The 277965-nt window shown below is 40.1% G+C and overlaps 3 protein-coding genes and 1 long non-coding RNA gene across 4 annotated transcripts; 2 read left to right on the forward strand and 2 right to left on the reverse strand.

Moving 5' to 3' along the window:
* Positions 1 to 24587: 24587 nt before the first annotated feature.
* On the reverse strand, positions 24588 to 25625 carry LOC126273095 (uncharacterized). Its single transcript, XM_049976521.1, has 3 exons — positions 25475 to 25625; positions 25068 to 25262; positions 24588 to 24997 (listed from the first exon to the last, which is right to left on the reverse strand). The coding sequence occupies exons 1-3, from the start codon at positions 25511 to 25513 to the stop codon at positions 24980 to 24982; spliced, it is 252 nt and encodes an 83-aa protein (XP_049832478.1). The 5' UTR covers positions 25514 to 25625; the 3' UTR covers positions 24588 to 24979.
* A 62-nt stretch (positions 25626 to 25687) lies between these two features.
* On the forward strand, positions 25688 to 25878 carry LOC126273096 (uncharacterized). Its single transcript, XR_007549304.1, has 2 exons — positions 25688 to 25728; positions 25829 to 25878. It is a non-coding gene; the product is annotated as an uncharacterized LOC126273096 (long non-coding RNA).
* A 2419-nt stretch (positions 25879 to 28297) lies between these two features.
* Positions 28298 to 28840, reverse strand: LOC126273431 (uncharacterized). Its single transcript, XM_049976984.1, has one exon. The coding sequence runs from the start codon at positions 28838 to 28840 to the stop codon at positions 28298 to 28300; it is 543 nt and encodes a 180-aa protein (XP_049832941.1).
* A 22969-nt stretch (positions 28841 to 51809) lies between these two features.
* On the forward strand, positions 51810 to 241125 carry LOC126273093 (S1 RNA-binding domain-containing protein 1). Its single transcript, XM_049976518.1, has 17 exons — positions 51810 to 51899; positions 74805 to 74910; positions 78901 to 79527; positions 94148 to 94344; positions 109506 to 109623; positions 134022 to 134257; positions 149978 to 150191; positions 157137 to 157317; positions 157453 to 157596; positions 157699 to 157846; positions 180123 to 180322; positions 190079 to 190268; positions 193551 to 193721; positions 193893 to 193982; positions 221777 to 221862; positions 222020 to 222190; positions 240763 to 241125. The coding sequence occupies exons 3-17, from the start codon at positions 78907 to 78909 to the stop codon at positions 240945 to 240947; spliced, it is 2952 nt and encodes a 983-aa protein (XP_049832475.1). The 5' UTR covers positions 51810 to 51899; positions 74805 to 74910; positions 78901 to 78906; the 3' UTR covers positions 240948 to 241125.
* The last annotated feature ends 36840 nt before the right edge of the window (positions 241126 to 277965 follow it).

The raw sequence follows: 277965 nt of genomic DNA on the forward strand, positions 1-277965 counted from the left end.
ATGAGGAACCTATTTGGGCACCAAGGAAGACTGACCTCTGGAAGACCCGGGATAACCAACCAGTATATGTTTCCACTGTGGACGACCAGGACATATGGTGCAATATTGTTGAGAAAGGTGGCGCATATTTGATTACTCCTGCGCCAGAAGACAGCAGACCGATCTGAGCCGACTCAACTCCGGGACATATGGTGCGCTATTGTTGAAAAAGGATATTTGATTAGGCCTGTGCCAGAAGACAGATCGATCTTAGCCAATGCCAAATCCGGGATGACAAAGATGAACAAGAAGATGTGGGTGCAGGACGACATGTCACTATCGCCCCAAGCTAGCTGGTCGAGAGGATGCTCCTCAACAACCCGATCAAGGTCTCCAGCGCCGTTTAGAAGCTCTAGCCAATCACCTAGCCGCTGCAACCTGGAAAACTAAAGGGTGCGAACTTCCTTGGAGGTGAGGCCGCTGAAGAGAAAAATCCTCTGCCATGGATCACTACAAAAATGATAGGAAATTACGTTGATATCCTAATGGATGACCGACCAGCCCAAGCTCTTGTGGCCTCTGGAGTATCACATTCAGTCATTTCAGAGAAGTACTGTCGCCAGTTGCAGAAAACCAGATTCATCGACAATAAAACATGTCTGTTGAAGGTGGCTAATGGGAAATATGTAAAACCTACAGGAAGCTGTGTTATTCGTGTGGGTGTATGTGGCCACACACAGCCCTTAGAATTCATCATCTTACAAGATTGTAGTCATGACGTCATTCTCAGATGAGACTTTTTGAATGCTTCTCAGGCAATTATAGATTGTGGTCGCTCGAAGATTATGCTAGATGAGATGAGATACTGTGGACAGGAAGATGCGCATCCGAGTGTGTGGTGACTATGTGTGCTGGATAAAGTGATCATTCCCGCAGTCAGCACTAGAAAGGTAACTGTCATGTATCATGCCAAGCATCAACCTATGGGTCTTGTTGTGGAATGTAAGAGAAACATACCACTGAAGAATAACTTGGTCATCCCAGCCTCTGTCGTCTCGTTTAAGAATGGATTGGGTGAATTGTGGATAGTTAGCTGTTGCCGAGAACCGTAGATCCTTCCAAGACACATGAGCATAGCAAACGCTGAGCCGTTAATTGCCGAACAGCTGAGCGTCATAGACACCTCCAATGCCCAGTCTGTGGGCAAAAATTGGCGCACCCACTACGAGACAAGATCTTCTAGCTCAACTATCACCAGATCTCATTAAGGAACAACACAAGAAGCTACTTGCCATTCTTCAATAGTTCTCTGAATGCTTCAATCCACAGGTGAAGAGCAAATTGCTGGCCGGAGTGGCTGAGGGGTTCTAGGCGCTACAGTCTGGAACTGCGCGACCGCTACAGTCGCAGGTTCGAATCCTGCCTCGGGCATGGATGTGTGTGATGTCCTTAGGTTAGTTAGGTTCAAGTAGTTCTAAGTTCTAGGGGACTGATGACCTCAGAAGTTACGCCCCGTAGTGCTCAGAGTCATTTGAAGAGCAAATTAGACAAATCAATGGCGAAGCACTGGATTAGCTCTAGAGACCATCAACCAATAAGCCAGAGAGCATACCATGTGTCAGCAACGGAACACTGAATAATTAGTGACGAGGTAGAGAAAATGATGAATAACATCATCCAGCCTTTACAGAGCCCATGGTTGTTACCAGTGATTCTCACCAGGAAGAAGGATGGCAGTTGGGACTTTTGTGTTGATTACAGGAAGCTTAATAAGATAACTGAAAAGGACATTTACCCCTTTCACGAATTGATGATACACTAGATTGTCTGAAGGGGGCTAAGTGTGTTTTTCTCAACCATGGACATGTACTCGGGGTACTGGCAAATCAAAGTAGATGAGGCTGATCGTGAGAAAACTGCATTCACCACCCCTGAGGGCCTGTATGAGTTTAAGGTAATGCCGTTTGGTTTGTGTAATGCACCAGCAACTTTTGAACGGATGAGGGGGATAATCTTCTAAGTCAGCTGAAGTGGACGATGTGTCTTTGTTATTTAGATGACATTATAGTGTTCTCTGAGACATTTGATGAACATGTAAAGGACTGAGGGCCGTTCTTAAGTGTCTCCAACAAGGTGGACTGAAACTTGGTCCAAGAAAGTGTCTCTTTCGAGCAAAAGAAATCAAAATACTTGGACACCTTGTGTCAAATGAAGATGTGCGGCCAGACCCAGAAAAGGTAAGATCTATAACGGAAGTTCTTATTCCTAAAAGTGTTAAGAGATGTGAGAAGCTTCCTCGGATTATGTTCTTATTACTGTCATTTTATCAAAGACTTTTGTATCAAAGCCAGGCCACTCCAAGAGCTGTTAAAAGCGGATACTAAATTTATCTGGATTGGTGCTCAACAAGATTCTTCCAATGCGCTGCGAAAATCTCTTATGACTGACCCTGTACTTGATCTGTATGGTGAGAGAGCACCTACAGAACTACACGCAGATGCCAGTGGGTATGGGGTCGGTGCTGTTCTGGTGCAAATTTCGGATGGAAAAGAGGAGGTTATAGCCTATGCTTCTAGGGTATTTACAATTGCTGAGAGAAACTACTCAACTACAGAAAGGGAATGTCTTGCTGTGATCTGGGCCATGTACTAATTTCGACAGTATCTCTATAGAAGGCCATTCACAGTTGTTACAGACCATCATTCACTTTACTGGTTCACAGGTCTTAAGGATCCAACAGGACGACTCACCAGGTGGGCACTAAGTCTTCAAGAGTGTGACATTACCATAGTGTACAAAAGTGGAAGAAAACAACCAAGATTCTGACTGTCTCTCAAGAAACCCTGTGCAAGACCATCAAGACTTTGATGAAGATAGTGACTGTCTCGCTGCACTCCAGGATCTCTCTGCTCAACAGGAGGAGGACACCAAGTTATCTCAAATTATGCTTGCCCTTAAATCGGTCAGAGGATGTGAAAGGACAGTTTAAGGTAGTTAATGGATTACTTTGCAAGAAAAACTTTGATCCGTTTGGAAAGAGGTGGCTACCAGTGACTCCTAAACACATGCGCTTAGATGTTCCACAGAAATTCCATGACACACATACGACCGGACATTTAAGATTTATTAAGGCATACAATAGAATCTGGAAAAGATTTTTCTGCCCATGTTTATTTAGGAGTGTCCGTCACTGTGTGTCACACTGATGAGAGTGCCAGAGGAGAAAAGCAGTTCCTCAGAAACCACCTGGCCGACTCGTACCAATTTCACCAGCTGAAACACCTTTCCAGCATATTGGGATTGGCCTCCTCATACAATTCCCAACGTCTTCTAGTGGCAACAGATGGATTATTGTTTGCACTGATTATCTGACACACTATGCCATTACAAAAGCCTTGCAAACAGCCGAAGCCTTTGAGGTAGCGAAATTCATTGTGGAAGACATTATATTAAATCACGGTGCTCCAAGGTCGTTAATTACGGATCGGGGGAAGTTTTTCAATCGAATCTTGTGACAGTGATAAACCGTCGGTGCAACATTACTCATCACATGACGACTGCCTACCATCCACAAACTAATGGACTTACTGAACGCTTTAATAAGACCTTGGCCGACACGCTTTCAATGTTCGTCAATGTCGAGCAGAGCAACTGGAATGAGGTGCTACATTTCATGATGTTTGCCTACAACACCGCCAAATAAGACACCATAGGATTTATGCCATTTTTCCTGATGCATGGGCGTGAGGCAACTATGACGATGGACACTGTGTTCCGGTTACATCCTGATGACGTGGACAATAACTACATCAGCCAGGTGTTAACCAGAGCTGAGGAAGCTCAGCAGTTAGCTCGACTCTGCACGCTGCAGGCTCAAGAAAACGATCACCGAAGGTATGACGCGAGTCACCACCCTGTTGTCTACCAGCCTGGTGACCTCATGTGGATCTTCACTCCTGTTCCGAAGGTTGGTCTCTCTGAGAAGCTCCTCAGGTGCTACTTTGGAACTTATAAGGTTGTAAAACAGTTGTCTGATGTTAGTTACGAAGTTGAAGATTTCAACTCCAGCACAAGATGGCAAAAGATCAGAGATACGCTCCATGTCCTTCAAATGAAGCCCTATAAGGATCCTGCAACCCAGGGTAAATTTGAAGCTCCAGCGACAGGCAACAAGCAGAAAGTTGATGGAGAGCATAGTGGCAAAGAAAGTTCTAAGATGATCACCGCCACGGTGAACATCAGTCATCAGGAGTTGAAGTATGCAGGACAGATGACTCGTGCCCGGACTAGGAGGACGTAACACCGAGATGCTATTCTCTTAAGGAGGAAGCAATGCCGCAGAAGCTGAGTAGCACTGTCGCTGTGGTGTAGGGGTTATGACACTGGACTGTTTTATGGAGGGTCATGGGTTCAAAATTCACCTGAACTGTAAAATTTTTATTTCTATATTCGGTTCGAGTACATTCTAGAAGTATCCACAAATGTCAAGAATCATTGTACTGGAATGTTCTGTAACTGTATATATATACCGTATTTGTTCTGGCCAAAGGCAGTTTGCTCCGCACTTTTGTATGTGCAAGTGCTGAATAAAACTTCGTTAAGTGAAGTTAGTGTTTGTCATTCACCTAATTACACCTTTCGTTTCTGAAAAGAAGGTAGGAAACGAGGGTGTAACAGCCCAGAAACAATGTCATCTGCTTGTCAAGACAAGTATTTCCTGGAATCCACAAGAGATTTTTGTTAGTAATGGCCCATGCATAATATCCTTTTAATTGACTGTAGTGAATTTCGTCAAAGCCAGTCAGTTTTGTTGTAGTGAGATGCATGAGCCTTTCTGTCCCTCTCACAAATGAAATAACATTTAGTATAACCTAATTTCACCCTTAATAAAAGAGCAACAACCTAAGAATCACAGGGTATGAATTTTTCTTGATAATCCAACAAACTGAAATATTTACATTTGGTTGTAGGACATTCCAATCTTGAAGGTGTGATACTACATGTTCCGTTTTATTTTTTGAAGGATCCAAATCTCTTATGTGTGACTACTCAACTGATTTTGGTTTTTTCAGGATGACTTATAACCTGGCTCAAAAGAAGGATCTTCTCCTTTTCTTCAGAATGAACATTGTATTCTATTGGTGATTTGGGTACACCTAGCCCTTCTATGAGTGGAATTTGACATGTGGGAAACGGAGTATTAGGTTGAGTCACTACCAGTTTCTTTTCCTTTGAAATTCCCTGCTAAACAGTGCGTAATTTAATTCCAGAGATTGTTGGCACAAGTGTTGCAGATATGATGTCCAGGTTTTGTTTTGAGCACTAGTATAATAGCCAAAATATCCGTGGTTTCATTCGTTGTGTGATGTTTTGTTTTTCATAAGCAAATATCAATTTCCCTACGTCATAGCGAAAATTGTTAACACAATTTAGTGGACTTTTTTCTCTTTTGATACTCTAACTGTCACTTTTCTATATGGACTGTGAGTTCATAAACTTATCACATAAGCACATTTCACAAAATTTAAATCAAAATCACTTTAGGACAAATTATAATCACTGTTATTTACAATACTAACTCAAATAATTAGTGAAATGATATGACCTGGGTGCTGAATAATGTTATTTTTATAATATGATGTTGAAAACCCTTTGACCTTCAAAATAGCTTTTTGTTATCCTGAATGATTAAATCACTGGTCCTGTATGGTTTTCATGAAAATCTTACACCATTGTTCCTGTAAGTGGCGAGTTCAGGTAATGGTTTATGGAGGTGGACAGCAATCATGCACCCTCCTCTCCAAAGTAGACCACAGAGCCTCAATAATATTGAGATCTGGTAACTGTGGTGGCCAGGGATGATGCAGCAATAAAACCGGTCTTGGACAGTGCAAGCTGTGTAAACAGCGGCCTTCTTGTCTTGGAACACACCATCATCATTAGGAAACAAATATTGTGCTATGTGGTGGACCTGACCAGTCAGAACGATCACATCATCCTTGGCAATAATGCGACCTTGCAGAGTAACCATTAGGGTCCATGGAGTATCACGTTACAGCTGCCCAAATCATTGATGAACCCCCCACTGTGTCTCGCTCTTGGGACGTAAACTTGGCCAGGAGTTTGAAATAGTGTGAAACAAAACTCATCTGACTAAATGACGTTCTCCCACTGTTAAAGAGAGATCAGGTTTTGTGGTTTCAACACCACATTTTCCAGTTACGGGCATTTGCATCACTCATGAGTGATTTTGGAATTGCAGCTTGCTGTGCAGTTTCCTGTTTCTGTAACTCTCTTCGTGTTGTTTTGGTGCAGACAGGATATGCAAATGCAACTTTCAGTTCTGCAGTGACTTTTACCACTGTTGTCTGTCTTTTTTAAATTTTCCCAGGTTTGAATTAACTTAGCACTGACACATAACTCTGTACTGACCATGACTGACACTTGAAACATATTGAGGAAACTGCACAGGTGCTGTTTATGGTCAATTGTAGTAGTGCAATCTGCAGGCTTGGCTAGCATCTACATTTATGTTCATTGATGCATTTATCATGGTATGTCCATATTTTTTTGCCCAGTCCACATAACTTTCCTGACTCCTTGGGGTAGTTTTCTTGGGTTCTGTAAATATCTAACATATGGCTGATTTCTCTCTCCAAAATTAATATGATTGTCAGAAGTATCATGTAAGGGAAGGAATTTACTATGTACAGATGTTTTTTGTGTACTCTCATCTAAACCAATAAGTGTCAGACACTACTGTAATTACTGTGATGCGCCAAAGAAACTAGTATTGGCATGCATATTCAAACACAGAGATATATAAACAGGCAGAATATGGTGCTGTGGTCAGCAATGCCTGTAAGTGATAACAAGTGTCTGGTTCCGTTATTAGATCAGTTACCGATTCTACAATGACAGGTTATCAAGATTTAAGTGAGTTTGAATGTGGCGTTATAGTCAGCTCTCGAGTGATGAAAGCATCTCCAAGGTAGCAATGAAATGGGGATTTTCCTGCACGACCATTTCATGAGTGTACCATTTTGTTGTTGTGGTCTTCAGTCCTGAGACTGGTTTGATGCAGCTCTCCAAAAATATCAGGAATTCGGTAAAACATCAAATCTCTGACATCACTGCGGCCGAAAAAAAATCCTGCTAGACCGGAACCAATGACGACTGAAGAGAATCATTTGGTGATACAGAAGTGCAACCCTTATGCAAATTGCTGCAGATTTCAATGCTGGACCATCAACAAGTGTAACAAGTGTCAGCATGTGAACCATTCAATGAAACATCATCAATATGGGCTTTTGGAGCCGAAGGCCCACTCGTATACCCTTAATGACTGCATGACACAAAGCTTTATGCCTCAACTGGGCCTGTCAACACTGACATTGGACTGTTAATTCCTGGTTGGACAAGTCTTTTTTCAAATTGTGTTGAGCGGATGGATGTGTATGGGCATGGAGACAACCTCATGAATCCATGGACCCTGCATGTCAGCAGGGGACTCTTCAAGCTGGTGAAGGCTCTGTAATGGTGTAGGGCGCGTGTATTGAATACGTCTAGATATGACTCAGACAGGTGGCACTTACATAAGCATCCTGTCTGATCACCTGCATCCATTCATGTCCATTGTGCATTCCAACGGACTTGGGAAATTCTAGCAGGACAGTGTGACACCCCACACATTCAGAATTGTTACAACATGCAGAATTGCTACAACGTGGCTCCAGGGACACTCTTCTGAGTTTAAACACTTCCGCTGGCCAACAAACTGCCCAGACATGAACATTATTTAGCATATCTGCAATGCCTTGTAATGTGCTATCCAGGAGATATCTCCATCCCTCGTACTCTTACGGTTCTATGGACAGCCCTGCAGGAGTCACGTTGTCAGTTCCCTCCAGCACTACTTCAGATATTAGTCGAATCCATGCCATGTCATGTAGCAGCAGTTCTGAGTGCTCACGGGGGCCCTACACGATATTAGGCAGGTGTACCAGTTTCTTTGGCTCTTCAGTGTAACTTCACTTGCTAATGTAAGATGCAGATCCTAAGAGGACAGTGTACCTACTGATTAAATTTGATGCTTTATTATAGTTCCATCTTTTTATTATGGCTAACCTTCTACATCTAGCGCCACCTCGGTTTAATAAGATTACTCTTCAATAATTACAATGTGTAGTAGTGAGAATGGAAGGGCATGACTATCATTCAGTGCCAAATCAACAAGGCACTAAAAGTATCAGGGTCTGAGGCACATGCAGCATCTTACAAATGTGAGATCGCTTTTGGGATGCCACATGTCCTGACTAATTAATAGCATGGTACCTATGCAGTCTAGTAATATGGCACTGACATCTAACCATTTCAGGATTAAAGTAAACAGCTGTAAATTCTGAACTCTTTAATATGTTACTGGTTTCGGTGTTACATCACATTGTCATCAGGACTCACGACAAAAGTAGACTCAATAAAATCCAATTGCATGTAGTCATTGCAGGCACCACAATAAGATAACTACTATCCACAATTTGTGATATAAATGACGTGATTACACCACGTGTCTAGTAACAACTGTTTGAACAGTTGCAGGTAGATGCATGGATTGATCATGTAGTTTATATCAAAGATCTGTAAACACAGGTTATCTTACTGTAACTTCTACAATGTCTACACCAGCGGGGTTTTATCCAGTCTACTTTTATCAAGGAGATTGGTGACAATGTAATGTAACATTGAAACCGATAGCATAATAAGAGTTCAAAATTTACAGCTGTAAGTGTACTGCCGTTTACTTCAAATTGACGACCCAACACCCCAACCACCATCTTCTGCAAAGATGAACATATAAAGACTTTCAGATTTAGATTTTGTTTACAGAAAATCATTCTTCCAGTTACAGTGATAGTAAGATGGGATTAATAAATACTTTTCAATGTACCACTAAGCCTGCTACATTTCAACATGTGAACAAACAAAAAATATTGTTTGCACAGGCTTTCTTATTGAGTTGCATAAGTGATTCTACACAGAATGAACCTAAATTTGCGTAATGTTATTCAAATATACTGACAGTTACAGCATGTATAGTTTTTAGTGGGTGGGTTCTGACATTGAATTCAGTCATGATGTAGCTCGATCTCACTGACCTACGTGGTTCAGTTGTGGTGGAGAAAGGCACTCTGTTTTAGTCACTATGTTGTGTGTGATCATGTTTATGCCAATCCAGGATTGTTCTCCTTTTTCTGAATGGATTATCAATTTTCACATCATTCTCTCTGAAGTCACTCACCTTGCTTTTCCCCTTTGTAATTTTGTTTGTGAATGGTTACCATGCAAGTAAGGGACTGTACAATTTTACTATTGGAGTGATATCAATTCATGCTCCTCTCATATGCATTGTTGGTTGTTGTAATAAGTCATCAGCTTTAACCAGGGTTGCTTTCCAATTTCCATAGTAGTTCCCATGAAGGATAAAGAAAGTGAGCCCTGTCTGATTCAAAATAACATTTAGTAAGATTTTCACCTGCAACAGGTGTATATGTGACATGCAGTACATGTCAAACAGTATCACAGGGAATTGACCATTGCACAATAAAATATCATGGTTTCAATAACATTTGTAAGTCAGTTCTAACGGTTGATGTTCCACACATGGCAGACAAGAGGGAGGCCAAATTTACGTAAATTACTTGCTTTCTCCATTCATTACTACAAGGCTACCTGGCAGCTAGCATTAGTGCTCCAACATAATAATTGACAATTATGCCTTTGAGTGAGGAAAAAGTCTTTAATAAAATCTGTGATGGATGGAATTTATGGAAAAGTAGTAATAAACTTGGACTTGCAACTCCCTCAAAGATAAAGAAGTACGCTTGCAATATGTCAATTCCACTATATCTGTATAGTGGGCTGACCAATTTCCGCATGCAAGAAAGCTTTATGTACTTGTTGTACCTGACCAAAGGATTAGGCTAATTATTGATCCATGCAAGACAGTGCATCGTATACACCGCTAACTTCAAAAAATTGCATGCAAAAAATTCTAATTTTAGGGTATCATCTCTCGGGATCGAATCATCATGGAGATAGGGTCAAGTGTTTTGGAACATAATTGGCCAAGCAACCATTTGCATATATACTGGAAGAACATACATACTGTAGCTATCCTACAGTCTAATGTCAAAATTGAAACACTACCACTCCCTCTAGCCCAGGCAAATTGAGCAAGTCGGTTGGTTTTTTGTATTAAATGTGGTCTAGGACAGCTTATAGCACTATTTGATCATGGTTGGTTCCTAAGAAAAAAACGAAAAACCATGATTTTTGGATACCAGAAGTACCAGTTGTAGTGACGAGCATTGTAATTTCAATTCACGGCAAATTATCAGAACTTTACCATGTGATCCGAAGATGATGTTCTCGGTATCATTATCTGCTTTAGGACGGTTGTTATACAATGAGGCACAGTTATGTACGTAATCAAGCTTAAATTTTAAGTGTACATTTTTAGACATTTAGCTAGAAATGCTATTTTCAAACATCTTTATCCATTATGAAGGTACACCCAAAAAAACGTGATGTTTGGTTACTAAAAGTATAGCCATGGTGATTGCCACTTCTGTGATTTCTATTCACAGCAGAACATCAAGATATTTACCATCTCTCAGAACTTTTGAACTTTTTCAATATCATTATCTGTTACAGAGATCCAGTTCGAAGTAAGGGTGATTATGCATGTAACACCCAGTCTGATGCGTAAGAAGTTTCAACTCGTGTAGTGAGCACATGACAAGGGCTCTAAGATCACCAAACTATGTTTCTAGTCACCGTTTTTTCACCAATGAAAGTTATGGCACACTGTCAGTGTATAATGGGTGCTTCACATGTATATAGGGTGTCTTGAAACGGAAATTATTTGATGGTGCCACCTGGCAGCATAAGTGCCTTACAAAAAGTTACCTTGCCACATGAAATTTCTTTTACTTGCAAATCAAATGCCACATCTTTTGATGGATTATAAGTGTACCTTAAAAATGTTGTGCATTTATATGTAAAGCAGTGTAAAGTGACCTTGTGTTGGATGGGAGACAGTTTATATGCATAATTGATTTGTCGTCTATATGCCAAAGTATGTAAAATGCATTGAAGTTTATAAAATTATTAAACTGTCAAAACTTTAATGACTTATAGCATTCCTTTTACACAACCAGTACACCCCACTGTAATAGGGAAAAGAAGGGAACCCTCTGAAAAATGCTCCTGATTGAGTACAAGAAAGACTAATATGTTCCACTTTAAAAGACTGACAGAAAAATGGGAAACTAGCTGTCTCAATCTGCCTTCCTCACCAAACATTTTGGCGTGAGAACATATTTATGTTTTCTTGTATTGAAAGAGAGTAGCAGAGAGACAATGATGGTGGAAGAGAGAGAATGACCGGGGGGGGGGGGGGGGGTAGTGATGGTGAGAGAGAGAGAGAGAGAGAGAGAGAGAGAGAGAGAGAGAGAAAGGGGGATGGATGAAGACAATAAAAGTGTGAGCCAAAGAGAAGGAGCTAGTGGTGGTCAGTGAGAGCCAGTGTCAGTGAAAGAGAAAGAAAGATGGCTGGAGATAGTAGCAGTGGGAAGAGAGAGGAGACAGTGGAAATGAAAAAGAAAGATGAGTGGTGTCCAGACATAGGCTTGACAACAGATCTGAATGCAACAGCCCCCCCTCCAGGCCTGTTAACTACAACATGAAAAAATTTTCCCACTTTCCTCAAATCCCTATAACCACATGTTGAAGTTTTCCAGTCTTGGGGTCGAAAGCCAAAGCAAACCATCTCCAAGGACACATGTGGAGAGGAGACAATACTGGTTAAAGACAAAGACAGCAGACTGTAAATGGAAAGGAAAGATACAGGGCCAATCATGGAGAAAAATCATGGTACAAAGAGAATGGCAGTAGGGCAGAGAGATATTGAAAGTGACAGAAAAGGAGACAGTGGTAAGAAAGTGTGATAGAAAGTGATGAATATGGTTAGAATAGATAATATTCAGTTTTCGTTCCATAGACCCGAAAAACGAGATGATTCTCATGGGTGTGGAACACGTCGGAAAGTATGACATAGAAACATAAAACATTTGAATATAATACTTACTAACTTGATCATTTCTCAGGAGATAGTTGAAAATAAGTTAATACAATGCAGTAAACTGGGACAGCTAATATTTACAGAATTAACACACTGTCAGAATGAAACACTGTTATGCACTATTAATAAATTTATCATATGCAAAAGACCTAATCTTGGCTGTTGTGACCAAGTACTGTCAAAATTGAAATCCAACAGATATTTTTACTTAAGCTGACTTAATAGTCTCTGTTAAGATATTCATCTATGGACTAGAAGGAGATGCGTATCAAGAAGTCTTTCAAACTCTGTTTAAACTGTGCATTATCTGAAACCAAGTTTTTAATGATTGCTGGAAATTTATTAAAAATGTGTGTTCGTGAATATTGGACCCCTTTTTGGTCTGAGGTAAGTGATTTTAGGGCTTTACGCAGATTCTTCTTCTTACTAGTATTGATATTGTGTACTGAGCTATTGGTTGGAAATAGCGATGTACTACTTGCAACAAATTTCATTAAGGAATAAATATACTGAGAAGTAGTGGTTAGAATACAACATTCCTTGAACAATACCATAGAAGGTAAGTTGCTACTCACCATATAGCGGAGATGCCGAGTCGCGGTAGGCACAACAAAAAGATTCACACATTTATAGCTGTCGGCCATTAAGGCCTTTGTCAGCAGTAGACACACATACACACATGCGCACTCACGCAAACACAACTTGCACGCACGTCTGCAGTCTCAGAGAGCTGAAACTCTGGTAGTTTTTGGCTTTGGTTTGTTTCTATTTTACTTTGCCCTGTCTCCATTTCACCTTCTAGCTTGCTCTGACCTATTTTCTTTTCAGTTACTACACCTCTCATTGATTCATCATGTTAGTAGTTGACCCACAGTAAAGCTGGTGTTCGTTTCCCCAGTTGGACTTGCTTCTACAGTTGTATGATGAACTTGACTGTCAGATGCTTTGCCTGACCCCATCTCCTCCTAAATCACATTTCTACATCTTGAGTGTGGGTTTTGTCAGGGACTGAGTGACATAGGTGATGCTATAGAAAATTCAGTTGGTTGACCAAACTGAGAGGGAGATGATTGACATACCCACACTGATGTAAGGTCAAGAAAATAGAAGCAGCTTGCATCAACGAGCATATGAAGCTCAAAATCCATGTCAAACCTTTAGAGAATTTTTCAAAAGTTTCCATGTGATTCTGCAAATGCTGTGAGAGAACTTATGTAGATCCCAGATTATAGCAGGGGCACCATTTCAGCCTACTGCCATAGAATGATAAACAAACTTCCCTATACCCAGATGTGTTCAAATGATGAGTTGAAGGTCTTGGAACCATGAAGGGCACTGCCAGAAGCAGTACAAAGATTAGTGGGAGGAGGACCATGAAATCACTTTGATAATTATATAAGGAGAGTGGAATTGGTGGAAGATAACTTCAATAATAAGAGAGAACCTGAACCACATACAAATGATTCAGCAAGAAACAATGTGCGTGGAAGACTCGACAGAGGTGACTGGAAAACAAAACAATGGAGTAAGAACACCACAGGAGAAGAAACAATGAACGACTTGATCCAGAAAATGAAGGAGCACACATGGGATGGTCTGTACAAATGCAAATAGATAGCCAGGACCAGTAAATCAGTACCTGCCAAGAAGACAATACCAAAATTATGTCCAATCAGGAAACCAGCAATGAAACAGGAACTATAGATACTATTGAGAAAACTGTTTAAGAAGTTTTAAGGAATCACCGAAGCAATCCTGTGAGGTAAAGCAAGCAGCAGGTGCACTGATAGAAGCGATGTCACACTGAACAGTTTGGCATGAGAGGAATATTATTAGGGTTGCCACAATTCTGGAAATCAGGGAATTTCAAAAGGGTCAGGGAAATTTAAAAAAAAAAAAAAAAAAAAAAAAAAAAAAAAAAAAAAAAAAAAAAAAAAAAAACACACACACACACACACACACTGGAAAAATCTCGTTTTTGTCTCAGTAGCACTAAACTGTTCATTTACTGAGATGTCATGCTTTGTCACTGGCTGAGCGCAGCTGAGTGCGTGCGCCGCTTCCCCAGTCAGTGCTGCCACCACTACTTGCTGCTAGCCTAGCAGATGCCAATGAGGGGCATGAGGAATGGTTGGTTTGGATCTGATTCTCAGAGACTGTTGACCCAGTGGCTGGAGACAACGGTCATGCGTCCATGAGTTGTGTCTGAGTGGTTGTGTGAATGTGTGTGTGCTCTCACTTTCTGACAAATGGTATGGCCAAAAATTTAGTTGTGAGAGTTATTGTCTTTTCTGTACACCTGTCTGTGGCTCAGCAATTATCTTTATGGTGAAGTGCTACCTTCCCTTCTTAGTATTGATTCTCGGAGTATTTGCACAAGTTATCAGTTGCATGGATGATCACCGCGGTCTCATTTTATCAAGATAAGATCCTGTTGCATCAACAATTCTAACTGTAGTGCTCGTTTCATTCTCACTGGTCTCTCTTCTCGTCGTCGTAAATATTGCTATAGGGAATAGTAACATACACAAATATAAAATAAATAACATATTTGCCAGAAACCACTTCCTCTTTTGGGTCTTCTTTTAGAAAACAGTCTCCAGCCTTTGATTGACGCGTGTAGCTGACACATTCTTACATGCTGGCTCTACTTGTTTTTTCCCATGGTTTTTTGATTTATTATTTGACTACAAGTTCCAGCAAGTAGCTTTCCAAAATGCTTCCATCTTCACCCTCTTCTAGTTTGACCAGCACATAAATTTTTGTGAATCTTCACACTAATTTTTTCTTCGCAGATAACAATCTGTGTTCACATGCATCCACTGACTTAGTTTGCTCTGTATCAACAAAATTCTGCTTTTTTTTTCAGATTTATGTCAGTCATAATCACAAAGATGGCTGTTGCCAATTCTTTCCATTTTGGCTCTTGTCCTATGCTGTTTTCTCTTGTAAAAAGGAAAATAGTATTCTGACTTTTATTTCTTCATTCATCACAGCTACTGTCTTTGTCTTTTTCTTTTCTTCTCTCTTCATTACATACTCTGCTTGTCTAATAACTGATTACAGTGACTGAACTTTCCTCCATTGCTACCATTCTGTTGTCCATTTTCTGTCACTTCCTTGGTCCTTTCCTTCCTTTTCCGCATCATACTTTCTGTTTTCTAAAATGTTGAAATTCACTGAATCATGATGCCACATATTTATACATGGGTGCCATAAAGGTCAAGTTCCATACAATCTGCCTCTCACATCACATTGCTGCGTCACCCATGTCTGTGTTAACCATCAAGTTCTACATAACCATGGTTGCCGCAAGTTTCCCCAAGTGATATTCCCTGATTTCCAGACAAGTTTTAGCACTTTTCCCTGACAAATTTTGAGATCTCAAGGATAAGTAAAGACATAGGTTGACAAAAAATGTAAGGACTTCTGTTTTTCTATACTCTTGAGCAAAAACATTAAGTACTATCATCAACAAATGTATTTAACTGTTAAAAGACCACTAATGTTATTTTATTTCAATAAAGCAAAACACATTTGATGGCAAAAAATATGCATTTTGTTGGAGTTGCAAGGCAGATTTAAAATACCTTCACTGCTTTCAGAAATAAACTCAGAAAAAAGTAGACATCTTGAAAGAGATGTATAAGGTGGGGAAGAGCTATGTAAACCAACACTGCAGGTGATTGCCAATAAAATGTCACTTGTACAATATTCATTATTGTCGTTTATTACCCACTGTGTTATCTCTATTATTCTAAAGGTATTGTGTGATTTTTCTTTCAAGAAATAACAAGTACATAGCGTACAAATTGCCAGTGACTGTCACAATTTTCTTCTTCTTATCATCCATACTTTTTAATATAAAAAATACTTCAATATGTACTAAAATAAATAAAATCCTGCACTGTACAATGTACTTGCGATGATATAGGTGCAATTTCTGACATCAATCGCCCATGACCTCTGGCCTGCCGAAGAGTACCACAATCCTGGGTCCATGGATAAACCATGAAAATCTGCTGCATTACGCCACACACAGACAGACAGACCCGGTCCGCGGACTGATCAGTGAGACTAGATCCCACAGGCAAAGCCCACACATTAGTCAGAAACTATGAGCTTCAGATCGACAGGCCCCATCCATTACAGATACTCACAGAAATAGCCTGCTGTTTTGGACCATCCCAGAAATCCACTCGTGTTGTCACCAGTTCACGAGTAAGATACATCATGCTGATGAAATGAAACTGTGGAGATCAATCCAAGCAACAGATAACTTCTGCTAATACTCTTGAGAATCAATACTATTGAGAATAGGTAGCAACTCACTGTGAAGATGATCAGTGAACTGCAGACATGCAAGTAGAAAAAAAAAAACAAAAACAAACACACACACACACACACACACACACACACACACACACACACACACACAACTTAATTTTCAGCCACAGCCTCTGGCAAAAAATGAGAGGACCGCGATTGTACACCCTGACTGGGACTGCCGTTCTGGAAGGTGGATGACTGACTGAGGGAAAAGGAGATGATAACTGGGTTGCCTGGGAAAGCTACAAACGTGTGTAGCATAAGCAACCACTAACCATTGGCACCGGAATCGCAATGGAGAGACACCTGCGTCCACAAGTATGCTGTTGACAGGGCTTGTTCGGAAAGCTCCAGTGGCAAGTCAGATCCCACAGTGAAGGAAGGGGTCCAGCAACCACAATGCGGAAGGGGATGTCGAACCGTAAGCCAGGCTCCCATAATCTAGATGGGACTGAATTAACGCCTGGTGTATCTGTAGAAGGGTAGACCGATCGGGGTATATCTGTAGAAGGGTAGACTGATCAGCACACCAGCTGGTGTGACTCAAGGAATGAAGAGTGTTAAGATGCCGCCAGCATATTTGTTTAACTTGCCGAATATGAAGCAGCTAAGTCAACCGGGTATCAAAGACCATTCCCAAAAACCGATGTGCCTCCACCACAACAAGACATTTGCTGTCAAGATAAAGCCGTGGCTCAGGGTGAACAGTGCATCGCTGGCAGAAATGCATAACGCAGGTCTTGGCAGCCGAAAACTGGAAGCCATGCGCTACAGCCCAAGACTGCGCCTTGCGGATAGGGCCCTGCCACTGTCGTTCAGCAGCTGCAATGCTAGTGGAGCTATAGTATAGGCACAAGTTGTCAGCATACAAGGAAGATGAGACAGACGTTCCCATTGCTGCAGCAAGCCCATTAATTGCAATCAAAAAGAGGCAGACACTTAAGACAGATCCTTGTGGTACCCCATTCTCCTGAACTCAGGAGGAATGAAGCGACAGAAAATTTTGTATGAAAATCGGGAGCGGACCCCGAAGACCCCAACCATGAAGCGTAGAGAGGATATCACATCGTCGCCATGTCGTATCATATGCATTTTGCATGTCAAAAAAGACGGAGATCAGATGCTGACGGTGGGCAAAGGCTGCATGGATGGCAGACTCCAGGCACACCAGATTATCAATGGCAGAGTGGCCCTTACAGAACCCACCATGAGGCCGAGCCAAAAGGCCCTGAGACTCAAGTAGCTAACTCAACCTCCGGCTCACCACATGTTCGAGCAACTTGCAAAGAACGTTGGTGAGGCTAATGGGGTGGTAGCTGTCCACCTCCAGTGGGTTCTTGCCAGCTGTCAACATGGAGATTACGATGCTTTCCCGCCATTGCAAAGGGAACTCACCGTCAACCCAGATACAGTTGAAAAGGTCTAGGAGGCGTCGCTGGCAGTCTACCGAGAGGTGTTTGAGCATGTGACAGTGGATGCAATGTGGTCTGGGAGTCGTATCAGGGCAAGTGGCTAGGGCACTTTGGAATTCCCACTCACTGAACAGAGCATTGTACGATTCAGGGTGGCGTGTGTGAAATGAAAGGCTCCGATGTTCCAACCGTTCTTTCTGGGAGCGAAAGGCCAGTAGGTAATTCGCAGAAGCGAAACTCTGAGCAAAATGCTCCGCTAAGCAGTTTGCAATTGTGTTGGAGTCAGTACAGACTGCTCCATTCAGTGAAAGCGCAGGTATGCTGAAAGGGGTCTGACAGCCATAGAGTGGCCCAAACTTGCAATGGAGAGGTACGGTCAATGGTGGAGACATTCCTTTCCCAACATTCCTGCTTACGTTGGTGAATGAGGCGGCGGGCTCGTGCACAGAGCCGTTTGAAGGCGATGAAGTGTTACAATGAGGGATGCCGCTTGTGACGCTGGAGTGCCCGCCTGCAATCTTTAATCGCCTCTGCAATCTTGGAGGACCACCAAGGCACAGTCCTCCACCGAGGGGAACCAGAAGAACAAGGAATGGCAGATTCTGCGGCAGTAACGATGCCGGTGGTAACCGAGTGATCCACCGCATCATTGGAATCATTGGAAAGAGACTCAATAGTGGCAATGGAGGTGAACAAGTCCCAGTGGGCCTTATTCATAGCCCATCTGCTGGGGCGCCCAGAAGAGTGACGCTGTGGCAGTGACAGAAAGATCGGAAAGTGGTCACTACCGCACAAGTCGTCATGCACACTCCATTGGACAGACGGTAATAGGCTAGGGCTACAGATCGAAAAGTCGATGGCTGGGTACGTGCCAAGCGCCACACTGAAATGTGTGAAGGCACCATTATTTGAAAGAGAAAGGTCAAGCTGTGCCAATACTTGCTCTACGATGCTGCCTCGGCCTGTTGCCACTGATCCACCCCACAGAGGATTATGGGCGTTGAAGTCGTCCAGTAACAGAAAAGATGGTGGCAATGGGGCTATCAGTGCAGCCAGGACATGCTGCATGACATTACCATTCGGTGGAAGATAGAGACTGCAGACAGTAACAGCCTGAGGCATCCACACCCGAACAGCGACAGCCTCTAAAGGTGTTTGTAGAGGGATAGACTCGCTGTAAAGGGAATGAAGGACATAGATGCAGGCGCCACCAGATACCCTCTCATAAGCTGCCCGGTTCCTATAATAACCCCGATAGCCACGGAGGGCGGGGGTTCCCATCGCCAGAAACCAAGGTTTTAGAAGAGCAATGCAGAGGAAAGGGTGAAGGCTGAGAAGCTCAGCAAGATGGTGGAAAAACCACTGCAGTACCACTGGAGGATGACATTGTCCATGGCCGAGAAAGGCATGAAGGGACCGAGGAGGCAGATTACGCCGCTGGGTCACCTGCTGCCACCGATTGAGTACCTGTGTGAGTGACATCCATTGTGTCTGAGAGTCCAGCAAGATCTAGGTCCTCAGCACACGCCTGTATCTCTACATCTCTAGCTCGACCTCAGATGCAGAACTTGTAGGTTGCAGTTGGGTGGGTGCCACCGCAAGTTCCTTCGTCTTAGAGGTCTTCTTCCTGGACTTTCCTCGCTGCTCCTTGGGTTTCACTGGCTGGAAGGGCTTCACCGATTCAGTCTCCGGGACGGAGGAGGATCACGAAGCCCTATGACCAGCTGCTTGTGGGCACGTATGCCACTGCTGGGCGTCATCCTTCCCACTTGTGGAAACCTGAGAAGGGAGGGACCCAAGGGATCCCTTGCGAGCAAGAGGAGCCGAAGAAGTTGGACACTTCTCTGGCTTAGAAGTGGGGACAGACATCCCTGATGGGTGGGGGGGGGGGGGGGGGGGGTGTTATTCCCGAGGTAGGTGGTGCAGTAGCAAGAGGGTGGATAGTGCCCTTCCATGGGCATGGGGGCATGTGGAGTTGTACATATTGGTGAGCTGACTGGAATTTGCTGAACTGATGGGGCTATCACAGTTGTCGTAGCGGCGGCACGAGGAAGTCATTCGCACAGGATGGAGTCATTCATATTTCCTCTTAGCCTCAGTATAGGTCAGTCAGTCCAGGGTCTTATGTTCCACGATTTTCCGCTCTTTCTGTAAGATCCTGCAGTCTGGCGAGCAAGATGAATGATGCTCTCCACAGTTGACACAGATGGGAGGCAGGGCAGATGGAGTATTGGGATGTGATGGGCAACCGCAATCTCGACATGTGAGGCTGGAAGTACAGGGGGAAGACATATGGCTGAACTTTCAGCACTTGAAGCACCACACTGGGGGATGGATATAGAGCTTGACATCACAGCGGTAGACTATCACCTTGACCTTCTCCGGTAATGTATCACCCTCGAAGGCCAAGATGAAGGCACCGGTAGCAATCTGATTATCCTTTGGACCCCAATGAATGAGCCGGATGAAAGAACAGCTTGACGCTCTAAATTGGCGCACAGCTCGTCATCAGACTGAAAAAGAGGGCCCCCATGGAAAATAATACCCTGGACCATATTTAAACTCTTGTGGGGTGTGATGGTAACTGAAACATCCCCAACTTGTCACAAGCAAGTAACCTTTGTGACTGGGCAGAGGATACTGTTTCTATCAATACTGACCCAGAATGCATTTTGGGCAAGCCCTCCACCTCCCCAAACTTATCCTCTAAATGTTCTATGAAGAATTTAGGCTTTGTTGACATGAAAGATTCCCTATCAGCTCTCGTACAAACTAGGAACCAGGGCGGTAAAGTGTCACTACCATCCTGAGCCTTACGCTCTTCCCACGATGCAGTCAGGGAGGGGAACGATTTGGGATCGTATTCTGAGCATTGAATTGAGCCCGAGAACACTTAGAGACTGCTGGCGGCTGGCCACCAGCAAGAGATGATGTACCACGCTTCATTGCGGGTCATCTGTCCTGATGCCCCCTAATCTGACCAAGGGCTCTCCCCACGGGTGCCACCCAGTCTCAACAAAGGCCACCTGGCAGGATGGCCATTGCCGGGAGTTCCAATGCCTCAGGGAGATAGGCATCTACTCCTTGGCATACATGGGGAGTTAAAGGTGCAGGCATCAGCACAGCGATCCCTGTGTTGTCAGGGAGCTACAACCAACAAGGTACATGGCGGCTCCACCACAACAGACTGGCTACCGTGCTGGATATTAGGTGCAAGGAAGTCCATGGTCGTCGTCTCCACAACAAGCAACACTGCACAGTGCATGGTGGAATTCGCACCTAGGAATGTATCCTCGGCCAAGAGATGGAGAATGAGCGGGATGGCAATGTGACGACGAGAAAGCTGGCTAAAGGTCTCAATGCACGATGGACACTATGCACCATGTAAGGAGCCCTTCCCCAATCGACTCGCTCTTCGGAAGAATTTGGAAATATGAAGGTCAAACCCAAGAGAGGACCATCACATAGAGGCCGGTATGTTTGAGACTCCTTTTAGTCACCTCTTACGACAGGCAGGAATACCGCGGGCTTATCCTAACCCCTGAAACCGCAGGGGGGAGAATGGAGGAGATTTGAATGCATTTTGTTGTATTTTGCGTGTTTCCAGACATGAGTTCCTATGCTAAACTTAACCACTACAAGTCCTCAATGTCTGTAAAGGGAATTTAGTTACACCACGTACATGGAGTTGCTTTCAGTTTACTTAATAAGTACTTATTTGAGAAGCGTTTAATTTGTAAGTGTGGTGTTATCAGTGACCTCTGTAGTGTTGGTGGGAAAGGAATTTGACTGGTAAATATGGAACCTTGCTGCTGTTTATCATTGATAGTGGATTGTAAAGCAGTGCAATTGTGTTGTAGTCACTTGGTGGTGAATTAATGTATGACTAGAAAGTTACTGCACTTCTCTCACCATTAACTGTGTTACTGATAGACTGCATAAATCTCCTCCATACAGAAATCCATGGCACTTGTAGAGTGGGCTGCGATGAATAGGGCCACGTACCACTTCCAAGATGGATATGAATGTCTGAGGGAGTGAAACTGGTCATGTTCAAGACCACTACAGTGATTTGCTGTAATTCACTGCTTGACTTACAATGAAAGTTCTGCAACACCTTAATGACCTACTTCTGTTGAAGAGTGAGTCAATTCATCTATAGTGAAGGCAATTGGTACTGTTGAATACATATTGACAGCATGTTACACTTAGAGCGAACTCTTCAGTGTAGTACACAGCTGCAGCTGTTGTGCTTTTTACACGATATCTCACGTAACAACAACTGCAAATAAGTACTCTTTTAATAAACCGAAACTAACTCCAACATATAAACACGTGTTTGGTTAAGTTATTTTGTTTACTAACATAAGAGAACTGGACAGAAAATGCTGGGAACGTAAAGTATATAAACTGAAGAGCAAGCAGCATTCAAGCTGAAGGAAGTTTCCTTTCCCAGAAGACCATCAATGCTATCATACAGGATGACTAAGAATCAATGCCCCTTGCAGAGAATTACATAGAGTTTGTCTGTACACATTTCTTGTCTTGATATATTAGTAACTTGTATCTATATTTCATGTTGTGTTTCATTTTGTGGAAAATAAACACCAACCAGGCATTTTTGCAGACTGTGCCATGAGTGATTCATGAGTTGCCAGTGGAAATGTTTATGTAACTTTGTGAGACGCCCTGTAATTACCTTTTTGGACATAATGGGTGGGTGGGGAGAGGGAGAGAGAGAAAATGTGCTAGCTTCATTTGCAGACCTATGAAGGAGGAAAGTACTTCTTAGCCTTTCGTTTAAAAATAAACATAACAGTAATTTTATAACATTAAATCACTATATTAAAGAATCTGCAACTTTTTTATCTCCTGCAACACAAAAACTATTAGCCTTAGAGAAAATAGTGAATAGGACCTTTCATTGTATAAAATTTAATGTAGTTTAATTTTGTACTGAGAAGAATTTCTGTTAGAAGCCACAGTTATTTAGTTGTTATGCTAAGTCCAACTGGCAGTTTGTTCTTGACACCTATGGTTCAAGCCAATCAGGTTGGAGTAGTATTTGTTGACTTACAAACGGCATAAGTCTAAATAAGACACATATACTTATTAAATCAAGTGCACTAATGTGGGATAAACAATATTTGTGACTAGATTGAGGATTTATTATTATTGTTAGCAAAGTCACAGTGTGTTATCCTGGCTGGTTTGTCACCAACAGGTGTAAAAGCAGCTTCAGCTATGGCCTTGGCAACTGTGCTGGGACCCTTGCTCTCCATGTTGCATATCAATGCTGGGGCTAACAGTACTAACAGTAACCTCACATTACCTGCAAGTGAAACAGTAAATACTGCCTGCCATAACTACCCAACCATCTCGGTAAGATTTCAAACTGGTTTAAATATTGGCAATTTCCTTCAAATGTTGGGAAATGTAAAATCGTGTACCTATTTCTCAAAACACAAAAACCTTGTACTCAACCGCTACAATGAGTCACAGTTTGTGGAGATATGAAATGGCATGATCATAAAGCATCAGTCACACTTAGAGCAAGATGCAATTATTCAGTTCATTGGCAAGATAACACAGGTTTGTTGACGTAACTGAACCTACTGACGCTGGAGGTTGGCTTTGCATCATTTCTTGATGATGACTGGACATGCAACACGATACATGCACAAACAAGAAGCAATCACAAGACAGAATTTGTTTTTGCTAACTATTTTCTGAACTGTAGGTTGTGTGACAGTGATCTGTAGTGTAGCCTAAAGCATATGGTAAGCTGGAGGTGACAATTTGGCTACAAATTAATGAAGCTAAAGAATGTGAATACAAAAAAAAAAGGCTCTAAGCACTATGGGACTTAACATCTGAGGTCATCAGTCCCCTAGACTTAGAACTACTTAAACCCAACTAACCTAAGGACATCACACACATCCATGCCCAAGGCAGGATTCGAACCTGTGACCATAGCAGCAGTGCGGTTCCGGACTGAAGTGCCTAGAACCGCTTGGCCACAGCGGCCGGCATGAATACGAAACCTTTAGTTACGGTAACGTACTTACCTGTAGTGTAGCCCAAAGCCTATGTTACCTTGAAAGAACAGTGGTCCGAATTCGCAAAATGGTTTCAAAAGCTTTAGTTAGGCCTAATCCGGTTTGTTTGCTCCACAGAAGAGGGTACCAGAGATATTGAAAAACCTTCCATAGGATACACGAAGACAAGGTAAGAATAATTACTGTGTGCACAGAGGCATTTACATAATCATACCTTCCACACACACACTACATGAATGGAAGAGGAAAAAAATCATAAATGGAGCACAACTGGGACCACCAACTGCCATGCATTTCCAGGGGTTAGCAGAGTGTACATGAAGACAAAATGACTGGTCCTTGCACAAAACTGATAAAAACAGTAGTTCTGAAACTTTGCAGTGACTTTGAGTAATTTACATTATATAAGAAAACTAGTTCTTTGTTCCAAAGCACAGTAGTACAGCCCACATACAAGTTGCATACCATTAAAAACTCGATGATAAAAGAAATAAATTCCTGGATTGAAACAATCATTATTAACTATGAACATATAAGACACTCTTATTCACATAAATACCGTTGACTAACAAAGTGGTACCTATATATTTAATAGCCTACAAAACAAAATGATGATAAAAAATGGGAATTTCAAACACAGGAAAAATTTTAAAAAGAGAAAATAACTACTAGTATAAGACTGTTTTTAATTATTCATAAAATGTAAGGACTACAGTGCTACAACTTCTCATTTTTGTACTAAAAGAAAGTGAAAAATTTTTATATCAATTACACAAATTACTATTTATACATATTCATTATATTTTTACATATTCGTATTAATTACTTTATTCATTGTTTGCTGTTTTGAACAGATTCAGTTTCCGTAGCTGGGCCTTTCAACGTTTCATTATATTTGTGCACGTCATGAGACACGAAACGCGACCCGTATCCAATGTTATTCTGAAAAATGGTTTATTTGAGAATTGAGTGATGCATGCCACGACCAGAAAAATAATGTAGTTCTCTATTCCTCGGCATCTATAAGCACTTGTATCCATGGATCTTAGCCCTCGTTTTTAGCTGAAATCTAGCAACTGAAAGAAATTTGGTTTACACAGTATAAAACGAAAATATTTCAAAGGATTTAATAAGCCAACAACATACCAGTGTAGGAAGAATTGCTTTCACATGATCGTACGTTATTTCACTTTCTCCATCAAGCCACGCAACGTATTTTGCCCTTAGGAGACCCTCAATTACGAACTTGTGTATTATTTCAGAAACCATACATGCAGTTTCTTCCCTAACTTTTGTTTTATCATCTTTAAAGTGACGTTTTATAATTTCAAGCACTTGTTCCTGAAACAATTGGAAAACGTAACTTTTGGTTATTTTTTGAACTTGACGGTGTCAACTAACCATCACATCAAAAATTTTGCACGTCATCTTTTGATCATCAAATATAAATATTATAATTTAGAAATCCGTAATCGGCAATGGAACATATGACTTTTATTTTGTAATTCTTCCGTTATAAAAGCGTCAGCAGTAGTGATTCCCCTATGACATACGTTGACAAATGTATCAGTAAATCCACAGACGTTTTCCATTTCCAAATGCTAATACGTAAACAACACTACTAACAATTAACAACTGTCACGGGCTCACAGCTGGCGGCAGATGTATTTTTTACGGCAGTCTTGCTATTTCCGCCGCCCAGAGATCACTGATAATTTAGTCAAAGTAGTTATTTACTTTGTTTACCAAAGATCTTACGTATCGAATTTGTGTGTCTCCAACAGACAAATACGAGTCTGTGTCGTGGGTAATTAGAAATCTTAAGACAGTTTATTTATGTTAAACTGTTATGCATTATGCAAAGGTTTAAGAACATGGCGAAATGTATTGTGTGATAACTTCCATAGGTCTTCTGCAATGCCTAAGAAAGCGAACAAGAAAGAAAAGCCGGTAATTGTAAGTAACTTTTGTATTAATCGTTTTACAAAATGTAGGCGAAAAAAACAAACTGTGGTGCGTTCAGAATTGCAGCATTATTTTTACAGTGTACCTCACTTAGGTGCTATGTCGCAGACGTTCATCTAATAAGATACATGGTTTGCGTCATTTGCGTTACAGTATCAACAAACCGATCTATCCTGATTAAAAAAAGTTCTGGACTGCGTAAACTGTTTTAACTTCACACTCCCTTTTTTCGAAGATTATAGAATGAGTGCACTGAATAGGGGCACATGAAATTTTTATTTATATATACATAAATTGTTTTATTGTTGATTAAAATAAAGCAGCCCTATCTTGCCCACCTGCTTCTGTTTTTCCGTGTCAACGGAAACATCCGATCCCACATGTCTTCTTTGACCTGTGACTTAAGGGTGATGCGAGTACATTGTTTCTTGCAGGCACTTTTGATGTTTAAGTTCCAGTGAGTATAGCATTAGGTTCTGCTGCTGTTCACATATGGACAACTACGGATTTTACCTTGTACAGTGCCAGAAATAAAAACTTTCAATTTTGTCAATGAAATTGTAGCTCTTTCAGATAGGACAAAGGACTTGAAAGAGCAGCTGAATAGAATTGGCAGTGTGTTAGAAAGAGGCTGCAACATGAACATCAACAAATTAAAACAGAGGTAATAGAATGTATTCTAATTAAATCAGCCAGTACTGTGAGAAGTAGATTAGTAAATGAGACAGTAAAAGTAGCAGATGTGTCTTGATATTTGGGCAGTAAAGTAACTGATGGTGGCCAAAGCACAGAGGATATATGATGCAGGCTGAAAACGGAAAGAAAAGCATTTCTGAAGAAGACAAATTTGTTAAGTTTGAATATAAATGTAAGTATCAGGAGTTCTTTCCAGAAGGTATTAGTGTGGAGTGTAGTCTTGTTCAGAAGTGAAATGTGTACGATAAGCTGTTCATAGAATGAGGGAGTAGGAGCTTTGATATGTGGTGCTACAGAAGAATACTAAAAATTGGATGAGTAGATTTCATGACTAATGAAGAGGTGCTGAATAAAATTAGGGAGACGACAAACTTAAGACACAATGGGATGGGAAAAAAAAGGGTTTGATTGACTGGACACATTTTGAGATGTCAAGGAAAATACATCAAAGATACTTGCACACATGTAACAGAAATAAATATGAACTTGTAATATTATTTACAATCCTTTAACACTCTCCCTCAAGTTCATATTTCATCACCAAATCAAGAATTTAACTCAGTCTTTATTTTCATTAATTACTTCCATCCCAATCAAACAAAGTTTTCATTCTTGATAGTTTCTTTGCCGATAAGCCCTTAGTAAGAATGTCAGCTGCCCTGATCTTGTGTTGAAACATACTGAACATAGATCTTCTCACTGACTGACTGTTGTACATACTGATGGTGTGTTTCAGTATGCTTAGAGCGTTCATAGAATCCTTCGCCTTTGATATATTTAATAGCACTTTGATTGTCAATGCATAAAGTAGGATTTGAACTCTTTTCAACAGTGTCAATTTATTTCAATAAAAGATAAAGCCATACTTGCCTCTATGGCAGCAACAAATCAGCTTCCATTGATGATTGTGCGACACATTTCTGTAGTTTACTTTTCTATGTTACTGGTCCACCACAAACCTTCAGTAAAACTCCACTTGTTGAATGTCTAAGTCGATTTTTCACCTGCATAATCAACATTGCTATAACCTTCTATAACAGAATTGTTCATTTTCCTAAAGTGAATTCCATCATTTATTGTACCCTTCAAAAGGGGGGAAGAATTTGTTTAATGAATTTTAGGTGTGCTTCAGTAGGCGAATCTTGTGCCCTTGAAGCAACATTTACAGCATAAACTAGATCTGGATGTGTCCCCAAGACTGTGAGAGACTGTCTATAATTTCTTGGCAAGTGTCGGTATCAGTAGCTTGCGGTGAATTACCAGGTATCCTTCCAGGCTCAATTGGTAATGATATTGGCTTTGCATCAGTCATATGATACCTGGCTAACACTCTTCTCACATATGCAGTCTTATTAATCTTCGTACAATCATTAAATCTTTGGACTTGCAAGCCAGGATAACAATACACTTCACCTACTACCATATCAGACTATTTATGTAATTGTCTTGTGTAATTATGAACTATTTCACCAGGTCCCATTATCAATCCATCATCCACATGAAATAAAACAATTATATTTTCATTAAAACACATACAAGGATCAGCACTACTCTCCTGCAAATTTGATTTCTTAAGTTATAACTTTAAACACTCATACCAACATTTTGCTGCTTGCTTCAGTCCATACAAGCTTCAAAGCAATCTGAAAACACAGCCTGTGCCATATCATAACCTTGTGGTTGTTGCATGTGAATTTCTTCCTCCAGTTTACCATTCAAGAATGCTGTTTTAATATCAAATAGTCTGATGTTCCAATTTCTTTGAATAGCAACACACAAGAGAGGTCCCAAACCACAGGACTGAAAGTTTCAGAAAAATCAAGCCCTGGCCTTTGGCTAAACCCTTCTGCAACTAGCCTTGCTTTGTACTGTACAATGTCATTGTTATTATCCAGTTTAATTGCAAACACCCATCGATTTCCAATAGCCTTCCTTCCAGCTGGTAAATCAGCTAATTTCCAAGTACTAACCATTTGACGTGAGTCCATTTCTTCATACATTGCAGCTTTCCAATTTTCTACGTCTGAGGATTTCACTGCTTCATCATAGTTCCTTGGAACTTCTCTCAGCATCATTATTCTGGGTCGCTTCAGTTCATCTAGGTAACATATCGGCATTCTAATTGTTTGTCTGACCCTCAAAACTCGATGACCATCTGCATTTTCAGTCACTTCTACATGATTTTGATGATCCAGACTTGTAATGTTGTCTTTTGATATTTTCTCAGCATTAGAATCAGATGATTCTGTATCATTCATAGTCGATATGTCAACTAATTTGGTAACATCCCTCTTCATTGATTGCTTCAGTATTTCATCCTTGAATTTTACATCTCGGCTAACAATAACTGGCTTCAAAAAAAGTTTGCCTCCTCTTCTTCTTCTTCTTCTTCTTCTTCTTCTTCTTCTTGTTCACGGCTTATCATTTCTTTCGTGAGATCATCCAGTGTTATCATCTTCATCACTAGTTATTAAAGATAGGCCTCCTTCCATTTCACTTTCATCATTTGTTGATTCAACTTCCTGTCTTTTTTTCTTCTTACCCACATGAGCAATTGGGGATTTTTTTCCCCACAACATTCTGAGATGCCATTTCGGATAAAGCAACAGCACTTTTCATTACCAGGCCCTTTTTTATGCCGATGGTGCTTTTTTGTTTTGCTTTTCTTCTTATTATTCTTGTTTTCTTTAAAATCTTTTTATTTATAGGTGGCATCTTGAAAAGTGATAACTTCAGCTCATGGTGCAATCCGTGTCTTCTTTGTTTTACCAGTGGGACTACACTGTTGGACTGTTTCCAATAATAACCTTTCAAATGACAAATCAGAAGTTCCAGAACATAATGAAACATTGGTTAGCTTGGGAATGGTTGAGAAAGAACTCTGATACTGGGAGAACTACAGGGCTCAGTAGGCGTAGGCCTATAGAATTCTGGAGGTTCTTCAGCTGAAAGCTTCCCAAAAATCTGAATACTTTCTGGTAGAGACGTAGCTTCCACACAGCCTATGGCTGCATTATCGTGAGCTGGCAATGGATTTGTTTCTGCCAAAGATTTGGTATGAGTTACATATCTTTTATATGTCTGCGGATCATATTTAGTTTTATCAATTACTTCTCTACTGTAAGGGAATATTCCTGCTTTTTGAAAACCACTTTTCAACAATTCAGGTGGTGTTTCATTCCATACTGCAGTGAGGAGATTGGAAAAGTCATGTTTGCTAATTTTTACCCCTTGATGATGTCTCTGGTGATGAGTTAACTTTTGGTCCCAAGTAGATTTCACACACAGGAAGGCCAGTTTAGTTGATCTAGTGTGATGGCAAAAACAGGGTTACGGCTTAAATAAATATGTTCCGGTAAGTTTGTTTGGGGCAAGTGTAACCCCCTCTGGTTTCACTTGCCCCAGTCAATTGGTTACACTTGCCCCATATGGAAAAAAGTTGGGGTAAGTGTAACCATGCCTGGAATATCAAGAGCTTTATCAGTAGAGTAAAACGAATCTCATACTTGAAATTATCATGCAAAAGTTAGTTTGTAACAAAAAATTGTGCAGTTATCTTTAAAACTGCAAAAATGACAGACCACCAAATTCTGAGCATGTTACTCTCTCGCAGAGTGAAAATGTGGACGTCAATTCAAGTCCAAAAACTAATTACCAATTTATGTCAGATTTGACAACTTATGGTTAAATATAACAAAGAAAGGAGTAAATTAACATGTGTGATAGGTCACAGGTAAAAATACAGCTTCTTTAAGGCAACATAAGCCGTTGTTACACTAACCCCATGGTTACACTTACCCAACTTCACCCTAAATAAAACAAAAGATGTTCATGTAATCATTATTAATTTGTTTATATACACAGGACGAAGGCTGATCTGTAAGTTTAAGAAACTTGTTTCAAAATTGAAGTAGAAAGAAAGACACCATTTTGATACTGCAGCTACTATGAATCAAGACACAAAGGAATTAATGACATTATCTGCCACTGGTCATTGATTTATATCACAGTGCCAAGTTGAAAATTTGTGCCAGACCGGGACTCAAACTCAGGTTGGACATGTCCGAAAGAACAGACAGCAAATATATATTGTCCCATTTATCTTGACCACCATAAATAATTGTTTGTCCAGATGAAAATTACAAAATGTTTTAAGCAAATGTTCTTTAGTCGTCAGGGGGACATCAATCGGCATGATTGCCTACATTGTAGCTTTGTTTTTTCCAAAGATGTGAACAGTGGTATGACTTTTTTGAATGGCACCCTGTATTTTTTATTCGGCAGTTCGTGTCCTCTCCTAAAGTCCTATTCAAAAATGTATCACAGTGTACCAATCAATAAAACACACAATTATTAATTACCTAACCCAACAGTGACGTTGATGCTCCCAGCACCTAGTGCAGGTACTCGGGTTAATGGAACACATCCACATGCTGACATTAACGGAGGACAAATGTAAACATAAGTAGAATGCACATCCATCTTTCCGTCATCCGCCGTCAATTGAAGAATTATGTGAGTAGAATGTACACCGACAAAGAGAAGGTAGAAATGCTACTCATCTATGGGGAATGTAAGTTAGCAGAACAGTAATTGCAATACTTTTTTCTTATGTACGGGTGCATTTAGCACAGTAGTTTAGTCCTTTTAAATACTGTTGCCCCCACGACAATGCAATCGTCGTAGCACTCCCACAGATGAAGCTGCCAAAGCTACTGTTCTCACTTCTGTTGCTATGAATCCACATGTGAGCACATGACAGCTTGAACACGTGATTGGTATTCCTAAAACCAGTGAGCGTCGTATTCTTACACGTCATTGGTTCCATCCTTACCATGTACACCTACATCAAGAATCGCATGGAAATGATTTCCAGAATTGTGTACAGTTGTGTCAGTGGGCACCGCAGCAAATCCTCACCAACCCGAACTTCTTCTCCAATGTTCTATTTACCGATAAATGTTCCTTCTCAAACAGAGGACAAGTAAATATAAGGAACATGCATTATTGGTCCAGCAACAACCCATGATGGTTTACACAGGTGGAGTGTTAGTCTGGTGTGGGATGATTGGTACTACAATTATTGACCTTTATTTCATCAATGGTAGTCCAAACAGCACAGCGTATGCCAACTTCCTCAGATGAATTCTTCCTCCTCTTCTGGATGAAGTGCTGCTAAGAACCAGAATGCTTAGGTGGTATCAACACGATGAATGTCCAGCATGTAATGCCTTATGTTCTTGTGTGTTTTGAACCAAAGGTATCCTGCCAGATGGATTGGTCGAAGAGGAACAGTTACTTGGCCTGCTAGGTCTCCTGATTTAAATCCTCTGGACTTTTTTTCTTTGTATGTTGTCTGTTGTGATATTCCGACATCTCCAGAGGACATGCAGGAACGTATCGTGCTTGCTTGTAATTCTCTTCAGCAGGCAACACTGGAAGCAGTAAATAATTCTTTCATTGAACGACTGCATCAGTGTCCAGGGTCACCACTTTGAGCACCTTTGAATGTTCTACTCCTGGGCAGTGGTACAGGAGAGTCAAAGTCAATTTTGTGTTATGTTTTTACTTGGTTTTCATTTGTTTTCTGACAACTCCAGCAAGTGGTCGAGTTTGTGATTCCGGGCTCAAAATCAATGTTATTAATAATGTTGTGTTTCAGTAATGGCACACTGTGATACATTTTTGAATAGGTCTTTATGAGAGTAAATGAATTACCGAATAAAAAATACAGGGTGCCATTTAAAAAGTCATACTGTTGCTCATATCTTTGTAAAAAAAAAAAAAAAAGAAAAAAAAAAAGAAAAAAAAAAAAGAAACTGCAATGAAGGCAATCATGCTGATTGATGTCCCCCTGATGTCCAAAGAACATTTGCTTGAAACATTTTGTAATTTGCATCTGGACAATCAATTATTTAGGGAGGTCAAAATAAATGGGACACACCAAGGCAATGACAGCCAATGATCCCTTCAGTGCAGATGAAGACCAGCCTAAAAATTTTATGGGATTGGCAAGATGCTGTGAGTATTGAGGTTAATGAGCAGGGACACTACATCAGAAGTGTTTGATATAAGTTGAGTATTTGTATCTAACAGGAATCATGCTAGGATATCCACACAGTTGTGGTCACCACTGCATCCAAATGGTGTAGAGGTCAGTGCATCTGTCTAGTGAGCAGAAAATCAGGCATCAAATCCCAATCTGGCACAAAATTTCAACTTGCCTCATTCATATAAATCAATGCCCACTGGAAATTAATGGCATTAGTTCCTTAGTGCATTTATGTATTCATTAAAAAATGAAAAAAAGGTACTTCATTTCTTGCATCTGTATTGCTATACTCCTTGCATGAATGTCTGCATTTAATCCCGTATGCAGTGACAAAGACAAACTTCTGTCAGGCAGCTGAAACTACAGATCTACACAAGACACAATTTGTTGGATGGAGTGTTGGGAGGGTCGATTGGTGGATGGTCCTACCCGCCTGACATCCCGACAAGACAAGTTTGTCGGTCAGTCAAAGTGCCTATATGTGTCCAATTTATATGTCCGTCGGTTGGTTGGTGCATGTGTAGGGCCCTTGAAGACTACAGCAGCAGCAACAGGGCTCTGACATTTCAGTAGATTATTCACCTGATGTCACCTGCCTCCACTTTTTCTCCTAGATGGTGATTCCAGTACCTACAACACATTGTGTGGCAGCTACACAACCTGTTACTGAGTTACTTGAATGGAACAAGTAATAACATGCTTTAACTATATTTACTGCGCAGTGGCACAGCAGTTCATTTCAGTGTGGCTTATGCAACATATAAGCCATCAATATCTCAGTCTATACATCCTCCCCCCCCCCCCCCCCAACCCATCCCCCTCCCTCTCACCCTCCCCACCCCAGCCTCCTCCTGTCAAACTAATGCAGAATATATGACAAATCTGACAGAGGAGTCATTTCTCATTTGTCGTGATCCTCCCACAGTACACAACCAACTGCCCTCAGCGATGGGCCCTCAAGAAAGCTGACTGATGTGCTTTTGTAGTGATCCATGCCATTCATGGAAGGGTGTATATCATTTACGTCAAATATAGAGCTCAGAGTAAAGAAGTGCATGATCACAATTAATTTGTAAACATCGGGCTACTTATTATTGGAAAGTGTTACTCAACAGGTGCGGAGTCTACTTGCTGGACAGCATTTGTAATCTCCTTGGAGCAAGGAGCTCTGGTACCATGGTAGATCTCCGGCACCAAAGAAGACAAATATGATGTATATAAGAGATTGTTGTTTTAAGTTATTCACAGAACGTTAATGAGATGTCTTTGAGACAGCAGTTATTAGTTGGTTCTGGTAATGGTAGCTTCCCACGTAACTGTTTGTGAAAGTTTGTGACAATATACAGACTTAATTGGAAGCAATCTACACTCTACTTAAACAGAGAAGCAGTATTTTGTTTTATACCCATTTCATTTATAGAAATCTGCATGGACGAAAGAAGTTCGATGCCGAGGAAGAACAGGGCACACCATAGTTGGACTCTGAGGTAAATCACAATAGTAGCAAGAGTGAATCTCTACACCAATCTAATAAGGGAGTGTTAAGGCAGCAGTGTTATGTGTAACTGCACTGAGTGATAGGTCCAGAAGAGACGTTGTCCAAGCAGTCAAAACATCACCACACAAGCTACGTACAACAGTCAACAGCCTTTAATAAACACACCAATTTCAGTGCCACCTGCACTCCAGTGCTATTCTACAAGAGGATATCGACAACTTAATACAGGACACAACTTCTTCAATACTTAAAACTGCAGAATTGATGATTCTCCTTTCTTTGGGAACATCCCATTGGAAAACAGTCCCATGGCGGCCAGGGGAAAATGATAAAGTGATCCAACATCACAAGTGGGCACTTCAAAGATGTAAGTGTCACCCATCAGGAGGAAACTTTATCTCCTTTAAAAGGCTCCATACCTGTACTTGCTACGATATAGAACACCAGAAAAAAGAATTTGGTAAAGGTATGATGCTACCATAGATATCCACGCCTATTCTTCACAGGTGTGAGCCAAGTTACATTGTTTCTGTGCTCAGGAGTCAGCAACCATTATTTCTAATATCTTCGTAGGAAGCAACATTCATTCTGCCTCTATTGTGTTCACAGAATACTTTGTTACAAATTTCATTCAAGCACTGCATCTGACAAGTACCCCTACACAAAAGACAGGTATAGCATAAGAATCTGTCTTTCACTACTTATCATCTGGAATCGTTACCCTCTAGACCTGGGCCACGACATGGCATTGGTAGCTGCTGGAATTCAGAATCTAATGTTACAACTGAAGTATTCCTCACTCAGAATACTTCCTCAAAATCACAAGTAGTTATGATTAAACTTTGTTTATTTGAACAAATAAACTTTCCACACAGATGTTCTCTTTCTGGTGGGGGGTGGGGGTGGGGGGGGAAATCATATTTCTATCTCAGGAGTGGCGCAACTTGTCCACGGCAAAGAACACCAAGGTTCAATGCACAGGTCACAGGAGTGCTGCCATGCGGGTGGCGATGGCGACGTCTGGTCTGAGGTGGTGTCCAAATGATGATGGTATATCAGTCGCTGGCTGGTGAATATGGACAGAAATGCTCGTACAGGAGAAGGCAACAATTTTTCTGTTGGCTATCGAAGTTGCGGTGGATACAGCAGGAGGTGCATATGTGGAGCAACCTCTGTTTCTATCTTCTACAACCTCTGGGGGCTGAGCTGCATACCATGGAAACCAGCTTGAATGCAGGGATTGAGCTGACAATAAACTGCTAGGGATAGATGCGTTGCGGGTCAGCAGCTTTGAAGGTGAAGTTGAGATACACGCCAACAACATCTAAACATGGATTACTGACCACAAATACTTTGGTATTTGTTTGTATCTGGTGTGTGGGTGTATTTCCACCCCAGTGAACTGAAAGCACAACTGTCGCAATTGTGTTGTCGGGTAAAATCGTGTATTACATGGACACCTATTGATCCGTCTGCCTTTCAAATGTTCTGTGTAAGTTGGTTGAATGAATGGTGAACAGATGGCTGTGTTGTTCTCTTGGGATAATGGCTTTTTGTCCAGTAGCCATTGTGGATGTAGGGAGGACTAATACAAATTTAAGCACTTAATTCGCCTGGAGCCTGCTATAAGAATAGCTCCTGTCTCCTGCCAACACATCACTGTTGTTTTCTTTGACTTAAGGAAAGCCTGTGACTCTCATGATGTAGCCACATATTTACCACACTGTACCTCCCCCCCCCCCCCCCCCCCCCCCCCCCCACACACACACACACACACACACACACACACACACACACACACCCCTGCAGGCCTGTCGTGACAGGCAACTCACAGTAGTCTCACACATTTTGGCCTTCATTTGATGGTCCCCTGTAGGGTTTGACTTCCATTTTTCAAAATTTTCCCAAAGAGTGAGCCAATTAGGGAAGTGCACGTTACATGGTGCATCATGTCCATCGTGCACTGTGACCTTTCGCATCCTTTGTCGATGTGGAACTGCAGTTTCGCTCATTCTCCAGCTGTTGGGCAAGTTCACCCTCCTGAGTGTGTTTTCTTCCATCCACTGTGCAGTATTGTTTTCTGCGCAGACAATGATAATGGACTTGTTTGCTCGTTTGCACCTGATGTCCAGCACGGTAGCCAGTCCGTTGTGGTGGGGCCACCATGTACGCTGTTGGTTGTAGCCCCCTGACTACACAGAGATTACTCTGCTGATGCCTGCACTTTCTACTCCCCACGTATGCCAAGGAGTAGATGCCTGTCACACTGGGGCATCAGGACTCCCAGCAATGGCCATCCTGCCAGGTGGCCTTTGCGGTGGCTGGGTGGCGAGGCCCTCTGGTCAGAGTGGGTAGCATCAGGGCGGATGACATGCGATGAAGCATAGTACATCATGTCTTGGTGGTGGTCCACCAGTCTCTAAGCGGTCAAGGTTCAACTTCAATGCAAAGAAATATGACCCCATATCGTTCACCTCCCTGGTCACACCATGGGAGGAACGCCAGGCTAAGGATGACAGCAAAGCTATTTCACCCCGGCACCTTGTATGTACGAGAGTTGATGAGGAATCTTTTATCTCAATGAAGCGTCAGTTTTTTGTGGAGCATTTGGAGGACAAGTTTGGGGAGGTGGAGGGCTTGTCCAAAATGGGGTCAGGGTCAGTCTTGATAAAAACAGCATCCTCTGCCCAATCACGGGCATTACTCGCTTGTGACAAGTTGGAGGATGTTTCTGTTACCATCACGCCCCATAAGAGCTTAAATATGGTCCAGGGTATTACATTCCACAGGGATCTGCTTTTGCAGTCTGACGACAAGCTATGCGCCAATTGAGTCAGCGAGGTGTTCATTTTGTGCGCCATGTCCATTGGGTTCAAGGGATAACCACGTTGGCACTGGTGCCTTCATCTTGGCCTTAGAGGGTGACACATTACCCGAGAAGGTCAAGGTGATGGTGTACCGCTATGATGTCAAGCCATATATCCCTCCCCAATTTGGTGCTGGAAGTTCAGCCATATGTGTTCCAGTTGTACTTAGAGTGTCACAGGTTGAGATTGTGGACGTCCATCGCATCCCAATACTCTGTGTGCCCCACCTCCCATCTGTGTCGACTGTGGAGAGCATAATTCACCTTGCTCGCCAGACTGCAGGATTTTACAAAAAGAGAGGAAACTGATGGAATACAAGACCCTGGACTGACTGACCTACACTGAGGCTAAGAGCAAATATGAGAGGCTATATCCTGTGGCTATGACATCCACTTATGCCGCTGCTACAACAACGGTTCCAGCACCTTCTGTTCTGCCATGTACAGTTGGCTCTCAGAACCGTCAGCCTCCACTTGCCCCCTTGATGGTGGGGGGCCACTTCCCTCTGTTGCTCCTGCACCACCTACATCGGGAGCAACACTCCCACAACCATCAGGGACATCAGTCCCCACTTCTCAGCCGGTGAAGCGTACATATTCTTTGGCTCCTCTCGATAGGAAGGGCTCCCTTGGATCACTCTCTTCGCAGGTTCCTACCAGTGGCAAAGCAGACACTCACCAGTGGTTGACGTAATCACAGTTAGCTGGTCGTAGGGTTTCATGGTCCTCCTCAGTCCCTGAGTCTGACTCAGCGAAGCCCTCTCAGCCGGAAAAACTAAAAGAGAGAAAACCAAAAAGAAGAAGACCCCCAAAAACCTAGACTTTGCTATGGCACCCATACCACTGCTACCTACAAGCTCTGTGTCTGGGGATAAGATGGAGATTCTGGTGTCTGAAGAGGACCTAGATCTTGCAGGACCCTCAGACAGAATGGATATATACTGCTCAGGGAATAAGTCGGTGGCAGCAGGTGAACCTGGGGCGTAAACTGCTTCTATGAGCGTTTCATGCCTTCCCTGCCTCATGATATCATCATCCTCTAGTGGAGTTCCTGTGGTTACTTCCACCACCTGGCTGAGCTACGGCAATTGTTAACCTTTACACCTGCTTCTTGCATTGTCCTCCAGGAAACCTGGTTCCCGGCAATGCGGACTCATGCCCTTCGCGGCTATAGGGGATATTACAAGAACTGTAGCGACCATAATCGAGTGTGAGGTGGAATTTGTGTCTATGTCCTGAACTCAGTATGCAGTGATCCTGTGCCACTTCAAACCCCTTTTAAAGCTGTGGCTGTCAGGTTTAGGATGACACAGGAAATAACTGTCTGCAATGTATATCTTCCTCCAGATGGTGCAGTACCCCTGAACACTGTGGCTGCACTTATTGATCAACTACCTACACCTTTCCTACTTTTGGGAGATTTTAACGCTCATAACCCCTTGTGGGGTGACCTCGTGATTACTGGCTGAGGCACAGATGTTGAAACTTTACTGTCTCAGTTCAACCTCTGCCTCTTAAATACTGGGACCCCCACACATTTCAGTGTGGCTTACGGCACTTACTCAGCCATTGATTTATCCCTCTGCAGCCCAGGACTTCTCCCATCAGTTCACTGAAGAGCACATGATGACCTGTGTGGTAGTGACCACTCCCCCATCTTCCTGTTACTCCCCCAGTGTCATGCCCACGGACGCCTACCCACATGGGCTTTAAACAAGGCAGACTGGGAAGCCTTCATCTCTGCTGTCACTGTTGAATCTCCCACACACAGTGCCAGCGATGTTGTAGTTGAGCATGTCACTACAACGTCATTTCTGCAGCGGAAAACGCGATCCATCATTCCTTAGGGTGCCCCCGGCAAAAGGCAGTCCCTTGTTGGTCGCTGGAAGTCGCTGAGGTAATTAAAGAGCATCGACGAGATCTCCTGCGGCATATGCAGCACCCTTCCTTGGAGCACCTCATAGCCTTTAAGCGACTCTGTGCCTATGTTTGCCAGCTTATCAAAAAACGGAAGCATGAGCGTTGGGAGACATACGCCTCGATCATTCAGTGCCATATGTCACCTTCCCAAGTCTGGACGAAGATCAGACTTCTTTTAGAGTACCAGACCCCAGCTGATGTCCCTGTCGTTATCATAAATGGCATATTATCTACCGATGTAAACACAATTGCTGAGCACTATGCTCAAGCCTTTGTGTCAGAGAACTACCTCCCTGCCTTTTGCACCCTCAAACGGCGGATGGAAAGTAATGTCCCCTCGTTCGCTACACGCCACATTGAACCCTATAACGCCCCATTTACAGTGTGTTAGTCCCTCAGTGCCCTTACTCATTTCCCCAACACAGCTCCTGGACCAGATTACATCCACAGACAGATGATTAAACATCTCTTGTCTGACCACGAGCGATATCTTCTCGTCACCTTCAACCGGATCTGGTGCAATGGTGTCTTTCCATCGCAGTGGTGGCAGAGCATCATCATTTCGATACTTAAACCCGGTTAAACCTGCTTTATGTGGATAGCTGTCAGACTATCTGCCTAACCAACATTGTTTGTAGGCTGATAGAATGTATGGTGTGTCGGCAGTTGGGTTGGGTCATGGAGTCACGTGGCCTACTCGTTCCATGTCAGGGTGGCTTCTGCCAGGGTCGCTCTACCACCGATAATCATGTGTCCCTCAAGTCTGCCATCTAAACAGCCTTTTCCAGATGCCAACACATGCTTGCCTTTTTTTTTAATTTTTGAAAAGTGCATGACACGACCTGGCGACATTATACCCTTGCCACGTTATACGAGTAGGGTCTCCGAGGCCCGCTCCCGATTTTTATTCAAAATTACCTGTCGCTTCATACTTTCCATATCCAAGTTGGTACCTCCCATAGTTCCCCATATCCAGGAGAGTGGAGTCCTGCAGGGCTCCATATTGAGTGTATCTCAATTTTTAGTGGCCATTAATGGTCTAGCAGCACTGTAGCGCCGTCGGTCTCACTTTCTCTGTATGCAGACAACTTCAGCATTTCGTACTGCTCCACTACTGGTGTTCCTGAGTGGCGCCTGCAGGAAGCCATCCACAGGGTGCAGTCATGGGCTCTATCCCACGGTTTCCAGATTTCGGCAACAAAATCGTGTGTCGTGCACTTCTGTCAGTGTTGCACCATTCATCTGGAACCAGAAGTTTACCTTAGTGATGATCCACTCACTGTAGTTGAGACATATCAATTTGTAGGACTTATTTTCAAAGCCCAATTGACTTGGCTTCCTCACCCAATTGACTTGGCTTCCACACCTTCGTCAGCTTAAGCGGAAGTGCTGGCAGCACCTCAGTGCCCTCCACTGCCTGAACAACATCAACTGGGGTGCAAATCGCTCTATGCTGCTGCTGCTCTACAGAGCCCTTGTTCAATCCTGCCAGGAGCTTTTAAGATGAGTCCGGTGACCAGTTTCCTGGTGGAGGCCACAGTCCCTCCATTGCACATTTGGCATGCACAATTGCTCCACAGTTATGTTGCACACGTTCATAGTTCTCCTGAGCATCTGAATTACCATCTTCTTTTCCTGCCCATGGCAGTTCATCTCCCTCATCGGCGGCCCAGGTAAGGGCTTACCATTGCAGTTCGTGTGCGGTCCTTTCTTACCAATCTGGAGTACTTGCCTTTACCTCCTATACTTGAGGTCCATTCACAAACACCTCTGTGGTGTACACCTAGGCCGTGGCTCGCCTGGACCTTTCACGTGGCCCCAAAGAGTCAGTTAACCCTTGATACTCTTCACTGTCACTTCTTCTCGATTCTCGACATGACAAAGTGGTTTACACCAATGGCTCGATGGCTGATGGTCACATTGGCTTTGCCTGTGTCCATGGAGGACATACGGAACAGCACTCCTTACCAGATGGCTGCAGTGTTTTCATTTCAGAGCTGGTGGCCTTATCTCGTGCTCTTGAGCACATCTGTCCAGGTGAATCAATTCTCTTGTGTACTGACTCCTTGGGTAACCTACAAGCTATCGACCAGTGCTACCCTCGTCATCCTTTGGTTGCGACCATCCAGGAGTCCATCTATGGCCCGGAATGGTCCGGTTCTTCCGTAGTGTCACGCTGGAATCCCAGGCAACGAACTTGCCAACAGGTTGGCCAAACAGGCTACACGGAAACCACTTACGGAGATTGACTTCTCTGAAACTGACCTCTGTCCCTACTCTTGGAACTAGACTTTGTGGGTGATAATATGGAGATTGGCTTCTCTGAAATTGACTTGTGTTCAGTATTACACCACAAGGTTTTACACATTTGGGAGATGGAATGGCATTAACCTCAGTATGCACAACAAACTACGTGCCATTAAGGAAACCATGAATGTGTGGAAGACCTCTTTGTGCACCTCTTGCAGGGACTCTGTGGTTCTCTGTCGGCTCCACATTGGCCATACATGGCTGACACATGGTTACCTCCTCTCTCTCAAGGACCCACCTCGTTGTTGCTGTGGCTCACGAATGATGGTCATTCATCTCTTGCTGGACTGCCCACTTTTAGTCACTCTGCGGCGAACTTTTAACTTTCCCAGCACCGTACCTTCAGTGTTGGGCAACAATGCCTCAACAGCAGCTTTAGTTTTACATTTTATTCATGAGGGTGAGTTTTATCATTTGCTCTAAGTTTTAGTACATGTCCTGTGTCCCTGTGTGTCCTCCACCCTAGTACTTTCAGAGTGGAGGTTTTAATGTATTGCAGAGTGGCTGGCTTTTCCTTTTTATCTTCATGGCCAGCCAGCCATGATAACCTGCTTTCTTGTTTTAACCTCTTCTACCTGTTCCTTGTGTCTTTGTGGTTTTTTTGTCCCCTTTTGTCCATTTAAGTGTCTGTTGCCCTTCAGTCGTTGTTTTGGTTTTTCCTGTCAATCAGCTTTGTGTTGTAAGTTTCACTGTCTCATTCTCACCCTTGTGGCATCGTTTCCTTTGGAACGAGGGACCTCATAGTTTGGTCCCTTTTAGCGTCTCTGTGCCTGAATTTGCCAGCTTATAAAACGAAAGAAACACGAGTGTTGGGAGAGGTATGTGTCGACCATGGGTCGACCTTCCTAAGTCTGGATGAAGATCAGACATCTTTTTGGGTACCAACCCCCAACAGGTGTCCCTGGCATTAACATCAATGGCATGTTACTTACCGACGCAAACGTCATTACCAAACACTTTGCTGAGCACTGCGCTCGAGCCTCTGCATCGGAGAACTACCTCCCAACCTTTCGCACCCTCAAACGACAGATGGAAACAAAAGTTCTCTCATTCACTACACACCACAGTGAATCCTATAATGCCCTGTTTACATAGTGGGAGCTCCTCAGTACCCTTGCACATTGCCCCAACACAGCTCCTGGGCCTGATTGGATCCACAGTGAGATGATTAAACATCTCTCGTCTGACTACAAACGATATTTCCTCGTCATCTTCAACCAGATCTGGTGCAATGGTGCCATTCAGTCACGATGGTGGGAGGGCACCATCATTCCCGTGCTCAAACCCAGTAAAAACCCGTTTGATACGGATAGCTATTGGCCCGTCAGCCTCACCAACATTCTTTGTAAGCTGCTGTAACGTATGGTGTGTCGGCAGTTGGGTTGGGTCCTGGAGTCACATGGCCTACCGGCTCCACGTAAGGGCAGCTTTCGCCAGGGTCACTCTACCACTGATAATCTTGTGTCCCTCGAGTGTGCCGTCTGAACAGCCTCTTCTGATGGCAATCCCTGGTTGCCATATTTTTTGACTTCTGTAAAGCATACGACAAGACCTGGCGACATCATATCCTTGACACTTTGTATGAGTGGGGTCTCTGGGGCCTACTCCCGATTTTTATCCGAAACTTCCTGCCTTTACTTTCCATGTCCAAGTCGGTGCCTCCCATCGTTCCTTCCCACCCCCTCATATTCAGGAGAATGGTATTCCACTGGGCTCTGTATTGAGTGTCTCTCTCTTTTAGGGGCTATCAACGGTCTAGCAGCAGTTGTAGGGCTGGTGATCTTATCTTCTCTGTATGCAGATTATTTCTGCATTTTGTACTGCTCCTCCAGTACTGGTGTTGCTGAGCGGCACCTATTGGGAGCCATGCACAAGGCACAGTCATGGGCCCTAGCCCACGGCTTCCAGTTTTCAGCCACAAAGTCGTGTGTCATGCACTTCTATCAGCGTTGCACCGTTCATCCAGAACCAGAACTTTACCTTAATGGTGATTCACTCACTATAGTGGAGACATATTGATTCTAAGGACTGGTTTCAATGCCCGATTGACTTGGCTACGTCACCTTCATCAGTTTAAGCGGAAGTGGTGGCAGCACCTCAATGCCCTCTGCTGCCTGAGTAACACCAACAGAGCCATTGTTCAGTCCCACTGTGACTATGGGAGTCAGGTTTATGGTTCAGCGGCGCCCTTAGCATTGCATTCACTTAACTCTGGGCACCACTGTGGCATTCGCCTAGTGACGGGAGCTTTTAGAACGAGTCTAGTGACCAGTGTCCTGATGGAGGCCAGAGTCCTTCCATTGCAAATCCAATGTGCACAACGGCTTGCCAGTTATGTTGCACACATTTGTAGTTCTCCTGAGCATCCGAATTACCGTCTCGCGGCATTTCATCTCCTGCATCCGTGGCCCAGTTCAGGGTTAACGATTGCAGTTGATGTGCGATCCCTTCTGTCTGAACTGGGGTCCTTCCCTTTACCACCTCTACTTGAGATCCATTCATGTACATCTCCATGGTGTACACCTCGGCCAAAGCTTCGTCTGTATCTTTTGCATGGCCCTAAGGACTCAGCTAACTCCGCCACTCTCCGCTGTCACTTCCTCTCGATTCTTGATGTGTTCTGGGCTCTGAGCTTGTTTACACCGACGGATCGATAGCTGATGGTAATGTTGGCCTCACCTATGTCATCAGAGACCATATTGAACAGCATTTCTTGCCCGCTGGCTGCAGTGTATTCACTGCAGAGCTTGTGCCCGTTTCTCGTGCACTTCAGTACATCCATTCCTGTTTTGGTGAGTTGTTTTTTCTCTGTTCCGATTCCCTGAGCAGCTTACAAGCTATCGACCAGTGCTACCCTCACTATCCTTTGGTAACGACTATCCAGGAGTCCGTCTCTGCCCTGGAATGGTCCAGTCATTCAGTGGTGCTTGTGTGGAACCCAGGACTTGTTGGAATCCCAGGATACAAACTTGCTGACAGGCTGGCCAAACAGGCTACATGGAAACTGCTTCTGGAGATGGGCACTTCTGAAACTGACCTGCGTTTGGTCTCATGCCGCATGGTTTTTCGGCTTTGGGAGACAGAATGGCATAACAATACACACAACAAACTGCATGTCATTCACGAGACTGCAAATGTGTGAAGTCTTCCCTGCGGGCTTCTTACAGGGAATAAGTTGTTCTTTGTTGGCTCTGCACAAGCTTACCTCCTCCTTCGCTAGGACCCACCTCAGTGTCGCTGTGGCTCACAAATGACGATCGTCCACCTCTTGCTGGACTGCCTACTTTTAGTCTCTCTCTGGTGGACTTTTCACTTTCCCAGCAGCCTACCTTCAGTGTTGGGCAACAATGCCTCAACAGTAGTTTTATGTTTTATTCGTGAGGGTGGGTTTTATAATTTGATCTATGTCCTTTGTCCCTGTGTGTCCACCACCCTAGCGTTTTTAGGGTGGATGTTTTAATGTGTTGAAGAGTGACTGGCTTCTCCTTTTTATTCTCATAATCTGCTTTCTTGTTTTAATCTCTTCTCCCTCTTTCTTACATCTCTCTGTGGTTTTCTTGTCCTCTTTTGTTCTTTTTAGTTTTTGTTGCCTTTCTGTCATTCTTGTCATATGTCCTTGCTTTCAGTATTGTGCTCTACGTCTTGTTTGTTTTATTCTTTCCCCTGTATGATTGTTTTAACGGGAACAAGGGACTGTTGACCAGGCAGTTTAATCCTCTTCCCCCTTTATAAACCATTCATCCACACTGTACAAAGGGGATTTTCTGGGTCATTCCATGTCAAATCAACACACCTATTTTACCTCACCATTTTAGATTGCTAAAATTTAGTGGGCGCTGAGACTAAGAAAAATTCCAAATTTCAATTTTTTTTATCTCAAACCATTCCTGAAATATCGCTATGTAAACTTTTCAAAAACCAGCCAAAAATGGTAGAATGGACATTTTTTTTTAATTGGCCTAGGAGCTGCCCTAATTGAGCTAGAGAGCTGGGAAAGGTGTCATTTTGCATTTTCCAGGGATATACTACAAAACAGCTTCTGATTAATAACCTTTTTCAAAATACTAATTAATATTTTGATTTAATTTTTTGTACGAAAAGTGCATAATTGAAAATTTTCAAAATATTTCCACAACTACTTCATACTGTTGTAAATCACATGGCAAAATATAAATGTGGTATGATGATGGGTTCAGTGTTAAAAAAATTATTCCGGACTCTTGTTTTTCACTAACAGCCATAGTTTGACCAAACTGACCTTTAACAAAAATGAATTTCATTAAAATATACTGAAAGGTAAGTAAAACATGTATTAGAAATATAAAAACATCACCTTATTAAAATAAAACTAATCAGCATATTTTATAATTGATTGCTTATTTTAATTTTATACAACTTAACTAACAGTGTATTGACGGATAAAACAAAAAAACTTTGACCATTTAACTACAAACTGAAATAAAGTTGAAAAAGTAGAGGTATTTACATAATATAATGGTCCATATGTTTGGAATAAAACTTTAAAAAATATTAAATAATAATGCTTGTTTTTGAGTATTAGGTATCTATACGTAGCTAAATTTAACACAATAGGTACTAACAGTAATTTTGAAACAGCTTTCTATAAAATATGCATTAACACTAGCCTGAGACAAAAATTAAGTTTTGAGTTGAAAGCAGTTTCCCAATAAATTGTCTTAGAACTCCACAGATTACATTTTAATAAAGCCAACTGGGTTTGGTTTTCATCACTTTAATTAAGAAATTATGTACTCCCTGTTGGAGTAAATGGATTAACTTTTATGAGAACATCCACAGCTGACACCCACAGGACATTTGCATGTGCAGAATAGGAGAATGACTTGGCTGGTTCACATGGATGACGAAAAGTTATTTTCACTTCTTCAATTTCTTTGTTTTGCTATTTCTAAAATGTACCCAAGCCACCAGTTTCTGCCATATACAGTGGTGATATAGCCTGATACATCTTGTAACTTCAGTTTGTGTGGTGATGTAGTTACTTCCCTCTCCCAACTCTACATATCACCTAAAAGTATTTGACTATTAATTTTGATGTAGTATTGAGAATGAAAGTGTGAAATTGCTGTGTTCCTTTGATTGTCAGTGCCTCTTCAAAGTGGCTTTTTAATAATATTTCTGAAGCATCATAGTCTTTTTGAGTGGAATATGCAAAATCAACATTTGTGATATTATCTACTGCCCACTCAAATAGATCTTGTGGGGTTTGGATCTGATTTTGGTATGGCCTTTGCAAACTTGTACAAGCTGCGCCCTGTCCCATGTGCTGTGGCTGAAAAGTGCCACTCAGCTTTTATGTCAAAATCTTCCTCATGAAGGCAAAGGGTCAGGAAGTTTTTGTTATTTTTGCGCTGAGCAGCAGAACCGTCAGAATAATGATATATCTTTTTTGGAAGCTTTTGAAATTTATTTGTTAGATAAGAAATAAGCTTCTTTTGAAAGGTGTAAACCACAACTGTATTGTGCTCCAGGCAATCTGAAACAATGACAAAGGTCATATGCTCAATTTTGTCTTCCTGTTTGTAATATATAACAAATGGATGAATGGTAATATGTTGTCTTGTCCAGTGGTAATTCTGAGCTTCATCCTGCAGAACTATGCTATAATTTTCCAAAAAATCACACGACAACAAATTCAAATTCCATAAGGTTTTCTCTTGTGGAGTTAATGAATGTTCATTGTTGCTTGGCATTGAAGTCATGCCGAATCAAAGTAGACCTCTTACTACAAAATAAGTCTATTATTTCTTCAGAAGTTTTCTGAACAATTTTCAGATTACAGCGGTCAAGTGTCATCCGCTGTCAGAACTGAACTCGTTTAAATAAGTTTTCATCAAAAGAGTCTTGTAAAATTTTACGTATGACAGTTTCTCTACATCTACATTTATACTCCGCAACCCAGCCAACGGTGTCGCGGAGGGCACTTTACGTGCCACTGTCATTACCTCCCTTAACTGTTCCCGTTCCGTATGCGACTGCCGGAAAGCCTCCGTACGCGCTCGAATCTCTCTAATTTTACATTCGTGATCTCCTCGGGAGGTATAAGTAGAGGGAAGCAATATATTCGATACCTCATCCAGAAGCGCACCCTCTCGAAAGCTGGACAGCAAGCTACACCGCGATGCAAAGTGCCTCTCTTGCAGAGTCTGCCACTTAAGTTTGCTAAATATCTCCGTAACACTATCATGCTTACCAAATAACCCTGTGGCAAAACGCGCTGCTCTACTTTGGATCTTCTCTATCTCTTCTGTCAACCTGACCTGGTACGGATCCCACACTGATGAGCAGTACTCAAGTATAGGTCGAACGAGAGTTTTGTAAGCCACCTCCTTTGTTGATGGACTACATTTTCTAAGGACTCCCATAACACTCCCCTCTCCTGGGCAATATTCACAGTTTCCCATGTTGCAATAAACTAATGATGGGTTGCAAAGCACTGCTTATAATTGTTTAAGCTGCTGTTTGTTACTGTATTTATTTTGGCATTTTATATCATTAACTTCATGTTTTGGTGAGTTGTGCAGACACAGATAGTGTGTGTAGCACTCCAGCCAGCAAATACACAATGTTTCAGTACCAACTCAGAAAATTTAGAGAAACGTATTTTTCTGTTAGGAAACTTGTCTTTAAAATGTTTGTAAGCTTCTTCAAGGTTCCACAAAATAAGTATATTTGATATTTTTGTTTTACTTCCACTTGTTTCCATAATTGTCACACAATCTTTAATACCTGGCATTGCCCGGCTAACTTCACCATTTTCGTAAAATGGATGTACATTTTTGACAGTTTCTATTAGTAAACACTTCCCTGGTTTTGGGTTTGGACCTTCCATGAATCATTTCTCTTTCAAAATTTTTTTGGACTGATGAACAATGTAATTGTTGTTGTCTTCAGTCCTGAGACTGGTTTGATGCAGCTCTCCATGCTACTCTATCCTGTGCAAGGTTCTTCATCTCCCAGTACCTACTGCAGCCTACATCCTTGTGAATCTGCTTAGTGTATTCATCTCTTGGCCTCCCTCTACGATTTTTACCCTCCACGTTGTCTCCAATACTAAATTGGTGATCCCTTGATGCCTCAGAACATGTCCTACCAATCGATCCCTTCTTCTCGTCAAGTTGTGTCACAAGCTCCTCTTCTCCCCAATTCTATTCAATACCTCCTCATTAATTATGTGATCTGCCCATCTAATCTTCAGCATTCTTCTGTAGCACCACATTTCGATAGCTTTCATTCTCTTCTTGTCTAAAATATTTGTCATCCATGATTCACTTCCATACATGGCTATACTCCATTCAAATACTTTCAGAAACGACTTCCTGACACTTATATGAATACTCGATGTTAACAAATTTCTCTTCTTCAGAAACGCTTTCCTTGCCATTGCCAGTCTACATTTTATATCCTCTCTACTTCGACCACCATCAGTTATTTTACTCCCTAAATAGCAAAACTCCTTTACTACTTTAAGTGTCTCATTTCCTAATCTAATTCCCTCAGCATCACCCGATTTAATTTGACTACAGTCCATTATCCTCGTTTCGCTTTTGTTGATGTTCATCTTATATCCTCCTTTTAAGACACTGTCCATTCCGTTCAACTGCTCTTCCAAGTCCTTTGCTGTCTCTGACAGAATTACAATGTCATCGGCGAACCTCAAAGTTTTTTTTTCTTCTCCGTGAATTTTAATACCTACTCCGAATTTTTCTTTTGTTTCCTTTACTGCTTGCTCAATATAGAGATTGAATAACATCGGGGATAGGCTACAACCCTGTCTCACTCCCTTCCCAACCACTGCTTCCCTTTCATGCCCCTCAACTGTTATAACTGCCATCTGGTTTCTGTACAAATTGTAAATAGCCTTTCACTCCTTGTATTTTACCCTTGCCACCTTCACAATGTGAAAGAGAATATTCCAGTCAACATTGTCAAAAGCTTTCTCTAAGTCTACAAATGTTAGAAATGTAGGTTTGCCTTTCCTTAATTTTTCTTCTAAGATAAGTTGTAGGGTCAGTATTGCCTCACGTGTTCCAACATTTCTACGGAATCCAAACTGATCTTCCCCGATGTCAGCTTCTATCAGTTTTTCCATTCGTCTGGAAAGAATTCGTGTTAGTATTTTGCAGCTGTGACTTATTAAACTGATTGTTCGGTAATTTTCACATCTGTCAACACCTGCTTTCTTTGGGATTGGAATTATTATATTCTTCTTCAAGTCTGAGGGTATTTCGCCTGTCTCATACATCTTGCTCACCAGATGGTAGAGTTTTGTCAGGACTGGCTCTCCCAAGGCTGTCAGTAGTTCTAATGGAATGTTGTCTACTCCAGGGGCCTTGTTTCGAATTAGGCTACTACTGGCTACTTATTTATAATCAGTAATTCCTCTGTGGTGTAGAAGGAGTTGTTAAATAGAAACAGCTTAAGTTACATTTGAAAACACTTTTGCTTTGTGTCAGATCTTTTATTTGTGTGGGCAAGCTATCAAAACATTTTATACCTGTGTATTTCATACCTTTGTATGGCAAGGTTAGATTCAAAACAGGGAAGTGCAGATCTTTCTAGTACTACATTTGTGAATCTCTCTGCTACATACTTGAAAAGCTACTAATTGTCGTGTGCAACAGATATTGTCAGTGAAGAAATGTAGTGTGACACAGTGATTATTATACTCAATTGCTTAAAAAATACTTGCATTATGTTGGTGTGTGAATTGCACATACTTTTCTAATTATTATTTCTCTGTTGGACTAGTGGTTCCAGAACATTATCCCACAGGTCACAAGTGAATGAAAATATGCGAAATATGTTAACTTACACATTTATATTTTTGCAGTGAAGGTAATTACTCTTATGCAAGCTGAACCTAAATGTGAAGTTTTGATTAACATATACCGGTACACCCAGTAACTTGGAACTTTCCGTCCTGTTTATTATTATTATTATTATTATTATTATTATTATTATGTAAATAAAATAGAAAGAAACTTCCACATGGGAAAAATAAAGATTCCAAGATTCTGCCCGAACTCTTTGCCTTTACAAATGTCTGCTTGTGTCTGTGTATGTGCGAATGGATATGTGTGTGTGTGTGTGTGTGTGTGTGTGTGTGTGTGTGTGTGTGTGTGTGTGTGTGTGTGTGTGTGTGTGTGGGCGCGCGCGAGTGTACACCTGTCCTTTTTTTCCCCTTACACCTGTCCTTTTTTTCCCCTTAAGGGAAGTCTTTCCGCTCCCGGTATTGGAATAACTCCTTACCCTCTCCCTTAAAACCCACATCCTTTCGTCTTTCCCTCTCCTTCCCTCTTTCCTGAAGAAGCAACCGTCGGTTGCGAAAGCTAAAAATTCTGTGTGTGTCTTTGTGTGTTTTATTTATTGTGCCTATCTACCGGCACTTTCCCGCTTGGTAAGTCTTGGAATCTTTGTTTTTAATATTATTATTATTATTATTATTATTATTATTATTATTATTCACCCTGCACTATATCGACAGGAGGCAGGGTATTTTTGAATATTCAGAACTGAATGAGCTGTGTTCTTGCACAGTTTAATGCTTAACAATAATGCTTGTACCATCTGGGGGGGGGGGGGGGGGGGGGGGAATCATGAAGTCTGTCTTCTGTTCAGTGTTCTGCTTGGTAACTGAATGTATTGAGCACTACAAATTATGTGTTAGTTCTGTGGAACATAACATTCACTAATTATGTCTACAGTGTTATTGAACAAAATATTGAAAATATTGTTCTGTTTTTAACATTCGCAGCAGCTGGACACAAAATGCTCATAGCTGTAAGTCATTAAACTTACGCTGCTTTAGGGCTATGGAACTAAACAACCAAGGAAAAGTGTATAGTGTAGACAATATGTTTCTTTTCTTATATCACTGGTTTATTTCTAGTTTAGATGTTTCATTGTGGCAGAGGAATGCTTTTTTTAGACATCCAGTATTTCCTTTCTCACATGTCCTCTCCTTTTTTCTGTAGCCTCTTGTTTTCTCCTTGAGCAATCTTGACAGTAATGATCAACAACTGGTAAAGTATTGTGAAAGTTGGATATTGTCGCAGAAGATCTTCTGTACAGCATCTTGAGCATTGCAGCTACTCTTGTATGGTTTTCCTGAAAGCTAAGAACAGGGCTTCAGTCTAAACTTCACAGTGCTCCTTTTAGGACAAAAGTTTTTTTTGTATAGTGTTTTGGTGTTGACCTTGCATTAGACTTTTTAAAATCTTATGATTGTCCATTTTAAAGAAAAGAAAGTGGGAATAATCGTGGAACAGTTACACTAAAATTTTGCTGGGTATGTTACGACTTCATCATGTTTTATAAGCCAACACTTTTTATGTATATCATGATGCGGTGACATAATTGGGAACATTTAACTAAAGATGACAAAAGCTATAAAGCACTCACATACGTACAGGATAGTTTCTTTATTACTTTACTTTAATTTTATTGCTTAATTTTTGTGTGACATATTTTAGGTGTACAAACAGCTTTTTAAAGTAATTAAAATTCTTATTTTTCAACAGGAGCAAAAAAAGGTTTCTGACATATCGCCTCCACTGGCAGTTGACAAGAGTGGTAATTTATTGCTAGCAATTCTAGCAAAACCAGGTGCAAAAGAAAATCGGATCACAGGTAATGATTTTACTAACAGGGACTAGTATTTTACCAACATTCCTATGATGACATGACCCCCCCCCCCCCCCCCCCACCACCACCACCACCACCACCACCACCACTTGTGCTAGCAAATGTTGAGAAGTGAGAAAAAAGATAAACGTAACTTCTAAATTATTTTTGTATTGAGTGTAAAATAAATGGCATTAGTACTGATATAGACAAAGTGAAGTTGCTAACATGAAGAAAGTTTGAAAGAGACTAATTAAAAATGAATGAAGGCATGGCGGAAAAGAGGGAGGGGGGGGGGGGGGTAGGGAGAAAGTGCTAGGGCCTCCATCTAAATTTGTACACTGCTGACCACTGTGAAATGCTTGGTAAATGGAACATCCTGTTGTACCACATAACTAGGGTTCTTCCCATTTTTTCACATGTGGGAAGAATGATTGCTTAAATACCTTTGTACATGCTGTAATGTCTAATTGTGCCTTCAAGGCCCATTTGAGGCGATACATAGGGAGCTGTAGGATATTATTAGATTCCTCACATTGGGAAACATGAGTTTACCATTTCTGCCTTTGCTTTACTACCCGCAGTTTCAGTTCAGTTCAATTCCTGTGTCATCCATGAGTGTCTATGTCTCAGTACTAACTTTGGTGCCACTGATAGCATTTACATGTGTGTTTGTGTTTTGCGAGACCTTTCAATAAGATTCTGCTATGGTATAGTTGTTGAAAGCTTTACACATTGCTCTTTGGCAGCCAGAAATCTTATCTTTTAGCACCGCTCTATTAGTACTTGTACTACTGTGCTCTGTTTAACACCTGTTGAGGGGTAATTGATATTTCCTTAGAAATTTCTGAAATTCCTGGAAGGTCCTTCCCATCACGATCTGTTCTGATAGGTACTTAGTCCATGCTTTGCCTTTGTGGTGGTTTGAACACCGCTGGGAACACTTTCAGTGAGGTGTCTTGAATGTCTGTGGAGGATTGGTAGCCCATCCTTCCTCAAGAGCCAAAACCAGAGAAGGTAATGATGTTGTACGCTAAGCTCTGGAGTGTAGTCATTGTGCTAGCTCATCACAAAGGTGATCCATTGGGTTCACATTGGAACTCTTGGCTGGTAACATTTCTGAAATGTTATTATCCACCAACCACACTCAATAATGTTCTCCGAACTGTTCCTCTACCGTACACAATACTCTAAAATGTGTTCATATCCTTCTGCATTTAGTGTTTATGTTGGTGTAATAAGGGGATCACATCCTAACCACAAAAAATGTCCCCATACCATAGTGCCACCTCCTCCCGCACTTCCCTGTTGGCACTACACATGATTGCAGATAACGCTCTCCAGGCATTCTCCAAACGCAAACCCTACCATCAGATTCCAAATCACTCCTTTCCAGTCTTCCACTGCCCATTAGCACTATTCTTTACACTGCTTCGAGCATTGCATGATAATGAATGCTGAAATGTGTGGTTCATGAGGATGATGATGATTTTTGGTTTGCGAGGCGCTTAACTGCGCGGTCATCAGCGCCCGTACGAAGTCCCACTTTTTCCACAGTCCAGTCTAGCCACTGTCACAGATGATGATGATGATGATGATGAAATGACGAGGACAACACAAACACCCAGTCTCCAGGCAGAGAAAATCCCTAACCCACCTGGGAATCGAACCTGGAACCCCGTGATCCAGAGGCAGCAACACTAGCCACTACACCACAGGCTGCGGACTAGTTCATGAGGAACGCCTCGACAGTTGTATCCCATACTTTTTAACTCCCTACACACACTCATTGTGCTAGCTACAACTTATGAATGATTCCTTCCTCTGCATGCTCTACAATTCCTGTGCATCTCTACTTGAGGTCTTCTTAGTCTGGTTTAGCTGTGGTTGTTCCTTCACATCTCAATTTCACAATCACATAACCATCTTTTGATTTGAGCAGTTTCAAAAGGTTTGAAATGTCCCTGGTGTATTTGTTACTCAGGTGGACATGACTAGCCCACATTCAAAGTCATTTAGCTCTCCTGACTGACGCATTCCGCTGTTACTGCTTTGTTACTGATAACAGTATACTCCCCACCTTTTTTTATGCTGGTGGTCCCACCTCACATGGTATCTGATGATCAACTCACGTAACTGCGATAGTGAAATAAATAAATAATAAAATCTTACAGTCAGAGGGAAGCAGTGATTTCATTTAAATGAGTACATTATGGTTGTGGTTCCAGACCAGGTGGGGTAATCTTCTCTTAAGTTTGTGATTTGAAGTCATTGCATTGTGGTACAAGAAATGAAAAACAAGTCAAATGGAAGTATATGCTTGTTTCACATTCAAGGTGAGTGTCATAGGAGTTAGTCAGTTGCAATAGAGGGCACTATTGGGTTATGCAGACAGCATTTTGTTTGTTGTGTGAGTGCTGGGCATAGTATTTGGATCAGCACCAAGACGTGACCAAAGAGGAAATGTGATAACCTGGAAATATATATCAGAGCACATACAGCAGTTTTTGAGCTACTTCTCAACATATTCATCGGTGGCAATGAGACACTTGTAAAATTGTGGGTTCAGTGTTGGCATTTATTTTTGTGTTGTAGAGAGACTGTCTTTTGTGATTAGAATTAATAAGTAGTAGCTATCTGCACATATTTTTCAAAGTGAAACTGTAGACTGGTATGGGCTTCTTTCATATGTAGGAAAAAGTTAGTACCAGATTGAAGACTGTAGGACAACTAATCAAAACCTTGTCAGTGCGGCAGCTGTTGCAGAAAATGTGTCCCTTTTGTTTAAGAATACTGTGCACATTGATTTCTGTGCCCAACGCAGTCTGCTTGAATGTGATCTTGTATGGAGATCCACAATAATGACGGTGCATACATTTTTGTTTCGTTTACGAGATTAAGGAGCATACATTTCATCACATGTCATAAACCTGTAAAAGAATGCAATCCTGTCACTGTGGTAATGGGCAGAAATCTTGTTGATTCTCCTTTGCATCTTCTGGGCGCTGTGGCCAAGCAGTTCTAGGCGCTTCAGTCCAGAACAGCACTGCTGCAGGTTCGAGTCCTGCCTCGGGCATGGATGTGTGTGATGTCCTTAGGTTAGTTAGGTTTAAGTAGTTCTAAGTCTAGGGGACTGATGACCTCAGATGTTAAGTCCCATAGTGCTTAGAGCAATTTGAACCATTTTCTCCTCTGCATCTGGCTTTGTGTTTGTGTGTTTAGTTCTTCAGCACATACCTGCATAAAATTTATGGAATACATCCTTTGAGATTATTTTGTGCAAGAAGGATGTGAATACTCCTACAGGATGGTACAGCAACTTTGGTCATTATAAAGTAACAGTTCTGTCTAACTGCAATCTCCATAATGAGCCATTTGACGAAAATGGCTTCCACCAAAAGAATCTCGATCTGTTGTGTTTGGTATCTGGTCAATTAAAGTGGTAGAACTGATGATCAATTCCACCTGGTGCTATGTTTTGCCCTTTCAAAAACTTTCATCTGGTACCTAGCCTCACAATTCCCAGGAATCACCGTTTGGAATCAATAATTTGCAGTCTTTATAGTGACAATGTTTCTAGAGATAGGGAAGAGCTGACTGTTGCACATGGTAGACATGTCCTGAATCTTTCCTGTGTTTTGCATTCATCTTTTGCACTATGTGACCTAACATTGCTTAGCATGTGGTGAACTATAATGTAATTCTGTTATAAAGAGATTATAGGCACATGTAAAAATAGACTTGAGTATTAGACAAGTCCTTTGTCTCTCACGGATTACATTACTCTGTGTCTATCCTTTCCTTTCTTCCTTGTTGCCTCTTGAACTACACACACCTCCCACTGTCTTTCTCTGTTGCGCTAAATGTGCTTTTGATCCAGGATATATCTTATTTCAACAAATATGTAGCTTTTACTTTGGGTGTCTCCTAGAACTTAAAAAAATAATAATAATAAATGAAAAAATGAGAGTACAAGAGGAATTAGAAGTGAAAGGATGTAAAATAATGAGGAAAATCCTAGGACCAGTAACTAAAGATGGTGTGCATTATCCAAAACCCAATGCAGAAATATATAAAAATATCTTCAAAATAACAGACACAAGGCATGTGAGAAGAATCCAGTTCATGGGGCATTTTGAAAGAATGAACTCAAATAGGTTAATGCACAAAAACCATACATTTTTAAAGAACAAAACTACAAGACCGAACTGGTACAAACAGATGGAAAAAGACCTGAGAGAACTAGGGTCTCCAAATCTACATGACAGAAATGAAATCAGAAAAATCACAAGCACACGCGGTTTTGAGAAAGAAGAGAGAAAAACTAAACGACATACATGGTCTGTGCAATGAAAACTAGCCCATTCATTGCATATGAAGGAATACTGGGTGAAAAGGAAGGCCAACAAATGTTGATTATGCATGGTCCTAAGTGATCTATCCACGAAGAAGAAGAAGAAGAAGAAGAAGAACAACAACAACAACAACAACAACAACCATGAGTCAGCTCTGTAAATGTTCCCTGTATTTAACGTTACTTAATGCAACCTAAGCTACTATAAGTTATATGTTTTGTAAGTGAGTGCTAAAATAAAAAAAGCAAAAAAAAAAAAAAAAGCTCTTTGCTGTTTGACATGTATTTGGAGATCTTCAATTGCAAGGAAAATTCTTGTTGTAGAAAATGTATGGCAAACAATCTTAGTTATCTGTTTGCTGTCAGTATTTTTGTTTACACTCAGGTGCAGTAATATGTATTCCTTGCTTTTTGCTGCTTCCTTTCATAAATATGCCACAGGAAAATTAATATTGTTTTCTTTTACTTTACTTTGCAGGAGCAACTTTCTGCAAATACACTTGTCAAATAGACCCTAGTTACCCCTTTATGCCAGAGTAAGGAGACACAGTGGCTAAGAAGAATGTAATTTAAATACCTGCCAAGCCATTTCGGTTCTAGCTTTCTGTGGTTTTCTTAAATCACTTCACAAGAAACTAAGATTGTTCCTTAAGCAAATTTGTGTCCGCTTTTCTTATCCTATCGTAGTTTGTTTCTCTCATGGTTCCCATGCCTACAAGACATTTAATTGTAACACTTGGTTGTTTTTCATTTTAAACATAGTTGATATCCGTTTCTCGCTTCGAACATGTCTCAGGTTTTAGTGTTTCAGAAATATAAATTTCCTTGATACATTAACTTTCGCTCGCTTACCACAAGAAGCTGATACGCTGCAAACACCTACTACATATGCTATCGAAATAGTTACTGTGTTCATGTGATTTGTAAATTAAGAGCATAGCCCTCCCCTCACTGCTTTTGTTTGAACTACTAATGGGCAATAAATAACCATATTTGGTAATATTTTGTTGTTATTGCAGATGAATTACATCTTTTGAATAAGTGGTGTCTAAAAATGACAAAAGTTTTCTTATTGCAGAACAGTTAGTACTTCATTAAATAAGAGTATTTAATTATTACAGATGACTGCTTCACTCTGTGGCTCACTGAACATTATATTTTCAGCTTTCCCTGAAAACTGTTTTGTTTCAGATATTTCTGCTGATGGTGTAGGTGTTCAGATAAGTGCACCACCTGTTGAAGGGGAAGCGAATAGTGAGTTGACGAAATACATTGCCTCAGTACTTGGAACCCGGAAGAGTGATATAGTTTTAGATAAGGTGCGTTTACACAAGATGCTATGCAATTTAGATGCAGGAGATTTTATTCTTATCATTCAACTGTCACATTGTCAAGAAAGATGTGATGTTACCACAATTTTTGCGCCATCCTTTAGTGTTCTCTTAGTCTTCAGTCTGAAGACTTCTTGGTTACAATTCTCTGTACTTGTCTATTATGTGCAGATGGCTTTATCTCAGTATAACTATCTCAACTTCATTAATTTGAACCTTCTTACTGTATTTTAGCCTTAGTCTCACTCAAAAAATCCATACATTGTCACGTTCTGCTGTAAATTTAATTTCTTTATGATTTTATTCTGTATAAGTTGTCTGATTTGTCCATCTAATGTAATCTGGTAACAGTTAAAAATAACAAAATGTTGCAGGCCTTATTGCTTATGTTGTTGTTGTTGTTGTTGTTGTTGTTGACATACATACTGATATCAACTCTTCACAACAACATTCTGTTGTGTTGTGAGAGAGTAACACCAGCACTATAACAAATAGTTGATTACATTCAGTTCATGCAATCAAGAATAACGGACATTGCCATGGTGGAGTGGGTGGCACCTCAAAGATACTGATAACCATACCACAGGTGCAACCGTATTGGAGGGTTGTCTTTGGAGAGATGGGACTAGCAGATGATATCTGAAGAGAGGCAGCATAATTTTCATTCATTTTAAGGGCAACAATCAGCGTGATTAGTTGCTGTGGGCTTGTAACAATAACTAATATGCTGGGCTATGTTGGTGCTATGAACAGCTGACTGTTAGGAGAGGCTACAGCCATTAATTTCCTGCAGCCCTGTGGTATTGTTTAATGAAAATCACACAATCTTGGGTAAGAGCTTATCATGTTGCCCAGTACAACCCGAAATGACGCGCCAGAAAGCATGAACTGTTTTCCAATATGGATTTATTTATATGAGTTGCCAGACAATCTTTGGATTTCTTGGCTAAGTAACATGAAAATTGTAGTAATAAAGCATACTGAAGCTCTTGACATGGGGTTTCTATCTTCTTGCTGCTGCTGCTGCTGCTGCTGGCCATTGCTAAAACATTGTGATGACCTGCACTGTAAAGTACCACGCCCACAATAAGTACGATGTTGCATTGTCTCTTTCTCCTAAACTCCGCGTGAAACATGAAGTAATGTAGCGGTGTGAATGTTTGGAAATAAATTGTAACACAAACATTTTGAAACAAATTTTATACATAGTTACCTGATGTCACTAGGGTGGTAAAAGACATCAGTGCTTCCATCACTATTTGTGATACTACAGTATATATAGAGTATTTGTAATGTTTGTTTTGTTGGTACTGGATGGTGTTAGTTCTTCCCTATGGAAGATCACTCCTAGTCTGCATATTTCTCTCTCTGATGTGCAGCCTGCCATTCTGTGTGCTATGATTGTAGAAATCTTCAGTTTGGCGCTACAGAAAATTTTCACCACAGCAATGATCTCATTATCACTGATAAAATGTTGTCCACACAGTGATTTCTAAAGAGGAAGAACGTGTTGGGTGCTAGATCTGATAAATAAGGTAGATGTAAGATGTCATAGCCTGGGCATGAACAGAGAGCCACAGTTCATTGAGCAGTGTGAGTGGATGAATTGCCGTGCAGGTGTCACATACTTTTTGTAATCTGTCACTGTCTGTTACGGTTGATCTCAGGGTGCATCTTCATCACAAGATTTTCATAATTACTCTTTTATCATGGTCTGTCCCTTTCTCACATAGTCACTGAGGATGACTCTTTGACAATTCCGAAATGCGAGGGTTGTTTGAAAAGTTCTCGTAACGGAATAGAAAAAAAGTACTTATATCACTGAAACTTTTTTTATTTTTCAATGTAGTCTCCTTGTAGAGTAATGCACTTGGTCCAGCGACGTTCCAGTGCCTTAATCCCATCTCAAAAATTAGTTTCCTCCAGGCCTGCAAAATAGTTTTCAACTCCAGCTATCAGTTTTTTTTGTTTGAAGTGAATCTTCGTACACAAAGAAAAATTTTCAGTTTTGGGAAGAGATAGAAGTCTGATAGAGCCATATTAGGTGAATTAGGCGGGTGTGGCAACAATTCATACCTTATGTGAATTTTAAAATTTTCCCAGCGAATTGACTGTTCAAACAAATTTCTGGCTTGCAGCCAGTCGTCGTTCAATACTTTGCACGATATTTCAACTGGGCACCTGCCAGTTATCTTCAGGTGATCCGTCGCAGACTGGCGAAAACGTCCTCCATTCCGTAATATATAGCGTACTGTAACTATTCTGCATATGCATCGAAAACTAATAGTTGAACCATGCTGCCCACCTGCAGCGCCTCACTGGTGGAATAGCGGAACTCAGTTGCCCTCTGCGTTGCTGTTTGCCACGGCCGTTGACGCACTCTGTCATGTTCAATTTGAGCAAATCGTGGAGATGCTGGGATTCCATGCACTGTCCATCTGGTAGCCGCTGTCACGGTTTAACAGATTTTCCACCAGCTACGTGGTAAAAGAGCTAAGCTTTTAAGTTCATTAACCTGTTTATTGAGATGTTGGGACCATGGCATTATACCAAAATTTGCCAGAGTGACTCATTTCATTAAGACTGCTGCTGCATGGAAGATTACTGTGAAGCCTAGTCATGCTATTGTCAAAGAGAGGATCTGTTATACAAGACGAAGGTTAGATGCTATTTCAGCAGAACTTTACCAGTTACATCTGAAGGGTGCAAGGTATCTTTCTCCTGTATCATGGGACTGGGTTGATGGAGTGACTTCGGCCAAGTTCGAGTGGATCCACAATGATGCTAATTGTCAGCAGATATCAAAATTTGATCGACTGTTGCCACAGAAGCTGTCGCCAGAAAGGATAAAGGTACGGCGTTCTGTTGTCAATCTCACAGAGAAGAATTTGGATGACGCTACGCTGTCTGTATCAAGCAAGGGACTCAATTTTGCACCTACACATACAGCACCGCCATTAATAAGTATTTTGAGTGGTGTTGAAGAAGCTGTACGACGTCTTCCTTTGGATGCTGCAGATGAAATAAGAAGGGAAACTTGCCATGCTCTGTTGAAGGCTCCTACTCAACGCAGTAATTTAACCTCTGCAGAAAGGGCTGCATTACGAAAACTGAGAGAGGACCCTGACGTAGTGGTAGTGAAAGTTGACAAAGGTAATGCAACTGGTTTGTTACCTCGTGGTGTGTATAAAGATAAGATGTATGGTCTGCTAAGTGACTCTACCTATAGGAGGATTGATTACGATCCTACAGGACATGTGCAACGGAAAACTTCAGCACTATTAAATTCCTTCTCCTTACCGCAAGAGACCATCAAGAGGTTAAGACCACATGGTTGTGTACCTCCAAGACTGTATGGCCTTCCAAAGATTCATAAAGAGGGTCTTCCTCTGCGTCCAATAGTGAGCAACATTGGAGCCCCTACATATGATTTAGCTAAACATCTCGCTTCCTTACTGAGACCTTTCGTAGGCAAGTACTCACATCACATATGAAACTCAGCTGATTTTATCAATAGACTGGGGGCATTTCGTCTTAGCAATGTAGACCTTCTAGTAAGTTTTGATGTGGTCTCACTTTTTACAAAAGTTCCTCTTGCAGATACTTTGACACTGATTGGCAACATGTTTCCTATTGATATCACTGCTTTGTTCAGGCACACTCTTTCCTCAACTTATTTTATGTTTAATCAAGAATATTTTGAACAGACTGATGCTGTCGCCATGGGTAGCCCCCCTGCCTCCTTTGGTGGCCAACCTTTTTTGTGGAGGATTTTGAAGAGAGAGCGCTTGAATCAGCTGCCCTGAAGCCAACAGTTGTTTGGCGGTATGTCAGTGACACTTTCATAGTGTGGCCTCATGGAGTAGATAAATTAATGGAGTTTCTACATCACCTCAACTCCATTCATAGCAACATCCAGTTCACCATGGAAATAGAGAAAGATGGTTGTTTGCCTTTCTTGGATGTCCTGGTTCGAAGGAAGAATGATGGGTCTCTTAGGGCATTCAGTTTACCAGAAACCCACTCATACTGATTTGTACCTGCAAGCATCGAGTTGCCATCACCCATCGCAAACCATGAGTTTGCTTAGAACAGTTATTCATATAGCTCGTACTGTCTCAGATCTGGATAGCTTACCTCAAGAACTCGCCCATCTAATGACAGTATTCAGCAAAAATGGGTATTCCATCCGGCAGAGTAACAGGGCACTAACAATTAAAACTAAGAAGCAGGAAGTGAATAAAGAGGAGAACGTGCCAGAATAATCTTTAGCTTTTGTTCCTTTCGTTGGCAACACTTCATTTAAAATAGAGAGAACCCTCCGAAAATTTCAGGTAAAATTGGTTTTTCACCCACCACCAAAGATTGCGGACCTTGTGGGATCAGTTAAGGACAATCTGTTACTACGAAAGGCCAGAATTTACAAGATACCATGCCAATTTGGTATGGCTTACATAGGTCAAACCACACACACCGTGAAAGAACGCTGCACTGAACATCAACATTACACCCGCCTTTTGCAGCTAAGCAAGTCCGCTATTGCTGAACATTGTATTTCTACTGGACATTCAATGGAGTAAGAGAAAACAATGATTTTGTCCACAGCAACGTCTTTCTGGGACTCCATTATTAAAGAATCCGTAGAAATACGACTGGCGGAAAATCTGTTAAACCGTGACAGCGGCTACCAGCTGAACAGTGCATGGAATCCCATCATCTCCACGATTTGCTCAAATCGAACACGACAGAGTGCGTCAACGGCCGTGGCAAACAGCAACGCAGAGGGTGACTGAGTTCCGCTACTCCACCAGCGAGGACGCTGCCAGCGGGCAGTGTGGTTCAACTATCAAGTTTTCGACACATGCGCAGAATAGTTACAGAATGCTATATATTGCGGAATGGAGGACGTTTTCACCAGTCTGCAACAGCTCACCTGAAGATGACTGGCAGGTGCCCAGTTGAAATATCGTGCGAAGTATTGAATGACGACTGCCTGCAAGCCCGAAATTTGTTTGAACAATTCATACCTTAGTTTGTGTGATTTTGCCATGGCGATGGCACGTGTGTGCCAGCGAGCACTGTCTTGATGGAAGATGACTTTCTTCCTTGCTAAACCTGGCCTTTTTTCGAGTATCTTTTGTTACAATTTGTCTGTGAGATTAGCATAGTATTCTCCAGTAATTGTTTGCCCAGTGGGGGGGATAATCTACAAACAGAATACCCTTCGCATCCCAGAACACTCATGCCGTGACCTTTCCCACTGAAGGAATTGACTTTGCCTTCTTTGGTGGTGGAGAATCAGCATGTTTCCACTGCTTTGACTGTTGTTTTGTCTCTAGGGTATAGTAGTACACCCAAGTTTTATCTTTGGTCACAAACCGGTGCAAAAAATCTTGTTCGTTTCTCCTGAAATGAGCCAAACATTGTTGTGATATGTCCATTCTCATGCATTTTTGACATAGCTTCAAGAGTCGCTGCACCCATTTTGCAGATAATCTTTTCATTTCTAATTCCTCAGTTAAAATGTGATGTACCCTTTCAGATGACATCTGGCAAGCGTGAGCAGTTTCGTGCACTTCCAATCGGCAATCCCCTATGACCATTTTGTGCACTTTTGCAGTAATTTTTGGGGTAATGACACATCTTGGTCCACCACTGTGCAGATCATCTAAGCTCTGCTGACCAAATTTAAATTCATTTGTCCACTTGGCAACAGTTGAATATGAAGAAGCAGAGTCCCCCAATGTATTCTGGAAATCAGCATGAATGTCCTTTTTTTTTTCATACCTTACTATACAAAGCACTTAATCACTGCTCGAATCTCGATTTTGTAATTTTTATTTTTTTTAATTTAAATTCCCCCCCCCCCCCCCCCCCCCCCCCATCTTCACAAACTACTACATGGGAACAACAACAGAGCCACATTACCACTACAGCTCTCTTCCAAGAGCACTAATGTGGCACGTGTTTACAGGCAACTGTCCCATGAATATCACGTGAACAACTTGTTGCACTAGTGCTTACCTCTCGTGGTGATTCCGAGAACTTTTCAAACCATCCCCGTAATCTTCCCAGAAGGCAACTACATGTTTGCCTTCTGTGATGGAAGGGAATCTGCATGTTTCCATTTGCTTCTTCCTTTCAAATCTAGATCATACTGGTAAATGCGACAGTTATCCATTGTTGTCAAATCCTCTGAAAAACTTGTGTTTCTTGTCCCTGCACACACTCAATATTTCTGTCAAAGAAGTTGTGTGCTGTTTGCTTGGATTGGGTGTTAATAGGTGAGAACCCATCAGATTGACACTTTAATCGGTGCTGCACATCATGCAGTCTCTTGTGAACTGATCCTACACTGAAGCTAACAATTTTTTGGACGGTAATATGCCTTTCAGACAAAGCCAGAGCTTCCACCACTGTGATGGTTCTCAGTTACTACATCAGAGATGGTCTGCTACATGGTATCTCTTCACATTTTTGTGACCACATTGAAACAGCCCTTTCCACTTTTTCATGTTCTTATATGGTAATGCCTTAACCCCAGAGATTACCATCACTTTATCATGCATTTCCACAGCCATATTACTCACCACAGTAGGCAGTTTGCTTCTTTTCTCTAAAGCAACACCAACAAGTGATACAGGTCAGATAGAACAGTATGTCATAAAAAAAAAAAAAAAAAAAAAAAAATGTGCTTCCAGAGCATATCCTTGCATGCAAGTATCCACACTGTTTGTAGACAAAAGCATGAGCTTTATGAAATCTCCTGGAAACTGTGTGCCAATCCAGGACTTAAACTCAGGCTCTTGCCTTTTCATGACAGTGGTATTATTGACTATCTGTCACACGTGACCTGCCTCTAAGTAGTACCATGGCAGTGCCACTCTCCTGCCCTGCCCTCTGAATTTTGAAGAAGACAACTTAGGTTTCTAAAGGCAAGAGTCCATATCTAAGTCATGACTTGACATACAGGAATTTTTAATATTATGTTCACTTTATTGGAAAGATTTTAACATATCAGGCTCACATTGTAATAGTTTCTGAAAATCATAATCAGATCAAAGGCTTCTATCCAGTCACCCAAACAACTAGCAAAAAGTGTGGGTGACTTCTGTATATAAGAAGATTAAAAGAACGGACCCACAAAATTACAGCCCGACATCATTAACATTGCTTTACTGGAGAATTCTTTAACATAATCTGAGTTCAATTATAATAAATTCACTTGTGACAGAAAAACTTCCATTCACAAAACTTCCATTTAGAAAGAATGACCCATGCAAAACTCAACTTTCTCTTATCTCACATGATATTCTATGCACCATAGATGAACGACAACAGACAGAGTCCATATTCCTAGATTTATGGAAAAAATTTGGTATGGTGCCCCACTCAGACTGTTAATGAAAGTACAAGCATATGGACAAGGTTCCCAGGAATATGAGTGGTTCAAAGACTTCTTAGGTAATAGAACCCAGTACATCATCCTTGATGACAGGTATTCATCTGAGACGAGGCTGTTGTCGGGAGTGCCTAAGGGGAATGTGATAGGACTGCACTTATTCTTTTATATTGCACATTTTATCTGACAGACAGGGTGCAGCAGTTTTCTGATGATCCTGTATTGTGCGGGAAAGTGCTATTGTTGAATGACAGTAGGAGGGTGCAAGATGACTTGGGCAAAATTTCTAGTGTGTGTGGTGAATGGCTACCAAACTTCATTTGACAGTTTTACATATTCTGATGATGCCTGACCACAGTGAAACACATTACTTTTTAAGTAAAAATAACTTTTCAACAGAGACTGTTCTATTTTAAGTATAACAATGGAAAGCTGTTGCTGTATCAGTCAGGCAATGATGGAGTGGAGTGAATACTACAAGGAAAAATGTAAGTTGATGCAGACAAGTAGGAAAAATGCTCGTGTAATGTTTGAATGCAGCGTTAGTAGTTTACTCCTCGACACAGTCATGCTGATTAAATATCTAGGCATAACATTGTGAAGCAATATGAAATGGAATGAGTGCCTAACGACACCAGTAGGGAAGGCGAAAGGTCAACTTAGATTTATTAGGCAGATTTTAGGAAAGTTGCTTCATGTGTAAAGGAGACTGTGTGCAGAACACTCATGCAATCTATTATTGTGACTCATTCTTCATGAGTGTTTGGGATCACCATTGGGTTGGATTATCGGAAGACATCAAAGAAATTCAGAAGCTTGTTGTTAGATTTGTTACTGGTAGAGTCATTGATCACACAAGTGTTACACAGATGCTTCAAGAACTCAAATGTAAATCCCTGGAGGGAAGATCTACATCTACATCTATAATCTCCAAACAACCTTGAGGTGCATGGCAGAGGGTATGTCCCATCGTACCAGTTATTAGGGTTTCTTCCTATTCCATTCACATATTTAGTGCAGGAAGAATGGTTGTTTGAATGCTTTTATGTGTGCAGTAATTATTCTAATTTTATCCTCATGACCCCTATGTGAGCAATATGTAGGGGGGTGTAGTACGAGGGGAGTTTGAAAAGTCAGTGCCAAGTCCAAGAGATGGCACCACCGGCGGGTTTTGAGGTCATGTTTGGTTAGTAGCATCTTTGGAAAGAACACACTTCAAGTTTCAGCCATATTGGTCTATTTCTTCGTGTTTGGCATTTGTGTGAATCAAGGAAGTAGAGTGATTGTCAAAAAATGGACAAAAAAGAATTTCGTGTAGTGATTAAACATTACTTTATGAAAGAGAAACGCCTCAGGACACTAAAGAGAAGTTTGATAAACATTAAGGTGACTCTGCACCTTCAATTAGAACAGTTTGTAAGTGGTTTCAAAATTTTCAGAGTGGTCATATCGGCATAAGTGATACTGAACGTTCTCGATGCCCTCTGGAGGTTATGACTCAATAAATCATTGATAAAATCCATGATATTATGATGGATGACAGAAGAGTTAAGGTGTGTAAGATTGCTAGTGCTGCGGGCATCTCGAATGAACGGGTATATAATGTTCTTGTTGTGGTCTTCAGTCCTGAGACTGGTTTGATGCAGCTATCCTTGCTACTCTATCCTCTGCAAGCTTCTTCATCTCCCAGTACTTACTGCAACCTACATTCTTCTGACTCTGTTCAGTGTATTCATCTCTTGGTCTCTCTCTACGATTTTTACCCTCCACACTGCCCTCCTATACTAAATTGGTCCCTTGATGCCTCAGAATATGCCCCACCAACCGATCCCTTCTCCTAGTCAAGTTGTGCCACAAATTTCTCTTCTCTCCAGCTCTATTCAATACCTCCTCATTACTTATGTGATCTACCTATCTAATCTTCAGTATCTTCTTGTCTAAACTATTTATCATCCACGTTTAACTTCCATACATGGCTACACTCCATACAAATACTTTCAGAAATGACTTCCTGACACTTAAATCTATACTCGATGTTAACAAAATTTTCTTCTTCAGAAACGCTTTCCTTGCCATTGCTAGTCTACATTTTATATCCTGTCTACTTCGACCATCATCAGTTATTTTGCTCCCCAAATAGCAAAACTCATTTACTACTAATTCCTGTAGCATCACCCTCATTTTGCTTCTGTTGTTGTTCATCGTATATCCTCCTTTCAAGACACTGTCCATTCCATTCAACTGCTCTTCCAGGTCTTTTGCTGTCTCATTGGCGAACCTCAAAGTTTTTATTTCTTCCGCATGGATTTTAATTCCTACTCCGAATTTTTCTTTTGTTTCCTTTGCTGCTTGCTCAATATACAGATTGAATAACATCGGGGATAGGCTACAACCCTGTCTCACTCCCTTCCCAACCACTGCTTCCCTTTCATGCCCCTCAACTGTTATAACTGCCATCTGGTTTCTGTACAAATTGTAAATAGCCTTTTGCTGTCTGTATTTTACCCCTGCCACCTTCAGAATTTGAAAAAGAGTATTCCATTTGACATTGTCAAAGGCTTTCTCCAAGTCTACAAATGCTAGAAACATTGGTTTTCATTTCCTTAATCTATTTTCTGAGATAAGTCATAGGGTCATTATTGCCTCTCGTGTTCCAACATTTCTACGGAATCCAAACTGATCTTCCCCGAGGTCAGCCTCTATCAGTTTTTCGATTCGTCTGTAAATGATTGGCGTTAGTATTTTGCAGATGTGGCTTATTAAACTGATAGTTCGGTAATTTTCACATCTGTCAACATTTGCTTTCTTTGGGATTGGAATTATTATATTCTTCTTGAAGTCTGAGGGTATTTCGCCTGTCTCATACATATTGCTCAATAGATGGTAGAGTTTTGTTAGGCCTGGCTCTCCCAAGGCTGCCAGTAGTTCTAATGGAATGTTGTATACTCCCAGGGCCTTGTTTCAACTCAGATCTTTCAGTGCTCTGTCATACTCTTCACGCAGTATCATATCTCCTGTTTCATTTTCATCTACATTCTTTTCCATTTCTATAATATTGTCCTCGAGAACATCACCCTTGTATAGACCCTCTATATACTCCATCCACCTTTCTGCTTTCCCTTCTTTGCTTAGAACTGGGTTTCCATCTGAGCTCTTGATATTCATGCAAGTGGTTCTATTTTCTCCAAAGGTCTCTTTAATTTTCCTGTAGGCAGTACCTATCTTACCCCAGATGAGATAAGCCTCTACATCCTTACATTTGTCCCCTATCCATGCCTGCTTAGCCATTTTGAACTTCCTGTCGATCTCATTTTTGAGACGTTTGTATTTCTTTTTGCCTGCTTCATTTACTGCATTTTTATATTTCCTCCTTTCATCAATTAAATTCAATATCTCTTCTGTTACCCAAGGATTTCTATTAGTCATCGTCTTTTCACCTGCTTGATTCTCTGCTACCTTCACTATTTCATCTCTCAGAGCTACCCATTCTTCTTCTACTGTATTTCTTTCCCCCATTCTTGTCAATTGTTTCCTTATGCTCTCCCTGAAGCTCTCTACAACCTCTGGTTCTTTCAGTTTATCCAGGTCCCATCTCCTCAAATTCCCACCTTTTTGCATTTTCTTCAGTTACAACCAATAGACTGTGGTCAGAGTCCACATCTGCTCCTGGAAAAATCTTACAATTTAAAACCTGGTTCCTGAGTCTCTGTCTTACCATTATATAATCTATCTGAAGCCTGTCAGTATCTCCAGGCTTCTTCCAAGTATACAACATTGTTTATGATTCTTGATCCAAGTTTTAGCTATGATTAAGTTATGCTTTGTGCAAAATTCTACCAGGCGGCTTCCTCTTTCATTTCTTCCCCCCAATCTATATTCACCTACTATGTTTCCTTCTCTCCCTTTTCCTACCGTCGAATTCCAGTCACCCTTGACTATTAAATATTCGTCTCCCTTCACTATCTGAATAATTTCTTTTATCTCATCATACATTTCATCAATCTCTTTGTCATCTGCAGAGCTAGTTGGCATATAAACTTGTACTACTGTGGTAGGAATGGGCTTCGTATCTATCTTGGCCATAATAATGCATTCACTATGCTGTTTGTAGTAGCTTACCCGCATTCCTGTTTTCCTATTGATTATTAAACGTACTCTTGCATTACCCCTATTTGATTTTGTATTTATAACACTGTATTCACCTGACCATAAGTCTTGTTCCTCCTGCCACTGAACTTCAGTAAGTTCCACTGTATCTAACTTTAACCTATCCATTTCCCTTTTTAAATTTTCTAACCTACCTGCCCGATTAAGGGATTTGACATTCCACACTCCGATCTGTAGAACGCCAGTTCTAATAATATTTTGCATAAACATTTGGACATGAGAAAGCTGTCCGCAGGATGGGTTCTGCGATTGCTCACGCTTGGCCAAAAATGTAATCGTGTGAAGTGTTGCAAGGATGGTTTGCAGCTGTTCAGGAAGATCCCGCAGGACTTTAAGTGTCGTTTTGTCACTGTGCATGAAACATGGATACATTACTATACTCCTGAGACCAAACAACAATCAAAACAATTGGTTCCCAAGGGAGAATCTGCACCAAAAAGGCAAAGACCAGTCCTTCAGCCGGAAAGGTTATGATGACTTTCTCTTGGGATTCACAAGGGATAATCCTCATCGACTATCTGGAAACGGGTAAAACTATTACAGGTGCATATTATTCATCGTTATTGGGCCATTTGAAAACGGAGCTGCAACAAAAATGCCAGCGATTGAACTGCAAAGAAGTCCTTTTCCATCATGACAATTCACCAACACACACCTCAGTAGTTGTGGTTGCAAAATTAATGGAAATAGGATTACAACTCATTTCCATCCCCCCCCCCCCCCTCCCCTATTCTCCAGACTTGGCTCCCTTGGACTACTATTTGTTCCTCAATTTGAAGAAATGGCTGGCAGGACTACGATTTTATTCAAACGAGGATATGGTTGCAGCAACTAATAGCTATTTTGCAGACTTGGACAATTCCTACTATGCGGAAGGGATCAACAAATTAGAACAGCGTTGGACAAAGTGTGTAAGTCTAAAATGAGACAATGCCGAAAAATAAAATAGGTTTACCCCAAACATGTAAGTAGTTTTTATTTTTGCATGGACTTTTCAAACACCCCTCGTACATCCCTAGAGTAATCATTTAAAGCTGGTTCTTGAAACTTTGTTAATAGACTTTCTCGGGATAGTTTAAGCCTATCTTCTGGAATCATCCAGTTCAGTTCCTACAGTATCTCTGTGACACTCTCCCATGGATTAAACAAACCTGTGACCATTCTTGCTGCCCTTCATTGTACACAATCAATATCCCCTCTTAGTCCTATCTGGTATGAGTCCCACAGACTTGAGCAAGTGATTTGGAAACAGTCTCCCTTGGAGACTGATTGCTCTTCCCCAGTATTCTACCAATAAGTCGAAGTCTACCACCTGCTTTACTCATGACTGAACTGATGTGATCATTCCATTTCATATTCTCACAAAGTGTTACACCCATGTATTTGTATGAGTTGTGACTCATTGATATTATTGTCATAGGATACTAAGTTTTTTCATTTAATGAAGTGCAAAATTTTACATTTAAGAGCACTTAGAACAAGTCGCCAATCTCTGCACCATGTTGAAATCTTATCAAGATCTGATTGTATAATTATGCAGCTTCTTTCAGACAGTACTTCATTACAGGTAACTGCATCATCTACAAATACTCTGATTTTACTGTTAATATTGTCTGCTAGGTCATTAATATACAACATGAACGAGTGTCCCAACACACTTTCCTGGAATACACGGGAGTTACTTCTCCAGCTGACAATGACTCTTCATCCAAGATAACATGTTGTGACCTCCCTACACCAAAAGTCCTCAGTCCATTCACAAGTTTCACTTGGGACCCTATATGATCATACTTTTGACAGTAAGCGTAGGCTCGGTACTGAGTCAAATGCTTAAACAAACCTGGAACCATTTGTCCTGCCCTTCTCCGTTTACGTCCCACATCCCCTGTTAGTCCTATCTGGTATGGGTCCCACACATTTGAGCACTATTCTAGAACTTGCCAAATGACCACATTCTTTTCACAGAATGTTACTGAGAAAATTTAGAGAACTGGCATTTGAAGCTTTCTACAGAACCATTGTGCTGCCGCCAACATAAATTTCGCCTGAGGGCCCCCATGGAGGCATATAGAGAGTTGGTTTTTCCTCACTCTGTTTGCAAGTGAAACAGGAAAGGAAATGACTAGTTGTGGTACAGGTTAGTCCTCACCAAGCACCACACAGTGGATTGCCGAATATGTGTGTAGATGTAGAAATGGAAAAAAATTGTGATTTCAGTTAGTTGCAGATATGCGTTAGGACAAATACCATTTCCAGACTGGAGTGGCGAACAAATAGTATACAAGTTGCGCATTCAGATCACTGTCAGGTAATGCACATGTGGGTTCGAGCCTCACATTTTTTGCAATATTGTCTATAGTAACCTCGTATGTATTCAGTTGTCAGACCAAATATTTCAAACAATATAATTGTGTGCCTATGTGTTGAAGTCCGCCACCAAGAGAAGTGTCATTTGTAAAGGTAATCACTTTTGATTTCAATCACCAGTTAGGCAGGATTATGTGCATACAGGGAAATTAAATGACAATGTCTGTGGAGGCTGTTGTCCAGCTATTACACGCAGCATGACATACTGGGTTTATTTGCAACCAGAACATCAGGAGTCCTCTCTGGCTGCAACGGTCACTGCCATTGCTGTCTAAATAAACAGCAAAAGCTGGAAAAGGAGTCATTCTGTGGCCAACAGTAGGAAAGCACGACCCTAGAAGTTAGTTGCCAATTCACCTTGGGCCACCAATAGTCAGCTTACAAATCTGCATAATAGTCTTCCATGTACAACCTAAATCTGTTTTATTTAAACAGGTGGTGTTACAAGGCCAATAAACATAATATATAGACATTGTGGTCTTATTACACCAATAGAAATGGAACATATTGAAGTACCCAGTCACAGGAAAAAGTCTATATCCTGACAAAGGCCTCTTAAATATAGCTGAAATGTCAGTTATTTTACTTTTCTGCTATTGCAGTTAATTTATATGGTGAAACAGCAGTACACTGATAAGAATTTTAATGAAATTTAAATAATCCACAGTAGCCTACACATTCCTGCCATGTGAAATGTTCTTGATAGAAGATTTCAGTGTTCATCATGCTTTGTACTGCTGTACAAGCAGAGGCTGGACAAATGTGTTCATAGGATTAAGTGATGTGTGCGTCGTGAGCACAGGTCACGTAACTCATGACAGTTTTACCAATCTCTTGTGTAGGTTCGCAGACTTGCCACTATATGGTGGACATATTTGCCAGTGACCTGCAAGGGAGTGATTGTTATCCCATAATTGCATTTTCAGCCACATAAGTATATGTTTGTGCTATATTTGTTATTATTATTATTATTATTATTATTATTATTATTATTGAATTGATCATTGTTTGCTGTAGGTATTATAATCTTTGCAGTTTACAAGTCTTTTTAAAGTTACAAGTGCAACAACCCAACCACCATTCCAGAAACAGACAGGATATAGGCATATGAAGTCAGGGAAACACATGAACTGAAATTTCTATGCTGCTGACATTGTTGTCATTGGTGTAGATTATCTTTCTCCACTTTGTAAATGCTTTGAGAAATTAGTGTTGTTTCATCCTATCTTGAAATTGGATGAGTTCTGCAACTTTCACCTTCTTCAGCAGTGTAGGTTTTCCATAAATTCAATAGGAAGGTAGTCATAAACTATACTCATACCAAATCAAGTAGTCTTCAGTGGACTATTGATTAATCTCTGGAGAATTTGCCCAGTAAATAAGTTCTGTTCATACAGAACTCTGTAACGTAAAGCCTGAGATGGGCAGTTGGGAACTGAACTGTTACATTATTCTTTACATGCTACCCTTAAACATTTTGTTGTCATCAATATCAGTGGGGAGGCCCTCTGAAACCTTCACACATGCTTGTCACAGTCCCTCCTCTAAACTCTGTACAGCAATCTGGCACATCACTCGGTATAAAATGTGTGATTTCTGTTAGCAGTCATAGCCCACTGTACAATATCTGATGAAGAGTATTTCTGCTAGAACAAAAGGATAAAAAGCAGAAGTGGCAACAGAATGCAGAAAGCATCACACCCAATATAAAAAATTGGACATATATTTGCTTTTAATTTTTTGTGTGTGCTGCTTCCCAAAATTATGAATGCTTGCTCTTTCATATAAGGTCTAGATACAGAATTCTTCACACGTTTAATATCACAGAAAAATCCAAAAGGTTGACTCTGGCCAAATTTTGTACCCCTTAATTACAAAGGAATCACTTGTGGCTGCTGTTGTTGGATTAACTTTGCCAAGTACTATTGAGTGAAAATAGCTCTCACGAGCAAGGGTGTATTTTGTTTCTAATATTTTAATTGCTATCTATAATGTAGCTAGCATTCGCTTGGGAGCTCCTTGGGCAATGGTTGAGACTATTGAAGATAGAATTTTATTCGTAAGTCCCTGTAAAACAGTACATTCTTTAGCAAAAATGTCTAATCACCCCTATTTAATGCATAATTGACCACTAGAAAAGTCAAAAGAGGCAGAACATCAGTATAAAAAAAGGCAGGGATTATTGCGGTGTTAGTAGGGAACCAGTGACAGCAGAATGGGACGATCAGGATAGCTCAGTGGCTTTGAAAATGGACTAATCATGTTACTGAATACAAATACCTATCAGTATAAAAGGCAGGCAGGGAGTATTGTGGTGTTAGTAGGGAACCAGTGACAGCAGAATGGGACGATCAGGATAGCTCAGTGGCTTTGAACGTGGACTAATCATGTTAATGAATACAAATCCATCAGGGACATTTCAGCACTTCTAAAATTGCCCTAGTCAACTGCTGATGATGTCATTGTAAAGTGAAAATGCAATGGAGCAACTGCAGCTACACTGAGACCAGACTGACTCATGTAGTGAAGGACAGGGACTGCTGAGCATTGTGGAGGGTGGGTGTAACAAATCACATTAAATCAGTGGAAGGAAGCACTTGTGAGTCCCATAGTGCTACCAGCAGTCCAGCCAGCACATTGATTATGCATAGGCAGTTAAGAAAAATGGGGTACATTGGTCAAGCAGCTCCTCATAGGCCACACATTTCTGTAGTGAATGCTAAGTGACACTTGAGAGGGTATAAAGAGTGATACTACTGTACAGTGAATAATGGAAAACAAGTGATTTAGAATGAATTTTGTTGTACACTGTAGCAGTGTGATGGAAGGGTTTGGATTCGGTGACTGACTGGAGAATGTTACCTGCCATTATGTAGCGCCAACTGCGAAGTAAAGAGGAGGTGGTGATATGAAATGGGGGTGTTTTTTCATGGTTAGGATGTAGCCCCTGTATTGTGCTTAAGAAAATGCTAAACACGGAAGGATATGACTACATTTTACATCATTCTGTACTGCATATAGTAGAGGAGCAGGTCGGAGACGATGATTGATTGTATCAGGGTGACAATGCCCTCTGTCATAAAACAGTGTCAGTGGTTGGTGGGCAATAACATTCCTGAATTGGCCTGAATGGAACCCCTTAGAGATGAAATAGAGCTTGATTGCTTCAGACCCCAGTGTCCAGTAGTAATACTTTCAGCCCCTTATTTAGTGTAAGAAGGTTGATTGCAAAATGTATATGTTTGCTTTACTTTGTGTGTTAAAGGATGCTGATTTGTGTCTCTTTAAAGGGCTCCCGATCGAGACAGAAAACTTTACTCATACTTGACAAGACTATTTCATCAGAACAGATAATGGAAAAACTTATGAAGGAAGTACAGTAAAACACACTGAAAGGTAAGTGATAAAAAAAGGTTAGGTGTTTAGCAGCAGTTGTCGTGAACTCGGCTAACTTAATGCAGAAAATGAAAAAAAGTTGTTAATGGTCTTAAATAAGGCCACTTTGATTGTAATATTAATGTCCACTTTGATTGTAATAATAATGTCCACTTTGATTGTAATAATAATGTAGTATCTTAATTGGTATGATTAGGCCTTGGAATATTATTCTACTTTCACCCAAGTATAATGCAACATGAGTTATGGATGCTGTTTACCAGTGCCCACCTGTGTTATTGATTATAGGGAAACTCGTGTGGGAAAACTGTTAAATTCCAAGGACACAGAATGGCTAGCCAGTACTTATCTACCTCCAGGAGGCAGAATTTATAATGCTGTTGATAGAAACATTTAAAAGTAGAAAAAAGTATTTCAGTTATTTGGAATGCATTTGTTCTAGCCCAAAGGAGGAAAAAGGGATTGTTTGGGGAATATTGGAAAGGAGGGGAAGATCACTCAGACCCTATGTTGAGAGGAACCCACCTATTGTGAAGATGAGTGAGGCAAAGGTGAAGGGGGATTTGTATTAAGAAAGAGTAAATCTTATGAACAATTACAGAAACTGATAATTGTCAGCAAATCATAATGCACAGTGGTGATTCAGAATTTTTAATGCAAAACTAGAAAAAACTTAAAATATTTTTTCTGTGGGAAACTTGTGGCATTATGACTGAAATTTCAGAGAACATGCATTTGTGGAATCTGCTGAAAACAATAATATTTTTGTCTTTAACACATTCTTCTAGAAAAAGATGATCTGATGTAGAGCAAATAAACAAAACTGAAATTGACTCTATTTTAATAGAAACTGAACAGGAACTGTAAAAATTGACAAAAAATCCAGGCAGAAACAAACTCATAATGTAGGGAACCTCAAATATAGATAGTTAAAAGTTTGAGTGCATATTACCAGATCAAATTAAAACTCCAAGTTCAGCATCTTGGAAAATGAAGATTAAAACAACGTAGATGAAGGCTCACTCCACAGAACATTTTCTGCTTCACATTCTGACCTTGGTAAGTAATTCTGTGCAGTCTTGGCACAGTGTCGTTCTCTGCCAGTGGCATCATTCAGATGTGATAGAGAGGAGCAGGGAGGCAACACACCACTTCCCACAGCCACTGTCAGCTTACCAGAGCCAAGAGCTGCTATATTTCACTCAAATAGCTCCTCGCTTTGCCTGAGTGCACCCTGTTCCAGTACTCCCATCAAAGAAAAATCACTGGCACTATCAGGTATTGATTCCAGGACTCCCACATGGTGGAAGTCAGTCAGAGGAACTCCCAGCTACAGAGATGTACACTGTAGTGTTCATTTTTGTTGAACATGATTCAGTTAATGAAGATCTAATATTGTTTCTTCATTATCACTCAGTCACTCAACTGTGCCCGTGAATTCAGCTGTGATAGGCTTCATCTCTTCCTTGTGTAATTATTGCTGTAAGGAAAAGTAATGCTGCTGCTTTACTTCTCTTGAAGAATGTGTGAACACCTTTTATTTATATAAGTCACATGTAGTGGGGTAAACATAACAACATCAACTGGATAACATCAGATATCTGTCAAATAATAACATCCAACAACGAACATCTGCATGGAAGTATATCATAAGATTGAATGAATCTGAATGACATTTCATTGACATTAATTTTGTCTTAGTAAAAATCATATCTATTGTCAAAGTTATAGAAGTTCTCTGAGGACTTTGACTACTCTAGATTAGGCCAGCAATTCTAGGAGATTGTACACTAGTGTTCCTACAGGTACTTCCTCTCTCGAAGTTACTGTGACCATCGTCCCATCTGGAAGATTCACATCGTCCTTGGAATTATTTTCAACATGTAAATAAAATACAGATCCAGATAATATTTGTACTCTCCTGTATGATAACTTGTTTTATGGCTTTAATATGTAGGGATAAAAATCAGTTCTGCCATGGTGTTGTTTAACCCAACCCAGATTAATTGTCTTTTTACTGTTATTTTTTGCTAATAATAAAATCAGTTTCAGTCATATTGTGATGTGCTTAACCATAGTAAAAGATGGAAAAATAATTTTCGTAAGGACCTGGTGTAGTTGTCTTGGGTTCTATGTAGAGTACTTGGTTATTGTAGAAAAACCTTCAGTAAGCTGTGATTGGACAAAAAGCAAAATATTAGGATATTGCTTAAAATTAAGAAGAAAATAAGAAACATACTTTCTTATCCACGTCTACTGACAAATTATGTAATTATGGGTTAAAGAAATGAAGATTCCGTTAAGTGCGTGAGGAATAGCATATTTTAAACAGGCCTCCATTCCAAGTAATTTTTAACTGGACATATGTGACCTTTGTAATGTTTGTGTAATAATTTATTGTGTCAGCAATTGCTTAGATATGTAAAAAATATTCGCATTGCCAGTTTCGGCAAATATTTGCCATCTTTGGATGTGCTTAGTGTTCAAAAAGCTTCATACAGATAAACAAATATAGCAGGCACTTCGAACCTCTTAAAGTCATTTGACGTTTGAATGAATGTACATCATATCATTGCATGATAAAGGTAGCATTTTGTCATGACTTTGACATTCAAAGTTCCTACTATATTTGTTATTCCTTATGAAGCTTTTTGTGGATTAAGCATGTCTGAAGATGGCAAATATTTGCTGAAACAGATAACATGAATATTTTTTATATCTAAATGATTGTTGACATAATAAATTATTATACTTTATTCATACAGTGAGAGTTTAAGTCATGATAAATGTCAGTGCATTCTTGTAGATGCTAGGCTAGCAATAAGAGAAAAACAGCAGCAATTTAATGTAGTGAAGGGAGCATGTTTCTTCATAGTGGCAGTTTTCCTTTCAGTTTGATTATGCCAAATCTAGCTTGGAGAAGAGCAAATATTTTATAGCAATTTAGTGATAGTTATTTATTAAACCTTTGACAGCTAAGTGTGACACTTGGAAACCGTGTCTCAAATGCCATTTTGTCATGCCTCTCTCTGTGTGATGAGTGCCGAATACCTTAGGCACACTAATCATTCCTCAGCATTTGGTTTCTTCTGGGCTTTGGATGGGTACCGGGAGTGCGAGAAGTTTTGTTTATAATATTTACTCTGTCATCTGGAGTCTATAACTGCACACAGTCTCGTAGCAAAGTGCAAATATGCAGATTCATCAGAAATTATAGAGTTTAGATTGAAGTACCATTATACACTTTTACAGCCAACTACTAAGTGTATTGAATTACCACAAAAACTGCTTATATCGAACGAACAAAGATTTCGTGTACCCTACACTGAACTACAGTCCCTTGGGTATACAACAAATAACAGTGTGTGTTGTGACTCTGCCAAAAGTGCTGATATTGATCTGATGCTAATAATGATATGACATTGAAGTTTTTTATTGTCCATTGGAAGACCATCTATCAGGTTTAAGCAAATAATAGTGTGATGGAAGTTTGCCAGTTGTGTTGCAATCAAATGGACCTCGTATTTCATCACAGTGAAATGATAAAGATGCATATGTTTAAAAACTTGTACTAGTCATCCACACAATGGCTTGGTGGCGTTGGACTATTGTGTCAGTCCATTATGATCAGATGGTTAATGCAGCTTCTTACAGATACTTCACTTTGTTAATGTTTACCTTGCATTCCACATCCCAGGTCTCCTTCAGGATGATGTCAGCCAAACAAGGTGAACAGTACTAATAGATTCCAGTTGATAAAATTTCCTATTCCTCAGCTTTTCTCAACATTACTTCTAGTCTCTTTTCACTGATAGAATATAGACATAAGGCTTATGTATGTCTAAGGTGTTCCTTACACATAGTCTCTGGTTGATCTTAGTAAATATTTTTCCTGGACAGAAAATAATCTTGGCTCTTTGCTATTCTCTATGTCTGATGTACTTACATGCAGTTCTTTGGGATTTTTTATTGAGCTTTCTTTTAAAACAGGTAAACATGGCTGACAAGGCAGTGGTGATCCCTTCTGATGAGGATGACGATGACTGCATCCCAGTGCCTGCAAAAATTGTCAAGATTCCAGAAATTCTTTTGGATGATGAGAATAAAGCTTTTACACGGACAAAGACCGTAAAGCGTTATATATATTCCTCTGATTCTGATGATGAGGAACAGGAAATTGTTAAAATTAAAAAGAGAAAACATTCCAGTAGTGATAGTGATTTTGCACCTGTTGATGATGATAGTGATGAAGACACGGATAATGGCAGGACGAAAGCGAAAAAAGGCGTGAAAAATAAGGCCAAAGAACCAAGCATGAGTAAACCCAAAAGGAAAGTGAAGGCGGATCTACAAGAAATTTCACCAAAAAAGAAAATAAAATTGGAACAGGGGACCACTAAAAAAACTAATAAAACTGCAACCAATAAAAAGCAGAGGGTAACAAAAACAAAGACAAATGTTAAGTCAGAAGATTTACTTTCAGAAGTCACTGTCAAAGAAGAAGTGTCACAATTAAATGACATAGAAGAAGTGAGTGAGGTCATAGAAGATGTCGATGAAAAAACAGATGTGAATAGTAAAACCAATAAACCTAGCAGCAAGAAAGCCTTACCCAAGGTATGTAAATTCTCTTTCTCTCTTTATATGACTTTCTTCTACAATGTTCACAACCTTCTTTACAGGAATAGACTTATGGACAGACGCAACACAACATGCCCTAGGTGGTGACTCACCAAAGACACAGAACTGATTCTGGCTACCTGCTAGGGAAATTTCGATAAAGCCAGCCTGCTATCTTTTGCATTGTTGCCTTACTAATTATTCAGCATATAATGACAGTTGCAATGTCAGCTATCTTACAAATGATATATAATGTAATATACAATCTAATAAAAAATCTAATAGGTAAAAAATCTCATATTAAAAATTGGTGGTTATCATTGATTTTCAAATGATATAGTTATGTATAATGAAGTGTCATCTAAAAAAAATATAGTATAATCCATCCATACATGAGACAATGTTCGAGCCTAGTCCCCATGTTATTCAACCTGTACCTTGAATAAGCTGTGTAGAAAATCGAGGAGAAATGTGGAAAGAGGATTAAGGTAATGAAGGGAGAAGACATAAAAGCTTTGAGATTTCCTGATGATGTTATTTATCAAGAAGATAATTGTTGTGGTCTTCAGTCTGAAGATTGGTTTGATGCAGCTTTCCACAGTATTTTATCCGGTGTGAGCCTTATCATCTCTGCCTAACTATTGCAGCCTACAAAGTATATTCCCCCCCCCCCCCCCCCCCGATTCACTGCCTCCTCTTTAGGTATTCAATTTGCCTACCTAACCTACAGGGAGCGAAAGGCTATTTACAATTTGTACAGAAACCAGATGGCAGTTACAAGAGTCGAGGGGCATGAAAGGGAAGCAGTTGTTGGGAAGGCAGTAAGACAGGGTTATAGCCTCTCCCCGATGTTATTCAATCTCTATATTGAGCAAGCAGTAAAGGAAACAAAAGAAAAATTCGGAGTAGGTATTAAAATCCATGGAGAAGAAATAAAAACTTTGAGGTTCGCCGATGACATTGTAATTCTGTCAGAGACAGCAAAGGACTTGGAAGAGCAGTTGAATGGAATGGATAGTGTCTTGAAAGGAGGATATGAGATGAACATCAACAAAAGCAAAATGAGGATAATGGAATGTAGTCAAGTTAAGTCGGGTGATGCTGAGGGAATTAGATTAGGAAATGAGGAGCTTAAAGTAGTAAAGGAGTTTTGCTGTTTGGGGAGCAAAATAATTGATGATGGTTGAAGTAGAGAGGATATAAAATGTAGACTGGCAATGGCAAGGAAAGCGTTTCTGAAGAAGAGAAATTTGTTAACATCGAGTATAGATTTAAGTGTCAGGAAGTCATTTCTGAAAGTATTTGTATGGAGTGTAGCCATGTATGGAAGTGAAACATGGACAATAAATAGTTTGGATAAGAAGAGAATAGAAGCTTTCGAAATGTGGTGCTACAGAAGAATGCTGAAGATTATATGGGTGGATCACATAACTAATGAGGAAGTATTGAATAGGATTGGGGAGAAGAGAAGTTTGTGGCACAACTTGACGAGAAGAGGGGATCGATTGGTAGGACATGTTCTGAGGCATCAAGGGATCACCAATGTAGCATTGGAGGGCAGTGTGGAGGGTAAAAATCGTAGAGGGAGACCAAGAGATGAATACACTGTAAGCAGATTCAGAAGGATGTAGGTTGCAGTAGGTACTGGGAGATGAAGAGGCTTGCGCAGGATAGAGTGGCATGGAGAGCTGCATCAAACCAGTCTCAGGACTGAAGACGACGACAACAACAACAACAACATCTAACCTTCAGTGTTCTTCTGTAGCTCCACATTTCAAAAGCTTCTATTCTCTTCTTGTCTGAACTGTTATTTGTCCACGCTTCACTTCCGTACAAGAGAAAATTTAAAACAAGTATGAGGGACATGCAGTAAGTAATGAAATATTTTTTTCTGAATGCAGGTTGGTTTTATTCATAATTCCAATACACCATATTATTCCCCACTCCATTGGCAGAAAAACTCTATTGTTCAACATAATCTCCATTCAGTGCAGTGATCTTATGCACCTTACTGGGTGGGCTTGTATGCCTGTGTGGTACCACTCTACCATGGAGGAGGACATCAAACATAATAACCCTTTCAGAGTCCCAGAAGACTGTCGTCATGACTTTACTGGGTGAGTGTATGGCTTTGAACTTTTTCTTTGGAGGAGAGGTGATGTGGCACTACTCCATGGATTACAATTGTTTGAAGTGATAAATTCATGTTTTGTTGATGATGTTCAACAATAAATTGTCCTTCTCAGACTTGTAACATGCAAGCAATTCCATACAGATGGTTCTTCTCTGCTCTTTATGGTCTTCTGTTACTCAGCGAGGAATTCAGTGGGTGCACACCTTAGAGTACCCCAAATAGTTAACATGTGTGCCAGCACTACCAACAGAGACATCCAGTTTTTACAGCGAGGTGTTTGATTGTGATCTGTCAGTCACCTTAAATGAGACTGTCCATGTGTTCCAACATTGCAGGAGTCCCAGTTGTGTTCGGCCGGCTGTCACGTGCTAAATTGTGTTGACAGATGCCTCGCCCAATGACTCACCGTGCTTTTGTTCCTTATAGATATTCTTCAGGCACCGATGAATATATGTGATGCTCAGGTTTTCGTCCAAAAGAAACTCAATGACAGGTCTCTGCTTGGAACGCACCTCCGTTACAGACGCCATTTTAAAGGTTAAGTATAGTGGTGCTACCTGTCGATATTTACTGAAACTACAGGGCCAGAAGTGGGAATATTCCATGATGTCCCACAACAAATTATGCACTTTTCAACTAAAACTGGCTGAGAAAGAAATTGTTATTTTACATGAGTGTCCCTCATATCTTCAGGAGATTCTTCCTAACATTTAAATTCATCTTTCATCTTAACAGACTGCACTTTGTATCCTCCCTGTGTTGGCTATCATAGGTTACTTTTCTGACCAAACAACAAAACTCATTTATTACTTTCAGTGTCTAATTTCCTAATCTAATTCCTTCAACATCACCAAATTTTATTGGACTACATTCCTTTACTCACATTTTACTTTTGTTGGTGTTCATAGGCTACAAGGCTTGTCACGCAGCTTTCTCAACCACTGCTTCCCTTTCATGTCATTTGACTTGTACAATGACAGTCTGCCTTCTGTACAAGTTGTGGATAATTTTTCACTCGTGTATTTTATCACTGTTACCTTCAAAACTTCAGAGAAGGAAGTATAGTTAAAATGTAAAAAAAAAAAACTATCCATAATTCTACAAATGCTATAAATATAGTTTTGTTTTTTTGCAATTATCTTCTAAGGTAATTCATTTTGTCGATATTAGTATGCAAGTTCCTACATTTCTCTGAAACCCATAATGATATTCCTCAAGTCTTTCTGTTCTTCTGTAACTAATTTTTGTGTATTGAAATTGTAAAAGGCTTTCTCTAACTCTACAAATGCTAATAAGTTAGACTGCCTCTCTTCAGTGCAACTTCCAAAATAAGTCACAGGGTCAGCATTGCCTCACATGTTGCTACATTTATTCAGAACCCAAACTGATCTTCCCATAAACTTGACTTCTTCCAGTTTTTTGATTCTCCAGGAAATAGCCGTGACATTTTGTCTTTTTCCAAAGCTGTTTCACAGAGGAAGACTGCACTGTAGTTCCTTCTCTAGATTGTCGCACAGATGACAAAATGGTAGATATAGAAATAGACGACAGAGGGACAGAGAAACAATTAAAATCGCTCAAAAGAGGAAAGGCCGCTGGACCTGATCAGTTTGATTTTACACAGAGTACGCGAAGGAACTTGCCCCCCTTCTTGCAGCGGTGTACCGTAGGTCTCTAGAAGAGCGTAGCATTCCAAAGGATTGGAAAAGGGCACACGTCATCCCCGTTTTCAAGAAGGGACTTCAAACAGATGTGCAGAACTATAGACCTATATATCTAACGTCGATCAGTTGTAGAATTTTGGAACACGTATTATGTTAGAGTGTAATGACTTTTCTGGAAACTAGAAATCTGCTCTGTAGGAATCAGCATGGGTTTCAAAAAACACGATCGTGTGAAACCCAGCTCACGCTATTCGTCCACGAGACTCAGAGGGCCATAGACACGGGTTCACAGGTAAATGCCGTGTATCTTGACTTCCGCAAGGCGTTTGATACGGTTCCCCACAGTCGTTTAATGAACAAAGCAAGAGCATATGGACTATCGGACCAGTTGTGTGATTGGATTGAGGAGTTCGTAGATAACAGAACGCAGCATGTCATTCTCAATGCAGATAAGTCTTCCGAAGTAAGAGTGATTTCAGGTGTGCCGCATTGAAGTGTCATAGGACCGTTGCTATTCACAATATACATAAATGACCTGGTGGATGACATCGGAAGTTCACTGAGGCTTTTTGCAGATAATGCTGTGGTGTATCGAGAGGTTGTAACAACGGAAAATTGTACTGAAATGCAGGAGGATCTGCAGCGAATTGACGCTTGGTGCAGGGAATGGCAATTGAATCTCTATGTAGACAAGTGTAATGTGCTGCGAATACATAGAAAGGTAGATCCCTTATCTTTTAGCTACAAAATAGCAGGTCAGCAACTGGAAGCAGTTAATTCCATAAATTATCTGGGAGTACGCATTAGGAGTGATTTAAAATGGAATGATCATATAAAGTTGATCGTCGGTAAAGCAGATGCCAGACTGAGATTCATTGGAAGAATCCTAAGGAAATGCAATGCGAAAACAAAGGAAGTAGGTTACAGTAAGCTTGTTCGCCCACTGCTCAAATACTGCTCAGCAGTGTGGGACCCGTACCCGTACCAGATAGGGTTGATAGTAGAGATAGAGAAGATCCAACGGAGAGCAGCGCGCTTCATTACAGGAGCATTTAATAATCGCGAAAGCATCACGGAGATGATAGATAAACTCCAGTGGAAGACTCTGCAGGAGAGACGCTCAGTAGCTTGGTACGGGCTTTTGTTAAAGTTTCGAGAACATACCTTCACCGAGGAGTCCAGCAGTATATTGGTCTCTCCTACGTATATCTCGCGAAGAGACCATGAGGATAAAATGAGAGAGATTAGAGCCCACACAGAAGCATAGCGACAATCCTTCTTTCCACGAACTATACAAGACTGGAATAGAAGGGAGAACCAATAGAGGTACTCAGGGTACCCTCCGCCACACACCGTCAGGTGGCTTGCGGAGTATGGATGTAGATGTAGATGTGAGAAGCCCAAACAACATGTTCTTTGCGTGCTGTTGCTTGCACTGAAATTAAGTTTATTGTGCTTCCCCCCCCCCCCCCCCCCCTCCCCCTTCTTATCATCTAGTAAAGCCAACTTTTTCGCTGTTGTGGAGTTGTATACACTTTCTACTCCACCATTCCCAAGGTGCTGTGGACGTGCATGTGCATACACATGCCGCTTAGGTTTCCCTACAGTGCTATTGACGTCTGTATGTGTCCTGAGCTGCCACCCTTACGCTGCTGTGAACGAGTTGTGTCCATGTCTGATGAATAAAGAACAGAGTATTTATCATACAACATATGTGCCTTTTTGTTCCATACCACTTGGAAAAAAAACTTATTTTAATGTCTTGGGTCATTTATGAATTTTGACAATTGTTATGACCTTATAATTCCTGATTCACAGGGATGGAAATGAGTGCATCATGTGCAACTATCCATTGGTTATAAAAATCAATGACTTGAGGACAAAATGATACTGTTTTTCTCTCAATTTTAAATAAAATCTTGTTATCTTATTTACATTTCATATACTTTGTATGTGCTAAAATCAACCCTATGCAGAGTTTACTCAATGCATTTTTACTGCTGAAAACCCTTTAAAAATTTGTGCAACCTTTTATTATTTCATTTGATGCAGCACAGTAACTATTCCATAATGAAGAGAAGTTCAGTCCTTTATTAAAACTGAATGATAAATATTTCATAGTGGCCGAAACACTGTTTATCAGCACAGGTGTCAGCACTGAATCAATGACCCAAATATTCTGTAGGTCATTTTCATTCCCCTCGTTGCGTAGTTTACACTTATTGTCTTCTTATTCTGTGCTCATTGTGTGCAGATGTTTCCTGAAGTTCTCATGGCCTGTTATTAGTCCTACCCTGTGATTAGCCTGTCTCCTGTTCAAGTCAAGGTTTGCAGAACTTCTCCTTAAACGTGACTTTGGAATCATTAGCTTGCCACGTATTTGTTTTTTGAGCTTAGTCCAATATTCTGTTTGCTGCTTCCTGCTCTAGCAACCCAGTTTTGATTTTTGGCATTGCCTTAGTGATGGTTAAGACAGGTTCCAGTCCGACAAATAGTCTTTGTTCCTGTCCTGGCCAGCCTCTCAGCTTGTTCATTACCTCGAATTCCTGAGTAGCCAGGAACCCACAGCAGGTTTAACCTGATGCTTTCCTACCCTCGGAAGTGATTCATGGCATCCAGCAACAATATTTTTAGTTTCAGGGGCTGATAGAGGTGTCAGAGCTACTTGGCTGTTTGAATGGTTTTGTCACAAGATTAGTTAATAGCATTCTGAACTGAATATGAAGCACTTGCAACTCGGCCAGTTACAGATATGAAATATTAATTCCAGCAAATCAGGAACAGCATTTATTTTAGGATAAATCAGGTCACAGTAGCACAAGCAGAACAATCCAAACATATTATGAACGAGACAGAATAATTATTACACGCATATCAGCCAAACTTGATCAATAACTAAGGCAAGGTTTTGCTGGAACAAAACAGTCATAGTGTCACACTCCTGGTGGCCAGCACATGAACTTTTTTGACAACTTAGCTGAACAAATAAGCTAACAACTCATTATCAGAGTGTGCTGATGTCTGCCGCTACACCATCCTCCTCGGGAAGAGGATCATCCACGGATCACACCAGGAAGTGAGTGTGCCATACAGAACAAGTTTGGCACTCTGGTTGAGCTTCTGCTTCCAGTGGAGGTTTTTGTACTCGAAGCACACTGTAGCTGGTTGCATTAAGCATGCATTTGTGGCAGTTCTGGCAACACAAAGGCTGGTCTATTTGCTGTTAATTGAAGTATGTATTACTTTTTTCACTTTTGCCAATGACACAATGAGGGCATGTGTATGGTAGTGTCAGTGACATCACGTATTTACTAGTCTGTAATTTGTAGTGGACAAAGGTTTGTGATATCCCATGTTTCAATGCTGCAAGTGGTCAGATTTGAATCTTTCGCCCTCTCAGTTGAGAAATGAAGACTGTTTGACTGGTATCCTCGATCGAGACCAAGTGTGGATCATGAACTCACCAGGAAGTCGTAGTACTTCTCCATAAACTAGCTCAGACAATGAAGAGTTCAGCTTGTATTTGCAAGTGTTTCACAGACCAAGCAAGACCAACAGTAAAGTTGTTGCCCAATTTGACTTGTAACACATTAGTGCAGCTTTTAATGAATAGTGCTAGTGTTCAGTCATTCCATTACTTGCTGGGTTATGTATGGCACCGCAGGATTTGCTCAGCTGGTCAAATAGTTGAGATTTGAATTGTCAGCCGTGGTCTGTTGTGATGTGTAGTGGATAACCGAACTGGAATATTCACTGCGAAACAAAGGCAATGCCTAGTGTTTTGCACTGAAATAGTGTTGACTGGTATGGCTTCTGACCAGCAAGTAAAGCAGTTGATTGATGTTAACAGATATTGTTGGCCATTTGAGGCCAGTGACTGTCCTACCACGTCAGTATGTACAAGCACAAATCATGTAGTTTTGTCTGGGGAATTTCGCACAGGTTCATGTACATGGCAAGGTACTTTGCTACACTGGCATTGAACACATGCATGAGTCCAGGTTCTGCAACCTTTCTGTATACCAGGCCATACAAAAGACTAGCGAACAGTTTCACTGTTAATGTAAAACAATGGCGACATAAGTTGTGCAGACTCTCGCAAGCGTGTCTATGGAATGAGGAAGGTAGAAATGGATGAGGTGCCCCATTCGAGACTTTGCAGCTTAGCTTAATGTTCGTGGCAGAAATGTCTTACCAGTTTCAGCTGAAGGTTGGAGGAAGTGGCTTTCAGCAGATCCTTAAACTCCTGGTCTCACTCTTGTGCTTTGGCAAGTTGAGTAAAATCCCCTGCATCTGTTATACTGTTTACACGGGGTGGGCAGTTGGCTACCCTTGTCATTTCGTGATTTGTGGCATATGCCGGTGCTAAATTGAGCAATAAATTCCGAATGATTGTATTGTCATGGCGAGCCTTTATCCTTGTTCTGCCTGAAGACGTAGATGAGTGGTTGTGGTCTGTGTAAATTGCAAACTGCCTCGCCTCCCACTGTATGCAAAAGTATTTAATAGATTGGTGAAGAGCGAGTAGTTAGAGATTCTGTGTGCTCCATTTTTATTGTGGTGGAGAGCTTGTGCAAGTAAAATGCAAGTGGATGCCACTCTCGGTCTTTGCGTTATTGTAATGCTGCACTGATGGCAGTTGGCTTTTATCTAACACCGGTGTGAGAGGTGCTTCTAATGAATGGTGCACAAGTAGTGCTGTTTTCACTATAGTTTGATTGACTGTGTTGAAATAAGTGCTCATACCTTCCTCCACAGTACTGCCATGTTTCTCCTGAGTTTAGGGCCAGACAATGCTGTGGTTAGAGGTTCTTGAATCTCCCAGCAAAAATTGAGAATTCTCAGAAAGTGGTGCAGTTTTTTCGCAGCTTCCAGCATTAGACTCATCAATAATTCTTCTACGTTTTCTGGAAGCACTAACGATTCTGCTAGGGAGATCAGATAGCCTAGAAAAGATATCTGTGGTTGTCCAAAAACACACTTGGCAGTGTTTAAAACAATCCCATATTTGCCCAGTTGTCTAAAGATTTTGACTGAATGCTGTTCATGTTCCTCTGCTGTGGCTGATAAAACAAGGATGTCATCAAAGTATGCGAAACAGCATGACAAACCTTGTAGCACTGAGGCTGTGTACCTCTGCCAAGACTTTGCAGCATTTCTTAAGCCGAACGTCATGGACCGACTCTCAAAGAGGCTAAATGATAGCCTTCTTCGATACGTCCTCTCCTGCCACAGGAAGTTGTGTGTAGGCTGTGGCGCAGTCTAGCACACTAAATATAGTTGCACCGCATAGTACGTAATTGTAGTCTTTTAATACGGGCACAGGATAATGAGCTGGCACCATTCTAGCGTTAAGAGTAGGGTAGTCTGTGCATGGTCGCCAAACACCATACTTTTTGACGTCAATTCTAGAGGCGACTACCAAGGGCTACTGGAGGTGCATGTGATGCCTTCCTTCAATGTTGCGTTGAACTCTGCTTTGACAGTAGGTGAAGCAAGATGTCTTGGCCTACAAGAAGTTAGTGAGCCGGTGGTGGTGTTAATGTAGTGCACAGTGCTGTGATGTACTTTTTTCGAAGCACCTGGGAGTTGCTTGATGTAATACCTGGGTTCGAAGCACCTGGGAGTTGCTTGATGTAATACCTGGGAACTGCTCGAGTAACTCCGCGTATTTGCTGCCTGTTGACTGGAAAAGTTTGTTGCCACGCACAGCTGCGCTGCATAGAAACGGATCAGCAGATAGATCGATGTTGCTGTCACCAAGGTATGTATTGGCGATGTGTGGCAGCAGATGATAATGTGTGAGAAAGTTAGCTCCAATTATAGGTTCTGTTACATCTGTTTTGGTAAAAGTTCCAAGTGAAGGCGTGACAAAAACCTAAATCCAGTTCTGTGTGCTGCGTCCTGTAGGTCACTTTTTAGCTGCAGAATGACATTAGCAGCAGATATCTATGCAACAGAATCTGTGGAAAAATAGTTAAATCAGGTCCTGTGCCCACTAGAAATTTCCACTCTTGTCTTCCTGGCACTTAAAAAGAGATGTAGGGATGGCAACTGACAATGAGGTGCGCCTACTTCCATTTGCTATTGCTGCTTGGGCAAGTGTATGGGGAAGTGCATTTCGGCACCTTGTCTCTGAAATTCCGATGATACCAACATATATCATGCTGTGCTGCCTGCTGCTCGAGAGTTCTTAGAGGAACAACTTCTGGATCTTCTGCAAAAGCGTCCTCCAGCGTTTCGGTCAGAGAGTAGCTGGCTTATCTGTTTTGGCTTATCTGTTTGCTCAGTGTTTCAACCTAGTTTGCGAGGCTGTGTTAATTCACATGTGTCGCTATTGATGCATTGCTGCAAGTCGCCACTGTTGAACTGCATTAGGATGGCATGATCACATCCTGAATTCTATCTGCCTGGCCCATTACAGCTTGTAGTGACATGTCTCTCTGAGATGCTATAATGGTCTTTATTTTAGTTGCTGACATGCTGCTCCACAGTGTGCGCAACAGCGTATCTTGTATGGTGCATGCTGTGCAGATGTTGGAGGTACAGAGACTGCTATCTGTCCCCAATGTCGTACTGCATAACTACTTGCCTCACTCACTCTTCCTGTGAAGTTAATACTGTGAATCGGCTCTATGTAGAGCCTCTGATACAGTCTCCACAGGCTTGAGTTCTACGTCTTGCACTTCTGTGGCGTTTCAGCGGTACAATTGGCTGATGACTATCGCGAATTTTGTGAAGGCTGCTTTTACTCTGGTGCAGAGAAAACATACCTCAACTTGAGCAAACCATAATGCCGGATTTTGTGGCCAAAGCTGAGGTAGTCGCACTGCGAGCCTTCATATGACTGGTATGTCTACTATCTCAAAAAATTCTTGGCTCTTGAAAAATCACTCATCAATTGATTGTATAGCATTTTATTCTCACTGGCTGTATCACATCGTGGTGACCACTGTTCCAAGAGCAGTTGATAGCCTTCCAAACTGAGTATTAAGTGCTCATAACACTGCCAGATACAGATACAAAATATTCATTCTGGCATATCAAGCACAACATTTATTTTAGAATAAATCAAATTACTGTAAAAGAAGCAGAACATTCCGAATATATAATGAATGAGGCAGAATTATTTCTACAGGGTAGGTGCATGAGTCAAGCTTGATTGGTAACTAAGGAAAGTTTTCGTCAGTCGTAAGGCATCACACTGCAGTTCAAATAGTTCAAATGGCTCTGAGCACTATGGGACTTAACATCTGAGGTCATCAGTCCCCTAGAACTTGGAACTACTGAAACCTAACTAACGCAAGGACATCACACACATCCACGCCCGAGACATGATTCGAACCTGTGACTGTAGCGGTCACGCGGTTTCAGACTGAAGCACCAAGAACCGCTCAGCCACAGTGGCCGGCATCACACTGCAGTAAAGAGAAATTTATTCATAGTGCTCCCGATAACCAACACACGAACATTTTTGACAGCTTAACTGAACTAGTTGACGACTTGTTATCAGCGTGTGTTGACATCTGCTACTACAATGCTGTGACCCTTGCAGAACCTATGTATATACTCCTCCACACACATTCTGATAGCAAATGTCTCCACCGGAATACTGTGGTCAGCTTCTCTTAGAGAGATTGTGTTCTATAGTCTAGGCTGTATCCCGCATATACCAGTCCCAGCCTCTCCGTCTGTTTTTGACCCGTCAATAAACCAGGTTATGTCTTCTGAACAGTATTCTGGTTCATTCTTTCCCTACTTCCTGCTTCTAATAGTTACATTGAAAGGTTATTTGAAGCAGCTGGAACTTATTGTATAGTCAACCAGCATTTTCCCAACCATTGCTATACTTTCTATGTTCATTATGCTTGTATGGGATTTTATATTTCTTAAAGGTTTCCGGTATTTTCCAGTTTTTAACTGGTATGCCCCTACCATGGCTGCTATTGTTGCCAAAATATGTAATTGGGGCATCTCCAGCATTGTCTCCATTCTGCCTTTAATGGCTAGGCAGGCCAATCGATGTACCTTCTCAAGTTCCTTAGCAGCAACGTACTGTTCTACTTTATTCCACCATACTGAAGCCCCATAAATTATTATAGATGTTACTACATATGTATATCCACTACAAGCTATTGGGGCTTGGTCCACAATTTTTACCACAGGCCCTTCTAGTGAACATGGGAGCACCTCTTGCCGCGGAACATATATTCTTTATGTGAGAAGTCCATGTAAGTTTCTCTTTCAAGATTACCCAGTACCTCATTACCCCCTCTTCTGGTAGAATTTTGTCGAAGATCTTAAGATTCCAGTACGCGTGATGAATAGGTTTCCTCGTGATCAGTGTTAAGAGATTACGAGTTTTCTTGGAACTATCAATTAGATCCTGTTTCCTGCACCTCTTTTGCACAATGGGCTTTAAACATTATACAAAACTGGGGTAGGAAACATTGTTCTAACAGTACTTGCTATTTTACCAAGAATTACTATGAGTAAATCATCTGTGTATCCTTGGCCATAGTAATCTCTATCATTTAATTCTTTGATGAATTTATTCACCTCTAGGTTCCACAATAGTGGCAATAAATCCTGTCCTTGCAGACACCCTCTTCTGATGTTGATCACCACAACAATTTCCTGGAAGTGTAGAGCTTTTTTCACTTTGCCAGCAAGTTGATGAAGTCCTGTGTCACAGGGTTTGGTTGTTATGCATGTTGGTTTTCAAGGGAGAGGAACCTCACTTAACTTCCATTTCCAACATAGACATTAAACAGTTTTATGAAGTCATTAGAAGAAAGGAGGACTGATTCTTAGCCTTGGTGTGATCATACCTCCCTAGCCTTGGAATGAAAACAACCTTCACTGTCCTCCAAGCATAAGGAATGACATCTGCTACTGGATTGATTCTGAACTGCCTGCGTGGGAGTCTGATTAATCCCTCTCCTGCTTGTTGCAGTAGAGCTGAAAACATTCTCTCTGGGTTTGGCGACTTGAACAGGTGAAATAGTCCCACCACCCACTGGATTTTCTTGAAGTCAATATATTTTCTGGTAGATTCCCAGTTCTGCCATTGGTTGGCTGTGAACCAGTATCTCACAGGGACTAAATCTTGGTATGTATAATCTGCTAGAGTGCACTGAGGGAAAGGAATCTTTAGGGACACGTTCAGCATATCAAGCTCTTTCTATGTGTAGCCACCATCCTCCTTCCGTAGAAAGCCTCCTGGATTTGTTGGTATTCCTGTGAAAATTTTGTGAAAGATGGCTTTGACAGCTGACCTTCCACTTTGTCACAGAGTACCTTCCATGATAATAGTTTTGCTTCCTTAATAACCAGATCCTCCCCATGTTTAGCCCATTGTCCTTTCTTTCTTGCAAAGTTGAACAGTCTTCTTAACTGCGTCCTTTACAATTTCATATTATTGTTCCACCAGGGTACATTCCTGTTTGTGTACTTCTTGGTGACCTCCATACCCTCAAGATCTGTTGTTTTGTGTTCAAAACTTAACAGTAGATAAGCATGGGTTTGGGTCTTTCCTGTATGAGTCCCAGTCTGTTTCCCTGGAATTCCTAAAGGCCGTGGTCTGTTTAATACCCATATCAACCCCACACTTAATGGAGGGATACATGTGTTCCGTAAGGACAGCTCCAGTGCCACGTGTCGTTGTTTGTCTGAATTACCTATTTTTATGAGGACCCAAAAGTTATGTCAGTTACGTCATCCCTTCTATTACTGAAAGTAATTTACCTATCCCTATTCAAGATCTGTAGACGACTCTCCAGTAGGTATTCCAGTAATTCCTCTCCTCTGCTGTTGGTGTCACTGATACCCCACACAAGGTTGCAGGCATTAGCATCACAACCAACCAATTCAGCTGCAAGCAACATGCCTACCAGTCCCCTCACTCCCTGGGGAGGAAAGTACTGTCCTCTCAAGGAAGATAAGCTGAGGCCAGTACAAATTTCCATGTTTCTTTCCACACACTGTTTCATCCTAATTGTCACTAAGTGCTGGAACAGAAGTTCACCATCAGCATGAAGGAAATTCCATTTTTGACATAAATGCATGTTCTTGGGATTTTTAGATTCCTAGTGTAAAACAGTTTACCCCCAGTTCCTCCAAGGCCCCTTTATATAAATGGGTTCTGGGAGCGGAGCAACATCCACCTCTTGTCTTTACAGAAGGCCATGCATGATGCTAACTTGCCCCCTTACCTTGTTGCAGCTTCATCTGTAATGCTTTTAGCCTCCAATTTGCCTTAATGGTCACTTCTGATGCCTTTAATTACCATGATAGTAACTTACAAGGACCCTAAGTACAATATCAGGTCCCACACTCGCATTACCTTCAGCAATGCCTCTGCAACTTCCACCACAGGGGTTCAGATACAACTGCCCGTTTAATTACTCTCTAGTCATATGTCTAGACATTCTGATTCTGCACCTGCACTTTCTCAAACAATGTCTTTGGAGGAACATCTCTAATAAGTTTCAGTACAAAAATTGACGTCTTCATGCTCTTGAAGAGTTTCACTGCTGTCTTGACTTATAGCTTCGCCTTCTCCTTTGGCACCAGTTGCTTAAGCCAATCCGCTATTCCCACCCTGTCACACACAAAGATTACAGGACCTTTACCCAGACAGACCCTCCTGAATTTATGGTGTGGACTTGGGTCAGCAGCTCAGGCAACAGAGTTTAATCACTGAACTTGAACTATTATCTTTTCTTTTTTCTTACCACTTTGCATTCATTTTACTGTAACTTATTGGACCACTGTAATTTTAATTCAGACTCAAATAAGCATTGCATGGGATTTTCAGCATGCAGATATGTACTGGAGAGATGCAGAGCTACTAGCAGATCTGCAAGAAATAAGCCCTGAAATAGCTGAAAATGTCATTAACCTGTTTGACACAGACAACACTATACCATTCATTGCTCGCTATCGAAAGGAACTCACTGGTAACATGGAGGCCGAGAAATTGCGCCATGTTAAGGAATCATATGACTACATAAAGTAAGTACTATATTTAAATTTATTTTTAATTCCTTGCAAAATAGTGTGTGTTGCAAGACTCTCAAAATTAACTCTTCTGAATCAATGTGTATTATAGAAGTGGATGTGTATACTTACATGTGTGTGTTCCACATCTCCTCCTAAACCGCTGGATTGCTTTCAACCAAACTTGGTGCACATATCGCTTACTGTCTGGAAAGACACACTGTGTGGTTAAGAACTACATACCTCTGAATGGGGTAGGGTTGGGGATGAAAAAGGAGTGTAGCTCACATTGCACAAATAGTTATATTATATTCCTCCAGTATTTGAGAATAGGAACATGTAGTGACTTGAAACCAAGTTTAACCAAGTTTGTATGATTTCAAATCTTTACGGGACTTTTTCTCACCGACACCTCACACACTTAATGGAGAAAGGAAAAATGTTTACTGCTTGGAATCTTTATTTTTAATACATTTTCCCATGTGGAATGTTTCTTTCTATTTTATTTACATCATTAATTTGAACTGTATGTACTGGTAGACATGGTCCCAAAGGATAGATGCATACTTGCGTTGATCTATTGTGCCTTCCAGAATGATAAGATCACCCAGGGAATGCAATGAAAACATTCCCAAGACTATAACACTCCTTTCTCCTGCCTGGACCTTTCCCACGATTGTTGCGGGGTGTTTGTTTTCAGGCGTTTCATGATGTACATGCCAATGGCCACCTGTCCGATGGAGTATAAAACGTGATTCATCTGAAAAGGCCATCTGTCGCCACTCTGCGGCACTATTTGTGTGCAGATTCCAACCTTTGTTGCCAGTGAACAGTGGTCGGCATGGGTACACGAACTACGTGGCTGCTGCAGAGGTCTGTATGCAGCAACATTTGCTGAACAGTCATTGAGAAGACACTGTTGATAGTCCTTTTGTTCATCTGGAGGTCAGCTGCTCAACAGCTACCCAAATGTTCGTCCTTACTCATTTCCGCAGTAATCGTTCATCCCGCTCATCTATGACTGCCATGCACCACAGTTGCCTCTGTGCTCTGTGTACTTTGGATAATGTCATTTTGCAGTGCACGGTATACTTTAACCGAGGCAGCATGCAAACAGTTTAAAAACTTACCATTGTCCCGAAAGCCAGTGATCATGTCCTTTTGAACGTCAGATAAATTGCTCGGTTTCAGCGTTATGACGGCAGTTGCCCTGTTTTATGCTGGGTGAATTCCCCAATGTTTAGTAGTCACAAAACTATTTTTTTAATTTATTTTTTATTGTTCTGAAATTGTGGCCATATTTGTTCCAGAGTGCATGTGTTTTTCTTATTTACAAGCTTCTACATTTTTTACAGTTATTCAGTAGTGGATTGTCCTAAGCTTTTAGTTCAACACACTCTGAGCTACAAATTGTCATCATTAATTGTTTCACATCTTTATATGAGAATTCACATCTTTATATGAGATTTTCCATTAATTAGTTAAATTATCATCATCTTCATGTAGCTGAAGGTATTCTTTAATATATTTTTAATAGTTCAAAATTATCAGCCTCAAATTAAAAAAACTCAATTTTTGAACAGTATTTTTCCAAAGAAAGATTAATTTCTCAGCCTTAAAATTTTTTCCTGCTATTACACTGTATAGTATAGTTACTTTTTATAGAGTATCAGTGGTGAGCAGATTACACTTAAAAATACACTATTTTAAAAAATGGATTTTTTTTAATTTTTCTGTTTTGTGTCCTGCAAATCTTTGTTGGGGGACCAGATAAAAATCTGAAACTTTCACAGTTATCAACAAAAGCAAAACGAGGATAATGGAATGTAGTCAAATTAAATCGGGTGATGCTGAGGGAATTAGATTAGTTGTTGTGTGCAGTTGAGAAATGGTTTCTCAGTATTCTGTTGGTGGTGTTATTAATGACGCATGTCATAAAAATGTGTATGGAGTGTATCCTAAAGACATTACTTTAATCGAAGATTACAGTGAAGAAGGAAAAGTGTTGTTGTACTTACGAGTCGGCCTAGTGGTCAAATCAACATTCAAGTTCCATGAAATAAAATATTTAAAAATATTTCATCACATATTTGGTCAGTCTCGCATGGACCCTTTTGAGAAACAAAAAAAACCTGTAACAAAATGTCTGTGAGAAATAACATCTGATCATTATTCTAAAAATAAAAGCCCTTTTGTCAATCACATACCAAGAAAATAATTGTGTCCAACATGTTATTCTAAAATATTTGTAATTCACAAGAGAAAGGATAGTGAAACCTCAGATACAGAATTATGTGACTTATAAGCAACCATTAAAAAAGTAGATACAGCTTGTGAAATCCTGGGTATATCGGATGCTAGTAAAATTAGAAAACTAAGTCAAGATAAAAGACCAAGTACCTTGAATACAAAAATTGAGAAAGTGGCAGCTACAGTTAAAAAAGAATTTGGATGTTTCATTTCAAAATACAGTTTGTTCTAAAATAGAAGGAAGTTCTAAAACTTCTCCAACAGAATATGATGATTTGATAGAAAAACTAAAAACTAAATGCAGTACTTCAAACGAAGTGGGTAAAATTAAGATTATCAGTTTACTGCTGAAGTCTTGGAGTCGAGCAAAAGTTAGTGAAAAATTTAATAGTGTGTAATTTGAATGAACTATTTACAGAATTTAAAAAAGAAAATCCTGACATTAAAAATGGAAGATCAAAGTTTTGCGAGTTGAGACCAACATGGTGTATTGTTGCTGGGGCATCTGGCACCCATAATGTTTATGTTTGTTTGTATCACCAGAACGTAAAGTTGATGATAGATGTGGCCAATCTTAGAGTTGTCTATAAAAACCTTTTGGAAGTTACAGTATGCAATATTAACAGTTACAATTGAATGATCAAGGGAAAATGTGAAGACTGTCCAAGCAAACCAGCCTTACTTGTCATGTTTCAAGAAGACAGTTTTATGCCCGACAATATAAAATACAAACAATGGGTGACACAAGACAGAACTGAAATAGTGATAGTCATAAAATCACAAGAAGAGTTTTTGAAGTGCTGGTGGATAACCCTGAAAATCTGAAAATGCATCATTTTATTGCAAAAGCTCAAAGTAAATTTTTGAAAGACAAAAAGTAAACATTGGCAGCTGATGAATGTTTATTTCTTGCTGACTTTTTGGAAAATCATTCCTTTGTTATTCAAGATGAAGTAGAAGGGCACCACTGGGTAAACAAACAGGCCACAGTTCATCCATTTGTATTCTATTATAATGACGAAGATAAACTTATGAGCTACAGCTTTTGTGTCATAAGTGACTACCTTGAACACAACACTATAGCAGTGCACTTTTTCAACTAAAATTAACAAACTAATTTAAACAACACCGCCCTTCCATAAAGAAACTAATTTACTTTTCGGATGGGTCAGCAAGTCAATATAAAAAAATATATTAACATCTCCTTTCATGAAGAAGATTTTGGGTTTGATGTAGAATGGCACTTTTTCACTTCATGCCAAGGAAAGAATGCTTGTGATGGTGTTAGGGGTACAAGAAAGCAAGCTGTCACAAAAGCAAGTCTCCAGCGGACTGATGACAATCATATCATAACACCTCAAGAAATGTTAGAATTCTGTAAGAAAACATATCAAAGGATTTACCTATGTTTTTGTACAACATGAGGATATACAAGAAGTCTATGACAGTGTCTTGAAGGAAAGGTACAACACTTGTCAGAAGATTAGAGGCACTCGATCTTTTCATTGTTTTGTACCCCAGTCACACAACTTACTGAAGTTTAAGATCACATCAACTTCGCCTGATAGTGAACTTCATCAGTGTGGAAAACTTGCACAACTGATTCTTCAAAATAAAGACATAGTAGCTTGTGTTTACGATGAACAGTGTTAGATTGGTGAAGTTGATAATATTTACTGACAAAACCAAGATGTACATGTTTTATTTTATCACCCTCCAGGAACAAGGACATCTTTTCAAGTTTGGATGCCACTTAAAAAAGTACTAAGGAAGCTGTCTCCCATTGAATTTACAAATGTGACTGGCCGAACTTAGATCCTAACACCCAAAGTGAGTGAACAAATTTCTCAAATGTTAATTGGGTGATGTACTAAAAACAAATAACAAGAGAACAATATAATGTAATTAGTAGGCTTATTTTAAATAAAAAAGTAATTAATCATAGATATGATTAAACTGTACACTGTAACAGATATATTTTATTCCATAAGCCTAGATATCGCAGATGTTAAAAAACGTGTTTATGACTCGTGTTTGTAAATTTTTTCCGTATCTTCCAATTGAATCTCAAAGTTGAAATTTATACTGAAGTTTGATATCATAAAGGTCTATTAACTGTGAAATTCTCAGATTTTTATCTGGTCGCCCAACAAAGATACTGCAGGCCACAAAATGGAAAAATTTAAAAAAATCCATTTTTTTAAATAGTGGATTTTTTTAAACGTATACTGCTCACCATTGATACTCTATAAAAAGTAACTCTACTATACAGTGTAGTAGCAGAAAAATATTAAAGCTGAGAAGTTAATCTATCTTTGGAAAACTACTGTTCAAAAATTGAGTTTGTTTAATTTGAGGCTGATAATTTTGAACTATTAAAAATATATTAAAGAATACATTCAGCTAAATGATGATTATGATAATTTGTAGCACAGAGTGGGTTGAACTAAATGCATTTTATCTGAAAGGCTCAGGACAATCCGATACTGAATAATTGAAAAAAATGTATATGCTTGCAAATAAGAAAAACGCATGCACTCTGGAACAAATAGCGCCACAATTTCAGAACAATAAAAAATAAATTTTGAAAAAGTATTTTTGTGACTACTAAACATTGGGGAATTCACCCAGCAAATATAATAATTATTTTTTTCGTGGACCACTTGGTATGGCCTAATGGCTCTTTATAATTCAGTCTGACCCCCTTCCCCACACTGCATTACAACAAACAGTATAATTTTAGCATATGCTCCCAGTAGACGTGATGTCTGCTGTGTGTGGAAAGTGAGTGTCATTCTTAGATGTCCTTGGAATGCTTGCAGAAACAAGGAAATGATTTACAGAAATAACTGATAAATCATTCTCATTAATAAATATTAGTTGACCATAATGCAGAAATTTCCACTGTGCAATAAGTGAAAGGTTTCTTACTGGTGCGTGTCGCAAGTGCTATAGTGAAAAATTTCAAACAAGTTTGAATTCAAATCTCATCCATTGTGGAAGACAGGAAGTGCCACGAACATCACTCATGTAGGGCACTATCACAGATGTAGAAAACTAAAGGTGTAGCACACTGTTGGTTGCTAATATAGGGTGCAACATGCAGCCTTATGGTAGGATGGTTGCTTGCAAGAAGATGAACAACAAGGTTCACGCCTTGAATTGGGCACAAATTTCCAGAACCTACTTCATAAGCATATCAGTGTGGTAATTTTACTGCTTTAAACAATAGTTTCATATTGAGTTTGATATTATTGTTTTTATTTAGACATCTTTGTTCCAGACATGTATATAATAAGTAACTCAGTTGTAAGCATGTTCCTCACTTAAATCCCTTGAAAGGTGTATGACCAGATTTCTGTTGGCAAGTGGGGGGCTGTCCTTTGCTATTAGCTTAGTCATAGACCCTCTTAAATAATATCTAAGCACTCTGTCAGAGCTCCATTACTACAGTTGATCTTCCATTTGTTCAAATAACTCCACTCTTAATACCTTGAACATACAATGGTGAGTCAAATGAAAACCTTAAATATTTTTTTTAAAATATTATTTATTATTTATTGTGGTTCATGGTGTGGGTTCTGTAGTCATGTCCTAGTTCATGAACCGCAGGCAACGTATGAGTGGCCAAGTAAGTGGTCCCGACAGTCGGGATACCAGTTACTTTGGAATAAGGCTGGGCATCTCAGACATATTCTGAGTCGTTGTCACCTTTGTGCTCATACGGCAAAGACTACCAAATCCACCGGTTAGTCCCTCAACCGTTAGGGGTAAAACCCAATGGGACTCAGGGCAAGTAAGGCTAGCAACCTGCTTCCCTGATACTTTAAATATGATGCTGGCAACAATCAGAGCAAAATGCCTCGGACCTTTGGAGGTGACGGAGTCCCACCTCTAACTGACAAACCAGGGACTCCTAAGATACGACTTGGCAAGCGAATGGTAATAAGATGGGGAGCTGTGGATAGATTTGATAGTGTCTAGCAAGAAAATTAGGATTGTGTCAGTATATTCGCATTGTGAAGGGACAGATCAAGATAAGATGGATAGTTTTTATGAGGCACTCAGTGATGTAGTTGTTGGAGTAAAGGAGAAGGACAGTGTTGTGGTCATGGGTGATTTTAATACCAGGTTAGGAAATCGAACAGAAGGGTATGAAAAGGTTATGGGTAAATTTGGAGAGGATATTGAGGCCAAAAGGAACGGGTAACAACTCTTGGATTTCTGTGCCAGTATGGGCTTAGTAATCACAAACTCTTTTTTTAAACATAAGAACGTTCACCGGTATACTTGGGAAGGCAGGGGAACCAGATCTGTCATTGACTATATAATAACAGATCAGGAATTCAGGAAGGCTGTGAGGGACACATGTGTATTCAGGGGATTCTTTGATGACACTGATCATTATCTAATGTGCAGTGAAATTGGGATTGTGAGGCTGAAAGTGCAGGTGGTCAGGTCCATATGTAGGACGATAAGAGTGGAGAAACTTCAGGATAAGGAAATTGGGCACAAGTACATAACAGCGATCTCAGAAAGGTACCAGTTAGTTGAATGTAGTCAATTACAGTCATTGGAAAAGGAATGGACAAGGTACAGGGACAAAGTACTAGAAGTGGCTAAAGAATGTCTTGGAACAGTAGTGTGTAAAGGTAGGATGAAGGAAACAGCTTGGTGGAATGATACAGTCAAGGCAGCCTGTAAAAGAAAAAAGAAGGCATATCAAAAATGGCTACATACTAGAACTCAGGTAGACAGAGAAAGCTATGTTGAAGAAAGAAACAAAGCCAAACAGATAATTGCAGCATCCAAGAAGAAATCTGGGGAAGACTTTGGAAACAGGTTGGAGACTATGGGTCAAGCTGCCGGAAAACCATTCTGGAGTGTAATTAGCAGTCTTCGAAAAGGAGGTAAGAAGGAAATGACAAGTATTTTGGACAGGTCAGGAAAATTGCTGGTGAATCCTGTGGATGCATTGGGTAGATGGAGGGAATATTTTGAAGAGTTTCTCAATGTAGGTGAAAATATGATCAGCAATGTTTCAGAGTTCGAGGTAGAATGGGATAGGAATGATGATGGAAATAGGATCACATTTGAGGAAGTGGAGAAAATGGTCAATAGATTGCAGTGCAATAAAGCAGCTGGGGTGGATGAAATTAAGTCGGAACTCATCAAATACAGTGGAATGTCAGGTCTTAAATGGCTACACAGGATAACTGAAATGGCCTGGGAGTCAGGACAGGTTCCATCAGACTGGAAAAAAGCAGTAATCACACCAATCTTTAAACATGGAAACAGAAAAGATTGTAACAACTACAGAGGTATCTCTTTAATCAGCATTGTGGGTAAAATCTTCTCAGGTATTGTTGAAAGGAAAGTGCGAGTATTAGTTGAGGACCAATTGAATGAAAATCAGTGTGGGTTTAGGCCTCTTAGAGGTTGTCAGGACCAGATCTTTAGCTTGCGGCAGATAATGGAGAAGTGTTATGAGTGGAACAGGAAATTGTATCTTTGCTTTATAGATCTAGAAAAGGCATATGACTGGGTTCCTAGGAGGAAGTTATTGTCTGTTCTACAAGATTATGGAATAGGAGGCAAACTTTTGCATGCAATTAAAGGTCTTTACATGGATAGTGAGGCAGCAGTCAGAGTTGACGATAAATTGAGATCATGGTTCAGAGTAGTTTCGGGGGTAAGACAAGGCTGCAACCTCTCTCCACTGTTGTTCATATTATTTATGGATCATATGTTGAAAACAATAGACTGACTGTGTGAGATTACAATATGTGAACACAAAACAAGCAGTCTTGCATATGTGGATGACTTAGTTGTTATGGCAGATTCGATTGAAAGTTTGCAAAGTAATATGTCAGAGCTAGATCAGAAATGTAAGGACTATGGTATGAAGATTAGCATGTCCAAAACGAAAGTAATGTCAGTGGGAAAGAAATATAAACAGATTGAGTGCCAAATAGGAGGAACAAAGTTAGAACAGGTGGACGGTTTCAAGTACTTAGGATGCATATTCTCACAGGATGGCAACATAGTGAAAGAACTGGAAGCGAGGTGTAGCAAAGCTAATGCAGTGAGCGCTCAGCTACGATCTACTCTCTTCTGCAAGAAGGAAGTCAGTACCAAGACTAAGTTATCTGTGCACCGTTCAATCTTTCGACCAACTTTGTTGTATGGGGGCGAAAGCTGGTTGGATTCAGGTTACCTTATCAACAAGGTTGAGGTCACGGATATGAAAGTAGCTAGGATGATTGCAGGTACTAGTAGATGGGAACAATGGCAGAAGGGTGTCCACAATGAGGAAATCAAAGAAAAACTGGGAATGAACTCTATAGATGTGGCAGTCAGGGCGAACAGGCTTAGATGGTGGGGTCATGTTACACGCTTGGAAGAAGCAAGGTTACCCAAGAGACTCATGGGTTCAGCAGTAGAGGGTAGGAGGAGTTGGGGCAGACCAAGCAGAAGGTACCTGGATTCGGTTAAGAATGATTTTGAAGTAATAGGAATCCCATGAACCATGGACCTTGTTGTTGGTGGGAAGGCTTGCGTGCCTCAGCGATACAGATAGCCGTACCGTAGGTGCAACCACAACGGAGGGGTATCTGTTGAGAGGCCAGACAAACGTGTGGTTCCTGAAGAGGGGCAGCAGCCTTTTCAGTAGTTGCAGGGGCAACAGTCTGGATGATTATCTGATCTGGCATTGTAACACTAACCAAAACGGCCTTGCTGTGCTGGTACTGCAAACGGCTGAAAGCAAGGGGAAACTACAGCTGTAATTTTTCCCGAGGGCATGCAGCTTTACTGTATGATTAAATGATGATGGCATCCTCTTGGGTAAAATATTCCGGAGGTAAAATAGTCCCCCATTCGGATCTCTGGGTGGGGACTACTCAAGAGGATGTCGTTATCAGGAGAAAGAAAACTGGCGTTCTACGGATCGGAGCGTGGAATGTTAGATCACTTAATCGGGCAGGTAGGTTAGAAAATTTAAAAAGGGAAATGGATAGGTTAAAGTTAGATATCGTGGGAATCAGTGAAGTTCGGTGGGAGGAGGAACAAGACTTCTGGTCAGGTGACTACAGGGTTATAAACACAAAATCAAATAGGGGTGATGCAGGAGTAGGTTTAATAATGAATAGAAAAATAGGAATGCGGGTAAGCTACTGCAAACAGCATAGTGAACGCATTATTGTGGCCAAGATAGATACGAAGCCCACACCAACTACAGTAGTACAAGTTTATATGCCAACTAGCTCTGCAGATGACGAAGAAATTGAAGAAATGTATGATGAAATAAAAAAAATTATTCAGATAGTGAAGGGTGGTGATAATTTAATAGTCATGGGTGACTGGAATTCGGTAGTAGGAAAAGACAGAGAAGGAAACGTAGTAGGTGAATATGGATTGGGGAAAAGAAATGAAAGAGGAAGCCGCCTGGTAGAATATTGCACAGAGTACAACTTAATCATAGCTAACACTTGGTTCAAGAATCATAAAAGAAGGCTGTATACATGGAAGAAGCTTGGAGATACTGACAGGTTTCAGATAGATTGTATAATGGTAAGACAGAGATTTAGGAACCAGGTTTTAAATTGTAAGACATTTCCAGGGGCAAATGTGGACTCTGACCACAATCTATTGGTTATGACCTGTAGATTAAAACTGAAGAAACTGCAAAAAGGTGGGAATTTAAGGAGATGGGACCTGGATAAACTGAAGGAGCCAGAGGTTGTACAGAGTTTCAGGGAGAGCATAAGGAAACAATTGACAGGAATGGGGGAGAGAAATACAGTAGAAGAAGAATGGGTAGCTTTGAGGGATGAAGTAGTGAAGGCAGCAGAGGATCAAGTAGGTAAAAAGACGAGGGCTAGTAGAAATCGTTGGGTAACAGAAGAAATATTGAATTTAATTGATGAAAGGAGAAAATATAAAAATGCAGGAAATGAAGCAGGCAAAAAGGAATACAAACGTCTCAAAAATGAGATCGACGGGAAGTGCAAAATGGCTAAGCAGGGATGGTTATCTCACTAGGGGTAAGACAGATACTGCCTACAGGAAAATTAAAGAGACCTTTGGAGATAAGAGAACCACTTGTATGAACATCAAGAGCTCAGATGGAAACCCAGTTCTAAGCAAAGAAGGGAAAGCAGAAAGGTGGAAGGAGTATATAGAGGGTCTACACAAGGGCGATGTACTTGAAGACAATATTATGGAAATGAGAAGAGGATGTAGGTGAAGATGAAATGGGAGATACGATACTGCGTGAAGAGTTTGACAGAGCACTGAAAGACCTAAGTCGAAACAAGGCCCCGGGAGTAGACAACATTCCATTGGAACTACTGACGGCCTGGGGAGAGCCAGTCCTGACAAAACTCTACCATCTGGTGCGCAAGATGTATGAGACAGGCGAAATTCCCTCGGACTTCAAGAAGAATATAATAATTCCAATCCCAAAGAAAGCAGGTGTTGACAGATGTGAAAATTACCGAACAATCAGTTTAATAAGTCACAGCTGCAAAATACTAAAGCAAATTCCTTACAGACAAATGGAAAAACTAGTAGAAGCCGACCTCGGGGAAGATCAGTTTGGATTCTGTAGAAATGTTGGAACACGTGAGGCAATACTGACCCTACGGCTTATCTTAGAAGTTAGATTAAGGAAGGGCAAACCTACGTTTCTAGCACTTGTATACTTAGAGAAAGCTTTTGACAACGTTGACTGGAATACTCTCTTTCAAATTCTAAAGGTGGCAGGGGTAAAATACAGAGAGCAAAAGGCTATTTACAATTTGTACAGAAACCAGATGGCAGTTATAAGAGTCGAGGGACATGAAAGGGAAGCAGTGGTTGGGAAGGGAGTGAGACAGGGTTTTTGTCTCTCCCCGATGTTATTCAGTCTGTATATTGAGCAAGCAGTGAAGGAAACAAAAGAAAAATTTGGAGTAGGTATTAAACTCCATGGAGAAGAAATAAAAACTTTGAGGTTTGCAAATGACGTCATAATTCTGTCAGAGATAGCAAAGGACTTGGAAGAGCAGTTGAACGGAATGGACAGTGTCTTAAAAGAGGGTATAAGATGAACATCAACAAAAGCAAAATGAGGATAATCGAATGTAGTCGAATTAAGTTGAGTGATGCTGAGGGAATTAGATTAGGAAATGAGTTTTGCTATTTGGGGAAAAAAAAAAAAAACTGATGATGGTCGAAGTAGAGAGGATATAAAATGTAGACTGGCAATGGCAAGGAAAGCTTTTCTGAAGAAGAGAAATTTGTTAACATTGAGCATAGCTTTAAGTGTCAGGAAGTCGTTTCTGAAAGTATTTGTATGGAGTGTAGCCATGTATGGAAGTGAAACATGGATGATAAATAGCTTGGACAAGGAGAGAATAGAAGCTTTCGAAATGTGGTGCTACAGAAGAATGCTGAAGATTAGATGGGTGGATCACATAACTAATGAGGAAGTATTGAATAGGATTGGGGAGAAGAGAAGTTTGTGGCACAACTTGACCAGAAGAAGGGATCGGTTGGTAGGACATGTTCTGAGGCTTCAAGGGATCACCAATTTTGCATTGGAGGGCAGCGTGGAGGGTAAAAATCGTAGAGGGAGACCAAGAGATGAATACACTAAGCAGATTTGGAAGGATGTAGGTTGCAGTAGGTACTGGGAGATGAAGAAGCTTGCACAGGATATAGTAGCATGGAGAGCTGCATCAAACCAGTCCCAGGACTGAAGACCACAACAACAACAGCAACAACAGGTTAAACGTCAGAAGAGGCACGAATGTTAGCAGTGAATAGGGGATCATGGAGGAATAATAAGGCTATGCTCCAGACTGAACGCTGAAAGGCATAATCAGTCTTAATTATTATTATTATTATTATTATTATTATTATTATTATTTATTGTGCAGAAATGGTACAAACTGTATCACTTTTCAACATACCATATTTACTCGAATCTACGCCGCACTCGAATCTAAGCCGCACCTGAAAAATGAGACTCGAAATCAAGGAAAAAAAAATTTCCCGATTCTAAGCTGCACCTCAAATTTGAGACTCGAAATTCAAGGGGAGGGAAAAGTTTATGGCTGCACCTCCAAATTGAAACAAAGTTGGTCCTTTGTAATATGAGACACAATTTAGGTCAAATGAATGACGGCACAGCTACAGTAATTTTGTTAGAGTCGTAAGCTTAGCAGTTAAGCTTTACCAGGTATGCTTCAGGCGCTCTGTCCGTATTTATACGGGTACCCTTCCTTTTTCACGTGCTTCGTCTCGTTTGAATTCATTGCTTATTTTTCTTTGATCTGATATGTGCCGTTCTCTTTGTTATAGGTGTTTACGTCACTCTGAGCTGAAAATGCCTTATTGTGTGTGTCATCCATTGTTTGTCGCATTCTGATGAGTGTTTACGACCTGTTGCCACTCGCGGCATGGCTTAAAAAAAAGAAAAAGAAAAAGGAGGGAGGGAGAGAGAGATAGGAATCATGTCATTAGTGAAACAATGGCAAGAGACTGCTATTTGTTGTTACTTACACTGCTGCTTTCTTTGATAATGATCAACAAGAACCAAATAATAGACTGCGTATGATAGAAGATGTTCTGAACGTTAGTTTAGCGAAAATCTTTCTCCGTTTAAAAATCTTTCCAGGCGCCTCTTTAGTACATTACATTCTGCACAGAAATTAGAGTCATCTTAGATTTAAAAATCTAATCAATTGCCGTACTTCATTTCTGACTGTATCATATTATGCATAAGAGTAATACGAATATAAGCATGACATGATATGTATATTCTTCCGCGTTTGCTGTTGTCTCACTCTAGTTTCGTAGTTTTTTAGGCAGACAGGATTTAAATGAGATAGCAGCAAACACGAAACAATACATGGCAAAATGTCTATATTCGTATTATTCTTATGGTGAAGAGAATACTGCATGTCATTCACAATTCATAAAAGTTCCTGTTAGCAACCATCTCTTCTCACAGGTAGGAAAAAATTTAGAATGTAGTAGAGTTGGCCATTTTGATTGACAAACATCCCAAACAGTCTTGCCAGTGGATTTTCGTAGTACATTGAAATGCTGCTACATTTGAAGATGAACAATACGGAATTTGTATTTACTTCGTTGGATAATGTATGAAAATGCAGTGGTCGAAACTCGGGGCGGAGAAAAAAGCTTGTCTTCCACCTTTTTTCTTTTTTTTTTTTAATTTATTTACTGACGCAGAGGTTTTGGCGCCAGTATTTATCTTTGTGCCTGCAAAGCATGCCTGTGTAGCGCTACATATATTTGACGGCAGAAGTTAGTTGTGGTGGCACCTACCAACATTTTTCAGAACTTCCGCTTGCTTTGCACTCGATTCTAAGGCTCAGGCGGTTTTTTGGATTACAAAAACCGGAAAAAAGTGCAGCTTAGATTCAAGTAAATACGGTTATCTCCCCCACACTCAATGCAAGTCCTCCAGCACTTACAAAGTACATAAATTCCTTTAGAAAAAAATTCTTTTGGTAATCTGCACAAGCACTCGTGCACCCCATGGGATACCTCTTCATCAGAACGGAACTTCTTTCCTCCCATTGCGTGTTTGAATGGTCCAAATATATGGAAATCACTTGGGGTAAGGTCTGATGAGTATGGTGGATGAGGAAGACACTCAAAATGCAGGTCTGTGATTGTTGCAACTGTTTGTATGGGGAGTGTGGGGCCTTGCATTGTCATGTTGCAAAAGCCATCACTTTCGTGTTCAAAGCGCCGAAGAAGTTCTTCACAAGCATCAACATGCCGTTCTCTCATTTCAGGAGTCAGATGCCATATCATCCATCTTGTAGACACTTTGTGAAACTGGAGCACATCATGCACAATGTGGTGTGCTAACCCATGACTAATCTGTAAACATGCTGCAATGTCATTCAGTGTCACTCAGCGGTTTCCTTCACTATGGCTTCAACTGCTGCAATGTTCACGTTGTGCCTTACCTGGACGAGGAGCATCTTCCACTATAGTCACACCATTTGCAAATTTCCTACTCCATTCGTAGACATGCTGCTCTGAAAAACATGCAACACCGAACTGAACCTTCATTCGTCAATGAATTTCAATAGGATTCACACCTTCACTACACAAAACCCGAATAACAGAACACTGTTCTCCTGTGGTGCAAGTCGCAAGTGGGACAGCCATATTTATACTGATAATGCGACGGTATGTGTGCATCTGCACTATGATGGCACCAACAGGCCATTCTGCATGCTGTTTGTAGCCCGCTTACCAACTTACAGGATAACGGCGCAAAATTTTGATTTGTTATTACAAATTTAAGGTTTTCATTTGACTCACCCTCGTACATTAACAGAAATATTTTGTGCTGGTAAATGTAGTTAGTGATATTGACTCAGTGATAAGAACAGTCTCTACAGTTGATATTTTTCTGAATTTGTGGTAAAATAGAAGAGAGATACATGAGAAGGGTGGAGAACTGACCATATGATCACTTTATGCGAGAGTTACTCTGTGATCTTAGTTATTCTGAAAGAACATTGAAGTAATTCTAAGTGTTGTGCTGGAACAATCTGAAGGAACATTGAAGTAGTTCTAATTGTTGTGCTGGAACAATTAGGATATGTTTGAGTGGAGATCTTTTCTGCGATTTGACACATCTTTATTTCCAAAATGATCCATCAATGAACTAAAAAAAAATTGTGTTTAGCAGTCTTTAATTTGCATCATTTATCAGATGGGGTCTTGTTGTTGGAAGTGACGGTCCAGTCAGTATTTCAGATTTTTATGATATTTGTTCACTCAATTTCATTTCCATAAAACTATATTTTAAAGAGTGTGGTGGTGGAGTATATATGTTTACATGTGCATTTGACTTTCTGTGTTTTCAACATCCTTTCATAATTTGTTGTCAGGAGTGTGAGAGCAAAAGCTATTACTGTGATGAACAGTATTGCAAAAGTTGGAAAACTGACTCCCGACCTGGAAAGAAGCATTAAATGCTGCCGCAGTCTTAATGAAATTGAACATTTTGTAAGTACTAAAACTAATATTTTCTTTCCTCATTTTGTTTATACCACACAGAGAGCATAATCTACAAACTATTTGCACTAAAGCTGCTTTGTCACAAGAAATTCACAGTAAAATTATTAAATGGAGATGCTGTAAATAGATGGACTTGATGGAAATACTGTCATATATGGAGGGCAAAAACCATTGCTAGAAGCAAGCACATGACTAGAAAAGAGCACAAATCACTCTTGTTTGCAAAAATGGTAAAAAATGTATGCACATAATTATAGAACAATATTGGTGGTGCCTGCCTTTTATAACTTCATAGAGCATATTCTAAACTCGAGCATTACTTTCCTGGAGGAAAGGATGCTGCTGTGAAAGAATCGACACAGATTCAGAAAAAATTGCTCATATGAGATAAAGCTTTCTTTCTTTCACACAATATATTGTGTAAAAGGTAGATACAAATGAACAGGTAGGTTGTTTCTTCCTAGATTCCTGAAAGGCTTGCATCACTGAATTGCATCATCATAATCACAGTTACGCAATTGGCTCATTCAATTTCTGACCGTAGGTCCCTGTAAGTTCTACTCAGTGGCAGATGTTCAAAACAAGAATGGAAGCAGTGTAAGGTACATTCAAAGGAAGCAGAATAAGACCTCTATAGAGTTCTCAGTATACATAAGTAGTTTACCAGATAGGATAACACTATCAAATTATTCATGGATGATGCTCTTGTTTAAAAAAAAGTATTGTTGTTTGTTAATGATAAGGAAGTGCAAAATGACTTGCACAAAATTTTTACTTTGTGTAATGAATGGCAGCACTCTTTCAATGAGGATAAATGCAATAACAAAGAGAGATAACCAAATAGTATCAGAATACAACATTAGTGGTGAACATCCTGGAGCACATTACATTTTGTGACTATTTAGGAGTAGTGCTAAGAAGTGCTGTCAAATGGGATGAATGCACAATATATTTAATACCTGGGGCAAATGAAAGACATATAATTTTTGGAAGGGGTAGCGTGTCTTTAGAAAATATCACATGCGAGACACTGGTACGACTAGTCCTTATAGTATTGCTCCAGCTTGTGGAGTCGTTATCAAGTAGCACAGTAGTAGATACTGAAAGAGTGTAGAGACACACTTCTGGGATTGTAATGGTTCAGTGTAGCCCACATGAAAGTATAACAGAGATGCTTGGGGAACGTTTATGGAAACATTGGAAAGGAAGAAGTTGTTATCCTCAATATAAACCCTGTTGGATAAGTATAGAGAACCGCTATTCACAGAAGACTGTTACAGTTCTTCAGCCACAATTATATATCTTATACAGAGATCATGAGAATAAGACAAGAGAGATGTGGGAGCTTTTATGGTGATCTTCAGTCAGAAGACTGGTTGAACTTAAAGGTTCCTCTGGACAGTCTGTCTTGCCCTCATTCATTGCTCAAATGGAATAACTCAGAAAATTGCAAATATTGACATACCCCCTACCATGCACTGTATAGTGGCTTAGAGAGAGAGAGAGAGAGAGAGAGAGAGAGAGAGAGAGAGAGAGAGAAAAATTGCGCGCGCGCACGCGCGCGCGCGCACACACACACACACACACACACACACACACACACACACACACACACACACACACACACCTGCATCATCTGCAAAAACTTTCAGATTACAATTGATATTGACTGCCTGGTTTTTAGTATAAAACAGTATTGCTCTGGTGCACACCTGTTGATAAGTCTCAATCCAAGGCAACATGCTGCATCCCCTCTACCAAGGAATCCTCAGCCCAGGCTCAAATTTCATTTGATAGTTTACATGATTCTACTTTTGAAAAGAAGTGTAGATGTTCTGAGTCAAATGCTTTCAGAAGTCAAGAAGTACTGCATCTGACTGACTGTGTTGATTGGTGGCTCTCCAGAAGTTATATTACAAAAGTGTTTGTCCAGTTTCAGATGGTCGATGTTTTTGGGAGTCCATACTGATTGCCATGGAAGAGCTCATTATGTTCAAAATATGTCATTATGTTTTGATGATGATGATGGCGCTGTAATAGTCACAATCGTATAAGTACATGGTATCATGTAACATTCTACCAGTGCAGACGGTTTTTGCTTCCTGATACATTTCCTGTCTTAAATGGACCGTTTACCAATTGCGGAAAAGGTCAATATCGTGTTGATGTATGGCTATTGTGATCAAGATGCACAACGGGCGTGTGCTATGTATGCTGCTTGGTATGCTGGAACGACACCATCCAAGTGTCCGGACTCTTCGCTGAATAGTTATGTTATTTAAGGAAATAGGAAGTGTTCAGCCATGTGTGAAATGTCAACCATGACCTGCAACAAATGATAATGCCCAAGTAGGTGTTTTAGCTGCTGTCACAGCTAATCCGTACATCAATAGCAGACAAATTGTGCGAGAATCGGTAATCTCACAAACGTCGGTGTTGAGAATGCTACATCAACATCGATTGCACCCGTACCATATTTCTGTGCACCAGGAATTGTATGGCGACAACTTTGAACGTCGTGTACAGTTCTGCCACTGGGCCCAATAAAAATTACGGGACGATGACGGATTTTTTGCACATGTTCTATTTAGTGACGGAGCATCATTCACCAACAGTGGTAATGTAGACAGGCATATAATGCACTATTGGGCAACGGCAAATCCATGATGGCTGCGACAGGGATTTGAGGTAATGTTGGACTTCTGGGGTGGGATCACTATGGCAGAGTTTATAAATGAAGGAGTCAGGCAATTAGCAGAGGCCTTCTGCCAGGTAATCAGTGTGATTCAGAATGACAGTGGTGGAACCTTTGCCTGGAGGTAGGACAAATAGGTCAAGATCTGTTTTGAGGTTGTGAATAGCTGCCCTTTCTTCTACTCAAATGTGGCCAGAGCAGCCATCTGTGACACAGTGACAGGGAAGTGACTGATTTTGTGAAATTTTATGAGTTCCTAACCAGGCACAAACTATATAGTTTCATCTGTGTGCTTTGATAGTTTAGCTTCTAGAATTTCTGGGTGTTAATTTAATATTTAATAGTCACAGTCCTCACTTTTTCGCTTGTGTCCAAAAGTAAACTGATTTGTGATGCATCACAAATTCCTAATCAGGAGAGAATTATTTAGTCTCAACTGCATGTTAATCTAATGTATTAGACACAGTTCTTGTGTTTTTGTCAGTGTCTACTTTAGATTTCTGTAGTGCTTGTCCATAGTCCTTTGTTTGCCTTTAGAGTGTAGTTTGCCACAGTCTTTAATATGGATACGAACTGTGATTGCTGCGTGTGTATAGTAGCTGAGTTGGTGATGGCTCTGGTTACACAGCTGAAGGTTGCAGGGGTTGGGCATTAATGTTGTGGGACAACTGTGGGGATCCAGCAGACATTCAGCACGACTCACACGCTCACCGATTGGTCCACACTGTGGTGACCAGCCCAGTTGCTGCTCGCACTAAGGTTGACCCCTCACCCGTGGTCGAGTGGGAGGTTGCCTCGGGGAGTGGCAGGCGGTAAAAGACTTTCCAGGAGGCTGAACATAAGGTGTCCCCAGTTAGTCTGACAAACAGGTTCCAGGTACTGTCCGGTGCTGTCTGTGGATGACACTATCCCTCAGCCAAAGACAGTTGCTTGTCCTGTTTGAGAGGAAACCTCGCAGCCTGCAAGATCCAGGCTATTACAGAGGGTGGGATTATTCTTATTTGGGAGCTCCAATGTTATGCGTGTTATGCGGCCTCTTATGGACATGGCTGCCTAGGAGGGGAAGAAAGCCAATGGGCACTCCATGTGCATACTAGGCCAAGTCATTCCAGACGAGTCCTTCTGGATGCCGTGAAGAGCATAGGTTGCAGTCAACTGCAGGTGTTGGCTCATATTGGTACCAATGATGTGTGTTGCTTTGGATCGGATGAGACTTTCTCTGGTTTTAAGTAGCTATCAGAAGTGGTAAAAGCTGCAAAGACTGCTTGTCTTGTTTGTGAGATGAAACCAGAGCTCACCAGTTGCAGCATAGTCGACAGGACTGATTGCGGGCCTCTTGTTACAGAGCCAAGTGGAGTGTCTCAATCAAAAGCTCAAACAATTCTGAGAGTGTGTAGGCTGCAGATTCCTCGACTTGCTCTATGGGGTAATGGGGTTTCAGATTCTGTTAAAAAGGTCAGGAGTCCATAACTCAAAAGAGGCGGCTACACGGGTAGCAGGGGCTATTTGGTGTGGACTGAGAGGTGTTTTTTTTTTTTTAGTTAGTGTCTTGGGTAAACACAAGAAGGGCTTCAGTCTCAAAGGGTTCAGGTCGAACACAGATGTAGGAATCATCAGTACAACAGTTGTAAATTGTTGTAGCTGTGTTGGGAAGGTACCAGAGCTTAACGTTCTAATAGAAAGCACTCTTGCTCAAATCTTTATAGACTCTGAAAACTGGCTAAAGTCAGAGATAAGTTCAGATGAACCTTTTGTGAGGAATGTAAAGGTGTTAACGAAGGATAGGTTAAACGCAGTTGGCAGTGGCGTATTGGAAGCTGTTGGAAGTAGTTTATCTTGTAGTGAAATTGAAGTAAGTAGTTCCTGTGAGATAATATGGGTAGAGGTCATTCTTGACAACCAGAATAAAATAATAATTGGTTTCTTTTACCAATCTCCCAACTTAGATTGTGCAATTGCTGAAAGGTTCAAAGAAAACTTGAATGTAATTTCAAATACATACCCAACTTGTAGAATTATAGTTGATGGTGACTTCAATTTATTCTCGATGTGTTGGTGAAAATGTATGTTTAAATCCAGAGGTATGCATAAAACGTCATCCGAAATTGTGCTAAATGCATTCTCCAAAGATTATTTTCAGCAGTTAATTCATGAACGCATTCAAATAGTAAACGATTATGTAAACACACTTGACCTCTTAGCAACAAAAAATCCTGAGCTAGTAACTAGCATCAAAGTGGATAAAGGGATTAGTGAACACAGGTTTGTCATACCAAGACTGATTATCCTAACTCCCAAATCCTCCAAAAATAAACAGAAAAATGATGCCTATTAAAAAGGCAGATAAAATTTCGCTTGATGTCCTTCTGAGTTCTTCCAAATTAACACTGTAAGTTTAGACCAGATGTAGCTTGAATTCAGAGAAATAGTATCAGTATCTACTGAGACATTTATACCAAGTAAATTAACAAATGACAGAGTTGAGCCCTCTTGGTACACAAAAAAAAAGAGTGCTAGGACAAGAGATTTCTGATTGATTCTGTATTTCTAGATTTCCAGAAGGCTTTTGACACTGTACCTAACAAGCGGCTTGTAATCAAATTGCGTGCTTATGGAATATCGTCTCAGTTATACAACTGTATTTGTGATTTCCTGTCAGGGAGGTCACAGTTCTTAGTAATTGATCAAAAGTTTCCAAGACAGTGTTATAGATGGCTTTTAGCTATTATAAACAGTTTAGGAGACAGTCTGAGTGCTAAAAGAAATCTTTTAAACTTTGGTTACACAACAAACAAATAAATCAAATCTAAAGGCCATACATTCAACTAAATACCAAGTAATTACAGTTACGAGCATCTTAAATTGGAAAGAACATACAGAAAATGTTGTGTGGAAGGCAAACCAAAGACCACAATTTATTGGTAGAACACTTAGAGGCTTCCTACATTACAACTGTCTGTCCTCTTTTGGATTACTGCTGCACTGTGTGCGATCCCTTCGAGATAGGATTAGCGGAGTACATTGAGAAAGTTAAAGAAGAGCAGCATGTTTTGCATTATCGAGAAATAGGGGAGAGAGTGTCACGAACATGATACGAGATTTGGAGTGGACATCATTAAAACAAGGGTGCTTTTCATCGCTGCAAGATCTCATGAAATTTGAATCGCCAACTTTCTCCTCTGAATGTGAAAATATTTACATAGGGAGAAATGATCATCATAATAAAATAACGGGAAGCAGAGCTCAGAAAGATATAGGTGTTTGTTTTTTCTGCATGCTGTTCGTGAATGGAATAACAAAATTATTCTGTAGATGTACTTATTGATGTTCTCAGGAAGGGACCCATGGAAGGGTGATGATGCCAAGTTGGACGTAAGGAAATCGTGGAAGGTGACCAGGAGGTACTTGGATGGAGTGGGAGGGGGGAGGGAAGATGGATCACAGCTGGATGGTTGTGTGAACTGGAAGAGGCAGGGTTCAATGTTAGGATCAATTTGGCTTTTCTGCAGGGATCTGGAGGAGGAGATTAGGTCATTGGCAAGCCTAACATGGTTAATATTGGGTGCAGTGCTGAAGGTGAAGCCTTTGGATTGGATTGAAACTTCTCTGGGGACAAGATTTTGGTGGAGAGATTAACAACAATGTTCTGGGATTGTTTTGGTTCTGGATTAAGTGCATTGGTGGTAGGGAGCTCGGAGGATGTGGTAAGTTGATCTCTTCCCTGAATCCATTTCTGTCCTCATCCCTATGACACCCCAAAAACCCATTCTGCAGGTGCTCCCCAAAATCCACAAACCCAACAATCTGTGATACTCTTTATTGTGCTCCCACTGAAAAAAATTAGGCCCTCATTGACCAACACCTCAAGCCAGTTGCCCAAAATCTAGCGTCCCTCATCAAAGATACCAAACAACTCCTTCACCAACTCTCCATCATCCCCACTCCTTTACCTCTTGGATCCCTTATCATCACTATTGACACCATTTCCCTGTGTGCTAACATCCCTTATGCCCATGGTCTTGCTGCTATTGAACTGTACCTCTCCCAACATCCTTCAGACTCCATACCCACTACCTCTTACATCTTAATAACTATAACCTAACACTCAATTACTTCTCCTTTGAGGGAAAGGTATACAAACAAATTCACAGCACAGCCATGAGCATCTACATGGCGCCCTCCTATGCCAACGGGTCTACGGTCCAACTAAAATAAAACCGTCCTAGCCTCACATAACCTCATACCCCTGGTTAGGTTTACATTCATTGATGGTGTCTCCATGATCTGGACATGGAGGCAATACACCCTCTCTTCATTTCTTCACAATCTCAACACTTTCTGTCCCTTCTGCTTCATCCTGTCCTCCTCAACACATCGTGCCACCTTCCTGGATGTTGAACACCTCTTCTCTGATGGATCCATCACAACACTGTCCACATTAAACTCACTAACCTGCATTTGGGGGGGGGGGGGGGGGGGCCACCAGCTGGGCCACCTGGGGCAGGCACAGCAGCAGTTACAAGTACTTTCTTGCCCAGTACGCTGAAGGTCAGGTCTCACAAATGCCTTCAGAGACATTCCCCAGGCTTAGTCCACAGACAGATTTTGCATGCCATATCCCCAGATGCCCCCAGCCGTTCCACCATCCCCAAAAACCAGTACAAAGGAGTGGCCTCTTTCTCACCCATTATGATGTTGGATTGGAACAGCTGAACAATATCCATTCTCAGAACTTTGATTATCTATCATCAAGCCTTGAAATAAAGATTCTGCACCAGATCTTTGCCACCCTTTCTATGGTGGTGTTCCAACATCCTCACAATCTCCACAAATCCTAGTCTATCACTATGTCACTCCCAGTTTCCAATCCCAATCTTTTGCTACAGGTATCATATCCCAGTGAAAGACCCAGGTGCAAGACATGCCCAATTGATACACCCAGCACTGCCTATTCTAGTCCATCAGAGGGTGGGCTACCTGTGAAACCAGCCATGTCATATAACAGCTCTGCTGCAATCACTGCTTAGCTTATCATACTGGTATGACTACCAACGAGCTGTCCACCAAGATGAATGGCCACTGTCAGACTGTGGCCATGAGCAATGTTGACCACCTTGTGGCACAACACACAGCTGAACATAACATACTTGATCTTAGTGGCTGCTTCACAATGTGGGTCATCATGAGCCTCCCTTCCACTACTTTTCTGAACTATGCAGATGGAAGATATCCTTATAGCACATTCTTCGCTCCCAGAATCATAATGGCTGAAACCTATGGTAACCCTCTGTCTGTAGAACCCCCACCCAACAGTTTCTGCCCACTCTGTCCTATCACTAACTCCTAATCCACTTCCTCCCACCCTCACTGTGTGTCACTCTCTGCTAACACACTCTTCGGTCTTTTCCCTTCTCTGCTCCTCTCATTTTCAGCTCCCTGTTCCCTCCACCTCTCCTCCACAGGCTCCAGATGCCGGAACTTGCAGCCTTGTACTGCCACCATCTAGTCTCTGCACACTCAGCCAGGGCAGTGCTGACTTTTCTGCTCTGCAGCTGAACTTGTCACCTTTGCGGTGAGTAGCGATATATCCTATTCATAATGTTGGTGATATTCCAGCGTGGACTTCCTATTGTTCGATTCTTGAGAAACTCTTTCCTGTCTCCAGTTTTAGGGCTCTGATGTCTTTTGTGAATTGTTTTGCTAGAGGGAAGACATTTTTGGAATGCCTAACCAATTTCAAGAATCTTGTAAATTCTATAAGAGAAAGGAGTTTGTCTTCCTTTTAGTATGCTTCATACCCTGCCTGTCTGCAGTTGATGTTTCCAATGACACAGGTTCACATTTCGACATCGCATCACCCAGTTCATCCATGTCCTAATTGGTCATAGCTGGAGATGTATAGCTTTTGAAAAGGTCAGTGTGTATTAGTTGAGCTTCCTCATTTCGATTCTTATGTGCAAGCGGGAAATCATTTGTGTCATTGTCTGCTAACAAGTTAACATGCATTTCCAGTGACTTGTGAAGTTTATCTGATGATGTATTATTTGCTGGCATTAAGACTGCTTTGTCCATAGTAATGTCAGAATTTTGATTACCCTTCGCACGATCTTGTTGTTTAATAATTCATGGATGAGAGTTATTGGGAGCTTCTGAACTGTTTGCATTATATTTTGGTGTTTCCATATTGGTAGAAGAGTGATGTATGTTACGGGAACAAGTTCAGTACTATTGGAGAAGATATGTCAACGTCTTGCTCTGTCATGTGTGATGTTTGCATTGCAGCAAGTGCTTTTTACACTTTTTGCTTTACAAACGGTTGTGCAGGGAGGTCACTGACAATATTTGCAGCTAGAGATCCATGTGGATATGAAAAATGCTATCCACATCTACATGACACTTACCTGCATCTGCATTGATGTGAAGGCCAAGCAAGGAGCAGTGAGCATCATGGCAGAGGAGCCCTCCAGAGTGCTCACTGCAGTGGCTCGGAGGCAGTGCGGTGTGGATGGTATGAATATGAGGTCAGCAATCACATAAGGCACAGCTGACAGATCACACAACTCCACTGTGCTGCCCATTTGATTGTTCACAATAAGTGACAGTGCTCTGAGGTGTGGCTGCTCATTTCATTGTTCACACAGAGCGACAATAATAATAGAATGATAGTCTGTTAGTGCCATGCATGTTGACGGTGTAGGCATTTAGTTTTATAATATTTCACAAATGTGATTTTGAAGTTAAATACTCTTGTTGCGAATAGCAAAAATACTAAAATATTGTAGGTCACATTTTTAAATTGCCTCAGCAGGCATACTACGTGTTCCCAAATCTTTTTGTCAACATTTTCAATTAAATTGTTTTGATTATCTCGGACAAAATTTCTAATACTGCAAACCACTGTGAATTTATTGACTCAAACATATCTAGTTTGCTTTCCCATTGTGTGCCCACATCTCTTTACAGTGATTTCCGATGGCAGTTCAGAAGGCCAGATAGTTTACAAAAGCTTCTGACAGCTCGACAAGAGTTTATTAATCGCTGCTGCAGTGTTTCGACCTCTGCCAGCAGCAAACATGATGTTTTGCACGTTGCTGATTTAACCAAATGATCATAATATCTTTATCAGTTCATGTTTAATATTTTCTCCAGCTTTTTTAATGTCGCCCTTGAAATTTCTGGTGCACAAGACAAAGTTTTCCTTCTTCACCATTCATGTAATGTGCAGTCCCTCGCATGTAGTTTATTTTACGATATGAATCACACCATAGATAAACTCTGTTAGTCTCTCTCCTATATACTGGAAAACTTTCCGCCACCTGTCTAGAAACAGCTTCATGCAGATGATAGACAATTTCCTTTAAATTTCTTGAAATGTGGTTGGATGAGATAACAGTTCCTTGGCACTCACTGCACTGTACTTGGCCCCCACATGAATAAGGAACTGCACTGTTTTGAGAAATCCATTTCAGTGCGCAACATCGAAAAGTAAAATGTTGTTAAAGACAAATGCAAAACAAGCCACTATATCTTGTTTTCTTCATTGCCACCAAATACAAAGGCAGATTTCTTCCAAATCAACAATTTCAGTTTGGCCTTCTTGCACTAATGTGAACTCACCTCGTTTCACCTTACATGAAATTATGTTCATGGTGTGCATTTCATTAAATGCATTCAGTACCTGGCCACCCAGTCACTACAAAGCTTTACCTGAAACATAACAACAGATGTGTGGTGCTGATTCATGCAATCTTTTTCACTGACCCCAGGTAACACAATTCGATGAAAAGTGTGTAAAAGATTGATATTGTCTTTTAATTTTTAACTACAAAGGAGTTATTATCGAGGATATCCACAGATAACCCTCGGATAGCCTCAATAGCATACACTTTTATCCTCAAGGTACCAATTGCCGCAGATATTTGCATCGATGCAGACCTCTATTTATATCATTGTCAAGATATGGGCAGTTTTTCCGTATGTGGCCTATAGCTTCATAATTACAGCAAATTTCATCAATAATTGATGTATAGACCATGAAAATATTTCCATCAAATGGAATCTGGAATTTGCATTGCACTTTACTAAAATCTTCAGTCACCAATTCCACAGTACTTTGAAAAGGATTTATACAAGCACAGCTCTGTACCTTACTCCTGACAGTATTTCAGATGTATATCTCTTTGAAGGGCAGGCAGAACTGTAACTAACCACATGCGTAGATAGTTTCAATGGGCGATGTTCACTGTGGCTAACCACGTAATATTTTCTCCCTTTACCGCTCAGGGGCCAGTAGTCTCTCTGCCAACCACCTAATTGCTGTCTAAAATGTCGCAAAATGGCAGTGCATTTCTTCTGCACAAATTTTTGCCGCATATTCAGATTAGATTAGATTAGATTAGATTAATACTTGTTCCATAGATCATGAATACGACACTTCGTAATGATGTGGAACGTGTCAGGTTAATGAAAGATGTCTGTACAAGATATTACATTACACAAAATATTGCATGACACTAATGCTTAAGTTAGTTTTTTTTCCCTCCCTTGATTTATATCTAAAACTTCAGCCAATGAGTAGAAGGAGTTGTCATCTAGAAATTCTTTTAATTTATTTTTAAATGTTGGTTGACTATCTGTCAGGCTTCTGATGCTGTTTGGTAGGTGACTAAAGACTTTTGTGGCAGCATAATTTACCCCCTTCTGTGCCAAAGTCAGATTTAACCCTGCATAGTGAAGATCATACTTTCTCCTGGTGTTATAGCTATGCACACTGCTATTACTTTTGAAGTGGGCTGGATTATTAACAACAAATTTCATAAGTGAATATATATACTGTGAGGTTACTGTGAGGATCCCTAGATCCTTAATTAGGTGTCTGCAAGATGACCGTGGGTGGGCTCCTACAATTATTCTGATTACGCGTTTTTGAGCAATGAATACTTTTCTACTCAACGATGAATTACCCCAGAATATGATACCATACGAAAGCAGTGAATGAAAGTAGGCATAGTAAGCTAATTTACTGAGATTCTTATCACCAAAATATGCAATAACCCTAATAGCATACGTAGCCGAACTCAGACGTTTCAGCAGACCATCAATGTGTTGCTTCCAGTTTAACCTCTCATCAATGGACACACCTAAAAATTTTGAAAATTCTACCTTAGCTACAGACTTCTGTTCAAAGTCTATATTTATTACTGGAGTTGTGCCATTTACTGTACGGAGCTGTATATACTGTGTTTTATCAAAATTTAAAGAGAGTCCGTTTGTTGAGAACCACTTAATAATTTTGTGAAAAACATCATTTACAATTACATCACTTAGTTCTTGGTTTTTGGATCTTATTACTATACTTGTATCATCAGCAAAAAGAACTAACTTTGCATCCTCATCAATATGGAATGGTAAGTCATTAATGTATATCAAGAACAGTAAAGGACCTAAGACCGAACCCTGTGGGACCCCGTGCTTGATAGCCCCCCAGTTTGAGGAATCAGCTGTTGTATTAACATTACATGAACCACTTATTTCAACTTTCTGCATTCTTCCAGTTAAGTATGAATTAAACCATTTGTGCGCTGCCCCCCTCAAACCATAATGATTTAGCTTATCTAAAAGAATTCCATGATTTACACAGTCAAAGGCCTTTGAGAGATCACAAAAAATACCAATGGGTGATGTCCGGTTATTCAGAGCATTTAATATTTGATCAGTGAAAGCGTATATAGCATTTTCTGTTGAAAAGCCTTTCTGAAAACCAAACTGACATTTTGTTAGTACTTTATTTTTACATATATGGGAGGCTACTCTTGAATACATTCCTTTCTCAAAAATTTTTGATAGATCTGTCAGAAGAGAGATTGGGCGATAGTTGTTGACATCCGACGTATCCCCCTTTTTATGCAATGGTTTTACAATGGCATATTTCAGTCTATTGGGGAAAACACTCTGCTCCAAAGAGGTATTACATATGTAGCTGAGAATCCTACTTATCTGTGGGGAACAAGCTTTAAATATCTTGCTGGAAATGCCATCAATTCCGTAAGAGCTTTTACTTTTCAGTGAGTTTATTATTTTACTGATTTCAGAGGGAGAGGTTCGTTGAAATACAGTTGTTTCAAACTGCACAGGTAAGGCCTCTTCTATTAGAAGCCTTGCCTCTTCTAGTGAAGATCTAGATTCTACTTTCTCCACAACATTTAAAAAATGATTATTGAAAATATTTCCAATTTCAGATTGTTTGTTAGTACACTTGTCATTCAGTTTTATGGCACTAAAGTCTTCTGTGCTCTTGGTTGCCCTGTTTCCCTTTCAATAATATTCCAAATTGCTTTAATTTTATTATCAGAGTTACTGATCTCAGACATGATACACATGCTTCTGGACTTTTTAATAACTTTTCTTAGTACCGCACAATAGTTTTTATAATACTGAACAATTTTGGGGTCAGTACTCCCTCTTGCTTTTGGATACAGTTCTCTTTTACGGTTGCAAGATATTCTTATTCCTTTAGTTAGCCAAGGTTTTTTATATGTTTTCTTGGAATTATGTTTCACTGTTTTCTTGGGAAAACAATTTTCAAATACCCTTAAAAAGTATCGTGAAATAAGTTATATTTCAAGTTTGCATCGGGTTCCATATACACTTCATCCCAGTCTAGCTCCTTTAGTCTTTCCCTAAAGTTTGCAGTATTTATATTGTTAATTGAACGCACTGCTTTGAAATTCTGATTTGATATACTGCATGGAGCTATGCCATGTACTGTAACCAGCTGTGCACCATGATCTGAAAGACCATTCTCAACAGGATAAGCATTTATGTCCTTAAACTTATCTTGGTCTATAAAAAGTTATCTATCAATGTCCTGCTGTTCTTTGTTATCCGAGTAGGAAAATCAATGACGGAGCTCAAATTGAAAGAACTGAGTAATACTACAAGGTCATTCTTCCTATCACACTCTTTCAGGGAATCAACATTGAAATCCCCACAAATGATAATTTGCTTCCCCCTGTCTGACAGATAGCACAACAAAGCATCCAAGTTTTCTAGAAATAGCTGGAAATTCCCTGAGGGGGACCTATACACTGTTACAATTATGAAAGTGCCATCATTTAGTTTTAGTTCAGTGGCACATGCTTCCACATGTTGCTCTACACAAAATTTTTTAGTTTCTAAATGTCTTGCGCTGTGGAAGCTTTTGACATATATGGCAACTCCTCCTCTCATCATATTATCTCTACTTACATGTGCAGCTAATTTGTACCCATTGATGCTAACCTTTTGCATATCAGTGACAATGTGATGCTCAGACAGGCATAGTACATCTATTACATTCTCAGTTTCTATATCTTCTAAACAAAGCAGAAGCTCATCAATTTTATTCTTCAATCCCCCAATATTTTGATGAAATATACTAACATTTTTCATTTTACTTTTGTGAGTATCTTGAACTTTTTTAACATCTTTAGTACTTGCCTGGCTGAGTTTCCCACTGGACACTGATCTTACACTAAAAAAGAGTTTCCACCATGAGATGTAGTTCCTCCCCCCTATAAATTTCCTGCTATCAGCCCAGCCAGTTTACCCTTCCCCTTCTTGTTGAGGTGTAGGCCATGTCTTGTATAGTCCCACCTACAGAGTGAATCAACAGGAACCACACCAATGTGTGACCCCGCATCAGATCCAAGTAGCCGTTCCAACTCCAAATTAACTCTCCTGACAGAAGAGCTCAAATGAGGCCGGTCGTGGCACTCCAGAACCGACACAAACCCAACACTGGTATGACTCGATGCCGATGCAATATTTGCCAGGTCACACTCTATGCTGTACCCCGGATCTCTGTCAATACTGTTGCCCGGCCCACCCACAATAACCACGGTATCTTCCTTAGTAAAGCCTCTACATAATGAACCTAAATCCTCTGTAACCTGCCCCAGTCCAGCACTAGGTTTGATAAAACTTGTGACCTGGTATTCTGACCCTAATTCATCCTGCAGAAGTTGGCCCACACCCCTAGCATGCGAACTACCTAGCAACAAGACTTTCTTTCTCTTTGCACACTTCCCTACCTTCTTATTCAATTTGCTGCTGAAAGCTTGTTGAGCCCTGTCTACATTTACTTCTGTGAGAGGCTCATCAGTTTCCGACAATACTTCTTCATTGTTAGCACTGTTCTTGGAAGTGGCGTGCAGTATTCTCTGTAGCACTTCTTTATACTACTATTTTTGGCAAGTAATTGCTTATATTTATGTGTTGAACATATATAAGTCTACGTGTAATGTAACTTTAAATTGAAATAGAATTTTCCATGTTTTACAGACAAATTTCTGTGTGGTTAGTGCTGCTAACCACCGCCCTTCTGCTTCACCCAGTATATTTTCTTCATCTCCATCGAATATGTCTAGACAAAAAGGAATAACTGAGGACAAATGCTACCGAATTTTATTTGAAAAAGTACTTTCTAGTGACAGCAGTGTTGGCAGTGATGGAAATGACCCCACATTCACGACAGGCTGTGCAAGTTCTAGCCTTGTGTGCAGTCGTGTGTCAAGCAGTAGTGATTCTTGGGATGAAGGTGGTGTGATTGCAGAAATAAAGAACACAGTGAACCTAAATCCAATTGACTTGTTTTGTGAATTTTCTGATGAAACACTAATAAAACACACAGTGTTCCAAACTAATTTGTGTGCTATACAGAAAGGCAAAACTTTCCTGCCCACCAATGAAGTTGAAATTAAGACTTTTATTGGAATAAATCTTTATATGGGTATCACCAAAAAGCCTAGCTACAGAGATTACTGGAGCACTGATACAGGTCTTGGTGAAAGTTACATATCAAAGCTGTTGCCAGTAAAACGATTTAGTTGGCTACTGAGTAACTTGCACCTCAATGATAATTCGGTCACTCCCGACAGAAACAGTCAGAATTATGACAAACTTTACAAACTACATTCATTTCTAGACAATTTTAAAAAGGAAATTCCAGGATTGCTATAAACCACATCAAAAACTTGCTATTGATGAATCAATGGTTAAATTTAAAGGCAGATCATCTCTCAAACAATATATATGAGGGACAAACCTATAAAAAGAGTGTACAAAGTGTGGATGTTATGTGATCAGTCATCATACAACCTTAAATTTGATGTTTATATAGGAAAAGCTTCACATTCTCCAGTAGTGGGGCTAGGATCAAAAGTGGTTCTAAATTTAACCAGTGGTCTTCATGGAAAGAATCATATTATTTTCATGGACAATTATTTTACATCATATGATCTGTTCAAGGACCTAAAATCCAATGGTGTGTACGCTTGTGGAACAATAAATCCCAAAAGGAAAACATGCCAAAACTCAAGGAGGAAAAGGAAATGGAAAGAGGGGAATTTGATTACAAAATAAGCAATGATGACATAATGATCTATAGATGGAAAGATAATAGGGCAGTCAACTTGATTTCAACATGTCATTCTCTATCAGATGTGTCCACAGTAACTCGAAAAATGAAAGATGGAACAATAAATAATATTACTGGTCCATTTGTATTGGGAAGACTACAATTCCAGTATGAAGTCTGTGGATAATTTTGATTGACTAAAGTCAGATTATGCTATTGACAAAAAAACCAAGAAATGGTGCATGAGATTGTTTTTTCACTTTTTAGACTGGCAGACGCGTACATTATGCACAAAGAAATCGAAATGGAGCAGTTCTCCAATAAAGACTTCTGTCGAGAGGTGTACAAAATATTGTTGGCTCCAAAAATAGTTTCAATGGCAGCTAATTTTGCTTCATATGCCAAAGTAGTATAGCAACCCAGATCAAATCACACAAACCATACGTAGATGAAAGTATTTGACACGGAAGCATTAAAAATCAACCAATTTACTCATTATCTAGAAGAAGCGTAGTTTGCAGTTCAAAGAAAAATCCAGTGCGAACAGTGTGGATGTGTTCAGTGTGTAAAGTACCTTTGTGTCTGAGAGCAGGCAAGAACTGTTTCAAGAGAGATCACGAAAATTAAAAACTAGTTATTTTAAAGTTCAACCACCAAATATCGAATTTGTATACTGTAATGGGGTGGTGGTTACCCATAGTGACCATATTTAATGTTAATATTTTGTTGTTGTTTAAGTGAATTTTTACAAACTCAAAGTATAAAACATGTCAAAACAATAAAACTAATGTGTTACAAGAAAAGAAATTTGAAATTTGCAAATAATCTTTCTTGCCCCACTAAGGTAAATTTTAGTGGTGTTTACCTGCCCCTCAAAGAGATATACAGTCATGCAGCTGCATTTAGACATTCAGTTAATATTGAGATGTGAGGTATGAAAGGAAACATCCAGAGAAAAAGGTCCTATTAATAGTTATACTGTCTTTTTGGTGTAAGCAGTGGGTATGATCAACTTGTCTAATGAAGATATAGATGTTGCCATCAGCAATACGAGAACAGTGCATAATATCTGCACCAGATATTAAACCAGTTACCATCCATAAGTAGTCATTGATGACTGTCATGAGGACAGCTTTGTCTGTGAGAGATAGTCTCGTCAGGGCTGATAGGTGATTGGTGACATGTTCTAGTCAATGTCAGCTGTGAGTACCCCATTGCAGAGGTCTCATCGGCATGCACATTGACTAGCTCCATTGATACTGCAACATTATAAGATGTTGACTGTAGAGCCACCGCATAACTGGTCATTGAACCAGCCAAGGCTAGACAGTAACCATTTCAGTTATTTACATTTCAAAATGTGTTAATTTCTTAACAGAAATGCCATAGTATCCATGCATACATTTCTTTGTGTTAACCAGCATACAAACACAGTAAACAAACAAGATATAAACAGAAAACCACGGTCACTAAAGTGTTTCACACTGTGCTTTTTCCCAACCACTGTTATGCATATCTTCTTGGCCAATGTGTTGTCCTCAATCCTCACGATGTGCCCGAAAAATCTGTTTTCTACTCCATATCTTGATTGAAATTGTGTTGACATTGTATTTTAAATGGTGTAACTGTATTTTCTCTACTGATGTTCCAGTGAAATTCCAGTTATTGTCCATTCGACATTTCAGTCTGATTTATTGGAAAGTTGCTGTTATAATTTCCATGGTTATGATTGTCATTGTTTCAACCCCTCCACAGTCCGCCCCTGGTAACAGAGTGGTCAGAGCAACGGAATGTCATACCTAATGGCCTGGGTTCGATTCCCAGCTGGGTTGGAGTTTTTCTCCAGTCAGGGACTGGGTGTTGTGTTGTCCTTATCATTGTCATTTCATCCCCATCTACACGCAAGTCGCCAAAGTGGTGTCAACTCGAAAGACTTGCGCCAGGCGAACAGTCTACCTGACAGGAGGCCCTAGCCACACGGCATTTCCATTTTTCAACCCCTCCACAACTGTGGACCTTGTTGTCGTGGGATAGTCTGCGTGTCTCAACAATACAGATACCTCTACTGTAGATGCTACCGTATAAATGTACATATATAAATTATGTCATTGTATTATTACATGAGTTTTACAAAATATTGTCATTCGCATATGCAAAAAAGTATTATGTATAAGGTACTGCAGTGATGGGCAAATGCCCTAAACTGCTGTGGTGAAAAAAAAACTCTTATTAAGAAACAGCATACATCAAACAATTGATTATCTATATTTCATACTTACTATTTCTACAAACAGCAGAGCACCTAATGTATAGGACAGTCTAATCTGTGGTTCCTGAAGAGGGGTGGCAGCCTTTTCAGTATTTGCAGCAGCACCAGTCTGATTCACTGACTGATCGCACTTTGTGACATTATCCAAAATGGGCTTGCAGTGTTGGTACTGTGAAAGGCTGAAAGTGAGGTGTAACTGTAGCTGATATATTTCCCGAGTAAGGGCGTCTCTAGTGTGTGATTAAATGACGATGACCATCTTGATCAAAATATTCTGGAGATAAAACAATCCCATATTTAGAACTGTTGTTGAAGATAGTTCAGGAGAATGTCATTAGAAAGTCAGGCATTCCATGGGTCAGAGCATGGATTGTAAGAATCTTTAAGAGTAGGTAGACTAGAGAATTTGAAAATATGAATGGCTGGGTTGAAGTTAGATTTCAGAGGAAATTAATGAAGATTAGTGGCAGGGGGAACAGGATTTCTGATCAGGTGATTGCAGGCTTATGAACACAGAAGCAAATATTGATAATACAAGTGTAGGTTTAATAAAGAATAAGAAAATAGTAATTTCAGTGAACTATTGTAAGTAACATAGTGAACACATTATCATTGCCAGCATAGTTAGAAAGCCAAAACCCACCACAGTGGAACAAGTATATGGTTACTTGCTCTACAGATGACATGACTATTTTAAATATATTATATTAGTCAGCTTATTAAGGCAAACGAAAATTTGTGACGGGGGAAAGGAATTCAAATTTGGAAAATGGAAGAGACAGAAAAATGGTAAGGGAACATGAACTGTGGGACAGGTATGAAAACGGAATCCTACTGGTAGCATTTTGCATAGAGCACATTTTAATCATTGCAAATGCGTGGTTCAAGAATCATGATGTAAAGTTGTACAAATGTATGTGACCAGAAGACACTGTAAGGTTTGATGAATAAGATCAGCTAATGGCAACAGAGAGATTTCAATTTCAAAACCAAGTATTAAACTGTAAAACATATCAGTGCCAAGTATGTACCCTGACCAAAATTTGATGCTGATTGAAACTAAGATAATTGCAGAAAATAGGGAATCTCTGAATAAGTTGTAGCAACCAAGATGTACTGTGGAATTCAGAATTGGCATTCGGCAGTAGGAGTCAGGACACAACAATAAAAGATGAATACATAGCTTTGAGAGATGGAGTAATAGAGGTAGCAGGGGAACAATTTGGCAAAAAGTCCAATAAAATCCTCGGATAACTCCTGAGATACCATATTTAATTCAGAAAGGGAGAAAATATAAAAAAAAAGGTGGTAGGAGAAACCTACAAATGGGATGAAGATGTGCAAGAATAAGATTGACAGGAAGTGCAAAATGGCAAAGTGAAAATGAAGCAATGGAAAAACCAGGATGGAATGTAACAATATTATAAAATGGTTAGAGGAGAAATGCAGAGCTGTAGGAGCAGCCATGACTGTGGTTACTAGCAAGGCGGCAAGCCAGTAATAAGTAAAAAATGGGTGGTTGAAAGGTAGAAGGATATACAGAAGGGCTATGTAAAGGAAAGAAAGTGGAAATAGAGAATGAAGTCGATGAAAATAAGAAGGAAGGTATGACACAGTGAGAAGAATTGGAAAGATCACTGAAAGATCTAAGTCAAAACAGGGCACGTGCTATTGATGACATTCCCTGAGATTTGTTGAGTTCTTTGGGAGGGTTGCCATGACAAAGCTATTCCACTAGGTACACAGCAAGTACAAGACAGGCAAAACACACACAGACTTAGGAAGACAAGTGCTGACAGATGGAATATTAGCACACTGCCTATTCTGCAACTTGTACACAAATCAGACTACACTTGTAAAAGTCATAGGATATTAAAGAGAGGCAGTCCTTGAAGGGGTAGTGAGAGAGTGTTGAAACCTATCTCTGATGCTATTCTGTTTCTACATTAAGCAACCACTGAACGAAACCAAACTGGATTTTGGTGAGGAATTTAAAGCTCTGGAAGAAGAAATAAAACTTTGAGGTTTACTGGTGACATTTTAATTTTGCCAGAGATGCAAAGAACTTGTGTGTGCAGTTGAACAGAATAGATGGTGTGTTGAAAAGATTTTATCAGATGAACATCAACAGAAGTAGTAATACAAGGGAGGTGTTACTTTAGGAAATTAGACTATGAAACAAGACAAAGTCATGGGCAGGTTTTGCTGTTTGAGAAGGAGAATAACTGACTATGGCTGAAATAGAAGGATTATAAATTCCTGAATGCCAATAGCAAACAAAGTTTTTCTGAAAAAGAGAAATATGTTGTCTAATATAAACTTAAAAGCAAGGATAATAAATAGTCCATGCAAGAGGAGAATGGAAGCTTTTGGACTGTGGTGCTACACAAAAATGCTGAAGAGTAGATAATTAGGTGGCACTAATAACGAGCTGAAAGTGGGAGAAATGAGACACAGTATGAGGTGAGGCATGAAAGATTAATTAGGCTATGGAGGTAAGTGCAGGTGGTAAAATTGTGGAGGCGGCTTGCGCAATATAGACTAGTGTTGAAGGTCACATCTGACCAATATTTGGCCTGAAGACACCAAGAACAACAACATTGTTATAATTTGTTTCCACTATTCATTTAGTGTCTTATATATTATTTTACCCCTTTTTCCCATCCATCCACCTTTCATTTTACACTTTTACTGATATTTGTCTTATGGCCATATGATGTTACATTGTTGAGATATGTTTTCCATCATCTGACATTCCATTCCTTTGCAAGATGGATAAATTTTGTCATTTGTACTTTTTCCTTTCTTGTTCCATTAGCATACATGCTTATCTAGGATTCAGGTGTAACGGTATAAAGGTATTCAACAGCTCCCTTGTAAATAAAACACCAAACTGTTAATCTGTACAAACTGAAAAAAAATTGAGAAAGATACTTGATTGCCATTCTTTCTAAATATGACCGAAATGTCTTAGACTTGAGGATTGAAAAGTTCCTTAACTACATATCAAGTTGCAATGTTCATTGTATTGCTGTATGATTAACAGGACAATATATTTAAAGCCATAGTTAATTATTTTTTTGAAATATATGAATGTAATCAATTAGATATTAGGCTGTCAGTGTGTGATGTGCTTAGGAAGTAGCAACTTTCACTAGGCTACATGTAACTACCTTATGCTCAAGTAGTATTAAGCAGAATAGTAGTAGTTTATTGTTAATACAGGTTAAAGATTACGTTTCTGTGACTTTCATTTCTTTAATTAATGTGTACCTTGACTTCCCACACATCCAGGAAAGTTCTTCTGCAAATCATGATGTATGAATTAATTATTTATAGAAAATAAGAAAATAAATATATGATAACTCAAGAGAAAGAACATTTTTCCAAAGATATTTCTGATTTTTATCCCATATCTCAGAAGTTCATTGCTTCATTTTTGTTGTTAATTTTGTATGGAATTTTTAGTTTATTACAACTGGGATTTTAAAAGTGCATACAACATCCCCTCCACTATCACTCTCACCATCTGCCCTCTCCACCTCCCTCTCACCCCCTCTCTCCTGCCCCCACAATGTACCCTCCTCCACCCTCTCCACCTCTCTCCATCATCCACTTGTCCTCCCTCTCACCCTCCATTTCCTGTCCCTCTCACCTTCCATTTCCTTTCCCTCTCACCATCCTTCTCCTCTCCCTCTCACCATCCTTCTCCTCTTCCTCTCACCCTCCTTAAGCCTCTCCCCTCCCATTCACCCTCACACTCAACATCATTGTCCCTCTCCTCGCAACTTCCTTGCCACCCTCCCCCTTCTTCTCAACCTCCCCCTCCCTCTCCCCCTCCCCTTTCCCATCCCCATCCCTCTCGCCCTCCCCATCCCTCTCGCCCTCCCCATCCCTCTCGTCCTCCCCCATCCCTCTCGTCCTCCCCATCCCTCTCGTCCTCCCCATCCCTCTCGTCCTCCCCCATCCCTCTCGCCCTCCCCATCCCCCTCGCCCTCCCCATCCCCCTCGCCCTCCCCATCCCCCTCGCCCTCCCCATCCCCCTCGCCCTCCCCCATCCCCCTCGCCCTCCCCCATCCACCTCGCCCTCCCTCTCCACCTCGCCCTCCCTCTCCACCTCGCCCTCCCTCTCCACCTCGCCCTCCTTCTCCCCCTCGCCCCCCCTCTCCTCCCCCTCGCCTCGCCCACCCCCTCTCCTTCTCGCCCTCCACCTCTCCTTCTCGCCCTCCACCTCTCCTTCTCGCCCTCCACCTCTCCTTCTCGCCCTCCACCTCTCCTTCTCGCCCTCCACCTCTCCTTCTCGCCCTCCACCTCTCCTTCTCGCCCTCTCCTTCTCCCCCTCCCCTCGCCTTCTCCCCCTCGCCTTCTCCCCCTCTCCTTCTCCCCCTCTCCTTCTCCCCCTCTCCTTCTCCCCCTCCCCCTCTCCTGCTCCCCCTCCCCCTCTCCTGCTCCCCCTCCCCCTCTCCTTCTCCCCCTCTCCTCCTTCCCTCCCCCTCTCCTTCTTCCCCTCCCCCTCTCCTTCTCCCCCTCCCCTCTCCTTCTCCCCCTCCCCTCTCCTTCTCCCCCTCCCCTCTCCTTCTCCCCCTCTCCTTCTCCCCCTCTCCTTCTCCCCCTCTCCTTCTCCCCCTCTCCTTCTCCCCCTCTCCTTCTCCCCCTCTCCTTCTCCCCCTCTCCTTCTCCCCCTCTCCTTCTCCCCCTCTCCTTCTCCCCCTCTCCTTCTCCCCCTCTCCCTCTCCCCCTCTCCCCCTCTCCCCCTCTCCCTCTCCCCCTCTCCCTCTCCCCCTCTCCCTCTCCCCCTCTCCCTCTCCCCCTCTTCTCGTCCTCCCCCTCTCCTTCTCCCACCCTCTCGCCCTCCCCCTGTCCTTCTCCCCCTCTTCTCGCCCTCCCCCCTGTCCTCCCCCCTCTTCTCGCCCTCCCCCTCTCCTTCTCCCCCTCTTCTCGCCCTCCCCCTCTCCTTCTCCCCCCTCTCCTTCTCCCCCTCTTCTCGCCCTCCCCCTCTCCTTCTCCCCCTCTTCTCGCCCTCCCCCCTTTCCTTCTCCCCCTCTTCTCGCCCTCCCCCCTTTCCTTCTCCCCCTCTTCTCGCCCTCCCCCCTTTCCTTCTCCCCCTCTCCTTCTCGCCCTCCCCCTCTCCTTCTCGCCCTCCCCCTCTCCTTCTCGCCCTTCCCCCTCTCCTTCTCGCCCTTCCCCTCTCCTTCTCGCCCTCCCCCTCTCCTTCTCGCCCTCCCCCTCTCCTTCTCCCCCTCTCCTTCTCCCCCTCTCCTTCTCGCCCTCCCCCTCTCCTTCTCGCCCTCCCCCTCTCCTTCTCGCCCTCCCCCTCTCCTTCTCGCCCTCCCCCTCTCCTTCTCGCCCTCCCCCTCTCCTTCTCGCCCTCCCCCTCTCCTTCTCGCCCCCTCCCCCCCTCTCCTTCTCCCCCTCCCCCCTCTCCTTCTCCCCCTCGCCCTCTCCCTTCTCCCCCTCGACACTAGATCGCGTGTTCTCGCCCTCTCCCTTCTCCCCCTCGCCCTCTCCCTTCTCCCCCTCGCCCTCTCCCTTCTCCCCCTCGCCCTCCTCCCCCTCGTCTCTCCCTTCTCCCCCTCGCCCTCTCCCTTCTCCCCCTCGCCCTCCTCCCCCTCGTCCTCTCCCTTCTCCCCCTCGCCCTCTCCCCTCCCCCCTCGCCCTCTCCCTTCTCCCCCTCGCCGTCCCCCTTCTCCCCCTCGCCGTCCCCCTTCTCCCCCTCGCCCTCCCCCTTCTCCCCCTCGCCCTCCCCCTTCTCCCCCTCGCCCTATCCCTTCTCCCCCTCGCCCTCTTCTTGCCCCTCCCTACCTCTCTGTTCATCACTTTCTCTGTATCCCCCATCGATCTACCTCATTCCTTCTTCCAACTTGCCTCATTCTTGTTTCCCAGCTGTTGGTTCCTTTCTGTTCTGGCCCCCTTCATCAAGAGCTTGGAAAGCATGAACCTACAAAATTACTTTGAGCAATTTTATATGTAAAGGAACATCACAAAACATACTTCAATAATTATGTTGCTTGTGATTCTGTTAACAGTATGCTCCATACAAGACAGGCGGCACAGGAACTTTGGCAGACCGAGCTCGGAAGCTTGGTTTGGAGGCTCCAGCAATGGCCATATTAAATGGAGAGGGAGAAATAGTTTGCAGTAACTTGGTACAGCCAGGAGTTAAAGGACGATCAACCATTCAGGAAGTGATTACTGGTTGTCAGCATATAATAGCTGATGCAATTTCGAAAGATGAGGCCGTTATCGACTTTGTTAGAGAATTGTGAGTACAATTACCGAAAAATGTATATATTTTCATATGTTAGATAACTTTTTACTGTTTTCTGAGTATATTTTTTGTTACAAAATCTATTTTGTTTTCTTTTGTCAGTATTGGCAGCCATTTTTTTTCATGTGCTACTTAAGTAATGCTTTACCATACAAATAATAAAAGATCCGATCTTCTGCAACTGAATGTCTTGTTGGTGCCTATCAAAGATGTTTTGTGTTTTGCCCATTCATGCTGGGCAAATTCATTGGTAAGGACATTAAAATGACAGGGGTTATACGCACTAGGGGGGGGGGGGGGGGGGGGGAACAGAATTTTTTTCATTTTGCAGAACAATGAAGTTATTTTTGTTGGCTTGCAAAAGGAATTTGGCTTTTATTAATATTTTCCACAGAGGCAGTCAATTTATTTGAAACAAAGTGTTTCACTTCACTCTGCTGGCTTGTTTCAGCTGTTTGCTGAACTTCAAGTGCACTTTTTCGGCTCCTATGGCATAATGCCATAATAAAGAACCAAATATGAAATAATACATTACTGGTACTCCAAGAAAATCTACATTCTGAAAACCACACTTAAAAGCTCAGTACCATTTAGCAACCTACTTCTTGTGAATCTGGATGTATGAATGTGCACTTCAAGCCAAATTATGCAATTTAGTATGCTTTATGAAAATTCAGTGCTGTTGGAGTGTTCTGATTTCGTTTCTTTTCTGACGTAATATGAGATCTATTAATGATATATATGTATGAACATATTGAGATGTTCACCTGAAGACAAATAAGCAGGCAATTTTGGTCAGTAGTACTGAATAAAACATTTTGTTTCCAATATACTGACAGCTTTAGCAGAATTTTACGGCTCTGCCTCCTATGAAACCTAATGTTTTTTGATCACTAGACATGTTTCAACACTTGTGTGGTACAGCTTCTAAGTTTGACGTTATTTCTTAAAGTGTATTGTTTGCATCTTAAGTTTACAGAATGCCATTCTTTTGTAAATTTTAGACTGGTAGCATACCATGTTTTATCATTGGAACTCTCCACAAGGCCTTGTATTTACTCCTGCAGTAGAATATAAACTGCTAGTTACACAGTTTCTTGGCTTCAAAGATAACCTTGTTAATTTTTTTATACCATTTGAAAAATCACAAAAAAACATTGTCTGTTGTTCTGACAAAAGTCAATCAGGGTAACTTTTTACCAGTCAGGATATCTTTGTACTGTTTAGTACTTTTGTTGCCAATGGGTGCTGATCCACTTACTTAACACACGCGAGACAGATAGTAACAGTTTTACTACTATTGTGGTTTCTAATTAATATTTCAGTTGTATTTCCACTATCTTACAAGTTTTCACACTTGTGATGATGGCGATAGTGATTTAAGTTAAACAATGCCAGGTCTATCAAATATCGTGATACTTCAAAATAAACCTGCAATACTGAATGTAACATTGTTTGTTTTTGCTTCTTATTAACCCCCAATTTCCTCCTGGTATGACCAAAATTAATCCAGAGCATTAAATATAAGACAATTTCTATATTTAAGACTGGTTTAAAGTTATCCTAAATGACAGTGTAACTTTGTACTAGTATTAAAATAAGATTTTACTCTAATAGAGCGTAGTTAGTGTACATTTTCACTTTCCCAAGCAATCAATTACTATAAATGTAAAATGTTACAATGTCTGTTGTGATGTTTAACATTATCTTGTTTACACTGCTTTCAACAAATGGAAAAAAGTGGTATAAAGTTACCTCAATTGGCTGTATGAAAACAACTTTTTATTTGTTTTTTATTTTTCCAAGAAATTTGTATTCCTTCTTACTATCTTTTTGCTGTATTGTGTGGAAACAAAATGCTAGCTGACAGTACTGCAGAGTACTGATGAAAAAAATCTTATGTTAAAGTCACCACATAGCAAAATATTAGGATATTTTGAGTTTTTCAAACGAATATAATACCAAGGACTGCTTTGTTATTTTGCATACTTTATCTGGATAGGATATGATGAAACAATTGTCCTCAGTACAATAAATCCATAAATGCCCTCCGAACAACATGCTGCATTCCAGCACATGGTCACATGATGCCCCACCAAGCACAGAATTCTAAATAGAAATGCAACAAAGCCATATGAGTAAACACCAAGCATGAAAATCCTATGTCATTGCAGCTGCACATGTGCAGTAATGACTGTTTTCTGGCGTTCTCTGGCAACTGTTCAAAAGGACCTATTTTTAACAGGTCATGGGAAAATATTGCGAATTGTGGCTTCAGAAGCTTTACTTTCAAAGTAAATTTCCTTTTAGGCAAGATGAATGATGTTACATCTGAGATGAATTTCTTAAATCACAAATCGTTTGACTCATTCTAAACTTAATGTGTTGAGGATGAGCCACATAGAAAAATTTCAGGTGCAGAAGACCAGCCATTTGTGCCATTCTTTAAAATTTTACTGGCACATTTTTGTATGATGTATCTGAAAGGGTATGTTGTGGTTGTGGTCTTCAGTCCAGAGATTGGTTTGGTGCAGCCCTCTATGTTGCTCTATTCTGCCCAAGCTTCTTCATCTCCAAGTAACTGTTGCAACCTACATCCTTCTGAATCTGCTTAGTGTCTTCATCTCTTGGTCTCCCTCTATGATTTTTTTTTACTCTCCATGTTTCCCTCCAGTACTAAATTGGTGATGCCTTGATGCCACAGAATATGCCCTACCAACTGATCCCTTCTTCTAGTCACGTTGTGCCACAAATTCCTCTTCTCTCCTATTCTATTCAGTACCTCCTCATCAGTTACGTGATCTACTCATCTACTCTTCAGCATTCTTCTGTAGCACCACATTTCAAAAGCTTATATTCCCTTCTTGTCTAAACTATTTATCATGCATGTTTCACTTCCATACATGGGTACACTCCATACAAATACTTTCAGAAAAGACTTCCTGACACTTAAATCTATACTCAGTGTTAACAAATTTCTCTTCTTCAAGAACTCTTTCCTTGCCAGTGCCAATCAACATTTTATATCCTCTCTACTTCGACCATCGTCATTTATTTTGCAAAACTCATCTACTACTTTAAGTGTCTCATTTCCTAATCTAATTCCCTTGGCATCACCTGATTTAATCAGATGACATTACATTATCCTCATTTTGCTTTTGTTGATGTTCATCTTATATCCTCCTTTCAGTGCACTGTCTATCCCGTTCAACTGCTCTTCCAGGTCCTTTGGGGTGTGACAGAATTACTGTGTCATTGGCAAACCGCAAAGTTTTTATTTCTTCACTATGGATTTTAATTCCTACTTCAGATTTTTCTTTTGTTTCCTTTACTGCTTGCTCAATATACAGATTGAATAACATCGGGGATAGGCTACAACCCAGTCTCACTCCCTTCCCAACCACTGCTTCTCTTTCATGCCCCTCAACTCTCCTAACTGCCATCTGGTTTCTGTACAAATTGTAAATAGCCTTTCACTCCCTGTATTTGATCCCTGCTACCTTCAGAGGTAGATTATTCCAATCAACATTGTCAAATGCCTTGTCTAAGTCTACCAGTACTACAAACGTAATTTTACCTTTCCTTAACCTATCTTCTAAGATAAATCATAGGGTCAGTATTGCCTCATGTGTTCCAACATTTCTACAGAATCCAAACTGATCCTTCCCTAGGTCGGCTTCTACCAGTTTTTCCATTTGTCTGCATCGTCTGTAAAGAATTTGGGTTAGTATTTTGGAGCCGTGACTCATTAAACTGATATTTCAGTAATTTTCACACATGTCAACACTTGTTTTCTTTGTGATTGGAATAATTATATTTTTCTTGAAATTTGAGGGTATTTCCCCTGTCTCATACATCTTGCTCACCAGATGGTAGAGTTTTGTCCAGGCTGGCTCTCTTGAGGCTATCAGTAGTTCTAATGGAATGTTGTCTACTCCTGGGACCTTGTTTTGACTTAGGTCTTTCAGTGCTCTGTCAAACTCTTCACGCAGTATCGTATCTCCCATTTCATCTTCATCTACATCCTCTTCCATTTCCATAATATTGTCCTCAAGTACATCTCCCTTGTATAGACCCTCTATATACTCCTTCGACCTTTCTGCTCTCCCTTCTTTGCTTAGAACTGGGTTTCCATCTGAGGGTATTCATTCAGGTGGTTCTCTTTTCTCCAAAGGTCTCTTTAATTTTCCTGTAGGCAGTATCTATGTTACCCCTAGTGATAAATGCCTCTACATCCGTATATTTGTCCTCTAGCTATCCCTGTTTAGGCATTTTGCGCCTCCTGTCGATCTCATTTTTGAGATGTTTGTATTCCTTTTCGCCTGCTTCATTTACTGCATTTTTAAATTTTCTCTTTTCCTCAGTTAAATTTAATATGTCTTCTGTTACCCAAGGATTTCTACTAACCCTTGTCTTTTTGTCTACTTGATCCTCTGCTGCCTTTATAATTTCATCTTTCGAAGCTACCCATTCTGCTTCTACTGTATTTCTTTCCCTCATTCTTGTGAATAGTTCTATAATGCTCTCTCTGAAACTCTCTACAGCCTTTGGGTCCTTCAATTTATCCAGATCCCATCTCGCAAAAATTCCCACCTTTTAGGAATTTATAGGGTAACACATGCAAAAAAGCACCAATATTACACTGATGAGCCAAAACATTATGACTACCTGCTTAATAGCTTCTTTATCTGCCTTTGGAATGAAATACGTGAGTGATTTTGCATATCAGGGATCCAACAGTTTGTTGGTAAGTTTGCAGAGGTATCTGGGATTACATGTCTACACACAGATCATGAAATTCCACTGCAGGCTCTTCATCATGCATGAACTACTTCTCCAGGCATTGTTGGAATAGTTTCTTTCCTAGCAGGATAAGGAGGTCATTTGATAGGAACTGACGATACTTTGCACCAGTCAACCTGTTTGGTAGTATATAAGGTCCTATTAATCTATTGCCAGTAACTTGTCCTTAAGTTAATTGAAAATGTGCACTGATTCCTTGCTTCTTCAACTGCATGTGAATATCCAACAGCCCACACATGTTGATTAAAAAAAATTGACAATCCCATTTTACCTGAAACTAGCTTTTGTCTGTGAAAAATATCTTTGGTGTGGAAAGTGGATTTTCACCACAAATTTTCAGCAGCCATGCACAGCACTACATTCAGGAAGGCTGAATTTGTGGCCGAAGGGTTTTGACACGCCATTTATGATATGGGTATACTAACTGTTCATGCAGTATTGCACAGATTAAACAATGACTAACTCTGATAAATGCTGAAATTCTACGTGCACTAGTTCCAGAGATCTTTGTCCACTTTTAATATTCGCTACTGCACAATAGAAGTACAAACAGTGTGAGGTCTGCTGTGATCTGCCATTGCTGGAATTAGTAAGCCAGAGTCTGCTAGTTACTGGAAAAGATGGCTGAATAACTGTTCACATGGTACTCTGGATATTTTTCAGCTTACAGGACATGTACTGGACAGTTGCTTTCATTTGCCAAACCGTAACAGAAGACCACATCCCCTGTGTAATCACAGGCTTCCATTATCCTGATAAGCGCAAATATAAATCTACAAGAAAAGTATTTCATGAACTTACAAAACACAACCTGATCCAATTTGAACTGATGTATGCACTGCACTTACCCAGACCTGTGAACACAATTTACAGTAATAATACTAACAGGTATTTACTGCATGTTGTATCCAAGGATTGTAATAGAGTAATATGCTCCCATTTGTTTACTGCATTCAGTAGGGCATTCGTGATAGCAAAGAGGTTGCAGTAGAAGAGATTTGTTTCACAGTAGCAAAGGTGGGGAAGTGCTCATAGCCCTGAACGTATGCGTTTTAGACTCCATGTTCAATGTATATTTTTTTCGTGTTCTAGTCCATACTATTACCTCTCAAAACATGGAATACCTTACAGCTGAAAGTCCAGGATGGGATAATAACAATATGGAGATGATGGATTACTACTCACCACATAGAGGAGCTGTTCAGTTGCAGACAGATACAATGAAAAAAAAAAAAAACTAGATTTTGTTGTGAGTCTTTCATCAGAAGTAGAAAACTCACACACGCACAACTCCCTCCCCCCCGCTCTCTCTCTCTCTCTCTCTCTCTCTCTCTCTCTCTCTCTCTCTCTCCCTCCCCCCCCTCTCCCCCCCTCTGCCCCCTCTCCCCCTCCCCCTCCCTCCCTCCCTCCCTCTCTCTCTCTCTCTCTCTCTCTCTCTCTCTCTCTCTCTCTCTCTCTCTCTCCCTCTCCCTCTCCCTCCCCCCTCCCCCTCCCTCCCTCCCTCTAGGACAATGCAGATGTGTTGACAGGAAAGAGAGCATGTGTAGTACTGGACTGGGAACAGGGAAAGGGAAAGGTAGTTGGAGGACAGGGAGTAGTGAAGTTTGAAGGTTGCAGGGAGAGTTCCCACATGCATAGTTCAGTTAACCTAGTACTGTGGAAAGAATCCAGATGGCATAGCTTGTGAAGTAGTCTTTGAAGTGAATCATATCTTCTTGGGTGCCACATTCAGCAAGATGGTGGTCCAGCACCCTCTTGGCCATATTTTGGCAGTGGTCGTTCATGCAGACAGCTTGTTAGTGTCATGCCCACTTAGAATGTCTCACAGTGGTTGCAGCTAAGTTGGTAGATCACATGGCTGATTTCCTAGGCGGCCCTATGATGGAGTAGGAGTTGTCTGTGATACAGACATACATTCACGGGTTACAGCTTTTTCTGGGAAACTATAATGAATTGATAGCCTCTAGTCGAGACATCAAAATGTACATAGTACAATTAAAGACAACATTTAGAATGAGGAGGAGGAGAAGAAGAAGGAGAAGAAGAAGGAATTGTAGAAACAAGTTTTAATACATCTTTGAAGCAGTTGTGTTACTAATTGATGGACTGGCTTTGGATTTGATTAGAGGGTGTGGGATAGACTGGGATAAGAAAGAAACAATGAATGTACTTGAGGTACAAGTTGTTTGAGGAAAAAGAATGTAATTGTAACTGTTGACCATGAGATTGTGTACACTTATTATAATCTCTAGGTCTATGGCATCAGATCTGATGTAATGCTAGATTAACATTTTTGTGAGGGATTTGGAAGGAGTTACGCAAACAGGTGGTGCCTGGCAAGACTCCTCCAGTCCATGACAATATCCTCCAAATTTATTTTTCCTGTCAATATAAGAATTTCATTTTCCCTGCCCTTCTTCACTTGGACCAGGGCTTTGGTTAACAACATCACGATTGGCTTATTTCTTGATCTTTGCCTGCTAATTGCTGCCATTCTAATTGAAACATCTCTGCAGGAAATTATAATCTATTCATTAATCATCTAGAAGCTCTATTGGGTTATTTAACAGTAAGAAACAAAGACTTTTGATTGCTGGTGAATTTAATACAGATTTTCTTATTCAACCTTCCGGTAAACATTTACTGCAGTTAGTAATGTTGTCTTTCAATCTAACTCACACTGTAAACCTTCCAACTAGGATCACTGAATCCTCAAGGACAGCCATTGATAACATTTTTATAGACAAATTAAAGGAACAAAATCATATCATAAAACCTGTAATAAAGGGACTATCAGATCATGACATGCAGCTCCTTGTTTTAGATGTAAATTCTAAGCAGATTATCAAGACTGCTAAATCTGAGTATAGGAGAGTATTCAATCAACCAAAAATTGAGTGGTTTTAGAAAACTGCTCAAAGATATGAACTGGAAAGATGTTTATAGTGCTCATGACATGAATGAAAAATATAACACATTCATGAACAATGTCAGTACCATGTTTGAAAACTGTTTTCCTCTAAAAGTTACTCAAATTAAACAGAAGATTATAATAAAACCATGGCTCACACAAGGAATAAAGATTTCCACTAACACAAAAAGGAAAATGTATCTATCGACCAAGAAAAGCTCCAATGCTGATGATTTAGCTAAATACAAGGAATACTGTAAAATATTATAAAATGTAATTCAGACATCTAAACAAATACACTACCAGAAGAAGATAGCAATGTCAGGGAACAAAATAAAAACAATATGGGATATAGTGAAAGAGGAGACTGGTAGAACCAGAAAGGAACTGGAGCAAATAGCACTAAGGGTAGATGACACATTAGTAACCGATGGGCATAGTGTGGCAAATCTATTTAACAAGTACTTTATATCCGTTACTGATAGAATGGGATTGACAGGATCAGTAAATAATGCACTTGAATATCTGAAACTAGCCTTTACAAATAGCTTCAGGTACATGAATATGTCACTCACTTCACCAAAAGAAATAACTTCCATAATAAAATCTTTAAAAACAAAGCATTCTAGTGGTTACGATGAAATATTAACAAAGTTAATTAAGGCATGTTCTTGCGAGTTTAGTACAATTCTAAGTTACTTGTGTAACCAGTCAATTATAACTGGGACATTTCCATACTGGCTAAAATATGCAGATGTTAAGCCTCTATTCAAGAAAGGGGGTAAAGAGATGCCATCAAACTACAGACCGATTTCACTTTTGCCAGATTCTCAAAAATTTTAGAAAAAGCAATCTACAGGCAGCTTCTCAACCATCTGACCACAAATAACATATTATCAAGAACACAGTTTGGATTTCTGAAGGGTTCTGATATCGAAAAGGCTATTTACACCTACAGTGAAAATGTACTTAATTCATTAAATAACAAGTTACAAGCAGCAGGTATTTTCTGTGATTTGTCAAAGGCATTTGATTGTGTAAACCACAACATCCTTTTAAATAAATTAGAATTCTATGGTGTCAAGGGCAGTGCTGCAAAATGGTTCAAGTCATACCTCGCTAACAGGAAACAAAGGATGTCAGTGCAAGGGTCTAGTGAATTAAGTCATCAGTCATCATCAGAATGGGAAGAAATTAAATGTGGTGTCCCACAAGGATCCATTGCTTTTTATTGTGTACATTAATGATCTCTCATCAGTTACACTGCCAGAAGCAGAGTTCGTTTTGTTTGCAGATGACACAAGTATTGCAATAAATAGTATGTCGAGTGTAGTTCTAGAAAGATCTGCTAATGATATTTTCATGGATATTAATAAATGGTTTAAAGCCAACTCACTGACATTAAACTTCGAAAAGACTCACTATTTGCAATTCAGAACCTGTAAGAGGTTTCCACACAGCATATGCATAAAGTTCGAAGAAGAGCAGATAGAAGAGGTTGACAGTCTTAAATTCCTGGGATTACAACTTGATAATAAATTCAGTTGGGAGCAGCACACTACAGAACTGCAGAAACGCCTTAACAAATCTGTATTTGCAATTCGAGTGTTAGCAGACATAGGCGACATAAAAGTGAAAAAGCTTGCATACTTTGCCCACTTTCATTCCATAATGTCATATGGTATAATATTTTGAGGTAACTCTTCAAGTCAAACAAAAGTTTTCAGAGTCCAAAAGCATGTAATACGTATTATTTGTGGAGTAAACTCACGGACGTCTTGTAGAAACCTCATCAAAGGACTGAGTATACTAACTACTGCCTCTCAGTATATTTACTCCTTAATGAAATTTGTCCTAAATAATACAGGGTGATTCAAAAAGAATACCACAACTTTAGGAATTTAAAACTCTGCAACGACAAAAGGCAGAGCTAAGCACTATCTGTCGGCGAATTAAGGGAGCTATAAAGTTTCATTTAGTTGTACATTTGTTCGCTTGAGGCGCTGTTGACTAGGCGTCAGCGTCAGTTGATGCTAAGATGGCGACCGCTCAACAGAAAGCTTTTTGTGTTATTGAGTACGGCAGAAGTGAATCGACGACAGTTGTTCAGCATGCATTTCGAACGAAGTATGGTGTTAAACCTCCTGATAGGCACTTATCTGTCCGTAACTACCTGAACGTCAACTACCCGAGGCAATGGATCGGCCGCCAGGCAGCCCGTGACAGAGCACTTAATCACTGGCCTCCAAGAAGCCCTGATCTTACCCCCTGCGATTTTTTCTTATGGGAGTATGTTAAGGATATGGTGTTTCGGCCACCTCTCCCAGCCACCATTGATGATTTGAAACGAGAAATAACAGCAGCTATCCAAACTGTTACGCCTGATATGCTACAGAGAGTGTGGAACGAGTTGGAGTATCGGGTTGATATTGCTCGAGTGTCTGGAGGGGCCATATTGAACATCTCTGAACTTTTTTCTGAGTGGGGGGGGGGGGGGGGGGGGGAACACATTTTTAAATACTCTTTGTAATGATGTATAACAGAAGGTTATATTATGTTTCTTTCATTAAATACACATTTTTAAATTTGTGGTATTCTTTTTGAATCACCCTGTATATCTCTTTTTCCAACAAACAGCTCAGTTCATACATACAATACCAGGAACAAAAATGATCTGCACAAGGACTTAAAAGCACTTACTTTAGTTCAAAAAGGGGTCCACTACTCAGGAACACTCATCTTCAATAATTTGCCAGCAAACATAAAAAATTTAGTTACAAATAGAGATCAGTTTAAAAGGAGCCTGAAAGACTTCCTAGTGGCCAACTCCTTCTACTCCATTGACGATTTTTTTAAATAGAAACAAATGATGTGTTGTATATATTTATACTATTAGTATTGTTATTTCAGCTTAAAAAAATAAAAAATTAAAAAAATGTGACATGTTCCACATCCATGAGGATCTCCTCAACATGGATCTATGGAACGAAGAACTAATCTAATCTCTCCCTCTCCTTTCTCCATTCCTTTACCAAGTTTTCTCCTGGGTTTGATCACCGACATGCTGTTGGAGGATTTCACATTCCATGTACTTCAAAACTATTCCTTCTCATGGCCACAGTTGGCACTATAATGAATGGTGCAAGCACCAGTTCGTTGCTCTTTGCATGTCACACAATGTTGTTTACTTGTAACTGCATACAACCCCATTAAAGCATGACCAAGGGCAACTCAGCGTCCATCCTAACACATTACACTGTACACAAGAATAGCTGGCATAATGAATTAAGCCTGGCCACGTTCCTGGAATTCTACCAAAGCCTGATGACATTTGTGAACGCTAGTGCTAACATTCCACTGTAGTATAGTTTCTTGTCCATACATTAGGTGGTCCTGTAATCTATTATTTCACTAGATTGTAGTCTGTATTTGGTTATTGCTAGCACAAGAATATTTGCAATAGATCATTCGAAATACACTGTGGTAACAAAAGTCATGGGATAGTGATATGTAGATAGTGACAATATCACATGCACAAGGTATAAAAAGGCAGTGCATTGGCAGAGCTGTAGTTTGTACTCAGGTGCATGTGAAAAGGCTTTCGACGTGATTATAGCAACACGACTGGAATTAACAGACTTTGAACATGGAATGATAAATGGAGTTAGACTTGCAAGAAATTTAATTTTGGAAGTCAGTCGGGAATTCAATATTCCGAGATACACAGTGTCGGGAGTGTGTTGAGAATACCAATTTTCAGGTATTATTTCTCACCATAGACAACAGCGGCCAATGGCTTTCACTTAACGACCAAGACCAGCGACATTTGCACAGAGTTATCAGTGGACAAGCAACTCTGCATGAAATAACTGCAGAAATCAGTGTGAGGGATACAACAAACTATCCGTTAGGTCATGTGGCAAAATTTGGTATTAGTGGGCTGTGGCAGCAGACGACTGATACGAGTGCGTTTGCTAACAGGAGCACCTCTTCTGATCTCATGACCATATTTTTTGGACCTTAGACGACTGGGAACCAATGGCCTGGCCATATGAGACTGTTCTGATTTCAGTTCGGAAGAGCTGATAGTAGGCTCAGAGTGTGGCACAGACCCCATGACGCCATGGATCCAAGTTGTCAACAAGGAACTGTGCAAGTTATCGCGGCTCTGTAATGGTGTGGGTTGTATTTACATGCAGTGGACTGGGTCCTCTGGTCCAGCTGAACCGATCATTGACTGAAAATGATTTTGTTCAGTTACTTGGAGACCATTTGCAGCCATTCATGGACATTTTCCCAAACATGTCACCAGGTGACACTTGTTCATGATTGGTTTGAAAAACGTTGTGGATATTCCAAGCAAATGATTTGGCCACCCACATTGCCTGACATGAATCCCATCAGACATTTAGGGAACATAATCAAGAGGTCAGTTTGTGCGCTAAGTCTGGACTGGCAACATTTACGCATTTATGGATGGCAATAGAAAAAGTGTGACTCAATATTTCTGCAGGGGACTTGCAGCGACTTGTTGAGTCAGTGCCACATCAAGTTGCTGCACTATGCTGGGCAAAAGGAGATTTGACACAATATTAGGGGGTACCTCATGACTATTTTCACCTCAGTGTAAATTATATTTATTAATATTAACACATTTCATGCGCTTAGCTCATCAGATTAACTTAAAAATACAGCAGAGGCCACATTAGTCAGAATTAAAAGCCAAGGTGGCAATCATCTTAGTTAGTGTTAATGGAAAAAAGGGTAGAGCCAAACACACATTCTTGTTCAGAAAAAATGGAACACATTGAATGACTAGAGGTAGGATGGTCATTTCCACACGTCATTCACATTAGTATGTTCTGTAGAAGCAATTGAACCACGTTGGCCCTCAGGATCGAGGTCAGCATCGATATCACAGTGCAACACTATCTGCCATTAAAATGTCACTGCATCCATCATTGCCACTATAAACCTAAGGTTGTGGAACAGTGTGACTTGAGCGGACACTGTCAGAGGTGACAGTCTTTGCCACTTATTATGACATGGGTATGTGCACTTCGTCTACTTCTGCACCACCCTTGGATAAATGTGCGTGCAGAATAATGCAATAGCGTATGGAACGATGTCACTGGGGACAGGCATGGCATCAGGTAGTGTTTTCAGATGAATGCAGCTTCTGTTTGTTTGAAAATGATGGCCGCATTTTGGTTCGCCACAGAGAGGGGAAGGCCATCACAGTGACTGCTTTTGCACAAGACATACAGCCCCAACTCGAGACTACAAATGACAATTTGCGTGTGTTCAGAGCACTGTGACCAGTGTGACCTAAGTGAATGACATCCTGTGACCTGTAGTCATACCCTTTCTCCACAACACCCTGGACACCCTTTTTCAGGAAGACAATGCACAAGTACGTGTTGTTGCATGAACACGGGGTTCTTGGTGTCACTAGATGTCAGCTTTTTGTCGTGACTCGCCAGATCGCCAGACTTGTCACCAATTGAAAATTTGTGGAGTATGGTGAAACAAAGGGTGCATTGCTGTGATCCAGTGTCAACCACCACAGATGGACTTTGGAACTAGGTGAATGCAGCAGGGATGGCTATACCACAGGATGTCATTTGTGCCTTATAAGTGTCAATGCCATCACACATGGAACAAGTCATCATGGCGAACTGTGTGCCTACAAGGGAACAGGGCTCATGCTGAACCGAAGTGACCGAAATGCTAATCATTTCTGCAGAATATATTACTGTACATGTCCTGTGAATATGAACGTCCTGTTTTCAGTTATTTATTTTTATTTTATTTTTTTCTCTCTCCCCCTGAATGTGTGTGTATACAAAAAATAAATTCCTGTCAATTAACATTCAACATAAATGTTACACACCTTTTTTGTTAACATGGAATAATAATCTGTAACTGGAATTGTACACCAGCTGCATGAGGACTTGTATGGGTTTCTGTCACCAACTACAAAGAGCTGCTCTCAGGATCATGTTACAAATGCAAGATGAGTTGCCTTGGTTTGGTTATTGCTGAAACTGGTACTGGTACCTTCAGGCTGTTTTAAATAAGCCAGACAAGCAAAAAATGTTAAATTTCCTTTATTCATTCGCCCTTCAAACAAATGTAACTTTTCCATGAACTCTTTGATTTTGTCATGCATGTTAATTATTAGCTGCTCTTTGCCATCCAAAGATTAAATTTTAAGTTGAAACTTCCTTGCAGATTAACACTGTGTGCTGGACCAAAACTCAAATTTGGGACCTTTGAAAGGTGAGGTATTGGGAGAGGCTGTGAGGCCAGGTTGTGTGCGAGTCATATTTCGATAGCCTAGTTGGTAGAGCACTTACTTGCGAAAGGCAATGGTGCCAGTTTCAACTCTTGGCAAAGGCACACAGTTGTAATCTGCCAGGAAGTTCCACATCAGCGCACTCTTCACTGCAAAATAAAAAAATTATTTTGGGAACATCCCTAAGGCTTTGGCCGAGCCATATCTCTACATTATCGTTTCTTACGGGAGTACTAGTCTTGCAAGTTTTGCAGAAGAATTTCTCTGAAGTTCGGAATGTAGGAGAACAGATACTTGCAAAAGTAAATTTGTGAGGCTGGGTTGTGGGTCATGGTTGCTTAGCTCAATTTGTAGAGCACTTGCCCAAAAATGGAAAGGTCCCGAGTTCGAGTGTTGATCCAGTATACAGTTTTAATCCAGCAGGAAGTTTCATGTCAGCACACGCTCTGCTAGAGAGCGAAAAATTCAGTCAGGAAATTTGAGTTGTTGAGATGCGTATTTATGTCAACTATCTGTTTTGAATCATTTCATTTGAACGAAAAGCAATTGTACTCACAAATGTGGTGGTGGTGATGGTGGGCTGGTGCTGGGTGGGGGGGGGGGGGGGGGGGGGGGGTGAGTGGCTCACATCTCATTTGGCATTGTAGCTTTACAACTAGATGAAGATCAGTTTGTTTTCAGGAAGGGGAAGATACAAGGAAAGCATTTATATTATTGCATTTGGCGATGGAAGAAAGATAGAAGAAATATTATGATTTCCTGGACACTGAGAACCTAGAGCAAGTATTCTGCAATGTAAGCTGAAATAAGATGTTCACAATGTTTAGAGGATCATCTGCCCAGTAATTTGTTGACTCATTTTTAGTGTTAATGAGCTTTGCATTGTTTTTTCATCAAAACTATGTACTTTATAACTGTGAACTTCCTGTTTTAACTAGTGCCACTGAGTTGTTGTTGCTTGACGTAAGATATCACATTTATCGTTGTATTCATCTCAGTGTTCCTTCCAGTGATTGCCTTCATAATTGACCCATTCAGATGGCTCTCCCATTGTTTGTGAGACAGTGTGACTCGAAACTGTGAATGTGCTATTGTCAGTGTCAGCTCTCTTAAATATACAGAAACCACATGTACGCTTTTCTCACATGAAATTACATCTTTTCACATGGGGTGAGAATGCATCTGTAGTTCATGTGTCCAGGTCACGGGAAAGCCAGACCCACCATTTACAGTTATGTACACGATTAAATAGGTCGCCATAACAGTTGTTCTGGGTTTTGTGTTTCCTAATCACATACTGTTTTCTGCTGTGTTCACATCACAGTGCTCCGAAACTCAAGTATGTTGTTCCTATTTGGTGTAATTAGAGACGTCCATTTTTAGCTTTCTGCTTTGTGATAAGAACAGCTGTTTCTTGTGTGACAGAATAAGCTCGCTGTTTGTTTTGTAGTGATACTAAAACATTGTGATGGGTTATTGGTCTGTAGCATTTATGAAATAATTTGATTGAATTAGTGTTACATAATACGGTGTATTAAAGGTCTGTGACTGCAAATTGAGAGTGAATAGTGTAGTGTAGTGTAGTTTAGTTTAGGATTCAGTTCCATGTTTGCATTACTCTAATATTTTAGTATTTTTTGCAGCAGCTTTTTTCGTTGAATGGTACATACTTTCATAATTGCAATAAATTTTCTTGTTGTAGAAAGAAGACATTGTACATTCAACTGGAGTGCAAACAAGCGCAAGAGAGAAAGGCTGCTTCAAAAACTGTAAAGGTTGGAAGCAAAGGAAGTAAATCAAGTGTAGTTAAAAAAGAAAAAGAGAAGAAAGGAAAAGTGAAGAAAGAAGAAGATGCAAGCAAATTTGAAAATTACTACAATTTTTCTGCAAATGTGAAGTTTATCAAACCTCACCAGGTACTGTGAAAATTGCTGTCAAGCAACTGATCAAAATGTCTAGGGGTAGCAGCATTAAAATTCTTAGCAAAGTTTGCCAAAATGTGCAAATTCTTTCCTATTCCACTAGTGTACTGCATGAGGGGATATTACTCTTCTACATTTTTAGTGAATTTAAAAATTTAGTGAATTTAAAAAGATACTCGAAGCATTAACAGTTATAGGGAATGCTCCATCAATGGTGGATACAGAAAAACCTCAAGGAGGGGGAGCTAAAGATATCTTGAGCTACCTTTACTTTTACCATAATAAAAAATAATCAAGTCACATGCAATGTTTAAGAAAGTTTTATTTGAAATGACTAACACATACACAAGACAGTGCCATCTTCTGATATAAAAAAGCTACAATTTTGGTTCTCTTCCTTAAATGATGAATTCTATGTGTCTAGTCTCCCTGGCAAATTACTATTATTAATACTTCACAATCAACTGATCACACTCACTGTTGACTAATCATCACACTTGCACTTGCTACAACCAGGACTTTTTACTTATTCATTCTTTAGTCGTGATATTTCTGCTTCTGAACGTAAACTAGCTTCCTATTTGGCGAATAGTTCGTATTTATAATGTTATGTATCGAGGGAGGGATGAAATAGTGAAGACAGCAGAAGATCAATTAGGTAAAAAGACGAGGGCTAGTAGAAATCCTTGGGTAACAGAAAATATATTGAATTTAATTGATGAAAGGGGAAAGTATAAAAATGCAATAAGTGAAGCAGGCAAAAAGGAATACAAACGTCTCAAAAATGAGATCGACAGGAAGTGCAAAATGGCTAAGCATGGATGGCTAGAAGACAAATGTAAGGATGTAGAGGCATATCTAACTAGAGGAAAATTAAAGAGTGTTTTAGAGAAAAGAGAACCACTAGTGTGAATACCAAGTGCTCAGATGGAAACCCCGTTCTAAGCAGAGAAGAGAAAGCAGAAAGGTTGAAGGAGTATATAGAGGGTATGTGTAAGTGTGATAATGTACTTGAGGGCAATATTATGGAAATGGAAGAGGGTGTAGATGAAGATGAAATGGAAGGTATGATACTGCGTGAAAAGTTTGACAGAGTACTGAAAGACCTAAGCCGAAACAAGGCCCCTGACAAAACTCTACTATCTGGTGAGCAAGATGTATGAAACAGGCGAAATGCCCTCAGACATCAAGAAGAATATAATGATTCCAATCCCAAAGAAAGCAGGCGTTGACAGATGTGAAAATTACCGAACAATCAGTTTAATAAGCCACAGCTGCAAAATACTAACACGAATTCTGTACAGACGAATGGAAAAACTAGTAGAATCCGACCTCGGGGAAGATCAGTTTGGATTCCGTAGAAATACTGGAATACGTGAGGCAATACTGACCTTACGACTTATCTTAGAAGAAAGATTAAGGAAAATCAAACCTACGTTTCTAGCATTTGTAGACTTAGAGAAAGCTTTTGACAATCCTGACTGGAATACTCTCTTTCAAGTTCTAAAGGTAGCAGGGGTAAAATACAGGGAGCGAAAGGCTATTTACAATTTGTACAGAAACCAGATGGCAGTTATAAGAGAGGAGGGGCATCAAAGGGAAGCAGTGGTTGGGAAGGGAGTGAGACAGGTTTGAAGCCTCTCCCAGATGTTATTCACACTGTATATTGAGCAAGCAGTAAAGGAAACAAAAGAAAAATTCAGAGTAGGTATTAAAATCCATGTAGAAGAAATAAAAACTTCGAGGTTCGTCAATGACATTGTAATTCTATCAGAGACAGCAAAGGACTTGGAAGAGCAGTTGAACGGAATGGACAGTGTCTTGAAAGGAGGGTATAAGATGAACAACAACAAAAGCAAAATGAGGATAATGGAATGTAGTCGAATTAAGTCGGGTGATGCTGAGGGAATTAAATTAGGAAATGAGGCGCTTAAAGTAGTAAATGAGTTCTGCTATTTGGGGAGCAAAATAACTGATTATGGTCAAAGTAGAGAGGATATAAAATGTAGACTGGCAATGGCAAGGAAAACGTTTCTGAAGAAGAGAAATTTGTTAACATTGAGTATAGATTTAAGTGTCAGGAAGTCATTTCTGAAAGTATTTGTATGGAGTGTGGCCATGTATGTAAGTGAAACGTGGACGATAAATAGTTTGGACAAGAAGAGGATAAAAGCTTTCAAAATATGGTGCTACAGAAGAATGCTGAAGTTTAGATGAGTAGATCACATAACTAATGAGGAGGTATTGAATAGAATTGGGGAGAAGAGAAATTTGTGGCACACCTTGACTAGAAGAAGGGATCAGTTGATAGGACATGTTCTGAGGCATCAAGGTATCACCAATTTATTATTGGAGGGTAGCGTGGAGGGTAAAAATCCTAGAGGGAGACCAAGAGGTGTGAGTACACTAAGGAGACTCGGTAGGATGTAGGTTGCAGATGTGCAAACTCTCCCGATTGAGGCGGGAGACTCCCGATTTTCCCTTCTTCCTCCCGATCTCACAACCGTGAAGACTGATCTCCCGATTTTCAGAGCAGTTTCAATACTTTCCTTACTATTTGAAAATCCTGTGCCTTTAATATATTGGTGGATAACAAGATGTGGCTGCTACTTGTGTACGTTAACTTCGAAACTTCGAAGATACATGTGGTGGCTATCGAGAGCAGCTGTAGACATAGCTCGCACTTCGTATCTGCAAGGAAGTAAGGAACTTAACGTTGTCAGCGTTTGGAGACAAATGAATATCTTTCAACTAGTGCCAATTTCCTCCGTTTCTGGTAGCACCAGCACAATCATAAAGTTATGGTGGACAAGGAGTAGTCGATAGTCATTCCAAGCGAAGTGATTAGTGTTGTTGTGTCTACAAGGCAGTGTTGCCAAGTTGGGGGATTTTCCCCCAAATTTAGGGGGAATTAAGCTGCCTAGGGGGAATTTTGAGTGATAAATGTTTCAGGGAGAAAAATATTTAGGATTACTACTCTCCCCTCACCACTCCTCCACTCGACAATTTCATTCTTGACTCCCCTTTACGGTGCACTGGAGTTGGCATCACTGCTGCAAGACCATTGTTTAGAACATAGGACCATTTTGTTCTTGGTTCTGCTGCGGAATTTGTTTACTCTGTAGTAGTTGTTGGATGCGTATCTTGGAGGTGTTGATTATTTTTCGTGCAGAATGGCGAAGACATACAATGCAGTGTCATTACGCACTTGCAGTGGAATCCATCGCTATTGCTACCGATGGTAGTAATAAAACGGACTTTAAGTTATATCCTATTATTGTATTGTTCTTCAGCCTTGAACTCCATGAAATTCAAAATTGCCTACTCTCTGTGCCTAATTTAAAAGGGGATACCACTGGACCTAATATTGCTGATGTTCTACTTTCAACTTTATGGGAATTCCATATTCCATTAAAAAACTGTCTGGTTTTTGGTGCCGATAATGCTTCTGTAATGGTAGGGCTAAAAAACGGTGTGGCAGGATGTTTGAAGCAAGAAATTGCTAACTTAATCATTGTAGGCTGTTTTTGTCACTTAATTAGTCTTTCTGTTGAGAAGGGGGCAGCATGTTTGCCTTTAACATTGATGAAAATATTATTCACATATTTTATTCTTTGGAAAGGAGTGCAAAGAGGAAAGAAAAATTTAGAAAGTTTCAAATTTTACATCGCACAGAAATGAGGAAAATTCTGAAACATGTGCCTACGCAATGGTTATTGTTAAAAAGATGTTTAGGCAGGATTTTGGAGCAGTGGGACCCTTTGGTTAGTTTGTTCAAGAGAGAAATTGTAAGTAAGGATTCTGAAGTGGAAACTTTGAAGAATTATAAAATTCCAAAACACACTCAAAATTAGATGTGTCTACTTCATATCACACGTCCAAGCACTGTGATAAGATTTCACCACACTCCTTACATAAAAGAAACATCCAATCATCAGTTTTACAGAAAAACATTGACGCTGTGGACTATGCTTTATCACATGAGGAACGACCGTTCATGTTTTTGTCATCAAATTTACATAAATCTTTATGCCTTTTCCTTTCAAGATTTATGCCTATCTTTGAGAACCCAAATGTAGCTCTTCAGTCAAGCGCTCCATGTATCCACTTATTGAGGTCAAATTTGGAGGAACTATTGAAGAATGTGATGGCAAGATATGTGAGACCACTCATTATTAAAACCTCCAACTCTCTTACTGATGTAGATTATCACACTCCAGCAAATCAAAAGGATGATTGTGATCTGATGATAGGGAATTCTACATTTGGCTTGGTGGCCAATTTGAAGCCTGAGGAAAAGTCTATATTCTTTAAGTCTGTAAGAAAATGTTTCTTATAATCATAGATTCTTCATAAACAGATTTCCTAATATTCTGACTAGCGAAAGTGAACACTTAGATACAGAATTTGATATTCTCCACTCTCAGTTCTGTAACTTTCAGCTGGAAGAAACCAACTTGGCAGCAGAGGGAATTGATGTTCAGTGGGCATTGGTAAGTCAGATGAAATCAGCTGATGGGGTTCTTCAATATAATAAACTTGCAAAGGTGATGCTGGCTATTTTGTCAATTCCACATAGTAATGCGGAATGAGAGAGAATTTTTAGTACAGTTACAAAGACCAAAACTCAGCTCAGGTCCGTGCTTTCAGAAACGTTTTGGAAGAAATTTTTAATTTTAAAATCAGTTCAAAAAGGCAAGTGCTTTGAACCGAAATTTAGTTTAGAGTTTTTGAAGAATGCTAAGTCAGCTATGGGTGTGCTGAATAAGTAACTACCATAATCGGACAAATTCAGAGTGATAAACTATTCAGATTATTTGCTAAGCCTAACATGTACATCTGGTATAAAATTGATTTAAATTTGGGAAAGATGTCTTACAGATATAAGATGCCATGCAAATATGGGTTGCATTATGAAATGAACGTGTGATCATGTAACAGTGATTTATTCATGCAAAAACTGTGCTAATGGCAAAACAGAAATCTAATAGATGGTAATTTGTTTCCTCGGATCGTAATTTTGTTGTAGTTCACTCAAGAGTGCTTCACTTGAATGTGTGTGAATCCAAAGAAACCTGCAGAGCTCATCATTTATGTTGTTCAGCATGTTGAATGGTAAATTATATAGTCTGAAGGCTCAGGAATGTCCATTATTTAGTATTTACATGTAAATAATAAATCAAATGTAATTGAATTGTTGCAGGTATTGAATTATTGCAACTTTAATCATCAGGGATGTGTTGTAATTCACAATAGTACACCGCTAAAATTCTCCTAATTTCTCACTTTTGAAAGTTGGCATGTCTGAGGTTGCAGTAGGTACTGGGAGATGAGGATGCTTTCACAGGCTAGAGTAGCATGGAGAGCTGCATCAAACTAGTCTCTGGACTGAAGACCACAACAACAACAACAACAACAACAACAACAACATGTATCGAAGGTTTTCCATACAAGAAAACAGTAGACTATTCGCAACTTTTCTTGAACAAATGCCAGACAGAATAACTTATCGAGATCAGTAGAATGGCCACAACTATCCTCATAGGTATGTGTTAGCTACCTATGTGCTGGACAGAAATGTATAAAATACGATGACGCAGACACGCGTGCTACATAGGAAAATACAACTACTCAATAACTCGATTCAGTCGAGTCGATTGACGAGAGAAATGAACAAATAGCAGGCAGGCTGAATGGCGGGGGTGGCCTAAGGGGGGGGGGGGGGGGGCATAGTGGCACAGTCCAGTCATAAAGATGTGTATGAATCAAGAGGTAGTCATTAATCTCTTAGATTTTCTTGGGATGTATGATTGATGGTGTACCTATGGGTGTACAGCCAAGTTATAGTTGTTTTTTAATGCACAATGTATTTCAGCAACTGACTCAGTCATCGTCTTCGTGTACTGTGAGTTTTGCTGTTATGTGTACTTGGTGCCTGGCCTCTGACCATACTGGTTGGAGTTCGGGTAGCTTAAGTAGGCATAACAACACTGTTCATAGCACCTGAAGATGGTGACTAAGTCTGTCATTGAAATATTGTGCTTAAGCGGAAATGATAACACAGCTGTATTCCCAGGAGTACACAGGTAGCTGATAAGGATTATCACCTCAAAAAATAGTTACCTAATTAAATTTTTGTTTATGTACAGAGACTTGTGTGTAGTCCACCACAAAAAGCATGCCTCTAGAGCGAACCAAAACAAAAAAACGCAGCCCATCTCCAGTTTATCAACGTGCTGTGCCATTTTGTTTTGACTTCTCTAGCATCATGCTAAGGGGATGTGGTATGGGAATTTCAATGTGTGCGAGGACTGCAGACATGTACATGCAAGCAAAAATTACTTAACTTTAATTTTTAAGATGGAATTAAAACTTTGACTGCCCACTCATGAAGTACTTCTGTTATTAATTTGTGGCAGTGATATTCGAATTAACTCAAATATGCACCCCTGTTTACTGTTAAATTACGCTTTTTACAAGAGGATGCTAAGAAGCTCTTTAGTAACATAATGAAATATACTACTGCTGATGTGGTTGTTGAGATCTTCAATCTGTACACCGGTTTGATACAGCTGTCCACACTAGTGTACCCTGGGCAAACTTCTTTATTTCTGCATCACTACTGCAGTATAAATCCATTTGAACATGTTTACAGTACTGATACATGTTCTGTCTGTACAACTGTAGCACTCACACTTATCAAGTTGTTGTTTTCTTGATGCCTCAGGATGTGTCCTTATCAACTGATCACTCCTCTTAGTCGAGATGAGTGCCGATAAAACAGATGAAAGATTCTTTCTTAGATTTAAGGAAATAAATTGCAAGTTATGTTAAAAGGCATTTTTGCAAACTTTGTGAAACAGAGCATGTTTTTTAACTATATATTACAGCAATGCACTTTTGAATTGAGGTGAATGTGTTTTCTTCTTTTAATTTCAGGTTTTGGCTATTTTCCGTGGGGAGAATCTAAAGGCATTGTCAGTGAAGCTCAACTTTCCCAAATTTGCATTCGACCGCATATTCTCATTCTGCCACAGACGTTGGCTGTCGAAAGGAAAATTCTACGAGTTTCGTTCTACTTTATTCCAGCAGAGCTGTCAAGATGCATACAGCCGACTCAGTAAGCTAGTTTCACTTTCACTATACATACGAGACACAGTGTAGGCAAAAGAAGTGAGTCATGCCTGAAATGTAGTCTCGTAACTTGAAATTTCTGTACTGAGCCACATGTGATATGTCTTCATTTTCTTTCCAGTTGAGCCTTTAATAGCACGTCAAGTTAGATCAGAATTACTGCAAATAGCAGTGTGTGCTGCCATTGAAGTTTTTGCATCGAATTTGAAAGCACTTCTTCTTGCTCCGCCGTTACGAGGAAAATCTATTCTAGGAATTGATCCTGGTAAAATTTAATTTGAACACATTAAATAGATTAAAGAGTGACTTTTTACTTACTATTTTTTGCTGGGGCTATTAAGATCATAATGGATACAAACTTGTGCAGGTTTTCGTAACGGATGTAAGCTGGCAGTTATTTCAGCTACTGGTGAAGTTCTTCGCACTGATGTTATTTATCCACATACATCAAAATACCAAGTACCAGATGATGACCCAGATGCACTGAAACTGAAAGACATTATTACAGGATCACAGTGAGTGCTAATCATTATTATGAAGGATGCAGCGAATGTAATTTTATTGCTAGAAAATGGAATGGCTGGTCTTAATGTTATTTATATAAATCTGTTTTCCATTTCTGTCTCATACTCCCACAGGTTATCGTTGTGCTTGATCGTGGATTCATACAAGGTTCAGTGAAATCATGTGTAATTCAGAACTGGACTCCTCGGTTTTCTTTCTTTATATAGTGTGAGGTTTTCTTTAGTTATACAGTAAGACCACAATAATCCAGCATTGGATAATCCAGCAGACTCGATAATAAGGCACACATCAGAAATTTCCTTGTATTTTTAACTCAGTGCAGTTGGCAGTACAGATGGATGCCTTTGAAAAACATCAGAACTGTTCAGTACCACCCCTCCTCAGTGACAATTGTCTGCCTCTTTGAGCAATTATATTCTTGCCAAGATAAGCCTGTTGTGTTGTTAGCTTTATGTTAATATCAACAGTTCCTTGTTCACTAGATGTAAATTTACAGTATTTACATTTGCATCTGTGCTGTGGGGGTTTTATGTAATAGTTACTTAATAAAGTCATTGTATTGTATCACTATTCAACTACTTCTGTGACTGTCAGGTAGACTACCACAGAGTAAAAAGTGTGTATGCACAGTGCATATGTTTTCCAAATAGACCTAAAACAGCGAAAACACAAACATGTGACATTGGCAATCCAACAGATTGTTGACATCAAAAGATTGGAAAAAGATGAAAACCAGAACAATCTTCATTTATATACCATTAAAAAAAAGCTACATTTAGAAAAAAATGTTTCACAACTGTTTCAGTTCAAACTTTAAATGTCAGACAAACTGTTAAAAAAAGAAGCAAGTTATAAATTGTAGATGTTCTGTGTAAGTGGTTCAGTGCTAGGAGAGGAGAGGAAAAGCCAATAATGGGGTATAAATCAATTGAAAAGGCCAAATGTTTTCTGAAGAAACTGGATCTGCCCTTATATCAAGTTTTTTTTTCCTCGAAGGAGTGACTTCAAAATTCATCGTGACTTCCGTCATGTAGATGTTTCTGCTGGAATAAAATCCATTGCCATTGATGAAGCTGCTGCCAGTGAGTATAGAACATCGTTTCAGAAGGTTGTTGATGAACATAGGTTGTCACCACATAGAATTTATGACGCTGATAGACTGGCCTGTTGTGGCAGTATTTGCCAAATTCAACCCTAGCTGAAGTTAAGGAGACCAGCGCAAAGGTTTCGAAAAAGAGTAAAGCAGAATAACTGTCTTCATATGTGGAAATGCTTCAGGTGATCGTAAATTTCTTTGCTTGTGATTGGGAGCTATCAGAAGCACTGACCTCTAAAAAATGTCATACATATGCCAGTTAATTGTGGCACACAGGCTAATGTCTGCCTGAGTTTTTCAGACTGGTTCTTTCACCATTTTGTTCCGGGTGTGAAAGAAAATATTTAGATAAATAGGACTACCTACAATTTTTTGGAAAAAAAGGGGGGTGGGCTACCAGCAAATTCTAAGGCGGTTCTCATCCTTGACAGTTGCCAAGGTCACCCTCCAGAACCTGAGCTTGTGTTGGGTCAAGGGGTCATACACACTTTCAAGTGTAAGTACAGAGGAATGTTTGTGCATAAACTGGAAAGCTGATATTGCAGCATCCAAGAGTTACAACACAATTGTAACATTAAAGACACTATTTTCCCATTTGCAATTGGTTGAACCTCTGTGAAAAATAGAACATTGCAAAGGGCTGAAGAAAATGATGGCCTTAACTGGACGAAAAACCCTAGATAAAAAGCAATGCACATTTTGATGAGTCAATATCTCATCATTCTGAAATAGTACAAATGATAAAGTCTGCATCCACTGATTAACTGAGTGTTTTCAACAGAAGTAGTTTACAAATGTAGCAACGTTTACAGAAATTTAGCTGTTGGAGAAGGGTTGACTGATGAAGTGATATTATAAGGTGTTATGCAACTCACCGGAGGCTGCAGAAACTGAGTATGATGAAGAATAAACTCTTATAACTCACATCTCTTAGGCTGAGGCTAATGAAGCCTTAAAAAATTGTATGAAATTTGCCAAGATCACCCAACAATACAACACTTGCTATGTTATGAATCTGCGCACAATACGAAATAATTTCTTTCAAAAAAAAGAACTCAATCTAAGAAACAGGTTGGCATTTTTACAATGCTCAAAAGGAAATTTCAGCTAAACCATTAGTGGTAGATACCAGTCTGGCATATTCCAAGCCCATGACATAATCAAATATTCCTAAAGACAGTGATACCAATTAAACTGCACCAAATTAACAATTTTTATTAACTAGCTTAATCCTGGACTTTTCAAATTAGTAATTTTTATTTTATTTTATAATTGTAGTACAAAAAGTTGTTTATGTATATATTGAATTTTTCTGACACTTTGAGCATTAAACTGATTTAATAGAGCAGTACAGTATTCAACTTAGACTTCAGTTTTGTTTTTGCAGAAAAGTAATCCATTATTTTAATTATTCATACTACGATCTCTTCTGTTGTGTTTAATCAATAAATTAGTTGTTTTTGTACACTAAAACTGTAGGGTTTGTTTCTATACCTTAAAAAAGCAGGTTTTTAAAAATCGATCTTGATAATATGCCGACAGATCCCTGAGCATGCCAAATAATCAATGTCGTACTGTAGGATGTTAGTCATTAACTTTGATGCCAGGCGTAAACTCTAGCCTACCTCCAGTTCTATGATAAATTGAAATGCAGATGCACTGTGTTTCATAGGTGGCAGGAAGTTGTTTTGTAATGTCATTATTTTATCCATAACAGTTTGAGAGCACTGTAGATGTTTCCATAAATATCATTCAAGGAAGAAATTGCTACCAAATTTACTTTTTGATGAATGCCTTATTTCTTTTAGTGATGTTTATTGTGTAATGTAATTAGAGACAGTGCTCACTGAAATTTAATTGTTAATGTCATGCTCTCAGAACATTCATGTCAATTTATAATTTCCTACCTTTGAGTAAAATATCAGCACAGTAATATATCAGGAAACTGAAGAATCATATTGTGTACAGAAAAGTTATTGTGTTGAAGACACGTGCAAATATATTTAATACAATCAGTTGGGGGCTGCACTAATATGGTGTCATATACATATTGTGGAACATATTGTATCAAAATATCAAAAGGAATATTCTCTGGAAGACACCATAAAATTACAGAGACAGCTAGCCAGTGTTCACCTTGAGGTGGAAAAATACCCGTGCTTCTGATATAAATGGTTAGAGGTGGTGCAATGGACGGGGGGGGGGGGGGGGGGGGGGGGGGGGGGGTTAATAAAAATGCTAACTTCAGAAATTATTAGTTCCTTCCTCAGGAAGGACAGGGGGGATAATTTGGGGGAGATTATGAAGGAATATGAATCACTCAGATCCCAAGATAGAGAGAACCTCTTGGTGTAAGGACAAGTGGTGCATCCGACTTCAGATATTGGCTCATGTTGGCATAAATGATGCTTCCTCCCTGGGTTATGAGGCTAACATTGGTTCCTTTAGACAGTTGGCTGGATGGTGAAGACATCACACACAGAATGCATGCACATTTCACCATTTGTAGCATCAACCCAGAGTCGATAATGGTCTTATGGTTTGAAGTTGAGTTGAAGGTGAAAACCAGAAGCTCGGACAACTCTGCGACAATCTCAAATGTGAATTTCTCAATCTCAGCTACCAGTGGAGAATTGCTAGGCTCTTGATATATTAGAAGTGCAGTGAACAAAGAAAGTGGCTTATGAGATGCTGCAAACCATAGGCATTATTACGTTTGTCTGTAGAAATTACTTTCCTGTATATCCTGAGGGTAATGGGGAACATGTGATGTGAACGCAGGATTTTTGAGGGTTAGAGGAACACCTCCATAGGGACAGTGACAAAATACCTGCAGAAATCAAAGACAGACCAGCCCCATTGCTCCGAGAGAAGAACATTCAGCCTTTGAGATCAGAAAAAAAATGTGTGTTATTAGTAAACTGCAGCAGCATGTATGGTAAGTCCCATCATTGGTTTCACTTATTATTGGTAATAATATCCACACAATATCAGAAACAGAAAATTATCCAAAACAGGAATTGAACAGCAGCTACATTCTGATTTCAGACTGGAATATATATTACAAGAGTAGGCTACTTGGCAGTGGCAGTTGCAGTGACAGTGGCATATTTATTGTCACAAAGAACTCTGTTTTCTAGTGGGATTATCGTAGATTCTGAATGTGAAATAGTATGAGTAAAGGTAAACATCAAAGGTAGCCCAATCATGGTAATCGGATTGTTTATAGGCCACTTGTGTCAAGAGCTGTAGTGGCAGAGTGGTTCAGAGATAACTTCGAGAATATCTCATGGGAAGGGGAGACACACACAATTAGAAATGGTGTCATAATAAGGGATTTGTTTGAGATTGTTTTGAATATTTTGTCTGAAAATTACTTCGAGCAGATAGTTAAAGAACCAATGTCTGAGGGCAATTTCTTGACCACCTAGTAACTAACAGCCTCAAACACTGAGGCAAAAATTGGTGATAGTATTGTGGCGACTCTTTCTGTTTGCCTCATTTGTAGCAGCAGATGACGGGCTGCACTGACTGAAAACTGGCAATCAGCAAACCTCCTGCCACCCAAAGTACCACCACTTCTCCCCAGCATCCTCGCTGGTCAATTCCACTGCAGGTAGGCCTTTGACTGCTACACTTGCTGGGGGCCACGCACACCAAACTGCTGCTCACACAGTCTCAGTTTCTGCTTCTAGAGGCAACATCTCCTGGCCAAGCTCTCGGCAGCTTGTCTTGCGCAAATCCCCCACCCCCAGCCCCCGCCCCTTTGTGCTAACAGCAGGCTTTTGCACCTGCATCCAGTTTCAGTGTATTCCTGCACTCCAGTTAATGAGAAAAGTGCCACTGAGTCTTCCCTGTCACCTCCCCAAGCTATGTTTCCTTGAGAGACTTCCTCGATTGCAGGTGTACAAGTCTGTTGCAAACTGCCCAGGTCGCCTCCCCCCCCCCCCCCTCCCCGCACCACTGCTCACTCCCCCCCCCCCCCCACACAACCCTCTGTCCCCCTGCCCCCCCTTCCCCTCATCTACCTATTCATGGCTGCCTCTGCTGGGATCATCACCTGGATTACTGAGTGCAGTGTAGTTTACTTCAGTGCAGCGAAGTTCGGTAAGTGCCAGAAGTACTGGATAGGTTTATTACTGTTTCATCCCCAGCCATTATGGTACCTCTTCACCACCAAGCACGGGACTGAAACGAGTTTTCTCTCCGACTATGCTGGCTTCCTTGACCACCTGATGAGTCCTTATTACTCTCAGAATTCCCTCCTTTTTCCTGTGGATGTGTAACACACGGGTTCGCTCCTGTGTTAACATACCCCTTCCCAGGGCTTGTCTCCTCGTGCTGTCGAACAAAATACTGTAAACTGTATAATAGTTGTCTCTTGTTTGTTGCCACAAATAATTACCCCCCTCCCCCCCCTCCCCCCCCCCCCTTGATTAAGAGGTTGTAACCCATTAAATTTTGATGTCGTAGTTAGCTTTTTGAAATAAATAGCTGATGAACCAGCTCACACACCTCTTTCAAAATGCTTCATTGTTTATTGTTTGTCCTTACTAATTAGCTTGTCTTTATAAACATGTTTGCCCATAGGTACATAGAAGGGACGCTTTAAATTGTTCCTTCACTGGTGACCCTGACATAATCCATATCCTCAGCCTCCAGCTAAGAAGCATACCTGGCTCCAACTGTAAAATCTGGTGTGACATTCTTGTGGATCCTTCACAACATGACGATCCCAACAATTGTTCCGCCCCTTTCTCCCTCTCGCCTTCCAGAAACGGATTTTCTCACGTCCCTGGCCTTGCACACACAGGTGCTCATGCTTCTGCCACTCTTATGAAATGACGGTTTGTCTGGCCGTCTATCAAATGTTTGACCGCAGCAACTGTATACTTTGCCAGCGCACGTTCACTCCCTCACAGCCACCATTCACCCCATACAACGTGGGTCACAGATGTACACCTCAACATTGTTGACAGGAGAATTATTGACTGATTTATTCATTGGATGGAGGCCACTCCTGTCTCCGATATTTCAGATAAAACTGTGGGTGCAGGCTTCATTTGAATCTGGTTGTTCTGCTTTGGATGCCCCCACAACATCACTACAGATCGTGGATGTCAGTTCATCTCCAGTCTATGACAACTACCTGCGGCTCCAGTTTCCACCATACCACCAGCTACCACCACACATTTAATAGTATGGTGGAATGGTTCTACCACACACTTAAAACCACCCTTATGTGTTACTCCTTTGAATGGTTGTTGCTCTACTCCTGGTACTTCTAGGCCTGTGGATCACACAGAAAACTGACCTGGCAACTTATGCTACTGAGCTGGTACACGGACATTCGCTCACCATTCTTGGTGATTTTTTGGAAACAACCAGATATGCTGACAGTATTATAACAGGTTTCATGCAGCAGCTCCAAGGCTTCATGGCCTAGCTGCAACCAACACTTCCACAACGTCGTGGTAAGCACTGTACCTTCATCCACTGTGACTTCACAGCATGCACACATATCATTCTTCAATTGTGTGCATACCAGCCACCACTCCACCCATAGCATTCGGTTCCACAATTGGGATCACAAGTCGAGGACAAGACGTTCTCCATTTGTCTGATCTGGGCCACAACAAGTGTCTCCCTAAACAGGCTCAAACCAGCCTGTGTCCTGGAGCCACCTCCAGCCAACTAGCACAGCACAGCTGAGATGGAGCTGTCCCTGCCTGCACCACCACAAATGACAAGACACAGTTCAACAGTACCCCCTATGCTGTTCCCAGCGTGCCACTGCCTGATGCCGACGCCGTGTCCGACACATAACAGCAAACGCTGCCCCTGGCCTGCCACCATCAGACTACATAACTGACACACCTCCCAGTCCCTAGGACCCCAATGTCGCCACTGCAAAGCCCTCCTTGCAGCTTCTGGCTGATGCAGACACCTCTCTGCCCCACAGGCTCTTATCAGTCCTGACACGGTGCTGCCATCACCGCTGATAGCACCTGCACCATTGGAGCAGTGACCCTATTTCACACGCTACCAACACCGTGCACATTAGCTGCCCATGCCCCTCCTCTTACTGGAAACCACAGCACTCGCAGGAGTGCAGCAGTGGCAACTTGCTCATGCGTCCCCTACAAGCATCCTTAATAGACTCCAAACACCCTTCTGTGTGGTTGGCATCAATATCTTCCTCTCGCAAGGGAGAACTGTGTGATGACTTTTTCCCTTCGCCTCCAGTTGTAGCAAGAGACGACAAGCTGCACTGACCGAAAGCCAGTGATCAGTGAAGCTCCTGCCAATTGAGGTACCACTGCATCTTCTCAGCACCCTCGGTAGTCACTTCCTCTGCAGGTAGATCTTTGACTGCCACATTTTCTGGGGGCCTTAGTAGGCACCAAACTGTCACTCACATAGTTTGCTTCCGCTTTTATGAGGCATTATCTCCTGGCCATGATCTCGGCAGCTTGTCTTGTGCAACGCCCTGTGGTTCGTGTCATTAACTGCCGCACATCACTGGAGTGCGTGATAGCAGCACCTCTTCACCACCAAGCACGGCAGTGAAACAAGTTTTTTTTTTCTCTCTCTCTGATTGTGCTGGCTTCCTTGACCACCTGATGAGTTCTTATTACTCTGAAACTTACCCCTTTTTCTGGATGTATAATGTACGGGTGTCGCTCCGGCAAAATCCTGTGTTAACGTCCCTTTTCCCAGAGTTTATCTTCTCATGCTGCCAGACGATGTCAAACAAAATACTGTAAACTGTGTTATAGTTGTACCTATTCAAAGACTGCCATAAGCTGTGACCCTTCTTGATTAAGAGGTTGTAACACATTAAATTTTGATGTACTAATTAGCTTTTTGAAATAAATATCTGACAAACCAGCTCACAAACCCCTTTCAGTACACCTCATTATTTATTGTTTGTCCATACTAATTAGCATACATGTATAAAAAATTGTTTTTTTCACTGCTGACCACAACATGATCCATGCCCCTCAAATCATTGAGTCTGGTCTCAACTTCCAGTGAAGGTGTATCTGTAAAAATTTGGTGTGATGTTCTCATGGTTCCTTTACAATCTGATGGCTCCAACAGTTAGCCACATCCCTTTCTCCCTCTCGCATTCTGTGTATAGTTCTACATGTTCAAAGACACTTTCACAAGCAAGGACTCCCCTTGCTTAAGAGATTATAACACATTAAATTTTGTTGAAATAGTTAGTTTTTAGAAATAAATAACTCACAAACCAGCTCACACACTTCTCTCAGTACACCTCATTATTTTTGTTTGTCTTTTTTAATTAGCATGCCTCCATAAACGTGTTTGATCTTAGAAGCATAGAAGGCAAACTTTAAATCATTCCTCCAGTATCAATGACTGCAGATATTATGGGAATGTTAAAAATGTAGAAAAATATTTTTGTTTAGCAAGTATGACACAAGACAAACTGCAAGACATCTGTGTAGCCAACATCAAGTATTTAGCTCTAAGGACAAATATGTGGAGCATAAATAGGTAAAACTCTAATGCATCGTACAATATGACTTTCATATATATGCGGACAATTTGTACAGAAACCAGATGGCAGTTATAAGAGTCGAGGGACATGAAAGGGAAGCAGTGGTTGGGAAGGGAGTGAGACAGGGCTGTAGTCTATCCCCGATGTTATTCAATCTGTATATTGAGCAAGCAGTGAAGGAAACAAAAGAAAAATTCGGAGTAGGTATTAAAGTCCTTGGAGAAGAAATAAAAACTTTGAGGTTCGCCGATGACATCGTAATTCTGTCAGAGACAGCAAAGGACTTGCAAGAGTAGTTGACGGAATGGATAGTGCCTTGAAAGGAGGATATAAGATGACCATCAACAAAAGCAAAACGAGGATAATGGAATGTACCATCAACAAAAGCAAAACGAGGATAATGGAATGTAGACGAATTAAGTCGGGTGATGCTGAGGGAATTAGATTAGGAAGTGAGACACTTAAGGTAGTAAAGGAGTTTTGCTATTTGGGGAACAAAATAACTGATGATGGTCGAAGTAGAGAGGATATAAAATGTAGACTGGCAATGGCAAGGAAAGCGTTTCTGAAGAAGCGAATTTTGTTAACATCGAGTATAGATTTAAGTGTCAGGAAGTCATTTCTGAAAGTATTTGTATGGAGTGTAGCCATGTATGGAAGTGAATCATGGACGATAAATAGTTTGGACAAGAAGAGAATAGAAGCTTTCGAAATGTGGTGCTACAGAAGAATGCTGAAGATTAGATGAGTAGATCACATAACTAATGAGGAAGTATTGAATCGGATTGGGGAGAAGAGAAGTTTGTGGCACAACTTGACCAGAAGAAGGGATCGGTTGGTAGGACATGTTCTGAGGCATCAAGGGATCACCAATTTAGTATTGGAGGGCAGCGTGGAGGGTAAAAATCGTAGAGGGAGACCAAGAGATGAATACACTAAGCAGATTCAGAAGGATGTAGGTTGCAGTAGGTACTGGGAAATGAAGAAGCTTGCACAGGATAGAGTAGCATGGAGAGCTGCATCAAACCAGTTTCAGGACTGATGACAACAACAACAACAACAACAACAACAACATGTATGCGGAACTGGGTTGTGTGGGTCGGGAAAGGCATACTGTGATTCAGTATCTATGTTAGAAAAGTACTTGGAAGGCAAAGAGAGTTTCATCTCTAATTTAAGAAGAGTCAAAGCCTGGTAGACAGACAGAAGGAGAAAGAATCAAAAGATGTAAGAAGCATTCATTTAATTTAAGAGTAAAATTTTGTCAAACAGTCGACTAACAATGCTATGAACCTTCAGTCCTATGTACTGTCAGTAAGTGGATCAAAATAATCAATTAAATCACTCAGTGACCATACTGGCACTGAAAAAGATGATGAGAGAATGAAGGCTGAAATACTGAATTTGGTCTTCCAAAATTGTTTCACTGTAGAAGACAATAATATGTTTCAGTCATTGCACAAATGCTGAAGTGGCAGATATTGAGAGATGCGTTCACTGATTAGAAAATCAACTAAAACTCCTCAACAGTGAAAAAACTGGACTGGGTGAGATACCTGTGAGGTTCTACAGAGTTTCTGCGAAAGAACTTCTCGCCTTTTAACATTTGTTTATCGTAGGTCGCTAGCGATTCAAAAAGACACAGCTCATTTTTGTTTTCAAGAAAGGCCATTATACAGATGGACATATTTATGGGCCTACCAGTATATGACTGATGCCAGCCTGTTGTAGAATTATGGAACAAGTCATTATGTTGTTCTGGGAGAATGAGAATCTTTCTAACGAACATCATGTTAAGGTAATTTAGTGAAAACCCCAGTGGATTGGTACACAGCTCCTACTATTTACGATTTACATTAATGACCTATTGGATACTTTTAGAGGATCCTTGAGGCTATTCATGGAAGATGCTGTTTTGTGTAGGAAATTTGTGGTGCAAGAAGCTTAATGTAATGCAGTAAGACGTGCAGAGGTTTGATGACTGGTGCAGGATGTGAGGTAATGGGCAGGTTGTGGCGCCCAGAAAATATTCTAAGTTCAGAGTTTGCGTGGCCACACAGGCCACTCAGCAAGCCGGGGCGCAGCAGCAACCACCTGGTGCCGAACGTTAGCTGAGCAAGCGGGGTAGCCGCAGCGCGTGGTCCAGCTGACGTGTGGCTGGGAATTTCATGTTCATGCTGTGTCGATGAAGGAGACATGCCAGGAGTGCCAAAGATGGCGGACTTTGTGAAACCTTAATGGCAGACGTTTCACAGTTCATATAGAAATTAATAGTAGCCAGATGAATCATGATATTGCAAAAAAAAACATGTACACTGCTACTATTTGCACGGCGATTCTGGTGGTGTAATCAGATTTTCAATATCTTTATTAGTTTAAAATTCAGTATCTTGACGATAAATTATAAAAGTAACACCCAGCAACGAATCTCCAAAATCTAAACAGTTCGTCCGATTTTGGTAACTGGCGTCTCTTTAGAAAGCTATTAGTGTGAACCTAAATTGGTATAAATTACAGGCATTTAACTTGTATAGTACATGAGTTATTGGAGGTCAAACAGGCCATTACTATTGATCACGTCAGGCCATAAGTACTCTACTCCACAGTTACACGAAAAAACCGTACTGGCATCCAATATATACTATTCATGAAGAAATCGGTCAGTTATTTACTGTGTTTTAGAAAGCACAGAGACATTAGACTCTGGCTTACTTCTGTTCTATTCCTTTGATATATGTTTATTGAATTTGTTTATGTATTTAATAATGTGTGTTAGAGCATGTTTATGGTCCAGCCATAGGAATATTTATTCAATTTCAAGTTATTTAAATGTAAATCCAGTATTCAGAATGTGTTTCATTATGTTTGTGAGTGTGCGTTGGCTTGAAAACATGGCAGTAGCACTCTAGCCAATCACAGCGCTTGTGAATGGGGAGACTGAATGGAAGTGGGAGAAGAGTACGGGAGAAGACAGGAGAGAGGTCTGGACAGTACGGCGCAATGTATGCAGAGTAGCGGGAAAGACTTGGAGAGTGGAGCAGTTTGCGAATGGTCAAGGGAGATAGAAATATTTCATAGTGTCAACTTGTGCACTTGTGAGCTTTCCTTGGCTTCTGCAGTGAAGACGTAGTATGTGTTTAGAAGTGAATATCTCACGAGCTATGCCATTGTTCATAATTAATTACGTGAAGTAGGAATCTATTGTTTTCCTGTTATTCAACTTACATTTTATTTAATTGCTGGACCATCAATACCAATAAGTGTGTTTTCGTAATAAAGGGCATTGTTGAAGGTACTTCTGCTATCGTACTCATCATGTAAACACATTAAAATAGTACCTACAGAATTTATTTAATTGCAATCTTTCATGTATAAATGTCTATGTTACATTCAAAATTCACAATTGCCAAGTAATAGAAACCTTTGACCATTTGATTCGTGTGTATATTCATATTGTATACTGTAGACTTAATAGTATTCAGCTTGTAATGCGGCAACTATGTATCCTAGCCCGTAGACAATGAAACCAGCCAAAACCTTTTAATATTTCAACTTTGAGTCTGAGGGTACATAGTTGAGGGCCACATCATCATTTCATTTGTTTTCAAAAGCTTGCAAGGGCCTATCACATGAACCTGAAAGATAATTAATGTAACATAATTCTCAGAAATAGGAGAGAGATGAACTGCTTTTCAATTATAGTGTAGATGACAGATTATTGGAAACAATAACTGTCATAAAATTTCAACTGATTCTTGAGTACTGTTCATTGGTCTATAACTTTTATTAAGTAGGATTAATGTAAGTTATAGAGAAGACCCAATGAACAGTGATACATTTCAGCTATGGTTAATTTACTCAGAAGGAGAGAGGTGGATCCTCAATAAACTCCAGTAGCAGATGTTACAAGAGAGATGATGTGCATCATGGATAGGTTTACTGTTAAAATTTTGAGAGCATATGTTCCAAGAAGAGTTGATCAGCATATTCTTCCCCCCCCCCCCCCCCCCCCCCCCCCACACACACACACACACACACACACACACACACACACACACACACACACACACACACACACACACACACACCACCACCACCACCACCACCACAAACACACATGTCTTGTGGAATGAACATGAGAAGAAAATTAGAGAAATTAGATGTCCTATGGTCTTTATTGACAATCATTTTTCCACATGCCATTTGGAAATGGAATAGGGAAGGAAGGGAAAGATGGAAGATAGTGGTACCAGAAGTAGTCCCTGCCATACACTGTAAGGTGGCCTATGGAGTATACACATAGATGTAAAAGGGAGAGGCTCCCTTCAACTTCGTTTCCCCTTATTTGTTTACATATCCTACTGGATTCTAGACTGATACACAAATAGACTAATAAATCATCATCGTTTGTTATTGTTGTGGTCTTTAGTCCGAAGACTGGTTTCTTACAGCTTTCCATGCTACTCTACCCAGTGCAAGCCTCTTCATCTCCAGATAACTACTGCAACGTACATTCTTTCACACCTGCTTACTGTATTCATCTCTTGGTCTCTCCCCTACAATTTGTAACCCCCGCAAACTTCTCTCCAATACTAAATTGGTGACTCTTGATGTCTCAGAATGTGTTCTAGCAACTGATCCCTTCTTCTAGTAAAGTTGTGCACAAAAATCTTTGCTCCTCAATTCTATTTAGTGCATCCTCAGTAGTTACATAATCTTCCCATCTTATCATCAGCATTCTTCTGTAGCACCACATTTCAAAAATTTCTATTCTCTTCTGGTTTAAACTGCTTATCATCCATGTTTCACTTCCATACGTGGCTTCGCTCTATACAAATAGTTTCAAAAAATACTTTCTGACCGTTCAATCTGTACTCGGCATTAGGAAATTCCTCTTCTTCAGAAACACTTTTAATCCCGTTGCTAGTCTACATTTTATATCCTCCCTACTTTGGCAGTCGTCAATTATTTTGCTGCCCAAATAGCGAAAGTCATCTACTGCTTTAAGTGTCCTATTTCCTAATCTAATTCCTTCAGCTTCAAGTGATTTAATTCGAGTACATTTCATTACCTTCATTTCGCTTTTGTTGATGTTCGTTTCAAGTCCTCCTTTCAGGAGACTGTCCATTCCATTCAAGTGCTCTACCTAGAGCTTTGCTCTCTCTGACCGATTTGCAGTGTCATTTGCAACCTCAAAGACTTGTATTTCTTCTCTCTGGATTTAAACTTGTGCTCCAAATTTTTATTTTGTTTCCTTTATTGCTTGCTCAATATACAGATTGAGTAACATAGGGAATAGGCTACAACACTGTCTCATTCCCTTCTCAACCACAGCTTCCCTTTCTTGCCCCCTTGACTCTTATAACTGCCATCTGATTTTTGTACAAGTTGTGAGTAGCCTTTTGCTCCCTGCATTTTACCCTTACTTTCCTCAGAATTCCAAGGAGAGTACCAGGTGCAGAAGTATGAAACCAGAATTCGTTTGAAATAATTACACGTCTGTTGTTTCAAAATGATAAACAATATTTTACTCAAAATAATCTCCATTGCTTTTTATAAATTTCTCCCACCTCTCTGGGGCACTGTGAATGTCACACTAAAAACACAGTTCTTCTTTTGAAGCAAACCATTTTCGTACATTTTCATACAAATTGAAGCATTGTTCAGTGAGAGCGTGCCCCAGTGATGCAAATAGATGCTAATCGGATGGAGTCAAATCTGGATAATAAGCTGCATGCCCTAGTATTTCCCAACTGAACGCCTCAATCGTTTCCATGAACTTTTTTGCTGTGTGTGATGGGGCGTAATCATGGAGCAATAACACTTTGTGTTGCCTTCTTCCATATTCTGGTCATTTCTCACATAATGCTTGATTTAAATCATTCATTTGCTGTTGGCGGCGATCAGTGTTGATGGTTTCGCCAGGGTTTAGCAGCTTATAATAGATGACACCCTTCTGATCCCACCGAACACAGAGCAATTGTCTTCTTTCCAAAAGCAGTTTTGGCTTGCAGTGGATGTCGATGCTTTGTGTATATTCACCCATAATTTACGACATTTTTGATTCTCAAAATATATCTATTTTTCATTGCTGGTTACTATTCTATGGAGAAATGACTTTCTTTTGTATCTTGCGAGCAGCATTTCACAAGTGATCTTTCTACTTGCTTGTTGTCTTTCATTCAGTTCATGCAGAACTTATTTTCTGTACCTTTCCCGTAGCGTTCAGCCGAAGAGAAACAGCTTTCTGCATCACTTTGAATTGTTTTGCGAGTTCCTGTTAAGTTCGAGTATCATCATCATCCAATAAGGCCTGCAATTCATTGTATTCGAACTTTTTCATGATTTTCCACACTCGTCATTTCTCATGTCAAAATCACCACTTTTGAATTTTTTTAACCAGTCAAAACACTGTGTTTTTCCAAGGGCATGTTCACTGAAAGTATCAAGCATTCGATGCGATTCTGCTGCAGTTTTCTTCAAATGATAACAGAAAACCAATGCTGTCCACAAATCGTAGTTTGTAGGCACAAAACTGGACATGTTTACTTTCATTCCAATTGATCTGTAGTAAGGAGGTCCTCCGGAATGTAGAACATGTCACAAAAATAATAATACATGACAAATATTTATAACTGAAACAGATACCAATGTATGGAACTTAGGTCACTGTGTGTTGACATTCGTCGTCAGCTCTTACAGGAAGCAGAGTGCTGCAGGTGCAGTCTCATGGGCCCTACATTGACGGCTAGCACCATCTATAGGGACATTCTGGTTCATATGTCTAGACCTGGTATTGTAGTCAGCATTGTCAAAGATTGTCTCTGAGTCTACAGCTGCTGTAAATGAGGTTTTTCTTTCTTTAACCTATCTGCTAAGAGAAGTCATAGAGGTCAGTATTGCCTCGCATGTTCCCACATTTTCCTGGAATCCAAACTGATCTTCCCCATGGTCCACTTCTACCAATTTTTCCATTTATCTGTAAAGAATTGGTGTTAGTATTTCACAACCATAAACTATCTGTCGGCACCTTTTTTTTTTTGAATTAAATTTATTATATTCCTCTTGAAGTCTGACAGTATTTCGTCTGTCTCCTACATCTTGCTCACCATATGAAAGAGTTTTTCCATGGCTGTCTCTCCCAAGGCTATTAGTAGTTCGAATGGAAAGTGCTCTGTCAAATTCTCCTTGCACTATCATGTCTCCCATCTCATCTTCATCTACATCATCTTACATTTCTGTAATATTGCTCTCAGGTACATCTCCCTTGTATAAGACTCTTTATAGTCTTTACACTTTTCAACTTTCACATCTTTGCTTGAGAGTGCTTTGCGATCTAAGTTCTTGATATTCATACAGCTGCTTTTATTTTCTCCGAAGGCCTCTTTAATTTTCCCGTAGGCAGTGTCTATCTTTCCCCTTGTGAAATGTGCTAAATCCTTATGTTTGTCCTCTAACCATTCCTGCTTAACCATTTTGCCCTTCCTGTTGATCTCATTTTTTAGACGTTTGTATTTCCTTTAGTGTGTTTCATTTACAATGTTTTCATATTTTCTCCTTTCGTGAATTAAATTCAGTTACTCATATGTCACCTAGGATTTGTACTAGCCCTCGTCTTTTTACATACTTGATCCTCTGCTGCTTTATTATTTTATCTCTCAAGGCACCCATTCTTCTTCTACTGTATTCCTTTCCCCTATTCTTGTTAATTGTTCCTTAATGCTTCCTCTGAGACTGTCAGAAATGTCTGGTTCTGAATAAGTCTAATTTTTAAAATTTAGTTCACAATTTTCACTTACTATGAAACATTTAATGTAGCAACTTAATTCATTTTCTAATGTACAGTGAAACATATCCTGTTCTGCTGAACAGAGGTTCACGAAATATGTATCAGATACAGAAAAAAGAAAACTGGTTTAAATCTCCAGGGACCCGTACAAGATGGAAAAGTTCCACTCATCTCTTCTTCAGAGCTTCTGTGGTGCCGTGCAAACTTCCAGTCATGGCTTTGGCCAGAGTCTGTTCACTGTTAGCAGTATGCAGCATGTAAGACATTATACATTACGCTGTTCCGAAGATTAACTGGGAAACATGCTTAATCTGCTACACAATTTTTTATTTTATTTTTATTTTTTTATTCATTTGTTGTCTTGATGCAGCCCACCACAAATTAATCTCCTAAGCCAAACCCTCATCTCAGAGGAACACTTGCACCCAACATCCTTCACCATTTGTTGGATATATTCCAACCTCTGGTCTCCTTTATGGTATCTACCTACAACAGCTCCCTAAAGCACCCTGAAAGTTTTTCCTTAGTGTATTCACACATGTCCTTTCATCCCGTCCCTTCTTCTCTGTAGTGTTTTCCTCTCCTTGAAAATTCTGAGGGAACCTCTTCATTTCTTATCAGTCCACGTAATTTTCAACGTCATTCTGTAGCACCACATCTCAAATACTTCTTATTTTCTTCTTTCCCAGTTTTACCACAGTCCAAGTTTCAGTTCCATATAGTGTTATTCTCCAAATGTACATTCTTAGAAATTTCTTCTTCAAATTAGGAGTGATGCTTGACACTACTACACCATCCTTAATGAGGAATCTCCTCCATTCCTATGCTAATCTGCTTCTTGTTTCCTTCTTTCTTCATCATTCATGTGCTATTTTGCTTCCAAGGCAGTACAATTTATTTACTTTATCTACTTCGTGGTCCCCAGTTTTGATGCTAAGTTTATTGTTAATCTTATTTCTGACACTCCTCATTACTATTGTCTTTCTTCAAGTCCCTCTCTGTCTGTACCTTGTGCTCATGTGACTGTTAATTACATTTAACAGATCTGTAGTTCTTTCTCAATTTCACTTACAATGACCCTGCCAAAAGTGAATCATATCACTGATGTCCTTTTTCCCTGAATATTTCTTCTTCAGTTGTTTAGAGTGAAGAGTAGAATGAAGATGAATTCATGTCTTTTTTTGTTCTTGGTCTTCCAGTTTTAATTTTCCGTATTGTTTCTTACACATATTGTATATTACACTCATTGTTGTATAGCTTACACCTATTTCTCTAAGAATTTCTAACACTTGCACCATTTTACATTGTTGAACCTTTTTTTTAAGTCGACATGTTCTATGAAAACATATTGATCTTTTTAAGTCTTGCTTCATCTGTCACGCACAGTGTCAAAGCTGCATATCTGATGCCTTTACGTTTCCTAAAGTCAAATTGATTGTCATATAGCAGATCATACACTATTAAATCAGTTGCCAGCTTAGACTAACATTTTGAATACTATATTGTTTAACATCATAAAGAAGAGATTTGTCTTTAACAATATGCACAGATGCACCTGAGTCTAAAATCCATTCCAGATGACGATTGCCACATTTCCAAAAGAACAGAAACATGAGAGTGCCTTACCTTTTATTATTGGTCCCTCTCTCTTGGCTATCAGCAACATACCTCTTTTGCTGCGAGTCTGACCTTAGATTTACTTTTTGTGTGCACTGAGATGCAATATGCCCCCTCCTTCTGACATCCACAGCACCTTACTGATTTCTTCTTTTTGTTTTTTGAATAAAGAGCAGATGTAGTTTCCTTCTCCAATACATGACAGCTTGAAGTACTCTTTACATCCTGTAAGATTTTCACTTTAACAATGTCGTCCAGAGCTTTCCAGCCCCATAATCATAGGCGCATACCTTTCGGGCAGCGATCTCAAACCCAATGTTTCTCATTAGGTTCAACGTGCCTATTATTTTGTTGACGTATTCGTCTAGGCTCTTGCATTTGTCCAGCTGAGTGGCAATTAACTCGTATAATAACCCTACTTTCCTTGTAATACCTCCATCGTCAAATGCACTTAATAATTTGTCCCAAACTTCTGTCACTGTTGCAGCTTTTTCAATGTGAACATAATTCACTGAGTCAACCAGTAATATCAACTTTGATTTTGCTTTCCTATCCATACTTGAATAATTCTGAACTGTGGATTTCATTGTCCCCTGCACCACATCCCATATCTCATCCAAACGTAAATACACTTCTGAAAATTTCCAAATTTGGATAGTTTGCATAACTTGTAAGTCTTTCAGTCTGTGAAATTTGCACCGCGCTCATTTTAACAATAACTTTGATCTTTCTTAACATAGAAAATAATACTGAAGAATAATACAAAAGAGTTGCATTCCTCTTGTAAGCGTAACTTGTACTTCACGTAAGTGCACTACTTGGAACTTCTCCAATACTTTCTCATTACTATATTATGGATATACTTATTCCAAATGCGTCACTGGGCGTGTAACCTATTAGAGTCAACACATTTGAATAAGTAATAGTGAATGAAAGACATTTAGTGCCAGTAACTATATTTGCACTTCCAGGTAAAATACATTGAACACAACAACCAAGGAACATTATACTACACACACAAAACTCAGAGCATACAATAGCACCAGAGGTCTATTATATTTCACATGATGGACTTTGCCGCCATCTCACACGAAATATATTGTTCACACAATTCCAACAAATCTGATTGTGAAAAGATCCCTGCTCCTCTATTCTTTCCAAGGTCACCTGTATTCGCATAAATAAAATTAGTCTTTTTCCTCCCATAAAGGAATTATTACCACATCCATGTATCTTTTGTTCATTTTGCTCGGAGGTAGCTGAATGACTTACATGCAAAATATGTTACGTATATCTTTTATTTCAAGTTAATTGAGAACTGCTTGATATGGCTTCACGTATTTATGCCTTTTTACACAAAGTTGACATGCGTTACAAAGTGTATTGTTTTAGATACTGTTATTTGCCACATTCCTGTATTTATTTGACACTTCTTCTTATGCTGCTTTCTGCACATATGTGCAAACAATTAACACTGTTTGCCTAAGTCTACTTCCTCTTTAAACATTAATGCCTACCCCCTTTTTCTTATTGTGGTTTAATTCTAGCCATAACCATTTTAGTTGCTGAATCAGGTATTCACTGCTCAGTGTGGCTATGCACATAGTCGTCACGTAATAAGTGCCACATACCTTAGTTTATCTATGGCTAGTGCCTGAGTGTCTTTGTCAGTCAGCATGTCACTAGCCTCGTATGTGCCACATGGCATGCCTTTTGGATCCAATGTCACTTGTGTTTTATTTTAAATGTCTTATGACAAATCCCAACAGTGTGTGCCGTGCTAAATGTCTGCTGGATCCAGTGTCACTTGATTTTCAAATGTGCGACAAAACTCAACAATATGGGCTGCCACCTTCAGTTATGGATTTTAATTGTTGATATCTGTGGTTGATGAGCACTTCATACTAGACAAGAGCCTTTTGGCTCGAATATCTGTTGTTGTAAATATGTGATCCTATGAGTGAGTATGCATGTCTGTAAAAGATTTGTAATTTTTGTTTATTGAATTTAGTTTCTTCTTTGTATGTCATTTGTTACTATCTTGTAATAATTTGTTCAATAGTTCTATTTTCCTTCTGAAGAAGACAAATTTATATTTGTTGAAACCATGGTTCACGATTGATAAACGCTTAGTTCTGCAATGGTTTGGCTGTTATTTTCCAATTTATCAAAATTTTTGCAAAATCTTAATACACAACAACAGTTAATAAATATAACCCAACCACATATAGATACTATGTATACAGAAATTCATCGGTGAAGTAGGAACAGTATCGTTACAGTATGTTTCTTTGTGATCAGTACATTGAGTCACTGTGTCAAATTGTCCTGGTAAATTAGTCTATATGACATCAGTGAATAGAAATATGCAGAGTAAGCCTTCATCACAAAATCAGCATTTGCATTAAGAGCAGATGTTGCTGAATTAAAGTGTTTGAGAACATCTATAATACAATGCCTGACAAAAAGAGGAACGAACCCAGAAGGGAACGAGAAAATGAAATGCAACTTCACAGGTTGAAGGATATGCGATGTTACTTCATGGCTATAATTACAAAATAGAGTTTAATTTATAAAGAACTGGACAGTGTGATCCCGGTTATAAGCTTGGCATTGCACCCCCTCTCGACTGGATGAATGCACTGATTTAGTTGGGGAGAGTGTCATAAAGATGCTGTATTCTTTCGTGAGGCAAGCTGGTTCACTGCTGCTGTAACTGATCCTTGATATCCTGAAAAGTGAACCTGGGACAGAGTTGATGTTCTATTAGGGAAAGATCTAGAGATCTTGCTGGCCACAGAAGTATCCAAACATCATGCAGACAGTTCATAGAGATACGTGCCGTGTGTGGCTGAGCATTATCCTGTTGAAAATGGCACCATGTATATTGTCACATGAGATGGTACACATGAGGATGCAGGATGTCTGTGATGTAACATTGTGCTGCCAGAGTTCCCTCATCTTTATCAGCCAAGACCTGAAGTTATACCCAATGGCTCCCTACACCACAATACCAGAAGTAACACCATTGTGACTCTCCAAAACATGGGAAGAATGGGACATCTTACCAGGTCGACTTCATACTTACCAGTGAAGGTAGTACAGAGCAGCGACTCATTGTTGAATACAATGTGACACCATCAATCAGCAGTCCATGCTTCACAGCCATGGAACCACTCAATACACAGCCATTTGTGTTGTGGTATTAACGGCAGCCTCGTATGGTATGGTAATCCCCTAGTCCGGCTGCTGCTAGTTTCCAACCAGTGTGCAGGATGTTGCAGAGAATCCATTACTTACTATCAGGTGGCAAGCACAGATGTGAATGAGTTAGTGTGCTTGGTGCACAGTATGGAATTCTGCCCATGTGGCGATCAAATATTGATTATGGTTATGCCTGACCTCACGTTAGTATGAAGTCCAACATTAGACCACTGTCACATCTGAGTGATCTAAAAATCAAAATGATACACAATTCAACCAACTATACAACTAGAGACCCACAATGAGGGTCCTTTCAAAATGTCACACATCCTGTCTCACATGTTACATGGCATCTCTGTGTCGTCCTCAGTGATCAATCAACATCTGATGCTGTTCTTGCTTCTTATATACCCTACCAGGCCTAGTAACAATGCTAATGCACTCTGGTGGCTGTTCTGTATGTCACAGACACTTGTAACTCTTAATCATTTACATGCCTGCCAATGGTGTATGTGTGTATTATGTTGTATTAGCATTCAACCATGTCTTCTGGGTGTTCCTTCTTCTTCTTTTTCCCTGTTTGTTGTAGTTTGATGCCAGAGGTAGTCGCATCTGTTCTCATAATAAATGGTTTGTGTGTGTCCGTACTAGGTTGTAGTTTTTAAGTTGTAACTTGCCCGATGTTAACTCATTCATTTTGATTTTACTGCTGCTCATTCTTTCTCTTTGTATTTTTGTTTCTAACAGCTATATTTTATTCATTGTTCATCATATTTACTTACATAATATCCCTATTTGATTCTATCTGTGTCATTCATAGTTTCTTCACTAATTTGTTTTTGTGTTCTGTATGAAGCTATCTAATTATTGAGCCCATAATTTATCGGGCAATTTATGTAGATTTGCTTTCAAAGATTTTATATAACTACTCAGTTGTCATATCTTCTACCAGAACTCTCCTACTATAATAATTATTAACTGCTTTGCCTAAGTCGTCCTCTTCCTCCTTGATTCATGAATGTTATTTTGCAGGTGTGAAGTAATAGCCTTGGGTAATGGTACGGCTTGTCGGGAGACAGAGGAATATTTGTCACGCTTGATCTCCTGTGGTTGGTTCAAGCCATTTAATGTATCATTTGTAATTGTTAGTGAACAAGGTGCCAGTATTTACTCATGCAGTCCTCAGGCCAAAAAGGAGTTCCCTACAATGGATCCCAATTTAATTAGTGCAGGTAATAGACACAAAATTTATTTGTTATTGTTTTAAAGGGAAATATTATCATGTTAACACAATCTTCCATCAGTTCTTGGTAGAACAACATTACAATAAATGAAAAGCACCAGTTTGCTTTTGTTCCACAGTATAGTGTGGAAATATTGTCAGATACCATACTTTTCTTTTTTATTTCCGATTCCTTAAAAAATTGTCATGATGACGGAAGAAAATATGTTGCATGATCTGATGATAATTTTGGCCCTGCACGACTTCAGTGTTGTGGTATCTAATATCCCTGTGAGGTGATTATAACTGTGTTTGGATATTCATTATTCTTTTTGCTATGACACATGCAGAGTGCAGTGTGCCCCTGTATATATTTTTTAAAAAAACTTCCATCCAGTCACCAATTATATATTCCTTCTTTTGGGGGAAAAATTATATACACTTCTGGAAATGGAAAAAAGAACACATTGACACCGGTGTGTCAGACCCACCATACTTGCTCCGGACACTGCGAGAGGGCTGTACAAGCAATGATCACACGCACGGCACAGCGGACACACCAGGAACCGCGGTGTTGGCCGTCGAATGGCGCTAGCTGCGCAGCATTTGTGCACCGCCGCCGTCAGTGTCAGCCAGTTAGTCGTGGCATACGGAGCTCCATCGCAGTCTTTAACACTGGTAGCGACAGCGTGGATGTGAACCGTATGTGCAGTTGACGGACTTTGAGCGAGGGCGTATAGTGGGCATGCGGGAGGCCGGATGGACGTACCGCCGAATTGCTCAACACGTGGGGCGTGAGGTCTCCACAGTACATCGATGTTGTCGCCAGTGGTCGGCGGAAGGTGCACGTGCCCGTCGACCTGGGACCAAACCGCAGCGACGCACGCATGCACGCCAAGACCGTAGGATCCTACGCAGTGCTGTAGGGGACCGCACCGCCACTTCCCAGCAAATTAGGGACACTGTTGCTCCTGGGGTATCGGCGAGGACCATTCGCAACCGTCTCCATGAAGCTGGGCTACGGTCCCGCACACCGTTAGGCCGTCTCCCGCTCACGCCCCAACATCGTGCAGCCCGCCTCCAGTGGTGTCGCGACAGGCGTGAATGGAGGGATGAATGGAAACGTGTCGTCTTCAGCGATGAGAGTCGCTTCTGCCTTGGTGCCAATGATGGTCGTATGCGTGTTTGGCGCCGTGCAGGTGAGCGCCACAATCAGGACTGCATACGACCGAGGCACACAGGGCCAACATCCGGCATCATGGTGTGGGGAGCGATCTCCAACACTGGCCGTACACCTCTGGTGATCGTCGAGGGGACACTGAATAGTGCACGGTACATCCAAACCGTCATCGAACCCATCGTTCTACCATTCCTAGACCGGCAAGGGAACTTGCTGTTCCAACAGGACAATGCACGTCCGCATGTATCCCCTGCCACCCAACGTGCTCTAGAAGGTGTAAGTCAACTACCCTGGCCAGCAAGATCTCCGGATCTGTCCCCCATTGAGCATGTTTGGGACTGGATGAAGCGTCGTCTCATGCGGTCTGCACGTCCAGCACGAACGCTGGTCCAACTGAGGCGCCAGGTGGAAATGGCATGGCAAGCCGTTCCACAGGACTACATCCAGCATCTCTACGATCGTCTCCATGGGAGAATAGCAGCCTGCATTGCTGCGAAAGGTGGATATACACTGTACTAGTGCCGACATTGTGCATGCTCTGTTGCCTGTGTCTATGTGCCTGTGGTTCTGTCAGTGTGATCATGTGATTTATCTGACCCCAGGAATGTGTCAATAAAGTTTCCCCTTCCTGGGACAATGAATTCACGGTGTTCTTATTTCAATTTCCAGGAGTGTCTATTTTTAACTTCAGCATAACTAATAAGCAGTGCCGAATAGTAACAGTTCTTTAATATGCTGTGAGTTGACCTATCAGGATCTCTGCTTTAAAGTTATTGATGCATAGAGAGTGTTACGAGGGAAATAATTTCATTATTTTTCCAAAAATATGTTTTGAAAAATCTTTAACTGGAATGTTAACTGATTCACATCTGACTTCCACTTTAATTGCCTGACCTATTATTATTATTATTATTATGAAAAGAAAAGTTGCCATTCATCATATAGTGGATATGCTGAGTCGCAGATTGGGACAATAAAGAGACTGTGATAAATTAGCTTTTGGCCAGTATGGTCTTTGTCAAAAACTGTGTGTGTGTGTGTGTGTGTGTGTGTGTGTGTGTGTGTGTGTGTGTGTGTGTCTTCAATTTTTGACAAAAGCCATACCGGCCGAAAGCTAATTTGTGACAATCTTTTTGTTGTGCCTATCTGTGACTCAGCATCTCCGCTGTACGGTGAGTGGCAACTTTCCTTTTCTTAATATTGTTACATTCCATCCTGGATTGTCCATTGTTTGGTCTACTATTGTTTTATATTATTGCTGCTTTCATATTTACTTCAAAATTGCGAAAAGTGGTAAGAGATAAAAATTCTTCTAGGTACAATTACAAAATAATTCCTGCTGGACAACTTGATCTTTACATTGCATAATTTGTTCACTATTATCCAAGATCGCATTGAAAATATTCCCATGCCAATTCTGTGCTTAGAATTAAAATATGCTTTCATTAATATGCAGTCTTGTACTTTACCAAATTGTCAAGTCTGGCTCCAACTTCATTAAAAAAAATCATTTAGTCCATTTTTTCCACAAACCAAAGAACGGATTTTAATTCTTCACAAGCAAAATAAGAATTACAACTGTTACCATTTATTGCCTGGAGTTCATGGATGCAATATCTTTGTCTCCCAGCAGCATCTGTGACCTAGGTTCTGTCCTGTAACTGGCTCAGCTTTCGTCACATCTCATTCAACTATTACACACTACATGGGACAGAATAATTAGAACTGCAATTATCATTTATAGTAAAGCAAAAATTCATTCTTTTCCTAATTCTTATAAAAAATGGCTATTTAGTGGCTTGACTATCTCAGTCATGGAAATGTACTATTGACCTATTGATATCAGGAGGACAAAGTGGTATCTTACATAGCTTCCCCCCCTCTCCAACCTCGGGATGTTGAATAACGCCAGTACTATAACAAGACAACAATAATTGTTATCACAATAAGCATAGATGTTCTCAACAATAAGATGGAGAATTCCATAAATAATTTTATTGTCTTTTTTCCTTTCAAGAAGTTTTGCCAGCTAGGGGATATGAGCAATAGCTGTTACTTTAGAAACTGTATTTTTTCATTGTGGTATACCTTAACCTCAGGGCTTTACTTTGTGTAGATAACAAGTCCACCTATAGTAAAATCTTTTAACAAATCTTCGACTTACCATTTTATCAGATGTACCATTTATCACTTCGTCGAATCAGTTTTTATTTTGATAAAACTGAGAGGTGTTTCACACTTTTAGAACTCTATGTCTTAGTATTTTCCCACTTCCACTCACATAAATGGCTACCTACACCAGTGAGTCTGTGAGCATCTTTCAATCATAGATGACAATTATTAAACTTCCTCATCTTATGACCTCTACATATCAATATAATTTCACATTTCTGTAGGGTTAAGCATCTTTATCTATAGGGTGCTCTGTTAGCAAAATGCACTTCGATTTACAATCATCTTCCTACAAGCATGACCAACATACTCTCGTTACCATCACAAGCAACTCAGCTTGGTGACACAACAGTACTGTAGATCCAGAAATCCCACCTGGCATTGCAGTCTATTCATCCTCCCATCATACTATCTTGTTACTTACTCAGAAACTCCTTTTCTCCAGATTATTCATCTCACTGAGAAATGTATCCTTGGATTTTTACTTTTCTATTCATTTACCATAATAAGAATATAACAAGGTCATCCATGTACCCAACAAACCTTAAATTATTATTGCCAGCCCTTCTGATTCATAAACCCATCCCCTATTTCTGTAATTTTTGTACATAAAACAACCATACTGAAAATCACTTGACACTAGCACATTCTCAGTATTTTTATTCACATTACCCATTCTGAAGACAAACACCTCTCCAATTACTTGTTGTTACCACAGGCAGCAGAATAACTAATTGTTGTCCCCTCAGATTTATTATCAGTCACCCCCAGACAGTCCTGCCTCCCCAAATTGACACTCCCTAAGAATTATATTTTTCACCCACTTAGCCTCACACTGTGAAAGCAAAATCATATTGCATTGCATTATGTACAAAACTTATAAAAAATTAATGTGTGAGATGGCCACTATAAAGAGTTTGTATAGCATGATAAACGTGCGGTAGCTAGTTTTTTGATCAAGTCTCCTACACTGTCGCCAATTTGCTTTACACTGCATTTGTATGACCTCAGTTTTGTAGCCTCTATACTATAGTCAAGACAGATCCGTTGCGGTCTGGCAGTTTTCTATAAAATATTTGTCATCGTCAGAAATTCCAGCACATTTTTATTATTTCAGTAACTTTACCTAACAAAACATGGTCCCTCGGTACATGCACTTTTACCATTTTTACCTGTGGGAGTAACCTAATTTGTTCTTGTAATTCAGCGAAAATATTGTAGCTGGACTTCCCTTCAGTTTAAAATGCATACAGAGTTATTACAAATGATTGAAGCGATTTCACAGTTCTTCAATAGCTTTATTATTTGAGATATTTTCACAATGCTTTGCACACACATACAAAAACTCAAAAAGTTTTTTTAGGCACTCACTAATGTTCGATATGTGCCCCTTCAGTGATTCGGCAGACATCAAGCCAATAATCAAGTTCCTCCCACACTCGACGCAGCATGTCCCCAACAATGAGTTCGAAAGCATCTTTGATGCAAGCTCGCAGTTCTGGCACGTTTCTTGGTAAAGGAGGTTTAAACACTGAATCTTTCACATAACCCCACAGAAAGAAATCACATGGGGTTAAATCGGGAGAGCGTGGAGGCAATGACATGAATTGCTGATCATGATCTCCACCATGACCGATCCATCGGTTTTCCAATCTACTGTTTAAGAAATGCCGAACATCATGATGGAAGTGCAGTGGAGCACCATCCTGTTGAAAGATGAAGTCGGCGCTGTCGGTCTCCAGTTGTGGCATGAGCCAATTTTCCAGAATGTCCAGATACACGTGTCCTGTAACATTTTTTTCGCAGAAGAAAAAGGGGCCGTAAACTTTAAACCGTGAGATCGCACAAAACACGTTAACTTTTGGTGAATTGCGAATTTGCTGCACGAATGCTTGAGGATTCTCTACTGCTCAAATTCGCACATTGTGTCTGTTCACTTCACCAATAACAAAAAATGTTGCTTCATCACTGAAAACAAGTTTTGCACTGAACGCATCCTCTTGCATGAGCTGTTGCAACCGCACCGAATATTGAAAATTTTTGACTTTGTCATCGGCTGTCAGGGCTTATAGCAATTGTAAACGGTAAGGCTTCTGCTTCAGCCTTTTCCGTAAGATTTTCCAAACCGTCGGCTGTGGTACGTTTAGCTCCCTGCTTGTTTTATTCATCGACTTCTGCGGGCTACACATGTACTTGCCCGCACGCGTTCAACCTTTTCTTCGCTCACTGCAGGCCGACCCATTGATTTCCCCTTACAGAGGCATCCAGAAGCTTTAAACTGCGCATACCATCGCCGAATGGTTAGCAGTTGGTGGATCTTTGTTGAACTTCGTCCTGAAGTGTCGTTGCACTGTTATGACTGACTGATGTGAGTTCATTTCAAGCACGACATACGGTTTCTCGGCTCCTGTCGCCATTTTGTCTCACTGCACTCTCGAGTGCTCTGGTGGCAGAAACCTGAAGAGCAGCTTCAGCCGAACAAAACTTTGAGTTTTTCTACGTATCTGTAGTGTGTCGTGACCATATGTCAATGAATGGAGCTACAGTGAATTTATGAAATCGCTTCAATCATTTGTAATAGCCCTGTATATTTCTTCAAATTCTGCATACTGTACAAGTTTGCCAGTCTTCCCAATTTCATGTTGGCTAATATTAACACTTCAGGATGTGTAATTGTTACTACTACAAAGAAACCACACATTGTCAAAATAAAAATAAAAAATACCCACCACACGGCGGCAGGGGAACATATACACAAAATGATTTACACTCATAAGCTTTCGGAGCCAGTGGTTCCTTCTTCTGGCAGTGCAAAGGAAAGGAAGGAAGAGGAGTGAAGGAAAAGGAATGGAGAGATTTAGGGAAAGGGGTACAGCTTAGAAAAGTCACCCACAACTTGGGGTCAGGGAAGACTTGCCATGCCTGACCTCTAACTGAAAAATTCTCTGATTCAATTAATATGTATATTTGTATATTTCACAGTGCTATAAGCCTGCTTGGACCTCAAAATCCAATCTGAAGTGGACCATCTTCATTTCGTAACCATCATGCACTGCTTTGATTTCCTTCTTTACTGATAACAAATTCTGTAACTCCTAATTTAAATTGGCAACTCATGTTTTATATCACATTGTGAATGTTTTAATCCCTTCCTTTGTTCCATGATTTGCTTAAGCATCTCACATCTGTTCCCTTCCACTCTTAACTATTTAATATACCCTCAAATGAGTCAACAATATTTTAATCTGTATCTACACAAGCTTTTGCTCCTTATGTTTCTTAAACTGTGACCACAATAGCATATTAGATAATACCACCACTTTAAAGTCAGCAGACTGGAGTTCACTGCTACTGAAAACAACATAGGGGGAAAAAATCAGTCCTCCTATGAAACCCTCAACCTACATCGGACCTACACGACTTGGTGGCCACAGCCGACTTACGGCTATGCGATGACCACAGTAAGGTGTGCACATCTATTTCCCCAGCTGAATCTTGCTGGTGTAAACATTCTTTAATATGCTGCAAGCTGGCCTATCAAGTGCAGAAAGTGTCAATAAATATAATGTAATTGCTGCAGGACTGGTTGAGCTTTATTTTGCACAATTTGTACACTCACCGGTGTAGTGTTGAGTCAAAACATGCATCTAACTACCTAATTTCCAAACTATGCTTACTCGTCACAAAGAAAAAATAAAACAAAAATCAGAGCTTTCCCTAGTTGACACCACCATTTTGCAGTCTACTGTAAAGAAGCAAACTACCTTCTTCAGGTGTTTTGCCATCTAACTATTCTCTAACATTCCCCCAGACAAAATTCTAAGAGTCTGCTAATCATATTCACACACCACATCAATGCTGAGAATTAAAATATGCTCCCTTTAGTATCTTCTTGTGCATGCTTGTTTCTTACTGAGCTTCCAGTGCTGGCTCTGACTTCAAGATAAAAGCTTGTCACAAGTAAATGTGATGAATAGTGAAAGCAGGCGAGATACTACATAGGCATCTCACAGAAATGAAAACAACAAATAAACGGAAGTGAACTATATTACAACAAAGAAATTCAGGAGTCAAAGCTTACTAAATGGAACGAAATTTCAAAAACCATTAAAAAGATATGTTTTGACAGAGCACAGAGAAACTGTGTGATTGTGAAACTGTTCTGTTCATTTGTCGCAGCTTATGTGACAAACTATTACATTTTCATCATTTCCTTGGGAATGGTCACATTCACATTCTTATGAACACCTAAAATGGGCAAGGAGGCATCTCTCACTCTCTCACCAGGCGTACAAATTAGGTCCTATGACACACGTACTGTCACTAATGCCTTGTATAACACACCAGATGTGTTTTCCGGTGGAGGATTCAGTTGACTTGTTGCCTTTTCATCAAAGGTTTGTGGTTCCCATTCGAAAGCCCTACCTTAGGGCTGCCAATAGAGTAGCTGTGCAAAATCAACCTTCATTGCAGGTGCATTCCTTACACCTCAATGTTGCAAACAGACTTTACACCATAACACAAGCACAAATTTGAATACAGCGAACAGCAGGAGGGGGGGGGGGGGGGGGGGCCACGAGGTAGATTTGAACATGGCTCGCCCGATTTGCAGCCCTGATGGGCTGTCCAGTGGGCTCTCTTGCCACTAAATCTGAGAAGGTTGCGATGTGGAGTTTCCCTTGCAAGATTTTAGGGCAGGTAACTTTCATAGGTGGTAGTCTGGACCTGAACAGAAAAAAAGACTAGTAAACATGGGCCCTAAAATGCATACCTTAAGAGCTATGAACTATCTTCAGTACTGTTAAACACCTCTCTCCTACTGCAATCTATTTGGTTTCAATATTTTTTGGAGGAGGTAGTACGCACCAAAATGAGAAAAAAATTTCCGGTAAATGTGTGTTCTAAAGTGAATACCTTAAGGGCTATGCACACTTGTTCAGTAGATTCGATTCATGTTTATGTTTAGATGTTTCACTAAGCACTATGCCTACCTGGACCTCAACATCCACTCTAGAGAGTTCCATTCTCATTTCAAAACCATCATGCACTGTTTCGATTTCCTTCTTTACTGATGACAAATTCTGTACCTCCTAGTTTAAAACTGACAATTCATGTTTTATATCTTTTGTGTACTGACCGGAGAAATTTCTACACATGTTTTAGCATTTTAGTAACTGTGTAATGTAGATTTACACTATCTGAATTGCCACTGTTGTTTGTTTTAATTTGAAGAGCCAGTGGCCATTGCACAGATCTCAGTCAGGTGCCGACAGCATCAGGAGAGTAGATTGTTTGTGTGATCATTTTGTGAGCTTCTAAGTAAAATTGAGTTACCTATTTAGATTTGTCTTTGTGCTGTTGTTGTTTAGTTGTCAATGTCTTGTGTGTTCCTGTTGTGTAGTTTTCCACTATCTTTAGCATGGATAGGGACTGTGAATACCATGTTAAGATGCAACTGAGTGGGGACCTGCTCACAGCTCTATGTGATGCTGGCTTCAGTTATGCGGCGATCCAAGAGATATCCAGCACGCCCCACATCTCTCTCGATCAGTCTGCTATTGTGGTCAACCTGGTTACTGCTGACATTGAGGTTGATCCCTCAACTGTGCATGAGTGGAAGGTCATTTTAAGGTGTTGCATGCTGTGAAAGTCTTTTCAGGGGACAATTAGAAAGGCCTTCCCTGTTTTTCTTCAAACAGGTTTCATGTGTATTTGGGGCTGGTAAAGATCCTGAGCCAGCTGCAATCATCTCTTCTGTTTCTTTGGAAGCCTCCAGGCATTCATAGAAGGTGGGATTATTGGCAGTTGGAACTCAAAGTTAGGTGCGTATCAGAGCCCATTAGTGATGTGGTTGCCAAGGGGGGAGAGAAATTCAGTGACACTCTGTGTGCCTACTGAGGTGAGCCATCCCAAGTGTAGACTAGGTCCTTCCAAAGTCCATGAAGAGCACAGGGTGCATATTAAGTTGAGAAGAAGGAAACATTGCGTGTTGTCCCAGTGACAAAACAGTAATTGGATATGTAGATTGAGGATCAGAATTAGGATAGAGAATAATGTTTTTCTCTAGCATGTTATAAATCATATCTTAAAAATAATCTGCGCATTACATGACGTGTTCTGTTGCTTTCCATTCTGACTATTTCATTAGTAGAACATTTTAAAAAGAGTTTGTACAGCATTTCATCTTATGACATTTGTCTGTTTTAGAACTTCTTTAACTTTAATTTGCATTGTTCTTTCCTCAAAGTAAAAATTGTGTTTGTGGTGTTATGTATATGTTTGTTATTGTTGTGTACTTTAGTACTCACATTCGTATATTGTTTCATGGCAATGGTGTAAAATGTTGTTGGATCTCTGTAAATTTTATGGAACTGTTGATACCATTTCAGTTACATTACTCTTCCCCGGTTGCAGTTTCAGTGGCACGGAGACTGCAGGACCCTATGGCAGAACTAGTTAAGATAGAACCAAAACATCTAGGTGTTGGGATGTACCAGCATGATGTTCCTGAGAAAAAGCTAGTGGCAACTTTGGATGAAATAGTTAGTGAATGTGTCAGCTTTGTTGGAGTTGATATTAATACAGCTTCAGATTGCATCCTCAGGTAATTGGCAATTTAGAGAAAGAATATGCCATCTAATGTTATTTATAATCAATCCCCTCTCTAGCTTAGTAAATAATTTTTGTTCATTAGCTTCCTTAAAAAAACTTTTGTTTTTGTAAACCATTACATTACAAATATGCTCTGTAAACAGAGAAGTTGTAGTAACCCTTAAAATGTTATTAAACACAGATCAGTTACAATGATTATGTGCGTATAACGAGAACAATGAAAAACACACACACACACACACACCTTTTTTTTTACTTTCCTAGTATTTTATTAAAATTGTAAATTCCTTACTTTCTGTCTGTTTTACTGGGAAAAAAAAGTATCAGATTGCGCCAGTCTCAGAATTAACATTTCCAAATAATGGAAAATCCAGGATGGAATGTAACAATATTTGAGAAGGAAAGTTGCTACCACCATATAGTGAAGATGCTGACTCTCAGACAGGCACACAAAAAAGACTGTCACAATTATAGCTTTTGACCATTAAGGCCTTTGTCAATAACAACACACGCACACGCGACGGCAGTCTCACAGGCAGTGTGGTTTCAGTTGCCTGAGAGCACACGTGTGTGTGTGTGTGTGTGTGTGTGTGTGTGTGTGTGTGTGTGTGTGCACGCGCCATAGTAGCTGAAGATAAATGTATTTCCACTCTCTCTGGAATGCAGGCATAGTCCGTCTCAGTTCAGGCAGGCTAGGAAAAAATCTTGCCTTCATAGTCTCCGATGTTATTGAATTTAGCATATGTTAAAATAAAAGACTAAGTAAGGAAAATGTAAACTTTTTTATTTTTTATATTTTATTTTATTTTCCTCCAAAAGAAATCTGTCCTGAGATGCAGCCCTCCAAAGATGACACTGCACATACACATTTTGAAGATGTGAATTTTGGAAATATTTTGTTGTTGTTTTTTATTATTAAAAAGATAATTGCTTTATCATTACAAAGAAATCATCCATTTGGACTTATCTGTCTAGGTTCTTTCACTATAGCGTTAGTAGCGAAGCAAGCTGGGAAATTTTTTACTTCCCTTCTCGTTTTGCCATCTGCCAGCTTAAATTTGTTTTTTCACTTTTAACTAATTATCATTAACATATGTGAGTATAATCTGCATTTTCATAAAATAAATAGGATGGCCCTCAGTTTTAAAGAATTTACCACCAGATCTAGTTATGTGCTTAGTTTCAGGTATGTAATTGATTTTCTAATTTATTTTGACTATTCCTAGTTAATATTCTTCGTTATAGGCTGAAATCAGTAACTGTTTCGTAACTTAAATTCTGTTGTTGACTTATAAACAAATATAAACTCTGTACTAATTATAAACCTTTGGAGGAACAACTCATATTCTTAAAGAATCTATGTGGGTGTATTACAAAACACGTTAACAAAGTCAGCTCCTAATTAATTCCATATCAATTTCCAGTTTTGTCAAAAGTATTGTTTGCATAACTGTATTTTTCAATTTCATGATTTAAACAAATAATACGGCTTAACCCCTGTAGTAGAAGAAACTGTTAAAAAGATGCATTTTTTTATGTATTCAGTTAATTCTGTGAGTTTAGTTTTAATTCTGATTTCTGTAAATTAAACATCAAACAATGTGTAGTTTCAGTGCCTATTATTGTGCTTATATAAGGGCCCGATTTTTGGTCCTGACAGTCAGTCCTAGTTGAGTTTCAGATGTGGAACCCGTATTGGTTAGATCAACAACAATGCATCAACTTAACTGTACAATAATATATTAAAAACAAACATTCCAAGACTTACCAAGCGGGAAAGTTCCGGTAGGTAGGCACAATAAATAAAACACACAAACACACGCACAGAATTTTTAGCTTTCGCAACCGACGGTTGCTTCTTCAGGAAAGAGGGAAGGAGAGTGAAAGACGAAAGGATGTGGGTTTTAAGGGAGAGGGTAAGGAGTCATTCCAATCCCGGGAGCGGAAAGACTACCCTTAGGGGGAAAAAGGATAGGTGTACACTCGCGCACACACACACATATCCATCCACACACACACACACACACACACACACACACACACAAGCAGACATTTGTAAAGGCAAAGAGTTCGGACAGAAATGTCAGTCGAGGCGGAAGTACAGAGGTAACTTAAAAGTGGAAGCCCTCATTTACAGAGAATATAGTATTACATGGTACTAATCAACAGAAAAAATCTAACTTTTCTGGATTGGCATTTTTGGAAAAAAATATGTGTAAATTATAAAAATAATTCAAAAGGTGACAGTAAAAGAACTTTGACAGATATGTCCAAACGGAGGATATCATTGTAATCATAAAGCAATTGTCTTTAAAATAAAAAAGCTCTTAACAAAATGTTCAGAACTGTTACAGAGATACAGAATTTTTTAAAAAAAATCTGAAATTTGCTTCTTCAAAATGGTGTTCGCAGTGTCATCTTTGCAGGCCTGTATCTTGGAGCTGGAGTTTTTTAAGAGAAAACAAAAAAATGCGTGTTTTGTACTTACTCCTGAATTTTAATGTATCCTATATTCAACAACATCTGAGACTATGAAGCTCCCCTCCCCTCCCCAAGTGATACTGATTATGCCTGTTGCCTTTTTTTAAAGAATTAATTTGACATATGAGTAGCACTTTAATTCATCTTGAAATATTTTATGGACTTCACTGAAACTGAGTCCACAGTTGCAGTGAATCATTCGAATGGCTTAAGGCTGCTTGCAGCTGTTACTACTTCTTTATTCAGTCTTAGAGCATCACCAGTTATCTGCACAAAAATTCATCAATGGGTCATTATGCCATACAAGTCTCTGCACCTGTTTATATCTGAATGGTATCGACTTAACTCTCACATACTCAGGATAATGATAACTTCCTCTCTGTGTTTATGTTGTGATTTGTCTAAACTTTTCTCATTTATTTTCCTGCACACTTTGTTGCATGCTTTAAGGGTTGTGTAAATAGTTATTAATAAAGTATGTACATAGTATTTGAATGCATGAGAAGGGAAACATAATATGTTCGAACTGCTGTCTCAACATTCCCCCCCCCCCCCCCCCCCCCCTCTCTCTCTCTCTCTCTCTCTCTCTCTCTCTCTCTCTCTCTCTCTCTCTCTCTCTCTCTCTCTGTGTGTGTGTGTGTGTGTGTGTGTGTGTGTGTGTGTGTGTGTGTGTGTGCATTCTGAAGCACATCAGTACTTGATTTAGTTGTGTTTGTGCTTTTTGGCATGGATTTACATACTGTGTGTAAATTTTAAATTACTTGTTCTTTCATTCACCCTTTGTTTGTTGTAGGCACATTGCTGGTTTAAGTGCCACGAAAGTACAGAATCTTATTGAATGGCGATCCACTAGAGGGCCTTTCATTAATAGAAATCAGCTGAAACTTGTAAAAGGAATAGGCAGTAAGACCTTCGAACAATGTGCTGGATTTATTCGTATTATGCCACAGACATTGGAAATGAGGTTCGTGAGAGTAGTAACTAACAATAGTTTTAGAAAGAAAATATTCAGGGCAAATTTCAACATTATAATGAGATGGAAATACACTAAATGAAATTAACAAAAGTAGTTATAATAGTTATAAACAATATTTTATTAACTTTTTCTCTCATTCTAGAAATGTTTCTGTTACAGGGAAACAAAAAATCTGGCCAGTGCTGGAGAGAAACCAAATGTGCTGGATCAAACATGGATTCATCCAGAGTCATATGGCATTGTCAATAGGTATTTACACACATCTGTTCACAACCTGGTGTGAAGTGTGCTTATAGTGTGTTTTCATACCCCTTGTTATAAAAATTAGTGATGCGTTTTTAAAATAATTACTGACGAATGTTTCATTTCCACACAAGTTTGTGTCCCTTTTTGCTGCAGTATTTTCTTTTTACACTTTTTTTTTTAAGACTATGCACAGTTAAATAACAAAATGGTGTCAGTATTTTGCAGCTCTGCATCAAAAGATTTTAATGACTAAGTGACACTAAAAGTTTATTGCTTATACTATGATCTCGTGTGTGTTTTGTGTAAGTGATGAATGGAAGAAGCTATTTTCGCTGTTGTTGATGACAAACCATTTCACAAAATTTGGAACAACTTGCACAAAATGTACAACATTACTCTTATTCTTGATTGTACATATTGATAACACTTTTATGAACAAAGCTTTCAGACTACATTCTTACTAAGATTGTTGATAATGGAGTAGGGACCACATAAGTGTTCAGATAGTAACATTACTTAATTGAATGGAATGGGAGGAATAAAAATGTTCCAGGCACAACACGGGACGGGGTGGGGGACACAGAGACAAGAAATGGTATGATGTGTATTGAGATGGAAAGACAAAAAGAAAATTAATATTTCAGTGAAAATAATTTCTGAAAATATAATGTAGTGAGATAGATAAAAAAATTCCACTCACAAAGAGGAAGCCGGAGACAACTTATATAAAGATTAAGGAAATGTGCCAGCTTTCGGAGCTAGTGGCACCTTTTTCTGGCAGAAGGTTGGAAGCAGAAGGAAGAGGCATAAAAGAAACTTTACTGAGCTCTGCCTATTTCCTAAAAAACATTGCCAATATTTTCTTTCCTCCCTCTTCCTCCTGCTTTAACCATCCTGCAAGAAGAAGGAAACACTAACTCTGAAAACTCGCACATGTCCTTAATCTTTATATACGTTTTCTCAGGCCACCTTGTGATGAGTAGATTATTTTATCGATACAATTACGAAAAGAAAATTAAGGTGGTAATACGCAACAGAAGCAAGAGAATGGGGTTTGAAATGAAAGTTGAGCTGAAGAGAAGGAAAACGGAAAAAGGGAGGGGGGGGGGGGGGGCATTAAGTAGTAATAATGTCAAAAGTAATGAAATAAAGACATCTAAAGATTGGAAAGTGATTTAAGAAACCAATTCCTGCTGCAGAATTATATGACCGAAAAAAGTTTCATATGTTTTTATAAGAACCTGTTGGGAAACCTCTTGTTGCCAGCTTCTGGTTCACCATATTTTCTCTATTCCACATTGTATTGCTAAATGTGGAGATTGCTGTAATGAAAAGAGGTGCAGTTCCTAAAAATGCTTGACATTTTTAATTGAGTGTAGAGTGTGAGGTACAGGCAGATCCTAATTGGTCCTGACTTTTTGTATTGACATGTTGTATTAGTCAATCTTAATTGTAGAATCATGGCATGTGGATTTACTATGTCATAATACTGAAGACTATGAGATACAGGCATTGGTGGTGTTTTGGTCCTGTGCCTACAAGACACTTTATTCAGAGGGTTGGTGAGTTTCCTCCCTTATATTTGATGACAACTCCTTTGATGAAAAAAGCACAAGAAATGTATTACATCACTCCTGGAAGTTGGTTTTGTGTCAGTGCTTATTATCCCTTTATGACCTTCCACTAATCAAATGAGAGCAATAAGTCCCTGTGAAATTTGTTTAATATTTGAAGACATTAACATTGCAAATACACTCCTGGAAATTGAAATAAGAACACCGTGAATTCATTGTCCCAGGAAGGGGAAACTTTATTGACACATTCCTGGGGTCAGATACATCACATGATCACACTGACAGAACCACAGGCACATAGACACAGGCAACAGAGCATGCACAATGTCAGCACTAGTACAGTGTATATCCACCTTTCGCAGCAATGCAGGCTGCTATTCTCCCATGGAGACGATCGTAGAGATGCTGGATGTAGTCCTGTGGAACGGCTTGCCATGCCATTTCCACCTGGCGCCTCAGTTGGACCAGCGTTCGTGCTGGACGTGCAGACCGCGTGAGACGACGCTTCATCCAGTCCCAAACATGCTCAATGGGGGACAGATCCGGAGATCTTGCTGATCAGGGTAGTTGACATACACCTTCTAGAGCACGTTGGGTGGCATGGGATACATGCGGACGTGCATTGTCCTGTTGGAACAGCAAGTTCCCTTGCCGGTCTAGGAATGGTAGAACGATGGGTTCGATGACGGTTTGGATGTACCGTGCACTATTCAGTGTCCTCTCGACGATCACCAGAGGTGTACGGCCAGTGTAGGAGATCGCTCCCCACACCATGATGCCGGGTGTTGGCCCTGTGTGCCTCGGTCGTATGCAGTCCTGATTGTGGCGCTCACCTGCACGGCGCCAAACACGCATACGACCATCATTGGCACCAAGGCAGAAGCGACTCTCATCGCTGAAGACGACACGTCTCCATTCGTCCCTCCATTCACGCCTGTCGCGACACCACTGGAGGCGGGCTGCACGATGTTGGGGCGTGAGCGGAAGACGGCCTAACGGTGTGTGGGACCGTAGCCCAGCTTCATGGAGACGGTTGCGAATGGTCCTCGCCGATACCCCAGGAGCAACAGTGTCCCTAATTTGCTGGGAAGTGGCGGTGCGGTCCCCTACGGCACTGCGTAGGATCCTACGGTCTTGCGTGCATCCGTGCGTCGCTGCGGTCCGGTCCCAGGTCGACGGGCACGTGCACCTTCCGCCGACCACTGACGACAACATCGATGTACTGTGGAGACCTCACGCCCCACGTGTTGAGCAATTCGGCGGTACGTCCACCTGGCCTCCCGCATGCCCACTATACGCCCTCGCTCAAAGTCCGTCAACTGCACATACGGTTCACGTCCACGCTGTCGCGGCATGCTACCAGTGTTAAAGACTGCGATGGAGCTCCGTATGCCACGGCAAACTGGCTGACACTGACGGCGGCGGTGCACAAATGCTGCGCAGCTAGCGCCATTCGACGGCCAACACCGCGGTTCCTGATGTGTCCGCTGTGCCGTGCGTGTGATCATTGCTTGTACAGCCCTCTCGCAGTGTCCGGAGCAAGTATGGTGGGTCTGACACACCGGTGTCAATGTGTTCTTTTTTCCATTTCCAGGAGTGTAGTGTCTTTCTACGCTTAAGTAGATTAAAATGTGATTTGGGTTCTTAGAGCACCCAGAATAATTCTAGATTAAAATTGGTGATGTGTGCCACATACAAAATGAAAGATCATGGGGTGTGGGTGTCCAATAATTATTTGAATTCTCATACAATGTCTCCAAATGGTGTACCATGTATCATTCTTTCAAAGTCAACTACTATTTGGGGTTTCTGCAACTACAGTAGCTCTGCTTTCAGTATTTAGAGTACAAGTAAAGGAAATAAATATATGTATTTTAACACATTGTATTGTGTGATTTAATGAAATGATCAGCTATAATAGTTTTCATACAAGTGCTGTTACTTAATCAATAAACACAAATTCAGACCAACAGTTCACAAGTTATTGCATCACATCTGCTTACTAACTCCACCCACTGTACGTTGCCCAACAAATATCCCAAACAAAATAAAATGAAACATAGTAAATTTATCAATTTATGGTGTGGTGCCACACCATGTCTTCTCCGAAGAAAAATTTCAAAATGGCACCCTCAGCTTGTAATTTCATGGCGATGGTGTTCTAGGTCACTGAAGGGGTAATTCTGTTCGATGTTCTCCCTCATTGTGCAATGATCAACTCCGAAGCATATTGTGCTACCCTCGGGAAATTGAAGAAAAAGCGTCAGTGTGTTCATCGCCACAAAAATGCAAACAAAACTTCTCCTTTTCCATGACACGCAAGGCCTCGCACAACTCTGCATGTCCGAGAAGAGCTCACAAAACTTCATTGGACCATTCTTCCTCATCCACCCTACAGCTCGGATCTTGCACCTTCCGACTTCCATCCATTTGACCCAGTGAAGGATGTACTCTGCAGAATGCAGTACGTAAATGCTGGGGAGATTATTGATGCAACTACACATTGTTTCTGACATTGACCAGTTGTGGTACCATGTGGGATTCAGGCCATCTCAGTACTCAGTAATGTGGTGTAAGATTGTTGCATTGAATCGAGGTTATGTTGAAAAATATGATTTTGTAGCCAGAAGAATGGGAAATAATTGGTGTATTGTAATCCTGAATAAAGACAGCCTGCTACCAGACTCAAAAATGAGTTGAATTAAGTGTTGGACATTCCCTTTACAATGTCTGATAAAAGAGAAACTATTTAAGTACAACCCTGGCCACCACTCTACAATGATGTGCAGATTATTCCACAAAAGACTTCATAAATCTATTGTTGAATAACATCTTCATTGACGTCTTGTTGTTGCGTACTCTGAGGCTTCCCTTAAGTGGTGTTGTGAGCTCCGTGTTATACTTGGTATCATGTTTGCTGATGAACTCCAATCACCACACGCCACCCAAAGAGTACCTTGAACAAATAATGCAACACAAAGAAGCATTTGCACTAACATATAATATCATATTTAAAAATATGCACCTGCATATTATTTAGGAAGCTTAACCTTGAACATGAAAGTAACTACTATCATATGTAAACATATATAGATCATGATGGGCCAAATACTTCGCACTTCTGGCTCTCGTGAGAAAATCAGTGTAGTTGCAGCAGCATTAACCATTTCTTAACCAGCATTACTTATATGAACTTTTCATTTTTATGTAGCTATATTTCATGTTGTTGCAGTAACTGTTCTTGTCAAGAGAATGGAAGAGAGCTTGAGGAGAAGGTGGGAAACAAGTGTTGTGAGTGATGATTTGCTTGTATTAATTTGTTTGTTTTGAGCTGTTATTGAAACCAGCCAAAAATAATACAAGTACTCTGCTTTTTTTATATAGAGTAAAATAATGTTCATGTGTTGTGGCAATACCCCTTGTTCAAGTGGATAATTTCATTACACACAACACACACACACACACACACACACGAGCACAGTCTGTGGCTGCTGAGGCCAGACTGCGAGCAACAGTACAGGGTGCAAGAAGCAACTGGGTGGTGGAGATAACGAGAAGGCTGGGGCGAGGAGGGGGAGGGATAGCAGTGTAGGGGTGGGGGCGGTTAAGTGCTGCTTGTTGGAGTGTACAGGTACAATGTGGAGAGAGGGTAGGGGAGCGGGTGCAGTCTGGAATTTAGAATTTAGATGGAGGGGGGTCATGTTAATGGAAAACGAGAGAAGTAAATAGACTGTGGGTGCATTGATGGAGTAGAGGGCTGTGTAGTGGTGGAATAGGAACAGGGAAGAGGTTATATGGGTCAGGACAATGAGAAAGAAAGGTTGATGCCAGGAAGACTACAGGAACGGAGAATTTGCACCTGTGCAGCTCAGAAAAGCTGGTGTTCGTGGGAAGCATCCAGATGGCATAGGCTGTGAGGCAGTCACTGAAATGAAGAATGTCTTATCAATCCTTTCCAAAGGCCTCACCTTTCACCCCACTCCCATATTCAGTCATCCAGGACATCCCAAATTCCTGTAAACCTCCTGGCCTCAACCCTTCTTAGTCATTGTCCTGACCCATCTGCCCCTTCCCTGTTCCCTTTCCAGCACTACACAGCCCTCTACTCCACCAACACACTCACAGTCCTTTTACTTCTTTTCCACTAAGAACCCCCCTACCCTCTGTCTCTTCACTACTGCATCCAGTGGCCCTACCCTCACTCCACCTCATCCCTGTATGTGGCCACAAGCAGTAATTTGTGGTCCCCCGCCCCTACCCTGCCATCGCTCCCCTTGCTTGCCCCAGCCTCCTCCTTACCCCCACCACCCAGTTGCTTCTACCATAATGCGTTGCTACTCACAGTCTGGCCTTAGCAGCCCGCGAATATGGTCATTGTGTGTGTGTGTGTGTGTGTGTGTGTGTGTGTGTGTGTGTGTGTGTGTGTGTGTGTGTGTTTTGTCTATTTCTGACGAAGGTCTTGTTGGCCGAAAGCTCACTTTCTGTCTGAGACACACTGTGACTCAGCATCTCTGCTATATGGTGAATAGCAACTGTCTGTTTCATAGTATTGTTTCACTAGTAATCTTGATATATGGCAGAAAACTGCAGTCTTCCCCCACCCACCCATTGTGTCTATCACTGATACACCAGCTCATTAAGTAGCAATCTTCATTATTCTTGTACCTGGTATTTTTTGTTGCTGAATGTTCTGATAATTTTGTCTGTCATTAAACTGGTTTTCACCTTGAATAATTTTTCACTTGTGTATGTTGCTTCAGATTTAATATATAAGTGAAATGTATTAATTTCCAAGTGAGATTAACATTTCTGTTGAGAGGAAATTTCATAAATTTTTGAAATTTGAGCAATTCAGTAATGCATCAGTGTACCTCTGGCTAATGCAAGCACTTATTTGGCTTGGCATAAATTGACGAGTTGTTGGATATCCTCTTGAGAGATACTGTGCCAAATTCTGTCCAATTTGCATGGTAGATCGTCAAAATCCGGAGACGGTCACAGGGCCCTGTCCATAATGCTCCATACGTTCTCGATTGGGGAGAGATCAGTCCATCTTGCTGGCCAAGGTAGTGTTTGGCAAGCACGAAGACAAGCAATAGAAACATTCACAGTGTGCAGGTGGGCATTGTCTTGCTGAAATGCATGCCCAGGATGACTTGTCATGAAGAGCAACAAAACAGGGCATAGAACATCATCAACATACTGCTGTGCTGAAGAGGTGCTGCAGATGACTACCAAAGGGATCCTGGTATGAAAAGAAATAGCATTCCAGACCATTACTTGTGGTTGTCAAGCCAAGTGGTATGCAACAGTCAGGTTGGTGGTATCCCACGACTGTCCCAGGCGTCTGTAGATTCCTCTTCGGCCTGAAATCTCATTGACTGGAGTAGAATTGCCTCAATGATGAGTCCCGCTTTGAATTGAGCCCTGATGTCCAGCTCATGTCTGGAGATGCCCTGTACAGTGTTTGTCCCATCATACATTCAGGAGTGATGGTCTAGAGTTCCATTTCTTTTCATAACACAACCCCTTGGGTTGTCATCTGTGACAGTGGTATATCATCAATATTCTACACCCATTACTCTTTCTCTTCGTGGAAAGCCATCTTGGGCCTGCATTTTAACAAGATAATGCCTCTCCACATGCAACAGGAATTTCTACTGCTTGTCTTCAGGCTTGCCAAATCTTACTTTGGCCAGCGAGTTCACCATTGGGTTATTGACTTGCTCAGTTTGTGAAGCACTTTCTCTTGAATGAATTATCATTTTTCTCTGAAATTGCAATCGTTTGTTTGTCTGTACATATACATCTTATCTACTGATTTCTATCACATTCAGATTTCAGATAATCATGTTACATTTGTACTTAAAATATTGCTTTATAAGTGGGAAATCATAACTGTGCAGTTGTCGTACACACATTTTTGTTATGTCTGGCTTTTTGAATCTGACCTAAATTTTATAATGAGTGTAGAATCTTAGACATAACACCTGGTCGTTGGCCTCCCACAGTAGAGACTAAGGCCCTGCCTACGTAAGTGTCTGAAGAGACCGACAGCAAGCAAAGTCGGGATATGCGAGACTCCAGTAACAAGCAGAGCATTAGGTGAAAAACTCGGGTGACCTGCGTGCGAGCAGCCATCTCGTGCTACAAGATGGCTGCTTAGAGCCAACCAGCTACTTCTGTAAAACGGCACCCCTGAACTGTAGAATACTGTAGCTGGAGAGTAAGGTTACAAATGTAACTTAACTTAGAAAAATAAAGTGAATAGGAATGCTGTGCGTGAAATTTACAAAGGGAGGGATCTTCACGGAGAATTTCATAATTTATATCATCAACTACGAAGATCACCAGACAGTTTCTTTGAATACAATTGAATAAGCAGAGGAGCATTCGACTTTCTCATCAATAAATTAAAAGACGAATGTTTTCTACATGATGCACCAAATAAGAGCTAGCTGTGGTGTAACGGGAGCGTTCCCGGTTTGTGATTATGGCTACGAACAGGTCTTGGGTTCGATCGCACTTATTTCCTATATTTTAACTGACTCAGCTACAATTCTATTTACTAAGTTTTATGTATACTGTTTACACAGCATCGCTAAGTATATTTCCAAGGTCTTGCCGAAGTACTTGATCTGTGAGTGTATACGTACACCTATCCCAGTATGTCACACACATTACATTCCTAATAAATTACAATGGACAACCGTGAAATTTTACAGATATTTGATGTTGTGAATGCAATCCATCAGCAGTCAGTGTTAAAGCCGAGCATTTCAGTTAATCTAAATAGTGTGTAAAAGGAAAGCGTACAAATTTTTTGAAAAGTAGGTAAATGTTTTGTGAAATGGTTTGTGTAAAAGTATAAAATAAAAAGTATTAGGGAAACGTTTGATGCACCTCATTTTCTGTTCATGATTTCGAGCATCATTCAAATGCATGTGGAATGTTTCTCTGATCTGTTTATTTCTTTTACACAAATCATTTCTCAAAATATTTGTCTGATTTGTTTCATTTTTTATTTTCAAGTTTTATTCAGAAAGCATAATCTTACCAACTTCTCGTTTGCCTTCCTAACATCCTCTGTTCTCTAAAATCCTAACTTTGGTACTTGATTCAAAGGAAGCCTCTTTGATATTTAAATATCGCACCAGCGTATCTTTTTATGTGCAAAATAGCGAGCATTGCACAGATGAACTTTTTGACCTTCATTTAAATAGCTTGGCAGCAGCTTTTCAAGAAATACTTCAATTTTTCCTCAACTCATTAATTAAGTTTTCCTTAATCATCCTGATTACTTTCAAGCAGTTAAAAATTTTCATGCAAAACTAGATCTCATGCTGGTCACTTTGATACCCCATTTGCCTGTTTCTTTCTCTCTTTGTTTGGCTATGAAAATTCAGACAAAACCTCATGGTGTCCTGTTTTCACTCTGCTCATGCGGTTACAAAAACATGTTGAGCATTGTTGTTGTTGGTTTTTTTGTGATCAGTCTACTGACTGGTTTGATGTGGTCTGCCACGAATTCCTTTCCTGTGCTAACCTCTTCATCTCAGAGTAGCACTTGCAACCTACGTCCTCAATTATTTGCTTGACGTATTCCAATCTCTGTCTTCCTCTACAGTTTTTGCCCTCTACAGCTCCCTCTAGTACCATGGAAGTCATTCCCTCATGTCTTAGCAGATGTCCTATCATCCTGTCTCTTCTCCTTATCAGTGTTTTCCACATATTCCTTTCCTCTCCGATTCTGCATAGAACCACCTCATTCCTTACCTTATCAGTGCACCTAATTTTCAACATTCGTCTATAGCACCACATCTCAAATGCTTCGATTCTCTTCTGTTCCGGTTTTCCCACAGTCCATGTTTCACTACCATACAATGCTGTACTCCAGACATACATCCTCAGCAATTTCTTCCTGAAATTAAGGCCGGTTTTTGATATTAGTAGACTTCTCTTGGCCAGAAATGCCTTTTTTGCCATAGCGAGTCTCCTTTTGATGTCCTCCTTGCTCCGTACGTCATTGGTTATTTTACTGCCTAGGTAGCAGAATTCCTTAACTTCATTGACTTCGTGACCATCAATCCTGATGTTAAGTTTCTCACTGTTCTCATTTCTACTACTTCTCATTTCTACTACTTCTCATTTCTACTACTTCTCATTTCTACTACTTCTCATTTCTACTACTTCTCATTTCTACTACTTCTCATTTCTACTACTTCTCATTTCTACTACTTCTCATTACCTTCGTCTTTCTCCAATTTACTCTCAAACCATACCGTGTACTCATTAGACTGTTCATTCCGTTCAGCAGATCATTTAATTCTTCTTCACTTTCACTCAGGATAGCAATGTCATCAGCGAATCGTATCATTGATATCCTTTCACCTTGTATTTTAATTCCACTCCAGAACCTTTCTTTTATTTCTAACATTGCTTCTTCAATGTACAGATTGAAGAGTAGGGGCGAAAGGCTACAGCCTTGTCTTACACCCTTCTTAATACGAGCACTTCGTTCTTGATCGTCCACTCTTATTATTCCCTCTTGGTTGTTGTACATATTGTGTATGACCTGTCTCTCCCTATAGCTTACCCCCTACTTTTTTCAGAATCTCGAACAGCTTGCACGATTTTATATTGTCGAACGCTTTTTCCAGGTCGACAAATCCTATGAACGTGTCTTGATTTTTCTTTAGCCTTGCTTCCATTATTAGCCGTAACATCAGAATTGCCTCTCTCGTGCCTTTACTTTTCCTAAAGCCAAACTCCCCCCCCCCCATGAACCATGGACCTTGCCGTTGGTGGGGAGGCTTGCATGCCTCAGCAATACAGATGGCCGTACCGTAGGTGCAACCACAACGGAGGGGTATCTGTTGAGAGGCCAGACAAACATGTGGTTCCTGAAGAGGGGCAACAGCCTTTTCAGTAGTTGCAGGGGCAACAGTCTGGATGATTGACTGATCTGGCCTTGCAACATTAACCAAAATGGCCTTGCTGTGCTGGTACTGCGAACGGCTGAAAGCAAGGGGAAACTGCAGCCGTTATTTTTCCTGAGGACATGGAGCTTTACTGTATGATTAAATGATGATGGCATCCTCTTGGGTAAAATATTCCGGAGGTAAAATAGTCCCCCATTCGGATCTCCGGGTGGGGACTACTCAGGAGGATGTCGTTATCAGGAGAAAGAAAACTGGCGTTCTACAGATCGGAGCGTGGAATGTCAGATCCCTTAATCGGGCAGGTAGGTTAGAAAATTTAAAAAGGGAAATGGATAGGTTAAAGTTAGATATAGTGGGAATTAGTGAAGTTCGGTGGCAGGAGGAACAAGACTTCTGGTCAGGTGACTACAGGGTTATAAACACAAAATCAAATAGGGGTAATGCAGGAGTAGGTTTAATAATGAATAGGAAAATAGGAATGCGGGTAAGCTACTACAAACAGCATAGTGAACGCATTATTGTGGCCAAGATAGATACGAAGCCCACACCTACTACAGTAGTACAAGTTTATATGCCAACTAGCTCTGCAGATGAAGAAATTGAAGAAATGTACGATGAAATAAAAGAAATTATTCAGATAGTGAAGGGAGACGAAAATTTAATAGTAATGGGTGACTGGAATTCGAGTGTAGGAAAAGGGAGAGAAGGAAACATAGTAGGTGAATATGGATTGGGGCTAAGAAATGAAAGAGGAAGCCGCCTAGTAGAATTTTGCACAGAGCACAACTTAATCATAGCTAACACTTGGTTTAAGAATCATGAAAGAAGGTTGTATACGTGGAAGAACCCTGGAGATACTAAAAGGTATCAGATAGATTATATAATGGTAAGACAGAGATTTAGGAACCAGATTTTAAGTTGTAAGACATTTCCAGGGGCAGATGTGGACTCTGACCACAATCTATTGGTTATGACCTGTAGATTAAAACTGAAGAAACTGCAAAAATGTGGGAAATTAAGGAGATGGGACCTGGATAAACAGAAAGAACCAGAGGTTGTACAGAGTATCAGGGACAGCATAAGGGAACAATTGACAGGAATAGGGGAAAGAAATACAGTAGAAGAAGAATGGGTAGCTCTGAGGGATGTAGTAGTGAAGGCAGCAGAGGATAAAGTAGGTACAATGACGAGGGCTGCTAGAAATCCTTGGGTAACAGAAGAAATATTGAATTTAATTGATGAAAGGAGAAAATATAAAAATGCAGTAAATGAAGCAGGCAAAAAGGAATACAAATGTCTCAAAAATGATATCGACAGGAAGTGCAAAATGGCTAAACAGGGATGGCTAGAGGACAAATGTAAGGATGTAGAAGCTTATCTCACCAGGGGTAAGATAGATACTGCCTACAGGAAAATTAGAGAGACCTTTGGAGAGAAGAGAAGCACGTGTATGAATATCAAGAGCTCAGATGGCAGCCCAGTTCTAAGCAAAGAAGGGAAGGCAGAAAGGTGGAAGGAGTATATAGAAGGTTTATACAAGGGCGATGTACTTGAGGACAATATTATGGAAATGGAAGAGGATGTAGATGAAGACGAAATGGGAGATACGATACTGCATGAAGAGTTTGACAGAGCACTGAAAGACCTGAGTCGAAACAAGGCCCCCGGAGTAGACAACATTCCATTAGAACTACTGACGGCCTTGGGACAACCAGTCCTGACAAAACTCTACCAGCTGGTGAGCAAGATGTATGAGACAGGCGAAATACCCTCAGACTTCAAGAAGAATATAATAATTCCAATCCCAAAGAAAGCAGGTGCTGACAGATGTGAAAATTACCGAACTATCAGTTTAATAAGCCACGGCTGCAAAATACTAACGCGAATTCTTTACAGACGAATGGAAAAACTGGTAGATGCAGACCTCGGGGAGGATCAGTTTGGATTCCGTCGAAATGTTGGAACACGTGAGGCAATACTGACCTTACGACTTATCTTAGAAGAAAGATTAAGAAAAGGCAAACCTACGTTTCTAGCATTTGTAGACTTAGAGAAAGCTTTTGACAATGTTGACTGGAATACTCTTTTTCAAATTCTAAAGGTGGCAGGGGTAAAATACAGGGAGCGAAAGGCTATTTATAATTTGTACAGAATCCAGATGGCAGTCATAAGAGTCGAGGAGCATGAAAGGGAAGCAGTGGTTGGGAAAGGAGTGAGACAGGGTTGTAGCCTCTCCCCGATGTTATTCAATCTGTATATTGAGCAAGCAGTAAAGGAAACAAGAGAAAAATTTGGAGTAGGTATTAAAATTCATGGAGACGAAGTAAAAACTTTGAGGTTCGCCGATGACATTGTAATTCTGTCAAGAGACGGCAAAGGACTTGGAAGAGCAGATGAACGGAATGGACAGTGTCTTGAAAGGAGGATATAAGATGAACATTAACAAAAGCAAAACGAGGATAATGGAATGTAGTCAAATTAAATCGGGTGATGCTGAGGGAATTAGATTAGGAAATGAGACACTTAAAGTAGTAAAGGAGTTTTGCTATTTAGGAAGTAAAATAACTGATGATGGTCGGAGTAGAGAGGATATAAAATGTAGACTGGCAATGGCAAGGAAAGCGTTTCTGAAGAAGAGAAATTTGTTAACATCGAATATAGATTTATGTATCAGGAAGTCGTTTCTGAAAGTATTTGTTTGGAGTGTAGCCATGTATGGAAGTGAAACATGGACGATAACTAGTTTGGACAGGAAGAGAATAGAAGCTTTTGAAATGTGGTGTTACAGAAGAATGTTGAAGATTAGGTGGGTAGATCACATAACTAATGAGGAGGTATTGAATAGGATTGGGGAGAAGAGAAGTTTGTGGCACAACTTGACTAGAAGAAGGGATCGGTTGGTAGGACATGTTTTGAGGCATCAAGGGATCACAAATTTAGCATTGGAGGGCAGCGTGGAGGGTAAAAATCGTAGAGGGAGACCGAGAGATGAGTACACTAAGCAGATTCAGAAGGATGTAGGTTGCAGTAGGTACTGGGAGATGAAGCAGCTTGCACAGGGTAGAGTAGCATGGAGAGCTGCATCAAACCAGTCTCAGGACTGAAGACAACAACAACAACAACAAAGCCAAACTGATTGTCACCTAGCGCATTATCAATTTTCTTTTCCATTCTTCTGTATATTAGTCTTGTAAGCAGCTTCGATGCATGAGCTGTTAAGCTGATTGTGCGATAATTCTCGCACTTGTCAGCTCTTGCCATCTTCGGAATTGTGTGGATGATGCTTTTCCGAAAGTCAAATGGTATGTCGCCAGACTCATAAATTCTACACACCAACGTGAATAGTCGTTTCGTTGCCACTTCCCCTAATGATTTTAGAAATTCTGATGGAATGTTATCTATCCCTTCTGCCTTATTTGTCCGTAAGTCCTCCAAAGCTCTTTTAAATTCCGATTCTAATACTGGATCCCCAATCTCTTCTAAATGGACTCCTGTTTCTTCTTCTATCACATCAGACAAATCTTCACCCTCATAGAGGCTTTCAATGTATTCTTTCCACCTATCTGCTCTCTCCTCTGCATTTAACAGTGGAATTCCCGTTGCACTCTTAATGTTACCACCGTTGCTTTTAATGTCACCAAAGGTTGTTTTGACTTTCCTGTATGCTGAGTCTGTCCTTCCGACAATCATATCTTTTTCGATGTCTTCACATTTTTCCTGCAGTAATTTCGTCTTAGCTTCCCTGCACTTCCTATTTATTTCATTCCTCAGCGACTTGTATTTCTGTATTCCTGATTTTCCCGGAACAAGTTTGTACTTCCTCCTTTCATCAATCAACTGAAGTATTTCTTCTGTTACCCATGGTTTCTTTGCAGCTACCTTCTTTGTACCTATGTTTTCCTTCCCAACTTCTGTGATGGCCCTTTTTAGAGATGGCCATTCCTCTTCAACTGTACTGCCTACTGCGCTATTCCTTATTGCTGTATCTATAGAATTAGAGAACTTCAAACGTATCTCGTCACTCCTTAGAACTTCCGTACCCCAGTTCTTTGCGTATTGATTCTTCCTGACTAATGTCTTGAACTTCAGCCTACTCTTCATCACTACTATATTGTGATCTGAGCCTATATCTGCTCCTGGGTATGCCTTACAATCCAGTATCTGATTTCGGAATCTCTGTCTGACCATGATGTAATCTAATTGAAATCTTCCCATATCTCCCGGCCTTTTCCAAGTATACCTCCTCCTCTTGTGATTCTTGAACAGGGTATTCGCTATTACTAGCTGAAACTTGTTACAGAACTCAATTAGTCTTTCTCTGCTTTCATACCTTGTCCCAAGCCCATATTCTCCTGTAACGTTTTCTTCTACTCCTTCCCCTACAACTGCATTCCAGTCACCCATGACTATTAGATTTTCGTCCCCCTTTAAATACTGCATTACCCTTTCAATATCCTCATACACTTTCTCTATCTGTTCATCTTCAGCTTGCGACGTCGGCATGTATACCTGAACTATCGTTGTCGGTGTTGGTCTGCTGTCGATTCTGATTAGAACAACCCGGTCACTAAACTGTTCACAGTAACACACCCTCTGCCCTACCTTCCTATTCATAATGAATCCTACACCTGTTATACCATTTTCTGCTGCTGTTGATATTACCTGATACTCATCTGACCTTGTCTTCCTTCCACTTCACTTCACTGACCCCTACTATATCTAGATTGAGCCTTTGCATTTCCCTTTTCAGATTTTCTAGTTTCCCTACTACGTTCAGGCTTCTGACATTCCACGCCCCGACTTGTAGAACATTATCCTTTCGTTGATCATTCAATCTTTTTCTCATGGTAACCTCCCCCTTGGCAGTCCTCTCCCGGAGATCCGAATGGGGGACTATTCCGGAATCTTATGCCAATGGAGAGATCATCGTGACACTTCTTCAACTACCGGCCACATGTCCTGTGGATACACGTTACATGTCTTTAATGCAGTGGTTTCCATTGCCTTCTGCATCCTCATGTCGTTGATCATTGCTGATTTTCCGCCTTTAGGGGCACTTTCCCACCCCTAGGACAAGAGAGTGCCCTGAACCTCTATCTGCTCCTCCGCCCTCTTTGACAAGGCCGTTGGCAGAATGAGGCTGACTTCTTATGCCAGAAGTCTTCGGCCGCCAATGCTGATTATTTATCAAAATTTAGACAGTGGCGGGGATCGAACCCGGGACCGAAGACATTTTGATTATGAATCAAAGACACTACCCCTAGACCACAGGTACGTTTGTTGAGTGTTAATCATACAATAAAATAGTCCTTTCTGTGTGCTGTCCTTTCCAAAAAAATGTCATTTTGATATCTTGATTCGTTTACGATATTCGACGATTTTTACAACCACTTGATTTGCAAACTTCAGGAAAGGATTCGAATGCGCTGTGAGCAACCTGTCTACAGGTATAACAATAAATGCCTCAAGAATGAAATGAGATATCATATTGGTCTCAACTTTAAACACAATTTAGATATTTTTGTTACACTTCATATGCAGTTAATGTATGGCTTTAAATGAACTATACAGAAAGTCTATGCAATGTGATTTTACCTCGGCAAATTCTTAAAAATTTCATACAGCAACGTACTCAGTTTAGTGCAGCATAGTAACTATGATGAATGACGAAGCTAAATCCAGACCTTTATCAAGCAAAGATATCAAACTATAAGATGTGAAGAATCAAATTTTTTCACCAAATAGTTTTGTTTAAATCAGTTGATAAGTATTTCACACCCACCGCGTGACCACTCCACTGTTTTCCCGAGAAGACACGTTGCTGCTACTCTGTCACGCGTGCTGCAGCGACAAGATTCAAACATGTTTGAATTCAATTATGTCTATTAGTAGCAGATAACATGCAGCACCACGGACGTTGTCCATGTAGGACACTTCTGTAACCATATCCGTTGTGGTTTTCAGTCATCTGAAGCTGTTGCACGCTTTCAGTCGCTTCTGTCAGTTACGTAAGACGTGGCCTAAGGTACTGTCCCATTAGGGCAACAGTGAAACTTGCCACCCCTCAGAATTCTGCATCCAGCCATCTGTGCGAACTGGCAACACTGTAGGATGAAGTGTCTGGATAAGTGTTATCGTCCTCTCGAGATATTAAAATGCGCTATTTCCTCTTGGTCCACCAGTAAACTTCACACAACATAGACAAAAAGTCGCGAGTTCCAAACCCATTTCTTCCTTTATTTTTTTAATTTACATTTTGGCTGTCTGCAAAGTATCACTCTGGTGTAACCCTAAAGATAATTTATGCCACTTTCTAACCCACCATTAATAGCAATAGGATTAGGTTCAGAGGATGGGTGTATAAGTACTGCTTACTCTAAATTAAACCAATAAAAATCAAAGGGGTGACTATTACTAGATTTTTGCTTGAAAATCATTTTGCTTACTGAGCATTTCTTTGCAGTATTGTTATTGTTGATAGGTTATGTTAATTTCTTAAGAAGGAATCAATGTTCTAACAGAAGAGACATTTTGAGCAAAGGGCAGTGTGAACAGATAATATTTTGCCTGTAGTGGCTCAAAAAGGGTATTGTGCACTGCAAATGTCACCACAGCATTGTTTCTTCATAGCCAGTGTTCTTGTCAACAGATGAGACATGTTTTGGTTAGAATATATGAAAAACGCTCAAGTAGTCTGGTCCCACTCCAGTCCTGGAAGTCCATTCACTAAGTTCACTATATATTTACCTGTAATTTTGATGGAATATTCTGAACAATTCTTGTGTAAGTGGCAACGATTTGAAAGATCTAATTTTTTACCTACAAGATGGTTATTTTATGAGTAAATCACAATTTCTTCATTGTGTAATGTGTGAGAAATCTGCCTCTTTCTGCCTTAGCTGCTGCTACAGCACTAAGTGAATGTTCATGTTATTGAAGTCTCACTAACTGTGTCGTTTTACAGTTGTAGCTATAGATTAAAATCTCACTGGCAATTGGATATTTTTTCTCCTCCTCCTCTGTTGTAGTTTAAAATAACTGCAATAACATTAAGTAATGGAATCCAAAGAAAACCTTGAGTTCACACTGCAGTGCTGTGTAGATAAAAAAGCAGCTTTTTGTAATCATCAGATGACTGATAGAGGTTGCCAAACTTCACTAACTATTGCTTTAATAGTTCATGGGCATTTATTTTCGAATTTTTTTGAGTTGTGGAACCAGAAATGTGGCAACATTGGATGTTAGCCATGCAGAATATTCATACTTTGCCTTAAATATTCATTTTCAGAGCAACAGTGGAATATCAAGTCAGAAAAACTAACAATAAGAACTTGATTATGCATCTGCATCCAGAGCCATAATTGTGTGTGTGTGTGTGTGTGTGTGTGTGTGTGTGTGTGTGCGTGTGCGTGTGCGTGTGCGTGTGCGTGTGCGTGTGCGTGTGCGTGTGCGTGTGCGTGTGCGTGTGCGTGTGCGTGTGCGTGCGCGTGCGCGTGCGCGTGCGCGTGCGCGTGCGCGTGCGCGTGCGCGTGCGCGTGCGCGCGCGCGCGCGCGCGCGCGCGCGTGTGGGGTGGAGGTGAGAGTGGGTGTAAATGATGGTGTGGTAGACTAACAATTGTTTATCAGCTCCATAATGCAGTGTCAGTCTGCTGTAAAAGGAAGTAAGTTTTTGGCAGAAAGATCAAGCCTAGATCATTTTGCTGCAATAAATTGGCGTATAACGAGTCTGTGTTATATGTGACATGCAGCATTGTTGCTGACATCCTTGAAATTGATGGGTGCAGGGGGGGCTGACTGCAATTCGGATCATTATATGGTAAGAGTGAAAAACAGACAACATATAGCCGTCCGTAGATCCAGAGGGAAGAGAGAACCTCTGCAAAGATACAATGTTTCCAAATTGAAAGAGAAGGGAGTATCTGAAAAGTTTGAAACAGGACTGCAGAAGAAGTGTGAGGCTAAACAAAGCCAAGCTCTGGAAAGCATCAAAGGGAAGTGGAGTATGATTAAAGAGGCTCTACAAGAAACTGCAGAAGTAGTCTTAGGTTTAGAAGACAGGGCAAGAAGGGCAGGGTGGTATGATGAAGATTGTAAAAAGACAGTGGAAGAAAGAAATGAGGCAAGGACAGCAAGATGTAACACAGAAAAATTCATGAAGAAAAGGAAAGAGCCAGATAGCATTTACAGAAGAAAGAAACGAGAATTAGAGAGGAGATGGATTACGGAGTTAGAGGAAGAATATAATAATCAAGAAAGTTCAGGAAGGAAGAAAGGCTTCCAATGACGTATGGTATTCTGCAGAGATAAAGAAGGAAATTTTATAGGAGGACAAGAAGCAATGGGCCAAATATTTCAGTGAGCTGCTGAATGTCACTACAGAAAGAGAAGTTCTGGAAGAAAATAAAATAGAGTGTCACCAACCGTGGCAGAATGTTAGTCTGGATGAAAGACCTGTACCTTTACCAACAATAGAGGAAGTTAGGAAAGCAATTAAAAGCCTACGGAATAATAAGGCTCCAGGTAACGATAACATTTCAGCAGAGATGATCACGGGTGGAGGTGAACATCTAACAAGATTGGTACATCAGCTGATAGTGGAAATATGGGAAAAGGAAGAGACGCCAGACCAGTGGAACATAGCCATTATATGCCCGATTCATAAGAACAACAACAAAGCAAACTGTGGAAATTATCGCGGTATTGCCTTAGTCAGTGTGGTGTACAAAGTATTAGCCAAAGTCATTGCTATGAGATTACACCAATTACAGAAGAAATACTAGGAGACTACCAGTGGAGTTTTCAACAGGGCAGATCAACAACAGACCAGATCTTCATTATAAAGCAAATCATGGAAAAGTGTTATGAATATAATGTGGATGTTCACCAACTTTTTGTAAACTTCAAACAGGCCTATGATATTGTTAAAAGGAATAAGCTATATGATACCTTAATGGAGATGTAATTCCCAAGTAAATTGATCAAACTGGTACAAATGACCCTCACCAGCACAAAATGCCAGGTAAAAGTAAAAGGAAAACTTACTAAAGAATTTGAGGTAAACAAGGGTTAAGGCAGAGTGATACATTATCCATGCTACTCTTCAACGTAGTGTTAGAGAGAGTGATGCAAAGGGGGGAGATTGGTAACCGAGGTGACACCATGTTTAACCGTATGCACCAAAATCTAGCTTATGCTGATGATGTGTGTATGCTGTCTAGAAGTTCGAAAGAAATGGCAGAAGGATTTGGAGACTGGCAAAGAAGGCAGAACAGTCGGAACTTAGAGCAAACAACATAAAAATAGAGTGTGTCTTTGCTTCCAGGAAAAATGCTGTTGTTTAAGAGGAATATATTAAGTTGAACAGAGGCAATTATGAGAGATGTGAGAAGTTCCCACACCTGGGAGTGCTGGTTACAGAGCGTAGCAGAAGAAGAGAAGAAATAAAATCTAGGATTGCTGCAAGAAATAGAGCTTATTGGAACATGATCAAGATCCTTCAGTCACATAGCCTGAGCAGAAAATCGAAGGTGACTGTCTATCGAACAGTCATAAGACCTGTGGTAGTGTATGGCTCATAAACATGGACAATGACTGTAGCAGAAGAAGACCTCTTGAGAAGGTGGGAGAGGAAAATATTAAGAAAGATTTTTGGAGCCGTGTATGAGGCGGAGCAATGGAGGATAAGGAAAAACAAGGAATTCGAAGAACTGTATAGAAATCCTGACTTTGTGACTGAAATCAAGTGTAACAGATTAAGATGGCCGGGCCATGTAGAGTGAATGTCAGAAGATTGAGCTGTCATTATTTGCTGTTAGGTGTCAGTACTTGTATGGTGAGATAGGGTTGAAACCCAAGCATCTTTGTGCATGACAATTGCAGACAGTCAACATAGGTTTGGACAACATGAAGACAGATTTGCTCATAGAACTTTTCTATGAAGACAACAATGTTGGAACATGTAGACACTCTCATTCAAAGTGATTAACTGATCATAATTGAACACCTCACTGCAGAACTGGACATCTCGCACAAGTCTGCGCACCCAAAAGGAGTTCGGAAAACTTCATTGTACTCTTCTTCCTCATCCTCCCTGCAGCCTGGATCTCACACCTTCTGGCTTCCCTCTGACCAAGTGAAGGAGTGGTTCCAAGTGGGCATACAAGCCCTCACAGTAAGGGGGCATAAGGCCGACACATTTTACGGAGATTATGGTGAAAAATTGGGTTTTGTAACCAAAAATGTGAGGAATTATATAGCGTATTAGAATCCTGAATAAAACCAACCTGCTTTCAGAAAAAAAACTGTTGCATTACTTGTTGTATAACCCTCATAATTTTCCACCTACACTGGATCAAGTAGTGATAGTTTAGTTATTACCACTCTGTATTCTTTAGCATTATCCAAAATAGTCTGACAGTACTCAGATAGTTTATCAATACCATTCCTGTAGAAACCTATTCGTTCGGAGTTAAAGATGTCGCCAAATCATGCCTGAAGTGCATTTTTGCCCGGAAAATTTTTCTTGACAGTTCTTCAATAAGAAATGGGAGAGGTAAACATTTGCGAGTGCAGCATCAGATGAACAAATGCATGAGGGATAACTTCCCAAACAAACTCTTGGATAATTTTGGATAATTTTGCTTCTGAAATCAGGAGAGTGCATTTTTGCTTTGTGGCAACACTTGATGCAGTTTTGTTGGTCATTTGTCGTATACTCTGACCAAAAGGTACCTCAGCTGTTGGCAAGAACGCCCGCTGTGATGGGAACACCCCCACAGAGTAGTTCATAGTCACAACACCCTTTTTGTTCCACTAGATGCAAAATTTATCTGTTCACACTGCCAATTACTTGAATAAGTGTCTTTTCTTAGGGTTTAGCCATTAATCCTGTATTACATAAAGGCATTGTAACTTGTTACCAGTAACAGTATTGCATAGGAATACTGAATGAGTGAACTAATGACGTTCAAGCAAAAATGTAGAAATAGTCACTCGTTGAATTTTGTTGATTTTAATTAGAGCATGCAATACTACTACAACCAGCCTCTGAACCTAGCCTATTGCTGTTATCGATGAATTAGAAAGTGACACAAATAATCTTTCAGGTTCCATCAGAGTGATACCTTTCACAGACAGCTAAAGTGCAATTGAAAATAAAGGAAGAAATGGACTCGAAACTCACATCTTTGTGTCTACATCATGCGAAGTTTACCTCTGAGCGAAAGACAGAACTTCCTCCAGACACTTCCTCATCCAACAGTTTTGCCAGATCACACAGATAGCTAGACTTAAATTTCTTAGTCGAGGCCAGTTTGATTGGTGGCTTAGTTGGATAACTCGGTCTTGACAGTGGGTGGCTGGTAATGTCACAGAATTCAGCAAATACACTGAAGTGCTTGATTGTGATAAATGAGATATGGTGATGAAGATGAAACAGTTAAAATAGGTGAAAGTTCTCGAGCTCTTTCATAAATATGTCTTTTGAATTTAATTCACAGGGTGGAAAAAAGGACTGATGAAGTTTGTCCAATCAGGGAGAAACAAGAAACGGAGCATGTTGAGAAAATAAATTTGTAGAAATGAAATTAAATTATTTTTCTCAATTCTTTTGAAAGATGGTTCACAACAAAATAACAGTAATATTAAAAGGATAGATTGCTACTCAACACATAAAGGACGTGTTGAGTTGCAGACAGGCACAATGAAATAGAATGCTAGAAATGTTCAGCTTTCAGACTAAGTCTTTCTTCAGATGTAGAAAACTCGCACACATTCACATGAACATAACTCTCACACACATCTCCAGATGCTAAGGCCTGCCTACAGTGAGTACTATAGTAAACTTCCACCTTGAAATTTAACTCTACTGCCTCTTTATTTAGTTTACTGATGATGTAAATATTCCTACTTGTTTTATGTGCACATTCACTTTAGTAATCGTTGTTGGAGCAAGTCCCTCAGTCATGGGGTACCAGTATCAGTTTAAATAACCTCAAAATAGTTTCATATCAGTGCACACTACACTGCAAATTGAAGACTCTTCCTGGGAGAAATTTTATTGATCCTAAATTTCTAGGTAATTTTCGTGCAGTATATACTTAAAATTGTGCAGTATATACTTAAAATTCAGTACCTCAGCTCACGATTCAGTAAGTAAGTAAGTAAGTAAGTAAGTAAGTAAGTAAGTAAGTAAGTAAGTAAGTAAGTGCCTTACCAAAAATCATAAAGGTGTGAGGCTCAGTCCCTAGTTGGTCCGGGAACTTTTTCCATCATTTTATCACCCCTTACTGCACGGAAAATGATTTATTAATGCAGAATATGGCAAGTTGCAACATTTCGAGGCCACATTCAGCTGTTGGTACCCATATAACTAGGGGTGTGGCTGGGCCATTCAAAGCTAAGGGAAAGTGGTAGTGTTGTTGTTGTCACCTTGAACCATCTACACTTTGATAAATTTAGTTAAAATCAGTCAACTCACAAGGAGTAAAAAGGCACACTTTGCAAGCAGTTGATCTCACATAAAAATTTGAGCCATAATTCTGATAGTATGCAATTTTGACCTTACGAATGCGCAGCTTTTAAATGTTGCACGCACCGGTTATTTGTCACTCATTCTGAGCCAGTGCAGCCACTTAATGCCTGGTGAGAGGTTTGTGTTCATAATGTTGGTGAATCAACAAGCAATAGTTTGGCATCTATCCCAGTGGTATGGACCAATGGTTAAATTGCAACTTTTAAACATGGAGGAATGAGGGCTCCTGAAAGTTGTGACTGGTATGTATAATTACATGTGGCTATTCAACTGAATTTTACACAAAGCAAACAATAATGTGTGGGGCTATCTTTGTGCTATGATGTGTATCACTCAGAAAGTAACACACCATTTTTTTTTTTTTCATTCAACAGTTATTTTTTCAACACAATGAAATGTGTACACAAAAAAGGATGGTGTTTCTTCTACACTCCCTATTTTCCCACGTGGTCTCTTTCCTGTTCTATGGCCTTTCTCCAGTGAGACACAAGAGTGTTTATGCCATGTCGTTAGCCTCCTTTTTCTGGTTACAAAGTCATTTCTTCACTTTACAAATCACCTCTTACACCTTAGTACCTCAACTTAACTGATTCAGTGAGTAAGTAATTTAGTGCCTAACTATCACAAAGATATGGGGCTCAATCTCTAGTTGATCTTGTGACATGGAACAATATTGAGAAAATTGAGAGAACCAATGTTTGAAACTGATTGCATAATGACTCTGCTGCCATCAATGTACATTTTGTGTAAGGACCACAGAAGATAGGATAAGAGAAAAAATGAAATGAGTAGTAGAGATCAAAGGTATCCTCTGCCATGTTCTGTATGGTAGCTTCCAGAGCATGTATGTAGTTGTAGACCTTTTCATCATCGTCAAAATGTCCCCCACAAATGGCTCCTTTAATGGCCCAAACAAGTGGAATTCCAGGGGAGCTTGGTCAGGATTGTGTTATCATGGCACTGAAGTGCTTCTTGTTTTTGGTTAATGTTTTCATGTATGCTTCAGGATTAATTGTGTTGCCTCTTGGCATCACGAATGAGCACATCAGCAAGCAACTTCTTGTAAGGTGTGACAGCCATGGATGGCCTCCCCAAGTAATGGCCTCTCCCTCCTTGACCTGTGACCACCCACACTGCTGTCAACTGCAGATGCTCCATAACAGCTGCATATAGATGTTTGTGAATATTCCCCACAGTTTCTTGCTCTGCAGTGACAAGTTCAATAATGATACACTGCTTGTAACATATACAATTTATAGAAGCCATTTTGAAACACTGCTGCAGCTTCACTGTCAGAGGAAATGGTAAATTTGCATGCGCAATTCCAGAAGCTTCAAATAACGTATTTCTAAAGTTTCACATTTGTACCATTGCAACTGGGGCTGATAAAAGTATGGTGCATTACTTTCTGGGTGACCCTCGTATTTTTATGGCAGTGCTGTAAAAAAACAAGGAAGTAAGTTATTATTTATTATGAAGCCTGCTATGAAGATGTAATGTCATTGGATACCACTATGCCCCTGCCCATAACCGAGAATATATGAAACAATCTATCACCATTTCGAAAAGTGGAAAACATCCTAATCTTTTAACAGGACTTTCAAAAGGATGTTTTCCACTTTTCCAAAAGGTGACAGCTCGTTTCATATATTTTCTGTTATGGACAAGGGCAAAGTAGTATCCAGTGATATTACATCTTCACAGCAGGCTTCATACAACTTATTTCCTTGTTTTAAAAACAAAGATTCCATAACTTACCAAACGGGAAAGCCCTGGTAGATAGGCACAATAAAAAAACACACAAACACACACACAAAATTTCAAAACTTTCGCAACCCACGGTTGCTTCGTCAGGAAAGAGGGAAGGAGAGGGAAAGATGAAAGGATGTGGGTTTTAAAGGACAGGGTAAGGAGTCATTCCAATCCCGGGAGTGGAAAGACTTACCTGGGGGTGAAAAAAGGACAGGTATACACTCGCGCGCGCACCCACACCCACACCCACACCCACACCCACCCACCCACACACACACACACACACACACACACACACACACACACACACACACACACACACACACACACATCCATCCACACATATACAGACACAAGCAGATATATTTAAAGGCAAAGAGTTTGGGCAGAGATGTCAGTCGAGGCGGAAGTGTAGAGGCAAAGATGTTGTTGAATGACAGGTGAGGTATGAGTGGCGGCAACTTGAAATTAGCGGAGATTGAGGCCTGGTGGATAACGGGAAGAGAGTATATATTGAAGGGCAAGTTCCCATCTCCGGAGTTTGGATAGGTTGGTGTTAGTGGGAACTATCCAGATAACCCGGATGGTGTAACACTGTGCCAAGATGAATTGGCCGTGCACCAAGGCATGTTTAGCCACAGGGTGATCCTCATTACCAACAAACACTGTCTGCCTGTGTCCATTCATGCGAATGGACAGTTTGTTGCTGTGTACATTCGCATGAATATTTTTTCCTATGTGGAATGTTTCTTTCTATTTTATTTACATCTTCTTTTTTTTTTAAAAAGTATATCACTGCTGCCCTTGCACCAATGAAGCTGTCTCACAAATGTGACTTGGAGCAGAAGACATTTCAGTTTTTGTGTTGCCAATACCACAAGGGACAACACAATACTATCTGCCACTAGATACATTTGGCTTCTGTGTATTTAAGGGTTTTGTCCGCAAGTTTAATGACTTGGCACGAGTTCTGGGTGTCAGTGTGAATTTCAGGATCCTTTAAGTATGGCCTCTTCTTTGTAGCCAGTTATGTGTAGCAGTATTTCAACTGGTCTTCAGTATGGTTGGTATCGAAGTGGCTGCACCTGTAACTGGCTAGATCACTTTGTACATTCTGTGAAATACTGTACTGAGTCTGATAATACGCCTCTTTCATTGTGTCAAAGTCCAAGGCTTCTAAACAGTAGCTGGGAACATTTTACCTCGCATTTCACAAAGTCAGTGTAAATATATGAAATGAATGAGTCTGCCTTTAAAGAAGTTGTATAGTGCTATTTGATTATGGTAGAACCTTGATAGTAAGGCATGATTGGGATCTGTCAGTGTCAGATTATCATTTTTTTAAATGAGTATAAGCAAGGTCTATAGTTGTAACATACGAAAACAAGTAATTGTTACTTATTACACACTGCAGGAGAGATTACAGTTTAAAAAATTAATGTATGTATTGCCTTTCTGTAAAAACAAAACTGAATTAAAAGTTTATGAATGTTACAAGGAATTTTGAAGACGCTCTTCTCAGAATGAAAGAACTTCATCTGTGGGCAGACCTTATCCCTCGTTAAAAAGTTTGGCCTTTTCATTTAACAAAGGCGTTGTTATTTGCTTTCCCTCTGCTCTCCTGGCACTGAAACATATATATGAAACTTCGTCTACAGTTTCCAATTCAGTTTATTTTAGAGATTGTCTTAACATCTAGACTTTTAACTGAAGCAGGCAGTTACATTTAATTTTTCTTACTGCATTTTTTTTATTATTATTATTAAAATGTTGTATGTAGGTGAAGGTGTAAAACTAAATTCAGTTATAATGTTGTTTCAGTTCTCACCTTTTTCAAGTCTTCTTATGAAACTAGTCAAACTTGAATGCATTGCACAGTTCATGTAATATATATTAATTTAGATTTCAAATGTTTCTCCCTCCCCTTTCCACTTTTTTTTTATTTTTAAGCAGATCTTCTGTTGATGGTTTGCTAAGAATTTGAAATGGATTGTGATACCTTTTGTCTGGCCTGAAGTGAAAATTACAATAAAAGAATATTTTCAACATAACAAGATTTACATCAGTATTCACTTAATAACTGGAAACACGTAGGTGCAGTACAAACAATGGAAGGAATGTGAACAACGTCTCACAGTCACCTTCCCTTCACCCCTCCATCACCACCATTCTTTTCTCACACAGTCAACCTGCCACAACAGATCATCTCACACTGCAGTACTGAGACATGGGACATTGTAGCTGTGTGTGGGTGGGAGTGGGTCGGTTGAGTTCATTTTAGTCTGCTAGCTCCAAGCAAGGAGGAGATTCTCTGAAAGCTTAGCTATGCATTGAGTTTTGTTTTTGTGCCAGTCAAGTGCTCAGCTTACAGTGAATGGCTGTGGTTGTCTTTATTCTTTTCATTGTTTATATTATGGACTTGAGAATTTTAGGATGAGGGAACAGTAGACAATAAGGCAAAGGTGTTCCTTATTTTCCCACTTTTTTAGTGTAGTTTTGAGATTATTATCTCGTTGTTATTACCCTTTTCAAAGCCTTTGTAGCTCATTTAACTAGTGCCCGTGTCTTTCAGTTTCTTTGCATCTCTTTTTCCCACATGGTGTATGTTTTTTTGCTTCCTTTGGCATATTGATTGTGAAACAGGATTGAGTACTTCAAGTGTCAAAAGGAATATTCACCTGAGAAAACTATAAAATTGTGATGAGGCAGAATGGCTGACAAATACTTTCCTGTAGAAAGTGAAATTCCAAAAAGCTCTCATATGCATATGTAGAAGTACTTAGCTTTTGGAAGTGTTACGGTACGGCCTGCTTTTGGAAGTGTTACGGCCTTCCTTTGGTAGAGAAGTGGAATAGTGTGGGAAAATTTGGAAATGAGGGGCAGGTCACTCAGACCACAGGTTAAGAGGGAGTTATTTAATTGTTTTTTCCTAATATTTTGCATTATAATAAACTTGATTATCCAAAAATATATAATAACTGTTGATTCTTTTTGCAGGTTCTTAGCTATTTGTTGCTTGAGACTGGAAGATTTTGGAAAACCAGATTTTGTCGAGCGTATTCATAATGTAGTTGAACAGAGAGGTGTGTGGCTTTTGAAACTAAAATAATATTTTCATTTACTCCAGTTTCTGATGCTTATATTGAATCTGTTGAATATGTAGCTTATTCCTAGTTGTGCAATTATATGTCTGTATCTTCGTTAATAATACTTTTTTTTCTCATGAATATCCAATTGCAGGTTTGACCCAGCTGTCAAATACATTGGAATGTTCTGACAGCCAGCTGCAGTTGATAGCCGATGCACTGCAAAAACCTCCTGGGCATGATTTAAGGTGTACTTCAGATGCTCCTCTTTTTCGCAAAGATATCCGTAGCATGGAATCCCTGCAGGCAGGTCAGATTGCAACAGGTCAGTACAAAACAGATACTGAATCAGCACAAGCAATGCAATTTACAAACCTATGCAAACACTTCTTGTGATTCTTTGGAGGAAATGTGGAACTATTCAAGTTTATACAATCCGTCACAGGAATCATATGGTTTTCATATAAGATTTACTTAATTATTTTTGTTTAAAAATATTTGTATTTATTTAGTTTATGTGCTTCAGATAATAAATCCTCATGGGTTGCAAAAAGTTAAATTACACTATGCTTGCAGTTCACTGTTGTTACAGAAAATTTCACTTGCTCAATGTTTAGTATTTTTCACAAGGACTTTCACAATTTCAATGAGCTTTAACACACTTTCTCACCAAGCTGTTCACACCTTCAACATGTCCAAGTGGCAGTTAGTAAGGAAATGCACTGCTATCAGTTCACATGGCGGTGGTTCTCCTCTGCCACAGTAAATGAAAATATTATACAAAATACCCTACTTTAGTACACTTAAGTCTAAAACAAATGTTTCACACTAAAAATGTTATAACCTTTAATCACCATTAATTGCGTGGATATTCAAACACACTCACTTAGGAATAATAGCTGGTTACATGATAACAACTCAGTATCTCTTATTCGACTGCCGTGCCATGACAGGTGGCCGGCGCCATTCGTAGCTAGGTGGCGCTCCCGCGCTCAGCCGATTGCGCGTGCTGTTGTGGCGGCACTGTAAAATGTCATGCCACTGTCATAACACTTTTCCCCCCTTGAAAAAAAAAAAAGAAAGAAAAAAAAAACACTCACTTCCTTGGAGGCATGGACAGTGCGGAGACATCCATGGCCTCTTGCGAGGCCCCGAGAAGATCCTGCGGAGAGACACGAGAGTATGGTCGAAAATGTCCAAGGCAGAAGCTGGTGCGTGGAACGTGCCTCCTCGACGAGATGATGGGTGAAAACTCCGGAGCAGCATCCATAGGTGTAGTGGATCTGGGGGTGTGCTCCACCGAGATGGGTCCCGGAGAAGGCGGTGTCGCGACTGGGGCTGGTTCCAGCGTACTCGGAATCGGTAGCGACGTCGGCTGCATCAACACGTATGGTAGATCGGCAGCAGCGACAGGACTGGCTTCTCGGGCTCGTGGAGGCGAAGGAAGGGTCGGTGGCACTGGCGTGGCCACCACTCGTGGGCGCATCTGGTCGTAATTGCAAACAACCATGTCATCGTCCGTACGTATTTCACAAAGCCAGCGGCTGCGAAGAGCTTTGACCACCCCTGGAATCCATTTAGGGAGAGATCCATACCCTCGTGTCCACACGTCCGTGCCCACCGAGTATTTTCCCGCACTAGGGGACTCAGCACAAGGCCTGACAGGGTGAAGCAGGTGCAGTGGAGTGTGCGGTTGGCGGCCATGCAAGAGTTCAGCAGGGCTGCGATCACCCAGAGGCGTCAAGCGATAAGAACTCAGAAATTGCAGCAGAGCATCATCTGTGGAAAAATCATTAAGGAATTTTTTCATCTGGCTTTTGAAAGTGTGGACAAAGCGCTCGACCTCCCCATTCAATTGTGGATGGAAGGGCGGTGCTGTAACATGATGAATCCCTTGTCCAGTACAAAAATCATGGAAGGCCTGCAAAGAGAACTGAGGGCCATTGACCATGACGATCGTGGATGGAAGACCTTCTAGCGCAAAGATTTTGGACAAAGCCAGCGTCGTCACCGCAGTGGTGGGCGACGGACATTGAACGACAAACGGAAACTTTGAGAAGGCGTCAATCAACAGTAGCCAATAAGTACCGAGGAAGAGGCCGGCAAAGTCACCATGCACCTGTTTCCATGGCTGCGCTGGATCAGGCCACGGAGAGGGCATTGTACGAGGTGCAGCCAGTTGTTGAGCACACTGACCACACGCAGCAACCATGTGGGCGATGTCCAAATCAATACCGGGCCAATAAACGTGCCTGCGGGTCAGGGACTTAGTCCGAGAAATACCCCAATGGCCTTCATGCAACAGTTTGAGAACATCTTTGCGAAGAGAGGCTGGCACCACGACCTGTGGAGATGCGCCATCTGTGGCCGGAAGAACGACACCATCACGAACAGACAGACGAAGGCGCAAGGCATGGTAGTTGCGAAGGGGATCCGATGCCCGGCCCTTGGTCCTGTCCGGCCAACCCCGTTGAACAAAACCGATCACCTGATTCAGGACCGGGTCCCGCGCAGTAGCCGACGCGACCTGCAAGCCTGTAAGTGGAAAACCTTCGACCACACGACGTTCTTCCTTATCAATGTGGAAACAGAGTAGTTCATCACGATCGAAAACCGGGTCGGGGCCCATCGGCAAATGCGACAATGTGTCAGCGTTGGCGTGCTGGACCGTGGGGCAATAGTGAATCTCATAGTGAAAACGAGACAAGTATAAGGCCCAACATTGCAGACGGTAAGCTGCCTCATCCGGAAGGGACGCCAATGGGGTGAACAGAGAGACCAGCGGCTTGTGGTCGGTGATGAGGTGAAACTTAGAACCATACAAAAAAACGCTGAACTTTTTTAGAGCATAAATCATAGCGAACGCCTCCTTTTCGATTTGAGAGTAACGCCGTTGCGCATCGTTGAGGGTCTTTGAAGCATAGGCAATGGGTCGTTCTGACCCATCCTCATACCGATGGGTGAGAACAGCCCCTAGGCCATACTGTGACGCAGTCGCTAGAACGAAGTGCTGACCCGGAGGGCATGTGGCAAGACAAGACGCCAACTGCAAATGAGCCTTCAGGCGGACAAAAGCCTGCTCACACTCATCGGACCAACAGAAAGGGGCGTTTTTGCGTAACAGCTGATGCAGAGGATGAGCTACTGCCGCCACGGATGGAATGAATTTGTGATAATAAGCAATCTTGCCTAGAAACGCCTGAAGTTCTTTGACTGTAGACGGCCGGAGTAGAACGTAAATGGCCGCAACGTGCTGACATAGAGGACGTATACCCTCACGGGACAAGTGTAAACCAAGATACACAGTGGAGGGTTAGAAGAACTGTGACTTGTCCAGATTGCACCTAAACCCAGTCGAATACAAAACCCGAACCCGAAACAGTGAACGCAAATTGCGAAGGTGCTCCTCAGTGGAGGTCCCCGTGACAACAATGTCATCCAGATAGCTTATGCAGCCGGGAACGGAAGCCGTGAGCTGTTCCAAAAACCGCTGAAAAATGGCCGGCGCGCTAGCGACGCCAAATGGTAACCACTGGCACTGATACAACCCACAAGGAGTGTTGATGATGAGAAATTCCTTGGAAGAAGCATCCAACGGCAACTGATGGTACGCCTCCGATAAGTCGAGTTTGGAAAAGAACTGGCCCCCAGCGAGCTTGGTAAATAACTCCTCAGGACGGGGAAGAGGATAAGTGTCAATGAGGCTCTGAGCATTGACAGTGGCTTTAAAATCACCACACAATCGCAGACTCCCGTTTAGATTAGAAACCACCACCATTGGCGATGCCCATTCGCTGGAGGTAACAGGAAGGAGAATCCCTGAAGCTGTTAACCAGTCTATCTCAGCCTTGACAGGTGCACGCAATGCCACCGGAATAGGGCGCGCCCGGAAAAATTTAGGGCGAGCTGTAGGTTTAAGAGTAATGTAGGCTTCAAAATCCTTGGCACGACCCAGACCAGCAGAGAACACGGACGAAAATTCAGAACACAATCCATCCAGCTTTTGATACGGAATATCCGCAGATATGAGGTGCACATCATCATCAATGGAGAACCCAAACAACTGGAAAGCATCATGACCGAACAGGTTTTCAGTGCCCGCATGATACACCACATAAAACGTGAGGGGCCTAACAACAGACTTGTAGGCAGTGGAAGCATCAAACTGGCCAATGATAGGAATTTTCTGTTTATTATAGTTTCTCAGATTTCGCGTAACTGGAGACAAGGGAGGGGAGCCCAACTCCAAATATTTGCGAGAATTAATGAGTGTTACTGCAGAGCCAGTGTCCACTTGCATGCGAATGTCTTTATCCAGAACACGAACAGTAAGAAACAACTTGTTTGTTTGAGAAAGCACACAGTTAACATCCATGTCCGATGCTTCATTCTCGCTGACAGGAACTTTAGGGGACTGACACACAGAAGCAATGTGGCCTTTTATCCTACATGAATTACACGTGGCCCAACGTTTTGGCCACGCGGCCCTGTCATGCTGTACGAAACAACATGGACAAGAAGGAAGTGCGGAACGAACCTGCTTCTGTGGTTGCTGTTTTCGCTGCAAGCGTTGCGGCCCAACGCGACGGATGTTTATGCGAGTGAACCGCCGTCACATCTTCATTCTCCTGTGAAACAGGCAAATTGCCCGTGTCAAAAGTTGACTGTACATCACACCACGCGTCTATTTGCATGCCAGCAGCGTGAGACACTTCAAAGGATTGAGCGATGCTTAGAACTGCCGACGACGACGGGTTTGGCAGTTGTAGGGCACGTTGCCGAACGTCTTTATCAGGAGCAAGCCGTAGAATAGCATCCCTAACCATTGAATCGGCATAAGACTCATGATGAGTGTCCGTGATAAACTGACATTTCCTACTCAGACCTTGTAGTTCCGCCGCCCAAGCCCGGTAAGATTGATGGGGCTGTTTACGACACCAGTAGAACGCCACGTGGGCGGCAACGATGTGGATGTTTTTTCGTTAATAGTTAGACAATAAGTCACATTTCTTGGAAGGACAGAGAGGCAGGTTCCTGCAGAGGGGCTAACTGAGATAGCAGCTGATAGATCCGTGGGTAATCCAAGATAGAAATAACGACTTACTCATAGGAGCATCGACAATGCCAAAAGCCAAGAAGTGTTGCCGCAAACGCTTCTCATAATCCTCCCAGTTTTCAGCGGCCTCATCATAAGGAGGGAATGGAGGCGAAGAAGAGGAAGACAGACGATGAGTAAGCGACATCGACAACGCCTGAATAGCAGCCGTCCGCTGTGTTTGTTGTGCCTGAATAGCAGCCGTCAGCTGTGTTTGTTGTGCCTGAATAGCAGCCATCAGCTGTGTTTGTTGTTCCTGAATAGCAGCCGTTAGCTGTGTTTGTTGTTCAGTGAGCGCTTGCATAAGTTGTTCCATGTCTGCCCCGTCACGAACACACAAATCCACTACGCAGTGAAAATATCCGACCTCATCGCCAAAAAGTGTTATAACCTTTAATCACCAATAATTGCGTGGATATTCAAACACACTCACTTAGAAACAATAGCTGGTTATATGATAACAACTGAGTATCTCTTATTCGACTGCCGTGCCGTGACATGCGGCCGGCGCCATTCGTAGCTAGGTGGTGCTCCTGCGCTCAGCCGAGTTGCGGAGCGCCTCTATCGCCGTTTGCGCGTACTGTAATGGCGTCACTGTTAAATGTCGTGGCATTGTCACAACAAAAAACATTGTCTGAAACAGTCATTACATAGTTCTCATAACATTACAACAATTAGCACTAAAATTGAATATAGTACGAAAAGTGTGGACTAGAAAATTTTTTAAATCAAGTGCACATTACACCACAAAACATTACTCTAAGTCATAACTGCCTGACACTGGTTAAACCTGAAAGACTTTTCTTATCCATTTGCAAAATAGCAAAAACTCAAGATGTGCCGTAGCATAGATTTACTAATGATTAGGTTATGAAAAAGAATAGAGTCACCATCACATAACTTAATTACTATTCAAATCAAGATTAAGGGGATGGAAGCTGTACCAAATCATTGCCCCACTTCTCTGCTCCACTCTGAGCACTACTCTCATCCCACTAGGAAATTAAATCATCACAAAATGTTACCAAATAGTTGACCTCTCAGAAACAGTCACATCAGTCTAGCACCACAGTTATCAGTAAAGTTATTGTTATCCATTCCAGTGTTACCACTTTAAGCTCATAATTCCTCAGAACACAAATGGAAGTTTTTCAGATAACGTATAGGTCCAAGCATTATATGTCTTGTACCTCACTAAAATATTGTTCTTTTGGTTAAGCTCTCATTCCCAGCTGTAGTGTCATGAACTGCACCAATATACACAGTACCCAATGCTGCCTAGGTCAAAGATAGATCCTCCATACAGTTACACCACATTCATTTGTATACAGTTACCTTTTTCATTAATCATGTCTTTTAGCTCCATTATTTTACTTACATTTATTATCCTGTTGACTAGTGGAGTGCATTCCCAAAAAATTTCCCTGCTGGAGAGACAGGTTCCCAAACCATTAAGACCCTAACATTGTTCATTATTTTATTATTTCCTTATTGCTTCATTGACTAATAAATAAACAGCTGCTCTGCTTATCCAATGCAAAATTGACTCTACTGAAAAACACTCCACAGTAACAGATTCTTATGCTAAGGCAAACTTGGCTCTCATTACTGATCAGACAAAATTATCACTTAGAAAAACTATTATTTCACTGTATTCCATCAAATTTCTTAAGATTCTAGCCTGAAGGGTGATTCACATACAAATCTTGCTTTATCTTTCCACACACATTACTCCAGGCAACTATGTCTAAAGTTGGAATTCCTTAATGTCAGAAAAGGCTGTACTGTGACACAGGTAGTTATCTCCATATACCATATTTACTCGAATCTAAGCCGCGCTTTTTTTCCGACTTTTGTAATCCAAAAAACCGCCTGCAGCTTAGAATCGAGTGGTAAGTAAGCGGAAGTTCTGAAAAATGTTGGTAAGTGCCATCGAATATATGTAGCGCTACACGGGCATGTTTTGCAGGCATAAAGATAAATACTGGTGCCAAAACCTCCGAGTCAGTAAATAAATTAAAAAAAGGTGGAAGATGAGCTTTTTTTCTCCGTCCCGAATTTCGACCACTGCATTTTCATACATTATCCAATGAAGTAAATACAAATTCCGTATTGTTCATCTTCGAATGTAGCAGCATTTATTTCAATGTACTATGAAAATCCAACTGGCAAGACTGTTTGGGATGTTTGTCAATATGGCCAACTCTACATTCTGAATTTTTTCCTACCTGTGATGGTTCAAATGGCTCTGTGCACTATGGGACTTAACATCTGTGGTCATCAGTCCCCTAGAACTTAGAACTACTTAAACCTAACTAACTTAGGGACATAACATACATCCATGCCCGAGGCAGGATTCGAACCTGCAACCGTAGCGGTCACACAGTTCCGGACTGAAATGCCTAGAACCGCACGGCCACACCGGCCGGCCCTACCTGTGAGAAGAAATGGTTCCTAATAGGAACTTTTATGAATTGTGAATCACATGCAGTATTCTCTTCACCATAAGAATAATACGAATATAAACATTTTGCCATGTATTCTTTCGTGTTTGCTGCTATCTCATTTGAATCCTGTCTGCCTAATAAACTACGAAACTAGTGTGAGACAACAGCAAATGTGGAAAAATATACATATCATGTCATGTTTATATTCATATTATTCTTATGCCTAATAGTGATACAGTCAGAAATGAAGCACGGCAATTGACTAGATTTTTAAGTCGAAGATGACTCTAATTTTTGTGCAGAATGTAATGTACAAAAGAGGTGTCTGCAAAGATTTTCAAACGGCAAAAAATTTTAGCTAAGCTCTCGTTCAGAACATTTTCTAACATATGCAGTCTATTATTTGGTTCTTGTTGATCATTATCAAAGAAAGCAGCAGTGTAAGTAACAGCAAATAGCAGTCTCTTGCCATTGTTTTGCTAATGAGACAATTCCTCTCTCTCTCTCTCTCTCTCTCTCTCTCTCTCTCTCTCTCTCTCTCCCCTTTTTTTTTTTCGTAAGCGGCGGTAGCGCGCACAAAAGCAAGCCATGCCGCGAACGACGATAGGTCGTAAACACACATTATCAGAATGCAACAAACAATACATGACACAGTACAATAACGCTTAGAGTGATGTAAACACTTATAACAAAGAGAACAGCACTTGCCAGATCAAACAAAAATAAGCAATGAATTCAAGCCACATGAAGCATGTGAAAAAGGAAGGGTACCCATATAAATACAGACAGAGCACCTGACGCATATCAATGGCTACCTGGTAAAGCTTAACTGCTAAGCTTACGACTCGAACCAAACTACTGTAGCTGTATCGTCATTCATTCGACCTAAATTGTGTCTCATATTACAATGGACCAACTTTGTTTCAATTTGGAGGTGCTGCCTAAAAATTTTCTCTCCCTTGAATTTCGAGTCTCAAATTTCAGGTGCGGCTTAGATTCGGGAAATGCCTAGAACATAAACATGCACTGAACATAAACACTTCTAATATACCACAGTTAATATTAAGATATCATATTTAAGACAGTTTTTACAGCATATTGTCTCTGCTGCTACACCAGTGAGCTGATTACTTCAGATGGTAATGTTTTCAGATAAGCTGCAGCTTCTCTTCCACATAAGCTGGCACCTTTTATTTTGTGTTCACCTCTTTGACACGAATTCTTTATCCCTGGTACCTCTTATGATTCCTTTACTAATAACTAACACAACATAATATACAAAAATAATACTGGAGAAGCTTTTTCTAAAATATATCTGTATTAAAGTGGTACAAAATCACATGAAAGTAAAAGTGAGAATGGTGCTGATTTACTTATAAACTACAGATAGGATAGGAGAAGAGTTTGACTATCTTAGGAAACACGAAAAATGAGACAGGCAACTGGGGTAAGTATTATCGCCACATAATGAAACCAACATAGAATGTTGAACCCCCTACTTGCTATTTTCACACGAAATTAGTTCCAAATACTACATCAATGCTGAGATTTTGAATTACCGAGAAATTGCCCTCCAACAACTGTCCTGCCAATTCCACAGTTAATAATACCTCTTGTTTCACACTCTTTGATAACTTACCAGTAGCTTCAGTAATCTTTATTCCAGAAACATGCACCACTACTATAAACTCTGTGTTCTTAATAGATAGATAAAAAAAGGCCTGTGAAATACCATTCAGATCACTACCACTGTCCAGTAAACAGTTAACCTGCATACCTTTTATAGTTGCTATTATTACAGGATGCCGTGCTTCCTTCCTATTTACCATGTGATCTTCTTCATACAGCAAATCCCCATTAATCCTTTCCCTGAAAAAGTATCATCCTGCGTACCAAAATGATTATCATAAACAGTCAAATGACAGATAGCTTGGTCCTTTAAGGATCTAGGGATATTCACAGTAGCTTCTCAGTATATATACTCTCTTATGAAATTTGTTATTAACAGCCAAACCCAATTCAAAAGTAATAGCAGTGTGCATAACTACTATATTAGGAGAAAGGATGATCTTCACTATTCAAGATTAAATCTAACTTTGGCACAGAAAGGGGTGAATTATCCTGCCACTAGAGTCTTTGATCACTTACCAAATAGTATCAAAAGTCTGACAGATAACCAACAAGTAAAGAAGAAATTAAAAAAATTCTGAATGTCAACTCCTTCTACTCCATAGAGGAATTTTTAGATATAAATTAAGGAAAAAAATTATAAAAATAGTTGTTATATTAACTTAATTGTGTTGTTAAATTAACTTAATTATGTTATGTATTGGAAAATTTGACTCGTTCCACATCATTACGAAATATCGTATTCATGATCCATGGAACTAGTATTAATCTAATCTAATACAATCTAATCTCTTCGTCATTACCACTCTCAAACTAGAACTTATCATTAGGCTTAATATTATCTTCCTCTATTCTTTCTTTACTTACCACATGGCCATCCTTATCAGTACTGGATTTGTCACTGCTATCATCATTACCACTACTGTCAGAATCGGACCAACTTTCACTTTCTCTGTGCTTTAGATTTTGTACCACTTCCACCTTTCCTCATTTCAGCCAATTTTGAATCTACATGTTCATTTAATATTACCAGTTTTTTCCTCTACCATTACTGCAACACTTGGTTTCTACTTCTGTTTCTAAATAATTTTTATTAATCTTATCGATTTGGTTCTCGAGTTTAACCTTGTTTTCAGCACACGATTTCCTGGCTGCTTTGACTTCATCTTCACACTGTTTTTCAGGACCCCCCCCCCCCCCCCCTTCTACTATAGTCATCACAAAGCTTGTTTCTCTCTTGTAGGCAATTACTACTCATTAATGTTAATTTCTCATTAGTGTTATGTACTAATTTCTGTATACCAATGTCCTTTTTCGTACTATTTTCCAAACTAGTAATGTGGTGGTGGTGGTGGTGGTGGTGGTGGTGGTGGTGGTGGTGGTGGTGGTGGTTAGTGTTTAACGTCCCGTCGACAACGAGGTCATTAGAGTTTGAGCCCAAGCCCGGGTTAGGGAAGGATTGGGAAGGAAATCGGCCGTGCCCTTTCAAAGGAACCATCCCGGCATTTGCCTGAAGCAATTTAGGGAAATCATGGAAAACCTAAATCAGGATGGCCGGAGACGGGATTGAACTGTCGTCCTCCCGAATGCGAGTCCAGTGTGCTAACCACTGCGCCACCTCGCTCGGTACTAATGTCTTCTTTCATACACATACTACTCAAACAACTGAAACTGCTCATAATTTGCATTAACATCACTTCCACTTTTCCATCTGCCATAAACTTTTGTCCTTGCTGATTTTCCCTACTAGGTTCCTCCTCCTTATGTGTCATTTCTTTTTCCGTGTGTGTTTGCTTTTAGGAAGCTTTAATTTTCGAGTACTAGTAATAGTATTCGATAGATTTCGTGTTTGTTTTGAATACAGTCCAGAGGCAGTTGGTGCTTTATTTTCATTGTTTCCAGCAATGAAGTATTGTCTAGTAACCACAGTTTTGTCAGCTATCAGCCTTCTTTAGTGAATTAGCAGCTAATTAAAAGTTGTTTACTTAACTCTGTACAATAAATTGTTGATTTCTTAGGATGGATAGGATGTGTGACTGCTGTGAATGGATGTAGGAGGAGCTGACCACTGTTCGCAAACAGCTGAACATGCAGATGGCCGTGGTCAACTGTCTTCAGGCTACCACCTCAGAGTGTAGCGGCAGTGGGGTGTCTGGTGCGTCGCATGGTACACCCCAGGTGTTACATTCTTCACTCACTGTCCCTGCTGTCGAGACATCTTCTTGGGTACCAGGGGCGGTTGGGCCACCCTCTCCCCAAGGGGAGTGGCGGGTTCAACGGCATTCGCGTCGCACGAGGTGGTGGGTCAATGTGGAGGCTGGCCGTGTGGCATCACCCACTCTGCATGTGAGTGGACATGTGACTGTTCCTTCAGCAAGGTTCAAGCAGGCACACAGGGGGAGGGGTTTATTAGTGATTAGGAGCTCCAATGTTAGGCAGGTGATGGAGCCCCTTAGGGAAATTGCAGAAAGGTCAGGGAAGAAGGCCAGTGTTCACTCTGTCTGCTTGCCGGGGGATCTCGTCCGAGATGTGGAGGAGGCCCTGCTGGCGTCGATAGAGAGCACTGGGTGCACCTGACTGCAAACTTTTTGCTCATGTCGGCACCAATGACTCCTGCCGTCTGGGTTCAGATGTCATTCTTAGTTCATACAGGCAGTTGGTGGAGTTGTTCAAGGCAGAAAGCCTCGCTCACAGGGTGGAATCTGAGCTAACTTTTTGTAGTGTCGTTCCCAGAACCGATTGTGGTCCTCTGCTTTGAAGCTGAGCGGAAGGCTTAAACCAGAGGCTCAGACAGATTCTGTGAAGATCTGGGGTGCAGATTTCTCGACCTCCGCTATCAGGTGGAGAAATGTAAGGTCTCCCTGAATAGGTGAGGCATGCACTACACGCAGGACGTGGCTACAAGGGTAGCAGAGTATGTGTGGAGTGCACATGTGGGTTTTTTAGGCTAGAGAATTCCCTCCCTAGGCCCCACAAGACGCCTCCTGAGACGCGACGAGGTAGCAGTATGCAAAACGCAACAGGGAATGACAATATTAATGTGGTAATAGTAAATTTCAGGAGTGTCTATAGAAAGGTCCCAGAACTGCTCTCATTAATAAACAGTAACAATGCCCACATAGTACTAGAGATGGAAAGGTGGCTGAAACCAGATGTAAACAGTAATGAAATGCTAAACTCAGATTGGAATGTATACCACAGAGACAGGCTGGACAGTGAAGGGGGAGGCATGTTTACAGTGTTAAAAATGCAATAGTATCAAAAGAAATTGACGGAGATCCGAAATGTGAACGGTTAAAGCAGGCTCAAGCATGGTAATTGGATGTCTCTATAGGCCCCCTGGCTCAGCAGCTGTTGTGGTAGAACACCTGAAGGAAAATTTGGAAAATATTTTGAGTAGATTTCCCGACCATGTTATAGTTTTGGGTAGAGATTTTAATTTACCAGATATCGACTGGGAGACTCAGACATTTATAATGGGTGGCAGGGACAAAGAATCCAGTGAAATTTTTTTAAGTGCATTATCTGAAAACTACCTTGAGCAGTTAAACAGAGAGCCGACTCGTGGCGATAACGTATTAGACCTTCTGGTGACAAACAGACCCGAACTGTTTGAAACAGTTAACGCAGAACAGGGAATCAGCAATCATAAAACGGTTACAGCATCGGTGATTTCAGCTGCAAATAGAAATATTAGAAAAGGTAGGAAGATTTTTCTGTTTAGTAAAAGTGACAAAAAGCAGATTTCAGGGTACTTGATGGCTCAAAACAAAAGTTTTATCTCAAGTACAGAGAGTGTTGAGGATCAGTGGACATAAAGTATGCATTAGATGAGTATGTGCCAAGCAAGATCATAAGAGATGGAAGAGAGCCACCATGGTACAACAATCGAGTTAGAAAACTAATACGAAAGCAAAGGGAACTTCACAACAAACATAAACTTAGCCAAAGCCTTGCAGACAAACAAAAATTACAGGAAGCGAAATGTAGTGTGAGGAGAGCTATGCGAGAGGCGTTAGACGAATTCGAAAGTAAAGTTCTATGTACTGACTTGGCAGAAAATCCTAAGAAATTTTGGTCCTATGTCAAAGCGGTAGGTGGATCAAAACAAAATGTCCAGACACTCTGTGACCAAAATGGTATTGAAACAGAGGATGACAGACAAAAGGCCGAAATACTAAAAGTCTTTTTCCAAAGCTGTTTCACAGAGGAAGACTGCACTGTAGTTCCTTCTCTAGATTTTCGCACAGATGACAAAATGGTAGATATTGAAATAGATGACAGAAGGGTAGAAAAACAATTAAAATCTCTGAAAAGAGGAAAGGCCGCTGGAACTGATGGGATACCAGTTCGATTTTACACAGAGTACGTGAAGGAACTTGCCCCCTTCTTGCAGCGGTGTTCCATATGTCTTTAGAAGAGTGCAGCATTCCAAAAGATTGGAAAAGGGCACAAGTCATCCCCGTTTTCAAGAAGGGACATCGAACAGATGTCCAGAATTATAGACCTATATTTCTAACGTCGATCAGTTGTAGAATTTTGGAACACATATCATGTTCGAGTGTAATGACTTTTCTGGAGACTAGAAACTACTCTGTAGGAATCAGCATGTGAAACCCTGCTCGTGCTATTCGTCCACGACACTCAGAGGGCCATAGAGATGGGTTCCCAGGTAGATGCCGTGTTTCTTGATTTCCGCAAGGCGTTCAATTCAGTTTCCCACAGTTGTTTAATGAACAAAGTAAGAGCATATGGACTATCAAACCAGTTGTTTGATAGGATTGAAGAGTTCCTAGATAACAGAACGCAGCATGTCATTCTCAAGAAGTCTTCTGAAGTAAGAGTGATTTCAGGTGTGACCCAGGGGAGTGTCATAGGACTGTTGATATTCACAGTATATATAAATGACCATGTGGAGAACATCGGAGGTTCACTGAGGCTTTTTGCGGATGATGCTGTAGTATATTCAGAGGTTGTAACATTGGGAAATTGTACTGAAATGCAGGAGGATCTACAACGAATTGACACATGGTGCAGGGAATGGCTGTTGAATCTCAATGTAGACAAGTGTAATGTGCTGCAAGTACATAGAAAGAAAGATTGTTCATCATTTATCTACAATATAGCAGGTCAGCAACTGGAAGCAGTTAATTCTATAAATATTTGGGAGTAGGCATTAGGAGTGATTTAAAATGGAATGACCATATAAAATTAATCATCGGTATAGCAGATTCCAGACTGAGATTCATTGGAAGAATTCTAAGGAAATGCAGTCCGAAAACAAAGGACGTAGGTTACAGTGCACTTGTTCACCCACTGCTTGACTACTGCTCACCGGTGTGGGATCCGTACCAGATAGGGTTGATAGAAGTAATAGAGAAGATCCAACGGAGAGCGTCACACTTCATTACAGGATCATTCAGTAACTGCAAAAGTGCTACGGAGATGATAGATAAAGTCCAGTGAAAGACTCTGCAAGAGAGACTCTCAGTAGCTCGGTACGGGCTTTTGTTGAAGTTTCGAGACCATACCTTCACTGAGGAGTCAAGCAGTATATTTCTCCCTCCTACGTATATCTCATGAAGAGATCATGAGGATAAAATCAGAGAGATTGCAGCCCACACAGAGGCATTCCGACGATCTTTCTTTCCACAAACAATACAAGACTGGAATAGAAGGGAAAACCGATAGAGATACTCAAGGTACCCTCCACCACACACCGTCAGGTGGCTCGCGGAGTATGGATGTAGATGAATGATTTCATCCACTTCGGTGTTGTTTTCATGCATTTCGCTCACATCACCACACAATGTAGATGATGCTTTTATCATTCCATCTACAGTAGGACTTTTGTCCCCATCATTCAAAGTTACATTCATATTTGTTTTATAATCACTATCACCTATAGAACCAGTCCCACTTAGGTCTTTCTGTTCATTATACAACTTAACCTACAGCTTTGTTCTCAGTCACATTGTCCGTTAAGGTCACTCATTATGCATCATGTAATACAAAACACCTTTTGCAAAGAATTACCTTTCTTTTAAATCACTCGCTTGCTGCTGCACTGCTGTGATTGTCATCTCAACTTGTCATCTGCTGCAAGTTGTAATTCTCTCGGCAAGGCGTCTTGTGTATCTCAGTCAGCTGTGTCCACTTGTGTGCTGCTTGGCTGCTTCTGTACTCCGTGGCTGCTTCCATAGAACTCGCTCACTCATTGGCTGCTGTCCTACTGTGGCCATGAAACCCCAGAGCTGATTGGCTGTTGCACCCTGCACTTTAAACTGCTGTCGAGTTCACACTTCATTGTCAAAGTTCGTGAGTCCTAATTTCTTGTGCCCACATACAATAGTCGTCACCCGGGGCACCATATTTGACAGTTTGCCTTCTTTATTTCTTTGTTTGTTTTCCCCCAGTGTTGACGTACTGCATTGTGATACTGGCTGAAAAATGGGGTATAGAAGTACAACACTGACTACTTTAAATAATGTAGCCTACAGGTGCACAGTTGCATTTCACAGTAATTTACTTTCACTGTTGCGTACACAGTTATATATGACCAGAGCAGTATTGTTTTAATGTTCCATAAGCCTCATTAATAGTTAGCAGGCAAATCTCCACAAATTGTTACAATAGTTTACAGCCGAATATCTACAAGCAGTAAAAACCTAACCACAAAGTTCAGTGTTTGAAGAATAGAAAGGTACATATGCAGCAGACACTGTCATTGTTTTAAAAACGACCTAATTGTGTAACACGTATTTCACAGCTAAGTTGAAGCATTGTTGTTGTTCTAACCAACACAGGTTTCTCGTCTGAAACTCGGCCGTGGTCTGACTGTCTCGAGACCAGAAATTGGGCCCTTATATATCCTCACAATAATAGGTGTTGAAACTACACATTGTTCAAAGTTAAATTTACGGAAATTACGATTATAACTTAATCCATTTGATTAACCGAATACATCAATAAATTGGTTCTTTTTAACAGTTTCTTCTACGACAAGAGTTAGGTCAAATTATTTGTGTAAATCATGAAATCAACAAATATTGTTATGCAAACAATATGTTTGACAAAACTATTAATTACTTTGGAATTAATTAAGGACTGGCTTTGCTAACATGTTTTCAAATAGAGCCAAATAAATACTTAAAGAATGCTAGTGTTTCATCTTCAAAACGTTTATGATTATTATAGAATTTGTATTTGTTTATAAGTCAACAATAGAATTGAAGTAATAAAACAATTACTGATGTCACCGTATACCAAAAGATATTAACAAGACATTGTGAAAATAAATTGGAAAATCAATTACATACATAAAACTAAACACATAACTAGATCTGGTGTTATATACTTTAAAACTGAGGACCAACCTTTCTCTTTTATGAAAATGCAGATTATACTCACACATGTTAATGATAATTAATTAAAAAATGAAAAAGGAGGCATATGGCAAAACAACAGAGGAAGTAAAAAAATACTCCCACTTGCTTTGTCACAAGTAGTAGCAGTACTGACTTGGTTGTCATAGTCTCACCTTGGTAGCACCACTCTCAATCACCCCAAAGCTACAAGTCTGAGCAAGTGTGGGATGGTGTTTGCTCATAGATTTACACCACACCTCAGTTTAGCTTACACTAATACCATTGAACCAGATCAACCATACAATTACAGTGGTAAATTTGATCCATTGTGGCACAAAAACAAAGTTCACATATACATTAAAAGTCACAATTTGCACTAAGCACCAACTTGTAGTAAATCATTACAAAGTATTACACTTCACTAATTCAATTAATACAGTCCATAATTAGCTCCATAGTGTATAGCAATCTCTCATCTTGAAGACAATGTTATTCCACACTTGTGCTAGTCACAACACAGTTCAGTTACAATGTTTCTTAATTTGATGTGCTGTAATCACTTGAAAGTCTTTAGTCTTTAAATTTAAGAGTTTGTGTTGCACGTTTGCAGTGCACGTATTTTCTCTTACAAAAAGGTACATGACTGTAGCGTGAATCAATACCAAAAGTACAACTGCCAGAGATTGTACTTGTGGATGTCTAATTGTGGACTGCCAATTTTGGATGGTATCTGACTACTTATGTGGGTGCAAGTACAAACTGCTATTTTGTAAATTACATTGTACATTGAAAATCAGTTGGCTTGATGGTATTGTTTTGTTTGAATTACAAGAACTAACCTGATCTTGGCTTATAAAAATGTTGCTGGCCACTGTTCACCTTACGCAATGTGGATCCCCTTATTTACAAGTATAAGCACCATATTGCAAAGTAGGATAAATTGTGTGAAATTACTGATTATTTTATATGAAAAAATAAATAAATTAATGATTGTATGTAGTCAAAGATCAGAATTAAACAGTGGTTGTAGTAACGTCTGCAGTGGAAATTGGCAGTGTCTCAGAACTTCATTTTAATTATTTCAGAAGATAATTAGTTTTAGACAGTTCAAAAATTTTCCTGTTAATTCAAAGCTTTAATGTTCTTTTGGTGTAGGTCATTATATGGAATTATGCTGATTAGCTCACAAAATTTTTCATGTTTCAACTTATAAAGCTTACTTTAATTAGCTGTAGTTTTTAATTGACTTGCTTTATAGCCATACTAATTATATTCCTGGAATCAAGCTAGCCAAAAGGAATATCCAGGCAGTAAATTTAAATGAGGGAAAGCTTAATTGCACTTTAGGAATATTTAAACATACTTCACATAGTATTTATATATCAGTATTGAAATTGTGGTGTAAAATTAAGAGAAGAAGAAAAAATACTTATTACCAGGGATCAAAAACATAACAGATGGAGTGGAACCAATGTGCTCGTGTCACTCTAGTGAAGATTACCTATATGGAGATAAGGAGGCCTGGAAATTAATCCTGTAAACAACCATTGAATTACAAGCTGTGTGTACATATGCACCTTCTTGTTGAAACCATACTTCCCTTATTGTCCATCTGTGATAATGAAGTTCTGGGTAGAAGGTAGTTTTGGGCATTGTAATGTAATGGTCTGAATTAAAAGTCAACAGTAATGTTCTTTTCCTCAAAAAAGCACAGGCCAGTATGTTCCTACTGCAAAGCACACTGTTACTTTTGGGGTGTGTGGAGGGAATTCATGTAACATCTGGGATTTTCAGTACATCAGTATTTACACTTACATTTCTTAACAAGCCCATTTAAATGAAAATGGGCGTAATCAGTCATGTGAAAATTCGTATTTTCATTGTGGACCACTGTCTCATGAAAGACACTAAACTATTCCTAATCACTTTCACTAAGTTACTGACATACCTAAATTTTGTATTGGTGCTAATGAAGATCTCTGTGCAGAATCCTTCACACTGTTCACTTGTTAATCCCTAAACTTACAGCATGCAAGTGAACTGACTGTTTAAGAGACTGTATCACAGATGTCCTAAGTCTCCATGTTTTCGGGCAGAAGGGCTGTGTTGATAGGGCCAGGAGTATTCGTCTTCTTTACAGAAACGGTTGTGTTGAAGTTTTCAACTCATCTCAAAATGGTATTGTAGTCTGGAACAGGTCAATGGACCAAATATTAAAATGGGTGCAAAAGTTTCATTGTGTCTGCATCATGACTCATTGCTTACGAACAATCGCCAAGAGTTACCTCTTTCAATAAATTTTTGTAATACATTTGCTGAGTGCCTCTTCAAAAAATTTAACCTTGTGTTTCTTTTACAGGCTGTGTACGTAATGTTACACAATTTGGGGCATTTGTGGATATAGGTGTTGGGAGCAATGGACTGGTACACATTTCCAAAATGAAAGGTGCTATCCTCCGTGTGGGCCAGAAAGTGGAAGTAAAGGTTCTTTCAGTAGATCTAAGAAGGAAGAGAATTTCTTTAGCACTTGAGAAAGCGTTTTAATTTACTTCAGGTTTTTTTTTCTTTTAATTTAAAGAATATTTGTAATTTTTTACGAACTCTGTTCCTGACTTAGAGTCTGACTGAAGGATGCGAGCTATTTGTATTGAATTTATCCATACTGTATATTATAACTTGTTTTGTAAAGATTTCTGTGTAAAAATAAAGAATACTTTTATTACTTAGTGTGTTTTATTTGTATCAGGAATCATGCATACCATTGCAGGATCTGGCAGTACTAATGTAATCACACTTTCACAATCCAGCTTTCCTTTTTTCTTATTTGCCACTGTTACTGAATGTTCAGAAGCTTTTTAAAGCAGTTACATGGAAAGTTTGAACAGTGTAACCCTCACAGTAATAATAAAGGATTAATTCTGTACTTATGGAAAAGATAAGCAGTCTTTTATATACTATAGAATTTTCTGATACTTTGTTTTCAGTTTTTGCAACCTTTGAAAAATATAGGTAAAATGAAGCATTACTAATTCAGTCATTAATTTTCAATATTTGTAAGAGAAAAAAGTCTGCCACCTGCTTTATCCGATACTGAACTTATGTGATCATTCGATTTCACATCCCTACAGAGTGTTACACCCAAGTATAGGGAAGTTAGGAAAAGCCTACTAGTATTTGAACCCATAAATGAAAGGATTTGCGGACTCAGACTAAGGGGGAAATTTGGGAATATATCAGTAATGAATGCACATGCACCAACAGAGGGAAAAGGAGACATAATGAAAGAACAATTCTGCGAAGTACTTAAATATTACCTGATGCTAGTAGTAGAAGATTTTATTGCACAAATAGGGAGGAATGAACATTCAAATGGAGTTTCTGGAAAATATTCACTACATGAAGAAAACAATGAGAATGGAGACTCACTATGCCAATTTGCATCAAGGAGTAATATGATTATCAAAAGTACCTGCTTCCCTTAGAAAAGGATCCATCTCGGTGCTTGGAAGTCTGCAGTCAGTGGAGAAGTCAATCAGATTGACCATATTTTAGTGATTGCACGCCACTCCATGTCATGGATATACTGAGCTGCAGAGGACCAAAATGCGACTCGGACCACTTTGTGCTAAAATCAGTCTTGAGAGAGAAACTGTCACTAATAAATGGCAACAGAATAGGAAAGATGATGAAATGGAATACAGACAAACTGAAAATCTCTGATGAAGTAAAATATACCAAGTAACACTAAGCAGGAAGTTGAGCAATGAAGAGGCTGCAGTAAGAGTAGATGAATGGTGGAACAGGATTGAAAAAGCCATTAAAGGTGCTGCAGAGGAAATAGTAGGCATAAGAAGGAACAGAAGAACCCAGGAATGGTTTGAAGAAGATTGCAGGTCAGCAATAGAGGAAAATAACAGGGCAAGAACAAAAGTGCTACAGAGAGAAACCAGAAATAATGTGTAACAATATAGAGAATTAAGGAGAAGAGCTAACAGACTGTGCAAGAGAAAGAAAAGAGAGTGGACTAAGAAGAAATTTCAAGATTTAGAAAAGTTAAAGGAACAGAGAAAATAAGGAAGTTCTATCATGCTGTGGGCAAAATGATGATTAGATTCCAGCCAAAAACAGGGGCCTGTTCCAGTGAAGGTGGGAAAATGATACGGGAGGAAGAACAGATAGTGGGAAGATGGGTCGAGTATTTCAAAGATACACTAAGCAACAGCCTAGAAGATGAAGAGACAGCTGCACAGGAGGAAGGAGTGGAACTGGAAGTAGACAATGAAACCAATGAGGCAAGAAAGCAAAACATTACAAGAGGTCTCCCAGGCTGTGCGCAAGTCAAAACACAATTGAGCCTCTGGGGTAGGCAGCACAATCCCCGGATTAATAAAAACTGGTGGTGAGGCTGTAATAAAGGAACTGTACACATTAATATCATATGGGAAACAGAAGCTATGCCAGATAATTGGAGAACTGGAATAATAATCCCCATTTTTAAAAAAGGGAACAGAACAGCATGTGAAAACTACAGAGGTATAACACTCCTAAGCATAGCTTATAAGATCTTCACAAGTATATCAAATAGGATACAGAAATGTGCAGAAGGCATACTAGGGGAATATCAGTGTGGCTTTCGACCAGAGAGAGGAACAACTGATCAAATTTTTGTGATAAGACAAATGATGGGAAAGTTCTATGAATATGATATAGATCTGCATATACTATTCATCGACTTCAAACAAGCCTTTGACAGCATAAACTGCCAAGAACTATACATAGTACTGGAAGAAGTCGGTATATGTGCTAAACTAATCAGAATGACAATACATACACGAGATCAAAAGTAAAGGTTCTTAGTTGAACAAGTGGAAGCTTTGACTTTAATAAAGGTGTGAAGCAAGGTGATAGTCTCTCCACTGTCCTATTCAATATAGTCCTGCATAGTGTAGTAAATAAAACCAACAAAAGAGGCACCATATTTATGAAAACTAGCCAGTTATGTGCTTATGCTGATGACACTACTGTAGTAGGAAGAAATATCAATACACGCCTATAAACATACTGGACAATGGAAACAGAAGCCTTAAAATTGGCCTCATAGTAAATGAAAACAAAACAAAATATGTGGTAATGTCACAATCTGAGGCCAAGAGAACCCCTAAAAACCTAAACATCAATGGGAAATGCTTCATAGGAGTGTCCTCTCTTAATGACTTAGGAGTCCTAATAACAAATGATAACGGTATTGGAAAGGCTATAAGGGAAAGAATACAAGCAGGAAACAGAGCTTACTTTGCAACTATGCAACTTTTCATAAACAGCCTTATTACAAGAAACACAGAACTGCTGATATATAATTCCCTAATTCACCCAGTTATCACATAGAGGCAGAGGTATGGACATTGACAGAACTTGATAAAAATGCTACAAGAACCTTTGAGCAGAAAATACTATGCAAAATCTATGGGCTAATAAGGGAGGAAGAAGGCTGGAGAATATGCTGCAAAGCCGAATTACAAGAGTTAATGTAAGGTAGGGAATCACAATGAATACAATGGCTAGGACACTAGGAGAGAATGGCAGAGGATAGAATTCCAAAGAAAATGATGAAAGGTGTGATCCATTCAGCTAGGACCTAGAAGAAGATGGATTGATGATGTAATAATGGATTTCTCAAGTGTGGGAGTTTGGGGGGGGGGGGGGGGGGGGGAAGCAGCAAATAACTGAGAAGTGTGGAGGAAGATCATTGAAGAAGCCAAGGCTCACCAAGGTCTGTTGCCTACTGAAGAAGAATACCTGCTTTACCCCCGACTGAACCTATGTGATCATTCAGTTTCACATCCATACACAGTGTTACACCAAGGTATTTGTGTGAGTTTACAGATTTCAACAGTGATTAATTAATATTATAATCATAGGATAATGTGTATTTTCATTTTGTAAAGTGCACAATTTTAGCATTTCTGAATGTTTAAAGGAAGTTGCCAATCTTTGAACCACTCTGAAATCTTATCAAGATCTGACCAAATATTTATGCAGCTTTTTCCAGATAGTACCTCATTATAGATAACTGTTTCATTTGCAAAAACTCTTGATTACTATTAATATTGTCTGCAAGGTCATTAATGTACAACACATTTGCCTAGAGCACACATGAAGTTAGTTCTACATCAGACAATGACTCTCCATCCAAGATAACATGTTGTGTCCTCCCTACCAAAAACTTCTCATTCCAGTTGCAAATTTTACTTGATGCTCCATATGATCATACCTTTGGCAATAAGCATAGATGCGGTACTGATTCAAAAGCTTTTTGGAAATCATTAAATTCTCTATCCACCTGACTGAGTCAATCCAAAGCTTTCAGTATGCTCATATGGGAAAAGTATGGGTTGGGTTTCACTTGATCATGTTTTCGGAATCCGTGCTGGTTTGCATGGAGGAGGTCATTCTGATCGAGATACCTTATTATGTTTGAGCTCAGAATATGTTCTAAGATTCTACAACAAATCAAGGTCAGCGATACTGTTTAGTAGCTTTGTGGATTACTCCTCCTACCCTTCTGATAGACTGGTGCAGTATGTGCTTTTTTCCAAAACCTGGGCTTTTTTCCGTTTGAGACATCTATGGTAGATTATAGTTATAAGAGGGGCTAACTTGGCCACCAATTCAGTATATAATCTGACAGAAATTCCATTGGGTCCTGGAGCTTTATTCAATTTTAATGATTTCAACTATTTCTCAACACTATTGACACTAACGCTAATTTCACTCATCTTTTCAGAGGTACAAGGATTAAATTGGGGCAGTTCTTCAGGGTTCACCTTTGTAAAAGAACATTTGAAAATGGAGTTTGAAGTGTTATATGCTGTTTAGGCAAATGACATTCCATACTCCTTGTGTAGTACAAGGAAAGATCATTGTGACGGAATATTATTAAGTAGGGAGTAAGTCGCAGAACATATACTGTGCATGAATGTTTGTTTTCTTATATGCAGACATTAAACAGGAAGTGTGGAATACGAGAAAATAGCCAAGGTGTGACGACAAATAAATAGCATCACCTGCCGTGGGCGGGGCCTGTTATGTTTTGGCATCGCAGCTTGGGGGTGGCTTGACCGTCAAAGAGCAACTATACGACAAGATGGTTTTGTGACAAACAAAATATATTGTAATCTTGAATGTCATGCTGAGCCTTCATGGCGTATATGGCATGAAATGATGTGTTCTACTCTAATTCACAAGCCACTCTAATGATCTGTACACCTATTCAAGGAAATATGTGTTTGTAAAAGGAAACTAGTGAATATGCTTTCGTGAGTAGAAGTTATCTTCTTTTGCTCCAATACCAGTTGCAGAATGTGAAGAAGTCAAGCCTTTCCTCAGCTACACACAAGATTTCAGAGACAATGATTAGCAGGGCTTCTACTCAAGAGAATAAACTACCACAACCAGATTAAAGAGAAAAAGGTAAATATGTCAGATTTTATGACGGGTGACAGATTTCATTAAGTGTTCTGACTTGTCTTCAAGTACAAGGAGTGAGCCAGCAGCTACATAAAACCTTAAACCAACAAGAAAAACACTTCATTTGGCTCCCAGTGTACAGGATGTGGACCATGGGAGCAAAAGGAAGAAAATTAAGATATATAGATTTACAAAATTTTGAAATTCTATAAGTGATAAATTACGGCATTGCTAAGAGCAACAAGGATTAGACAAATGGAGAAACTACAAGTGAACTGACATAACTATATTGCGTAAACTCAGTAATGATATGTTAAGAAGAAAGTGAACAGAAACAATGGAAGAATTCATGAAATCTCAAGGCAAACCATCCTTATACAATTGTACAAATATTATAGCAACTTCAGTTAAATTTACGTGTCAAGTAAACAATGTTGACACATGAATGAAGGAATGTTTTAATTACAATGGAGTAATATCTCATTGGGTCCAGGGAAGATGATTTCGAATCCTGACATTGATGGTGATGCAGAGCAACGCTGCAGGGGTGCTGCTGTACAACACAGTGCAGTCCATGCATCACTGTGTTTGAGACATCAGCTGCGCTGGACGGGGAAAATCATCACAGTACATCAGCAAGTAGATGTGATTGCATTGGCTAAATGATGAGGGAGTGCAATTCGTCAGAAAGGTTGAGGTGCTCAGGAAATACAGAAATCCACTTTGGACACTGTTTCATCTAGGCAGTGACACAGTGTTTCAGTGTTTTCATGTTTAAGAAAATTGTGCAGTAACTATTTATTAGAGTAATAGTGGGTACATAATACAGGATATTTGCATTTTATGCCAGTCATCACTAGAAAAATGCCTCCAAAATGATTTAAGGGTTTATTACAACAAATATTTGATGAAATTAATTATAATTTTAAGAAATTATCTGACAGTAGAAAGCAACTATCTGACAAATTAGAAGACAAGTAATGAACTCTGTCAAGATAAAAAAACAAAAGAAGAACTGAAATCGCAGATCACAGAACTTATCAGACAGGAAATATAACCTAAGTTAACTAACAATGCCAGCACATTGACCCAGTTACCGTGGATGTTCAAGAATGAGATCAATAACCAATGCAATTTATTTACTATCAAAATGTCTTGATTGCAATTTATTTATTACGGTGACCGGTTTTGACTACTACTGTGGTCATCTTCAGACCAATGAGTAAGGATCTCCTTCTGCTGGAGAGAGTTATTCTCCAGCAGAATGAGGTCCTTACTCATTGGTCTGAAGATGACCACAGTAGTGGTCAAAACCAGTCACCATAATAAATAAATTGTGATCAAGACTGTTTTTGATAGTAAATATTTGTAACACTTTGATCACTGGTCACTGCTCACCGCAGAGAATACTGTCAAACAATATTTCATAAAACCCAAAAAAATCTGGTTTTATGTGAAAACCATTAGTGGCAGCAAAGTTATTGTGTCCTGTCCCAAGCAAGAGAGACATGAACTAAAATTGAGGATAGCAAACCAAAAGCTGAAGTGATTAACTTGAAGTATTTTTCTTGTTGATTTAAGGTTTTATGTAGCTACTGGCTTGCTCCTTGCAGCTGAAGTAGATTCAGAACACTTCAGAAATCTGTCACCCTACATATCTGATGTATTTACCTTTTTTCTTAAATGTAGTCGCCGTAGTTGACTCTCTTGAAGTAGAAGTCCTGCTAATCAGTGATTCTGAAATCCTGTCTGTAGTCAAGGAAGGGCTTGACTTCTTCACTTTCTGGAGCTGTTATTGGAACAAAAAAAAGATAACTTTTACTCATATCACAAAGCAGCACAGCCACTACTTTCCTTTTACAAACATATATTTCTTTCAATTGGTGTACAGATTATTAAAGTGACTTTTGAATTAGAGTAGAACACAACTTTTGTTAACTACATGTGGCTCGAAGGCTCAACATGATATCTGTGATTACAGTATATTTTATTTGTCACAAAACCATCTTGTCTTTTGTTTTCATTCTTCGAGTGTCTAGCTACTGTTTGACGGTCGAGCCACCACCAAGCCATGACACCATAACATAAAATGCTGAAAGCAACACACATTGCCCTCTCAGTGGCCAAGCATGTTTCATTCAACATCTCTGTACCTGCAGCCCTATGCTTTGTTTTACACCTATTATGCAGTAATCTCTGTTTCTTTAAAAGTTTCTTTACAGTGACTGTATACCATGGAGGTTCCCTCCCAATATGAACTGTTCTAAAGGGTACAAATATATCCAGTGCATGGTCAACTATTCTTTTAAACTTGAGCCATAGTTCCTCTACATGCTCCTGCTCTGTGCGTAAAGAGTCAAGTACCTCATGTGATATGACACTACTGACTTTTTATCTAGTTTACTGAACATATATATCTCTCTGCTTGTTTTAGTTGTCCTTTGTACTTTGGTAATCATTGTTGCCATAACTGCGTCATGATCACCGAAACCAGTTTTGACATGGACATCCTCAAAGATGGCAGGTCTATTTGTTGTCATTAGATCCAATATATTTTCATCATGAATGGGTTTCTGAACTATGTGTTCTAGGTAGTTTTCAGAGAAGGCATTTAGTAATGTTTCACAGGGTGCCTTGTCAAGCCTGCCACTAATGAAACTGTAATTTTCCCAATTAATTGTTGGATAATGAAAGTCTCTGCCAATGATTACAAGTGAACTCAGGTTTTCTCTCTCAAGTTTCAGGAGATGAGTCTGGTGGGTGATAGAAGGATCCAATTATCATTTTATGGCCACCCTTGATGCTAAGTCTTGCCCAAACAGTCTCACATGCAACTTCAGTTTCTATCTTGATGGATCTGAGTTTCTTGTCTACTGCGACAAATACACCACCTTCATTTCCCATTAGCATATCATTTTGATGTACACTTAATTTTCTCCAAAAATGTCATTGCTATCAGTTTTAGGTCTCAACTAGCTTTCTGTATATTTTTGAATGCTTGTAGTTTGGCTGATTTACCAATTAACAAAAACATTAATTTATTATCTCCAGAGGCATTTCTGAAAGCAGGATTATTACTTTATCTTTTTATTTCTTGTAACCCTATGTGGAAGCTTCATTTCTAACTGCTAGTGGTTTAGTCAGAAGCATTCTGTAACTGAGTCATGGCTCATCACATTTTGATCCACTGAAAGATTCCTGATTTAGTGTATTTTTTATTTGTTCTTGGATCATTTTGACAGCTCCACTGTCAGTGGATAACTTTCCACCGCAGATTTCAGGCTGCCGCACCTCATATCTTCTCTTACACATACCCAGCCAGTCAGAACTAGCATAAAAACTTTCTTCTCCTTCTTCCATTTCTTTTCAAAATAAGAATGCCTGCTCCTGAATCATCAGATCAATTCCTTTAGCTCGCTGTTTAGTAATCCACAAATAAAGAAATAAAGGGCTTCACCAGCCTTTTGTGATCTAATGTTTTCACGGTTTTACGATCCATGTTTAAAAAAAAGAATAAGAATAGTACTCTTTGGTAGACCCACACTGCTCTACTGTGGTTGTTTCATCACCAGTCACCTGCTGTTACTTTGCCTTCACCCAACTCTTGTAGCTCTTCTATAGTCTCCCAACACACAAGTCGTTCCAGTGCAAAAATTTCCATCTCCAAATAAACAAATGTTCTCTTCTGTTTTGCAGGCTAGCAATCATATTTGCAAAAAATGGCAGGAACAATAATAAAATAATAAATACGTAATGTGACGTGACTACACATACACATACACATTGCACTGAGCCTTTGCGGACACTGGCTGGCTGGTGGTGGGTGTAGCAACAATAGTGGCTATAGCAGGCACAATGTATGCACACCCATCTCAGCACTGATCACACCCACTCCCTAATGTGAGGGTTGTTTCCTTCGTGAAGTGATTTTCTTACTCATGTACGAGGGACCCCCACTTTCCATGAGACTTTTCATGTGAAATGACTACTGTTACATAGGAGCAGGTGCTGGTAGGTTCACAAATAGGAGTTTATACTTATAAATTGTTTTAACCTCCAGTCTACAATAACTTCATACAACCAACTACAATAATAACATGAACAGACTCTCCTTATGTTTCTGAGTCAAATTCGAGTCTGTGTTATACGTATATCTCCCCTTGTTACTGAGTCACACGATCACAGAACTTCACCATGGATGCAGCTTCAGAGTATGCAGCACTCCTCTGCATACTCTGAGCCCCTGCCTGCTTTGATGTCATATGTAGCTGTTTGGCATCCCCAGAATATCTCGATGATAAATTGCCACACCAGTCTGAACAGAATCTAACTTCCTTTTACCTATAACTATTATTACTTAAACCTAGGCTTTTGCAGTTCAATTCTCAGCTAAATACATATTGTTATGAAAGCCAACACACGATATCGCAATCTCAGTTCAGCAGTAAGGGTGCATATCACCAATTCCAATTTACCGCCATCTGCTACTCCTCAAGGTTGCGGGATCATGTCTGCTTGCATACATGTTGGTAATAACTGAGGATATCCTGTAACTTACTTAATTGCTAGTCATTTATTCACAACATATGCTTATTCCCATATATCAAATTACACCTATTACATCTTACATTACTACTGAGAGAAACTAGCTGTTCATAAAATCACTGTTCATGTAGCTTACCCACTACAATATCATTGCTCCTCAACTCTCCAGCTGTTCTTATATATCCTGGTTCTTAGGTACATATTATTTCTTAGTGTTGTCACTGTTTGAATTTTTCCATGTACTGTCATACCTACATACACCCTCGGAGGTCCGTTATGTTAACCACATTTATCACCATTGTTATTGTAATAAAAAAAAGTTCTGTCCATAAAGTTTGGGCTATGGCATACAGGCCTACATTCTTTTCTAGGTATGAAACAGGAGATATCATTCCTGAATATCTGACTTAGATTACACCTTCTCATCCACTAAAGCCCCTTCATGAACACCATTTAAGACCATTACCATGTATCGTTAATCAAAACTTATCGATCGGACAATATAATCTGAAGTAATATGCCCCACTCATACATAACATTATTAAAAAAAAGCCATATAGAAATTTCAAATCTTAAAAGAACAACCGTCTGGACATGTAATAACTACTTTTATTGGTAACTGTAATATTAATACTGAATTATCCTTTACCAGGTATTTCACGGGTTGATATCAACAATGGCTTTCACAGTTGCCATCCCATTCAGCTCAGATTATTGTTTGTCACTTGATTACTATTTGATTAACATAATTCACCTCTTCATTGCTTTACATTTGGACTATAATTGAGTACTCCCAAGTGTTTAATTGACATCATACACTCTAACCTAATAAATGGTTTGACTCCATCATCATCATTTAAGACTGATTATGCATTTCAGCGTTCAGTCTGGAGCATAGCCCCCTTATAAAATTCCTCCACAATCCCCTATTCAGTGCTAACATTGGTGCCTCTTCTGATGTTAAACCTATTACTTCAAAATCATTCTTAACCAAATCCAGGTACCTTCTGCTTGGTCTGCCCCAACTCCTCCTACCCTCTACTGCTGAACCCATGAGTCTCTTGGGTAACCTTGCTTCTCCCATGCGTGTAACATGACCCCACCACCTAAGCCTGTTCGCCCTGACTGCCACATCTATAGAGTTCATTCCCAGTTTTTCGTTGATTTCGTCATTGTGGACACCCTCCTGCCATTGTTCCCATCTACTAGTACCTGCAATCATCCTAGCTACTTTCATATCCGTAACCTCAACCTTGTTGATAAGGCAACCTGAATCCACCCAGCTTTCGCTCCCATACAACAAAGTTGGTCGGAAGATTGAACGGTGCACAGATAACTTAGTCTCGGTACTGACTTCCTTCTTGCAGAAGAGAGTAGATCGTAGCTGAGCGCTCACTGCATTAGCTTTGCTACACCTCGCTTCCAGGTCTTTCACTATGTTGCCATCCTGTGAGAATATGCATCCTAAGTACTTGAAACTGTCCACCTGTTCTATCTTTATTCCTCCTATTTGGCATTCAATCCGTTTATATTTCTTTCCCACTGACATTACTTTCGTTTTGGAAATGCTAATCTTCATACCATAGTCCTTAGATTTCTGATCTAGCTCTGAAATATTACTTTGCAAACTTTCAATCGAATCTGCCATCACAACTAAGTCATCCGCATATGCAAGACTGCTTATTTTGTGTTCACATATCTTAATCTCACCCAGCCAGTCTATTGTTTTCAACATATGATCCATAAATAATATGAACAACAGTGGAGACAGGTTGCAGCCTTGTCTTACTCCTGAAACTACTCTGAACCATGAACTCAATTTATCGTCAACTCTGACTGCTGCCTGACTATCCATGTAAAGATCTTTAATTGTTGCAAAAAGTTTGCCTCCTATTCCATAATCTCGTAGAACTGACAATAACTTCCTCCTAGGAACACGGTCATATGCATTTTCTAGATCTATAAAGCATAGATACAATTCCCTATTCCACTCATAACACTTCTCCATTATTTGCCGTAAGCTAAAGATCTGGTCCTGACAACCTCTAAGAGGCCTAAACCCACACTGATTTTCATCCAATTGGTCCTCAACTAATACTCGCACTTTCCTTTCAACAATACCTGAGAATATTTTACCCACAACGCTGATTAAATAGATACCTCTGTAATTGTTACAATCTTTTCTGTTTCCATGTTTAAACATTGGCGTGATTATTGCTTTTGTCCAGTCTGATGGAACCTTTCCTGACTCCCAAGCCATTTCAATTATCCTGTGTAGCCATTTAAGACCTGACATTCCACTGTATTTGATGAGTTCTGACTTAATTTCATCCACTCCAGCTGCTTTATTGCCCTGCAATCTATTGACCATTTTCTCCACTTCTTCAAATTTGATCCTATTTCCATCATCATTCCTATCCCATTCTACCTCGAAATCTGAAACATTGCTGATCATATTTTCACCTACATTGAGCAACTCTTAAAAATATTCCCTCCATCTGCTCAAGGTATCCACAGGATTCACCAGCAGTTTTCCTGACCTGTCCAAAATACTTGTCATTTCCTTCTTACCTCCTTTTCGAAGACTGCTAATTACACTCCAGAATGGTTTTCTGGCAGCTTGACCCATAGTCTCCAACCTGTTTCCAAAGTCTTCCCAAGATTTCTTCTTGGATGCTGCAATTATCTGTTTGGCTTTGTTTCTTTCTTCAACATAACATTCTCTGTCTACCTGAGTTCTAGTATGTAGCCATTTTTGATATGCCTTCTTTTTCCTTTTACAGGCTGCCTTGACTGTATCATTCCACCAAGCTGTTTGCTTCATCCTACCTTTACACACTACTGTTCCAAGACATTCTTTAGCCACTTCTAGTACTTTGTCACTGTACCTTGTCCATTCCTTTTCCAATGACTGTAATTGACTACATTCAACTAACTGGTACCTTTCTGAGATCGCTGTTATGTACTTGTGCCTGATTTCCTTATCCTGAAGTTTCTCCACTCTTATCGTCCTACATATGGACCTGACCACCTGCACTTTCAGCCTCACAATCCCAATTTCACTGCAGATTAAATAATGATCAGTGTCATCAAAGAATCCCCTGAATACACGAGTGTCCCTCACAGCCTTCCTGAATTCCTGATCTGTTATTATATAGTCAATGACAGATCTGGTTCCCCTGCCTTCCCAAGTATACCGTGAATGTTCTTATGTTTAAAAAAAGAGTTTGTGATTACTAAGCCCATACTGGCACAGAAATCCAAGAGTTGTTTCCCCGTTCCTGTTGGTCTCCATATCCTCTCCAAATTTATCCATAACCTTTTCATACCCATCTGTTCGATTTCCAATCCTGGCATTAAAATCACCCATGAGCAGAACACTGTCCTTGTCCTTTACTCTAACAACTACATCACTGAGTGCCTGATAAAAACTATCCATCTTATCGTGATCTGTCCCTTCACAATGCGAATATACTGACACAAGCCTAATTTTCTTGCTAGGCACTGTCAAATCTATCCACATCAGTCGTTCGTTTACATACCTTATTGGAACTATGCTGGGTTCTATTTCTTTCCTGATGTAAAGCCCTACACCCCATTGTGCTATTCCTGATTTGACTTCTGACAGGTAGACCTTGTATTCTCCCACTTCCTCTTCTTTCTCGCCCCTTACCCGAATGTTACTAACAGCTAAAATGTCCAGCCCCATCTTACTTGCAGCCTCTGCCAGCTCTACCTTCTTCCCAGAGTAGCCCCCATTGATATTAATAGCTCCCCATCTCATTACCATTTGTTTGCCAAGTCGTATCTTAGGAGTCCCTGGTTTGTCAGTTAGAGGTGGGACTCCGTCACCTCCAAAGGTCCGATTGTTGCCAGCATCATATTTAAAGTACCAGGGAAGCAGGTTGCTAGCCTTACTTGCCTCGAGTCCCATTGGGTTTTACCCCTAACGGTTGAGGGACTAACCGGTGGATTTCGTAGTCTTTGCCGTATGAGCACAAAGGTGACCACGACTCAGAATATGTCCGAGATGCTCAGCCTTATTCCAAAGTAACTGGTATCCCGACTGTCGGTACCACTTACTTGGCCACTCATACGTTGCCCGTGGTTCATGAACTAGGACATGACTACAGGAACCCACACCTTGAACCACTCCATTTTGCATTAAATTTGAACATAATATAGTGAAGTATTCATCATCCACTGACTACAAAGGATTTTAAATCTTGCATGTTAAACATTCCTGTTTCTTTCCTTGTAATTGACTTGTTGAGCAGCACAGTTGCATTTGTGTATGGTATATGTGTTATTACATATGGCTCTTCATACAAATGTTGAAATGTGGGTGTTAGTCCTTCACTCTTTGAACTACTGTATGCTTCTTTATTAATACCAAGTCCATTAATTTATACACTATCATGACACTCCTTTCCCAACCTCCCCCCCCCCCCCCCCCCCCTCTTGTTACCTGCTTTAATTAATGTCTTTTTGTTATTTCACTGCCATACTGGAGTAATCCACACAATTTCTTCAGGCAAATTGCTATACTTCAACAAAGGTTCACCTTCAATTTGCACTCCTAAAATCTCCATGAGTGCTACCCTGCTAGCTGAATGGGGGTTCATTCAGTATTCTTTCAAAATCACTCACTATCTCAATCCACTTGGAGTGTCTACTGGTAAAATATGTTTGACATAACCTTCCTAATTCCTGCATCACACAATCAGTAGGGTTAACCTGAGGGTGGTACTGCGATGTGAGGCTATGATTGATTTTTCCCCCATGCTAGGAACCCCTTTAATTGTTTTGCTGTAAATTGTGTACCATTATCCAGCAAAAAATGTTTGTCTCCCTACTTGCTTTAAATAATGATCTCTGAGCTTTGTCATTATGCTATGAGTCATAACTTTTCACAGTGGATACAATTTAACTAATTTTGACCAGCATTCCAGGACGACAAAAATGAACACCATACCTCCACACCCCCAAGCCAGAGACCATAGACGTCCACTGCTACTTAATCCCATAACTCATTGGATATTATAGGATGAAGTAAGGTGTGCAGTTTAGTTGTTTGTATTTTCACCTTCTGACATGTCCCACACTTTAGTAAAACTTTTTTTTAAGTTGTCAGTGCATAATTTTAAAGTAATAATACTTTTTAATGTGTATGGTACATTTCTTAGTGCCAAAGTGACCATATCCTAGATGAATGTACCATGTTATTAATTCATTACAGTTGAATGGTGTACAGAGCACCCAGTTACTTGAAGAGTGACATTTTTGGAACAGTATCCCTCTGTGAAGCTTCCATCCGGTGTTTAAATCATCACTCTCATTTTATTACCATTGAACATGTTTAAGTAGTGCTTGACCTTTGCATTGTTCTGTTTGCAAGTTATGACAGAAATGTATACTATCCCTATCTAAGCTGTTTGCTTTCAAAAAATATATTGCAGATGTGCTTCTTGTGGCTGTAAACCTTTTGGAAACTGGGACAAAGCATCTAGTACTATATTTTTGTTGCCTTTGACATAACTTATGGGAAAATTGAATTCTTACAGTAGCAAGGCCCACATAGTGAGATATTGTGTAGTAACTTACTTTTCAAGAATAGTGTTAATGATGTATGATCACTATGGACAATGGTTTCAATTCCTGTTAGTAGGTATTCAAACATTTTAAATGCCCACACTACTGGTAATGTCTCTTTTTTGGTTCTGCCATAGTATCTTTCAGTGTGTGAGCATATGACTTTCAAATGCTTGTGTTCAACTGTAACACCCAGTTGTGTTTCTTGGTACAGCTGGGCCTAAGCCATTATCTGAGCCATACATTGCAAGATGAAATGGTTGGTTAGATAAGATAAGATACTTTATTGTCACATAACATGTTTTTATACAATCATTTGATTGAGAACATTGGTGACTCGTCAGTCTTTAACCTAAGTTGTTACAGTATTTTATATACTACAGGAAATACGCCATACATACATTGCTTTTTATAATAAAAATACAACATTATATTTTAAATCTTTTCCTAACTCATCAAATCATTACAATAGCCTTCACACACCTATATGAAGTATGCATGTACTGAACAGGATACAAACCACCATATAATTCTATATATAAACATATACTTTGTATCTATATGGGTTCGAAAGTATACCATTTGTACTTGAATCTTTACTCCCTATTCCTATTTATAAATTCTTCTAAACTATAATATTGCTTTTTATTAATTTAGAAATTCTTCTAGACTATAATAACATTTGTTTTTTAGGTATGTGCCAATGGTCCCCAATGTGGATTCACCAAATATTGACCTTATCTTATTTCTGATCTTCAGAGCCATGTAATATGGAGTATTTTCATATACTGTGAGTCGGTGACAAGGTGGCATGTATTTCAATTTATGTCTAGTTTCATAGGCATGTGTGAATGTATTTCCTTCAAACAGATGTGAGTTTTTCTGCTCAAAGAGAGGAGGTTTGTCTTTTGTCTTTTCAGCACCCCAAAATATTATTCCATATCTTATAAGTGTTATGAAATAAGCGTGATATACAGTTTTCTTCACTGTTAAATCCGCTACTTTGTGTAGTACCCTCATTGCATAAACTAAACTATTTAATCTCTTCAGTAAACTGTCCACATGGTTGGTCCATTGCAAGTTTTTATTTAAAGTTATCCCAAGAAATTTTACAGAATCAACTGTGGTCAGTTCTTTGCCGGAATATTCTATTTGTGATATACATTCAGTAGTTTGTTTGGTACTGAAGTGTATGATTTGGGTTTTTTCAAGATTTAATTTCATAGCATTATCTTTAATCCATTGTTCAAGTTCTTCTAGAGTTTGTTTCGTGGTCCTTACTAATTCGTCAGTGTTTTTGCAGCAGACTACATCAGTTGAGTCATCTGCGTAAAGTATTGTATCTGTATTTACTTTGTTAGGCATGTCATTTATGTAATATAAGAACAGAAGTGGTCCTAATATCGAGCCCTGAGGCACACCTGCTTGAATTTCTTTCCAGCTAGAGCAAGTTTTCTCTCCCTTTTGATGTATCACCACCCTTTGATATCTGTTTTTGAGATAAGGTGAAAACCATCTTATAGATTTTCCATGGAAGCCATAGGTACCCAATTTTTGGAGCAGTAACTTATGGTTTACTGTTTCAAATGCCTTTGATAGGTCACAAAAAATACCAGATACACTTTGTTTGTTGTCAAGGCATTTACTTACTTTGGAGATTAGTTCATTTACAGCTTGTAAAGTGTTTCGTCCCTTCCGAAACCCATATTGGTTATTGAGAATAATATTACCTTCCTTATTGCACTTTTCTAATTGATTACATACTATTCGTTCAACTATTTTAGAAAAAATTGGGAGTATAGACACTGGGCGGAAATTTACAAAATCTTCTTGTTTTCCCTTTTTGTAGACTGGACAGACTTCAGCATATTTTAGTCTGTCTGGAAAGCAGCCCTCATCAAATGATTTGTTTATTATTTTACAGAGTTGAGGTGAGATGCTGTCACTTCCTCCCTCTATGATATTTGTTGGAATTTCATCCCAGCCCACAGATTGAAGATTTTTTAGGGATTGTATGATGATAGCTACTTCATGACATGATACTGCAGTAAATTTAAACTCTCTTTATGCTTGCAGTACTGCATCATTTCTTATTTGTGGAAGTATAAAGTTATGAATTTTGTTTGTGGTTATGAAGTACTTATTAAATTCTTCACAGATGTGCCGAGTGTTAGAAACAGTATTCCCACCAATTTCTAATTTGTAATTAAAATGTTTTGTTTCTTCAGTACCTGTTTCTTTCTTGACAACCTGCCATACTGCCTTTGATTTATTTGGGGCATTAGCTATATATTTACTGTTTGCCAATCGTTTTGCTTGTTTAACTACCCGATCAAATATTTTTTTGTATTTGATTTTGTACCTAATAAATTCAGCATCACGGTTGGTTTTCGCTTCCTTATGCATTTCCCTCTTTCTAATGCTAGAGATCCTGATACCTTCTGTAATCCACATCTTACTTTTATTGTATTTATCATTTGTTGATATGAGGGGAAAGCATTCATTGAAAATGTTCTTGAATTCAGATATGAAAGTGTTGTAATTATTGTTTACTGAACAATGGTTGCTGAAGGTCCAATGTTTAATTTCAAGATAAATGTGTTTATATTTGGCTGGCTGAAATTTCTGACCAAGTTCACTGTTGGCCTATATGTTTTGTCTATGTATGGCAATGACATAAAAAGTGCTGAGTGATCAGATATTCCTAAGTCTAATACATGTTTTTGTGTATTCCCATAATTTTTGCTGCTCACTATATTATCAATGCTTGTGGCAGAAGTGGCTGTTACCCTGGTGTACTCAGTAAAATTTAGTGTTAAGCCGTTTGTTGCCAAGGAATCCTTCAGGGTGGTAACAAATCTGTTTTCGTCTCTTATATCTATATTAAAATCAGAATAAATTACAATCTTTTTATATGGTTTCCCTAACGGCAACCTACTTAGCAGAGTATCAAATTTCTCTAGAAATGCCCTAGTAGCCCAATATTCAGGGACATGATATATGCTTATGATTAGTAAACCGTATTCAGACAGCTCAATGCAACAGCTTTCGAATACCTGTTCCTCATTTAAACAATCGAATGTCATTTTGGCTTTGAAGTTGTGTGTCTGTTCAACTAATATACATGATCCCCCATACCCCTTTTTTCTGCAAAAACTCGATGCTAACTTGTATCCTGAGAGTGAATTTAGTAGCTTGACATTGTCCCATTTAAGCCAATGTTCATTCAAGCATATTACTTTTACAGAGTTAATTTGCCCTAAGAGTATTTCTAAGTCATATAGTTTGTTCATCATTTCTCCCGACACACCACCTATGTTTAAGTGCATTATGAAGCTATTTCTACTGACTAAAGACTTTACAGTATCTATTAAACTGTCGCCAAAGTTTACACCGATGTGAGTTTTTACTGCAAATTTACGGTCCCTTGCTTTGTTAGTTCTTTCGAACCTAATTCCATAGGAATTGGACCGCCATATTAGTTTCCCTATGAAGGAGCTTCCATGGAAACTAATATGGCGGATGCACCAACTGACACCAAACAGTCCCTGACATCTAAGAATTCGGCTGTACGTTCTTGTGTCCATCACAACACTCAACATTGTTTCAGTAACTTTGCCGTATGTAGTGAATCGAGAACTGATTTGTTCAAAAACTTTCTGTAAAATTCTGCCATCCCTAAATATGCTTGCATTTGGTTTTTGTTTGATGGTTGTGGACATTTGCATTTAATTGCAATTAACTTAACATGGGTCTGGTCTTATTGCTTCCTTATTTATCATGTGTCCTAAAAATTTAACTTGAGTCCTTTCAAACTGATATTTAGATAATTTCAGGATAATTCCCTGTAAGTATAATCAAGATATAGTTCATCCACTGTGTATATGTGACCTCCAGTTGGCTTTTCATGAGCTCTTGGTTGTATGAAGTTTTTGTAGACTGCAGGTTAAAACAATTTATAAGTATAAACTCCTATTTGTGAACCTACCAGCACCTGCTACTATGTAACAGTAGTCATTTCACATGAAAAGTCTGGTGGAAAGTGGGGGTCCCTCGAACATCAGTAAGAAAATCACTTGAAGAGACGTTCAATCGAAATGGCAATATCTTGAATTGATAAGCTCACCCTCAAACAGCAATACAAATACTGTATCTTCACATGACATCTCTTGCAGTGTAATTTGCAAATATCCATCAATTAAATCCACACTACTAATGCACTTCACCCCTGCGAATCTTGTCAAGAACTCGTCTATTATGGACTATCTTTGTATTTCCTGTTCTATTATCCTATTTAGTGTTCTGTCATCAGTCACTAGCCTTACTGTTCCATCTGATTTCTTAACCCTAGTATGCATATCCTGGGTCCAACAGACCCACAGAGAGTTCTAACTTTTAATTGATGTATGAAAGACTGAAAACTGTGTCCCAACTGATCAGGTATGCTCTCTTGCAGTATTCAGTAACACATTAAAGATACCATTAGAAATCTGTCATTAGTTGTAAGTGTCACTTACATTTTCATCTTTACACCACACATTTACATAACCGGGGTCCGAGGGACAGATTGGGCTTCTAATCAATTACATTTTCTTCGAATTCAGAGAATGCATTATTGGTGCACCTACACATTGTTGTCATTGCAGAAAGTATATTGTTACAACTTGCAACTCTGTCCTCCTGTATTGTGTAACAGAGCAAAATATTGTAGTGGATTATTATGAGTATGTGAAGCAATATAGTAATGTTGTAGGAGTTTGCTGCACATCAGTGTTGTGTTTGATCCTTGATCTGAACTCGGAAGAAAGGTAAGTGTCACTTGTAACACTAAATGATAAAATAAAGAGCAGTTACATTCCTACAGTCAACAGAAGAAGAGAGTAATGAGGTTATTTCGTCACACATATATTTTTTTTTCAGACAGTGTGTCAGAATCTACTTCTAAAAAAAGGAGCATATGTTAATGAAGCCCAAACTTTTAATTGGTTATTAGTCAATGGGTAACTGAAGATGATGATATCCTTTCAGATGCAAACTAAGAAATTGTTCCTCAGGCAGCAGCATGCAACTAGTAGTAGTAGTAGTAGTAGTTTTATTCATCCGTAGATCTCTTTTTACAAGGATATAGGACATGTCAAAGTATTTACAAGCTTAGATCAATTTACAATAAGCTAATTCATATACACATATATTTACAGACTTCTAGTTAGAGACAATCATTAGATTTTACTCCTGGTATACAATAATTTATTTACAAATAACTCATTAAATAATGTAATGCCACACTATTCACTCATATTTCACTATCAGTCACTGCACACACTATACACACATTGTTTCATAACACTTCACTCACTACACACACACACACACACACACACACACACACACACACACACACACAAAGTAGTGCTGGTGGTGATGATGACAGTGATGATGATGATGATGATGATGACGGCGATGATGGCATAGGTAATAATGACTCTGGACAAATAAGCAGTGAAAATGCTAATATATGTATTGCTTCAAATGGTATACAATGGAGTAAGTTCACCCCGTGCAAAATAAAATGCCTGCACACAATTTGGTAAAATTTATTCCAGGACCAGCAAGGGGCATAATCACTTACATCCCCAAAGACGCATGGGATACATTTATTTCTCTAGCCATTGTGAATGAAATTGTGACATGCACAAACTTAGAAGCAAGAAGAGTTTCTGCACCAAGAAAAATAAACTGTAATGATGTAGCTAGAGACAAAATGTTCGGCTTCTGGGGAATTTTACTTCATATTGGAGCAGATAAAGGTTGGGATATTCCAATCAGGAAACTTTTTTTGGGAAAGTTTCCCAATCCGTTATGTAGAGCTACAATGTCTATGAGTCGGTTTGAGGTAATAAGAAGATTCATTAGATTTGATGACAAAATAACAAAAGAGGCTAGGTTACAAACTGATAAGCTTGCTGCTGTATCCTATGTATGGAAAATATTTACAGGACAGTGCAAGAAAATAATGACAGCTAAAAGTAATGCTGCAGTGGATGAATAGCTAATTCCATTTAGGGGCCATTGTATGTTTGTGCAATATATGCCAAACAAGCCTGGAAAGTATGAAATGAAAATACTCCGGATGTGTGAAGCTGAAACTGGTTATGCCATTTACGGGGCTGTGTACACCTGGTAGGTGAGCCACCCCAGGAAAATTTGGGCCTTACCACAGTGAAGACCCTTGCAGACAATATTGCTAGTACTGCCAGAAACATTGCTGTAGATAATTTTTTACAAGTGTACCATTGGCAGTACATCTATTGAGTGAAAATGTAATTGTTGTGGGAACAATGAGGATGAATAAAAGAGTAATTCCAAAAGAGATGAAGCCAAATAGGAGCAGAGCAGTAAATTCAAGTCTATTTGTATTTACAAAAGAAATGACAATGGTTAGTTTTCCGCCGAAGAAAAACAAGTGTTTAATCTTCCTAAGTGCAATGCATGATAAATTTATGGATCAACAACATCCAAAACAGAAGCCTGAGATTGTGACATTTAATAACCAAATGAAGGGTGATGTGGATGTTGTGGATCAACTAGTGCATAATTATACATGCAAAAGACAAATGGCTCTCTGGTGTAACATTATGGATGTATGCACTTCAAATGTCTTTATTCTTTACAAAACACAACATCCCACATATCACAAAGGACTTTTGCACAAGAGGAGGCTATTCATCAAGGAGCTTTCAGGGGAGATGATCCAACTGGTTATGATCAGATTGTCTAATCCCTTTTTACAGAAATCCATATACCTGGGAATGGAAAAGTTCATTACTATTCTGAAGACTCATATTATTATTATTTATTATTTATTATTATTATTATTATTAGCGAATGTCCCCATAGGAGAACGATAAGCAGGTGATTTATCAATATTTCTTTAGGTTCTTCTTGTTTTGCCAATATTTCTTCATTTTCTCCCCAAAGGCCTTCTTTCTTTCTTCAGTCCACTTTGGTCGGTATGGTTTTGGTGCCGTCTCTGAAGTAAACTTCCACTTGTCAATTTTTCTTCTGAATGTATCCCTGTCTGATGCGTCTGTTATGTCAATTTTTGCTTTTGTCAAATCCTTCTTATCTTCAGTTACCCAGGGTATTGTTGCTTTAAGTGATGTCACATAGTCCAATAGACGTTTAGTTAACCTGTTTCCAGGTAATCTGTGTAGGTGTCCATAAAATTTCATTCCTCTCTTTCTGATGTCACTTTCGATATTTGATAGTTTTTCAGTTGTTTCGATGGTCTGCAGTCTGTATCCATCTTGTGTGTATGGTGGTCCCAGAATTTTCCTAATAATTTTTCTCTCTATTTTCTTAATATCTTGTAAATCTAGTTTTCTATTCAGTGAGAGCGTTTCACTTGCATATGTGACTGTAGGTTTGATAACTGTGTTGTAGTGTCTGATTTTAGTTCCTTTTGACAGGCATTTTTTGTTATATATGCTTTGAACAAGTCCGAATACTTTCTTGAATTTCTGTACTCGGTTGTTTTGTGGTATTTTCTCGAGTCCTGTTGGTTCAATAACTTCGCCGAGATACTTAAAGTGTTTGACTCTGTTGATTTCACCAAAATTTGTTTCCAGTTTCGGAATATCTAATTTGGAGCACATAAACTCAGTCTTCTCAAAGGAGATTTGCAGGCCAACCTTCTCTGCACATTCTTTAAGGATCTCAATTTGTTTTATTGCAATTTCTTCACTGTCAGCTATAATTGCTAGGTCATCTGCAAACGCTAAATATGGGATGTTCAATTTTCCTTTACCTCTTCCTAGTTCAATTGGTTTCCAGAAGTTTTGTTTCCTTAGTTCGATTTCCCATTCTTCCATTACTTTGTCTAAAACTATGTTGAATAATAGTGGTGAGATCCCATCTCCTTGTCTTACTCCTGTTTTAATTAAGAATGGTTCTGAGATTTCGTCTATGAATTTAATTTTTGATTTGGTTTCTGTCAGTGTTTGTTCGATTAGTTTTCGGGTTTTGGTGTCTAATCCACGTTCTTCGAGAATATTAAATAGAGACTGTCTGTCTATAGAGTCATATGCTTTTTTAAAATCAACGAATGTGCACACTATTGGTTTAGACCGGATTGCTTTCATTTTTAAAATAGCTTTAAGGTTAAAGATCTGTTCAGGGCATGATCTGTTAGGTCGAAAGCCTGCTTGGTAGTCTGAAATTGTATGTTCTAGTTGTTCTTGTGCCCTCTTTAGTAGACACGTGGATAAAATTTTATAAGTCACAGGTAAAAGTGAAATGCCTCTGTAGTTGTTTACGTCTGCTCTGTCTCCCTTTTTGTGCAGTGGATGAATTAGTGCACACTTCCAATCCTCTGGAATGTTTTCTATCTGCCAGATTTCTGTGATGATTTGGGTGATCTCTTTTAGGGAGTTTGGGCCAAGGTTCTTCAGTAGTTCAGCTACAATTCCATCCTCTCCTGATGACTTATTATTTTTGAGCTTCTTAATGTGGCTATATATTTCTTCCTGAGTTGGCGCTAGTGAACTTTCATTCGTGCATTCTGGTTGTTATCTGGGGAATCTTGTTTTCGGTTGTGGGCAGTTTAGAAGTTGTGAAAAGTATTTAGCTAGTTCTTGGCAATTTTCTTTGTTAGTTAATGCTAATTTTCCATTTTCTTTCCTGAAACAGAGGTTTCGTGGATTGTATCCTTTGACTTGATTTGCGAACATTTTGTAAAAATCTTGTATGTTGTGGTTCCTGAAGTCTTCTTCTATTGAGTTTAGTTGTTCATGAAGATATTTTCTTTTAGTTTGCCTAAGTATTTTAGCTGTTTGCTTTCTCACTTATTATTATTATTATTATTATTATTATTATTATTATTATTCCTTCCTCTCGTTCTTTTCTTTTTATACATATAAGATGTGTATATAAAATAATAAGTTAATATTCGCTATTCCTAAAACACAAACTAGCAGTAGTAACAACAACAGCGCAGTGAACTGTCAGGAGAGAAGGTGTTCATTGTGCCCTGCTTGAAAGGACAGAAAAACAAAGCCAGTTTGCTGTTAGTGCACAAAACATATGGTGGGACCATAGCAACTGGTGCATAACAGTTGTAAAAATTAATGTCATCCTTGTTTGCTTAATGATTTGTTCTTTGTGAACAACAAAACAGTTAATCTGAGAACAGTTTGTAATAATACTGGTGGCTTATGTTTCAGTTTTTACAATGTAACTTATGTAATGAAAATTAGAAACGTCCTCCTTTTAATTTAATAAAAGTGTTAAAAATGATCACAACTGTCTTATAATGTACTGATAAACTTTAAAACAAAATATTTGTGCATGTTAATATCCACAAAATACTTTTTTGTTTAAATTATTGAATTAGACATAACGGGTCCAATGGACCCAGACTATCTAAATGTGCAAAAAATATAGGTTATGCACAAAGGGTTAATGACAACCAGTGGGTTGTTATAACAACTTTTAAATATTTCTATTACATCCCAATCTGTGATCTTATTAATTTCGTACTGTACCTTTAATGCTACTGATATCTTGTGTTCTCTCACATGAGATTTTATCTTTACTGTGCACGTGAAATCTTTAATCGTTCCTGGCTTCAGTGAAAATATCTCTTTATGTTTGGTAGTCAACTGAATAATGTCTACTTTCTCCTTTGCGTTAAGTGCTAATGAGTTATCAATGTTAGTCACTATGCATATGTATCTCCATTCTATGTATCGCAGTCTCTTTCGTGAATATTACATTCGTGTGACCAGTTAATCAAATGGTAATGATACTAATTATTGATCATTGCCATATGTAAAAGTTACAGATCCCATACAAAAGTCTAAAATAACTTTAGAATATAAGAGCCTGTCCGATCCCAGAAGGATAGGGGTGTTTCAGTCAGTTACAATGAACTAAACTTACATGTGCCATTACAAAAATTAATCAAGACTTCCACTAACATCAATTTACTGTTTTTTCCTGTAATTCCTGTCAACTTCACTCCAGTAACTGGCAGCATTGGGAACGCACCCATCAAATTATAGGTCATTAAACAATTCTGGTCCACAGCACAAATTTCTAGTGATACCTCACCTACTGTACCCTGTAGGTTTAGTCAGGTGTAATTTTTTGTTGTATATTGATTTTCATCAAATAAATCATTCATCATTATATTACATTTGTCATACCTAAACAAACGGAATTCCAGTGATATCAGCTTAATTGCAACACCTTCAGAAGATCGAGCCTCTCTTCTGGAGCTTATCAGTTTTCCCTTTGCACGTTGTTATGAAATTCTTGAGTGTCCTGACCTCTGTCAGGAGTACTTCAAGTAACATATCTTCATGTATGTCTTGGTCTATTGTTATGTTGGTCATTGTGTTCATTTTTCTGCTCTCTTTGTCTCATAAATTGACTTTCATTTCTGCTTTTATACATGTACATTTACATCTAATTGGCTACTCTTCAAATGACACTTAAGTGCCTGTAAAAGGCACAATAATTCTCTGTTACTTCACTTTCAAGCAGCATGCAGAGAAAACAAACACCTATATCTTCACGTGAGAGCTCTGGTTTCTCTTATTGTATTATGATGATCATTCGTCCCTATATAGGTCAGAGTCAACAAAATATTTTTGCATTCAGAGGATAAATTTGATGACGGAAGTTTTGTGAGAAGATCCCACCGCAACAAGAAACAGCTTTGTTTTAATTATGTCCATTTCAAATCCTGTACCATGTCTGTGACACTCTCTCCCCTATTTCTTGATAATACAAAATGTGCTGTCCTTCTTTGAACTTTCTCAATGTACTCTGTTAATCTTATGTGGTAAGGAGCCCACACTGCACAGCAGTACTTATAAAGAGGATGGACAAGCATAGCATAGGCAGTCTCTTTAGTAGGTCTGCTTCATCTTCTAAGTGTTCTGCCAATAAAACACAGTCTTTGGTTCTCCTTCCCCTCGACATTTTCTGTATGTTCTTTCCCATTTATGTTGTTTGTAATTGTAATTCCCAGGTGTTTAGTTGAATTTATGGGCTTGGATTTGCTTGATTTATCACATTACCAAAGTTTAATGGATTCCTTTTAGTGCTTATGTGGATGACCTCACACTTCTCGTTATTTAGGCTCAATTGCTAGTTTTCACACCATACATGTAACTTATCTAAATTGTTCTGCAATTCGTTTTGATCTTCTGATGACTTTACTAGGTAGTAAACAACAGCATCATCAGCAAACAACCTATGATGGCTGCTCAGATTGTCTCCCAAACTGTTTTATAGATGAGGAACAACAGAGGCCATATAACACTCATCCTGGGGAACATCAGAAATCTCTTCTGTTTATGTGACGATTTTCTGTCAGTTGCCACAACTGTGACCTTTCTGACAAGAAACCATGCTTTCAGTCACATAACTGAGACAATATTACATACACACACAATGTGATTACAAGCTCTGCTGTCCCTGATCGTGTTTGTTCTAACATTCCGACTGGCTTTCTGTCATATCCAGTTATGCCAAATATATTAAAAGGCTGTTAACTTTTCCCCAGTCCTTCTCCAGTAACTTGTCTTGTACTCTCCACAGTAGGTGATAAATTCTAATAAGTTCTCCTGACGAATTAGATATCAAGGTGTTTGCTTTATGTAATGGACATTCAACAAAATCTCTGTATCCGGTACGTTTGTTGCTATTATAAGGTGTTGACCCCAAAAATTCCAGGCAAAGTTTCTTTTGTGCTCCATCAATCCAGTATTTAGCTTTGAATGCTCTTTTAAAATTAAAAGTGCCTACACTCAGCATATCTCACTGTGCTGCATTTCCTGATAAATGGCCAACCACCAACCTGGGTAACATGCCTTGATGAATAACACACCTGGTGTAAATTTAGGAAATTTATGATTGATTCCTTGACTAAGTGTTGACATGAAATCATCACACACACTACTGTGTTAATTACTCTTAAATCATTCCTCATCTCTACTCTTTCTTTCTGGTTGTAGGTTGTACTGAGTGGACATATCAATGATATTGGGCAATAAATGTGGGAGTCAGTTGTTATTGTCAAAAGTCATGAACGTAATGTCTGCTGGTCTGGCTACAAAGTCACGGGACGTCTTGTGTGTGTGAGTTGTTATTCAGCTGTGAATGTTATGTGGTTTCTCTGAACTCATTATGCCATTCCATTGTTTGTAAACAAATATAAGTTTCATTACTTAAGAACAATACTATTTCTATATCAACAATGCAGGAAAAGACAGATCGCTACTTACTGTAAAGAAGATGCATTAAGTTGCAGACAGGCACAATTAAAAAACACAAGGCTTTCAGAAAGGACATCACATGTAGAAATGTGGCACAACCTTTTCTTTGACAGTATTTAGTTACAGGGTGGACATAATGAATATATGGCTCAATGCGAAAGATGATTTGTTCAGGAGCATTTAAAAATGAAATCTGATATTTTGAAAGAAGTTATGCTATAAAATATGTCTAATTAAAATAATCATTATAAAGACAGCCATTCCTCCATACTTGAGGAAAGAAACTGATGAACAGTGTTTGTTTGGACCTGGTTATTTGAGCTTCTTTTTACACTTTGTATCAAAAGGAAACTACAGTCAGGAAAATTTTGAAGAGACAGAATTACTCACTTACTTTCTGGAAGTAATATATTACTACCACTGACAGGCACATATAAAATTACATGATTATTATCGTAGCTAGTCTGTACAGGGAGAATCCTACCCAAGCATCCACCATATTGATATTTCTCCTAGCTCTTAGAACTATTAGTTCCCTTCTCGGGGAGGAAACAGGTATAGATTGGGGAAGGTTAGAGAAGAGAAACAGATCACTCAAGCAAGACACCAGGATGTGAGGGAGACACCTGTTATGAGGCTGAAGGATTCTAAGGTGGGTCACTTCCATCCTGGTATCTGAGTGACCTGTCGCTCCTCTCTAACCTTCCTCAATCTATCCCACTTTCCTCCTCAAGAACAGAACTGTTGGTTCCAAGAGTTATGACAGTGCCAAATACTTCATTGCGTGTCTGTTGGCAATACTAATATTTTGTCTCCTGAAGTCAGTACTGGTTTCCAATATACAACGCCTGACAACAAAAGAAAAAGAAAAAAAAAAAAAGAAAGAAAAAAAGCACCCAGAAAACATAGTTGGACTTCAATCTAACTAACTTCATACAGACCGTCAGTGAATATGTAAATGATTAGTGTTTTAATTCCCTCTTACAGGCAAAATGGCCACCAGAGCGCATTACTGCTGTTCGTGCTTAGTGTTGTTGCCCAGCCTTGGTAGGGTATATAAGGAGCATGAAAAGTGACAGATGTTGAGTAAAGAGCATGGAGATGCTGTGTACTTATGTGAGATAGAGTTGTCATCACCTGACCGAGTTTGAAAGGGGCCTCATTGTCAGTCTCCATTTGGCTGGCTGGTTGAATCATGCAACAACAGATTTTTGAGGTATTTGGACATGACAGTGGTCCAGTGTTGGATTGCATTGGAATGTACGGACAGGAGTACTCATTGTCAAGGTTCTGGTCAAGCACATATTACTGCCACAAGGGAGGACCATTGTAATGTGTACCAAGCACATCGTAATACTGTCACATACATGCCTTCCATCCAAGAAAAAGTAATGGACTCCCTACAGTATTATGTGACAACCCACACCATTGATGGTGAGAGACTTGCAACATTACCATCCCATGTCTATGCTGCCAGTAATACCACAACATAAACAGCAGCATTTGGAGTTCTACATTACTACAGATGACCATCGACAGCAAGTGAGGCTTGAGCAGATGTCCTATTATTCCAGTATCTGGAGAGGAACAGCAGGTTTTACTCCTGGTATCATGGTATGGGGAGCCATCAGTTATGACTTCAAGTTATGAGGAAACTATTACAATGCATTGGTAAATCATGGATATCCTGTATTCTCAATTGTGACTGCTCATACGGCAGTATCATGGTATCATTTTTCAGCGGGACAATTCTTGGCCACATGTAGCACACGTGTCTACGAACTGTCTGCATGATGTTGAGGTACTCTCATGGCCAGCAACACCCCCAGATCTTCCCACAATAAAACATGTGTAATCAACTCATAAGTTTATTTCATCTCATTTCCAGTAACCAGGTTCCCAAGAACCAGTTAGAACAGTTGTAGGTCAGCTTCCTTCTGGATATGATTCAACAGTTGTACAGGGTGGAGCAGAGGAAATGCAAGTTTTTCACTACTGAATAACTGGGACACGGTTTGATAAAAATAATAAAAAGAAGCATTAAGTGATAGATTTTTTAATGTATTTTTGAAATATAAATACTTTAATTAGGTTTGAAAAATAATGTCTTGGAGATGACAATCTTCTTGCTGGATACAAATTTGGATCCTCTCCTGAAATTTACACTTGGTTCTAGCCAACATTTCATTCAGCACAGCTTGAATTTCCTAATGAATGAAATTATTCGGGTCATCGATTGTGCGAGGCTCGTTCATGTAGACTTTTGATTTTAAATATCCCCACAAAAAGAAGGTGCATATCGACAAATCGGGTGAACAAGGAGTCCAGTAAACACCACCATATCTTGAAATAACGTGTCCTGGGAACATTTGTCGAACCACTTTCACGGATGCTCTTGCTGTGTGAGCTGTGGCACCGTCCTGCTGAAACTGTATTTTTCTCATGTTCACTTGACACCTTTCAAGTTCTGGATGAAGAAAGTTGTTTAACATTTAAACGTAGCATGCTGATGTCACAGTAACTGCAGTTCCTGCCCCTTAAAAAAAAAAAAAAAAATAGGTTGCAACTACCCCATCTTTGAAATGCAGCACCACGCTATTACTTTTAAACTGTGGAGATGCCTTGGGTGTAATTCATGTGGGTTCTCCGGCACCCAAAACCGACAATTTTGAACATTGATGTAACCGTCTACACGAAAATGTGATTCATCTCTCAGGAAGACTGTAGCAACTGCATCTTCCGTAAAAATTTCATCCATTATGCAACAAAACTCTCTGTGCTGCACAAAATCCCCTTCACTAAGCTGCTGGACCATCATTATCTTGTATGGGTGACACTTAAGATCATCATGTAAGATGCAGTGAAGCGAAAGACATGACATACCCAGCACTACAGCCTGTCGTCTAGCTAATCGTTTCGGACCAGCAAGAACTGCTGTCCTCACTCGGTTTACATTTTCCGGAGTACAACCTGAGTGGGGAAGACCAGGTGGTTTCTCTTTCATTACAGATCCAGTACTTCTAAATGCTACAACTTATTGGAGTACAGTATTTCGATAATGCACTGCACCTCGACCTTCAACTCTAAAATTTTTATGGAAAAGACGTTGCACTGTGACTACGGACGGAATCATTGTTTCTAAAGTACTGCTCGACAATGAACACATGATGCTCTATGCTCCAATGCTCCATAGTGACTGAAACTGCATTTTATGGGCAGTCTGCCAACATTCATTCAAGTTCAATACCCCCTCTCGTCGCCGCATACTAGCAGTTCAAAAAAACATACGTTTCCTCTGCTCCACCGATTAGAATACTCTTCCCAGCCAAATCATGCAGGGCTTATTGCACTGAACTGGCAGACACCTGAAGACAGATGCAAACTATAGTGTGAAAACCTACTTAAAAGTTTCTAAAACTAACTTTTAGGAATATAATGCAACCCTCATTATTGCTCCCATACAGATCGTGAAGGCAAGATTGGACTAACTACTGTGGGTGCAGAGGCATTTTAGCAGTCTTTTTTTGTATGCTCCATACATGAATGGAACAGGAAAAAGCTCTAAAACTGGTAGAATGGGCCATACCCTCTGCTGTGCCCTTTACAGTGGTTTGTAAGGTATGTATATAGATGTAGATATTTCCAGGTTGTGGTTTCCATCTTGCATGATTCTGGAAGTGATTTCATGAGTGTGAGCAATGGTGTATCTCCTGTTTTATGCTTTGAACAAGGTGCTCCGATGGTTCTCCCACTTTCCCTTCTTGTGAAAAACTGCTAACCCACCCTTAAAATTTAGAAACAGCTTGAAGCAAATCTGAAAACAGTACTATTGATTTCTATTTGTATTACTCACTTTGTCTTCTTGTCTGCTTTTCTATCTTCATATACCTTCAGTTCTGATAACAAATAGCTCTTTTTTATGTGGGAAAACAATTATTTTATTTATGCATTACTACATATTCAGTGAGACACAGACAATAGAATTTTTTTTTTTCACCTTCGGTTATGTAAAGATGGGAAAAGTAACAAGAACTTTTGTTCTTCTTAAAGAATATTTATTTATTCATTATCAACATCAACTTTGTCTCCTTCAAAGTAATCTCCCTCAGATACAATACTCTTGTGCCAGTGCTTTTTCCAATCTTGAAAGCAATTCCAGAACTAACTTTTCATTATGGTGTTAGTGCCTTCAGTGATTCTGTTTTTATTTCATTAATGTTGGCAAAATGACGTGCCTTCATGGCCACCTTCAGCCTCAGTATTAGAAAGAAGTCACAGGGGGTCACATCTGACAAATGTGGTGACAAGCAACATAATGGTTTTGTTTTTTACCAAAAAATCATGAACAAGCACTGAGGTTTGAGTGGGAGCATTACCTTGATGCCTTTTCCATGAGCGGTTTTGCCACAATTGTGGTCATTTTCTTTGGATTGCTTCATGAAAATGACACATAACTTACAGATAATATTCCTTATTGACCTTACAACCAAGAGGCAGGAACTCATGATACCCTAACCCATTATAATCGAAGAAAAGGAAAAACTTTCCTGTGTGATCAAAATTGTTGAATTTTTTTCGGCTCTTCAGGCAGTTTCCACTGGGATGATTGGGCCTTGGTTTCAATGTCATACACATGTACCCAGGTTTCATCACCTGTTATAACCTTCTTCAGAAGTTCTGGATTGTTGCTGACTTTATTCAACAATTCCTGTGTGATACTACACATGTTGCCTTTGATCAAAATTCAACACTTTCAGAAAAAACTGTGCTGCTACATGTTTCATGAGAAAGTTCGAGAACCTCTTGTCAACCCCTATTCAACAGTCTGGGAATTCTGACATTGCCCTGACAGTATATATTTTCTTTAATGTTGTTTGTTGTTAGAAATATTAGCTTATTCCCAAGAGTTAGCAGCTTTCAGTCAGTTAATACTAGGCAGAAATCAAATCTGCATGTGGAATGCACTATTCTGCTGCATCCATTTTCAATAAGCTACCACAAGAACTCAAAAATCTTAGCAGTAGCCCAAACGCTTTTAAGTCTAAACTGAAGAGTTTCCCCATGGCTCACTCCTTCTATTCTTTTGAGGAGCTCCTGGAAGAGCTGAAAAATTAAGTAAATTCCAGTGTTACATTGTTGATTTTCTTTACTTAAATTTCGAATTGTCGCCTGAATAAGTTTCTTGTATTACATTTTATCTGTTTCTACTATCATGTTATAATTTCACGTATTGACTCATTCCATGACCATGGAGACTTCTCCTTAATTTGGTCCCATGGAACAATAAATAAATAAATAAATAAATAAAAATGAGGCAAAAATCCAGAAACTTGCTTCTCATGAACCAATGAGCCAAATGATATGCTGACATCATCAGCAATCTCTCTGATGGTGATTCAGTAATTTTCCAGAACCATTTTCTATACTTCTTCCACATTGTTGCCAGTAATTGATGTGCTAGGACATCCAGGGCGGTCTTCATATTCAACATCTTCTCACTCTCTTTGAAATGTTTGTACCACTCATAAACACTTTTCTTACTCATAGTAGATTCATCAAAAGCCACAGTCAACATTTTGAATGTAGTGCTGCACTTTATTCCATTTTAAAGCAAAATTTTCATGCAAATTCTTCAATCCATCTTTTTTGAAAGTAAAATTTCACCATACACTCATAAGTACTTATAACATTTCAATTGTCAAAGATAAACCTAATATGCAAAACAGCTGAACATGAAAACATACATCACGAACATGTGTACCACAAGATAAAAGAAAAAAATTGAATGAAGCCAGTGAAATTAAAAAATATCCGATACTTTTTGATCACACCTCATACATTGAATTTCTAAAGGTGCACTCTTCCTCTACTATGTTAAAGTAGTTAATACCTGGGTGTTTCATGGATCATAATTGTTATCTCTCACTATGATGTGAATGTTTCAGTTAGCTTACCAATGTTAAGACACTTCCTCAGTGAACCTGACATTAAACTATACAAATAGGTCTTCTGATTGATTAACATTCTTTATGTCATTAGAAAGGCAGCTTGGTATTTTAGTATTAATTAGACAAATTATAAGCTACTGTTGTATTTTCTCATCTGTCAAAAGGCATTTTGACTCTGTAAAACAAAATATACCTTTAACTAAGTTAGAATATTACAGTGTAACAGGGAATGCTGCAAAATGCTTCAGTCTTTCTGACATGAAATGAAGTGAGTCAACAGGAAAGAGTCTGCCATGTTTTACCTTAGGGCCTTATTTTTTCTTGTGTAAATCAATGATTTTTCATCAATAACATTGCCAGAGGCCGAGTTAGTTTTGTTTACACATGATACTATGGCGACACCCATTGTCCACCAATAACTGCCACCGGCGAAGTGCAGAGTAAATGGTCTTTGGGGACTTGTCATTTTTTGGTTTGCTCTGGTGGACTTAGGTTATGATGTGCATGTTGTGAGTTTCTGTATTGTTTTTCTTGTGTTTTGTGTAATTATACAAACCTTAATAAAAGTGCCTGATTGCAACAAATTGGAGTTTTCTGTGCACAGTCAGTCGCTATAGCCAGAAAACCCACAATGGTGACCCCAACGTGATATGAACATGCAACCTTCTGATCTGGAGGCACTGGCACACTACAATATTCCGGAAACCCCTCACCTGAGTTTCTAGTGCACAACGTGGACCATGTGGCTGTCTAATTTCGGCGTCCAAACTCACGGCTGTCCCCTCCTCAGAACGGTCCACTGTTTAATGGGTCCCCTGCCGCATCAGTTGAAGGGACACTCGCATCAACATCGCCAGGCCATGTATATGCCTACGTGTCCTGTTGCCCCACACAAACCTTGAGCGACGCATCTGCCTTGGTTCCGCCCTGTCACTTGGCCCTCAATCACGATTTCGAATCTCTGCTCGAGATTTTGTCTGCATCGGTCATTGATCCTTCCGCACCTGCTGCGCCGTACTCGTTGTGTGGCCGTACATATTTCCTGACTACAAGGACGGGATATCACACCTCGCCTGCACAGCAAATGGTCGTTCAATGCAACATATCGCTTGTCACTCAGACACAGTTCGCATCAGCGAACACCATGTAGAATCCCCGTACAATTCGTGCCTTTCCTACCTGCATGACCACCCTGACCTCATCAGTGACTTGTTGCTGAACCCACCTGAAGAGCAACAAATATGCCTCTGCCCACACGCTACTCATTGAATGCCTTTCTCGTCTGCCAGATGATACGATTCACAACATCATTCATGAGGAGACTTTAGGCAACGGAATCCACTCACAGCTGTGGTGACGCTACGTGCACAGGTCAGTACTGAGATGTGGTTGGTGATACTGCCACAAGAACTACAATTACGCTTACTCCCACATAATTTGAGGATAAACTATGGCTGGCAGACCAGACATATGTGATTATTTGGCACTGCTACCTCCCTCCACACAGCACAGTGCCTAATGCCGCTGAGGTTGGTACTCCTGTGAATATACTTCCACTGTCAGGTGGTAGAGGCCGGGCACATGCGTATTGCGGACAGCACACAGAACAGCAGCCATCTAGTGGCCAAGACCGGGAATCACTGCGAGCCGGCACCAGTCTCCCCTCCACCCCAAACGGACTAGCACCTGCCCGCCCCGCCTTCCCCTCGCCTCACACTTCGGCTGGCGACACCAGTACAGCTGACTCACGCATATGCTGGTTCCACTCTACTTACAGGGACGCCATTTGCAACTACCACCCACCCTGCGCATTCCCAAACGTCACACATGGGCCGCACTAGGTGCCACGGCTCACGGATATGTGCAGAGCGCCCATAGATGTTGCATTCTGTCATATCCCCCACCTCACATGGACGTCTGCACACCTTGAATTTAGGTTCACGCCAGTATTTTTCTCGTCGATACCGGAGCAGACATTACTGTCATACCTCCTACATTTACCATACATGACACGACACCAACCACACTGTTCCTTCGAGCAGCAAATAAATTGGCACTTCATGTCAATGGTTGGGCCGAGTCATCTATTGAACTCATACCTGGCAAACAGTTCACTTGGTCCTTCTACGTGGCTGATGTAGAAGACCCAGTATCAGGCATTGACTTCCTTTTTCACTTCAGACTGTCTCCAGGCCTCCAGTCAGCTGCAGTATTGCACCACGCCTCGTCCACTCATATTGTGTTTTCAATCACCTCCTCAGCCCCCCCTCCCCATGAGCTTCCTGAAAATTTCTACATGGCTCTCATTGAGTGCTCTTCACTGGCAGACTGCCTCTCAACTTCCATTGCCCAGCTTCAGTCCGAGCACTAGGCAGTCACAATCTCTGCGCTTGCAATGCCAAACTGAACCGTGCCATATCCTCAGCTACCCAAGTTCTTGCTGAGGCACGATGCCTCGTACAACACCTGTCAGTGCCGTCACCCCCTGACACCGGCGACACACTGGATGGGGCTTTGTCACCACTGCCCCCCCACACCAGAGACGCACCTTGTAGCACTTTTTCGCCTTCAACGCAGACAGCTTCTCTGGCACATCAGGTTAGTGACTCTCCGTGCTACTGATTCTCGTTCGCGATGGCCCCAGAGTGAGTTCGCCAGCCCAGCTGAACGCTATCATGAATGGCATGACACACAAAATTGTGATAACAAATGTGCCACCAGTACATCATAAAGCGTGCCAACTGCCGCCACGTAAACTACTCCTCGCTGAGGCCACAGTGAAGAAACTTCTGCGAGCAGGTATTGTTCATCCGTCAGACAGTAACTGGTCTTTGCCCATACATTTAGTTCCCATATTAGACAATTATCTGATACCTCATATACAAGACTTTGCCAAGAACTTAGCAGAGCATGCATCTTCAGTGTCTTGGACTGTCACAAGACATATTTACAGATACCCATGGAACAGAGTGATATACAAAAGACAGTGTTGATCACGCCTTTCAGCCTCTACTAATTTTGTTTCATGCCTTATGGTTTCAAAACCCCAGCCCAAACTCAGAACATTTTATAGACTCACTTTTGTGCAACTGCACATATTGTTACACATACCTCGATGACATACACATTTTTTCCTCCTCTGACAGACAACACAAACTCCACCTGACCACAATACAGGACTTATTGACACGTAACAGAGTCGAGATCAATAATGACAAGTCACAACTCCGCTGCACCATTGTCACTTTTCTGAGGTACACCGTCGCCTCAGAAGATATACATCCCCCTCTGGAGCAGGTTGACTGCATTCACGATGTACCTCTCCCAGTGTCGTTTCATGAATTACACCAGATTTTAGGAGCTATCAGTTTCTACCATTGTAACCTGCTGATGGCGGCAGCAATTCAAGCCCCTTTGACTGACACATTGCTCAGGAAACGAACCTCGAGCAATTGTTGTGTACAGTGGTCTGACAATATGGCGATGCCTGCATCTCTATTACAGTGGATGGAAGTGATTTTGCAATCGGTGCAGTCCTCCAAAAGCACGTCAGTGACATGACACAACCACTCTGGTCCCCCCCCCCCCCCCCCCCCCCAAAAAAAAAAATAAAAAACTATCTACGGCTCAACGTAAATGGTCAGCATTTGACAGAGAGTTGCTTTTGGTGTATGAAGCTGTAAAATATTTCTGCACAGACATCAAAGGAAGGAACATAACGATTTT

Source organism: Schistocerca gregaria, chromosome 5 (assembly GCF_023897955.1).
Source record: "Schistocerca gregaria isolate iqSchGreg1 chromosome 5, iqSchGreg1.2, whole genome shotgun sequence".
In the NCBI taxonomy this organism is placed as follows: domain Eukaryota; kingdom Metazoa; phylum Arthropoda; class Insecta; order Orthoptera; family Acrididae; genus Schistocerca; species Schistocerca gregaria.

Excerpts from the sequence above, each read along its gene's own strand:
- LOC126273431 (XM_049976984.1), bottom strand. The coding sequence starts at position 28,840 with ATGAATGATACAGAATCATCTGATTCTAATGCTGAGAAAATATCAAAA.
- LOC126273095 (XM_049976521.1), bottom strand. The coding sequence starts at position 25,513 with ATGGAAAACGTCTGTGGATTTACTGATACATTTGTCAAC. Across the intron at positions 25,263-25,474 it reads TTACTGATACATTTGTCAAC|GAACAAGTGCTTGAAATTAT; the intron begins GTATGTCATAGG and ends CAATTGTTTCAG.
- LOC126273093 (XM_049976518.1), top strand. The coding sequence starts at position 78,907 with ATGGCTGACAAGGCAGTGGTGATCCCTTCTGATGAGGATGACGATGAC. Across the intron at positions 157,847-180,122 it reads GACATTATTACAGGATCACA|GTGTGAAGTAATAGCCTTGG; the intron begins GTGAGTGCTAAT and ends GTTATTTTGCAG. Across the intron at positions 193,983-221,776 it reads TCATATGGCATTGTCAATAG|GTTCTTAGCTATTTGTTGCT; the intron begins GTATTTACACAC and ends TTCTTTTTGCAG.